At 43.3% G+C, this 277,510-nt stretch overlaps 14 protein-coding genes and 3 long non-coding RNA genes across 25 annotated transcripts; 8 read left to right on the top strand and 9 right to left on the bottom strand.

Moving 5' to 3' along the window:
- Window positions 1-34,477: 34,477 nt before the first annotated feature.
- BTG2 (BTG anti-proliferation factor 2) lies at window positions 34,478-39,398 on the bottom strand. The gene is made up of 2 exons (XM_035123711.3): window positions 38,989-39,398; window positions 34,478-37,342 (listed from the first exon to the last, which is right to left on the bottom strand). Exons 1-2 carry the CDS (start codon window positions 39,161-39,163, stop codon window positions 37,005-37,007), a joined length of 513 nt encoding a protein of 170 aa, XP_034979602.1. The 5' UTR covers window positions 39,164-39,398; the 3' UTR covers window positions 34,478-37,004.
- A 9,538-nt stretch (window positions 39,399-48,936) lies between these two features.
- On the top strand, window positions 48,937-66,478 carry LOC148685081 (uncharacterized). Of its 2 annotated transcripts, XR_015951091.1 has the most exons (4): window positions 48,937-49,112; window positions 49,382-49,443; window positions 51,770-52,155; window positions 63,076-66,478. It is a non-coding gene; the product is annotated as an uncharacterized LOC148685081 (long non-coding RNA). The 2 variants fall into 2 exon arrangements; XR_015951090.1 differs by lacking the exon at window positions 48,937-49,112 and having other exon boundaries at window positions 49,285-49,443.
- Window positions 66,479-94,097: 27,619 nt separating this feature from the next.
- LOC118088444 (chitotriosidase-1-like) lies at window positions 94,098-110,261 on the top strand. Of its 2 annotated transcripts, none has more exons than XM_035122108.3 (11): window positions 94,098-94,230; window positions 96,114-96,143; window positions 97,293-97,494; window positions 98,040-98,096; window positions 100,618-100,783; window positions 102,833-102,957; window positions 103,156-103,246; window positions 103,765-103,947; window positions 106,567-106,683; window positions 108,040-108,175; window positions 109,691-110,261. In XM_035122108.3, the coding sequence occupies exons 1-11, from the start codon at window positions 94,206-94,208 to the stop codon at window positions 109,969-109,971; spliced, it is 1,413 nt and encodes a 470-aa protein (XP_034977999.3). In that variant the 5' UTR covers window positions 94,098-94,205; the 3' UTR covers window positions 109,972-110,261. The 2 variants fall into 2 exon arrangements, with proteins under 2 accessions (XP_034977999.3, XP_034977998.3); XM_035122107.3 differs by having other exon boundaries at window positions 94,102-94,230; window positions 109,688-110,261.
- Window positions 110,262-110,562: 301 nt separating this feature from the next.
- On the bottom strand, window positions 110,563-186,896 carry LOC148685078 (uncharacterized). 2 transcript variants are annotated; one of them, XR_015951087.1, is made up of 3 exons: window positions 186,772-186,896; window positions 157,897-158,012; window positions 110,563-111,584 (listed from the first exon to the last, which is right to left on the bottom strand). It is a non-coding gene; the product is annotated as an uncharacterized LOC148685078 (long non-coding RNA). The 2 variants fall into 2 exon arrangements; XR_015951088.1 differs by lacking the exon at window positions 186,772-186,896 and adding an exon at window positions 171,183-172,658.
- On the top strand, window positions 115,812-130,907 carry LOC118088445 (chitinase-3-like protein 1). The gene is made up of 10 exons (XM_035122109.3): window positions 115,812-115,887; window positions 116,326-116,358; window positions 117,772-117,970; window positions 119,075-119,131; window positions 121,597-121,747; window positions 122,500-122,612; window positions 123,956-124,079; window positions 125,641-125,823; window positions 126,871-126,987; window positions 128,697-130,907. Exons 1-10 carry the CDS (start codon window positions 115,863-115,865, stop codon window positions 128,829-128,831), a joined length of 1,137 nt encoding a protein of 378 aa, XP_034978000.1. The 5' UTR covers window positions 115,812-115,862; the 3' UTR covers window positions 128,832-130,907.
- LOC118088443 (acidic mammalian chitinase-like) lies at window positions 132,858-143,983 on the top strand. 2 transcript variants are annotated; one of them, XM_088674259.1, is made up of 11 exons: window positions 132,858-133,202; window positions 135,451-135,480; window positions 135,607-135,808; window positions 136,445-136,501; window positions 138,026-138,191; window positions 139,380-139,504; window positions 140,941-141,064; window positions 141,196-141,381; window positions 141,972-142,091; window positions 142,837-142,978; window positions 143,607-143,983. In XM_088674259.1, exons 3-11 carry the CDS (start codon window positions 135,675-135,677, stop codon window positions 143,876-143,878), a joined length of 1,326 nt encoding a protein of 441 aa, XP_088530385.1. In that variant the 5' UTR covers window positions 132,858-133,202; window positions 135,451-135,480; window positions 135,607-135,674; the 3' UTR covers window positions 143,879-143,983. The 2 variants fall into 2 exon arrangements, with proteins under 2 accessions (XP_088530385.1, XP_088530384.1); XM_088674258.1 differs by having other exon boundaries at window positions 132,858-135,480.
- Window positions 144,085-147,147, bottom strand: LOC148685080 (uncharacterized). Its single transcript, XR_015951089.1, has 2 exons — window positions 146,607-147,147; window positions 144,085-144,198 (listed from the first exon to the last, which is right to left on the bottom strand). It is a non-coding gene; the product is annotated as an uncharacterized LOC148685080 (long non-coding RNA).
- LOC118088822 (acidic mammalian chitinase-like) lies at window positions 149,038-157,959 on the top strand. The gene is made up of 11 exons (XM_035122930.3): window positions 149,038-149,096; window positions 150,218-150,247; window positions 151,058-151,259; window positions 151,668-151,724; window positions 151,849-152,014; window positions 152,992-153,116; window positions 154,495-154,618; window positions 155,049-155,234; window positions 155,885-156,004; window positions 156,178-156,319; window positions 157,667-157,959. Exons 1-11 carry the CDS (start codon window positions 149,072-149,074, stop codon window positions 157,957-157,959), a joined length of 1,470 nt encoding a protein of 489 aa, XP_034978821.1. The 5' UTR covers window positions 149,038-149,071.
- On the top strand, window positions 164,363-165,217 carry LOC148685079 (uncharacterized). Its single transcript, XM_088673563.1, has one exon. It carries the CDS (start codon window positions 164,363-164,365, stop codon window positions 165,215-165,217), a length of 855 nt encoding a protein of 284 aa, XP_088529689.1.
- LOC118088823 (acidic mammalian chitinase) lies at window positions 176,667-183,804 on the top strand. The gene is made up of 9 exons (XM_035122931.3): window positions 176,667-176,863; window positions 177,914-177,970; window positions 178,387-178,552; window positions 179,127-179,251; window positions 179,692-179,815; window positions 180,015-180,200; window positions 181,934-182,053; window positions 182,151-182,292; window positions 183,463-183,804. Exons 1-9 carry the CDS (start codon window positions 176,787-176,789, stop codon window positions 183,726-183,728), a joined length of 1,263 nt encoding a protein of 420 aa, XP_034978822.3. The 5' UTR covers window positions 176,667-176,786; the 3' UTR covers window positions 183,729-183,804.
- Window positions 186,757-197,216, top strand: CIMAP3 (ciliary microtubule associated protein 3). 2 transcript variants are annotated; one of them, XM_035123512.3, is made up of 6 exons: window positions 186,757-186,904; window positions 188,211-188,353; window positions 188,657-188,755; window positions 191,979-192,115; window positions 193,301-193,418; window positions 195,054-197,216. In XM_035123512.3, the coding sequence occupies exons 1-6, from the start codon at window positions 186,760-186,762 to the stop codon at window positions 195,123-195,125; spliced, it is 714 nt and encodes a 237-aa protein (XP_034979403.3). In that variant the 5' UTR covers window positions 186,757-186,759; the 3' UTR covers window positions 195,126-197,216. The 2 variants fall into 2 exon arrangements, with proteins under 2 accessions (XP_034979403.3, XP_088530389.1); XM_088674263.1 differs by lacking the exon at window positions 186,757-186,904 and adding an exon at window positions 186,937-187,192.
- A 378-nt stretch (window positions 197,217-197,594) lies between these two features.
- Window positions 197,595-205,417, bottom strand: LOC118089228 (acidic mammalian chitinase-like). Of its 2 annotated transcripts, XM_035123710.3 has the most exons (11): window positions 204,586-205,417; window positions 204,193-204,222; window positions 203,345-203,546; window positions 202,118-202,174; window positions 201,614-201,779; window positions 200,704-200,828; window positions 199,846-199,969; window positions 199,574-199,756; window positions 198,619-198,735; window positions 198,140-198,281; window positions 197,595-197,829 (listed from the first exon to the last, which is right to left on the bottom strand). In XM_035123710.3, exons 1-11 carry the CDS (start codon window positions 204,608-204,610, stop codon window positions 197,639-197,641), a joined length of 1,362 nt encoding a protein of 453 aa, XP_034979601.2. In that variant the 5' UTR covers window positions 204,611-205,417; the 3' UTR covers window positions 197,595-197,638. The 2 variants fall into 2 exon arrangements, with proteins under 2 accessions (XP_034979601.2, XP_088530383.1); XM_088674257.1 differs by lacking the exons at window positions 204,193-204,222; window positions 204,586-205,417 and having other exon boundaries at window positions 203,321-203,400.
- Window positions 205,418-207,292: 1,875 nt separating this feature from the next.
- On the bottom strand, window positions 207,293-221,833 carry LOC118088616 (acidic mammalian chitinase-like). Of its 3 annotated transcripts, none has more exons than XM_088674260.1 (13): window positions 221,690-221,833; window positions 220,856-221,013; window positions 219,012-219,050; window positions 217,630-217,659; window positions 216,615-216,816; window positions 215,183-215,239; window positions 213,800-213,965; window positions 212,930-213,054; window positions 212,181-212,304; window positions 211,132-211,314; window positions 209,639-209,755; window positions 208,248-208,383; window positions 207,293-207,630 (listed from the first exon to the last, which is right to left on the bottom strand). In XM_088674260.1, exons 3-12 carry the CDS (start codon window positions 219,034-219,036, stop codon window positions 208,249-208,251), a joined length of 1,164 nt encoding a protein of 387 aa, XP_088530386.1. In that variant the 5' UTR covers window positions 219,037-219,050; window positions 220,856-221,013; window positions 221,690-221,833; the 3' UTR covers window positions 207,293-207,630; window position 208,248. The 3 variants fall into 3 exon arrangements, with proteins under 3 accessions (XP_088530386.1, XP_034978364.2, XP_088530388.1); XM_035122473.3 differs by having other exon boundaries at window positions 221,627-221,783; XM_088674262.1 differs by having other exon boundaries at window positions 220,856-220,996; window positions 221,627-221,760.
- Window positions 221,834-225,645: 3,812 nt separating this feature from the next.
- LOC118088439 (acidic mammalian chitinase-like) lies at window positions 225,646-229,551 on the bottom strand. Its single transcript, XM_088674255.1, is given in 5 exon segments — window positions 225,646-225,965; window positions 227,174-227,309; window positions 228,340-228,456; window positions 229,133-229,345; window positions 229,435-229,551. Coding segments are annotated over 5 exon segments (873 nt in total). The 3' UTR covers window positions 225,646-225,675.
- A 5,822-nt stretch (window positions 229,552-235,373) lies between these two features.
- On the bottom strand, window positions 235,374-252,164 carry LOC118088438 (acidic mammalian chitinase-like). Its single transcript, XM_035122093.3, has 11 exons — window positions 252,041-252,164; window positions 245,942-245,971; window positions 245,148-245,352; window positions 244,600-244,656; window positions 243,402-243,567; window positions 242,567-242,685; window positions 240,938-241,061; window positions 240,654-240,836; window positions 239,147-239,263; window positions 238,800-238,935; window positions 235,374-236,526 (listed from the first exon to the last, which is right to left on the bottom strand). Exons 1-11 carry the CDS (start codon window positions 252,063-252,065, stop codon window positions 236,246-236,248), a joined length of 1,443 nt encoding a protein of 480 aa, XP_034977984.2. The 5' UTR covers window positions 252,066-252,164; the 3' UTR covers window positions 235,374-236,245.
- A 6,301-nt stretch (window positions 252,165-258,465) lies between these two features.
- Window positions 258,466-268,433, bottom strand: LOC148685077 (acidic mammalian chitinase-like). The gene is made up of 10 exons (XM_088674248.1): window positions 268,300-268,433; window positions 266,890-267,094; window positions 266,432-266,488; window positions 264,885-265,050; window positions 264,607-264,731; window positions 263,663-263,786; window positions 262,393-262,575; window positions 261,463-261,579; window positions 260,266-260,401; window positions 258,466-259,093 (listed from the first exon to the last, which is right to left on the bottom strand). The coding sequence occupies exons 2-10, from the start codon at window positions 266,985-266,987 to the stop codon at window positions 258,825-258,827; spliced, it is 1,275 nt and encodes a 424-aa protein (XP_088530374.1). The 5' UTR covers window positions 266,988-267,094; window positions 268,300-268,433; the 3' UTR covers window positions 258,466-258,824.
- LOC118088437 (acidic mammalian chitinase-like) lies at window positions 268,268-275,856 on the bottom strand. Its single transcript, XM_035122092.3, has 11 exons — window positions 275,758-275,856; window positions 275,582-275,611; window positions 274,548-274,752; window positions 272,979-273,035; window positions 272,506-272,671; window positions 271,539-271,663; window positions 271,284-271,407; window positions 271,010-271,192; window positions 269,923-270,039; window positions 269,359-269,491; window positions 268,268-268,452 (listed from the first exon to the last, which is right to left on the bottom strand). The coding sequence occupies exons 1-11, from the start codon at window positions 275,780-275,782 to the stop codon at window positions 268,268-268,270; spliced, it is 1,350 nt and encodes a 449-aa protein (XP_034977983.2). The 5' UTR covers window positions 275,783-275,856.
- Window positions 275,857-277,510: the final 1,654 nt, after the last annotated feature.

The following is a 277,510-nucleotide window of genomic DNA, read 5'->3' as shown; positions in this document are numbered from 1 at the left end:
AGCTAGGGGAGCTATCCACAAGTACAGCCAGGTCCACTGCATAGCTGCCAAGTTTTCCCTTTTCTCGTGAGGAAGCCTATTCAGCATAATGGAAAATCCCTTAAAAAAAGGGATAACTTGGCAGCTATGCCACTGTGTGACTCAACATTCTATTCAACACAAAATACTGATTTATTTATTTTTAAGATTAAAATGGTCAGGCAACAATGTGTAAAGAGAGACTCAAACTACAATCACTGCTGTGATAGTCAGGCTCTTGCAAATTTTGCACAACAAGAAGTATGTTCCTATTTTCATCTGTGAAATGTTGGAGGATGAGCAGACTCGATTTTTTCATCTGCAAGTGACTCATTTCCCCTTTAAATAATTTCCCCTTTAAGTATATTGGGTAAGAAGAAATGACATAGAATGCACTTTCCTTAATGCAGTTCAAGTATGCAAAATAAACCAATAAATCTCTACAGCACATTTCATTCCTGGAAATTTGATTCCTGGAATTCTTTCATAAATTTATCCACTTTCTGGCCATGGGGAAAATGCTAACCTTCCACTGGCCTAATTTGCAAGTGGATGTGCCATTAGGCACAACACTGAAAACCCTTAAGGCCCACAGGAACAAAGTGGATGTGATGTGATGATCAATGGCTTTGCTTAAAAGAAGCCACAAGAAAGGGTTTGAGTTAAAGCTACGGTTCTGGGGGAGATGTGGTTTAAACAGAGAGATAGCTAGTACGGTACAGTGGTTACAGTGTTGGATTAAGGACATTAGAGGCCTGTGTTCAAATCCCTGCTCAGCCATAGAACTCACTGGGTGATCTTGGGTCAGACACCATCTTTCAGCCTAACCTACCTCACAGGGTCGTTGTGATGATAAAATGGGGAGGAAGAGAATGTGTACCCCACCTTGAGCTTCTTGTAGGAAACGTAGGGTATAAATGCAAAAAATAAACTATATAATATATTTCTCTCACACACACAGAGAGAGAGGGGGAGGCAAACATAGCTTTTGAGTGTTATTTCCATCAGAGAAATAGCATGAGACACACGGATATTACAGTCTCTTCCACCAGCATTGCATACAATCCAACTTTTTCAGACCAAAAACCAGGATGTGCATCTTCCAGGATATGCTCCCATGTAAATCACATGACCCACGACTCAATCTCGCACAAAAATGTGCACTTTCAGGGCAGCAGGAAAGCATATGAGATCATGGCGCCCAAAATGGCCTCTGCAATCTTGTGCAAAAAAAAAAAAAAGATGTCCCATTTTTCCCAGGGCACTTTGCACATATGACATTGTGGCCAACCTGTATCCTGCCACCCACAGCTGCTGTTAAGAAAAGAGAAAGACTTCAGCTCCAACAATGGATTTTCCATAACATTTCTAGTTTAACATTTCTAGTTTCCATAACATTTCTAGGTCCAGTCGTGACCGACTCTGGGGTTGTGCGCTCATCTCGCATTATTGGCCGAGGGAGCCGGCGTATAGCTTCCAGGTCATGTGGCCAGCATGACAAAGCTGCTTCTGGCAAACCAGAGCAGTGCACGGAAACGCCGTTTACCTTCCCGCTGTAGCGGTTCCTATTTATCTACTTGCATTTTGACGTGCTTTCGAACTGCTAGGTTGGCAGGAGCTGGGACCAAGCAACAGGAGCTCACCCCGTCACAGGGATTCGAACCGCCAACCTTCTGATCAGCAAGCCCTAAGCTCTGTGGTTTAACCCACAGCGCCACCTGGGTCCCCACATTTCTAGTTTGGCCCATAGTAATTGCACAAACCAAGCCTGAGAGGTTTTCAATTTTGTCTTGTTCTTTAACCACTGGACACTGATTCACCAGATGCAGTAGCCATATCACCCTGACTGTTAGAAGAACTGCAAACATCTGCTTTCCAAGAAATGACAAGGCTCAGGAGGCCTGATTTGCAAGCCTCTTTTTATTATTCCTCTTACAAGCTGCACCCCAGAGAGGCTTTGACTTGCCACCTACTTCACAGAATCTCTTAAACCCCACACTGTTCCTGATACAAAGGCAATAATTAATGTCTAACTCTTGCCATCTCTAGACCCAACTCCCAGTTTTCTTTTGGGATAGTCAGGAATCTCACCTAGTCATCAGGCATGTCCTGACAACGCTGTATAATCCCCTTGCTCTCGCCCCCTAAAATAGCCAAGAAGTATTTTTAGGCTTTGTGGATAAGAAATTCCCCATCCCTTTGGATTTCATTCATGCCTTCCCCTCTTTGTTTAACCGGCCATCTGTCTCACTGTACTGTACACCATGCGCCATTATGCGCTGGAAAGCGCGTGTGCCGTAAATATCAAGTCGTGCTTTGTTTTGCTTTCAAAAAGGCATGTTGGCGATCTGTGCCGTGGCCCCAAGAAGAGGCCTGCAAAGGACAAAGGCAATGTATTGCCTGCGGAGAATTCTGTGCCGTTTTGGCTTCGCTCTGTGATTACACTTGACAAGGTCAGGATTCTGCAAGGCGGGGTTCATGGATGCTCGTACCTCCTTTAAAACCTGGCAGTTTTTCACCCTGACCCCAGAGAACAGGGGACAGTTACACTGGGGTCCCCTTAACTCACAAGGCACGCTGCTTGGGAACTGCAGGGAGTGAAAAGGCACCAACCCAACCCCGCTGGCTACAAGCGTGTGTGTGTGCACTCCAGGGTTACCCTTGGAAACAGTGCTTCAGCTAACATCTGCCGTGCCTGTTCTTTTAGAGGGCGGAGGGAGAGAGAGGGAGGCAGACATTCTTCCTGCCCTTTTGTCCATGTTTCAAGCAGAGGTGCAAAGAAAGCTCAATATTTCTGGCTTCCTTGTCAAAGGGTTGCCCGCCCCTCATCCACTCAGATGTACAATAGGTAGCTGATCCACTGAAGTGGGGGGGGGGAGGGAGGAGAAATAATAAAATAAATAGCAATACGTATTGCTTGCTCAAAGTACCCAGAGTGGTAGATAATTCATATATACCTGTGAACTACATATCTCCCACAACTGTAATTCTAACATAGAAATTTAGAATCTAGATTTAAAATAATTTTCTTTGTCTGCTGCTGCTTTCTCTCCTGTACAAAGAGCTCAAGAGGCTCGAGTGAAAGGCACTTCTAATGTGTGAAAAAGCCCTCGGGATAAACTTCAGTTTCTCTAAAATCTTTCATCAATTTGATGTGATGTCAGCTCCACAAAATGCCCTGTCAGCTATTTCAAACAATCTCTTCTTAAACCAAACAAAAGGAGTGGGGGGTGGGAGGAATAGAATACATTTTCCAGCTACCTTCAGCATCCTCGGTATGCCCCTGTGTTTACTGGTCTTATTGCAATATCATCGTTTAACCAAGAGATGGGGAACCTGTGTGGCTTTCAGATGTTGCTGGATTTCATATCCCATCACCCCGCCCTGACCACTGGCCATGCAGGCTGAGTGGATCTGGAGTCCTACAAGATTTGGAGGGCTACAGGTTCCCCATCCCTTGTTTAACCTCATACCCTTTAAAACAAAGTCAGAAAATGGCATGGGCATTAGAGGACAGTGTGTGTGTGTGTGTCACTCATCATCAGCATGGCCCAATAAACCATGACACTAGTCCATTTACTGAAACCAATGATATTTTCATATGCTGTAAATACCCATTTCCCCTTTTCCGACTGAAAAAGAAGAAGATATTTTCCGACACCTGAATCACTGCTTTCAAAAACACCATTCTGCAACAATTGAGCAACACCTATGCATTTCCTGAGCAATAAAGCAATTATTTGGAAAGATTGCCGGAAGCCCAGACCGGGAAGGCAGGGAAGGGTTTTTGTTTAGAACCAGGAAAGGCCTGGCGCAAGCTGGTGAGAAGACCAAGTGCGTCTTGCACTTTTCTGCCCCTTTCTACCACATACACTCAGAAATCTGGTTTGGGACTATGGAGCTGCTGACTCTCATGTGCTAACATTCTGCACAAGTGAAGGTATGGGAAGAGAAGGTTGGGAAATAGATCTTTTATTGCTGAGGGAGGAACATTCCTACTGAAATAACAGCTGAGGGTTCACTGAGGGTGTCTGGCAGCGCCTTCTCGAGAAAGAGCTTTGATCCTATCCCATATTCCCCAGCCAGCTAGTGCCAGGACACTCCAAGCTGCCTTTGGGGCATGGGGTGGGGTGGTTTCCATGAGTCACACTAATGCAGGCAAAACCAAAACAGGAGACATTAAAAAGAGCCAGTGTGGAGATTAGTGTAAAAATTACAAGGGTGTCTGAGCCAGGCTTCTAAGCCCTCAGATATTAAGTAGTGCTCAGAGCCGAGAAGGCAGTGGAGAGCGGTTCAATGAGGCCCCACAGCTAAAAAACATTTCCAGTCTTTCCTAGTTGCTTGTTCATCCAGTCTGTGCCTGCCTCTCGTACCTCTCTCTTTTTCCTCCTGTTTATATTACCTCCTCTGCCTCCTAAAACGGCCATCTCTCTCCAGGGTGCCTCAAGCTGTTGGGGTGGGGAGGGAGAGGGGAGGTGATGCAAATCACAAGTTACTCTTTTCCTGTCTGGCAATGTCTGGTGCTTGTGTGTGTTTGCACACACGTCTCTCTCTATATCTCTGTCTGTGTGTGGTGATTAGTCTCAGATTGTAAGGCTGATGAATCAGCACAAGGAGAAGGAGGAGAGGATTGCAGTCTGGCCCTTGACTCAGGAGGAAAAGGACACCTTTACACCTTCCTATAGTACCTATTCTCAATCTGGCTTCATTTACTGAGGTTTCCCCCCCTCTCATTTTTGCAGTTAGCAAAAAAGAGAAAACCCATATCATTACAACATGAATCATAAGGAATCATTATTTTTTGTTACTCTTGAATATGGTTTTCACCAAAATGATTTTTTTCCACCTATCAAAAACGTATCAAATCATATACCTGCAACAACTGTGACACCTGCAATATTAATGAAGTTTTGTGTACATTAGTTAACCTCTTTTGTTGCCAAGACAGACTCCCTTCATTTCCTAACAGCACAGCAGCACTGAATATACTACTATGTGCCATACAGTTTTAATAACTAACCTGTGTTTGTCTAGTGAGTGTTTTTCCAGGAACGTTGATTATTAACAGAAATCTAATGACAAATGCAAACATGCCTTGTAGTTTTCAAATACACTGGTACCTCGGGTTAAGAACTTAATTCATTCTGGAGGTCTGTTCTTAACCTGAAACTGTTCTTAACCTGAAGCACCACTTTAGCTAATGGGGCCTCTTGCTGCTGCCGCCGCGCCGCCACCATGCCATTTCTGTTCTCATCCTGAATCAAAGTTCTTAACCCGAGGTACTATTTCTGGGTCAGCAGAGTCTGTAACCTGAAGCGTCTGTAACCCGAGGTACCACTGTACATCTAGGGATTTGATTTGTTGAGATCTGGGTTTTGCTGATAATGAAACAAACAGGAATGCAATACAGTACTGAGGTTTGCCTGTCCCCAGCAGAAACCTTCTGTGGAAGGTGGCTCTAAGAGCCAAACTAGACTCTCACTATTCATGCACCTGATATTCCAATTTTGAATAGGAGGCACAGATAACTCCCAGATGTCACCCAAGATGGTTAACTCCTCTGCTGCCCCTCCTCCCATAATTTTAGAGTTCACTGGAGGTCTCTCCAACCTCCACATAATAAAAAAATTCCTTCCAGTAGCACCTTAGAGACCAACTAAGTTTGTCATTGGTATGAGCTTTCGTGTGCATGCACACTTCTTCAGATACATACACACGAAAGCTCATACCAATGACAAACTTAGTTGGTCTCTAAGGTGCTACTGGAAGGAATGTTTTTTATTTTGTTTCGACTATGGCAGACCAACATGGCTACCTACCTGTAACTACAATCTCCACATGGTCTCGTTCTGAGGAAGGGGATTTAATGTCTTGCTATTACAGTTATTCTGGCAGTGCAAGCATTTCTGCTTGCCAGATAGAATCATTTCCCTTCTCCTTCCCCTGAATTCCGTTCTGTGGGTTCTCCTGACCCACCCACTAGGCACAGGAGAAGCGGAAGTGTGGGCGAGCCCTAAGTATACTGTATACTATTACAGTCTAAGGCTGCAACCTTACGCATACAGTACTTATTGGGACTAAATCCCATTGAACTCTGTAGAATGTGCCATCAAATTGTTAAATCCGTAGTTGTGTAGTGGAAGGGGAGGCCAGTTATGGGTGGGGTTCCTCTGCTGTGCTATTGTATTGTGAGTGGAACAGTGTTTGTATAAGGTACGTTTACATTGCAAAGTAGTCAAAGCAAAATTCCATGTTGGTACTTGGCCAACAAATTATTCCTATTCCTATCCTATTTCTATTCCTAGGATTTAATTAAGAAGCTGCCTTATCTGAGTCAGATCCTCAGGTCCATCTCTCTCTGTACTGGCTACACTGACTGGCATTGGCTCACCAGGATTTGAGACAGGGATCTCTCTGTGTCCTACCTGGAGATTGAAACTGGGGTTTTCTGCATGAGAAGTATCTGTCACAGTCCTTTCCTAAATGCATGTTTCTGAGCATGCATGGATACAGGAATACAGAATGAGAGTGAAGAGTTTGCCATTTGGGCATTTGCCAGAGCACCTTTGCCAAGATCAGCAAAGGACCCACAATCAATTCAAAAATTCTCCACCATTCTCCCTTTCAGCAGAGCAACCAAAAAGGTCAAAATAACAGAGAGTTGTTGGTTGGCACACCCTGTGACTTCCAAGTTAAGGGGGTCCACTGAGTGTGAAGGGTGGACCAAATCCTGGAACTAGCATAACACGTATGGTCTCAGGCGGCACTTCCTTCTTTTCATAGAAAGGGCTTGTTATCAGGATTGGGATCTTAGGCTAACAAGCTCAGGATCACAATGGCTATGAAAAACAAGACTTAAAGGAGCAAAAAAAAAAGAGATGACTCTGAATTGCTGCCTTTAAAGCATACAGCTATAAAACTGTTATTGAGATTTTTGGAAGAAAAAAGATGCAGAAATAAATTCAGAGCAGCCTCTATACACATAAAAATGTGCACATATGGAATCTCTCCATGTTGTTGGGGATACTGCACTGAGGCAGACGCACAAACATTTGTACACACATAGCAAGCTTCCAGACTGTTTTGGGGCACGATTCAATCACATACCAGCAAACTTTGAGGTTGCATAGTTAAAGTCCGTTAGGGCTCTTGCATGGCAAATCCACTTCTCCCCCCAATTGGATTTTTCGCAATAAGGAAAGTGTCACTAAAATGCAAAATGGAAAGTGTGGGATAACAACAGATTGATGTTATGTTGTATAACCTCCACATAAACAAATTAGAATGAATGCTCAATGAACAAGTCATCGGGAAGTGAGCATAGTCTCTGTCCCAATCTTCCAGTAAATATGTGGAGAATAGGGGCAGGACCAGAGGTCAATGTAATCCCATTTCCCCCTCCCCGACAACATAATCATATTCATAGATATGGCTGTGAGGGCATCTGGCATCTGGGAAATCATCTGTGCAAGGAGTAAATGGTCCTGTTGATGTCTAAAATATACCAACACTGAAAAGCTGTGGTGGTTCTTATAATGGCATTTCTACAGAGACATACCGGTAATATCCTAAATTCATTGCATAGTGTGGAACTCTGATGGAAGCTTCTTTTCCCTGCATTAAAGAGAAAGTCAAAAGATATCTGATACCTAGTATAAAGCATGACCTGTGCACCTAACACAATATGAGCTGACCTTACAAATATCTACCAGTGAAATCTCAAGTACCGTATTTTTCGCTCCATAAGACGCACCTGATCATAAGACGCACTTAGTTTTCAGAGGAGGAAAGGGGGAAAGCCCCGTTTTTGGGAGGATCAGCTCACAGTTGTGCAGCTTCTTTTGCAAAGAGGAAAAGCCTCATTTTAAAGGATCAGCTCAAAGTTGTTGAGTTTACTTTGCAAAGGGAAAAAATCCTGTTCAACTCACAGTTCTGCAGCTTCTGATAATCTAATCAGCCAGATAATCCAATCAGCCAGTCACATGTTGCTGGGGAAACAAACAGCCTCCCTCTGCAGAACATTCAACAATGGAGGCCTGGGCAAGGGGGCGGGGCCGGAAGGGAGCTAGCATCCCTTATCTCCTTCCCCTATCTCTTGCAATCAGCTGCTGAGCGGCTTCCTCTTTCCCTCTTGTTATCCTTTAGCTCTTTCTTTTTTAAAAAATAAAAAAGCACAATCTGCCTTTTGCCCCTGGGCAATTTGGCTCCAGGGACCACACTTTCACTCCATAAGACACACAGGCATTTCCCCTTACTTTTTAGGAGGAAAAAACTTGCGTCTTATGGAGTGAAAAATAAGGTATGTCTGTGCAGAATTAAATCTCAGCAGATGTGTACAGTTTGCAGTGTAAAGTGATTAATTGTAATGTAATGCAAGTGACAGTAGCTGATGTTGCTGGTGACAATTCTTGCTGATGATCAGGCTTTTTGTGTCTAAGATTCTGAATATCACTATTATGAACGGGGAGCTAAAATTCCAATGGGTTAGTGCAGATCAATGTTCACCATTAGAAAAAGCCAAGAATAGAGTTAGTATATATACCATGTACAAACAGAGCCTGGAGGAATTTTAAACTTTCCACACTCTTTGAAATAATTTCCTAACACAAACCCAGGACTTCACACATACCCCATATCCCCTTCCCCAATAAAAAAGCCTGCCTGGAGGCACAAATCATGTGTTTTATTTGGCTGTCTCACTGCTGCACAAATAAAGGCCAGGCTGTGTTTCAATTTGCTGTGAAACTTTACAGCTCGTTTTCATCCTCTCAGTCTGCAGTGTCTGGATTTTCTTGTCCTTGGAGTTTAGGGGCTGCTGGGAGTGGCATTGGCATCTATTTTCAACAGTCCTCACCTTCCTAGAATCACACACATGCATTTGCTCTAACACAACATTACCTCATTCAAACGAGTTGCTGGATTGGGCTGCAATCTTGCACACTGACCTAGGAATGAGCCCCAGTGAACACAGGGCAACTAAACTTCTGGATAAATGTGTGCAGAAGCCCAGCACCCAATTATTTTATTAAAATCCAAGTTTGAATAAAATCCAAAATGCAATTTAATTAACAAGAATTCTGTAATGTCTATTCTCCCTCGCATCTTCATCTGCAGAGGAACAAGCAGTGGTTTGTGATATGGCCACTGAGGCTGCAGTCCTATACATACTTACTTAGGAGAAAGTACTATTAAACTCAGTGGGTCTTACTTCTGAGTAGACATACATATGATTGCATTGAAGGCAATGCACTCTACGTAGGGCTACCTTTGAAAGTGACCTGGAAACTACAACTAATCCAGAATGCAGCAGCTAGACTGGTGACTGGGAGTGGATGCCAAGACCACATAACACTGGTCCTGAAAGACCTACTTTGGCTCCCAGTACGTTTCCAAGCACAATTCAAAGTGTCGGTGGTGACCTTTAAACCCTTAACCACCTCGGCCCAGTATACCTGAAGGAGCGTCTCCACCCCCATCATTCTGCCCAGACACTGAGGTCCAGCACCGAGGGCCTTCTAGCGGTTCCCTCACTGTGAGAAGTGAAGTTACAGGGAACCAGGCAGAGGGCCTTCTCAGTAGTGCTGCCCGCTCTGTGGAACACCCTCCCCTCAGATGTCAAGGAAATAAACAACTATCTGACTTTTAGAAGACATCTGAAGGCAGCCCTGTTTAGGGAAGTTTTTAATGTCTGGTGTTTTATTGTATTTTTAATATTTTGTTGGAAGCTGCCCAAATGGGTGGTGTATAAATAAATTATTATTATTATTATTATTGTTATTATTAGATATGCTATGCTTTGCAAGTTGGGTGGAGTCATTTAATCTCCATCTATACTCATGATAAAAGACAAAAAGATCCTCCATATAGAAAAGCACAGCCATAGAGTTTTGCAAACAATGCTGTTGCTAAGGAATTGTGGTCCTTTAAGGTGCCACAAGATATAGAGCGCTTGACCCAGCCCATTCCCTGACCTCCTTGGGTTACTTACAGACACTGGCAAGGGTCCCTGAATTGTTTGCAGAGAGATTAGACAACTACAGCAGATCCTTAATGGGCATTCATACTCATTTGTTTGTGGGGAGATTAGATGGCTGTTGAGTCAAGCAAGTGTCATCCCACACTTTCCCTATCACTTAACTTATCACAAAATGCCCAATCTTTTGGAGAGCCTGCAAGAGGTCCAGATAAGTTTTAACTGCACAGCTTGAATTTGCCAGTATGCAATTGATTCCCACCCAGCAATTTGGGACTATCTGGAAGCACACAAATGCAAAACAATTTTGGCAACCCTGACGACAAGACATGCCCGCTCATCTCCACCCCTAAACTTGAAATTTGGAGAATCCAGGACACTGATTTCAGTGCTCCGTACCAAATTCACACCACACTGAATACACATGAACCATGAGATTAGGCTTGGCATAAGCTTCCCATCTCCTGCAAGCCTTGGTGCTAGAACTGAGTTTGTGCCACTGTGAACTGTTGCTGAGACTCCTGATTCTGAACCTCTGAGCGCAGATCGACACCTCAACAGCCGCTTCTTGTAGGGGAAAGCATCTTTGGGAGTAAGCAATTTGAAGAGAGAAGAGGCAGGGAGAGGGGATTCATAAGCTATTGCTTTCCCACTGAAAATCACCCTCCCCCTTCCTCCTTAGGCTATAGAATTATTTTATTCCCATTAACTATGGACCCCAAATTCGGGATCCTCTCCAAACCTGTGCCAAACAATTTTGCAGTTGTTTTGCAGCACTCCACGAACTGAGTAATTGGCATATCAAACACAGGGTTCATAGTTAACACCCCCAAATACAAGTGTTCAAATCACAGTTCTCAGCTATGTGTTTGTAAGGGTGAATGTCTAGAACCATGGAAGGTGAACAGCAGCTTGGAGCAATGTTACTACCCAGACACATCCCCCATCAAATTTGCCTCTTTTACACTAAGAGAAGCAGTTGTTGATATTTTGTCACATCGACTGACATGTCACACAGTAGTTTACCCACAGTAGTTTAAGAGAAGCAGTTGTTGATATTTTGTCACATCGACCGACATGTCACACAGTAGTTTACTCACAGTAGTTTACCCACAGTGCCATTGCACCAGCTCATAGGATGGAGATGTAAGATTTCCTAGCATACTCAAACTTGATGTAACACATTCACCCTTTGGTTGGCATGATCAAGCATGCTCTAATTTGTCCAAATCCTGGATATACCTTGGTTCTCAAATGCCTTGGTACTCAAACAACTTGGAACCCAAACACCGCAAACCCAGAAGTAAGTGTTCCGGTTTGTGACCATTTTTCGGAAGGCAAACATGCCCCATTTTGAGTGTTACGCTTTTCGATTTGAGCGCCACACTTCCGTTTGTGGGAATGTTCAGGGAGGCAGGAGAGGATTATTGTTTAATTATATCCTTCCCAATTTGTGTTAACAAGTTCTACAATTTAGCAGAGTAACATTCCCCTTCTAAACTTTCACAGTAGGTAGGTTTGCCAGGCTTGTATAAGCCTCTAAAATAAGTTTCCTGGTATTTCCCCTTTATTCCCTCATAAAAAGAATAGACATGACACAGTCTTATATAAAAGTATATAAAATAGTTTACTCACATTCTGCTGACAGAAGGATCCCAGAAGGCAGACTTAAGTTACAAAATATATACATGTGGAATCTATCCCATAAGGAGATACAGTGGTAAGAATTTAATTCGTTCCGGAGGTCCGTTCTTAACCTGAAACTGTTCTTAACCTGAGACACCACTTTAGCTAATGGGGCCTCCTGCTGCCGCTGCGCCACCAGAGCACGATTTCTGTTCTCATCCTGAAGCAAAGTTCTTAACCCGAGGTACTATTTCTGGGTTAGCAGAGTCTGTAACCTGAAGCATTGCAACCCGAGGTACTACTGTAGTTTCTTTGTCCTCTCTTGGCTGGAAGTATCTCAGGCTAAGGAGCTGTTGCTTCTTCGAGGAATGGAGTCAGAGAGAGAGATGGCTGCCTCCCCTGTGCTATTTTGTCACCTGTACAGGTGAGGTCATGCCCACCTCTGGTCACATGTAGAGGAAGTTTGTCCCAGCCCATGAGGAAACAGGAAGTTCCAACTGGCTGGTCCAGACATCCCCTTTTTATGTTCACTCTAGGAATGCTGTATTTGACTGCTCTGTGTTTTACATTCCACACCGTTTTGAGTGTTACACGCTGAGGTCTGTCTGTTTTTGCTATTCATTTTATGTTTTTGTTTTTGTGACTGTGTGGAACCCAGTTCAGCTACTGATGGATTGATGGATTGATGGATTGATTGTGTGACTGCAGTACATTGTTTATTGCTTTCATTTTATGGATAAATGGTCTTGTTAGGTAGTAAAATTCATGTTAAATTGCTGTTTTAGATGTTGTTTTTAGAAGTCTGGAATGGATTAATCCATTTTGCATTACTATCTATGGGGAAGTGTGCCTTGGTTTTGGAACGGACTTCCGGAATGGATTAAGTTTGAGAACCAAGGCACCACTGTACTGTATTGTATTATTCCTTTGCTGGAACCAGCATGTCCCATAAGACCTGATCAGGCATGCCCTGCAAGCCTCAACTAGTCCAGAATGGTGCATGACATGCTGTGACATGACCTCTTTCAGCATTGCATGTCTGGACCTGCTGACACCCTAAAACAATTGAGCTAACATGCTCCAACATGCCCTTAGTATATATCCCACTCTGAAACACTACTTCAGTTGTGCCTCTGAGGGATAGTTCTTAGCTCAATGGGACTTACTTCTGATTGAACACATATGTACTAAACTGTACTGTTATTATACCTGATACTGCATAATGGTAGCCTAGTACAGTAGTCAAGTATCTTCTTTTATGTAATACAGCCAAACTAAATGGTGACCAGAAGAGCACAGCAACAAAAATCAGTCCTATGGTACCTTGTGATATTACTTACATGCAGGGGCGGAGCAAGCGGGGGGCGGTCCACCCCAGGTACCGCCCTGGAGGACGTGTCACTCGGGGCCCCGCCACCGCCCCTCGCCTCTACACGGCAGCCTCCAAAAACAAAAACAAAAACAAGAAAAGCTGCAGGCGTGCCACCCAAGCGATTGGACGCCGCGAGGGTGCCTGCTGGAGGGGGGGTGGCACTCAGGGCCGCGCCCCACCCCGCAATTGGCACCTGAGCCTGGACGCTCTGTTTAGGCTCCGTTTAAAAGTTGCGGGGGACGCGATCCCCCTCTACGTAGCATGCATGTGCAGCGGGATGCTGCGCATGCGTACAATGTAGAGGGGGTCGTGCACACACCCCGCGACTTCAAAACAGAGCCTAAATGGGGCGCCCAGGTTCCAGGTAGATAGCCCACTGGTGCAGCTCCATTGTGAATTCGCGGGGGGTTGCGACCCCCCTCTACAGTGATGCATGCGTCGTTATGTAGCGATGCATGCGTCATTACGTAGCGACGCCCCCCCCCCGGGGGCATGGCAATTTGCCACCCCTGGTGTCACGGCGCCTCACTATGCCCCTGCTTACATGGGTGAGTTCCTGTTATCTCAAACTCATGGTACAGCCTAGTAGGTTTATACCTAGTGGAGATGGAACAATCTTACAAAGAAGCTAAAAAGTAAAATTCAAGAGGCAGTAAACAAACCAGACAAGCAATTTACTTCAAAGGGTGTTTCAAAATATACCTTGCTCAGCAAGTCTGAAAAGCACACATTTAAGTGTTATAAAGTTGCATATTTACATTGTTGCATGCCACCCCAGTCTTCGAGTGGTGCAAGATTCCAGGGGTTCAAGGCACTTGACATGCTTCTTTTGGAAATGAGGCATAGCGGAGACTATGATGTCTTTATGATATATGGCTTATTTACACACATATACAACTTGAGCCCATGGTGGAGGGGTAAACACAGTCATAGCACACTGACAATTTGTACATATAGTCAGAAAATAGGTATGTTATCATGGCATAAATATGTGCTTCTTACTCTTACCGTTTATGAATAACCAACTAGATATGGACTAGTATTTTTTTGGTACTTTAAGGGTCCTTGAAGATATATTCCTCTTTGAAAGTAGCCTCAAAACAAGAAATGCCTCAAATAAGATGTACCACAGATGTATCCCAAGGCTTGTGGCACTGCTGTTTTGCCGCCCACAGTGATCGTTCTGTTTGAGCAGGACTAGCATCAGATACAGCCACCTGAGTCTCACAAACCTGTCTATCAGGGAGCATCATTTGCCTACCACACAAACTCATTGTAGCAAATTGATGCAATTGAAATGTACTCCTCAGGAAAATAACAGCATTCCCTAGTTTTTATATGGCAGCTACAGATGCCTGGGAACATAACAGAGTTTTATTGAGGTGGTTGCATATTAGATGGATCTTTTCTAGCAATCTCTGGAGCAATAATTGCAATGTACAACAGGAAAATCATGCAGTCACAATTCCTTCAGCAGTAAGTTATTAAAATGATGGATTGATGCCAAAGAAGGAAAAGAGGTGCAGGTTTCATGGAACTAAATGCTCCATAACAGTTTTAAGGAAGAGAAGGGAAACTAGAAAGGGCTATAGATCTGCAATGGGTTTACAAAAGTTATGGAACCTGACACGAATTGGTAGTGATGTGCCCACAATGGTTAAGTATTTCAGAGATGTTCCTGTTCTCTCACAGAACATTTGGCTAGCATAATATGGCCTAGTTGTTGTTCTGGTCATAAACTCCAGCAGGCCTATTTATGTAGAGCACTGACATTCTCTAGCATCTATAGCTACTGTAGAAGCCTAAAACAGAAAGAAAGAAAAAAATCAGGATTAAATCAAAATAATCTTTCCTTCAATTGCATTGACTTGTTTTTTGATTAAGAAAGGATTCAAAACAGCGTTTTCCTTAATCTGCATTGACGTTTCCAGCCATCGTGTGGTGAAAAACAGCTGGGAGAGACTTATTCTAGATTACTGCAGTGTGTGTTCCTGGGATTGCCTTTGAAAACACCTGGCACAGTTTTTGGCACAGGAGCAGCTGGTGGGGAGAGGAAGTGGCACATACCTGGCCTCCTTGCACTTGCATCACTATGACTTACCAAGAGGGAGAGGGACAAAGCAGCAGGGAGGTCAGGGGTGTGTGGATGCACTGGGGAGAGTGTCATATTGCTCCCAACCAGTGCATCTGCAGTGCACTAACTTCTTTGCCATCTTACCTGTGCCCCTCTTCTTTTTAGCAAGCCACAGTGATGCTGATGCAAGGAGGCCAGGTGTGTGCCACTGCTCCTTCCTTCCAGCTGCTCCTGGTTCAGAGTTCTTCAAACTCAGGTCCCCGTATGTTGTTGGACCACTACTCTCATCATCCCCAACCACCTCAGCAAATGGCCGGGGATTCTGGGAGCTGTGATTCAGCAACATCTGGAGACCCGCAGCTGAAGAAGGCTGCTGTAGTTATATCCAAAATAGGGCTACAATATTTTTTTAAAATTCCTTTTAATTTGTTTTGTTTTGTTTTGTTTCGATAACGTCAGACCAACAAGGCTACCTACCTGTAACTAGGGCTACAATATTGTTAACTAGTTCTTGGGTCATTTCACACCAGTTCTCTATCAGCTGCAATGGCTACCAGTCCATTTTCAGGTTCCATATTCAAGGCGCTGGTTTCAAAGTTCGTAATGGCTTGGGACTAAGATACCTGAAAGACTGTGAAATAAAAAACTATAATGCATGGGCGTAGCCACTGGGGGCAGGGAGGGGCAGCTGCTCCCCTAGATTGAGTAAAACAATAGGAATACTTAACTAACTGACAAATCGTGTCAATTCTGCCCCCCCCCAAACAAAATCCTGGCTAAGCTCATCCTACAGTGAGAGGTGGTGGCACTCTGGATGTGGAATGCTCTCCCCAGATAGACCAGCCTGGTACCGTCTCTATGTGATTCTTTATGTAGTTCTTTCCTTGGTACCTTCTTTATACAGATATAGAATTGCACCTGCTGTTCCTGCTTCCAGCTTCTGTGTTTCCATCGGCTCTGCCAATGAACGTCTGGAGGTTGGGAGATGCAACAGCAGACACAACCCCATTCCTCCTCCACACATATTCAGCCTGGACTGTATGGAAAGGACAAGGTGAAAATAAACACAAGAGATGTTAACATATGACAATTTCACATTTCGTCCAACGTAAGAGAACTCTGTGTATAGTCTGGGACAACCATCAAACTGTCTCAAACCAGTCCTGTATCCTAAAGTATTTATTACTGTTTTGTGCAGCACCATCAGAGCATCTAGTGCTTTGCAGAGTACTGTTCAGAGGAGCTTACAAATGAAAATTAGATACAGTGGAAACAACAGAGGACGGGGAGGCGAAAGTAAAACAGGGAAGCTATATGTGGTTGTTTCAGCTGCATGTCCTTTCTTAGGCTAGTTACTTAGGCTACTGATACATCTCTCACTAGCTTCCCCTTGCCTGTCTCTGCCTAACCTTAGAACCCCGCCTCTTATTCTATTTCTGCTTGTAGAATTTAGGACATACAAATCACTGAACTATATATCTACAGTGACAATAACAGAATAAGTGAGCCACTCATGCAACACATCTATTTTGTCCCCTTTCTTTTCTGGCAGTTGCTCCCCGGCTGAGTGTATCTTTTATTGTATTCATTTATTTGCCTCATTTATAATCTGCCCTTCATCACATTGCAATCTCAGGACTGTTTCCAATAAAATGGTTACAACAGGACACAATAAGTACATCCAAACTCTAGTAAGATGAAATTAAACAATGTAAAACAGATACCAAATAAGAGCAGCTAGGCATCACATTGAGGCCAGTTTACCCCTCCTACAGGGGAGAGAGGTGGTGAAACTTGAGCAATCCATCCTTCTGTCCTGTGTTGCATACACATACTGTAACCTCCAATTTATGATGTTGCATGAATGCGCCACCAAAGCCCTACTGTCAAAATGATTTGGTGATTATAGAACAACTTGTTGCAATCCACGCTCAGAGCCTTTTACTGAAAAGGAGCTGAGTTGAAACCCCCCCCCCCAATTCCATTCCTTTTACATTCAACTGAACAGGGACAGACCCTCCAAGTGTCCCTGTTTTCCAGAGATGACCCTGATTTAGAGAAGCCATCCCAGTTTCTGATGTGATCCCGGAATGTCCCGCTTTTCCTTAGGAAGTCCCTATTTTCATTGGAGAAATGTTGGAGGGTATGGAGTTGTCCAAACACCAAGCCATCTGAAGGCAATCCTGTACTGGGAAGTGTTTTTATATATGTTGGAAGCTGCCCAGAGTGGCTGGGGCAACCCAGCAAGATGTGTGAGGTATAAATAGTAAAATTATCATTATGGAATTTTCATCCTATTTTCATGGGAGAAGTGTTGGAGGGAAAGAGTTAGAAGAAGGTTGTAGTGTAGCAAATTAGCTAGTCAGCCACAAACTATTTAGGCCAGGGATGGGGAACCTGTGGCCCTCAAAATGTTGTGGGACTGCAACTGCCATTATCTGAGGCAATTTGCCATGCTTGCTGGGGCTGATGTTCCCTATCCTTGGCCTAGGTAGTCTTGGACAAGTCTTGCTCCCTTCTCTGTAAAATGTGAATAAAATACCTCTGACCTCAAAAAGATTTTGTGGTGGTGAAATGAAACAATTAGTGTGAAGCAGTTCACATCCTATCTAAAAACAAAAACAAAAAAAATATTCCAATGTGTTCTGCTCAGACCAATTTGTCTCACTTCTTGGACTTGGACACACACACACACACACACACACAGAGAGAGAGAGAGAGAGAGAGAGAGAGAGAGAGAGAGAGAGAGAGAGAGAGAGAGAGAGAATCACAAAGAGCAATGAATAAACCCAATGTACCTCTCTCCTTAAGTTAAAAAAATAGGAAGTTAGAGAGTCCCTTCCATCCACCTAGCTTGGAACTGAGATGTCTCACTTATTCCTTCTAGTCCAAAGGGCCTATGATGGGAAAGAAGGGGTGCATTGGTGATGGTGGGGACCAGGAGAGAAAGTGGGGTTCGGTTTGGGCTATTAAGTTGCACAAGGCCAAAGAAAAATTTCTGTGAACAGAAATCAACATGCAAATCCTGAAGATGTGAGTGAGCTCTGCCCTGACCTGTGTAATGAACAAATAAAAGGAGGCCGCTTTGCTCCCAAGCTCCCTCAGCCCGTTCCCCCCCCTCCCACCGCCTCCCCAAAAGACAAAAGGTGCAGCTTAGTGGTGCATGAAAGAAGCAGCAAAACAAAAAGGCCACCTCCCCTTCGCAGCCCACTAAGCTCCCCCACTAGACAGATGGCAACAGTTGCCCCCACACCAGTTGCGTGTAGCAGTGAACAAGCCTCTTTTATCCCACAACAGGTCATAAATGAGAATGGTGCAGACAGCAGCCAAACACTTCGCTGAGGGATGGCACTGGGAACGGAGTCGCGGGGGGAGGCGGGGAGGCAAGGCTGCTGCTGTCACGAAACCCAGGAGAATATAATAAGCAAGCCGAGGGTCGCTCCCATGTGAGCCCATCTGTCCGCGTCCGGGAGCAACCTAGTTGCCCATGTGCTTTTCCTTCTGGAAGATTGCCAGCACAGATCTATGTATGCGCAAGCAGCCATTGCATTAGGAGCAGATAATACGCAGAGCTGCCTTTCTCATATATAATTTGTCGCCTCCGTGTTCATGTCAGTTTCTCAAAGGAGGTTTGTTTAGCCCCCTTTTAAACTGGCTCTTATTGCCATTTTATTCTGAGATGGGTGTTTTTTTTACTCAGATTCCAGGATGATTTGTTTTGAGTTTGCTGCTTGCTGATACTTTTTTATGATGCTGGTGATGCTGGTGTGTGTGTGTGTGTGTGTTACTGCTGTTGTGTTTGTTTTCTTGTTTCTTTAAATTTCATGTGATTTATAGGGGGTGTGTTTCTGTACAAACAGGGAAATATATTTGTAAGCCTCCCTTAATATGATTTATTTAAGAGGTATAATAATTAAGGTATAAACATTGAGACATAGATATTTTAATATAACTCATCTAAAAGAACTGCCAGCTCCGGCCACGTAGTTGCGCAATCACTTAACCCAGAACAATGACAGGGTGGAAAAACCCCTTTTACCGGTCTGATTGTGATTAACAAAGGTAAACTTGCGCTGACTAAGGCTGAAATCCCAACCCTGCTTGTCCATTGAATTCAATAGCACTTCTGAGTAGACATGTCTAGGATTGCAGGCTAACAGAGCAATCCTATGCATGTTCCATTGCAAGTCTCATTGAGCTCCATGGACCATACACCTTAGGTGTACTAATTGCAGCTGAATATACAGTAGTTTTTTTCAGGGGGGACGCAGGGGTATGCATACCCCTAAACATTTTGTGAATATTTGTACTTTTGTCCATTTACAGTGGTACCTCGACTTACGAAGACGATCCGTTCTGCGGCAGTCTTTGTAAGTCGAAGTTTTCAGTTCTCGAAGCGCCCGTTCTGCGCATGCGCCAACTGCGTGCGCTGCTTCTGCGCAGGGCGTGCGCGGCAAATCGACTTCCGGGGTTGTCGACTTCGGAAGTCGAATCCTTTGGAAGTCGAGTCGTTCGGTTGTCAAGGTACCACTGTACTGTATCCCCCCCCCCCGATTTGAACTATAAAATGGTGATTTTCTTGAATCAAAATGGGAATACCCCTAAACATTTTTTTGGGGGGGGAAGCACTGTGAATAAGTGACCTGAACAGGCACTCACCTTCACAGAGTAAGTGTGTGTGTGTCTCTTTGTGTCCTTATACATTCAAGAAAGTTAAAACTTCAGTAGGGACCTGTGAATGGGCTGTGGCCATCAAGTGCCAGGCTCTGTACAATCGCAGAGCAAGAAGAGGGACCCTACTTACCCGAGGGCTTTGATGTTAAATGTGAGACAACTGCTGAGTGCAACAAGCCAGACAAAGAACCAGAGGACACAATGAGACAATGCAGTCAGCACAATGGGCAGCCGCCGCCTGTGCATACCAGCTGTCTAAGCTCCAGTGCTACTTATTCTGTCCAGGATTGTCAGCTCTCATGTGTTCATCACAAATCTCACTATTTCATCAAGCTTTCTTAAATCTCCAGACTGCAGGGCTTGTAATAAAATGATGAAATTTTCAGGTTCCTTTTATTTCTGAGTGTGATGTTTTGCCTCTGTCGGTGGTGAATACATTCCTTGCGTAACCAGCAAATAAGCACTGTGCAGGCTCAAAGGGCGAGCAATGACACCAAGAGGAGGAGGGTCAAATTTGGTCACGATGAGTCCAAACTGAATCACAAAATGCTTTCAATGTTCTACTTACAGGTACCTGAGATTTCAACAGTTCTGTAGTACAGTTCTGGAGTTGTTGTTGTTGTTGTTGTTGTTGTTGTTTAGTTGTTTAGTCGTGTCCGACTCTTCGTGACCCCATGGACTAGAGCACGCCAGGCACTCCTGTCTTCCACTGCCTCCCGCAGTTTGGTCAAACTCATGTTCGTAGCTTCGAGAACACTGTCCAACCATCTCGTCCTCTGTCGCCCCCTTCTCCTAGTGCCCTCAATCTTTCCCAACATCAGGGTCTTTTCCAAGGATTCTTCTCTTCTCATGAGGTGGCCAAAGTATTGGAGCCTCAGCTTCACGATCTGTCCTTCCAGTGAGCACTCAGGGCTGATTTCCCTAAGAATGGATAGTTCTGTAGTACAGCATCTTAAAAAGCAAAGACCTTGCCGACAAAGGTCTGTATAGTTAAAGCTATGGTTTTCCCATGTATGGAAGTGAGAGCTGGACCATAAAGAAGGCTGATTGCCAAAGAATTGATGCTTTTGAATTATGGTGCTGGAGGAGTCTCTTGAGAGTCCCATGGACTGCAATAAGATCAAACCTATCCACTGGAAGGACAGATCCTGAAGCTGAGGCTCCAATACTTTGGCCACCTTATGAGAAGAGAAGACTCCCTGGAAAAGACCCTGGTGTTGGGAAAGATTGAGGGCGCAAGGAAAAGGGGACGACAGAGGACGGGATGGTGGGACAGTGTTCTCGAAGCTACGAACATGAGTCTGACCAAACTGCGGGAGGCAGTGGAAGACAGGAGTGCCTGGCATGCTCTGATCCATAGAGTCACGAAGAGTCGGACACGACTGAACGACTAAACAACAAATCATGTGGATGTTTGCTGCTTGTGCCCTTTGGGTAAACATTTTTACCAGATGAAGCCATACTGGTCGTCTTGAATCTGGAGGACATAATGGCTCTTGGCTCTCTTCAATGGCAATGGCAGAATGGAAGTGGAGGGAGAAGCACCCTCTCACAAATTAGCAATTGAAACAAGGTTTTGACATTCATATCTGATGTTTGGGGGTTGAGGCAGAAGATTGGCAAATAAATATTCTGCTGAGGTATCCACTGGCAACACTTCACACCTACCCTAGCCTCATATCATTTTATTTTTCATCACTCAGTGGTTCAAATACTTCTTAGGAGAGTATCTATCCTTCTTTTGCAAGCAAGTGGAGGGTGTGTGTTTCTACTCAGAGTCGTTTTGCCTCTCAGGATGGCACCTTTGGCCTCCCATTGTTCTTTACTGGGAAGTCCCATATAGTCAGGAAGTGTGACAGAAAATGTTGCTTACATTCCTTTTTTTAAAAAAAATAAAAATAAAAATTTAAAAAGGGAACTTGGATATTTAAGGGGTCCCACCCAAAGCCTTAGCTTTGTAGTCTCCATTCCTGCAGCTCTATGCAAAAGGAAATAGGTTGACAATGAAATTAAGATAATGCCAAGTTCTTCAGACTGGAAAGTCTCTGGCTGTGTGCTACAAGCTGCTTCTTATGGTTAGCATTCATCAAGACATCATTCCGATTTATTGTCACATTAGGAAGCCTCTATCCAGACCTAGTCTTACATACGACACAGAGGTTAAATATCTTCTGTGCCCTGTAAAGGGAGAGAGATGCAGGGGTAAACTGAGGCGTGTCTTGGCCTACTACTAGTGAGAGCCACTTCCCCAATGGTGAGATCCCGCAGTGTTGAGGAGCATATGAAAATATCAGAACCACATAGGCATGAACAACCAGGGATCTTTCCCTCTCAGTAGTTGCACGAGCAGATTCTAGGCCACGGAGTGCATGGGAAAGAACCACAAGATCAGGCTTAACCACATGATTGAGATGCTCACATAGGTGCTTCTTCAGCAACATGAAATTACCACACCACTGGAAAAAGCACGTCATTCTGTGTACATGTGAGAATCGGAAAGAGAGAGAGAAATTGGTTTTACTATTATCTGTTTGCCTAGCCAAGTCTTTAAAAAAGTAGTTATTTCTATGATGCAACTGGTTCCTTAACAGAGGTTCACAATAACCAGCCTATTGACTCCAACTGGAAAATGCAAGTAGATTTTCAGTGTTAAACAAGAAAGCAGTGCGGTGGTGGTTGGTGTTTTTCCATTGAACAGCCTTCTAGACTGGGGTTTGTTTTTTTTTTTGCATTATATAGCCCATTGCTATAATATGTCATCAAGAATGCAACAGGGCAGAAACAGAAATTAGGGGTATGTGGAATAACTTGTTGAATGAGTATTCCGAACTAAACAAGTAAACAGGGCCGTCTCAAGCAGGTCCGGCACCCTGGCGCTGAGGCGCGGAAATCGCTCCAGTGCCCCCGCCCTCACAGTGCCCAGCGCCCCCCCGCCCCCCCGGCGCCCCGCACCACCGGGACTGCACCTAGAGCCGGGCCTGCAAGTAAACAGGAATTGCATAAGCAACACTATTCCTTCTTTTTTCAGAGTGTTAGATAAAGGGCCAATCCATATTTACCCATAGCAGCAGGAGTATTAGATTGGTTACTCTCTCTAGACAATTTAAGAGACCATGTGGGAAGTTGAGTGGAATTGAATCCAGTACATAGTGCTGCCATACACACGCCAGCATGTCGTAGGCAGTGACAACTGGAACTCAACACAAGCTAAACATTTCCTCACAGCCTCACCACATTGCAAATGCAGACTGTAAGAGCATGACACACAGGGGAGGCCCAGGGCATTTTGCTGCCTGAGGTGAAGGTCAATATGGCTTACCTTCTCAATTCCATACAGAGAAGCCAGGCACAAGGGCAAGTTGATTCTTTCTTCGACAAAGGCAACAGGACATCATCCTGCACCACATTTGAGGGCAGCAGACTAGTTTACTGGGTGTAAGGCAAGCTGTGTCTGGGTCATAGCTGTCCTCCAGCATCTTACCACCCCCCTTGCCCCCCAGAATCTGCCACCTGAGGCAACCACCTCACTCTACCTAATGATAGAACCAGTCCTGATTACACATCAGAGTCCATTGGGTGGCATTATGTCCTTGGCTCCATCATTTGAATTATTAGGCTGCACACACACCATGAATTTCTCTCAAAATGCACAGTGTTTCCCTCAAAAAGTCATAGGAACCATAATTAACCCCTCATGGTTCCGAGGATTATTTGGGGGAAATGTGCTTTAAATGAATGGCATCCAAGTTAAAAGTCATGCGCGCGCGCACACACACACACACACACACACACCACAGCTGGGGGTTTGCAACACTAAAGGGGCAGGATGGCTTTCTGTTTTTGGTGGTCTTGTAGTAAGGTTAAAGCTTACTGGGAAATGATATACAATGAAATGAAAAGGAAGTTTAAAATAATGTTTGTAAAACAAACCAGAAGCCTTTCTCTTGGGAATTATAAGGATAGGACTACCGGTACCTAAATTGTATAGAAACTTATTCATGTCTGTGACTACAGTGGCAAGAATACTACTTGCCCCAAAATGGAAAGAAGAAGAAGTCCCAGCAAATGAATAATGGATTCAAAAATTTATGGAATATGCAGAAATGGTGAAACTTACCGGAAGAATAAGAAATCAAGATAACAAACTTTTTATTTGGTTTATTGAATATTTACAGATAAATTGTAAACAGATAAAAACACTGGCAGGATTATTGTAATAACCTGCAGTTACATAACAACATATATTTAAAGAAGATAAATAAATGAGTAAGTTAAGTGAATTTGAATATTAAAAATAAATTTAAGGAATTGCAGAAAGAGGGGGAAGGAAGCCAAGTTTTAAAATGTCAAAATGATTGTAAAATCAGTGAAATGTATATACTGTATCTGAAAAGTATAAATAAAAATTAAAGGGGGGGGAGATGGCTTTCTCTTTAACAGACTGAGAAGGGAGCATGTGGTTGAAACTTCAAAGAAACCTGCTCTTCAGCATTTCCCTCTTGTCATTTTCACTGTGATTCTGGGGGGGACATTGGTGGTCCTGGGATAATCACAGTTTAACCATTACTGCTTTAATTTATACAGTGCGCATGATGCGTTTGGCCTATGCGTCTCTCCTCCCTGCCACATTAATGAGACCGGATTTGTGGTAAATTGAACTTTGGTGTCCTCGGCAGCTGAAACGAATGAGAAGCGCTGAAGCCACAACTTGAATTAATTCTCTCTCCTCCCTCCCTCCCTCCCTCCCTCCCCTGCCTTGTAGGTTTCAGGCAGGCAGGTGTTGAAACTGGGCTGTAGGATACAGACTGATTTCCCCAGATACAAGAGCTTGCCGTTTTGCTTACACTGTTGCCTGACAGGTCTTTAACAGAGCTGCAATGTCTCCTCCTCCCCCACACCAGAAAACAAAAAGAGCTCAGGAAACACCTGGAGGCCAAGTGCTGCTGCCACGCTGGAGGAGGGCTCTTCAGCTTGGTTCCCTCTCCGCCAGCTGCTTAAAAATAAAAGCTGAATCATTCATCGGTTCCCCACCCAGGGGCCCTGAACTGTTTACCACCCTGACGCGAGTACAAGCTCAAACCTGTTTCCCAGCTCCAGAACGCTCCCTTTCCGCAGAGTTGGGGTTTTTTTTGGCACTATGCCCTTTTTAAAAATATTGCATTTTATTCTTTGAGAGATGCCCCAGAGGACACGAGACATTCGGTGGTCATAGAAATATTGCAAATCGATTAATTAATAGGGCCATCATCATCGCGCAGACTACAAACAGCAGCACAAGGCTAAGTGTTCTAAAGCACCAACATTGAGATTCTTTTTTTTAAAAAAAGACATTTTATTAAATTTTCCAATTAAACACATTTAAACAATAACAAAACAAACAACAACAAACACAACATCACATAAACATAATAAACACAGAATTTTTCTTCTAAACATCAATTATTACAATTTTCTTTGCTCTACCGAGCTTTGACTTCCCTCCCTCCCCCCAGTCAGTCGGGTGTTTTTTTTTTTGTCCATTTCTGTCTTGCAGTTTCTTTATTCCTTCTATCTAAAGTCAATTCGTAGGATTTATTTCAGTCCTGCAAGTGTCTTTAAACTTCTACAATTCTTCTCCATATAGTCCACAAATTTACTCCAATCCTTTCGGAACTTTGACTCTCCCTGGTTTCAGATCCTGCTAGTCAGTCTTGCTAGTTCCACATAGTCCATCATTTTTGTCTGCCACTCTTCAATCGACCAACATTGAGATTCTACTCAAATCTTATTCTTTTTATTCAGGGCTTCCCCCCCCCCCCAAAGCTGGAACTCGACGGAATTCAGTTCCGGCACCTCTCAGGTGGGTGCCATTGCCATTCTAAGAGAACAAGGGAGGTGTTCATGGTAAGTTCCGGCACCTCTTTTTCTAGAAAAATAACACTGTTTTTATTTATTAAATTTCCATACCACCTTTCGTCTGAGGATCACAGGAAAGTTGGCAATATAAACATATGGAAATACATAATGTAGTAATAAACAAACACACAGAGGAGGGGGAATCAAAGACCATAGATTGTTTAATTAGCCAAAGGTTACAATAAGGTATTCAAAAGCAGAGGGTGGGGGATTGAGTTCATGATGATTCATTGCTACATAAGGGTGAGACATTGGTTTGGATTATGATGGAGACCAAGATTCACAATTCTGGAGACATCTGGACAAGTTACAGGTAGGTAGCCGTGTTGGTCTGCCATAGTCGAAACAAAAAAATTCCTTCCAGTAGCACCTTAGAGACCAACTAAGTTTGTCATTGGTATGAGCTTTCATGTGCATGCATCTGAAGAAGAAGTGTGTATCTGAAGAAGTGTGCATGCACACGAAAGCTCATACCAATGACAAACTTAGTTGGTCTCTAAGGTGCTACTGGAAGGAATTTTTTTATTTTATTTGGACAAGTGTTCATCTCATCAAGCAACCTAACCATTGGCTGATCCTTTTGGTGATCATCTCCAGAATTAAAAGAGAAGAGATATTTAAAATACGCTAAAACAACCAGTGGAAATGGATTTGAAGGAAAGGCTACCTCCTTTTATCTGGGGCATTCTTGTATATCTAAGATCATTATATAGGCTGGTTTTCTGTATCTGGTTAGCGAGGAGGCAGCTGGGAACAAGAAACTTGGTGCCACTGTCAAACATGCAAAATAAAGGCTTGGCAGCTGAGATAAGTTCCGCACCACATAACTCCCAGCCCTTTCTTGAGTCATCTGGGGTTTTTTTGGTGCCTGTGCATTGTGCATCTGTCTCCATTTATGAGGAAACACAGGGAGCTTCCCAACCCACAGGAGGATTGTCTGACACACAAGCAAAAACTGTATAATTTTGTGAAAGATGGGCAAGCAAGTCAGCAAGAACCACCCTCGTTCTCAGCTCTTGCTATTTTCTTTTGCTCCTACCCAGTGCTATTTTTCTAGAAAAAGAGGTGCCAGAACTCACCATGAACGCCTCCCTTGTTATCTTATACAGTCATACCTCGGTTTAAGTACACTTCGGTTTGAGTACTTTCAGTTTAAGTACTCCGTGGACCCGTCTGGAACGGATTAATCCACTTTCCATTACTTTCAGTGGGAAAGTTCGCTTCAGGTTAAGTACGCTTCAGGTTAAGTACGGACTTCCAGAACCAATTACACTCATACTTCGGGTTAAGTACGCTTCAGGTTGAGTACTCCGCGGACCCGTCTGGAATGGATTAATCCACTTTCCATTACTTTCAGTGGGAAAGTTCGCTTCAGGTTAAGTACGCTTCAGGTTAAGTACGGACTTCCAGAACCAATTACACTCATACTTCGGGTTAAGTACGCTTCAGGTTGAGTACTCCGCAGACCCGTCTGGAACGGATTAATCCACTTTCCATTACTTTCAATGGGAAAGTTCGCTTCAGGTTACGTACGCTTCAGGTTAAGTACAGACTTCCGGAACCAATTGTGTACTTAAACCGAGATACCCCTGTAATGGCAAGGGCACCCTCCTGCAAGGTCCTGGAACTGAGTTGGGGAAAAGCCCTGTTTCTACCTTATATAATCTAAAACTGTGTAGAGGGTTGTTGAAAGGGCCACTTCACACTAGGGGTGCAGGAGAAATCCCAGTCAGTTCAAAGGCAAAGTTACAAGGTGATCTTAACTATTTAAGTTTCCAAAACAATATGCAAACCAAAATCCAACCACCCTTAAAAATTCACGCTTCTCCAAATTTTGCAGTGTAGCAAGTAGTGTGTACAAAAACATATACTAAAGTGTGCATGTATTAGTGAAAGTAACAGGCAAAAATGCAGTATATTAAGTAAAATTTCTTGTGAAAATGTGCGTATTAGGGGAAAATGCATTTTAAAAAACACATATAGTAGGAGAAATATGCACAAAAATGCTGAAGAATTTTCATGAGAACATTTGAAAAAAGACATTTACAAACTGATGTGAAAATGTGGAGAAGTGAACTTAAAACTGGGAAAACAAGAAACTGGGATAACCCAAAATTGACATATTCACCCACACTTATTCTACACACAGAGATATCTTATCCTTATCTACATGTCTGGAGCTGCACAGATAGAAAGGGGAAGTCCCTTGTGAACTGCAGACATATATCTATATTAATATGCATACACCCAGGAAACTGTTTTGTGCCTCCACTAAAATATATTTGGGCATGAATTCCTGCATTACAATGGGCTTTTTCTTTCACATAATACCCCTCACACATTGAAAGAACATGTAAGGAGCTTGCAGAGTTGTACAGAATAGCCCACGTTCTTGCTGGTGAGGTCAGTGTCCCCCATTGGTCACATGCAAGAGTCTTGCACACATAGAACTCCTAGATGTGAAGGGGGGTATTTGTCTAAGCAGGGTCCCCACACACACACACAGAAAAACTGTATGTGCATGCCTTTCAGAGAGCTGAGAACGAACACATGGATAGTGGAGTGTGTGACCAACAGACAAGTCAGGGGCAGCAGGTGTACACAACTTGACTTCATGCATTGGGTGAACATGCAATATCTTGTGTGTATTCTCTGTTAACCAAAATACAAGGGTGGCTTCCCCTCACCCACTCCAGTGTATGCCTGTGTACATTTTATTTTATTGCATTGCATTTGCATTCTTGCTCTGTGCCGTCTAGAGCAACGATTGGTAGAAGCGTAGGAGGCAAGTTTAACAAACAAACAAACAAATATTTATGATGCAACCCTGAAACACCTCCTGTATCTGAGTACTGTCCTAAAATACTCCACATGACATGACAGCCACCACATGACACACATTTCACATAGCAATTTCATTTGTACTATGGTGCTTTCCTTCTAAGGCCATTCAAAACGAATCCTGACAGGAGGAAATGTGCAATAATCCTAATCACGGAATTAAAAAAAAAACCTAATTAGCAAAAGAGATAATTTAAAAAGAAAAGAAGAAAAAATTGAGAATTTAAATAACCCTAAATATCCGTTTTCATATTTCAATACACATTAAAAACTTTTTTATTTTAGTTTTGTACAAATCTCATTACAGGGCCTGAGTTTTTCCAAGGCTCAAGCACTTAACAAAACTTCCCTCGTGTTAATTGCTGATGGTATGTTTTCTTCTTGTTTGTTGGCATTGTTAATAATTTTTATTTCCCATTTTCAAAGAGATAAATAATAATCGTTTATTTATTGCATGCACATCCTGTCCTTCCTCCAAGGAATTCAGAGCAACAAGAGTGGGTCAGCCTCCCTCTTTCTATTATTTGAATTTACGAATCTGCCTTATTCCAGGTCAGATTATTGGCCCATCTAGGGCAGTACAGTCTGCAATGAGTGATGGCAATGGCCAAAGGTTACTCAAGGAGCTTCATGGCTTAACAGAGATTTTAATTCTCGTTTTCCTCAGGCCTAGGCTGACATTCTAACTAACCACTACCCCATATTGGCTCTCATTTAAAAGCCCACTGGCGGGGAAGTGGTGTTGGTTGTGGCATATGCTTGCCACTAGCGACCTTTTGGTACTGGGGACACAGACCCATTTAGCACTGTAATTATTTTATTACCTACATTAACTACCATAGTGCCTGGTCATATAAACGTACCTGAAAGGAGTCTGCGACACTGGCAGAGATACCAATGGTGTGATAACTACTGTTGCAGGTCACACAGGAAGTCTGCTGGAGCAGGAAACTGAAGCTGCATCTTGGCCATAAAAGAGCAGCCAGCATCTTCCGCTAGCACCTTCACTGAAAAAAGGATGGGAATGGAATACTTTGGCTTTCAACATGTGGTGGAAGAGGTAAACTGCACAACGAATAAAGGCCTTGTGGAGGAAGAGACTGGCTATCAAGATGACCAGGAGAATCCTGAGTAGTAAGTAAAGATTGAGGGCTGGCGCTTAACATAATTGCTAAGCCTGTTTGCCAGGCTTCATGGAAGTAGGTTACCTCGCTGCTGGGAGGAGCTCTGGGAGACAACTCCCATTGATTCCAGGTTAAGCCATTGATTCAGGTTTGTGGGTGGAGAGATAAATTCAGGATGCAACCCACACCTCATTAAAGTCTACTGGAAAACTCCCACTGAACCAGTGGCTCTGGATTGTGCTCATACACAATGGGTTAACCCGAACAGGTTCTGAGAATCCCAGTGGAGGTACACAGCAATGCAGGGAAAAGGAAATCAAACTGAGTAGCACTGCTTTGAATTCAATAAATAATAATAATAATAATAATAATAATAATAATAATAATAATAATAATACAGTCATATCTTGGAAGTCGAACGGAATCCGTTCCAGAAGTCCGTTTGACTTCCAAAACAGTCAAACATTCAAACATTCCAAAAACCAAAGTGTGGCTTCACATTGGCTGTAGGAAGCTCCTGCAGCCAATCGGAAGCCACAGAAGCCCCGTTGGACATTCATGTTCCAAAGAACGTTTGCAAACCAGAACAGACACTTTCGGGTTTACGACATTTAGGAGCAAAAACGTTCAGGAACTAAGCTGTTCGACTTCCAAGGTAATAATAACACCTCGCCCATCTGGCTGGGTTTCCCCTGCCACTCTGGGTGGCTTACAGCACATATAAAAACATAGCAAAATGACAAACCTTAAAAACTTCCCGATATAGGGCTGCCTTCAGATGTGTTCTAAAGGTTGTGTAGTTCTTCATCTCCTTGACATCTGATGGGAGGGCATTCCACGGAGAGGGCACCATTGACATCCCCAGGGCACTGCATTGGGGTACACTTAGAAGAGCAATAGCAAAACAACCAATTATCCTTAAAAGTGCTCACAAATGCAGCGTTTCAAAGTTCCATCCAAAGATAAAGACTCTTATGCCAGCTGAAACACAACCACTGGCGAATTAAATGTAGTGATTTATTAAAGAGTCCTGGTATCATGGTGATTGTTGTGCAGACGCAATTAACCATGCACCAACAGCAATAATAATAATACAGCTGCAATCTTTTTTACCATCTTGATTGCCAGTGACTCAATGTAAATGATGGTGAATCATCCCATCACCTGAGAAACTTCTCCCAAACATACTTTTTATATCAGGCACTTAGGTCAATTGGAGGGTGTGCATCTCATTCTAAATAGAGTTCTGGAATCTACATGATTGCTTGGTAATCAGCCACTATTTTAAAAGCTCTCTTACAAGCTCAAGGATCTTTCAAATGCCTGCATATGTAGTAGTGGAGAGCATTAAAAAGAGCTTTGATTCCCCACCCATCCCACCCCCCGCCGCTGCCGCCTTTGAAGAGGTGAATTGCTGCAAATATGCATGACGCTAACAGAACTGTGCCAACATGGTTTGTGTGAGAGTCTAGATTAGCTCCAGTTTATGGTACAATGTGCCTTGATTTTCCAGGGGCAAATACAACCCTAATAATAAAACAGCAACGCGGATCAAAACCCCAAACGTTCACCAAGCAATGTGTTATTTGTACCACAACAAATCATGGCAAAAATGAACTGAACAAGTCAGAAAGAGATGACAAACAACACAGGAGGACAACAGGCTCCCCCTAGGCATCCTGCCAGATTGCTCATGTTAATAGGTGATTTTTGTTTACAGTACTCGCATGTTTGTACATTATAAAATAAAGGTAAGTTGGCACAAACTTTCCCAGGCAAAGTGGCTTAGCACAATATCTCAGGACCGTGCCAATGCATTGTACAAAGGCTACTGATTGGATATTGCTGATTGGATAAATTCACATTAAATAGATCCTTTGGTACTTTTATTGTGCTATCTGAAAGGAATCACACAGATTACTGATATGGGATCCAGACAGCAAACCTTCTTCGCGGCTGCAAGAAAAGAATTAGCATATAAATGAAAAAATCCAAATCCACCAGTGGCTGAAGACTGGTTATGTTGTAAGGACTATAAGATATCATTGGTGTGATCAAATTGACTTTTACAAGAGGCTAGAAAGTATATATCTAATACTGTATAGTAATGGCAGATCTAGATAAATGTTTATTTTCAATACTGTATGGTCATATTTTAATAAAGGTATAAATATTGAAGCACACATACACACATTTAGATTATTCTGCTCGTGCCTGCTTTAATCTTGTAATGCATTTGCCATTTTACAATCACACACTGTTCTCTGTTGTCCCAAGACAGATGCCACTGTTAATTTTATTTTGGTTCAGTTTTATTATCCAAAGTCCAGAGATTGAGATTAGTTTTGCTTTAAGGGTGCAATTAGATTCTGAGGTAAGCCCAACTTGCCTTTGCTCTTCTGGATCAAATTCAGAACACCCTGAAATGTGCCAGAACTCACTCAGTTGAATCTAATGCACAAGAGAAATATGACCTGAAAGAGTAAGATCCTTATTAAAGTGGGACAAAGGCTTTGCTTTCTTTTATGCTACTAGAATGGGCATCCAATATTCTTTCCATTTCATACTGTGTTCCTGGAATTGCTATTTCTGGAGGATGATGTCCCAGCCTTTTCTCTGCCAATTACCTACTCTGAAATTGCATAACCTTGGCAAGGAAGTCAGAGTCGAGAAGGATGGCATTAAACATAGATCCCTGCCTGTCATTTCCTTGACAACTGATTAGGAAAATGCAGCTTCTCCCAACTGTTTTGTTTTGTTGTGTTTTGAAGTCCAATCTGTCCCCTCAAACCACTCCATTAGAGCACTGTGCTTTAAAAAAATAATCTCAGTAAAAGTTAAAATGTAGAGATAATATGTGGAAAGATTTTTTTGGAGTGAACTGTAAAAATAATGGTATTTTTAAGCAATGAGGTTGACGTGTTGCGAGTTATGTTGTTTTAACATGTGAAAAAAAATGGAAATTAATTTTAAAAAATTATTAAAAAGGTAGATATCATAGTAGCTTGGCCAAGGGATGTGGAACCAAACTCCAGAGACCTCCGTGAAACCATTTAAGACTTGGCAAACTGGGGACAGATAGCAATACAGGCAGTCCTTGCAAGGCGGAAGTCAGATCACTTGGAAAGCAACTGTATTTTGAGATCATGCCTAGTGCGACAACTGGCGCATTTCATTTATCATCACCACCACCATCATTATTTATGGGAAGGAACCAGCACCTGTTCTGCATTTGGGCACACAACCTTGCAGAGCTATTCCCTTATCACCATCACCATTGCCAGTTGCCAGCATCACTTGTCCCCTTGGTACCTGGAAGGGCTCTGCAGTGCAAAAGCAGTCCACCTTTCCATCCTGGGAGGCATCACAGCATACCCTCAAGCACAGCTGGCTAAATGCAACCCATTCAACTGCTACCCATATCCCTGCTGCCCCTTCCCCTCGCAAAGCACAAGGTATTCGGACGACACCACCCACAAGCAGCCCTAGAGTTTCTAGGACACTTGGAATGAGGTGTATAATTCAGGTGTACTAACTCAAAGTAATCCCGTTATTGCATCTTTGTACTTACTACAAATGATCCACCTAAAATGCTATCCACTGGCAGTTAGGCGACACAGAAGCACTTTTTTCGATAGCCACGTCTATTACTTTGCTTCAAAATGTGGCAGGTTAGCCCTGCTGTGGGGAGATGAGAGTGAGCTTTCCTGCCCATTGGCCAAGCAGAGCCCTGGACTTCCCCTCCTGGGGCCTTGCCTTGAAGGCACCAGTGAATGCTGGATTTTACACAGTAACTATAAATCCCCGTTAGGGCTGCTTCTATGCATTTCGGGTGCTCCCAAGCACTGTTTGAGATATGGGTACAAAGTCTTGAAAAAAACAGCTTGACCAGAGGCCCATAGGATAGAGGGGGGAAATGGGAGATGTAACCAGCAAACTATGACAGCTCTGTAACAGGGGTGGGGAATCTATTGTTGGTCTACCACTTGCAACATCCCTGCTGGAGCGGATGAAAATTGTCAGGTCTATCATCACCATCATCATCTGAAGGGCCACAAGATCCCCAGCCTTTTTCTACAATATTACCTTAACCACCAATAAGCTATTTTTCAAACACAAAATTATCAGATTCTAGACATAGTGTTGCAATCAATCAACTAAGTCGTACCCTAGCCCATTGAAACTAACAAGCCCAAGTTAGTCATGCCCAGGCATCCCCAAACTTCGGCCCTCCAGATGTTTTGGACTACAATTCCCATCTTCCCCGACCACTGGTCCTGTTAGCTAGGGATCATGGGAGTTGTAGGCCAAAACATCTGGAGGGCCGCAGTTTGGGCACGCCTGGTATAATGCATTTAACACACTATGATATCACTTTAAACAGTCATGGCTTCTGCCAAAGAATCATGGGAAGTGTAATTTGTTAAGAGTGTGGAGAGTTGTTAGGAGACCCCCCCCCTATTCCCCTCACAGAGCTACAATTTTCAGAGCTCCCTTTGAAGAGAGAAAGATACTTAAACCACTACAACGACTTGTAGTTCTGGTAGGGGGAATAGGGATCTCCTAACAGTTCTCAGATCCTGTAGAGCTGTTGCCAGTCAGAGTAGACAATAGTGGTCTAGATCAGGCATCCCCAAACTGCGGCCCTCCAGATGTTTTGGCCTACAACTCCCATGATCCCTAGCTAACAGGACCAGTGGTTGGGGAAGATGGGAATTGTAGTCCAAAACATCTGGAGGGCCGAAGTTTGGGAATGCCTGGTCATGCCTGTTGACTACAATGGGCCTTCTCTGAATAGGAACAGCATTGTTGCAATGCTCTTTATTTAAGAGCCAGATAGGTTGGACCCCTTATTGCAAAGAATGAGCCAGTGTCTCGGATAATTTCCAGCAACGTATTTAAATTGCTACATTTTTATTAAAGTAACAAAAGTGTACATTTTGCAATATATCTGTACATTTTGCATATAAAAACACTATTGTACAATAATCATTCCTCCCCCCCCCAACACAAAATAGCTTACAAACTTTATATTATTTTCACCAATTATGAAAAGTAGGTCCCGCTCAACAGTCCAGCTCAAGTTTTGCAAACATTTTTGAGAAGAAAGGAAAGGGCACACACACTCACACCCATAAGCTGTTCCTAAATCACAGCTAGTCAGCACTGCAACAGTTTGTGTCAGGCTTGTAGTCAGAAGGCAACAAAGAGCATACATCAATTCACAGCTTTTACATGCACGTTACAAAACAGATTTTGGCCAAATTTGGTTGGCTTAATGCTAACAACAACAAAAAATCTTAATACTAGATTCCATGCCTGGTACAATAGCATGATATTTGGTAACCTTTTCTGTTCCCCCAATCAATCCTTCAAAGATGTTGGGGAGGGGTGGGAAACAAGCACCCTTCGTTGGTAAAGAAGGAATAAGGGGAACTACTAAGATACATTTAAACAGAGTTGCATTGCTCGTGCCAACCTGGCAAGCCAAAGAAGTACTGGCATTAGGGAAATTCCATGTAGAGGCAGGGAGTGTAGCAAAACAAACTTTTTAATTTTTTCCTGGACATGTTACAGTTCCCACTCGTATCATGTTTTCAATGCACCAGATAAGGAACAAACCTCCCAGGTAGACTTTGAACAGAATCTTTCCTCAGAGGGGGGGAAAGCTACAGTGCAGAAAGTGTTCCCCTTGTCATGCTACCAAATATTGCACAAGTATGCTAACGGAGCGGCAGCACATCTTTTAAGCTTATAGGGGACCCTTAGTGCTTTACAACCTTTGTATTTATTGACTGGAGGGTCTGGTGCTCAAACACTAGAAGCTTCACGTATTGAGCTTGAAGAAATTAACGATTTCACAGATGGGCTGATGCACCTGCAAGTTTTACAAGCTAGAAAATTTGGGGTGCAAAGAAGTTTCCCCCATGCAAACCCTACTGAAGTGAACAGGAAATGTGTAGTTGACACCCTTGTTAAACGTCTGTCCATCTCAATAGAGGTTGCCCAGGAGAACTTCCTGGCAGGTTCCAGCTTTTTAGAAAGGTGGTCTTAAAAAAAACCCAAAAACTATTCTGTACAAAAAGGCCATCATACCCCTTCAATGGTATGCCACTGTGGTGCTGAGATTTCCCTGTTCAAACATTCAGACACTCGAGCACAAAACATCTTAAGAGTTGTGTGAGAAAAGGGTTTGAAAAGTTAACAGCTGCTTCGAGAACAGAAAACTCTCCCTCAGAAGCCTCTCCTCCTCCAGAGTGCCCAAATTTTAGGAAAATATATTGCACAGTGTCTTGAGAACTCAATTCACAAAAGGCAGAGGAGGAAAAGCTCTGGGGATGGCAAAGCAGTCATCCCTTCAAAGTAAGAGAAAACCAAGCACACCTTGTGCTCTGAAGATGTTGGTCTTTAGAAAAAGAAAAAAAGTTAAGTGCCCTGGTTTTGAAATCACGTCTCAGCAGTTATTGGCAGCATAGTCAGTAATTTTACAAGGTCAAGATAAAGGCATCAGAACAGATAAAACCCTGATCAAGGCCATCTCCCAGTAGGTAGGTTAGTTCACATTGGCCTGGCCATTGCCATTGCACTTTTTTGTTTTATGGGAGTTGACTGCTAGAGTAACCAACCAGTGATGCAGCACAGATCCTGGTTCTCCTCCCCAAGCAAATCTCCTTATGATTTTAGAAACCACACATTTGGGTGCCAACTGGAATTTTGCATGAGCATGAGGTACAGGATGCGGTGCAGAAAGAAATCACATTTTGTGCAAAAAGATGGGCTGGCACTTAAACTCAACACCCAATAGAGCAAAGAAAGTGGCTATCATTGAGACTGTGTTTTAGTAAAATGCTTTTAAGCCATGAAAAAGCAGAAGGAATTGCTCAGATTGGGATAGTGGGTGAAGCTGGTGGTGAAGCAGAACTTGTATATCAGTTTAATAAAAATGAATGGACTTTGAAGGAAAACTGTCACAGCTAGAATGAGGCCATGTCACCCCGATCTCAACATGTAGGATTCATGACTTAAGTACTACCATCCTGGCCTTTAGATTCACAGTTGTTGTAGCACTTACCCCATAGTTAGTCACTGCTGAAAAGTGCTCGGCCCTGCCCCACCCCCTTTTGTTTTCAACCCTGCATTTCCCAGGTAGGTAGGTCAACCCTCCAGAATTGTCATCCAACACCAATTAGGTAGATACTGGCTTTTTTTTTAATAGACTCGCAAGCTTGCAACAGCTTTTAAAAAGGCACCTCAACACCACTCCACGGAAGAGTGGTGCCTACTATTTGATTTTGGATTTTCTCTTTAAAAAAAATATAAATAGCTCTTCATTTTTTAAAAAAATACATCCTCAGGTGAGGTATACAGTAGCCCATGTCTTGGCAGTGTAAGGACAACGGGGAGTGCTTAGCTGGAGACTGTCATCATGTAGCTTTTGGAAGGGCTGGTGCGCCCCAGCATCATCTGATTTTTGCAGGTGAGCATCCCATAGGAGCTCACAGGTGCTGCAGGTGCTTCATATAGAACACAGATGGATCCATCCTCACCAATCCGGTAGGATACCTCATAAGGGTCCACCCAGAGTGTGAGTTCACTGGGCAGGAGCTGATATAGCTGCTGGAGGTTGAGTCCAATCTGGCTAGCTGCCTTGTTGATGATAGGGTCCATTTTATGGTTGATACGGATGCAGCGATAGCCAGAACCTTTGAAGGGTTTCTCAGGGAACCAGTGATGTTTATAATGCTCTGCAAGGGCACAAAAAGAAACACCAAGAATGGTAAGTGATCACACTGAATAGTTGCTGAAACACAAGAGACATTTTACACAAAGCAATGTACAGCTGCTAGCTTGTTTTACTTGGGCTCCCATCCTATGCCTTCGGTTTGATCCAGACTTTGACATCAATCAATCATCCAGACTTCAACTACCATATGCTCATTCTTTTCTAGTGGTCAAAGTTCAAAAATTCATTAAGGCAAACCTTTTACACAGACCAAGTCCTAGCACCATAAAAGGTTTGTTCTAATAAGCCGTTTTGAGTTCAGATAGGCTTTTTTTGTTCCATTGACAACTCAACCATTATTTCCCATGAGGAACATAAAAAGGGAGTTACAGGGATAGTTGTGGACAAGTTCTGAAGCTTGGCAGTAAGGAAGCTTTTTTTTTTTTTTTTTGGTCAGGAGTACCAGGAACCTAGAAGCCAAGCACTGAAGATTCCAGGAGGTTTAACTGATGCATTAGCCAGAGTACTTCACTAATCACGTAAAGCTCCTTGGCAGACAATGTCATTAGCATGCATCCCTGGCAATCCTCACCTCTGTAGTCCAAGCTGACTTACAGCTCTATCCCATAATTTGTTAGGAAAACCCAATTGCATTATATATTCAGTAACACAATGGAGGGGCAGTGATTAAGACAGCCTTCTCAATAGAGGCTACTCAGTTGCTGGCAGCTCCTGAGTGTTAGTCCCACTAAACTCAGTGGAGATACACTTCTGAGTAAATGTGTCTGGGATTGCACTTCGGGAGAGTAAATTATCCAAAAAGCACAAACACCATGGCTATTAAGTTTGTGGCAGAATAATTATGCCTCTACTTCAAAGCAGCTGTAGAACAAACTTAACTATAAGTCAAGATTCTCTGCAGCTATTGACACTAGTTGTTTCAGACAAAACCATGTAGTTCCCAGGAGCTCAGCAAAGGGGTTCAGATCTCCTCCACAGAACCCATTAACTACCGGTAGCATGCCTCTCTGATCCTCCCAGTTCTTTGGAGCAAAGACTGCACAAAATAAACTTCCTAGTGGCTTCTGCCACTATCAAGTTTCCTCTTTGACAAGAACAAAGAGCTCTCCTTCACCCACACCCTTGTAGCTCAAATAAGTTTTTGTCTGATGTCATAACATTAACGTGACGAGGGGGAGAGGAAGAGAGAAAGGAGAAAGCACAGCCAACAGATTGTATTGATGCTTTCCAGTCTGAATTTTTTATTACAGCAATGATATACCCAGTTAGAGAATGCTTTGCTACAAACAAAAAAGTCTCCCACTGAAGCGGAGGTAATTCTCGCCAACCACTGCATCTTTACGCATTCATAGGTGATGAATGTTTTTTTAAAAAAAAGTTTTGCGTTTGGCTTTGGGAGGTGGGGTGGGGAGAAGAGAGACACAACCTGAACTAAGTGACCAAAGACTTTTCCTAGAGATGCTGACATCTAGAAAACAGGGGTGGGGAGGAAAGACAAGAGGAGATCGCGGCAGACCGGTGGGTGTCCCTCACTTGTTCAGCGACGGAGAAAAGGTAACCTGGCCCAGGAAACTGACCCCACCATGAGACCAAGAAAGAAAGACATCCCCGCTTGCTTATCCTTCGGAGGGGGCTCCGTCCTCTCACCTGTGAGCGCCGATTCCAGGGCCCCGCTGAAAACCTGAAGCTGCTGCTCGCTAACGCAGCCGCGGGTGCGGAGGAGGCTGGACACGAAGCCCACGGCGGCGGCGATCTCCGGCACCATGTCCGCCCGGCTGCAGTTGCTAACGCAGCTCCCATTCCAGCGCTGGATTTGGCTCATGGCTGGCTTAGTGGCGAGGTCGGGGCGGTCCGCTTAAGGCTCCGGGCTGTTTTTAAGAGAACGTGCGGGTCGGCAAGAGGCTATGGCAGCGCAGCTTGGGCTCGGTCCGTTCCCTGCGCGGCCGTACGCGGAAGTTGCCGCGGCTGCTGCTGCTGCTGTTGTTGCTGCTTAACGATGGTCTTTGGTGGAGGCGCCCTTCGCGTCCGCCGCTCTCCCCAGCCCGCTGGTTAGCTTCGACGGGCTCGGGCTGCGCGCAGGGCTCTTAATACGCTTGGAAAGCGAGGCGTCACCAGCCCGCCCGCTCTCGATTGGCCAAGCTCTTTCTCCCCCCCTCCGGAATGCAAATGAAGCTGTGACCTCAGCAGGGTGGAAGTTTTGACGCGAGTGAACTCGGAAAGCCAAGCCCCGAGAACATGGCGGCGGCAGCTGGGCTCCGTTTGGCGGGGGAGGTGTATGCTCGGAGGCTATTTATAGGGCTTTGCCTAGTAGGGGAGCTGTAGGATTAAGGGAAAGAGATTGCAGCTTGCCAAGCGAATCGGAAACACAAGGAAGAGGGAGCAGCTAGTCCCCCACCCCCAAGCCGCCCAGGGAAGTCTGGCTTTTTAAATTAGAATTGTATCCCATTCCCAGATACACATAAACGTACTTAACAGTACATCCTGTGCGGGTTTACCAGAAGTCAGAGTTAGGCTGCTGCTGTTTGTTCCCTCCAGGATACGATTATCTGTAAGGGCATCTACTCCGGAGGAAACTATGGATAGAAGGACCTGCCCATTTCAGTTTTCTCACTTTCCCATATTGCAAGCTTAAATTCAGTTCTCCACAGTTCTGCGATGTTTCTTTAAAACAAAAACAAAAAAAACCTCACGAAAAATTTGCAGCATTTTTCTGTTAATATCTCCCAATAAACACATTTTTGTATTGTTGCCTTTGTCTGGAGTGAAGTCAAACCACTGGGGAGTTACAGTTTCTGCTGTGGCACAGCATGGGAGAGACATGTTTTATTGCACTTGTGTCAGATGAAGGTATCTGGTTGTGCTGATGCAGGTGTACCATGGCAGACCCTCCCAAGTGCCCCTATTTTCCAGGGACACCCCTGATTTGGAGCAGCTGCCCCGGTTTCTGAATTGATCCCAGAATGTCCCACTTTTCCTTAGGATGTCCCTATTTTCACTGGAGAAATGTTAGATGGAATGGTAGGATGTCTCTATTTTCATCGGAGAAATGTTGGACAATATTCCATGGTGTTTCTTCTCTCTGCTCTTCTCCCAGCAGTCATTCTTCCTCTGTTTTTGCAAGTAATGTGTTTTTGTGTGTTGTCTTCACTAATATATTCATGTTTAGGGACACTTTCCCCCAATATATCCATTTTTGTAACATGGGTTGGTTGGAGAACAGCAAACTTTGAAGGATGGGTGTGTTTTGGTTCTCGTATTGTTTTGGAAATTGTGAATTGGATCCAAGTTCAGCTTTAAATGTGAACTGAATCAAATTTCTCTGCTATTCCTAAAGGGAATCCCCAAGCTTGGCGTTTCAAATGACAACCTCACTGGACGCAATGTTCCCTGTGTGATGCCTGTTCTCTAGGAACATTGCCTTGAAAGTGAAACGGAGTCAAAGCTTTGGAAAAAAAAATGCTACATGATATTGTCCTTCTAAGATTATACCTACTTAGCCTGGAAGAAGGGTTGCTGGACAGAACACTTCCCCACATTAATAAAAAAAAAAACCACAACACCTCCCTGCACATGGATAGCTAGCCCCTCCGGTCTGTTCAAATCAAGGAATAACACAGTTTAGGGTAATAAAACCAGAGGCATTGTTAGGAGGTGGCCCAGGGGCCCAAGCCCTGGGTCTTTTGTTGCAGACCTCAGATCTCCTGCCTCCCCCCATTCCCCCAATTAAACTTTTAAAAAATAATTTGCTTATAAGGCAGCTGGACAGTCTGCAAAGCGCAGTGCTGATGAAACCCCACAGACACCTACTGCCTTAATTTCCCAGAGGCATCCATAACATATAAATTAGGGTATGCAAATTGGTGTCTGGACCTGTGCCTTGAGTCCTTTAAGTACCTAGCAGCACTCCTGATTAAAGCCATTATTGCAATTAATGGGTTCTATTGATTTAGCTTTATTGCATGTGTATTCCTGCTTTTTCTCCAAGGGGCTCTTACATGGTTCTCCCATTTTCCTAATGTCATCATCGCAGCAACCTTGTAAGGTAAATTAGGCTGCAAGGCCCAAAACCATTCAGAGAGTTTCATGGCTGAGTGAGGATGTGAGCTTGATTCTCTCCAGACTCCAGCACAACAGCTCTCTTTAGCACAGCCGAGGGAATTCCAAACACCACCTCTATTTGTTAGCCACATCCCCATTTGTCTTTATATTTGCTCTTTGTGTGATTTTTCTGTTGTTGTTCTGCACAGATGATTATTTATTTATGTTTCACATTTGTATGCTGCCTTTTATCCAAATATTTCATCGGCGTCATGGGATACATTCCTGAACCCCTGCTCATGCAATTTTTGGCTTTTAAAAAAGGTCGTCCGTCCCCCGTCCCCCCGCTTCTTTGATCCCTCTTTGTACTTTTAATGCTTTAAAAAAGTTCAGTCCAAGCAGTATTTCTAAGCTGTACCGCTTTAGAGGGGAACACAATGAAGGCCGCAGACCAACTCAACCCCCAGCCTTCCAGGCCTTTTTTTTGCAGGGATGTACTTTGGCTTGATAGACAGCACTTGATATAAATAGGCATAATAAACAAAACCACCTTGCATGGTTTCCTTCAGCTGAGAGAGAAGAAGAGACACACTTCTAAAGGGCTATGTACACATTAGCAGTTTAAAATGCAGCCGTGTTGTTTCCCTAGTGTGGTGTAGTGGTTAAGAGCAGTAGACTTGTAATCTGGGGAACCAGGTTCGCGTCTCCGCTCCTCCACATGCAGCTGCTGGGTGACCTTAGGCTAGTCACACTTCTCTGAAGTCTCTCAGCCCCACTCACCTCACAGAGTGTTTGTTGTGGGGGAGGAAGGGAAAGGAGAATGTTAGCCGCTTTGAGACTCCTTAGGGTAGTGATAAAGCGGGATATCAAATCCGAACTACTCTTCTTCTTCTTCTTCTTCTTCTTCTTCTTCTTCTTCTTCTTCTTCTTCTTCTTCTTCTTCTTCTTCTTCTTCTTCTTCTTCTTCTTCTTCTTCTTCTTCTTCTTCTTCTTCTTCTTCTTCTTCTTCTTCTTCTTCTTCTTCTTCTTCTTCTTCTTCCCCTGCTTCATTTCAGAATTGCATTTGCAAGTTGTGGTGCACACCAGAGAGGTGGCAGGGCTGTCTTTACCCACTGCACACCACTCACTTGCTTTTCCGGTGCCTGCAACCGCCTCCAAATCCTATTCATGTGCTGTCATATGAGCATGCACAATGGCTGTCTCAAAGGTGCGCACCTTGGCTTAACTGTGAAGTGAACATGGCTTACATTTTCAAATCAGATGGAAGCTACATATCAAACGACAGTATTTCTCAAGAAACTACAGGACAGATCTGGATTGTGGCTAACAACATGTACACGCAGCTTCAAACACCAGTGGTGGGAGTGCATCAGAGCCAGAGTAAATGACAATGCACACATAGTCCAAGATTCTCCTGCCTTGACTTGCTGCTGAAACATTTTCTGCCACCACATCTAACTCTAATGAAAATAATATCCAGCCATTTTGATCCTCAACAGGTATTCATAGACTTTCAGCATGGGATTTAACTGGGTTTAGAAGCAAAGCGTTTCTAGTTTTAGCCATAAAATGACCACTTGATCTTGTCCTATGAGTGATGGGACATCTAATGGGATGTCTAACTTCGCTGTGCTAACAAACCTTATGTGGTTTTAGTATGTTTTAGTGAAGTGGGGCAAAGATCGAAGCTGTGTTCACACCATACATTTAAAGCACGCTTAAGGGAGGGGTTGATGTTCATTTTTATTAAGGTTTTCAGTACTGCATTGCAGTGCATATAAAAAAGAAAAACAGCACACTTAAGTTAAATATATGAGGTTGCTTGCATTTCCTCTAAACTAAAAAACCCCAAATGTTGCAACCTTTCCTTATAGCAGAGTTGTTCCAGCCCCTTGATCATTTTGATTGCCAACCTTTTCCAACTCTATAATACCCTTTTTGAGTTGAGGTGACAAAAGCTAATGGTTTGTCTCACTCCAGACATGCCACTGAATCGTGACAAAGACGTATGTTCTCCATAGTTAGCTTGTCATGAAATCCCATCTTCTACACAACTATTAGAAAGCATGTCAAACTGCAAGTAGATAAATAGGTACCACTCCGACGGGAAGGTAAACGGTGTTTCCGTGCACTGCTCTGGTTCAACAGAAGCGGCTTTGTCATGCTGGCCACATGACCCGAAAGCTGTACGCCGGCTCCCTCAGCCAGTAAAGCGAGATGAGCGCTGCAACCCCAGAGTCGTTCACGACTGGACCTAACAGTCAGGGATCTCTTTACCTTTTACTCTGGAGAATACCCCCTGCCTCATGATAAGGCTGGCCCAGTTTCCAATAGATCCTCAGTGAGATTCTTGTTTGTTTTCACAATGAGATCATGAAAAACCCAGGAAGATCACTGTGAATATGCAATTGCTTAAATTCATCTGGAGTAGAACACAGCGGCCACACCTACAAGTCATAGTTTTAGACAGGCAGTGGTTCAGGTTTTCAGAAGGTTTCGGAATGAGCTGGTTTTCTTTTCTAAAAGTCTCTATAAAGCTATACATTCTGGGTTGCTTCAAATGGGGCAAAAATACCCATGCCAGTCAACTGTGGATCAAGTTCATGAAAAGACAGGGCAATGTGGTAGCTGTGTCTTCCCTTCCCCCACCCATCTGCCATGGCAAAGTATCTGCATCATTGGACTGAAGGATCCAAGCAAATCTCTCACTATAGCCAGCTTTGTCTCTGTAGGCTTTGCAATAAACCACTGGATTAAAGTCATGCAAGGGCTTTTTTTTATTTTTAAAGCATTGGCACACATGGAGAGACATACAGAGACGCAGCTGAAATAAGAACATCAGCCGTCACAGGTCGAGGATTGCTGCTATTTAGGTTACATCTCTGCCGGCGACATCCTCACATTGGGCTTCGAGATCTTCATCATGCCCTGATGAAGTTTCTCGAGGATGTGTGCAATAAACCCTATGCATGTTGGCTTGGAAGGAAGATCTATTGTATTAAATGTGGCTTACTCCAAGGTGCCCTTTCTTATCTATGGCAAATCCTTTCTGGGGGTCTAGTTACACATGGCACTAAAGGAGTCTTTGCATGAAAAGTCTAGCTCATACCTGCCAAGTTCCAGCCTGAGAAATAAGGGACTGGACCGGAAGTAGCACTGCCGCCATTTTGGAACTGGGCAGAGCATGCTCAGAAGCGACTTTTGATGCTGCTCTGCCCTGTTCCAAAATGGCTGCCGCACCAGAAGTCGCGCTGCAGCCATTTTGGAACTGGGCAAAACAGCATCAAAAGTCGCTTCTGAGTATGCTCTGCACAGTTCCAAAATGGCTGCCGCGCCAGAATAAACCGGGGGGAAACGGGGGTTTCCCGGGGAATACGGGAGACTTGGCAGCTATGGTCTAGTTCGTTGTTTGGTGTGGGCTTTAAAAAAATGCAGATTAACTTGGTTTCCAAGCAACATTAATCCAAAACATGGTTTAACATGAAGATGCCAGTGTGGGGGTTCCCATAGTGGTGAGTGTATTGATTTTGCTCTTCCTCCAGTTCTGCTTTCACTGACCAAAAGTTGCCTTAGTATGTCATTTGAACCCAGGCTAATGGTTTGTCTCATTTGAGGCAAACCACAAGCTCTCGCCAAGGTTTGTCCTATGGCAGGACTGGAGGAGGAAGAGCAAAGCAGCTGCAATCTCCTCTCTACAAGCTTGCACTTGGGCTAAGCCATAGTTTTGACCAGGAGTCGGCAACCTAAGGCCCATGGACCCCTCGCTGCCCGCTTGGTCGGCTCCCGTGAACCGTACTAAACTGGCGCAGAGCAAAGCGGGGACCGCCTTCTGCGATGCTGGCCGGCTTCCCAATGGGAAGCTGTGCGTGCCTCCTCCACACTGGAAGGAGCGCAGAAAATAGCGTTTGTGCATGTGCACTCCGGCCCACCTGCGGGACCATGAACCGGCCGAAGCCACAAAAACTTTACCGACCCCTGGTTTTGACTTACCTGAAAACTGGGCAGTTGCATTAGCAGTGAGATGGGGGGGGGGATGTGTAATGTAACTCTCTACTTTCCTGCTGTGGTCTTGAGGAAAATCTTTCTTCTGAGGTTAATATTTGCCTTAGGGGGAAAGTTGTGAAAGGGAAAATTGCAGTATTGTAACAGGGCCTAGAGGTCCTGAAAGTCAATAATAACAGGAGAGAAGAGAGAGGTAGACTTGCGTTGTCGTGGGAAAACACACACAGCCTCTCCGTTTGTGTGTGTGTAGGAGGCGCTGTTCTCAACACACCTCAGGTTGAGGTGGGCTGCAAGGAGTCAGTTCAGAGACGTGAGGCGGTGGAACAAGGCATTTTCCTAGGTCACTTATATCACAATCCTATGGATGTTTACCCAGAAGAAGTCCCACTGTGGAAATTACTCCCTGCTAAACATCTTTAGGATTTCAACCTGAAAAAAGAATTTGAAATGCCTGTGGCTGCATCCCTAACCCTGAGAAGAAACCCCATGCAGATAAGTGGGATTTACTTCTCAGCAAGTATGCATAAGCTTGTACTGTATTGCACATGTGGCCTTACCAGTAAGATAATTATAATTAGTAGCTTGCTTTTTTTTGGTTCCTTCCTTCTGAGACTTACTTGCCACTGGATACCAGTTGCCGGGAATCACAACTGCCCTCAATGAATATCCGTCTTCAACTGGGAATCTCCCAGGAATTCACCTTACTTAGCTTTTTAAAACAAACCACCCCACCCTCGTATGCAGGAGGCAGTGCCTATTTATTTGAGGGTTTCCCCTCTCCTTCTAATTGAAACAATATTAAATCAGATTAAAGTCAGTATGCCTCTGACTGAATTGTTTTTTTAAAAAAATAAATTTTATTCCATTTTCCAAAATTAACAAATTAAAATAAAAAAACAATCTTTTATACAAAACATCTTGTGTTTTCATCTTATACCTTGCTCTGCCGAGCTGTGACTTCCCCCCCTCCCTTCATGCGGGTTTCTTATTAAATCCCTTTTTTTGCAGTTCCTTTTTAACTTTTTAGTCAATTCGTAGGATTTATTTCAATCCTGCAAGAGTTTTTAACGATCTACAATTTTTCTCCATGTAGTCCACATATTTACTCCAGTCCTTTTGAAACCTTGTCTCCCCTTGGTCACGGATCTTGCAAGTCAATCTAGCAAGTTCAGCATAGTCCATCATTTTTGTCTGCCACTCCTCAATTGTAGGTAATTCCTGTAGTTTCCATTTTTGGGCTAACAACGTCCTAGCCGCGGTTGTCGCATACATAAACAATACTTAATCTTCTTTTCTAATCTCTCCTCCTATTATTCCTAACAAAAATGCTTCCGGTTTTTTTGGGAAAGTATATCTAAACATCTTTTTCAATTCATTATATAACGTTTCCCAAAATCTTTTAACTTTTTCGCACCACATATGATAAAATTCACCATCTCTCTCCTTACATTTCCAGCATGCTTTGTCACTCATTCTATACATTTTAGCTAGTTTAACTGGAGTTAAATACCATCTATACATCATCTTATATACATTTTCTTTCAAGGCAGTACATGCTGTAAATCTTAAAGTTTGATTCCATAATTTCAACCACGCGTCATATTCAATATTATGCCCAAAATCCTTTGCCCATTTGATCACCACCTCTTTTGTTAACTCATCTTTTGTATACCACTCTAACAACAGATCATACATTTTTGCCAAAAGCTTTGTTTTGCCTTCTAGCACTTCTATTTGGAATTTGGACCTTTTGTCCTCGAAACCTATTTTTCTGTCCTCTCTAAGCACATCATTTATTTGATGGTATTCTATCCATCCTGTTAATACTCCTTTAATTTCTTCATAGGGTTTCAGTCTCCAGCCTTTTTCAGTTTTTGTCAAGATTTCCTCGTACGTGGCCCGCCTCCCCTCCATATTTACTTTCTTAACTGTTAGTACCTCTGCTGGTGATACCCACCATGGTGTTTTAGTCTCTAACAGCATTTTATTTCTTTCCCACACCTCGTACAGAGATCTTCTTATCACGTGGTTTGTAAACCCTGTATGGGACTTTTTTTTATCATACCATAGATATGCATGCCATCCAAATCTATTATTGAAACCTTCCAAATCTAGCAGGTCCGTATTTTTTAGAGTTATCCACTCTTTTATCCAACATATACAAGACGCTTCATAATAAAGTCTCAGGTCTGGTAGAGAGAATCCGCCTCTTTCTTTTCTATCTACCAAAATTTTGTGTTTTATTCTAGGCTTTTTCCCCTGCCAGACAAATCTTGACAAAATCTTCTGCCATTCTTGAAATTGTCTTGTACCCTTCACAACAGGTATAGTTTGAAATAGGAATAACATCTTGGGTAATATATTCATTTTTATTGCTGCTATTCTTCCCAAGAATGACATTTTCATATTAGTCCATCTTTCCAGGTCTTTCTTTATTTCTCTCCATACTGGTTCATAGTTATCACTATATAGATTAATATTCTTTGCTGTCATCCATATTCCCAGATATTTTACTTTTTTTGCCACGTCAAATCCATATTTTAGCTGTAGCTCCTGTTTTTCCTCTTTCGTCATATTCATTGCCATAACCTTTGTTTTCTGTCTATTTAATTTAAATCCTGCAAGTTGGCCAAATTTCTCCATTTCTTCTATTGCTTCTGCAACACTTTCCTTTGGGTTTTCCAATGTTAGAACTAAATCATTTGCGAAGGCTTTCACTTTAAATTGTTTTGCACCGACTTTAATTCCTCTAATTGCAGAGAGGTCTCTTAATCTATTCAATAGTATTTCCAGGACCATGATGAATAATAACGGTGATAGGGGACATCCCTGTCTAGTTCCTTTTGTGATATCAAAATATTCTGTTAATGTATTGTTAATTATCAATCTTGCTTTTTGTTCTGAATAAATCGCCTCGATCCCATTCAAAAATGCATCCTTCCCAACCATTGATTCCAAATTGCTCTTCATAAATTGCCAAGATATATTATCAAATGCCTCTGACTGAATTGTAACATTGTTTAGCCTATGGGGCAATCCTATGCATATTTACTCAGAAGTAAGTAACATAGAATTCAGTGTGGCTTACTCTCAGGTAAACAGCCTTAGGGTTTGTATACACTATACATTTATAGTATATTCAAAGCTCATTTCCCTCTCCCCACCTTCAAGAATTCTGGAAACTAATGTTTACCCCTCACAGAACTACAATTCCCAACACCCTTAAGAACATCTCCCATAATTGGGGGGTGGGGGTTGATTAAAGATATGGTGTGTATGCAGCCTTAGAGTTACTTCTGAGTAGACATGCCTAGAACTGACCCGCAAAACTGCTTGCAGGGGATGTGTTGAAGTGTTTATTAAATTTCAAAGTAAAGGAAAGTTGTTGTTGTTTTAAATTTACTTACTTGCTTACAAAAGCAGCTTCTTCTTGAAATTGCCTGGTCATTGGATTGGGTTGCTGTAGGGAGTTTTTTACCCTCAGAAAAATCTGTTAACTATCTGTTTGCACAGACAAAGCAAACTAACTCTGAAAGGGGGGGGGGAATCTCATTGCAGTTGTTTTCAGACTTGGGTTTCAAGGCTGTGTGATTTCAGTTGTACTTACTGGCCAAACCAGGTCTTAAACTTGCTTAGCTGGGACTGTGTACAGTATAAATATCAAAGGTAATATTTGGCTTTCAGACCTGGGTCAGAACACAGTGACAATAACAGGTCAGGTCATCAGGATGGTAAGAAATAAGGTTGCAATCCTTTAACTTGGCAGTTAGCTCCGTTGAACTAAATAAGTCTAACTTTTGTGTAGTCATGCATAGGATTATAGTGTAAAGGTAAAAAATAAATAAAAACAGTGGCAGAAAAAAATGTTAAAGAGATTATGCATCTTCTGTAGGATCCCTGCCTGGAAGCATAGATTTGAAATAGACCAAATGCTGTTAGTTTAAAAGATTTATATGCTGCCTTTTACCAGTGATTTCAATGTGATTTGCAAATATTACAGCAAAATCCTATGAAGTCTACACAGATGCAGGTCCCACGGAGTTCAACAGGACTTTCTGGCAGGTAAGTGCATATAGGACTGCAGCCTTAAACCAATAAAAATATACTCACAAACAAGGGGCTGGAACAAATTCCCCTACAAAGAAAGAGTACAACATTTGGGATTTTTAAAGCCTACCATCTTATGCAGACTCATGTGAAAGTTAAGCCACATTGAAGTCAGTGCGGCTTACTTTTATGTAGGTCTACATATAGGATTCCTCTGTTAGAGAAAGATGCAAGTAATAGGAGACATTGTAAGGGGGGGGGGGAAGCAGACAGTTTTCTCCCTCATAAGAATAAAAGCCAGGCCCTCTAATCAAACTGAACACTGAAAGACTCATGACAGACAAAAAGAAGTATGAACTATGTTAAACCATGAAATTTGTTTCCACAAGATGCAGTAGTATTAGTAGTGATTTTATTATTTGTGCCCCATCCATCTGACTGATCTCACAGCAACAGCAGTGGCACATTGCCACACATACACATGTCATACACTCAATAGTCTGATAGGTGATTTTTGCGCGCACACACACACACACACACAGCTGAGTCTGCACTCCCAGCAGGGGCCGGTTTTGCCAACACCAAGGTAGCTTCTCTTCTGAATACCAGTTGCTGGATGTGACAAGTGAGAAGACTGCTATTGCACTCAGATCTGGCTTGCAGGCTTCTCTCAGGCATTTGATGGGCCACTGTGAGAACAGGATGCTGGATTTGACAGGCTTTGGGGGCTGATCTGTCTAGCTCTTCTTGCGTTTTTGCTCAAGGCAACCAACAGATAAAAGCACACTTAAAATCTAGAGATAGTAAAAATGCTTTTTAACGTCTGGGTGGATTATTAAGAAAGGATTTGTGTGACACCTAAAAGACAGCCAATTTAAACTACTCAGTGATCAGGACCTGTTGCCCCCCAATTGTTGTTGGACATCCCTGTGGAACGGCCTCCCACCAGATGTCAAAGAGAAAAACGACTACCAGACTTTTAGAAGACATCTGAAGGCAGCCCTGTTTAGGGAAGCTTTTAATGTTTAAGAGATTATTTCATTCTAATGTTCTGTTGGAAGCCGTCCAGAGTGGCTGGGGAAACTCAGCCAGATGGGCGGGGTATAAATATATTATTATTATTATTATTATTATTATTATTATTATTATTATTATTATTATTATTATATTATATTATATTATTATTATTATTATTATTACAACCAGGGGTGGAGGAAGGGGGGCGGTGGGGGCGGTTCACCCCAGGTGTCATCACTGAGGGAGGTGACATTCAGCCCACTGCCTGCCCGCGATTCCCAAGCCTACCCCGAGCCATCGGGGGAAGGGGCGGAGCTGCACCGCCTTGTTGGTGGCCTTCCCACCTTCCCCCTTCATTCTGACAGCTTGGGGGAGGCTTGGGAGTCACAGACGGGTGGCGCACTGTTTTCCCCGCTCCTGGGCTGCTTCCGGGGGGGGGACCTCCCCTGAGCTGTCAAAAAGAAGAGGAAGGGAGGAAGGCTGCTGGCTCCCCACTGCCGCCCAGGAAGCAGCCTGCCCCCTGGGATGCTCACCCTGCTCACATGGCCCCGCCCCCGGTTGCACACATGTGCGCCACTCCGGGTGCCGGAGCAGGTAGCTCGCCTCTGACTACCGTACAACTCTAGCATCGGCCATGCTGACTTGACTCATGGAAGTTAGGAGTGCAGCAACATCTGGAGGGTCAAAAAGATTCTCCATCCCTGCTTCAGATCAAACTATTTCACTGCTCCTGTGCCTTTTTGAAACAGTCCAATATATAGAAATTAAACAGGCCATGCTTTCCCTATCACTTTCTACTGCATGGCAAGAAAACATGCTTTATATCTTTGTCTCAGGCTAGAGGCAGAGGCACAGTCAAAAAAGCAACCCTAGCAATGGTTTTGTATTTGTTGTTTCGTACATAAAAGGGGGGGGTGAGTTTGGTTGCAGTGGCGTGTTTTTAAAGAGGGAACTTTACTTGACCTTTGCTACCAGGAAAGGACTCTTCATTTTCCTCCCATAAAAATGGGGTGAATAAAGGCAACGTATAAGAATGACAGCATTGTCCTAGATGAGTGTTCCAGCACTAATAGGAGCGTGTCAACTCTCCTGGCCTTCATGATGTATATTTTCTGCATTTGCAATGTGCCCATTTATTCAGCAGCTAAAGGCAGCTAATGATATGGACATTATAACAATCTTAATCTCAATAATCAAAGAAAACATCCATTCAATACATAGTGCCGCATAGCCCTTCATAAGGTATTGATTGATTGCAGGCAGAAGGAATTGCAATAATCACACCCTGCTCCTGTTTGATGTTGACCCTGGTGTTTGTTATTAGGAATAAACATCCCACCATTTCGACACATATGGCAAAGGTCTGCCTGAAGAAGTGAGAAGTGCCATTTCTCCATGAAACTACTGAGAGAAAACTCTGAGCCGTCATGAATTTCAGATCTCTTTCTCTCTCTCTGTCTCTCTGTCTCTCTGCCCTAGTTCACATATGCATATGTACATCACTTAACTACTACACATATTATTAGGGTTCAGACAACCCAGCCCATGGCACATAAATAACCCATGCAGGAAGATGGAAGGCAGCATAAGCTAGCCCTGCTCCCTGTCACCATTCAGCAGAGGAGTCAAGCCCTCCTGTCGTCCACATTCAGCCAGCATGTGAAGGAAGACAATGCATGTAACCAGGAGATATCACAGAAAGAAACAAGGGTAAGAAACAGTGCTCTGGAGGGGCGCGTGCATGCACATACAGACATTCATGTGTTTGGCTTAGGGTGGCACACAGCACATCAGTTAGGGTGGTCAGTTAGGTAAAACAGAGAACCTGGGTCCTGCCATTTTAATGGTTGCATGGAAAAGAGAATTTTAGCAGGGGTTTTTGTTTTGTTTTTTGCCTTGCAATGTGCTGGCACCCTCTCCTTGTTAGCATCTGCCCACCCTAGTTGAGCTTCGTTGAGCATCCCATAATATTTTGATGATTATGTGCTCCTCCACGCCTGCCTTCAATCTTGCCCTCGACATGACCTATTTTTTACAATATCCTTTCTTAACAACTAGCCACCCTGGGGATGGAGGCTATTGGGGTTAAGCAGGCCCCAGACAATGCAGAGCCCTTGCAGATTCTCTGCTCAGTGAGGTGCAGGGCTCACATGTTTGTGCTTGCTGTAGGTGGTTTCCTTCTGCATCTGGTTATTTTGAGCTTTGTTTTGTTCTTTTCTCCCCACATCCTCCTTGTAGGTAGCATTTAGCTTTCAGCAGCTGTTGTCAGCAAATCAGGAGGCAAAGCAAAGCTGGTAGGACAGAGATAAGACAACTTGCCTCTAGTAGTAGCACTAAGAGGGGGCTGTTTAGCAATTGACAAACTTCCTCGAACACCCAATTCTTTGGCAGATTCCTCTGAAGTGTGAGGAAGTTGCTGCATGCTAGTTTTAATCTGGGTGCTGGGCTAGGCCAGAAGCAAAATTGGGGGCAGCGATGAGCACAAGTTTTACCTTTGTACAGTCATACTGTACTTACATAGCTCTCACTATCCTCGATTCAGACAAGAAAGGCATATTGTTTCTAAATTTGCATAGTTGTAGATATATCACCACATGCAAATTTTATGCAAATTGGTGTCTCCTTTTTGGTGACGCAAATCCTCATTTTAGGCAATTTTAACTGGCCACCTCAACTATAATTCCAGGGAAAGTACAATAAAGATCAAGGAAAGAGGTGGATAAAAAAGGTCAAAGAACCCTTATTTGAATAACCTTCTGTGTACGCTAAACATTAACCCAGAGCCAAGAATGAAGAAATGTCTGTGTTGCCTCACACTTGATCGCTGCAGTTCACAAAGCTATTGTGTACTCTAGAATCCAGAACAGTGTGTGACGAGAATTTAATTCCACCTTAAGTGATGCTATCTACTTAACTCAGGGGTGGAGACAAAGAGAAGCCTGAATGGGTACGGAGAACACCTGACAGTTCCTAACACCACCCTGGGATTGCTTAGGCAGTGCTGGAGGTACCACACCTGGGCGGGTGTTGCCAGGTGACTGAATACTTCTATTGTCTGCACCAGACCTTGTAACTAGACCTTTCACAATTATTAATTGTTTACCAGTTCATGTGGCAGAGAAGGAGGTGGTGGCCATAACACGTGGCCTCCACTTAGAAAGGCAGCATTTGTGAGTTGCACTGAAGAAGTGGGCTGCTGAGCACATTTTTGGATTGAATAAATAGTGGAGTATTAGAAAGAGGCAGTGCTTGATTCTAGGAAGACAGCTCTTGTGGGAAGAGAGATTGTGTCACGTAATGCCACACACACGTCATATCATGCCACTTACTTGCATTCTCCCCCTCTCTATTTTTATCATTGAGCTAAGGTTGCTTCCAGATGGCGGTTTCATATTGCAAATGGGTTGCTGAGATATCACGGACGGGTCATTGTGTGTTGTTGTTTTTAAGGTATTATACCAAAAGAAAACACACAACTGGATTAAATGGGGATGGGGGACAAGCTGGCATTTAGATGACAATGACTTAGTGTGGATGGTAGTGCAAAAAAACAAAACAACAACAACATTAAACCCTTGTGCTTCATACTGTCGGTCACCGGAAATCACAAATGACATGATTTGGGAATTAAAAGCACATTGTAGGTAGCAAGGCACTGATAAAATGAAGGGTTTCTCTTTTATCTTCATTTTAGCAGCTGGTTCAGTGCAAACCCTTTGGACACCATACTCACCAACTCTAAAAGTCCTAATATATATTAAATCACAAAATTATAGCAGTGATGTGTATTCTAAGCCACTCCTCTGCCCTGATCTGTATCCAACACTTCTTTTAGCCCTTCTGACCACAATACTGCATATTTATTCATTTGTTTATTATGCTTAAATTGCACCCTTCATAGCAGTTTATATGTGATTCCCAGGCCATCATATTTCCAGGCACAGATTAGGCTAAACTGTGCTTACTTTTAATAAGATAAGAGAATCCATGTGCTCTAAGACCTCTGCCAGGGATACAGGGGTGGTTTTATCAGAGCGCAACGAATTCAGCTGTATTGGCCGCAGAGCCTCGGGGACACCACAACTATTATAAATAATGGAAGGTGACAGGTGGGTGAGGGGGACACACAAAATTTTGGCAACACACAGGGCACCGCTGAAATTTGAGACCCACAAGGTCTGCCACTGCAGGATATATACCTGCTGTTATTGCAGTTGTTGGACTTTTGTGGCAAGAGAAGAATCTGAGTTTTGATTGTAACCACCTATGCTGTTCGAAAGGTTCCATGTTCTATTACAAAAAAGGAAAAGGAAATCCATAACAAGGTAGAAACTCTACATCAGGGTGAGAAAACTTTGGCCTGCCAGATGTTGTTGGACTGCTGTTCCTATCAGTCCCAGTAGGCATGGCAAATGGAATCGGGGATGATGGTAATTGTATTCCGACAACATCTAGAGGGTCACAAATTAACTACTGGTACTTTTTGTACCAGTACTTTTTGTATGATTTTACCAAATGTGTATCTCACATTTTGGTAGCACCATGGCAACTTCCTAGACCAATATTTTGTACTGGCAGAACTATTAGCAAGATATACAATTTGTAAAAATGAGCTAGGCTTGTACAGTCGTACCTTGGATCTCAAACGCCTTGGCTCCTGAATGAATTGGCTCCTTAACGATCGAAACCCGGAAGCGGGTGTTTTTGGAAGCCGAATGTCCGACGGGGCTTCTGAGGCTTCCAATTGGCCGCAGGAGCTTCCTGCAGCCAATCAGAAGCCGCACTTTGGTTTTCGAACGTTTTGGAAGTCGAACGGACTTCTGGAACAAATTCCGTTTGACTTCCAAGGTATGACTGTCATTGCAATTAAGCAAGACAGATCTAGAGTAGGAGTTCCCAAACTGTTCCATGGACCACCAGTAGTCTGCAAGATGTACCAACACATGAGGTGATACAGACAAAACAGCTTATAAACTGTTTATGTTTTTGTGCCTGAGGTTGCCAATTTTTTCCTTGGAAAAAGGTGCATCTCTTTAACAGCTGAAGTTCAAAAGGTGCAGGTTTCCCTAGCAGGGAGCTGTAATGATAAAGGGAGTTACAGTACATGTTTTTCTATTGTGTGCATGAGACTATACACACAGAGAGCTTCATTTCTCAAAGCTAAGTATTTCCTCCCAGTCCAAAGTTCAAATGAGTGCACTGTTTTTCCAGTATCTATATGTCGACACCTGTCAGCTTTTGCAGCATCAAAGCACACAAATATATATTCCATCCAACAACATGTCAACTTCCCGATCACCCAGCGCTCCTGGGCTTGGTATCAACTTCATGCGCATTGGATTGCCTTTCCTGTGCTGTTGTTCCTGATGCCCTTGAGGGGGTGTCTGGTTGTGTCAGCAAAGACACATATTTTGCTCCTGTAATCATTATTTCTCACATTTTTATGGGAAACAACGGGCAGCAATTGGACCCTCCTCTCAAGGGATCAGCATCTCAGCCTTAGACAGGATAAAGAAAGAAAGAAAGAAAGAAAGAAAGAAAGAAAGAAAGAAAGAAAGAAAGAAAGAAAGAAAGAAAGAAAGAAAGAAAAGCTGGATCGCAATAATCTCAGACTGAAATAGAATACAATGGCAGTCAGCTGGAGACTTGATACTATGGGGAAATCTACTTATAGAACTAAATTGGAAGTGAGAGATGGCAGTACTATAAGAAAATCAGGCTCCCTAGAAGATGAAGGAAATGCAAGCATGATCGGGTTTTTTGGGAAGGGGGGCAGTGAAAATAGTCAGGCTGAATGTGAGACTAGAGTTCAGTGTGGAAATGTGGGGGTGGGAAGCAATCTTTCCAGGCCAAAGGATAAGAGGGGAACTGAAAGCAGCAATAGGCTGGACATCTGGGCTTTTTTATTGCACTTACAAGAGCTGGGGTGCACCAGAATACCTTTCTTCTCTACATTTGTGTGCAATGGCCTTAATGATCACCTCAGAGGGCTGTTTAGGGTTCTGTGCCTCATACTCCCCTTCTTGCTATTGTTCTCTTTCCAGCCTGCCTATTATAACTCAGACAAACATGCCGTTCACTCAAGAATCCTGAAATAGGCCTCATTCTTCATGGCAACTACCTCCAAGTAACTTGACAGCAATTTTACACACACAACGAACCCACGGCAACAAAGGGTACTTTGGGATAGAGGGGAGCACACAAATTGCCTGTGGCAGATCTTGCTGGAGGCTTTTCAAGTAAAGCTCAGCTATGAAGGCATCGTGGCAGCCAGCAAGACAGAGCCAAGACTGCCATTAGCTGAGGTAACAGCAGTATCCTCTAAAGGGAAAATGAGATATGATGACAGATACTAGCCACAATACCTATTAGTTACAGGTAGGTAGCCGTGTTGGTCTGATGTAGTCAAAACAAAAATAAAAAAATCCTTCCAGTAGCACCTTAGAGACCAACTAAGTTTGTCATTGGTATGAGCTTTCGTGTGCATGGTATCTGAAGAAGTGTGCATGCACACGAAAGCCCATACCTATGACAAACTTAGTTGGTCTCTAAGGTGCTACTGGAAGGATTTTTTTAATTTTTGTTTTCACAATACCTATGTTCTCCTTCCAGTGGCAGAGGCAGTATGCTTCTCAAGACTAGTTGGACTGAGATCTTGCTTGTGGGCTTCCCATAGGTCAGTGGCGAATGGTGCCATTTGGCTGCTCGGGGCGGCAAACGCGGAGGCACCCCTGGGGGCGGGGTGTTGCTCCGCAGCGCGCATGCGCCGTGACGTCATGATGCGCGCATCAGGTCGAACGGTGCATGCGCAGTCTGTCCAGGCTGGCGCTGCTGCTTCCGCAGCAACCTTGCAATCCGCCGAGCAAGCGGCGACTTATGGGGCTGCCACACGTGAATAGCGCGCGTAAGGCTGCCCTGTCCATGCTGCTTTTCGCGTGCAGCAGCCTCGCGAGTTGCCGCTCGGGTTGCCGCGGGAGCGGCGGCACCAGCCCGGACGGACTGCGCATGTCCACACATGCGCAGTCCGTCCGGGTTGGTGCTGCTGCTCTGCCCGGTGCTTTGCTTCTTTCTGCTCGGGCAGAAGCGAGGGGTGGGCCAGGGGCATCATCGGCTGCTGCTGACCTCCCTCTCTGGCCCACCCCTCGCCTCCACCCGAGCGGGAGGAGGTGGGGCGCGCTCCTGAGTGGGTTGCCGGTGCAACATTGGGGCCCCTCTTCTTTATTAAAGCAAACAAGACTCAGCTCTGAGGAGAGGAAAGCTACATTTATAGGGACGGGGGACTAGCTAGAAAGGGATACATTTTGGAGGGAACAATATCAGGCAATCCCAGTGCTGCCTTTTGGAGGAAACCAATAAGACAGAGGATCTAAATACAGCAGCTTAAATGAACCAATAGTAGCTGTACCTTCTGGAACCAAAAGGCAGTTACTTTACCCTAATGCAAATACATACAATAGTAATACAGATATAAAATCCTTTGACTCAATACACAACACCACTGATAGGGCCAACATGTCAAAAAAAAAGGTCTAGCTGTATATAAATATAAAGTCTAGTTGCTTTCACTTATCTCCCTAAATTCTATCCCTTGAAGCAACCAGCTTCAGCATAGTAGCAGATAGTAGCATAGCAAACCCACCTCACCAAACCCCCAGGCTTCCTGAAATATCAGACCATGTTTCTTCTCATGCGTGTATCAGCTCGACCCTATCCATGTCTAGTTGGAAATTAGTCTGAGATCATATGTGTAATCATTGCGTGTTTCAAAGCTACACATTGGTTGCATGTCAAGGAAGGGCTGCAGCTCAGGGCTGCAGCATCTGCCTGGTATGCAGAAGGCCCTAAGTTCAACTCACAGTATTTCCAGATAGGACTGGGGGAAAGGTTCTCTGGAGAGCTACTGCCAGTTAGTGTAAACCAGGGGTAGTCAACCTTTTTATACCTACCGCCCACTAATGCATCTTCCTTGATGGTAAAATTTCCTTACCGTCCATCAGTGCTCAATGGAAGGAGGATTCAGCTTGTGTCGTAGAACCCCCTACCGCCCACCTAGAATCCTGAAATGCCCACTAGTGGGCAGTAGGGACCAGGTTGACAACCTCTGGTGTAGACAATACTGAACTAGATGGCCCAATGGTCTGGGCTCAGAAACATGAAGCTGCCTTATACTACCGGTAAATCCTTTTCCTATAATTTTTTTTTTTTTTTTTTTTGCAATGGGTGAAGCAACTCTGGGGAGAGTTTAAATTGCAGGTATGTAGATCCACACGAAATTTCAGGACAAACAAGAAGGAATGAATAAAATGAATAAAATTAAGGAATTAAATGAAAAACAGTGGCCCAGGGAAGTAGTAGAATCACCCTACTTGGCTGGTTGAGCAATAAAATAATAATACTATACCCATAATGTGGATGGGAATACCAAGTTACTACTTAGTTTTGGCTTAAACTGGAGGCAGATGTTTTAAAGTCAGTGAATAATATTTCTGACCCTTAGCCATTTATACAATCACAAAGAGCTTTCTACAAAGTTAAGGCCTTTGTGTCTGCTGTATTCAGGAACTACCTCCTGCCCCATCCTTCCCAGGACTTGGATCTGGTCATAGTCTCAGCTCTCAGGATCACCTGCAATGCCCTCTTCTTTTTCTATGGATTTGTCTAATGGCCATCCAGCACAGTATAGTTTCCTACTACGCAGAGCAGCAACAGACCACCAGAAATTTGAGCAGCACTTTTACTTGAGAGTCTTTAAATCTGAGATGCTGTGGACTAGACCTTGGATCCACTACAGGCTAAGTTCTGCCAGTGAATGACATCCCCATTATTTCAGTTTGTGCGTAAAAGGTAGGGAAAATAGCTTTCTGCCTTGTGTCAGAACATTCTGTGATGTCAACAAAGGCAGCAGGGTCAGAAATACCGGTACTTTCCAGTGTCTTCTTGGCCCAAGTCGGATTACATCACGGTCAATGAATACATCAACACACACACACAAACAAACAAACACACTCACACTCACAAATCATTGTACATTTGAGACTTCATAACTGCAGTATTTGAGACCAATGCTTACATCCAAAACAAATCATGCATGTCTTTCATTTTTGCTAAGTTATTACAGGGAGTTTAAAAGTATCACGGGGAGGGTCAATTACCAATGGTAACTGCCCAACTTTAATTCTAAAGTGTAACTTGCCCAACCAGTTAGAAATGGGCAGGGCAGTTAAATCTCACCCATTCAGCTAATAGATAAGCCATTGTGGAGATGCCCACATGAGTCCTGGCTGGCTGTAAGCAGGGTAACTCCATGAGCTGTTTTATGCCGTTTCCCCAAGTGGCAGGAAATTCCCAGGGCAGAATTACAGGGTCAGTCAATTTCTTTGAGAAGAGTTTCGGATACTTTGGTCGGAGGTGTAATAGCTGCTTACCTGTATTTACAAACATATCTAGGTTAACCAGGAGGTAAGCAAGCAAATAACACAGACAGGGACTTTTAATCCTAAAATAGCACCAGTCCGCTAAAACAGGGGATCCCAAATTGTGATCCAAGGACTGTACTTCATTTAGGTGGTCCATAGCATGTCTGTTAATTTGTGACTGAAGAGAATAGATCCATTGCACTAAATATGCATATTGATTTTTAATTGTTTCTTTCAATTCTTATATTGCAGAGCTGCCATACATCTGGATTTTCCCAAACATTAACGGGATTTCAAAGGTAGAATTGACACGGGGGGGGGGGCAGGGATGTCTGAAAGGCAGCGCTTTGTCCTGAACCTTAGGCAAGTCAATCAAAAAAATCATGGGTTTTATTGGCATTTTTGTGGAGGGAAAGGTTCAACAACTTTCGTGTTTTCCTAAAAAAGCTCAACAATTTGGGGGGCTTGCACTGTATTCTTGTTGTATTACAGTTTGAATTTTATGGAAATCATGTGCCCAGTGCCTTCACTGTTGTTGCCTAGTACAATTCAAGCTCACCTTATAAAATAAATGGCAGCATGCATATTTGCCCTTGTCCATACCTGCCTGCATCCATCTCTCTGCTGGTCTATTTACAGTGCTATTTAGGTGGTTTTTAAAGTATGTTTTGTACCTGGAAGGCCCATTGGAGCTGTGCAGGCCAGTAGTCCTGCACTGGCCTTTATCTGGAATGTCACTCTGCAGGAAGGGCTCTAATGGGCAGCGGAGTCAGGCAATATGCCAGCTTTTAGAGTTACAGCCCTTGCATGCCGGTAAGTACCAGCAGTGCACGAGCCGTGCACTCCCATTAATGAAGGACTATTTTCCTTCACCATATTTAACATGTGGAAATAGGAGTCATTAGACAAATGGTACAAACTAATTACATGTCATTGGTGGTGTTTTGCCCAGTGTTAAATCGGACTTGGAATAACATGTATGCAGCATCATGAAGGGACACACCTCATGCTGATGGGTTCATAACAAAGCAGTTATGTACCATCTGCAGACATTTTGGGTATTACAAGCTACAAGGGCACAATTAAACCAGCTAACATTTACATGGCCCCCATTCCCATAGGATCTGATGCAATCCTTAACACTAACAACTCTGGAAGCACAAGGCCAACTGGAAAACACGCTCAGAAGCAGAGATCTGAGCCTATGCTCACATTTGTATATGAGCTGAGTACAGCGAACATTCAAAGTGAAAGGTCATAGACAAGCATTACAAAACATTGTTGTCCCCACCACTTATTCACTGTTGTTATTCAACTACAGTACCTTCTCTTTCTTCTGAAGCCAACTGTGAGCAGGGGGGCTGTGGATCAAACACCTATATTATTTTTTCCAAGAGTATCAGCCAAAGTGGAGGGTCAGCCAAAGGGTGGTTGTCTCGGTCACCAGATTTGATTCATGGACCATCTGTTGGTTGTTGTTGTTTCAACATTTGTGTGATGCAGGGTGACCCGAATGTAAGCCAAAAGAACAAGCAATTGCATGTTTATGCATTAGAATTTGCTATTGCCTGCCATGGTAAATGCTTAACAAATATTTTCTAGAATGAATTAGATATTTGAAATATATTGTCATCACGAAAGTATTATATTTCTTAAATACCTGGAAGGAACAATGGATGTTCTAGCCCATATCAGATTCTACTAGCCTGGAATCTGCTCACATATATGCACATGGTGCTTCTGCAAGTGTGCACAAAAGCTGTTTAAAGCAACATGTAAGCAGACACACTGCAAAAGAACCATCCACCCTCATCTACACACAGGCCTGAGCAGCAATGTCTCCTAGGGCTCCCAACATAGGAAGAGCAATGGGGATAGGAAGCTACCCTATAGTGACTCAGACCACTGATCCGATTCTAGCTTAGTATTGTCTACAGTACACTCTGACTGGCAGTGAAGGGTTCCCAGCCCTACCTGGAGATGTTAGGACTGAATGTAGGACTAATTGCATGAAAAACATGTGCTCTACCACTGAGCTACTGCTTTAGCACAAAGTGATACAAGTGGTGCCCTATCTTGGGGTGAAGGATCCATTTCTCTCATTGGGGTAGCATTGTGTCCTGGCAGTAGATCCCCTGCCCCAATGAGAGTGTACCACTTATACCACTATCCCTAATCCACTTCCCATTTCTTGATCATCCGGGCACCAGAACAATTGTGTGTGAGGTTAGATTTGGGATCACACTGGATCTGGGGCTTGGCACAGTGGACCCTTCAAATCCTATAAGTTATTCTTTTTTAAAATATATTTTTTAATTACGTTTTCTGTTTTACACTTTAGAGCAGGCTTCCTCAAACTCGGCCTTGCTCCAGATGCGTTTGGCCTACAACTCCCATGATCCCTAGCTAGCAGGACCAGTGGTCAGGGATGATGGGAATGGTAGTGTCAAAACATCCGAAGGGCCGAGTTTGAGGAGGCCTGCTTTAGAGTATTCATTTAAACAACCTTAAAATATCAATGACTTCCCTTCTTCTCTTTCCATGATTCATTTTGCATAACATAAATCCCTGCATATTTTACATAAACTAAACTATTCAGTATTCCATTATTACATCCATCAAAACGTATTTACACTGTTGAATTTATCTTAACGCTGCCAACGTTTTCAAATATAACTATAAGTTCTAGGCATTGGCCTGACCTTGCTGATGCTAATGATATAAAACAGTAATCAGTTGGTCTAGGGTGGTAGCTAACCTACTTTATTTCCTTCTGTAGGAACATATACAATGCAATCTGGATAGAAAAGACTTGTTGGAACAGAGCATTGTGATATTTTCCATTGAATGCATGGAAACGCAGATCAGAATGAGCTGTTCACATATTTCCCACCATTACCTTTGCATCCATTCTTCACTGTCATTTAGATTTCTGCATTGCCCTCTGAAAATGTCAAGAGATGCTGCTGTCATTGATGAAGTAGTGATTCACATGAACTCGAATTCAGAATTGGTAACTGGTTTCTATGGTATTGTCCATACAAACCCTTACCCCCACCCCAGCTTTTTCCATCTTCAGGAAAGGGAAGGCAAGTGGGAAACATGTTTTCAGTTTCTGTGTGCAAAGCCTTCCGGAGTGCCATTCACAAGTAGGTGGTAAATTATATCCATTAATTACTTGTCATTTAGCTGGGTTTTTTTTTCTTTTTGCCAGAGCCCATGAAGCAATGTACAATAGAATATCAAGTACTGTGCAAAAAGCAGTTGCTTAAAAAAAGAAGAAGACGAAGAACAGCAGCAGAGCAAAGGAAAAAGAGCCAAATAAACATCCCTCACTGATTAATGGGTACACATTACTCCAAACCGAAGGCCAGTCGAAGGGAGCCTCTGGAAAAGTGAATGGGATGGGGAGAGGCAGGCCTCCCAAAGGAAGGATTCCAGAGTCTGGGTGTGAAGCAGCCTAGAAAGCCCTACCCCATGTAACAAGGGCTACCAAAGCAGCAGCCACTGGCAGGGCTGTCAGCAGGGCTGGAGGAGGCGGGCAGCAGCTGGAGGGCGGCTCCTCTGGCAGGGAAGAGGCGGAGGCTGGCCGCTTCGTGCCGCGGTGGCCACAGCAGAGGAGGCTCCAGGCGCTGCGCGGCGCTGCTTCGGTGCGGCATGGTGGAGGCAGGCAAGGGCGGCGAGCTGATGCCGGGAGGTGCCTCTTCCCTGGCACCCTCCAGAATTTGGCGCCCCAGCGCCCTGTACCACTAGCCTCTATGGGTAAGACGCCCCTGGCCACTGGTGCCAGTATGTCCACAAGTACTTCCTATGACACCCACAAAAGTCTCAGTATGCATCCCCATAGAAATCAATGAGAGATTGTTTGCTCTTCAGGCTCCATTCCTGTTTGCACTGACTTGGCTTCACCTACACATAACACACACCCTTAAATGTGGCCATATTTCAACTGGATGTCTGCATTGGACACCCAGTCTTATATCCATTCTAGAAAGAGGATTGGTGCAAAGAGCTTCTCTTTGTGACCAAGAGTGGCAGTGTCTGACGTAGGTCCCCTTTTCTGTGTATTGGGTAGCATCCATGCAACATTTTGTTTCTTCCTGCTCCATTAGAAGTGCCAGCCGTTTTATGACTGGTGCCCATGACATTTCCTCAAAATTCCAAATGTGCCCACTGGGTACTGGCCCTCTAAAGGCTGGCAATCCCTTCCAAGCAGCTACTAACTTTTCTTTAGACTTCAGTGAAACATGGATTTCAGGTCTCGGTGAGCAAACACGATTGCGGACCTCATTTCCCACCTTGTTCTATATTCCCCCCCCCCAACCACAGTCATTTTACAGGACATTCATTGCTACAGATCAATGAAAATCAGCATCAAGCATGTCTTTTTCTTAAATGAGTCCAGGTGCTTTGGTGGAGGAAATGAACTCTGCCAAGCATTTAAGAAGAGGAGAGAAAGTGAAAGCCCAGAATAGTGCAACTGGCAAAATGATCTATGAGATTAGATCAGGGTTGTTCTGCCCTGCACAAGAATTATATATGGGCCAACGGAGATTTTTGACTCTGGCCGAGATCCAAGGAGTAATTTAAGTATGCCCAATAACTTGGCATGCCCGGTAGCATTTTTAGAAGCTCCACGACTTCTGCTTTTGAACAGCAGCCGTCCAACTATATCGCAATCTGCTTTTGAAACCCAAGTCCACAACTCCCTTGACTGCAATGAACTGGTCATATAGTTCTTTGGACCCTGGCCCAAGTATTGTTGGCTCCTGCCACCTAAATTCAGTGGCAGGAGGATATGTTCTTTTGCAGACAGAACATGTTTCACAGATTTGTCTAGAAGCCTCTGGTCCATTATGCAAGTCTGGCAGAGACTCAAAAGAATGACCCAATCTTGAAAGGGGACAAACCACGAACAGCATGATATAAAATGTGTCCAGAGTGAATACTGAACAGGAGTCAAGAATTTAGAAGGTGTGATATCATCATTCGGTAGGAGCCCTGTTTAGTCACTGATCAAAAATAAAGCAGGCAGGCTTTTCGCTCTTATCCAAGCAAGTAGAAAGAGTTTTTGCTTTCCTAACAGAATCCTCATCACTGTCTTCATCCTGCTACTTTTTATCACTATCCCTTGACAATTAATGCATTGAAGAAGTTGGTCTGCTATTATCCTATCTGTTAAATCTTTTCCATTTTGCAAAGTAGCTTACATTCTTACTTCATTCCATTCTCCTAAGAATCCCGTGAGGTAATTGGAGACTTCAACACAAAGAAAGCTTCATACTCTGCAGCCACAGAGTGTAGAGTTCAAAAAAGAGAAACAGAATGGGAGAGAAGAGGCAGAGGTAGAATACCCCGTATGGAGAGAATGGCTGGCTGAAACACTAAACAGGACCATTCCTTTTAGAAGAGAGAACACACAGCAACATTTTGTTGCAGATCCCATTAGTCAGGAACTATACAGTTTATACTTAATCCTCAATGCACAAGTTGGTACTAGTATGATGAAAATAGTTAACTCTCTATTTAAACCACATACCTCTAAAGCGTTTGTGGTCATTCAATCATCTTCCAGAGGATTTATAACAGCATTTAGAAATGTACTGATTTGGCCAGGGTTACACATCATAATGGCTACTCTCTGTAATTATGCAGAGCTTCATAATGACAATTGATGAGAAATAGCGCATAGAGCATTAAAGCTTAATTCATGGCTGAATTTTTTCCCACCAATGAGCATCTTCTGCAATAGCCTCATTGGCCTTTGCCACAGGTTGGGACTGGTAGCTCCCATGAGATTCGAATCCTGGGTGTGATGATGACATAATATTCATTACAAAGAAGTCAGATAAAATTACAGACTAGCCTCAAGGTTGTAATGGCGGAGGAGAAGGAGACGGGCATGGATATACTTCCTGTTCAGCCAGTAAGAAATCCTAGTGCTAGACCAGCCTGGCTGTCTCTTGGAACAGTTGCAACAGAGCTTTATCTATGTGCAATTGCTACTTCATGCACACACCTAAAGTGCTCCTAAATGGAATGCAGTAATTTAATTTGGATTAAAATTCATTTATACCAATTTAGTTTAACCCTGTTAATAATCCAAATTAAGGGTGCCCACTCAGAGACCTGGAGGTAAAACAAAAAGGGCGTTTGGTTTTGCAAAGACTCATTTTTAAATTCTCAGACACGTCTTTCCATTTGTGTTCATCCATCCTGCATATGTCTCCTTGATCCCTTTGGAGTCGTTTGCGTTTAATTAATTTTCTATTTTGCAGTTCTGTGCCTAGCTATAACTGCATAAGCACCCTTGTAGAAAATAGGATTTCCCCATTCATAATCTCAATGCAAGATTGCATTCCTTGTAAACTGTGTACAGAAATTTGCATTTTCATCTATTTTGTTTATTGAAAACTCTTACATTTCCTTATACATCTCACAAAATTAGGACTTTATCACAACATTGGGCCTACATGAATCAGATGTGTTTGGTGGGGATTAATTTTTGGAAAATATGCATTCCTGCCGCAATCCAAATGAATAAATCCCATTTCAATCCACATGTGTAGCTAAACCTATATGGTTCATAAAACAATAACCAAAATAAGATACAGCCTTTCCCCCTTGGGTCTAAAGAAGATTGAAGCCCTTGATGTTACTAAAGCTATTATTTGTTTATGCTGTAAATATTATTGACCAGGGGAAACAATTGCTTTCTACAGGATTCATTCTACAGACAATATGTGCAGTTTTGTAATGCCGGTTACTGAGGATGGAAGTATCTTGATACTAGATTAATTCTGGTATAACACTTTAAAGACAATGTGTATCCCCAAACTGTGAGGAGCATTTGTCTCTTAGCTCCTTAAGAAATGTTCCATATTTGTATTGCTTTTAAACGTTGAAATACTAAAATAGAGAAGCCTGGTATTTATGAACAGAAACAATTCACTACTGCAAGGCAATCCTCTAGCAAAAAATGTAGTGAGTAATAGCTACCAACTTGGAAGGCTTTAAAATGGGATTAAACAAATGGAAAGAGGATCAAGCTATGAATGGCTTCTAACCATGATGACTGTGTTCCACCTCCACTGCCCATAGCTGCCAAGTCCGGATCGTAAAGATCCGGGATCAGCAGCGCGCGCACGACCGGAAGTTGCGTGACGCAACTTCCGGTGGCGCTTCGCCCTTCTATGGGCACCAGAAAATGGCGGCGCCAGCGCCGGAAGTCGCTTCCGCGCATGACCGGAAACTCGTAAAAGCGATTTCCGGCGCCGCCATTTTCTGATGCCCATAGAAGGGCAAAGCGCCACCGGAAGTCGCGTCACGCAACTTCCGGTCATGCGCGGAAGCGACTTCCGGCGCCGGCGCCGCCATTTTCTGGTGCCCATAGAAGGGCAAAGCGGTACCAGAAAAATGGCCGCCAGGAAGAATCGAATTTAAGGGACAATGCCGGGATTCTCTGCCAAACGGGAGACCGCCGGGAAACGGTGAGAAAAAAGGGGTTTTCCCGGCGGATACGGGATACTTGGCAGCTATGCCACTGCCTATGGCTCCTCCTCATCCTGGAGAGTAGTGACTAGTGGGGTGCCACAGGGTTCTGTCTTGGGCCCAGTCTTATTCAACATCTTTATCAATGACTTGGATGATGGGCTTGAGGGCATCCTGAGCAAGTTTGCAGACGACACCAAATTGGGAGGGGTGGCTAATACCCCAGAGGACAGGATCACACTTCAAAATGACCTTAACCGATTAGACAACTGGGCCAAAGCAAACAAGATGAATTTTAACAAGGAGAAATGTAAAGTACTACACTTGGGCAAAAAAAATGAAAGGCACAAATACAGGATGGGTGACACCTGGCTTGAGAGCAGTACATGTGAAAAGGATCTAGGAGTCTTGGTAGACCACAAACTTAACATGAGTCAGCAGTGTGATGCAGCAGCTAAAAAAGCCAATGAAATTCTGGGCTGCATCAATAGGAGTATAGCATCTAGATCAAGGGAAGTAATAGTACCACTGTATTCTGCTCTGGTCAGACCTCACCTGGAGTACTGTGTCCAGTTCTGGGCACCACAGTTCAAGAAGGATACTGACAAGCTGGAACGTGTCCAGAAGAGGGCAACCAAAATGGTCAAAGGCCTGGAAACGATGCCTTATGAGGAACGGCTTAGGGAGCTGGGTATGTTTAGCCTGGAGAAGAGAAGGTTAAGGGGTGATATGATAGCCATGTTCAAATATATGAAAGGATGTCATATGGAGGAGGGAGAAAGATTGTTTTCTGCTGCTCCAGAGAAGCGGACACGGAGCAATGGATTCAAACTTCAAGAAAGAAGATTCCACCTAAACATTAGGAAGAACTTCCTGACAGTAAGAGCTGTTCGGCAGTGGAATTTGCTACCAAGGAGTGTGGTGGAGTCTCCTTCTTTGGAGGTCTTTAAGCAGAGGCTTGACAGGCATATGTCAAGAATGCTTTGATGGTGTTTCCTGCTTGGCAGGGGGTTGGACTGGATGGCCCTTGTGGTCTCTTCCAACTCTATGATTCTATGATTCTTCTATGATTCTAAGGCCTCCGAATAACACTTTTGGGGAAATCACAAATGGAGAAACTGCTTTTGCACTCAGGTCCTGTTGGTGCACTTCCCACAGGCATTTGATTGTCCACTGTGAGAACAGGATCAGGGCTGACTTTGGTAATATGGCTCTCTGAGGACAAACTTTGTCCCTCCTCTAATTCCTTTTGGTACAGTTGCTTTTTATGAATCTTCTCTGTAGGTACCCGTATATAGGTGGCTTATTATTATTATTATTATTATTATTATTATTATTATTATTATTGGGCCGCGGGTGGCGCTGTGGTCTAAACCACTGAGCTTAGGGCTTGGCGATCAGAAGGTCAGCGGTTCGAATCCCCGTGACGGGGTGAGCTCCCGTTGTTCGGTCCCAGCTCCTGCCCACCTAGCAGTTCGAAAGCACGTCAAAGTGCAAGTAGATAAATAGGTACCATTTCGGCAGGAAGGTAAACGGTGTTTCCGTGCGCTGCTCTGGTTTGCCAGAAGCGGCTTAGTCATGCTGGCTACATGACCCGGAAGTTGTCTGCGGACAAATGCCGGCTCCTTCGGCCTATAGAGCAAGATGAGCGCCGCAACCCCAGAGTCGTCCACGACTGGACACAATGGCCAGGGGTACATTTAGCTATTATTATTATTATTATTATTATTATTATTATTATTATTATTATTATTATTTTGCGCCTCCTCAGCCCTGTGCTGGGACCACCTGCACCGCCCTAAATCCAGTGCAGGCAGGCCTTTGCTCTATCCCAGCTGGGTTCTACTCAGTGCTTTTTTTTCTAGACAAATAGGTGCCAGTACCCACCATGAAGTTGTTCCAGAAAGTGCCACAAACGAAAAAAAAGAGGTGCAGGTACTGCAAACCCTGATTATCCCCCCCCCCCCGAAAAAAGGCATTGGTTCGACTTAAGCTCTTAATTTGCCAAGGCAAAAGGGAATGTGAGGGACTGTGTATTTAAAAAAAATACTAATTATCACTTAATGTTGAGTCATAGTATGGGATAGACATAGATATTTATATATTTAGATAGAGCAACGCTGGAGTGGGAATCAGATCTGAACTTGTATAGATCGGCAAGGAAACAATAGCTGCTATGTTCCTTTCTTGTGCCTCAGCACTTTTAGTACTTTCAGTGAGGTTTTTTCAGTTCTCTCAGTTGACCACTTGTGAACACGTTGCGTGGGGGAAGGGGGAGGCAAATAATCAGATATATATATATATAGGACGCCGGGAAGCGCTCCGAGATCAAATGGTTTATCGGCAGCGATCGCCAAAGGCTCAAATTGTGCTGAGCTCAGGCAAAGGGATTTTTCCAGTCCTGGGAAATGTTTACGCAGTCCATTGTCTCAGGGATTAGCATTCAGTAACTGACAGTAAGCAGCTGTTCCCCTCGCTTGCCCCTCCCAGCCAATCCGCTCCGCCGCTCTCTGCACCCAAATAAGGAATGCGTTTCCCTTCCTGCTTACCGTAGGCGGCTTCTGACGTGGCAGACTCTCGAGCGTCAGCAACAGCAGCTTCGCTGTAGGTGGTTGGTAAGCGCTTCTGAAAAACATGTGACGTAGGACGCAAACAGGAGAGGCTCTCGGGTGCTTAACCCTTTCGGTCCGTGGGAAACAGCTGGACGGGGGCGGGGGGGGGTTGGAACTGATCAAGGGACAGCGGCTTCCCTTCGGGGCACATCAGATGTGGGTGTGGGAGGGGAAGCCTTTGAGGGAGAGGGGAGCTCGCCTCTAAAACCTTTAGAAATAGAAATTTTCTTGGACATAAAAATATTTAAAATGTTAGACCAAGTATAGAGTGAAGAATTTAGGATAGGAGGCATGTCGACTCAGAGCTCAACCATTGGATGCTTCTGAACACCAGTTGCTGGAAGCTGCAGGAGGAGAAAGGGCTCCTGTGCTCGGATCAGCGCTGGATTTTTTTTTAAAAAACAAGCTATAGCTTAGGGCCCCACTTTCTTGGGGGGCCCCCAAAAAATTACAAAAAACACTGAATGTACATTTCCAAAATAAAGGATAACAAAACAAATAAAATAAAACCTACTTACGGCAACAGTGTTTTGTGTTGTGTATTAGGTCCATATAGCATACTGTACATTCAACACAAAAAAACAGTGACAATTTGTTGACAAAGGACAGCTGGACATATAAAGGGCCCCATTATCTTCAGTAGCTTAGGGCCTCATCAAACCTAAATCCAGCCCTGGCTCGGATCCTGTGCTTGCTGGTTTCCCACAGGTGGTTCACTATGAGAGCAGGATGTTGGACCAGATGGGCCTTGGCCTGATCCAACTGGCTCTTGAGGACACTTTTGGACAATTGTTCTTTTCCAATGCCACATATCAACAGATTCAGGTTCTGCAGTTTGAGTTGATTTGGATCTGTTGTGCAACAAACCTGTTTATGCCCCCCTCCAAAAAAACAAACAAACCCCAAACCCTGGACTTTCTGTGATTAGGAAAGTGCTGGGGAAATGCCCAGGAAAGTGTGTGATAACATTTAATTGGTGCAGGGTTGTCTTACCTCCCAGCAAACAAATCTGGATAAATGCTGAATAAACTGGTAGTCTGGAAGTTACCTGAGTCACAGACATACCTGGGGACTGAGGGACAATGCTATTGTTATGAAAAAAATGGTGTCCTGCAACCCCCCCAATATGATTTTATAACACTATTATGGTATTACTCATAATAAGCTTCTCGTCTGCTGAGCAGGCTGAAGAAGTGTTAGATGATGGTTTGTGCATACTCAAATTAAGCCCTTGTAGGCATCTTCTGTGATGGGATGGGGTGCCATTTTGCGGTTCTCCTCAGATGCCAAAATGTCTCAGCCCCCCCCCCAACATTAGATTCAGACCTGAATGTGAATGTATAGTGCTGTCTCAAGAGATGCGCCGTAGTTGTTAAACTGTGATATAACACTATGCCAGGGGTAGGCAACCTAAGGCCCGGGGGCTAGATGCAGCCCAATTGCCTTCGAACTCTAGCCCGCGGAGAGTGCGGGAATCAGCGTGTTTTTACATGAATAAAATGTGTCCTTTTATTTAAAATGCATCTCTGGATTATTTGTGGGGCCTGCCTGGAGTGGTACCTATTTATCTACTTGCACTTTGATGTGCTTTCAAACTACTAGGTTGGCACGAGCTGGGACAGAGCAACGGGAGCTCACCCCGTCGTGGGGATTCGAACAGCCAACCTTCCGATTGGCAAGCCCTAGGCTCTGTGGTTTAACCCACAGCGCCACCCGCGTCCCTCATTTGAAACTTTATATGTTGCTTTATTACAAACATCTCTCAGCAGCATACAAGCAACTCAATACAATGAAAATAAAAATCAGTTTTATAAAACTATAAAATTATAAAACCACAGAACATACTTATCCAGCTTGGGCTCCTGTTTTAAGTCTCATGTTTGTATAACCACTATCAACTTTCATATTGAAAGATACCAGGGCTAGCAACCCTAAGCAGAAGGTTGTTCTTATAACATCTCTGAGACAGAACTGCCGTTCTGCACGTGTTCTTAAGACTGTGGTATCTCCTTTGTCACTACTTCATGTGTTGAAAGGCTGAGCCTGGAATTTGAAAACAAGTTTTGGGGTTGAACCCTGGAAACCACTTGCTCCAAATAATCTCTATGCATCCCTGATGAAGGGGTTAAAAAAGAGAGAGAGAGAACACCCAAGGCCACTTGTTACATTCCTTGATTTATTTGCAAGATAACTATGTGAACAATAACATAGTTAAATTCCATACCAAGGAGGAGGGGGTTTATCCACTCGTCATCCCACCTCCTTGATGTTTAATTGCTAAAATGGGAGTTGCCGTTCTCAAGCCTGCATTCATGATAGTTGCCAACTTACAAGAAGGAGTAAACAGCCTGATCTGCTTCTCTGCCTTTAACGGCATTGGATTTGCAGAAATCATCAGTGATGCCTTCAGAGGACAGAAATAAGCATTTTGTCCTACCTATGTTTGTAAATCATGCTGCTGTTCAAGGCACAGGAACAGGGATTGACGTAGACCTCAAATTTATTCTAAGAGTAAGGTAAAGGTAAAGGGACCCCTGACCATTAGGTCCAGTCATGACCGACTCTGGGGTTGCGCGCTCATCTCGCATTATTGGCCAAGGGAGCCGGCGTATAGCTTCCAGGTCATGTGGCCAGCATGACAAAGCCGCTTCTGGCGAACCAGAGCAGCACATGGAAACGCCGTTTACCTTTCCGCTGTAGCGGTTCCTATTTATCTACTTGCATTTTGACGTGCTTTCGAACTGCTAGGTTGGCAGGAGCTGGGACCAAGCAACGGGAGCTCACCCTGTCACAGGGATTCGAACCGCTGACCTTCTGATCAGCAAGCCCTAGGCTCAGTGGTTTAACCACAGCGCCACCTGGTGCAAAAGAGGACAAGGGGTTCTTGCACTTTTAATAATTGGGTAGAAGAGGGGATTTCAGCAAGGGCAACTTGTCATGCAAACTATACCTGCAGATGTTCCCTCTTCAGCTACTGAAGGTGCAAGAACCCCCTTTTTCTCTTTTGCATTCAGCCAACCTAGTTCCAAACTTATTCCATAGGGCAGTGTTTCTCAACCTTTTTTGGGCCATGGCACACTTGTTCCGTGAAAAAAAATCACGAGGCACACCACCATTAAAAAAGTTAAAAAATTTAACTCTGTGCCGCCCTATATTATAATTATGACTGTAAGAAACACTTGCCAAATATTGCTTTCCGGCGGGTCAGTGCTGTGTATTGGCGGCCACCAAGCTCGTTTGCACTGAGCTTTGGGAAAGAGGAGGAGAAATATTGCTTTCTGGCGGGTTAGTGTTGATCTTTTGGCGGCCGCCAGGCACGTGACAATGCAAATCGCCCTTCTCGTCGCCGCACGTCGCGGCACACCAGCCAGCGTCTCGCGGCACACTAGTGTGCCGCAGAACAGTGGTTGAGAAACGCTGCCATAGGGATCCGATTCCTCATTTATTTGGGGGCAGGGGGAGAGAACAACTCTGCACAAGCTCAGAAAAACCCTCATTTCTTTTTTTTATTCACCTGAACCCAAGATGAAACCTGGATCACATTAAGGCCTGCCTCATCGCTTGCAAGCACACTCTCACACATACACACCCACAATTTAACTGGGAGGAGACAAATGAATGAATAGTAAAGTGCTGTAACCTTTAATCTTGTAAACAAAACAGCACCAGCACAGCAACAGCCTCCCACTCCTTATCAGTAACAGGTAGTATCTTTTCCCAGGACTGAAAGGGGGGAAATATGAATAAGCTAATGTGGAAGACAGCACACGTTTGATTAGGAAATACTTATTTTTTATATACCGGTATAAATTATACAGAACCTGATCAGCATGCTCAACCACACACACTGCTATCGATAGAGACTTTCTACTAAGGCTACTGAAATCCATCCCTGCTCCTTTCCCAAAAATTATTCTCTCTCTGTGAAAATGAGGGCTCTTTTCTGCTGTTTTTTTTGAGGGGGAGAAATTTATTCAAAATTTCTCCACTGGTTGGGTCTGATAGAAATTGGGAGTCCATCAATGTCTGGAAGGTCACAGGTTCCTTACCCTTAGTGGGTCTCAACAAGGAGTACTGTACAGCCAGGAAGGAACGGTAGAGAAAGCCTCACATCGCTTCTCTCCAGCCACTCTTCCCAGAATGTCTTGGGAGAAATACAATGTGATTATGAACTGACATCATTCCCAGGGCATGCTGGGAAGGGTGGTTGGTGGGTAGCTTTGGAGAGGGCATTGTGTTACTATGAGCAGTGTGGGGGTTGGGGGGGAGTTTAAAAAAAAACCAAGAATAATGGAAAACCCTTGGTCACCTGCTAAAGTATGTAAGAAAAGTGGCAACACCCTCCTGAAAATGTTTGGGAAAATGCCTCCCCCCCCCCTATTTGAGAAGGGGTTGGTTCATTTTGCCCCAAACCCACCCCACAGAAGATCAAAACTGAAATGCTTGAAATTTTCAGCACAACTCTACTTTCCATATAATATACCATTCCACTTCCAAGCATCTAAAAAGCAAGGAAGAAGTTTAACAAAGTACAGTACTGTAATATTATAAATCTGCACATGATTGGCTCTGGCGCTTATGTGGGTGTTTTTATCTCTAAGGCTAAGGAGTTTATTATGGGAAAAGCAAGCAGAATAACCCTGGGTTGGGCAACAAAGGGAGAGTTAAAAAAGTTAATCCAATTAATAGGTTTCAGGAAGTCACATGCACTCAACACCCACAATTCCTTGTGATGGCCTTGTAGCAAATGGTTTATGTGCATCCCTTCAGGCTATATTTGTCTGGAGTCTCTGGACTAAAGTAATATTTTTAAATTGGCCAGTGATGGGGAGATGTCCTGTTCTGTCCTGCCTGTCATAAACACCCTTAGGCTGTGTACACAATACCGTTTACTCTGGCCCCAGTGCGCTCCCCTCACTGGTGTTTGAAGCTGTGTACTCAGGATGTTAGCCACAATCCATATCTATCCTGCAGTTTCTTGAGAAATACTGCTCCTTGGTGCATTTTCCCTTAAACCAGCTTCCATCAGATTTGAAAACACACTTCGTAGTTGAGCTGAGTTGTGTGCATTTGATAAGGCTGCTGCACATGCACAGATGATGACTTCATTGAACAGGAGTTTGGGTGGTGACATCCCTGGGCCCTCTGGTGTGTACAGCAACATGCAAACACAGCTCGAAATGCAGCTGGATGGCGGGGGAACAACCTCACTGCAGTTATAGCCACAAATCTGCACATTGCCTTAGGCTGCAGTGCTAACCATGTCTACTTGGAAGTAAGTCTCACTTAATTCAGTGGGGCTTACAGTAAGGTAACGGGAATTAGGACTGCAGCCTTATTTACTGCACAGGAGCAGCAGAGCCATTCCTTGCTTCTGGGCCAATAAGAATAATAATATAGTAATAATTTATTATTTGTACCCCACCCATCTGGCTGGGTTCCCCCAGCCACTCTGGGCGGCTTCCAACAAAGATTAAAAATACATTAAAATGTCACACATTAAAAACTTCCCTGAACAGGGCTGCCTTCAGGTGTCTTCTAAATGTCATGTAGTTATTTATCTCTTTGACATCTGATGGGAGGCCGTGCCACTACCGAGAAGGCCCTCTGTCTGGTTCCCTGGAACCTCACTTCTCGCCGTGAGGGAACCATCAGAAGGCCCTCGGTGCTGGACCTCAGTGCTCAGTGTCCGGGCAGAACGGTGGGGGTGGAGACGCTCCTTCAGGTATACTGGACCGAAGCCGTTTAGGACTTTAAAGGTCAACACCAACACTTTGAATTGTGTTCGGAAACATACTGGGAGCTAATTATATGGTCTCGGTGGCCACCCCCAGTCACCAGTCTAGCTGCCGCACATAGAATGAATATTGCTGCTGCTGCCTTGAAATGGCTACTCTCAATTTAGTTCTTTGTGTGGCTCTGCTGTTTTCCAGTTCCACACACACACACAAATGACAAGAACGAGACAGTGGGTTGCACCCGTGTGAATTTTGAGGACAAGGACTGTGATCCAGAAGACCACACTAGGAGATCCATGCAGCCGGTATGGCTTTTCCCATCCCACCTCTCCCCTTCTATCAGTCCCTTAGGTCATCTGCACAAGGCCTAAACGCCATGTGGAAAGCTGCTTTCGGAAAAAAAGACCCAAGTCCCAAGCAGTGCACTGAAGCCCTGGTACCTGCCCAAGGATGGTTAGTGTTAAATACTGGACCTGGGAAGGGAAGAAAGTGGCACCACTGCAGGTGCCTAAAAGTGGACCTGCTGCAATTTGCCAGCATTTATAACTGTCAAACTCAAGAACCATTGAGCAGTCCTGTATTGTTTTATGCCATCATCTTAATCTTTTCTTTTTAAGAATGATTCTGTAGTGCAGGCATCCCCAAACTGCGGCCCTCCAGATGTTTTGCCCTACAACTCCCATGATCCCTAGCTAACAGGACCAGTGGTTGGGGAAGTTGGGAATTGTAGTCCAAAACATCTGGAGGGCCAAAGTTTGGGGATGCCTGTTATAGTGTATTCCATAACTTGCATTTCCCTCTTGCAGTGTTTGCCACTGTGATCTGCCTGCAGGGAATTAAGGCATCTCCTGTTCTACAGAGAAATGCACCACTGAGTATAAGTGAAGTTATCAGATGTGCTAAAATTAAATCTGCTTCGCAAGTGAATCAGTTCATAGCTATTTCCCCAACACATCAGCAGTTTGTGCACCGGCTAATTCCAGAGAGTTTATCTTATCATATCCCAGGTTTGCTTTGCTTTTCTATTGGCTTCAGGTGTGTACACACATACACACACCCCAAAGTCCCATCCCAGGATCTCCTGTTGATGCCGAACACACCCCTCCTTCAGTAATTCAATTTAATACCATTTGGGAAATATGGGCTAGTAAAAACGTTCCTCTTAATTGCAGTGGAACGAAAGCAGTCTTGTGATATTTATAGATACTTAAAAGTAAAAGCCATTTTTGTCTGGAGGCATGGGAAGGCCAGCGTTCTTTGGGAGCAGGGCCCAAAGAACGGTTAATCCAGCCCTGCCCACACACGACACCTTTCATTCCTATGTCAGTCTTCTAAACTGCTAGAATATTTTGTTTTGAAAAGGTCATACAAATGAGACTCTTTGTATGGTAAGAGCAGGCAGGTAAACAAGTTGTGTCATTCCAATGCCGCCAGTTCGCATCTTAAATGGGGTGTGTGATACCGACAACCTCTGTTGTGTTGACTGTATTTTCATTTGGAGGGATCTTTGGTCCAGAATCACAAGGGCAGGTGCTTCAGTTTCTCTTGATCATTTTGTTGTGTTTCCAGAACGGACAGAGGTTCTCTAGAATATAAGAAACACACTCAAATTTTAGGATATTTCTTCATAAACAATGTCATGAGCTCCTCCAGATGACCTTATTGAGCATCATCCTGAGTTACTTGCACAATACTTTCACAGAAGTCAAACAGTGTCCTGTCTTTACTGAGCATTTCTTCTGTCTTGTTCAGGGGTCAGGTCAGCAAACTTTTTCAGCAGGGGGCCGGTCCACTGTCCCTTAGACCTTGTGGGGGGCGGCAGACTATATTTTGAAGGGGGGGAAATGAACGAATTCCTATGCCCCACAAATAACCCAGAGATGCATTTTAAATAAAAGGGCACATTCTACTCACACTGATTCCCAGACCATCTGCGGGCCAGATCCTGTCCCCGGGCCTTAGTTTGCCTACCCATGGTCTTGTTGATGGAGGGGGGGTTATGCTACCTTGAACATTCATCCAGGGGCCAGAGCTTTATCCAGCCCCACCTTGTGGACCAAATTTGACAGGTGGGTGGGTCAGACATTATTGCCAGATATCACCGAAGGGGATGGAGAACCATGCTGGCCAGTTTTTGCCCTGCCTTTGGAGAGTGAGGTTTCCACTGTAGCCAAGAAGGTAGGTGGGCAATTGGCTGAACCAGAGGCAGAAGGGGACTTGGAGGGACTGACTGAGGTCCTGTTGCTAAGGATGCTTGGCACCCACAGCCCATCCACAGGAGCACACACTTGCAAGCTCAGTCTTCTCGCTTGGGATGAGAACCATGAAAATGATTGGACCCAGCCTATTCTTTAAAAGTAGAATGGGAGGGATGTGTCAAGTGTTGTGACAGCATTTTAGCTATCACCTTGTTGTGAATCCTAGAGTTCTGTTGTAGATAAGATGTATGTATCCTGTATCCCATACTTTGATCCAACTCCAAGGCCATGTGCTGATTTCTTGAATAAAGCTTTTGGATTTCTGCAAGTCAAGAACTGCATCTGAGCCAGGATACTAACTCCGCCAAATTGTAGGTCTGCATAAATGCACTTGATTCTCACTACACAGTAACTGCAAAGGTCTTCACTTTCTGGAAGGAAAATGGTTGTCTGATAATGTCGCTTAAAACCATCTCAGCCTCAGACTGATACATTGCTTGCACCTTACCCCTGTCACTGTGTGAACAATACCTTCCCACCTAAATGTCGAAGGGGATGTAAGTAGGGACACACTACTGCATATGTGGTCATACTGCTATCTAGCAAACTTCTGGGATATGATTCTGGAAGATCTCTGAAGCAAAATATATTGAAGGTGCTTTATCAGCATTACTATCCATATTCACAGGTACAAACAAACATTCCAAACAAAGACGTGGCAATGTTTATATTGGTGGCAGCCAGGATAGAGCTTGTTGAGGGCTAGAAGACTTCATTGGGGTTTTCCACTGCAGGGCTGATAGACAATCTGGAACACCACCTTAGCTGAAGAATTCAGACGTAATAATAGATTAGAGGAATGGCACAATACTTCACTAGATTGCAGTTTCCATTTATAGCTTACATAAACACATAAGGGTCTGACACCTGACCTCCATGTTCCTTTTGTCTTTCTGGAAAGATGAGCTTGTCTAAGAACTTTTGAATGCCTTCTTCTAGATAATGTGTACTGCTCTCCTATATTTTGAAATCCCTCATCAGAAATAGCAAGTTTCCTATTGTACAAAATATGCATTGCTTGATGTTTATTGTTTTAAAAGGGACTCTCTGGATCCAACCTGGGATGGGGCATTCATGACAATGTTAACTGCATAGGACCCTATTTTCTAGGGTTCCCATCTTCACCAAGTGGAATATTACTTCCCTCTTGAAAGGAAAACAGAACTTTAGGATATTCTGATAACATGACTTCATAAAACAGTCTTTCCGGGGCAGAAGAATCATAAAGAACACACACTTGAGCTTAAAACATATGAGCAATATGCAAGATCACTAATAATTCCTACAAACTCACCCAATATTGAATGTATTGTAGCCACGTGTTGTTTTAATCCAATAGTTCTTAATACAAAGAAAAGGCCATTCTATCTCTCTACCTTAAGACAGTATTGTTCAGAATAGATTTTTAACCATTCACAACAACACAACACAAATTGTGGTGGTAGTTTCTTCACTGACAACAACTATAGAGTATATTAGTAATCAAAAGCTCACAAATTTATGTTCTGTAAACAGGGATTATAGACTGAACAATAGTTCTTAAACTAGACTGAAGGTGCCTGAGTGTTAGTCACCAGCGGCTCCTTGTGGCTGATCAGTGAAGCAACCTGAAGCCTGCCATCTATTCTATCAACAGGATGAGCCTTGGTTTCACTGCTGCTATATGTCTGCTGAGTTGCTTCTTCAAAAGAAAAGAAAAGTGTAGCCTCCTTACAGCCGAGACTTTCAATTCAGGCCAGGAACAGCCACTGTGGTGAAGTGGTCAGCATGCTGACTTCGACTGGGTCCTGAAGCTCACTGGCAGACGGTGGCCCACTCTCCAGTTTTCGGTGTAACCTACCTCACGAGGTACTTTTAGGATAAAATGGGGGGGGCATCATCTACATTAGCTCTAGCTACTTGGAGAAGCAGGATAAAGCCATAATAAAATAAGAGATAAATACCATGAAACATACCAATTGAAAATGTGGAAACCAACCATTTTATAAAACCACCCAGAACATCGTTCAAAGCTAAAGCCTATTTAAGAATCAAAGTCATAAGCATCCTCTTAAAGCAAAATAAAGACAGAGCTTGCCTGCAAAGGCTTTTTTTCTGGTTTCCAAATCATCTCTTGAAATAACACATTCTGCTATTGGGAGTAGTGGGTGGTGATGTTGGGGGGTGGGGTGGAGCCAAGAGTGTGGAGTTCAGTGGTTTTGGGGAGGGCTGTAGCTCAGTTAGCAAAGCATCTGCTTTGCGTGCAGAAGGTCTCAGTTTCAGTCCCTGGCATTCCCCTGAAGATCTGCCAGTCTGTGAAGACAATACTGGGTTAGATTGCCCAATGGTCTCACTTGGTATGAGGCAGTTTTCTATTTCCAAAAGGCCTGGGGACAGAGCAAATTTAGAGAGGTCCAGGAATTGAGAGCAGCACAATTAAGCTGTTGCCCTAAGACAAGAGTAGCTAACTCTTGTATTCCCCCACCCACCCAGATGCTGTTGGACTACAAATTCTATCAGCCCCAGCTAGCATGGCCATTGGTCAGGGATACCTTTGACACTCAAGGATGTGACGTGGGGCCAGTGAGGGGAAGGGAGTGTGGCCAAGGGGTAACCCAGAGGAGATGGGTGGGTTGAATTCAGTCCACAGGCCTCAGGTTCCCCACCCCTGATATACACTGCTTTAAAAATGTGGACACGGGAGAGGAAAAACAAGCTTGCCTTTTTGGCAATTGGCCTCAAAGCAAAATTATTGTTTTCTGGCATGTTTGCTGACCCTAAACCTCTCTAGGAAGCAGATTCCACAACTCATTGATTACGTAAGATACCCAGACATTCCAATAGGCCCTCCAAATGCTGAACTCCAATCCCCATTGGCATGGCCAGTAAGGGATGACAGGAATTTTAGTCTAGAAACTTCTAGAGGGCTACAGATTCCCATCCCTGCTATAGGAAGACAGGTTGAAGTTCACTAAACTAGTGCAACATAATGGTTAAGAGAGTGAGCAGGGAGCTAAAAATTAAGTCCATGGTACAAACCTCACTACAGGCACAAGCTCTTGTAGTTGGCTTTAAGCAATCTGTTGTCTCCCTCAGGTCTCTTTCCCCTCCCATCTATAATATGATAATATGAATGACAGTTGTCTACTGTATGGGGAGGAGAAATTCCATTTGGTTTACATTTTAATGAGAAACTAATTCATACTTCTCAAACCAATGTGGGAACCAAAACACTGCTATCCTTCAAAATTCTGAATTTTGCAATTCAGTTCCCCAACCAAACAATATGTACAAATTGTATATATTAGGGGAAACATGCATAAAACACATATTAGTGAAAATGATATATAAATATGCACTATATTGGGGAAGCTGCTTTGCTTGCATTATATTGTCAAAACTGCACGCACAAGAGAAAAATGATGCTGACAAATTTTTATTTTTTAAAAAATGCAAATTGCTGCAGAAATGTGGAGAACTGAATTTAAGATTTAAAAAGAGAAAATGAGAGGTCTGAAATTGACAGATTTGCCCATCCCTGCTCTTGGACTGGGAGGATCTTGGTTCAAATCCCTGTTCAACAATGAAGATCAATCACCCTCCACTCAACTTGAGGATAAAGTTAGATAATCTCCCGTATGACACTTTCTGCTCCTTGAAGAGGTGTACAATACAGGTGTGATCAATAAACGGTAAGGTTTAGAAAATGTCTCCAGTTGACCGACATGTCCCGAGTATCCTAAATGCTGCCCAGATCAGTGTCTCACACAGAAGGAGAATCTCAGCTCCCTTGGAGTTCTATTTCTTCCCCAGTTTTCACTCTTTTAGCTACTCAAATGTATTTAGCCCTTACGGCTGAAGAAACAAGATCTCATTTATTATGTCAGTGTAAAGTGATACTTGCTAGAAGCAATCTGTCCCTCCCTTTCCACCTCAAGGTTGACATATAATATGACTGTGGAATCTGGCGTTTCCCTTCATGACACAAAATGGGGCTGCCGGTCGCAAGTCATGGTGATCATAGAGAGGCCATGCCAGATGCCAGAGAGGTTAAAACAAGCACATCATGTTATAATAAGAGGGGGATTTCAAAGTATGTGATCTGTGTCATGTGTCATGTTGTATTTCTTGATTCTCTGAGAGTTCTTTGCGAGGGGGGGGGGGTGTTGCATCCAGAAATAATAGACTGCTAAAATGGACAGCTGTTTCTTTTTAGGGACTCCAGAGGCTTTGCCGCAGTCAGGAATACTGAGGGACAAGACTGCAAAAAATGGAATTTTTTTACCACAGCCCACGCAAGAATTGCCCTCAGTACATTAAGTGACATCTGATCTTTGACAACTTTCTAAAGAGACTTTCCTTTAACTACTGTATGTACACACACACACACACACACACACACACACACACACATTTGTGATAGAAAATAAAATCATTTCTAATATTGTATGCTCCAGTGCTGGGCAAATTTCCTGCTATGAATACCTTTAACTGATCCCTGGGTAAATCCATTCCACCCCCTTGAGTTATACTTGGCCAGAGAGGTGTTTTCTGCCTCTGCCCGGTCAGCCTGGTGTCTTCAGCCACTGTGGCTGCAACCCATTTCTTTTTTACGGGTCATAAATGTTTGATGGGAGGCAGCTGTTATGTGTTATCTCAAGAGGCGGTTAAGGTTTCCAAGCTTGTCTGCAAGAATTAATTAGAAGCTGGCAGATGTTGGCTGGCTGCACTGTGGTGCCATGTGGGATAAGAGCTTAATAAGTAAGTAATTAGATATGGTGCGATAATGGAAGGATCAGAAGAGTGTTATTTCAGTTCAGAAAGGGAGGGACACTGGTGACTAATAAGAAGATTTGGAAGAGTTCTATCTCTGGATACTTTATTCAGAACTGGAATTTTCCCCCCAAGCCAAAATTTTCTCCGCATCTCTCTTCCTTTGGCTTATGAGGTCCAAACACAACATAGAAGTCTGTTGTTTATCACCCTCTCTCCTCATTCCCTCTTGCTGACGTGCTTATAATTCAGCACAAGGGGCAAAGTCGACAGAGCTGCTCTTTCAGAGACCCAGAGTTTTACAGGTTGTGTGGGTGACTGGATTTCTTAGCAGCAACATCTAAGCCCAGGGTTCAAGTTTACACAAGCAATCCCCCCCCCACTTCTCCCTAACATGTCAGTTTTACATCTCTCTCTCTCTCTCTCTCTCTCTCTCTCTCTCTCTCTCTCTCTCACTCACTCACACACACACACACACACACACACTGAGAGAGGGAGAGAGACATTTGAATTGATTTTTGGTTTTTCAGAGACTTGAGTGGGTGGGGTGGAGAGAATATAACACAGCTGTCTCAATGCCCATCATACAAATCTCCATTAAAACCACATTCACACCATATATTTAAAGCACTATGATACTACTTTAAAAAGTAATGGCTTCCCCCAAAGGACCATGGGAAGTGTAGTTAAGAGTGTGGCGGAAACCCCATATTCCCTTCAATGAGCTACAGGTCTCAAAGTACTTCAGCAATCAACCCCTCTTCTCTATAGAATCATAGAATCATAGAGTTGGAAGAGACCACAAGGGCCATCCAGTCCAACCCCCTGCCAAGCAGGAAACACCATCAAAGCATTCTTGACATATGCCTGTCAGGCCTCTGCTTAAAGACCTCCAAAGAAGGAGACTTCACCACACTTCTTGACAGCAAATTCCACTGTCGAACAGCTCTTACTGTCAGGAAATTCTTCCTAATGTTTAGGTGGAATCTTCTTTCTTGTAGTTTGAATCCATTGTTCTGTGTCCGCTTCTCTGGAGCAGCAGAAAACAACCTTTCACCATCCTCTATATAACATCCTTTTATATATTTGAACACCCCTTAACCTTCTCTTCTTCAGGCTAAGCATACCCAGCTCCCTAAACATACCGAGCTCCTCTATAGACTCTCATTATCTTTAACAAACTACAGCCCCAAAATCATTTGGGGAAGGCATGTCTATTTAGGGTGGTATCATAATGGTCCAAACTCACTCCTAGAGAGAGCCAATGTGGTGTAGTGTCAGACTAGGACTTGGGAGACCAAGATTTTAGTCCCACTTGGCCATGAGGTTCACTGGGCGACCATGGGCCATTCGTGGTCTTTCAGCCCTAACCTACCTCACAGGGTTGCTGTAAGGGTAAAATGGAGGCAGGAGAACTATGCTTCCTATAGTCTTCTATAGTGTCCTTCTGTCTTCTATAGTGATCCAGCTGCTAATGGATCTAGACCAAGGCTAGAAAAGCAAAAATTATTTCCTGTGCACCTTAGAAATTACTGTCCATATGCAACCTAAAAAAAAAAAAAGGAGGAACCCAGGCAATGAAATCGTGGCTTTAAGTCCTGCAAAGAGAGAAAATGTCAGAGGCAGACAAGAGGAGAGGGCACAGAGTTCACAAAAACCCATGGCATTGGGGTCACTGTGGTCACAGGCACAGCAGAGACCACATGGCAGTTGTGATCTCCTAGGAATGCCCGTTGCGTTGCCTGTCACAGAGGAGCCAGATTTATATGGAGAATTGTACCCTGGCAAAAGAGGTTTTGCAATAGGGGGAGGAAAGTGCCGTCTGCATTTACCAGGCCCTAATTAAAGCTGCTCACTGTAGGGAGGGGAGAAGATCAACGCCCCACCGAGCATAGAAATAAGGAGGTGATTATATACCTCATTGAGCTTTGCATCAAGTTACCTTCCCCACTGAGTTTGTTACAGTGCATGTGGTTCTGCACATGGGAAGCTTTCCCGTGTGTCACCTCATAAAGCCCACCACATTTGTACCCAAGCAGAAGAAACTGAAAGGAATCACATGGCACATTTATGAGAAGGCGAGGGGGGGGTTAAGGCAAGGATTCCATGGGGGCATGTGATTGAAACATCTGGTGGAAACATTGTTAGTTAGCTCGAGTCTGTTATAAAACACCAGATTCCAAGAAGAGAAATGAGCTCTCTCTTGTCCCTGCAGATTGGTGTTGCGGAAATGAACTTTAACTGCAGAATCCCTCTTAAGTCAGGGATGGGGGATCTGTGGCCCTCATTTTCCTTCCCTTCCTTTGCACAACTCCTCCTAGGCTGGCTAACTAGAACTGGTGGGAGTTGAAACCAACAACATTTGGAGGGTCACATCCCCCCACCGCCTGCTCCAAGCAATTCCCTGCCACTGCGTGCTATTAAGCGTTATGAAAGAAAACAAATGGCTTTGCCAGACAGTTCCATGAATTTTGCTGCACAACATCTGGAATTTGTTGAGGAATTTGGCTTCCTGTTCCTGAGCCACCACCTTTTCTAATTCAAAAAGCAGGTTTCTGCCCTGCACACAATCACAGGCAAACTCTTGAAAATGTATCCATTGAAGGCCCAGGAACCAATGGAAGCTTTCTGCAGAGCTTCTTTTTATCAAAATGCAGGGAAGCCTCCTAATCATCCCTTCTACTTCTGATGTTCAGGCTGTGAGTGCTGTTGCTTATATACCGAACACCAACACACTACCCAGGCACAAGAGGGAGATATTAACAGATTTCAAGGAAGCCTGAGGTTTGAAGAAATTTGTTTATTTATTTAAAAGAATGGGGTGACTCCAAAATTGTCTCAGGAGTCATAGTAGGTGCTGGTGATGCACACATTCTCAGGTTTGTGCATTGTTCACTATGGTGATCCTGTTTTAAGAGTAAATTTGAGACACAGAAGAGAACTGAACTAGTGCCTCTGTCATGCAGTTGTTGGGCAGCTGGATGGGAGTTTCAGCTGTCACCTTCCCACGCAGTGTATACTATTACAGTGTCAGAAAATGCTGTTATTCTGGAGAGGAGATGGGATATGATCTTGGCAGGAGTTGGTGTTTTGCTCTACTGGCTTCCTCATCTGCTGATCCACCTGCAAGCACAGCAAAGCCCTCTTTCTGCTCCAGGGTAGAGAGGGCCAAAACATCCAGGCATGAACCCTGCAAGGGAGAACTTCCAGTTTCTCTTTTACTAAGACTAGGCAGCAGCTGGGACAAAATGTGAAGAGAAGAAAGAAGACAACCTTGGTGGGAAGCAATGTCCTTTTCTGTCATTGGAGCAACTGGTGGCATTGAGGTCAGTGAAGTAGGACAAGGTGACACTGAGGTCAGGGCTGCATGGGCACATTAATGGGGGCCCTAGACGGGTTCTGCCATTGAGCTCGCAAAGCCCTGACTTTTCCATGGCAGCAAAGCTGTTGGGAGGGCAGCTCTGTGCTGCTCACTGGCTGCTTGTTGTCACCTGCCTCCTCAACTGACCCACCAGCAGGCATGGCACACAACAAAGCGTCCAAGGTTGAATATTGCAAGGAGGAAAATCCACCATGCAACAACTGAGGCTGCACCTCTGTGCCAATCTTCACAAGCCTGGTACCTCCAATATACTGTGGGCTACATCTTCCAAAAGTCCCAACCCAGCATGGTCAGGGATGATGGGAGTTGTAGTCCACAATATCTGGAGGATACCAGATTGCAGAAAGGTACTCTATGCACATCTCAGTAATCACTGAAGTGTAATCACTTCCAAGAGTAGGCACCAGGGGCTTGTCTTTGGTCTCTTGAGCACTAGAGCAAAGCACTCAGTTTGAAGGTCATGAGTCAAGTGGGGTTGAGATTGCTTTCATAAAATGCCAAGAATCATTCTTGTTGCCTTGCTTGGAGAAGAATGGGACCAGACACCATCCAGAGATTTCCTCAACAAATTAGGGATGGATGAACACCATCATACACAACTCACAAGCCCAGATAGGATTTGTGAGCATTCCTTCAGAGTGCTTGCTTGCAAGGAATGCCTGAAAAATGCAGATGGGTTTGCCAACTTTCTATCCCTTGCAAGCAAGCGAGGAGAGTAACCAGCAGCAGGAGGGAGACTCCTTACGCCAGCCCACACTGAAAACATAGTCTAGTTCAGCCTTTCTCAAGCTTGGGTCCACAGATGTTGTTGGACTACACTTTTCATCATTGTAGGGAATATAGGGAACTGTTGATATGGAGTCAGACCAATGGTCCATCTAGTTCAATGCTGTCTACACTGATTGGCAGCAATTCTCCAGGGTTTCAGGCTCTCCCAGCCCTACCTGGAGATGCCAGGGATCGAACCTTAGACCATCTACATGCAAATCAGATGTTGTGTGCCACTGAGCTATGGCCCATCCCTGACCATTGGAGCATACAGGTCAGGGCTGATGGGAGCTATAGTCCAACAACATATGGGGAACCAGATTCTAGTTTTGCTGCACCACACCTGCAAAAGGAGGGAAGGTGACTGATCACTGTGGCTGCAATATGTTGCTAGCTCTTTGCATTATGTTTTACTGCCCAAGAGCAAATAAAGTGACAGATTCAATTCACAGATCTGGGGATGGCAAGAAGAGGAAAGGGGCTATATAGACTGAGGACAATGAGCTCCTGTCATTCCCTTCAGATCACAGTTCTGATTCAGGGATGAGATCAATTCTTGGGTGGGTCACAGGTACACAGGTTCAACGCACTCTCTGGCAAAAAGCCTCTACCTAAAAGCTCCCTTAACAAAGTGGAAGAAGAGGAAGAGAAGCACCTCTGCATTCCCAAAATGGCAAGTCTGCTGATATAGCTGCTCTGTTTATCTCCCTCAAATGGGCGTCTTTGAAGCACCAACGCCCTGCTCCTAGCAGTTCCAAGGTCGCTTACTCTCACAGTGGAGGTTGAACAAATAAGTTTATGTTTGCAATGAGTAACTATAGCAACATCGTTCAAATGGATGAACAGCAGCGGAAAGGGGTATCAGGGCTGCTCCCTTCCTGGTTAACTTTTCACTTGGGATCTGTTATATTCAAAATTAACTAAAGCACTGAGACCGTCTCTTTCACATATGTGGATCTTGGTGCCCCACCCCCACCCCCAGTAACAACACACCCACTCATGGCTATCTCTCAGGCAGATTTAAAATGAATAACTTGACAATTCATGGTGATGGAATATGCGTTCATGGCATCTTGTTCTGCATTTTTTTGGTCCATGTCCAGAACAAGAGTGTTGAAGAGTTCAGTTCCCATGATGCACTATGCTCAAGTGTTCTCAAGCACCCCTTCATTTGTTTCAATAGCAAACACACCCTCTACTCGTGAAAACTGAAGTTTCTCCTCAAAATAATGAAAGCAACTAAGCCATCCACGGTATACTGTTGTTAACCTTTTGTGACCCTCCTGTCTTTGCTGGAGAAAGATAATAATTTTAAAGGCAGTGGAAAAGGGTATGGCGAGAGGCTTCCAGGCTTTGGGTATATACATGCTTTTTTTCTTTTGTCCCAGTGTTACTTCTGGTCAAATAGGTTTTGTGGGGTTTCAGAGAATTACAAAACCAGTTTATCCGGGGGGACGGGGACGATGACGACGACTGGATCTGTAATACCACAAGCCATCACCCTTTAAAAGAAAAGAACAAAGCATGTTCAGGCTTTCTCATTGCCGAACTAAATGAAATAGTTCTTTGTCTTAATATGTGGACACTGGTGGTGCTACAGGAGTGATTTATACCTTTGCCCTTAGAATCATAGAATTGTAGAGTTGGAAGGGACCCCCAAGGGGCATCTAGTCCATCCCCCACATGTTAAAGGGGGGAATGACACACACACATCTTTCTAGCAAAGGGATCCATGTGCTGCCCATGCTTTTGAAGCTTGAAAACTGCACCTGTCATAGTGGAGGGAGAAGGTTTGTATCCTTCCTTTGATGCTGTCCTAGAAAAAGACTGGTGGGTGCTGCTGACTCACTGGGAGGTTCCCCATGGCCATGACTGGAAGTTCTGTCAAAGGCCTGAATGATCTCTTAAAAACAGGGAAGTGTGTCATTGACACAATTACTCCAAGAATTCTCCCCTGCCAGTAGCAGCCCAATCAACAACTTGGTTTTCTACAGACCCAAGGGTTGTGAAATGGCAGGAGGAGTGCCAACTTGTCCCCATGACCATGAGTGCCTGGGGACGTGGGTGCCATGCAACATGTATGGTCCTGGCACTGAAATTTGTGGGTGCCGAGCCCCTTCATAGGGAATTTTGTGGGTGCTCAGGCACCCAGGGCATTGACACCTATGAATGGCAGGAACACATCATCTTGAGCAATGTTGGAGAAAAACATGGTGGATCCAACCAAGCAGAGGGTAGAGTTCATTTTTAGTGCCTACCACTTTTCCATGGTAGCAGAAAAGAAAACAAACAAACCCTTAAAAAAGGAATCACACTTCTGTGCCACTGTTGCATCTGCATAGATGAGTGGTGTGAGTAGAGATGCTGGAGAATCCATCAAAACTTGAAAGAGGAGTGGAAATTGCTGCAACTTGTATGTTCAACAGAGGTCAGGAGTGGAGATCACACACGCAAGTGCAAGCAGTATTCACTATCCTGGTTTTCTTCCAAGTCCACAAATGTTATGTAAACCCACCACTAATACGCTATTATTGCATCAGTGACTTGTTACAGAACTCACCCGCAAATAAACACCAGCCAGAAGAGAGACCTGTGGCCAGGATGAATGCTCAATAAGTCATCTGGAAGAGCGCCATCTCAAAACATGCAAAACCTCAAAGAAACCCCATGGAAATCCTAAGCTGCTGCACACTCTCCAAGCCTCTAGATGGCACCTCCCTCACATCACTCCATATCTACTTCTTAATATTGGCCATCTTGTAAACAAGCTCTGTACTTCACTCCGTCACAGTTACAGGTGGGTTGTTTTTTTTAAAAAAAAATTCTCTTATTGTTCTGTATACCCTATGGACTTTTTACATCTGCATTTTCAAAAATCAATAAACATATTTTTTTTAAAAGCACAGTACTTCTTCTGTTGTTAAGACCAATAGATAGCACCATTGCATCATGAGAAAGCAAGCAAGAAAAGAATATTATCTGTTTTTCTTTCTCCCTTCAATCATTTTCTTTTCTTGGCCATTTTCCCTTAACTACAGATTTGGGACTAATCTACACTGGTAGCTCTCTTTGTCTTCATCTGCTGGGGCATAGTTTCATGCGATTTGCATCACACTTATTCCAGAATGCTAATTCACACGTGTGTGTGTGTGTGTGTGTGTGTGTGTGTGTGTGTGTATGTGTGTGTTTACATAACCACCTTAGAGCAAAGTGAAGTTGTTTCCTCTCCTCCCTCTGCGTTTCACAGCTCTTTCACCCCTAGCCGCCCACATGGTTTCAATTGGTTTCTGTTTGTGTACATACCAGGGGGAATTAATGGGGGTAGGGATGTAAAGGATGCATATGCATCTTGGACAAGGTCGTGTGAACACAGATTAGAAACCCAGCACTGTATATGCAGTGAGTGTAGAGTAAATGGGGTGTGAACACAGCTTAAGAACATGAGAAGCACCTTCCATGGACTCATGTCATTGGTCCATCTAGCTCAGATTTGCCTACCCCAAGAGCAGGTTTACATTATCTACTTTATTTCTTACTATAATCCAAAAATCAACTAATTATTGTCATAGAATCATAGAGTTGGAAGAGACCACAAGGGCCATCCAGTCCAACCCCCTGCCAAGTCTGGTGTAACATAGCAGCTCTTGCACATGCAGCACACACATGCACTCCCCAGACACATACAGACCACAGGCACACATGCATATTTCTCTCACACACTACATACACACATTCTTAATGTTTGTAAACTTAATTGAATACCAAATGCCAAGGACTATAAGCCCAATCTTCTTGGGAGAAAAGCAATGACAAACCTAGACAGCATCTTAAAAAGCAGAGACATCACCTTGCCTACAAAGGTCTGTATAGTTAAAGCTATGGTTTTCCCAGTAGTGATGTACGGAAGTGAGAGCTGGACCATAAAGAAGGCTGATCGCCGAAGAATTGATGCTTTTGAATTATGGTGCTGGAGGAGACTCCCATGGACTGCAAGAAGATCAAACCTATCCATTCTGAAGGAAATCAGCCCTGAGTGCTCACTGGAAGGACAGATCGTGAAGCTGAGGCTCCAATACTTTGGCCACCTCATGAGAAGAGAAGAATCCTTGGAAAAGACCCTGATGTTGGGAAAGATTGAGGGCACTAGGAGAAGGGGACGACAGAGGACGAGATGGTTGGACAGTGTTCTCGAAGCTACAAACATGAGTTTGACCAAACTGCGGGAGGCAGTGCAAGACAGGAGTGCCTGGCGTGCTATGGTCCATGGGGTCACGAAGAGTCGGACACGACTAAATGACTAAACAACAACAACAACAAATAAGCCCAATGGTGCTAGTGGGAGCTTTCCCTCCATATCACTGGCTGCCATTTTGGTGGTTGCCCAGATTGCAGCTAGGGAGCAAATAACCAAACCTCCCCCTTCCTGATGTGATCTCAATGAAAACCAGGACCCTAGTACCTGGTGGTGATACATTTTTTTAAAAAAACAACAACACCCAGAAATGGTTGCTAATTTGCAACTAAAGTAACATCTTGTTTGGCGTCAGTATAGGGTGATACAAAGTTTAAAATTGCCCCATATCCTTCATAAACTGTCATTGAGACAATTTCTTTATTATTCATTGTTAAAGGTAACAGTATTGGCTCATTGTCTTAATTTCACCTTAGATTAAGGTGGTTGTTTTTGCATAAACTTCACCTTAGATTAAGGTGGTCACCTAATTTCACCTTAGATTAAGGTGGTTGTTTTTGCATAAACTTCCTGAAGACAAGAACATCCATTCATTAATCACCAAACAAAAAGTTGTCTTTGGCAACAAATCCAGGATATTACACTGAGTAGCAGAAATTGTAACGAGCAAGCTCCGCTCTTTTCTATGAGTGAAGCTATTGTCACATTTTGTATCACACACATATTCTTGGCACCAAGGTTTTTCAGCCGCAATCACTGGAACTCAGTTCTGGCACCTCTCAGGTGGGTACCATTGGCATCTAAGAGAACAAGGGAAGTGTTCGTGGTGAGTTCCAGCGCCTCTTTTTCTAGAAAAATAGCACTGCTTGGCTCAGAGTTGTCTCAGGACATGTGTCTGAAAGCAACAAAAGCAACCTTCTAACTGAAGCTCCACATGCTTCTCTAAAAAACCATTTACATTTATTGCTGGAAATAGATGCATCTTCCCCTGGCTTCAACTGGCATTTTGTTTTCACACTCTCTGACAATGAATCTCTTTGTTTTTGCTGGTACACAAGTACATATAGTCTTGGGACATTCACATGAGGATATAGGTGCGCTTTTTCTGTGTCACCAGCCTAATAATAGCAAAGATAGTCTTCAAACCTATCTGCCTCCCATATATCTCGTGCACCAATCATTGCCACTTAAGCTCACAATCTCAAAACTGGAAAGAAGCTGCAACTTGTGGCTGTTATTTCATGCACTGAAGTGAAATCACCATGAATCAACATATTTGGATGATTTGGACATGACAAAGGAGCCTCACTGTGGGGGTTTCCTTGTTTTCCCACAGTTGGGCAATGCAAATTCTGGTGTTCATGAGTAGACTCATTACCAGTTGCAATCCTTATATTTGACTACAGGTTGGTATCTGAAGAAGTGTGCATGCGCACGGAAGCTCATACCTATGACAAACTTAGTTGGTCTCTAAGGTGCTGCTGGAAGGATTTTTTTTTTATTTTGTTTCAACTTACATCTGACTTTTGCTATTAATTAACACAGGAGTGAAGTCTTAGGGTTAGGGCTATATTTTCGTGATACATGTAAGCCTCTACTTTCTTGGATTTCAGATTTTCCTTATTTCTTTTAGTGGCCCATCTGCTGCCCTGAGCCCCAGGCCTACCTGGCGGCAAGTCAGTATGTCAAGTCCTTAGTCCAAGGTCAAGCCACGTGTCCAAAGTCCAAATCGAAGCACCATCTGACAGAGATCCTGGAGCATCCAAACTGAGGTCCATCAACATGGGCAGTTGAGAAGACACAGCATCTTAACTCTGCTTCCCTTGTGTACTTTGCATGCTGACTGCAACACCTGGGCTTAATGAGGCATGTGACCCTCACCTGTTCCAATCTTACTCCAGCTGAGGAATCACATCCCTCCTCCCAGAGCTAGCAAACCCCACCTGGCCAGCTAGAGAGCTGGGCTGTGGACTCTTGCCTGCCTCAGCCTCCTGGAGCTCCCCACCCACTGCTCCCTATGCCTCAGAGCCCACCGTGTGAGAATCATTATGGCTCTGGTGATGGGTCCTGCTGCTTTGGTTTCTGTGGACTTGACCTGTATCCCCTCATCATCCTCCATCACCCCATGAGTGCTTCTTATATCAACCTCTCCTTTCCCATCCCCAGCTTGCCCCAGTGTGTCCCAGTCCTAGCCACACCCCTCAGTGGGGTCTTCTTCCTCTTCCCCTTGTCCTGCCAGTTCATGATATCTGCTCTCTGAGCAGGGCCGTCTTAAGGATATCCAGTGCCGTGGTGCGAAATACCTCCGCCCCCCCGCTTGCTAGGCACCATTGGAACAGCGGCTAGCAAGCCTGCTGTTGCAAGGGGATGTGGCGGGAACAGTGCACCGAAAGGAGGCCCTTTGAGGTGCTGCTCCCGCCGCCCTGAACATGAGCAGTGCGCGGGGCTGCTGGGCGCCCCAGCCCAGCGCCCCGATGGGGAGGCGCCCTGGCGCACCGCGCCACTAAGCCAAATGGAAAGGACGGCCCTGTCTCTGAGGCTTTTGATGCCAGATTGAGGTGGTTCTGATTAATTTTATGTTTTCCCCGTCTTGTTATGCAGCTAAACATGTTTTAGTCATATTTAAATGTGTGCATTTTGTGGTGAACCACCTTGTGATATTGAATGAAAATGGAACCATATATATTTTAAACAAAATAAAGAAAAAACTCCCCCGGGGCTTTTTCAGTTCAGTAAATGTGGACAAGTTGGGGTGCCTGCAGAGACAGCAGTGCAGAAATGCTGCAGTGGAGAGAGAGAGAAAACCACATACCACCCTCAGTTGTCTGTTCCCAACAATAAGGAAACATCAACTTTTAAAGGAATTCTGATGTGAGCTCAGAATGAGGAAGAAAAATAGAAGCCTATTTCCAAGAGGAAGATAATTTCTGAGACAGAGTAGTTGTTGGCTCAGCCCTTGTGTTCATCACCACCTGATTGTAGCATGCCTTCGTCACACACACATAGGGGAAATTCTCTTTTGATTTCACAATCAATCTTTTTGGGTGCGAGTAGCTATAAATGCCACAGGCAAAGTGAGCTGTGAGAAATTCTGAGGAGCAACCACCAGCTTTCTTAAGAACAGAAGGGCTGTGCTGAATCTGTACTCAGCATGGGCCGAGCATTCATTCTGGCGTGTAAGTTTGGCTTCAATAGCATGTGTATGTTGGATGTTGTTGTTTTACTAGATTTCACTCATTAAGATATGCTACTGTGAAATGTGCTCTTATTAGGAACGGAGGAGAACTTTGATCCAGTTCATACTGAAAAAGTGAGCATATGTAATTTGCACTTCCCAAAACAATAGGTCAGGCACAGGCAAACTTAGCCCTCCAGATGTTTTGGGACTACAACTCCTATCATCCCTAGCTAACAGGACCAGTGGTCAGGGATGATGGGAGTTGCAGTCCCAAAACATCTGGAGGGCTGAGTTTGCCTATGCCTGCAATAGGTGGACCAAAACATAGGCATCCTTCAAAATGTGTGCCTATCTGAATTTTGCAATGCAGTTCTCCAGTAAAGTAGATTGTACAAAGCATGCAAATTCTCAGGTAAAGTGTGCACATAAATGCATATACAGTATTTGTGAAAATAATATAAAAAATGCATTATCCTGGGGGAAATTGCTTTGCAAGAATGTGTATATTTGGAGAAATTTGTACTAAAATTCTGTTGAGTTTTCATAAGGACTTAAAATCACAAACTGATTTGGATTGAATCCAAAAAGATTCAATTACAGGTGCTACGTTTGCTTGTGCTGACTGATTTGGGCTTCAAGATTAGACCCCATTATTTGAATTATATTCTAAGGTACTATTCCACAGCCATAGACAACTTTCTCATGGTGTGGCAGAAGGTTTGTATTAAGTGAATTCTGAAAGAAAAGCAGATGGGAGAATGAGAGAGAGAGGGAGGATCTGCATTTATTGGCTTTCTAAGTGAAGTTTAATTGTAAATTCAAATGTTATACTACACACAAAAGCCTCAAGGAGAATTGGGGCACTCCACCAGTTCCATGAATTACTTTAAGAATAAACCACCAGTAGACTGTGTCAAAAAGGGGACTTCGGTTAATGGTGCAAAGGGTTAAGAGACACACTGGTTGAAATTTCTCCTTCATCACAACTATTAAAGCTTGAGGCCAGAAGCAGTGCCTTCTTTTCCTTCTAGTCATATGATAAAAAGCAAAGACATCCTAACACTTCATTTTCTGTTTGGGAAAATATACCATCCATCACACTCTAATCTTTATCTGAATGACCTCAAAAACCTTCATAACATTCACAATCATTTTAGTTGTTGGTTATTGGGTTAGCGTAAGATGGATGAGAGACTATTCCTCAAGCTCGTTCAATAGCACAGGAAATTAAATATTATTGAAGAGGGGCAAGCTTGAGATTTGTGGGTTATAGGACATGTAGCCAAAATGATATCATTTGTCCTTCATTTTGTATATTCTATTGAGGGATTAAGTACCATTGGTAGCCTACAGTATTTTGTAATACATGGCTGGACCTATTGTAAAGGAACACACTATGATGTTCAGGCATGTGGTTATTTGATATTGGTGTTTTAATCATTAGGACAATTCAACTTGGTGTTTTAGTCTATAAACCATTTTGAATTCATGTACGGGAAATGCTATTAGTGCTAATAATAATGCTATTATTATTAGACAGAGGTCCTTCTCCGTAGTGGCGCTCACCCTGTGGAACACCCTCCCATCAGATGTCAAAGAGAAAAACAACTACCAGACTTTTAGAAGACATCTGAAGGCAGCCCTGTTTAGGGAGGCTTTTAATGTTTAATAGATCACTATGTTTTATTTTTCTGTTGGAAGCTGCCCAGAGTGGCTGGGGAAACCCAGCCAGATGGGCGGGGTATAAATATATTATTATTATTATTATTATTATTATTATTATTATTATTATTATTTATTATCATAACAGAATCAACTTACTGAAAGGTTCCAAAGAATCCAGCTACCTGTCTAATGTCTTCCGTTTTCATTTTTCTCTAGGTTTTGCCATCTTGCTGGTTTTTCACTGCAGTAAGTAACCCTTCCAAGAGTTGTTACTCAGAAAAAGCCAAGTGAAAATCAGACAGAGTAAAGCTTGGATTTGTTGGGCTTCGTTAAGACATTTCCTGTTTTAGAATAGTATACTGCATGTCATGCATGATGGAGCCAGTTAGACAGAGCCAGGTGTCAGCACCTAGCACGAACACCTGGCATTGGTCACCTGGGCATGATAGTTTGAACATACATATGATGCCAATCTAGGCCCGACAGCATTGGCTACCAATTAGTTTCCAGGCCCAAATCAAAGTGCTGGTTTTGACCCATAAAGCCTTAAACAGCTCAGGACCACAGTGTCTTAAAGACTCCCTCTCCCCACAGTCATCATCTGAGGCCCTTCTTTGTGCGTCCCTTCCATCAGAAGACTGGAGGGTGGCAACATGAGACTGAGCCTTTTCTGAAGTGGCTCCCCCTGGAATGGGCCTTTTCTGTAGTGGCTCCCTCTGCAGTGACTCACCTGGTGTCTTTGTCACATATCTTTAGGCACCAGGCAAAAACATTCCTCTTCTCCCAGGCCTTTGGCTAATTAAACAATCCATGGCTTTTTAAAGGGGGGTATTGTTTGCTACTATAGTGTGGACTTTTGGGTTTTTGTATTGTAAACTGCCTTGTGATCCTTGGCAGTAAAGAAATTTATTGATTTATTTAATAATAGGATCAGTTTCAAACTTTGCCCCCCCCTTATATGAAAGGCATAGCTAAATTCTAAAACTGTAAACAACTTGTTTATCTATTTCCTCTCCACTTCTCTACAAATATGGGTGGGCAAATATAGTAATGGAACAAATCCAGCCGCATTATTGATTGAGAAAGGTTGATGAGAGCAAGGCTGTAACCTTAAGGTGTTATGTCCCCACACTGGACCTCCATCATCAGTAAGGCCAGGATGGGTGGATGTTTCTGTGGAAGAAGGGAGGGCAGATCTGACCTTGGGACTCCCTCACCAAGAGTGGGGTTCATTCTCAAACTTGAGAGAGAGAGAGATTGGGGAGGGGGAGATAGTATGCCTCAGTACAAACTCCCAGGAGCTGTAGGAATGCAGAGTTAACAGAATATTACCTCCAGGTAAGTTATTTTGTCAACAATTCCAGGTAATTTTTACATGCACTTTCATCTTTGCAGGCTCTGCTTTCAAACTGGTTTGCTATTTCACCAACTGGGCTCAGTACAGACAAGGTGAAGGGAAATTCCTCCCTCAGAACATTGATCCTAATCTGTGCACTCACCTCATTTATGCATTTGCGGGAATGTCAGAGAACAAGATCAAAACATTGGAATGGAACGATGAAACACTCTACAGGGATTTCCAGAATCTCAAACAAAAGTATGGAGAGGGCCGGGGAGGAAAGATGACTTTTTTGAATTTCCTAGAACTAGGATCTAAACTTGTATGAGTGCTCCCATTTTCTGATAATAGGGAATTCTGGGCTTAAGAATTGTATAGAGTTTGGTTAATGAGATTTGAAGGTGGAAAATGGGTCAAGCCAACACCATTATATAATGCTGTGTCATTCACTGTTTCTAAGGAAGAAGCTTCACTTCCCTGTGGAGGTAAAAGGGGGTGAGACCTAGCTGAGTCTAAGACTCTAACTCTGCGATCTAACCCCTTCATATATACTAACTAGCTCTATGCTTGCTAGTAAGGTTTAAAAGCAATTTCCTGTGCTCCATACCCTCAAACCCTCAAACTACATATGCATGATATGTTTGTGTACACTGTTTTCCATGCAGCTGGGAAATATATGCAGAAAAGCTAGCTTCCATGAGCAGCACAAATGAACTTCACTGGGAATGATCAGAGATATTTGTAAGCTCAGCTGCAAGTTAAAGAAAACCTGAACTCTGTTCCTCTCTTCCCCTCCTATCTAGGAATTCAGGACTGAAGACACTTTTAGCTATTGGCGGATGGACATTTGGAAGTCAAAAGTAAGACTTGCGCATGGGATTTCTAAAAGAGGAACTTCATCATGAGTAGGCAATATGTAATAATGATGGGTGTTTGCTTCAGTCAAATCCTGAATGCAGAACTGAAATACTGTAGCTGCTTCAGAGAGATTTGGGAGAAGTCCACAGTGAAGTGACGTCCCTATGAAGTGATTCAAATTACATCAGGCATTTCCAAATTCCCAAATCAAGGTCCAGACCAAATCTTGTGTTCTGTGCCACTCTATAGCATATCCCATTCCCTCTCCCTTCTCAATAATAATATGCATCATGAAAGTTTCCTGTTGGAATCCTAGAACGCCATCTTTCTATTACATTCATTCATTCATTCATTTTGCATTGCATTGCATTTACTAGATGCCCAATAATGTGTATGTTCTGGCTAGTGTGTAAGGAATTCCAAAATAAATAAAAATAACAGATAACTAAAATGCAAATGATAACAGCACTAAAAGGAAGCTTAAAAATCAAAGTTGGTGACAACGATGCATGTTTTCAGCTTCATTTGTTTTCATAAAGCAAATGAAGGTTAAAATATCAGATTTAAAAGTAAGCATTAGAAAGGGTTTGTCTGACACCAAAAGGTGTTAAGTTCATTAGGCGAACGTTTATAAGAAGGTCATTTCTTTAGTAGCCACCCATCATATTCTGGATGGTGGAAGCACTTAGAGAAGTGTCTTCATAAATGATCTCTGAGCATTTGCAGGGACATACAGGGACTGGTAGTCATACCAATATTGTAGCATCAAACTGTGATGAGGTTTTAAAGGTCAAAATCAACACTTTGTGATTTGGGCTGGAAGATGATGTATTACCATAATACGCTCAGAGGCAGAGTCCCAGCCAGTACTTGCAGCCATTTCCCTTCCTACTCTCGGTTTATAGACTGTGTTTAAAATGAGCCCCATTTCCAATGCAATACACAGATAGCCAACATGGTGCCCTCCAACTATTATTGAACTACAACTTCCATTAGTCCCAGCCAGTGTTGTCAGTTATCAAAGATGATGGGAGTTGTACTCCAGCAACATCTGGAAGAAGCACATTGCCTACCTCTGAATTACCGTAATTTGAATAAGGCCTGAATAACAGAAACCCAAAATTCTACTCCATCCATGTAGGTTCATAGTTGGCACACCATCCTAAGCTGGTATTTAAAGTTAAGTTGCCAATTTTCACGAAGGCAAATATTATTATTTTTAATTGGGTGGCAATGTTAAGATGTTTTTTTTAAAAAAAAACCTGGAAGAAGGTAAACATGCCTCATCCCCCCCCCCAAATACTGAGGCCAATAGCTTCAGAATAATTTAAAGGTCACAGGACCATGAAATTGAAATACTGAGAACTATGCAGATTAATGTAAATCTTCCATCTCATGTTAACTACAGTGCTGAAAATGCCCACTGAAGCCAGTCCTTCATATTCATCTAACAAAGGCATTACAGTTGGAACATTAACTCTGAGAAGCATATATTCTCAGAATAATCACACACTGTGGTTTAACTCCCAAGTCCATTCTTCGGAGACAAATCAGGTCAGGGACATGCTTTATGGAAGCAAAGCAAAAACAGATTGAGCAATGAAGTTCCTCCCATGGCATGATGGAATAAAAGGAAAGTCTGTTCCTGTGTTACATATTCTACAGGGACACTGCCTGATTTGCCCCGTCTCCAGTTGTAGACCTGTTCTTCATAAGATGGCATTGTTGGTTGGCAGCAGAAATACTGTAAGCACCAGTTATGCTTTTCCAACATTAACAACTACCAGTACACCAGAGTGTGTGTGCTTATGCAGCTAGCCAGTGTGGTAGCCTTCACCCTTCTGGTGCCTTCTGAATGTTTTGGACCACATCTTCCATGCATTGGACTATCGCAGCCATAAACTGTAAGAAATAACTAGGCAAATTTGGTCTTGATGACTGTATTCTCTACCTATCGCGGGTGCTGAAAAATTAGATTTATTTATTTTTTGCATTGGCAGGGGACTATTAGGGGTGGAGTGGAGACTTCCAACATGTACTGCTGATCATTTAACCCTACACAAGCATCTTTGTGGCTTTGGGAGTGATGAGAGGTGCTACAAGAGCCAGCCATGAGCCCAGGTGATGGGTGATGTAACCTCCAGTCTTGGGGTGGGGATGTCCAGATCTGATGGCTCCTCAGGGTCACTGGTAGTGCAGAGATCTGCTGTGGGCCCTGCTCTTCCTAATTTTCTTCTGAGGAGACTCCAGGTTTGAGGTCTGAGCAGAACTGAACCAGGACACCAGGACATAGTGACCTTGCAGTGAAGCAAACAGCAGCATGTTGAAAGACTAAAATCAAACAGTAAACGCTTGTGGGTGGGGAAAGTCTTCTTCAGCAACCACCAGAAAACTAAAAGACAAGGGTCCAGTGGATAACCACAGGGAGGATATTTTGTATTTTTAGCGCCATCACTGTCTCTTGGGTGCCAAACAAAACAGCCATGATGTGTATCTTTTTTACTTGAATTGCTTCCATTCTAGGTTCTCTGCTATGGTAGCTACTCCTGAAACACGTAAGACATTTATTAATTCTGTGATACAATTTCTGCGAAAGTATGATTTCAACGGCCTGGACCTAGACTGGGAATATCCTGGCGCCAGAGGCAGTCCTGCACATGATAAAATGCGTTTCACTTCCTTGGTTCAGGTACAGTAAAACTCAGCAAATCACCATCAACCAGCAGATCACCACCAACCAATTCTACTGTCTGGCTGCAGATTCCAGGGGCAACTTCTGTGCACAACAGGCAATGAATTTAATAGGAGTACCAGGGAGTGCTGCAAAGAGACAATATGAATTATTGTTTTCTCAGTGAAAGGATGGAATCAAGTCACAAGATTCAGTTGTTGTTGTTGTTGTTGTTTAGTCGTTTAGTCGTGTCTGACTCTTTGTGACCCCATAGACCAGAGCACGCCAGGCACTCCTGTCTTCCACTGCCTCCCGCAGTTTGGTCAGACTCATGTTAGTGGCTTTGAGAACACTGTCCAACCATCTCGCCCTCTGTCGCCCTCTTCTCCTTGTGCCCTCAATCTTTCCCAACATCAGGGACTTTTCCAGGGAGTGTTCTCTTCTGATGAGGTGGCCCAAGTATTGGAGCCTCAGCTTCAGGATCTGTCCTTCCAGTGAGCACTCAGTGTCAGATCCCAGACTGAGCCAAGGTGTTGTCCAGAGACCAACCCCTAGATTTGCCTTTGTCTCGGTTATGCAAGGGAAGTTGACGAACCATTCAAGATATCAGAACTGTGTATACAAATAGAGCCCTAGACCAGCAAAACTAAATTATGTGAAATGTGAAGGCCTGTGTATAAATCACCAGACACATCTGGAATGTTTTTTGAGACAATATGGAACAAGGGGCTTAAAGATAGGTTCCTGTGGCTCAAGTAGTGAGCTAATAGGTGGAACCTATAACATACAGGCAAGATAAAGTATTAATATTCTATAAGCTAGCCCTACAGTATGGTCTGAAGGTACATGAGGCTACCACCTTGCTGCAACTAAACAGGTTTGGATCTGGTCATCTGCCTGAATGGGTACCCACCTGAGAACTACATGTACTCTGCCTTGGGTTCCAGAACAGAAGAAAGGTGTGGGATGTAAATGTAATCAAAAGGAGTTTTCAAGTAGTTCTGAGGAAAAGTGATTGAATCAGTAGGTCCCTACCTACACTTCCGCTCTTTACTGAGAAACCTCTTCTGCTTTGATTCAATTTAGATTTCCCTTTTTATTGATTGATTTTAATTTGATTTACTGTATTTCTATGCAGCTTTTCATTCAAATGAATCCCAAAGCAGCTTACAAACAATAAATGACAACATGATAAACCATAATAGAACATCACAAATATAGCATAAATCGTATAAAATAATTAACAAATCATCAATGAAACAATTACAATCTATAAAACAGCAACTGAAAAATAAAGCAAACATCACAATTACAACAGAAGTCATATTATATGATTAACAAATCAATACGGCATTTATAATCTATAAAACAATATTAACAACTTAACAAAATAGCAGCTTTTAAAAAAGCTAAGCACTGTTAAGTTCATGCACACTCTCATAACTCATAATCTTTCACTCTATTTGGTTCATTAAAATAAACATAAAATACACATAATACACGTCAGCTCAACCAAATGCTGTACTAGCTAGGGTCCTCATGTAGTGGGTGATGGAGGAGACAGTGGGGCTCTCAGGCCTACTGCCAGTGGTAAGGTAGGTATTGACTCCAGGTAGCCTGCCCAGGTACCGTTGATGAGGAAATCACCCACATCACTCTCAGTAATAAGGAAATCTAAGATGAGCCTGTCCCTGCTCCAGCTTCTTCAGCTGCATCTTGGCCAACCTGGTGGCAGAGAAGGAGGAGGCTGCTGAGGGTAATGAGGGGGGTGGCTGGTTGAGTCCATCAGGCAGGAGGGAGAGGCCATGATAAACATGCTGTGAGAACCTCAGCAGGATCCTGAAGGCCTGGATGAGCTTGTACCCAATGGCTCAGAGCTGTGTCTCAGTCTTGGTGTCCATGGAAGGCATGAAGCAGAGGGCATCGGCCAGCAGGGGTGAAGCAGGAGGTGTGGGGTGGGCCAAGAAGCTAAACAGTGTGGAAATGGGGGTGCTTCCATCTCCTCCACATCCTTGAGCTTTAAGAGAAGGACAAAAGCAAATGTAATTACTCAACTATTTGCCTTAGGAAATGGTGAAAGAATTCCAGGCAGAAGCACAACAGACAGGAAAGGAAAGGCTGCTGCTGTCTGCTGCTGTGGCAGCTGGGAGGGAAACCATTGACAATGGCTATGAAGTGGACAGAATTTCCCAGTGAGTATGAACCATGAAGGGAAATTAATGGTGGCAACTCACAGGCAACTTGCATTGGATACTTGAGAACCAGTTTAGTCCAATAATTTCAAATCATGGTTGACAAATCATGCCAGTGGGCACATAATTGCCCACAACGCACCCACTCAGGATTCTTATGCTAGAGATGGAATAAACATATTGGAGTTCCCCTTGCAGGTCTCTGGACTTCATTAACCTGATGACATACGACTTTCATGGATCTTGGGAACGCGTTACAGGACATGTCAGCCCTTTGTACCCTGACACTGTAAGTGTTAAATATTTCCTAGCAAATTGTAGCCTCTCATTCTAATTGAAAGTAAAGAAAATGTCCAATGATACAAAGCAAACCCACTATCTCTTGGTCCTCTAGATCAGCCTTTAAAAAGCTCTTCATTCTGTGAAAGGTTTCCAATATGGAACTGGGATAAAGTTATTGGCTGAAAAAATGTACAAAAACAGATTCAATACATATTGAGATACAATATATGAACATTGAGATACAGTATATATTGTGATATAATGCATGCTTAAATGCCATTGTTATGGTTTTGCATAGTTTTAAAAATATTCATCATTGAATAATGTGGAAATGGGGTAGAATAAACTAGTGAATGGATATATGAGAATTTGATACAGACTGGGAAAAGACTTATGTCTCCATCCATAGTCCATTGAGTCATGGCTGGTGGGAAACTACAGGTCTGTGGAGCAACCAGAGATCTGAATAGTAAAACTGGGCAACGTGCATTGATATCATGCTTTCTATCTCATTGCCTCATCAAGGACAATGCTGTGGAGTACTGGAAGGGCAAAGGAGCACCAGCTGAAAAGCTTGTCCTGGGAGTTCCTCTCTATGGACGAACCTTTACCCTTTCTTCCACACAAAATGGGGTTAATGCGCCAGCCTCAGGACCAGGGACAGCTGGCACTTTCACCAAAGAGGCTGGATTCTTGTCTTATTATGAGGTAGGAAAGATGCTTAAATATATATATTGTTAGACTTGCCCCACTTCTCTAAGTGGTGAGATGTTCCAGGAGTAGAGTGCTTATGAAAGTTTGTGTTTTGCAATACTGGGTTGTTGCCAGGGGTTTGTTTTTAGTTTGTGTATAGGTTGTGTATAGGTGGAGGCACTTAAATACTGCAAAAGAAAGTTGCCACATCAGATCTCCAGAGCCCCCAAAACTCACCTCTATTTCGCTCTCCCTTTCTTCTTGTAGACCTATGTTACATCATCCTCGGCTGAAGGAGCAACATATGCCACTTCCCCAGTGTGGTCCATTATTAAAAAAAACTAGCTGTCCAACATTTTGTTCTCATGGGAACACATCTAGTGCTGTAATGAAAAAATCCCATTCCTAATACTTTTGCAGGGCCATTTGTAGTTACTTTATTCCCAGTTACTTTCTTGTGGGTGAAATCAGTTAATCAGTTAATTGCCATGTCTCCCTCTGCACTGTTGGGCCGGGCACTGGGATGGCAGAATCTGGAGGAAAGTGAGGAGAAATAGAGGGTGGGGAGGCTGGAACAGATGGAAGCCCTTCCTTTCCCACCACGTGGTCCCCTCTGGCTCCAGTGTGGAGATAGGACTTCCAGCTGCCGCCCCTCCTGAGCAGGTCTTAATAAGAATTCATTTTCTTATCTAGAATTAAGAGCATCTGCTACTGTGTTTTGATCATGGTAAACCCACTGCCTTTACTTCTCCCCACCCCAATTAACTAATTTCCTCAAACTTATGGACACATACTTCCCTTTTCTGTTCTGCTTTTCATGCCACACACATCCTCAGGTTTGTTGAGAAAGTTGTGGGCAAACTTCAGGACAGGGCTGAGAACACACAATCCATGAAGGTCCCAAGGGGGGTTATTGGGTTGTTGTTTCTGTTTTTATTAGGGATTTTGTGGTTTTATATATTGATTTCATTCTGTGAACAGCCCTGAGGCCCCCGGGTATAGGGTAGTATACAGTGGTACCTTGGTTTGCAACTGCTTTGGATTACAACCGTTTTGGATTACAACCACGTCAAACCCGGAAGTGCGTGTCCCTTTTTTTTTGGATTACAACCCATTTTGGGGGGATTGCAACCAATTTTTGGGGAGAGGCGCCATTGGCGAAAGTTTGCCTTGAGTTACAACCTGTTTTGGTTTGCAACCAGACCTGCGGAACGGATTATGCTTGTGAACCAAGGTACCACTGTATAAATTCAATAAATCATCCTCATCCTCATCATCATCATCTGCACTATACATTTAAAGCATCATACCTCTTTAAAGACTCATGGCTTCCTCCCTGCCAAAGAATGATGGGAAATGTAGTTTCCTAAGGGGGCTGAGAGTTGTTAGAAAACTCTTATTCCTCTCACAGAGCCACAATTCTCAGAGTGGTTTAACAGCCAATTTCTTTTCCAAGGGGCTCCGGGAATTTTAGCTCTGTGAGGGGAATAGGGGTCTCCTAACAACACGTTCGAAAGCACATCAAAGTGCAAGTAGATAAATAGGTACCGCTACAGCGGGAAGGTAAACGGCGTTTCCGTGTGCTGCTCTGGTTCGCCAGAAGCGGCTTTGTCATGCTGGCCACATGATCTGGAAGCTGTACGCCGGCTCCCTCGGCCAATAACGCAAGATGAGTGCCGCAACCCCAGAGTCGGTCACGACTGGACCTAATGGTCAGGGGTCCCTTTACCCTTTAACAACACTTGGCAGCATTAACACTGTACTGTGGCTGATGGAGACTCTTCAAGGTCCCCAGCAGAAGTCTTTCCCAACACCTGTCGTGTGCATGTGCCCTACCACTGAGCTATGGTCCCTCCTCAGGTCAACAACCATTCTCTGTCATATAATATCTTTCCAAAACTTCCTGGAGTAGCGTTAAAACTCCTATTTTGCTTTACTTATTTTAAGGGTTAAGGCACCTGATACAGACAGCTTTAAGAGAAGCCTGTTGCATCAGGCCAATGGCTCATCCAGTCCAGCATCCTGTTCTCATAGTGGCCACCAATATGCCTCTTTGAGACCTGCAAGCTGAGCATGGCCACCTGCAATTTCCACCACCTACCTATTATTCAGAGACACAATGCCTCTGACAGTGGAGGTGGAAGATAGCCATTGTGGCTAGTAGCCATTGGTAGACTTGTCCTCCATGAATTTGTCTCTCTGAAAACCATCCAACTTGGTGGCCATCACTGGTTGGTGAGGGATCACATTCCATAGTTTTACTATGTGCTGTGCAAAGAAGTGCTTTCTTTAATCTGTCCTAAATCTTTCACCATTCAGCTTCATTGAATCTCCATGAATTCTACTGCATGAGAAAGGGAAAAGAACATTTCTCTATCCACTTTCACCGTGTCGTGCATAATTTTATAAACTTCTGTCATGTCATCTTTTCTCTAAACTAAATGCCCCCAAATGCTGAAACCATTCCTCATACGAGGAAACTTGCTCCATCTCCTTGGTCATTTTGACCTGCCCTTCTTGCAATTGCAACAGGCTCTGATTTCTACACCTCTGTAATGGGGAAGTTTTCTAACCTCAAGTGTCTCGATTCAACCATGTGGTAACACGCCCATGCTCTAATCTATTTTGTTTCAGATCTGCAACTTTAATAAAGGTGCTACCACAGCAGTGATTCCAGGGGGGAATGCTCCCTATTCCTTCAAGGGAAACCAGTGGGTAGGATACGACAATGTGGACAGCATTAAAACTAAGGTAACAATTATACATATATTTGCTTTTATCCTTACAAAACATTTAGTGGAGCTCAGTCAATGTTATGCTTCAAAATCGTTACCTAGTAAACATGCTAGCAAGCTACATAATTACTAGATAGGAAAGATACTAGGTTGTTTAAGGACTACTTTTCTGTGTAGAATGCAATTTCCAACAGGAATCAAGGTGTATGGGGCTGCACTGAGGAGGAATGGAGGGAGCTGCCCCCCCCTTTCCCCGAACCTTCCCAAGGGCAGGAGGGCAGTATTGATTTAGAACAGTGGTTTGCAGAGGGGCATAGTCCAGAGGGGAGAAGCTGGGAAATACTGGGTGAGGAACAACTAGAAGAGGAAACACCAAGAGAGAGACAGCTGGCAGATTCAGTGTCCTTGAGCAGTATTCCTGACCCGACCCGAACCCTTTCGCCTAAGACTTGACGGGCTTTGAGAGTGATAGAACAGAAAGCTCAACGGCAACAAGCTCAGATTACCCAATGTAGGTAAACCTTTACTGGGAGCATCACCATTTCTAGAGAGATATGCACTCCTTTGTCTTTCTCTGTGATTATTAAAGAAACTAACTGGTAAGAATGCTCCTTTCATTTGATCTGTTTATTACTGCCACCGGGGGAGAGATCTGATCCCCCAAAGCCTAACATAAGCTGAGGTTTACACTGCACATACTGATTAGGGTGTTGGACCTGGGAGACCATGGTTCTAATTCCCACTCAGTGATAAGCCTCACTGGGTGATTCTGGGCCAGTCACCATCTCTCAGCCCAACCTTCCTCACAGTGCTGTTGTGAGAATAAAATGTGGGAGAGGTAGAACCATGTACACCACTTTGAGTTTCTTGGAGGAAAGGTGGGATATAAATGTAATCAATCAATAGAAACACATGCAGTGGGTAGCTATGGTTCACCATGCTTTCCCAAGGACAAAATGCTTAATGTTGAACAGTAGCAGGGAGTGATGGGGTGGTGTTGCAGAGCTGCTCTCCCAATACTGACATCACTGTCGCTTATATGGGTAGGGTGGGGCGAGGCAGTGGTGAGGTCTGGATTGCATGGATGCCCTGATGGAAGTGCTGGATTGGCTCCAGCCATAAACTGCAGTGATGCTAGTCTCTGGAGGTCAACTCTGTCCCACGACTCCAGCAACTGCTCGTATTGAAATTGTCAGTTGTCATGATGATTTACTTTTGTCTTGGACTTTACTGTTAAAGGCAGCATACCTACAGGCCTCTGAATATTCTAATTTCCTTCTTAAACAGGAGCCATATTCATTGCCTTAGAGTGGTTCTCACCATTATTATTACTCCCATAAGCCTTTGAATCCTTGTTTTCTGTTTCTCTCAGGTCAATTATCTGAAGCAAAACAATCTGGGAGGTGCCATGGTATGGGCCATGGATCTGGATGACTTCAGTGGTTCTTTCTGTGGCCAAGGAGCATACCCACTCCTCCAGACTCTGAAGAGAGAACTTGGCACCACAGGTTAATCCTTTGTTATAATATTTGTTTTTCTTGAAATCCTCAGTCACAAGGCCTGTAAAGAACTAAATATTTACCCAACACTCTTACTTCATTCTGGCTTCCTGTTATATAGCAATAGGTAGTTGCACCCATGATATAAGAAGAAGAAGAAGAAGGAGCTCTGTGAAAAGGGGAGTTTCTTGTCTCCCTTTAGGCCTCTGGCTGTGCTTAAATAAACTTGTTTAACCTAAAACAGCTCTCTTAGGCTGTAAATTTCTCCTCCTCTTCATGCAACACACCAGGGAATGAACGATGAAGGCTGTGTAAGCACATAAGAGCCCAGCTGGATCAGTCCAAAAGCCTACCTATTCCAGTATCCTCTTACAGTGGCCAACCACATGCTTCTGAAATGCACACAAGCAGGACGTGAGAGCACTAGGTCTCTCCTACTGTCCCCCTCCCCCCAGCAACTGTGGGATGCTGCCTCTGATCTTGGAGGCAGCATATTCTCCCCATGACTAGCAGCCATGGGTAGCCTTAGCCTCCATTATTTCATCTACTCCCTACCTTGAAATCCATCTAATATGGTCATCACCATTTCTTGTGGAAGCAAGAAATCACATCATTTAACCAGCTAACCATTTCTGAATTTCCTACCCTTCATTGGGTGACTCCAGGTTCTAGTATTATGAAGGAAGGAGAAAAACATTTTCTCCACACCCTGCCTTCTGTTTTATGAACATTTCCCACACACCACTTCTCTGCACCAAACAGCACTTTCCCTGATTCCTTTTCTACTGATATTGAAAGGTTCTTGTCAGGGATGCTGGTGGTTACCCTCGAGTAACGACGCTCCACACCATCGTGTCTTTAAGACTTTTACTGGTGCATACTTATTTACAGTGCAAGAGATAAGAGAAACATGACTGTTCAGTCTTCATCAGAATCTCACAATGGCACTTTCCGGCTATGCGCCCAGCAAAGCGCCACCCCTTGCTCCTACGGGAGCCGGCATGCCTCAGATCAGGTGTTGGGGGGAAAGGGCGCCTGTCCGATGCTTCTCCGCTGGCCTGTACCGACCTGCTCACTTCCTCCTGCCCTTGACTGGACCCGCTGCTGGAGCTCTGACTGGTTGAGGAGGTGGACTTTATGATGGGGGGGGCTGTTCTCTGTAACTCCGCCCCCTTACAGTTCTCTTTGTGTGTGACTAATTTTACCCCATCCCCATTAAATTTCAACTTTGATTTCAGCACCGTTTAATTTCTTTCATTAATTTGGAACATGTGAAGACCACATTTCCTTGATAGAGCACAATCAAAGGCATACCTCACAGTACAAGCTTAAATTTGCCACAGCATCCTAAAAGTCCATGTGCACAGGACCCTTGCATGCGGTACCAGAAACAAGAAGTCAGCAGAAGAGGCAGTTGCATTGCTGGAGCTATTTTTGAGCATCGGCTCCAGATGTATACAGTATTTTTATTTTAAAAAAATTGCTTTAAAAATGGCTAAACTATCTATGTTATTCTTCTAGCAGCCCTGGCACCAAACCCCAGGCCTCCAGTTCCTGCTGAACCTTCAAGACCTGATCTACCACAACCTGATGCGCCACAACCTGATGCGCCACAACCTGATGCGCCACAACGTGATCCACCTACAGCAGACACCTTTTGCCTTGACAAGGAGGATGGGATCCATGCTGATTTGCAAGATGCCACAAAGTATTATATGTGCACCCACAAAAGGACTTTCAGCATGCCTTGCCCACCAGGGCTAACTTTTAACAACCAGTGCAAATGTTGCAATTATCCTCAATAAAGGGCTTCTAATATAGGCAAACCCCAAAGATGACATTCCGTTGTCTTCAGAGCTAAGTACTTTGCTGTCCCTGTAAAACTGCCTATACTTCCAATATGTTCATCTGCATATTTCTCCGTCTTTAACAAATAATGTTGTATAATCTGCTTCTGCTTTGCACCAAAGAACGACGCACCAGCCAGCAATATATGAGCACTTCATAATAGTTTGCTTGCACAATTTGTAACCACTTGCTCCCTATTTCTGATAATTTTAGCAAAAGAAAATAAACTCATTTCAACTAAAAGTTATTAGAGGCTCGTTTTGTTGCATACCTAGCAGGCAACCAGCTCTATGAATTCATTTTAATAATGACTGCTACTAAAACATGTGTTTAAACATTATCTCTGTTTGGTTCATTAAAAAAACAAGGAACAAATTTAAGATCCAAAAGAATGACATTTCTGCTTTTGCTTTAGTATCTAATAACTTTGCAATTCTTGGCTCTATGTAATGGCATTGGAAACATAGCTGCCAAGTTTTCCCTTTTCTCGCGAGGAAGCCTATTCAGCATAAGGGAAAATCCCTTTAAAAAAGGGATAACTTGGCAGCTATGATTGGAAACATTTCCGGTAGCTGTGCCCAGCATTTCTGCCAATAGATGGCACTCTACACTTCTCTTACAAAATACTGTTCTATATTTTATCAGACGGTTGTTCCTTTTATCTGAGTTTATCAACCATGTTCTTGAATTTAAACTTACAGCTATTTTGTATTCTTTTTTTTCTTTTTCTTTTTTCTTTTTCTTTTTTTAAAAATAAACTTTATTGAGATTAAAATGCATATACAAAATCTAAACACCTAAACAAAATAAAACATTAAACAAAACAACACTAACGAAACACTAATTGTCACGGTGGCTGGAGAAGGCTACTTCAGAGTAACGACTCTACACAGCTCTGCATTTTATGGTTTTATTGGTGCTAAGTATTTACAGTGCTAATGGCAGTGCTATTTACAGAGACACATCTGTTCAGCTTGAATCAGAACCTCCAAGTGGCTTTTGGCGCGTTTTGCGCCAGCATAATAACTTGGGGAGACCCATCCTCTTCCCCCGACGCCTTTTGCGAAGTTCCGGAGTTGGGGGGACTGGCCTGCCCCCCTTCCTTTCCCCTTCCTGTCCCACCTGGGACGATGGCTCTCTTTCCCTGCCAGAGCCTTGGAACCCACTTCCTGTTTCCCCACTTGAGCTGGAGCTTTCCTTCTTTTCAGCCTCGCTCGGGTCTGGGCTGGAACTCAGGAGGGGAGGGGCTTCGCGATATCCCTTGCCCCCCACACTAATGATAAATAATATTGATTAACCAAATAACATAATAATGAAATAATAATTACAGAGTACAAACAGAAAATTAAGGAGACAAAAATTAAACCCAAATATATATAAATCATAATCAATCATAATAAATAATAAATAAATCATAGATAAATCATATATAAATGTACAGCTATTTTGTATTCATTGTTTCCACTAGGGATGAAATACACATGTGGCACAGAAGAACTGTGATTAGCCTCCCAAAGATGGTTTGATTTCATTTCTGAACCGAAATACAGCCTTGAGTCTGCTTTCATAGCTGCAGGGGAGAAAATACAGGTTTTATTGAGGTGGCATTTCAGTTTTTAAATGCCTATAAATTAATCACAGTTAGGAGCATAGGAAGAAAAAAAAGTTAGCCATCTTAAGTCTGTATAACTGAGATGAAAGGTTAGAAAACAATAGATTCTGTTTGAGTCACTGAGGTCTTCATGGACTCATGAACAGAGAGCAGGTTAAAAAGGAGTCATGATCAGAAAGCTGGCTGTCCTGTCTTGCCAAAGCCACAGGTCCAGTCATCTTCATCATCTCCAAGGATTCGTCTCTCTTGACAATGAACCATCCTTTGCAATGTTTACTTAGACATAAGACCATTCTATTCAATCGTGCTAGCTCCCTTGGATGTTTAAGATTGCAGCTATAATTTTGGAATTCTAAGCAATTGATTCTCATTTCATGTAAGCAATTTAGAGAAAAATTCCCAATTATCAGAGCTGTTGCAAGCACTCAGTATCCATCATCAGTAAGAAGCAATGAAGCATATATACATACAGTTTAACTCGATTCAGATTTATTATTTTACCACTGCGTTTACTGTGTGAATCTACTAAGTCTATTGATATAGACTGCAAGACCTCTTGCTCCTTTATTTACTTAACTAAAAGAAGCAACTATGGATTAATTATTGTCCTGGTCACTTAACCAAGTTCCTCTGCTATTCTTCTTTGATGGATTATTTGTTCATTCATAACTAGCATCATTGGTTTTCTGGTTATAGTTATCCAGCATGGAGTGAGTATTAGGCCCTGTATCCCCCCATGTCTGATGTTGAAACTACAATTACTTCATCTGCAACTACATCATAGGTCAAATCAGTTTCATTCAAAATGATCCCTAAATATGTATATAGGACCAATACTGACTCACTTTTTAAGCTGAGTTCATCTGAAAGGTTCTGACCTAAAAAAATAATAATTCTCAATTGCTGCTAATATTCCCTGAATTAGTTACAGAGTCTTAGAAAGCTGTCTATGAATTAGGAACAACATTTCCTATATCACTTTCACTTCTGCAAAGAGCTTTCACGGTAGGCTAGATTCCACATCAAAAAACAATGCAAAGGTAGACTCTCATACCAACTGTTAATCACTCTGGTACTTGAATTTGCTGAAGTAGGAAAATGTTTAATTACCCAGTAAAACAGCTTCTGTCTGAGAATTTCTACAGCACAGTGCGTACTTGCAAGTCACTTAAAGGGCAAAAGAGTAAAATGAGAGAAAACACAGTTCAGTACACAAATTTCCTTCCTTTCAGAATATTTGATTCTCTTCCCTTACATCTCTTGGTGGCTGGATTAGATCTATGAGAAGGAAGTTTTGAACCCCTTCCAGATGTTGTTGGGCTCCATTTCCCATCAGCTTGTTGGACTGTTAGGATCTTTTTCAAAGATATATCTGGCAATACTCTATCATCTATCTATCTATCTATCTATCTATCTATCTATCTATCTATCATATGGCCTGCTATTAAGGTCCATATTAATTCAATGAAAACAATATATTACCATTCCTATAACAAGAAACTTATTTATCCTGTCATAAAAGGGCCCCTAATTAATACTTTGATCCCAGCATGCACCTGCAAATACAGCACCTTTTAGGAAGTAATTGTACCATATTGCTGGGGTACTGTACAGTTCTGCTACGAATACCAGGAATGATAACAGCACAGGTTGGTCATATATACAGCACATGCCTAGCTCACACATCACAGCAAACCAAAATGGAGCGTAGTCTTCAAAACTATTTGGTGTGCTCTTTTTTGTGATTAGATCCAAGTGTGCTTGATCAGTGCTTTTGGTGTGTTAAGCTGATCAGCACGAGAAATGGATATCTGAATGCTCTATAAATCAATGTGTAACTATAGCCCCAGTTCACTTATTAGTGCTCAAATGTTCAATCCATGCAAGTGTGGGTGCTTCTTACACCTAGAGACACCCCTGCCACTGCACTCTCTCCCCCGCCCCCAGCTTTGACCTTGAACTCCATGATGTGTTATGGGTTTGTGCCTGGATTTAGTAAAAGTTTGATTGAATAAAGGTTTGGTTAAACTTTGCCAAACAGAGAATCCCCTGGATTTAGTTATGCTAACAAGCCAAGCCAGCTCAGGAGAGCTAGCTGGATGGTCCCCTAGCAAGGAAACCACCAGAGGGCAAGACAGCCAGGCAAAGAGTAGTGGGACTCCTCCTATGCTGGGTGCTAGTGGGCAGAAGCAAAGGCCAGGTTTAGGGTTTCAGCTTTGAATGAAGCAGGCTGTGAGGAGGTCCTTGGAGTCAGTTAGCAGCAAGAAGGAGAAGGAGGGGCAAAACTCCATGTGAGCTGAGGCTGACAGGCTGGGACTAAGAGACACAGAGGGTGGCTTTTTGCTGTTCTTTGAATCCAATGCTGCCCTTAAGCAGGGCCGGTGCGTCCATTTAGGCAGACTAGGAAATTGCCTAGGGCGCGAAAATGGAGGGGGTGCTGGCGAGCCTGCCCCGCAAAACCCCCGCGCCACCGCCGCCCTCCCAAGGCGCTTGCTCGCGCTCCTCCCGCCCATGGAGGGGACGCCGCAAGCTTCTCAGCGGCTGCAGCGAGCGAACGGTGGCGGTGGCAGTGCCCGTAGCTGAAGGCTTCAGCTACAGGTGCTGGCGCTGCCGCCACCGCTCACTTGCCGCTGCCGCCGGGGAGCCCCCAGTGTCCCCTCCACAGGCAGGAGGAGTGCGAGCCAAAAGGAGAGCTCAGCGCCCTCCCGCCTATGGAGGGGACGCCGAGAGCTCCCCAGCGGCGGTGGCTGCAGCGAGCCAGCGGCGGCAGTAGCGGCGGCAAGCGCCCGCAGCCGAAGCCTTCAGCTATGGGCGCTGCCACCGCCACCCGCCCACCCGCTCACCGAGGAGCTCACAGCGTCCCCTCCATAGGTGGGAGGAGCGCGAGCCAAAAGGAGAGCTCAGCGCCCTCCCACCTATGGAGGGGACGCTGAGAGCCCCCCAGCAGTGGCTGCAGCGAGCGAGCGGCGACGGTAGCGGTGGCAGGCGCCCGCAGCCAAAGCCTTCAGCTATGGGTGCTGCTGCTGCCGCCGCCGCCCGCCCGCTCACCGAGGAGCTCACAGCCTCCCCTCCTTAGGCGGGAGGAGCGTGAGCCAAAAGGAGAGCTATGGAGGGGACGCTATGAGCTCCCCAGCGGCTGCAGTGAGCAAGCGGTGGCAGCGCCCGCAGCTGAAGCCTTCAGCTATGGGCGCTGCTGCCGCCGCCGCTCACTCGCTGCAGCCGCCGCTGAGGAGCTCAAAGCGTCCCCTCCACAGGCGGGAGGGCGCCAAGCTCCCCCCTTGGCCCGCGCTCCTCCCGCCAATGGAGGGGACGCAGGGGCATCAGCGGTGTTGTGCGTGTGTCATGACGCATGCGCGGGGGGGGGGGGCGCCAGAAGGTGTTTTTGCCTAGGGTGCAAAAAGCCCTAGTACCGGCCCTGCCCTTAAGAGGGAAGCCAGGATGCTCTGCAATCCCTCCAACTAGGTGCAGGTTGTATATATGTAAAACAAAACACCAACAAAGCCATATATCATAAATACATCACAGTCTTTGCTGTGCCCAATTTCGGAAGGAAACACAAACCCCTGGAATCTCACATCATTCGGAGATAGGGGGGCATCTAACACTATGTTAGCCACAGACATTTGCAAAGGGGAAAGCTTCGTGTGTACAGTTGTGTATGCAAAGGCTTCCACACAATTTGGAACCCATCACCTGAACACCTTCATACATGTAGCTAAACAATGTATAGCACACATGTGTCCCCTTTGCTGATGCCCATGTCAACATGCAGGTGTCAGGGGCATGGTTGGTCCGGCGAGTGGTGGCAGTGGAACTAGCTGGCACAGTCCACTTTCCACCCACACGTTGATTGAACATGTGAACTGTAACAAGCGAACAGGGCTGTAGTATTTTGGATAAACCTGGTCCCATATCAAGATTTAAAATGTGCTAATCAAGCAATCTGGAACAGATAGGAAAGGATATTAAACTTGTTTTGTTTGGTTTCCCCATTATGTCAGCTTCAACCAGAAAAATAAAAATTCCACAGTCCTGATTGCAACACTTCCTGGCTAGACAATTGCACAATCATTCCAGGAACAGAAATGTGGTCATTTCACTCAAGTGTGTGAAAGCCACACACTTGTTACATGCTTTCACTTCCTTTTCTAATCGTATTTTTAAAAGGTTGGGAGCAGCAGTGTGGAAGCACAATTGTAAAGAAAGCAGCGTTGTCATTGTGATACAGCAGCCAGGATGGGTCAGGCTTCCGTGTGGGCTGGTGAGTTTGGCAATGTGATTGAAGATTAGGATAGGAGACTATCCTGGGCTTTCTCCAGCTGGAGTTCCAAGGATTTGCTTTGGCAGGACAACAGTGACCCATTGCGTGTTGTTGATGTTGCTAATTGGGTACAAGATATGGAGAGGGTAACTGAATGCTATTTTGAACGTTTATTGTTATGTACCTTTTAAATTTTCATGGGCAATACAGGAAAAAAACCCATATCCCTGTGGGGGGAAATACCATGTAACTAACCATCTAAACAAGTTTGAAATCCCTCTCTGCCTAGGGTAATCATGCTCATTGATTTGAGTAGTTTTATTAATCCAAGTGCATGACTTTGAACATTCAAGAATTTGAAATAGGTAGTGATCATATGGCATTTATAGCAGGTCTAGTCTTGTCATAATATGATTTTATCCTCTTGACTTTTTGCAGTAAGCATCACTGCGCTGATTTTTCTGCAGTCCGGTAAGTTATTTTTTCCTCCTTTCTTGGCTTTTGGAAATCACTCTGGGGTTGGAAATTCCTTGTGTCAGTCTCTACTAGGGTTCTAATATGCTCACATTCCCTCATTTCAATCATTCTACAAGAGTTGGTAATGAGGGAAGCTCTCCATGATGGGGCTTTGGCCACTGAACAGGCATCCTAGGATGTCTGAAAGTGCCCCAACACTTCCCCCCTCCCCTGGAAGGGTATAGAATCAAAGGTATAGAACACGCATGTCCAGCAGGTAGATCGTGATCTACTGGTAGATCACTGGATGTCTGTGGTAGATCACTGGTAGATCACTGGCTCCCCCCAAAGAAGCTCAACAACTTTGGGTCCCCTAAAAATGCTCAACATTTTAGCCCTCACCCCCCCAAAAACAGGGCATTCCTCCAACCTCAGAAAAGCTCAACAACTCTGACCTGAACCCCTAAAAACAGGGCTTTCCTCCTCCCTAATAAAAGCTTAGCAACTTTGACATGAACCCCCCAAAAGGGGGTAGATCACTGCCAGTTTTTATTTGTCTAACCGTGTGCCCAGACTGTCATTAATTATGGGTGGGATTCAAGCGCATTCAGACAAATGCAAGTTGCACAATTAAAGTTGGTTTGGTGCACTGACTCTACCTCAAAAAGGGACTCTCTGTGAAAGGGAAATTCCCCGAAGATCGTGAGATAACAACTGCTTGATGCAATATCATATAATATCCCTGCAAACAAATCAGTATGGATGCTCAAGGAAGAGCTGACATCCTCTAACCTCCCCACAAACTTTATGCAAACAAATCAGGACCAGAGGCGGTTTTGGGGTGGTGTGACCAGGTCAGTGGCACTGCAGGGAGTGCCACAACAATGCTGTAGAATGGAGAGTGAGAGGTGGGGAGCACTGAATTTTAGCGTCACACGGGGTGCTGCTGAGATTTGAGAACCTAATGTCCACCACTGTCAGGGTGAATGAAAAGGTCATCTTGAAGTATGGATGTTGGAGAATTCTGGTGGAAATGCCAGTGGAAACTGCTGGTGTTTGCTTGTTCATCCAATGCCCAGAACAGAATCGATTTACCGGTTGTGAACAGAATCAGTATTCACTGTTGTCTTCAGTCTGCAAACAATACATAACTGATTACTCTCCACCCCAGTTTGTATTGCACTGCCTTTGCATTGAGTTGAATGGTATGGACAATGTAATTAATGATGTGGAATTCCACCACAGTAGACAGCAAGACAAATAATGTAAGTTTCATCAGAAGAAGCCCAAGAACAGAGGAATGGAAGGAGCCCTGCATGCAATGGACACAGTTGGCAGCGGAAAGCGATGCTTTCTTACATCTCTATCTGGAAGGGAACTAACTCCTTTTTTTAAAAAAAAAAAATTCTCTCCTAATTATCTTAACAGTGTCTACCTCTAAGCTGGTTTGCTATTTTACCAGCTGGTCCCAGTACCGGGAAACTTCAGGGCGTTTTGTCGCTGATCAGATTGATCCAAATCTCTGCACCCATGTCATTTATGCTTTCGCCAATATAAGTGGCAACCGGCTCGTTCCCGGTGAATGGAATGATGCCACTACGTATGGGACTCTCAATCAACTTAAAAGGTAGGTAACATAAGAAGGCACAAACAAAACATGAAACACAAAGGGGAGCCTACCTCCACAGCATCCTCTATTGTTGATACAGCCCACACTGGGCCTTGGGTCAAACTACGTATGGGATTAAGATGGAACTTAACCTCATATGTATGTTTTACAATAATAAATAGTCACCGGGGAAGGTGATCAGGAACATGATGGTGTGTGCTTGGGCAAGGCTTGTTTAACCCTTCCCCTCCACCATGGTCCCAGTGATAATCAACCTCTGATTTTGTATCTAAAATGAAGCTCTTATTGGAGCCAATGGGAACTTTCATCCTCAAAAATGAAAGCTTTGGGGCAGTTTTTGGTATAACCATGGCATGTAGGTTATATCATATCCACCATGATTCCAGTCCTGATTGCCTCCCCAGCAGTAGCTAGTGTTCACTGTTTTCAGAAGGGTAAAACCCAAGTGTTATGTAGTGTAGCATGCAGTGTGGACCCCCAGACTCTATCTCTTGCAAGACACCAAGTGCCTTTGACTGTTTCCTCAGTGCAAGCCACTGCACTTTCCACCAACAATGGAACCAGTAATGCTGATAATTAAACCACTGTGGAAGGAGAGGCCTCATTTTCTTAACTAACTTCACAGGTTGATGGGTATTTGGGGTTCAAATATCACATTATGTTGAGTTGTATTATTCTTAAACTTTTTTTTAAAGCAAAAACCTCGAAGCAGCCTCTGGCAGGTTGTTTCTGAGCAGAAGAAGAGTGTATCAAGGGACACAACTTTACTCTAACCTCTCCAGCTGTTCATCAGCTGAAACAATTATTTAAAGTACTCATCACTGCTTTGGCAGTACTAAATAAGGGATAGTGAAAAATATGCTACTTCCAAGTGTATCAAATGCTCTGATTATTCCATACAGCCTATTACTCAGAATGCTTGGCCTAGGGCCAGTCTGCCCTCCCCCTCTGCACAATCCAGAGAAAATTAATTAACTGTGCACATGTAACACTCTGGATGACGTTCTACGCCATAAAAATCCCAAAGTTGACTTCTGTCTTGCTGAAATCTTTTTTAAAAAATATCCTAATCTTTTCTTTATTCGCTCTTTTCTTCTTTAGAAATCGCAACTTAAAGACCCTTCTCTCGGTTGGTGGAGCTCTCATGGGACCTCAACCGTAAGTCTAGAGCTATCTGTTAACAGTTGTACTTTGGATCCCAAACGCCTTGCAAGTTGAATGTTTTGGCTCCCGAAAGCAGCAAACACAGAAGTGAGTGCTCCGGTTTGCAAACGTTCTTTGGAACCTGAGCATTGGACACAACTTCTGCAGCTTCCAATTGGCTGCAGGAGCTTCCTGCAGCCAATTGGAAGCTGCGCCTTGGTTTCTGAACATTTTGGAAGTCGAACAGACTTCTGGAACAGATTCCATTCAACTTCTGAGGTACCACTGTACTTAATTTTTTGCTTTTGCCAGTAAAAATCATAAGTGAAAAAAGTCAAAGGTTTCTCTTCCAAAGTGGACTGTCCTTTCAGTATAGCAATTTTTATTGGGCTCACAGTGTGTGGAAAAGAGTTAATTATCCCACTTGCCATGCACCACAGTCTCAATCCTAATTGTGTGCACATCTGATGAAGTGTGCATGCACACGAAAGCTCATACCAAAATAAAAACTTAGTTGGTCTTTAAGGTGCTACTGAAGGATTTTTTAAATTTTGTTTCGACTCAGACCAACACGGCTACCTACCTGTAACACACAGCTGCTGTTTTTTGATTTGCTTTTTTTATATAAAAAAAAACCACACACAACAACAACAACAATGGCAAACTACTGTATTTAATGAAACATGTAGTTTGGCCCTTACTCAAGGTAGGTTATTATGTTGTGCTGATCTTTTCTAAACATACACACACCCCTCACACATGTTTTTAAAAGAACATCTGGAAAATATTGAACTTAACCCACCTCCTACTAGATTCCCAACTCCTGTTTCTTAGTTACTTTCAGAGTAGCTTCTCCTCTCCAACATGCAGATAACTGTCAATGTGAGCTGTGACCTTCATGCAAACTGTTACTGGTTGTTCAGTGTTTCTCTCTCAGAATGCAATCAGACATTGACATGGAGGCTTCAGATCATATGGGCAATTACCAGAATTGTGGAGCTGAATATATGAACCCAACATCAAGAGTAAAAATCTTGCATGGGGCGTTCACAAGTACAGAATCCCCCTTGCTCCAAAAGTTGGCCTTCCTACTCATAGAGGGCTATAAACACACCAAAGGTGATGTACTTCGGGGGGCGGGGTGGGCGGGTGAGGTTTGGCAGCAAGCATGTGCCATACCAACTGAAAGCCTGAATTGGGCAAGAGTCCATCTTTCAAACTCTTCCATATCTTCAATTAATACAAAATCTCTTGTGTTCATTTCTGGTGCCATGTTTTGTTATTGCCTTACTTTTGTGAGGACAGGTGCTTCATAAACCAATATATTGTGTGTAAAATAATCATTGAGCTATGGACTGGTTGCTCTTTCCAAGTCTCCCGGATCACTCTGCCTGGCCCCAAGTGGCGATTCATTATTCTAGCTCTATTTTGAACTCTCAGTGAATACTAATATTTAAAAGTATACGCTCCCATCAGGGGGGTTGACACCTTGCTGTATCTCTGAGCATGCCTGGTGATGGTCAGAGTCTGGCTATTTCCACATTTCTCCCTGCCTCACTGTGAGACAACCTACTGCTTCTTGACACCTCCAGTGGGAGGGTGAGCATGGGCAAACCCTGCTGTATAAAGATGCACAGTGAACCATTCTTCTCTTGGATTTTAGATTACAGTTCATCTCAGCAAGTGGGACCTGCAACAAAATGTGTATCTTCTTTCTTTAACAAGAGTGCTGCTTTCCAGCGCTCCAGCCAGTCAAGCCCTCCGATATATACTATGAACTGCAAAAGGACCAACACAGGCCAATTCACCTTTCCAGTTTGCTTTCTTGTTTTTCTTTTCCAACTGAAAAACATTCTGTGGTCCATAGTCATCACCAGGGCTGTCTTTAGCATATGCGCTGCCGGGATCCAAAGATCCGCCCAGCACCCCCAAATTAACTTTTATTGAGCTTTTTGGGGAGGGGGAAAGCCAAAGTTGCTGACCTTTTTTAAGGGGGGAAATGACTTACCTGTAACAATGACGCAGCGGAATAAACTGCTTTTGTTTCCTGACTCGCCGGAGTATTTGATGCTACGGAGTAACAGAGCGACAGAGGCTTTTCACTGCTGACGATCAAGAGGGAACGGTATACAGGAGGTATACATTTGGTGCCCCCCGGAATTCGGCGCCCAGGTGCCCCGCACCCCTTGCACCCCTGGGTAAAGACAGCCCTGGTCATCAACAATTTTTCCAACCCTTCTATTGGCTCCCTTTTGTTTTCCAGTGGTCCATTTCTGTTGGCATGGTGTACTGAGTTTTCTGATGGAGGGAGTGATACTTTCAATATGAATACTTCCCTGCCAGTGGAAACTTTTTTCCAGTTATTGTGGAATACTTCAACCACCTACTGTAAAAAAAAAGGGGGGGCCTTCATTTTATTTCTATGAACAATACAAAGTCATCAAGAATCCCTCTACGTTTTTGTCTCCTGTCTGTAATAGCTTTAGAAGAATAACTGCATCTCCTGCCACCCGCTCAGAATTTGTGATGTCTGTGTTGCAGTTGCTTCGGACAAATAACTTTGATGGCTTTGACCTTTCTTGGCCCTTAGCAGAAACGTCTGATAAAAGCCGTTTGACTAACCTGGTTAAGGTACATCAAAATACAAATCATCTTTATGCAAAGAAATGGATTCAAAAGACAGTGACGGGAAGGAATTACAAATAATAACTTATTATTTCTGTTCTGACTATGTCTTTGTTTTGTTTTTGCTCCACCTACTTTCTCTGCAAAGCCCCGCTCTTTACCACTGAATTGGCACAAACAGCAATCTAGAGAAAAAACAAAATGCCATTTGCTTCAATTCAGCTTTACAGATCAGGTTTTTCTGGGGGAAGATGTGGGGCAAAGGGGGGAACACTTGGATACAGAATGGGAAAGTGTGGACCTGTGGGGTAGAAGATAACTGTAGATAAGCCCTCAGCATACCGGTAGCTGCCAAGTTTCCCCTTTTCTCGCGAGGAAGCCTATTCAGCATAATGGAAAATCCCTTTAAAAAAGGGATAACTTGGCAGCTATGGCCCTCAGATGTTTGAGGAGTGGCAGGCCAGGAGAGAGATTTCTCTGTGGTAGCCCCCAAATTGTAAAACTCCCTCCCTACACAAGTGAATTTAACAACTTCATTATTCAGCTGAGAAGGCACCTCTTTGCTTTTGACATGCAAAAATTATTTTTGTGACCTACTTGAAAACTAGCAATTAACCTAATTGGTGTGTGTGTGTGTGTGTGTGTGTGTGTGTGGTTATTCTGTTTTAATAACAAAAATGCCCTGGAATTTTATAGTGAAGGAGGGGTAAAGATTTATAGTAGTAGAAGCTGCATTAATCCTCCTCATCACCCATTAGGATCTGTCTGCAGCATTTCGGAGGCGGGGTCAGAAAAGACTCTTACTGAGTGTTGCAATACCTGCTGGAAGGGAAGCCATTGACAAAGGTTATGATATTCAGACAATCTCACAGTAAGTACTTTAAAAAAAATCTACATTAAACAGCATACTGGCTGGGGCAATTACAGTAAGCAAGCAGTACATTTATTTAGTTCCAGTTTAAATGGTTCAGGCAAGCAAAGAGATGCCATGATGATGATTTGGGGCTTAACTTGCTTTGTGTACTCTGAGAAGGGTGGTATACAATTTCAATAAATAACAGTAATTTACTTTCATAAATAATATTTATTAAGTTTTCCAATTTAACAATCCAGTAAAAACCACATTAAATCATTCCAAATTATAATACAACAAAACAGCCAAATAATCATGCCAAATTATAAATCTTTGGGTGACTTCCCATGCTCTGGAGTTCAGGGAGTGATGATCTAATGTTATTACTGCATTCCTTAATTAGTCAGATAGTCCCGATAAACATTTCCAATGTTGATCCTTTGTTTATTTTTAACAGCCTCTGAGTTCGTTTAGACAAGTGGGTTAGTTCTTTGTAAATCTGTGTGAAATATTGTCCTGTAATCTAACACTCTCATCCACTTTCACTTTCTGCATTTCTTACTGCGTCACAGCCGAGACCGGAGGACATGTCGCCTTTTCACCATTAGCGCTGGGCAGATATCTAAAATTCCCTCCTGTAATCTTTTCCCAGCTGCTAACGAGTTGATGTTTCTGTAAAAAATGCCGCAGCTCCCATCATAAATTCTTTTTATCATTCAGTTAAAGGTCTTTGCCAGAATCATAGTCCAAATTTCACACAGTCAATTTTGTAGTTAAACCATAACAATGACGATAGCAAGATACTCTTTCAGTCCCACTTGCTTATTTCACTTGCTGAAAGATGGATTTGCTAAATAAAACAGCAAATGCAAAATATATCAAAAGGAAGTAATGGAGGCTCACCTCCCCAACATACTGTAGTTGCAATGGAAGTCCTTCTCCAGGTTGAATCCTTGGCACCCAGTGGCTGAATCAGTTAGCAGAGTACTTTATCTCCCCTACTTCAGAGCATGCCTGCTAATTAAGCCCAAACTTTATCTTAAAAACAGGTGTCCGGTGCTCATGGCAACAGCTTTGGAGAGTTGCCAAGAAGTGTGGTGCAATGCACCCAGTGCCCCCTGCCCCCCACATTAAATAACAGTAATTTAAAATCCTCAACATAAAGTGCCTTTTTTCAGTTGTAAGGTAGAGGTGAGACCAAAAAATGTCAGCTCACAGTTTTGCTCCAAAATGGTAACTACAAATAGATTTCCGTTCTGGAAGGCTAGTGTGGATGACGTTTATTAAACCTAACAGGAACTGAAGATAACTGTAGTTGTTCCCCAAGGGTCTCGGGTGACCACTTGTTCTTCTTTCTCTAGATCTGTTGATTTCATTAACTTCCTGAGCTTTGATTTTCACGGCGCCTGGGAAACTTTCACGGGCCATTTAAGCCCCCTTCAGAAGAGCAGAGCTGACAGTGGATCTGCATCCTACTACAATGTTGTAAGGACTTTGTTAAATATTTCAAAGGGCTTTTCCATAAGCTTTTTCTTTCTTTCTTTTTTAAGCCACACGTTTTCCTTACTGTAGTGATAGTAAAGCGAGCCTGGTGGACAAGGTTCTGAACCAAATATCAGAGGTAGAGCTCTGATTACTTTGCCCCCTCCATCCATTGAATTAATGATCGGCACAAGATAGATTCACCTCTACCCCCATTAAACAGATGATTAACTCAAGCAGATGGATAGGGGACAGATTTCCCAAATAAAGCAGCCTGGTATTAAAACAGCCTGGTATTCAGGATCCTGCCTTTTTCCATGGCACATGTAGCCCATAGATACATTGTGCAACAGATCCGCAACATATGCTGAACAGCCAGGTCTAGGAATCAGAAATGTGGCCTGTTCAGCATGGGGGAGAACCTCACTTGAAGGAAACATTTCATAGCTTAAGGACTACTCCTTGATCCAGCATTGTCTTTGGAGGTCTAAATGACATCAGTGGTTCAAAGTGTCCTTTTCCAGCTATGTCTGGTAAGCTATGGCCATTTCTGGATCAGTGATCGATGCTCTGGTAACCTCTTGGTAGATTACTGTAATATGGTCTTCATGGGGCTACCCTTGAAGATAGTTTGGAAGCTCAAGCTAAGGGAAAACACAGCTGCTAGAATCTTGAGTGGTTCAGTCAGGTTCTTCTTACTCTGTCAATTGGTGAATCTTGTAGAGAGGGCCTGTTCTGTGATAACACATTGGTTCTCCCTCAAAGTGTGGTTGGTGCCACCAGTGCTTCCTTTTCAGCAGTGGCTAAAAGCACACTTCTTCAGCCAAGCTTTTGCTGGGAATACTTTACTTGGTCACGTAGAAACTGATCATGGTGCTGCATTACGTTTTGGGTCAGGGATGGGCAGGAGCATGAGGGTTGAGGGAATGTGTGGGCAGAGGAGGCAAGCAGGGAGGAGGAAGATCCAGGGGAAGGGATCTGTGGGGAGCTGGAGGAGGTCTTGGAAGCTGAAGAGCCTGTGATGGGTCCAGAGAGAGTGGAGCCTTTGGAATCGCCTCCATCCTTCCCTGCCACTGTCTCCATACACAAGGAGGGACTTGAAGTGACAGGAGACGCTGGAGCTGTCATTGAGGAGAAGCCATTGGGTGCTTGTGTCAGCCATGTCGGACAAGGGCATTTAAGAAAGCAGGAAGAGGCGTGGCTATGCTGTTGCTCAAATGTCCAAGAGGGAGCACAGGTCTGCAGAGATAGATTGCCTAGAGAGCTAGTTAGCGGGGAGTGGTGTGTATATCCCTTGCAACTTAGGAGCTGGCATAACTGAGGGCTTTGCAAATAAATAAATAAATAACATCATCATAGGTCTGGGTATGTGCAGGACATGTTGTCATTTTGTATATTTTATCTGAGTTGTTAATTGTTTTAATGGTGTGTTATGTTGTTAACCACACCGGGACCATGAATGAAGGCTGGGATAGAAATTGAAATAATAAATAAATAAGTTTAGAACTAACATTCAGTGTCCTTCCTAATATATGCAGTAACTAGTCTACTCTTCCTTCTTCAGGACTACGCTGTGAAGTATCTACGCAGCAGAGGTGCCCCAGCTCAGAAGATCATCATGGGAATCCCCACTTATGGCCGGTCTTATACCCTTTCTTCCAAGCAGACTGGAGTTGAAGCCCCAGCATCTGGTGCTGGGACACCTGGTCCTTTCACTAAAGAACCCGGGATACTGGCCTATTATGAGGTAGGGAGGATTTCATTTCAGTTCCCATTTAGCCTATGGAAACCCCAATTCCCTTCTGTCTCGTCAATCTCAAGGAGTTGGATTCAAATCAGAATTAGGATGGGAAGAAGACAGGAGAAATTTAAGATGAGGTTATCTCATGCTCTGTCTTAGAAATGGTACATAATTAGGTATGTGTGGCTCATAGACAACCCAGACATCACATAGGGGGTGTGTGGAAAGAGAGGAAGAGAGGGAGAGGGAGAGGGAGGGAGAGAATGTCATGCAATCCAAGCATTTCCCCACTCCCATACCCTCCGAGTGTCCAAGGACCAACCCAGAATTATGAAAGCCACCCTAGCTTCTGATTTGATCCCAGAATGTCCCTATTTTCCCCACCCATGCTGCCACCGCTGAGCTCAAGGAGGAGCTAACACTTGTCCTGAGCATCAGTGGCAATGAGGGAGCATCTCATGGCCTCTCCATGGCTGCCGCTGCCTACCTCCTCCCTTGGGCAGCTCATAGCTGCTGTTAGAGAGCAGGTGAGGAGGAGAAGCTGCTGCTGCCGAGGGCCAGGCCCACATGAGATGCTGGCTCTGAGGAAAAAGGGGGAAGCGGAGCAGAGAGCAAAGAGTAGTTTTTTTTCAAAAACATGTGTTGTGGTCAAACTTTCACCTACTTTTTATAACTGCATATAGCTCACATATATTATTATAGTGTCATGAGTGCTGTGGAAACATTGTGGAAAGAGGATAAATGGGAGGACCTTGGAGAACTAACCTGGCGGAAGGTCTTAGCAGGTTGGTAGGTGGAGATCTGGACAAAAGGGAAGGGTCTAGAGGCCTATTAGAGGAGAGACCCACTTCTATGAGATCAGACTCCCCAAGCAATACGTCACCAGCTGTGGAGCTGACTCCAGCGCTTTCCATTGTCGGTGAAAAGCCTCTCCATCATTGACAGGCAAAAGGGAGATGTCAGGACAAAATGGTGGCCGGTCCTGTCCTGCAGTAATAGACAATCTCCTGACATCGACATTCATGTCTATGGCTTTCGATTTATTCCTGTCAGATCTGTGGCTTTAATTCCGGTGCCAAGAAGGAATGGATTCAGGAACAAAAAGTCCCCTACTCCTATAAAGGGAACCAGTGGGTTGGATATGAAGATGTGACAAGTGTTCGGACCAAGGTAAATACTGGCAAATGTCTATTCCCTTTGTCCATTAAGTTGCATGATCTACAGGTATTGGTAAGGAAAGTTATGAAATTGTGTGAGGATAGGTCCTTTTATTCTTCAAATAGGCCATAGTGGCTGAGCACCTGAATGTCATATAGAGAGATGCTACCATTCAATTTCATTTAGAGGGCAAATCTTGTTTCCATCAAAGATGTACATCAGGATAAGAGCTGGATGATCTCAGCTGCCTACACAAACCATACCGGTATCTACATGAACAAGCAAATTTAGTGGCAAGAAACAGAATAAAAGAAAAACTGACGGACAGTACAGATGGCCCTCCCACTTATGTATAATCAATTCGGTAACAATTCAATAATTCAATTCAAACACAGAAATGGGAGGAGAGCGCTGGAGAGCACTTGTGGTTCACAAGGAGACCCTTTCCAGAGCCCAAAGATGATATCAGTGAGGGAGGAGGAAGCCCCAAACAGACTGGAGGCACAGCAGGGCTTTGTTTAGGCTGCTGAGCCTCCCCACCTAGCAGCTGATATATGGGGTAGTGCAGCAGCAGCAGCAGCAGCAGCAGCAGCAGCAGCAGCAGCCACTTTTCCAATCTCCTGCCAGCCCCAGAGTTTCAATTCTAGTTGTAGGTATTTTTGGATACAGTATTTTTGGTATGGGTGAAGATAGAGCAGCAGAGAGGGTGTTTAAAAGGTATTGAGAGGGTACTCTCCACTTTACGAGATTTCATTTGTGCACATGGGGCTCTGGAACGTAGCTCCTGCATATGTGGGGGCCTGCCTGTACAGGTTTTTACAAAGATTTGACTACTGGCTTGGTTTCAATCTAATTTTCTATTTCACTGGGCAATGATACTCAAACTAGGTGGCAAGCCATTGTACAAAGCTGTGTGGCTGCTAGGTACGAGATTGTAGCTTGGGTTGCTATACGGCTAAGGAATGTGCAGGCCTGCTCACAATTCTATTCTCTTATCAGGCTGCCAACATCAGAGAATACAGAGGTGCATAAAAAAAATATCCCAGCAGAATATCATTTTGCTGCTTTACATGTATGAGCTGTCACAGAATACATGTGTGCATTTTGGGATCATATGGGAATTTGTTGTGCAATGATGCTGTTAATGCTCTGTGCTGTGAGTGTGGATGCATGTGCATTTGAATGCCATGTGGGAATCCAGCCCTAACAGAAGACCTATAGAGGTGCCCGATACCATCCTGGAAGATATGTTTGTCAAAGATGTGCATGTGTGATATGATGGCCTTCCAGCTGCTTGACAGACAGATGTGTCTATATTGAAGAAATGACAGCAGTAGCCTGTTTTACACATCTGCACCACAGCATAGACTAAGACGCTCCCACAGCCCAGTTTGCACACCATGGTAAACCATAATTAATGGTTTGCTGTGGGTTGCTTTGTTCTTTTCTGCTTTCAGTATGGAGAACACAAAGTACTACAGACTGGTTTGGATGTAATGTTAAGAAAGGGGGTGATTTGTTTTTTCCCCAAGCTAGCAAGATGGAACAAAGCAGCTGTGTTTGGTTCATGCATGTAAGTCATGTTGTATGGTGTGCCATGATGTGTGAACAAAATCCATGTGTGGTATGCAAAAGTTCCATAAAATTTTACATTTGATATGAAATTTGTTTTTGGTTTCTTAATTATTATTTTTCTTCCTTTCTTTTTTAATCTTCCTTAGGTTCAATACATGAAGGATAATCAATTGGGAGGTATTATGGTTTGGACACTTGAGCAGGATGATTTTTCAGGTTCCTTCTGCAACCAAGGAAAATACCCACTAGTTGGTGCTATTAAGAAAGCACTGGGTAAATAAGCTCCAGTTTTTGCAAAAAGATAATCTTGACTATCAGGAGAACTGTGTGAAGGCTTATCTGTTTCTTCTAGACATGAATGCAGATGATCCATTTACTATGTGGGAAATGTCAGGAAGTTTATTTGGTTGTTAAATGCATGCTAAAGTGCTATAATGTAGACGTCCATAGCAAGTTTTCTATTATTCCATTGTTAATGTTACTTCCAAATTTGCTGTACTGCTATGAAGTGAAGACATCTCCACATCCCACTCTGTGCTTCTGCAGTCTTTCATCACTCTGTGCTTCTGCAGTCTTTCATCACTTCATCCCTGGACGAAGGGTGTATGACATTACTAGTTAATTCTATTCTTAGCTGTCTTAAAAATGAACTCACCGTTGTAATGGTGGTGCTTTCATTGCTTTCCAAATATATAAATAATGCATTCAATAAAAAACTCTCCTGTCTTTTTTCAGGGAAAGCTTTCTTTTCTTATCCCGCAAAATAGTTATCTTGGAAATTGTGTTTGTGCGTGTATGTCTTGTAATGATGTATTGGGTGAGGAGGTGTGGCATACAGATTCATAAAATCATAAGTTGGAAGGGACCATGAGGATCTGCTCCAAACCTTTGCAATGCAGGAATATGCAGTTGTTCCTTATGGGGATCGAACCTGCAACCTTGGCATTATCAGAACAACACTCTAACCAAATGAGCTATCAAAGTTGTGCCATTAATCTGATTTAAAATATGTTCAATGTGTAAATGTAATTTATTTCCCCCTACAATTTTTTTTTAAAAAACACACACTCACAAACAAGCATTTTGCACACATATTTGTATTCAACTGGTATTTACTCAGAGTAGATCCACTGAAATTAAGCAACCTGAGTCATATCTATTAATTTCAATGGATCTATTCTGAGTAAAATCCAGTTGAATACCACCCATGGAGGCTGAAATTGCCTCTCAGGTCCTTTCCACACAATCAAGCAAAATCATTTGCACAAAACACCTGCAGGACTTAATCTATTGCAAATGTGCCACATTTGCATTTAGGTAAGTGTGCATAACATTGCAACCATGCCACACAGTGCTATTTTTGTTACCAAGAAGGACAGCACCATACCAAGAGGACAACACCATACATTTCAGGCACATTTTACCGCAACGAAACCTGGGAATTGTAGTTTATATTTCCCAGGTTTCTTGGGGACAGGGTTGCTTTAGATGTACTTTAAGTCTATGTGCATGCAACCTCTCTCCCAAGTATGCAATCTGGATGAGAGAATTTGTTGCTATCTTCAGTATTCAACTGCAGTCAAGTGCAGTTCTGTATCCAGACATTTGTTAAGGGTTTAAGCAATTATCATTATAATTTGTCCAATCCCTATTTATGTTCTCTGTACAAGTTGGGGTTATTTCAGCACTATGCCAATTACCAAAACTTGCCAAGGTCCTAAATAACATTATATCTTATCTTAATTTTCCCCCAGTAAATGTTTTTATAGGAGAATTCCAAGGACAAATGCTTAATGTTATGTTTGCTTTCTAAGGTGTGATTCCTTCAAAGGCCCTGGTCAATTCCATTTGCCTCTTTCTTTCAAGGCAGAGATGGGGAGCCTGTAGTCTTGCAGATATTGCGGGATTGCAGCTCCCATCATCCTTAATCACTGGACATGCTGACTGGGGCTGGTGTGAACTGGAAGTCAACAACATCTGGAGGATCACATTTTCATAGAATCATAAAACCATAGAATCATAGAGTTGGAAGAGACCACAAGGGCCATCCAGTCCAACCCCCTGCCAAGCAGGAAACACCATCAAAGCATTCCTGACAGATGGCTGTCAAGCCTCTGCTTAAAGACCTCCAAAGAAGGAGACTCCACCACACTCCTTGGCAGCAAATTCCACTGCCGAACAGCTCTCACTCTCAGGAAGCTCTTCCTAATGTTTAGGTGGAATCTTCTTTCTTGTAGTTTGAATCCATTGCTCTGTGTCCACTTCTCTGGAGCAGCAAAAAACAACCTTTCTCCCTCCTGGTTTGAGGACCAAAGAAGCTATTTGACTTGATTCAATATGCATTAAGTCCATTGTATAGAATGAAAGCATTTTTCAAAGCTGGCTGGTAGATTTTTTTTTGCAGCTGGGTGTTTTGGGCAACTGTCCCTTGCTAAAGTATCTATTTCATTTAGCTATTTCAGCAGTCCAGGTGTAAGGGTTTTTCTTTTGTTTAGTTTTGTTGCTGTTGTTAGCTTCAAAGCATTTTTGAAAAAAGTCAAATTCTGAAAGAAGCACCTTCGAAGCAATGTTTACAGCATATGTTGTTTCCAGCAAAGATAATCAAGTACACGATGAGCAATGTTATACAGCTTTGAGGCATTTTAAATGTATTTGAAGAAGTGTGCATGTACACGAAAGCTCATACCTATGACAAACTTAGTTGGTCTCTAAGGTGCTACTGGAAGGATTTTATTTTATTTTTGTTTTGACTGCATCAGACCAACATGGCTACCTACCTGTAAATGTGCTAGGTTTGCCCTGCATCAGAAATGTAGATCCAATTTGTAAGGCATGTAGTCAGCAATCAAGTAGTTTAGCTTCTTATTAATTCTTCCATACTCTGCAAAATTGGCCCAGGCTAGTAATTTTATGGGGTTCAAAGCAGTACAAGTGTTCGTACATTCAGAGTGAAAGCAATGTAATTCAGGAAGCATTGCACTCACTTTGAACTGACTTCATTCAATTTCAGCGATGTAATTGTGTAGAAAAATCTGATTGGCTACATATACTCTTGTGCAAATTAATTGAAACATAGCATGTTTTCTATCTTACTCGTAATCCTGTACTCAAAACAAACACAAAAAGTCAGTTGATCGTTATGGTGTCAGAAGCTTGTAGCCAATAGAAGGAATGATGCGCTCGCCACAATATACTGAGGTTCTGCAAAAGAGAGTTATTCCAGAGCTGGAAAAAACAACCCTGATGGTACTGGGATATTGCAGCAGACCTAGCCCCCTGTCACACATCAAAAGTGGTGAAGAAATTCATGACAGAGCAGCAAATACAGGTACTTGATTGGCCAGGGAATTCCCTGGACATTAATCCCATTGAGAATTTGTGGGCTATATGCAAAAGTCGCCTCTGTGCTGTAGACTGTACGATTATGGAGAAGCTCATTGAGGCGCTGATTCAAGTGTGGTACAGGGATCCGAAAAGCAACAGTGACTGTTCGAAACTAGTAGACAACATGCCAAACCGTGTTCAAATGCTGCTTAAAAATAGCGGAGGTCATATCCGTTACTAATGTACGTATATTTCTGTATTTTAATGTTTTGTTGGAAGCCGCCCAGAGTGGCTGGGGGAACCCAGCCAGATGGGCGGGGTATAAATTATTATTATTATTATTATTATTATTATTATTATTATTATTAGAGTTTTGTACATGCATATGTGAGTTTTGTACAACAAACTACTAAATTCATTGTTTGTTTCAATTAATTTGCACAAGGGTGTAGTAACAGCAGGAAGAAGAAGGATGAGTTGGGGTGGGGAGGGAGAATGACACAATGGCAGCAGGTGACTGTGAGCAGCATGTTCAGGGAGCCTTTTTATCCCTCTGTCTGACAACTCCCATTATTTAAGCAACCTCTGATGGCAGGGGATGTAAGACATTATTCAAGTGCCGCAATGGAACATAGAAAGTTGCCTTATACTAAATCACACCATTGGCCCATTTGACTCAATATTGTCCGTATTGACTGGAAGTGGTTCTCCAGGATTTCAGATAGGAGTCTCTTCCATCTGAGGATCAAACCTGTCTGGGATTGAACTTGGGACCTACTGCATGAAGAGCAGATGCTCTACCTCTGAGCTACGGCCCTTCACAACATCAGCTTAGCTACAAATTAGAGACCAGCAAATAAAATATGAGATGCAACACTGTAAACACTCCGTCGCTGTCAACGTGAATGCAGCAGCACTAGCCCTACCATTAAGCAGAGTAACACACTAGCTCAGGCAGATGATTTGGGGTGTGGTGAAAGGGCAGTGGACTGTCAGCTAATGCATTGTTTATTTGTATTTCTACTGCCAGGAAAAGGGAGAGGAAGAAATGAGATACCCGGTCCCAGGGGCCAGAATAACTGTATAGTTTGTTAAATGTGCTGAGACTTGTTAGGAGACCCTGTTTCTCTCACGGAGTGACAATTGCCAGAGGGGTTCTCCGTGGCAGACACTGCACCATGAGGAGTGTTGGCTGCTAATTTAATAACGGCTGGAACTGAAGTAACATATAAATGGAAAGCATCAAATGGTTCTAAACAGTGCAACCCGCCTTGACACATCGGCTCAGAGATAAGACTCCATATTAGTTAAATGGGACTTACTCCCAGGTAAGGAACTACAGAATTACAACCTTGATTTAAAAATAGACTAAGATAATTGAAACTACTCTGCATGTGTTGAAATTTGTTCCTTTAGTTAGATTTGAGAGGAAAGAAGAAATAGGATTAGGTTAAATAATATTGAAAGTTGGAATCTTTTTATATCCGATTGTAATGTGTTATTGAATCAAATTATTCCACTTGGAAATCTTATGGCTTGGAGTTGATTTTGAGTATGTACAAATGCTTATTTTAAATTTATATTCTAATTAAAATTGGGGAAAATATGTATTACTGAGGATGATATGCTTTTGGGGTGAACGGAATTTGTACATGCGTGCCTATGCACAGCCATAGTACTTTAATTCTTGGTGGCAGTTGATTAGAAACTGGCCTGAACCAATAATTAATTTGCTTCCCCAATAGCTGTTATCTCTCATGCCTCACTAAGGGCTCATGGGTTTGTTTCCAATGTCATTTCTCTGCAATTAAGCGGTCCATTTTCAACACTGTAATTACATAAGCATATCTTACTGATACATATGTTTGCCTTCCTTATCCAATACCCAATATCTTTGGTAAATTTTGAGTGGAAGGGTATAACATTGATTTAGGATCTGGGATGCAAAAATAACCTTCCTCTTTCAATGCATGCCTACTTAATCCCAAACTTCAGAAGATTGGGATGAAAGATAATATTCCTAGGTGAAGATGGCTGCCCGTATAGTAACTTACTTTAGTAGTGTGACAAACCTAGACAACATCTTAAAAAGCAGAGACATCACCTTGCCTGCCTGGCGTGCTCTGGTCCATGGGGTCACGAAGAGTCGGACACGACTAAACGACTAAAAGAACAACCAATGATTACATATTAACTTTCTATTTAATTTTGGGGGGTGAGGGCATCTGAAGTCACATGTGTTCAGAAGGAGGTGGGAACTGAATATTTCTTATAAAAAGGAAACAGAAGATGTAACAACCTAGTACACAGGTATCAAAATGGGCAAACTACTCCTTCTGACTGGTGAGTAGAACAGGCTCAACTTACCATTGAGCTGGCAAAAGTTTCTCTCTGTTAATCTCTCTCTTTTTGTTGTTCTCTGCCTTCGTCAACACACTATTCTAGTCTGACCTAGCTTACTTTCAGGTAGTCCTTCTGTCCACGTACATCTAAAGACTACCTAGCTATAGTAATTTGATGGCCATTCTAGAAAATGTTCATAAATTGATTAGAAAATGTGATGACTTAGGAAAAAATAGGTCTCTTAGTAAAAACATGAGAATAAAGACAAATTATAACAGATGCTTTTAGGTTGGATGACAAGAAATGCTTCCAACAGTAAAGACAGGCATCGATTAGAATAAGTTTTGGAATTCCTTTCTCTAGAGTTTTAAGAAACTGAGGGAAATCTCTCAGGAGGTCGCTTAAGTCTCAACATTTTTTTAAATGTGTGGAACTGGGGTAGGTGACGCACAATATCTTTTTACAGCAACAAATGAGTCAGGGCAAAGCTACACAGTATCTCAGCAACCACATATTCCCAATCCTGCATTTGCTGAGATAACATCAATGTGGAGGGAGGACACTTGAAGGAGTGGGACAGAGGTGGACTGGTGGGGCAGATTGCTGGGCTACAACTCCCATCATCCATGACCATTGGCAATGATGGCTGGGACTGATGGGAGCTGCTGTCCAGTAACATCTGGAATTGTTCCCCACTGCTGCCTTATTTAGGAAACAGGTTTGGGGGAACCTCATGTTTTTCTCATAAATGTGAATTTCCACCCATTATATCTATGCCATTATGAAGAGGATCCCAGAATCCAAGTATTTATTTTCCATACATCTATGACAGGACCATAACATATACAGTAACAAACTGAATTGTCTGTCTCATCAAGTCAGTAAAATTGCTTGCAATATATCAGGATAAACCCATGGCTAGCTTCTAAAGCTTCAGAGATCTATACAGCAAAGCCACCTCATGAGAACACCATTGACTTAAACAGGCTTAGGAGTAATGCTGGGCTGCACTTCAGTGAGAAAGCCTAGGGATATATAACAAAGTATTCTCAATTGATCAGCACCCTTAACAAACTACACTTCCCATGATTCTGTTGGGGGAAGCCATGACACTGATGCAGACAATGCAAGTTTGTAGTGTAGATCTGTTCACTGACTTGTAGTTGGGGTGAACTAAGAAATACTCATGACTAGCTTTGGTGTTTGACTAACAATGGCACTTTTCTTTCATAGGTCTGGCTCTCCTGCTGCATGTGCAGCTGGGTAAGTTGTATCAAATTTATTTTTATTTTATTTTATTGTATTCCATAAAAAGCAATACCTAAAATAAGCTTCTCTTCTAGTAAGAAATTTGAATGTGTTGGTTGACTTTAATCTTTCAAACTGCAGGTGCATCTACCAATATTGTCTGCTACTTCACCAACTGGTGCCAGTATAGACCTGGTATTGCACGTTACATGCCCGAAGATCTTGACCCATGCCTATGTACTCATGTCATCTATGCTTTCGCGGGCATGGCAAACAACCAGATCCAGACCATCGAGTACAATGATGTGGCTCTCTACGGTGGCATCAATGGACTCAAAACCTAGTAAGATTCAGCCGGTTTACATACAACGTTCAACACAAGGTGCAGAATCAAGAGAATTAATTTCCAGTGAAATAAATGGGGATTGAGTATTAAATTTAAATCCCATGAACTTCCATGCAACTTTAGGTCCATGTTTTTCTATGGGTTACGCCTAATTTTGGCATTTCCTATTCTGTTTCAATAATACACCTGTCTTTCATATTAGAAAAAAATCAGACATTTTTGATGCAGAAGGTAAAAGAAAGTAATAAATGGGTGTGTGTGCTCCTTTCTCCAGGCAACTTTCTGCCCACTTTCACAACAGAAGCACACTTTTACAATTTGCTTTCTGGTTTCTTGCAGCCCGGGACAGGCTCCCCCCTAAATTTGCTTCAAAACTCTCACTACTCCCCAGATTCTGAGGGGGTGTAGAGAGGAATGAGAAGCAAATGTCCAATTAGATCTCACCATCTGTTGCATTTTTATATTAACAATCTATGCAATTCTTAAAGGGCACAGGAATTCTCTTTGGATCTATCCCTACTTTTAAAGTTTATGTTGGTATTTCAATTATTTCTTTTTAAAGACAGCCTGCTTGTAACTGTTTGCATATGGTTCAGAGTCTCTTTAATGACCTTCCAAATATTGTGTTTACAGCAATCCTGACCTGAAAACCTTGCTGTCTGTTGGAGGCTGGAACTTCGGTACCCAAAAGTAAGGTCCTCTAGGAGATCCCCTCCCCTATTTAGCACTAGGATGATCAGGCGAAAAATAGCTGGGCAGAAGAGAGAACCTCCACAACTGCTGAAATTTCCTCTTCTAAAGGTGCAGGCGCCCTGTCCTGGACATATTGTTTAGCACCATCTCCAACCTTGCTCTACATCAGCTGTTCTATTTCCCTGGCCCATAAACTAGCTCACCTGAGAACTGTTTTCCCTTCTCCCAGCTCCTTAACTAGTGCAGTATGGTTCTAGATTAAAGAAGCCAAGGACCACTTTTACATGTACAAATCTAGTCACATGTATGTAGATGTGTGTGAGAGTTGTGTATTGTGAGGATGTTCCCTGCATCTCTCTTTTTGTTTCCAGCTCCTTGTGTGCATCTGGAAGTAGATTCCATGTTTCTGCTTCCAAGTAGTCAGAAAAAGCAACTCTCAGGGGCAGGGGGCAACTTTCATCTCACAAGATACATACATACAACTCTATACAGTGGTACCTTGGGTTACAAACACTTCAGGTTACAAACTCTGCTAACCCAGAAATAGTACCTCAGGTTAAGAACTTTGCTTCAGGATGAGAACAGAAATTGTGCTCTGGTGGCACGGCGGCAGCAGGAGGCCCCATTAGCTACAGTGGTGCTTCAGGTTAAGAACAGTTTCAGGTTAAGAACGGACCTCCGGAAGGAATTAAGTTCTTAACCAGAGGTACCACTGTACTGGATTAAATCCATAGATACACCTTTTTACCACAAGAAAGGGTCTGGATATGTTGGATATGCTGCCAGAAACAACAGGAAAGTATCTTCAAGTCCAAACAGTGAAGATTAATGTAAGCTGTTCCTCACAAAGGAGGGAACTCCGGTTCACAGCCAATGCGATTGGACTTGGACTGGAGAGACTTGGGTTCAAATCCTTGCTCAGCTATGGAATTCACTGGGTGGCCTTGGGCAAGTCACTGTCACCCAGCCTAACCTATCTTGCAGGGTTGTTGAGGAAATAAAATGAGATTGAGATAACTCAGTTAATATCACACTTTACATCTTTGTATACATGTGGGAAATTAGCATGCCTTTAGAGATGTGAGGAATATTATCAGGAAAGAATAAATATTTGGATTTTAAGGTTAAGTGACTGAAGATATCCCCTTCCTATCTAAACCAGGAATTCTGGAACATTATGGAACAGGAAATCAAAACCTCTAGTTCGGGGAGGGAAACCTATGACCCTGCAGCTGCTGTTGGACTCCAAAACTCCCATCAACAACAGTCAGCATGGGCAATAGTCATGGGTGATAGAGGTGGAGACCAGCAACATCTGGAGAGCTGAAGGTTCCCCATCCCTCCTGAAGTCTGCAGAATTCAAAACTTAACAATCTCAAAAGGCTATGCTGTTTGCAATATCCAAAGTATCTGGAGAGCACTAGGTTGGGGAAAGGTAGCTCAGACCACCAGCAGCAGATCTAACTAAGCCCTATGGTTTTGGATTTGTGGAACTGATCATTCTGACCTTTCTCTTTGCAGGTTTTCTGACATGGTTTCCTCTGCTCAGAACCGCCAGACTTTCATTCAGTCTGCCATCTCCTTCCTGCGCAAGTACGGCTTTGATGGGTTGGATATTGACTGGGAGTACCCCGGCAACAGAGGCAGCCCCGCTGATACCCAACAACTTTTCACAGTCTTGCTCAAGGTTGGCTTTGACAATGTGCTCTCTCTGTATCTAGGTGACTAATATAGCAATGGAAGGAGGTTTGTTCTGGAATGTTACCCAGTGCTATTTGTCTAGGCAACGCAATTGCTAAAACAGATATAATATCACCTCCATGTCTTTAGGGTAGAATAGGGCCTACCTTTTTTCTCATTCCTTCCTGGGCTGGATCTAGACACATCAAAAAAGTGTTTCAGGAAAATGAGTTGTGAACTTTATTATGGGAAATATAAAACGCTTTTTCTTTACTAATGTAGCTGAGTACCCTGTTCGTGTTCCCAATAATCTTCATCTCAAAAATGTTAACAGCTTTTGTGATGCTCGTAGTTTAAGGCAAATGGTAGGTAGAGAGCTCCAGAAGTGGATATAGAAGGGAAGTGAGGCTGTGATTGCAGTTTTTGATTAAATAATTGCATGAGTGGAATGGCTTCTGCTTGTGCCCACTCCCCCCACCCCCTGTGCATCCCCATCTCTATTCAGGAAAGTTGGACGGGGGACCAGAACAGATGGGGGGGGGAGATACAGGAAGCGGAGGAAGTTCCATCAAGCAAGTGGAAGGCATTCTGCTTATGCAAGGAGCTACTTCGTGTTATATTGAATACAACCCAATGTTCTTAGTTATCCTGTGCCTTACATTCTGGAACATCACTTCCTTATGTCCCCAAAGCCAAGCATTTTAAACATTTTTTTAAAACCACAACCCTGAGATTAAGAGTCTCATGCTCTACCAACCAGACAACGAAGATTTTAAAAACTCAGATAAGAGTGTGTGTGTGTTCTTAAAAGAGTAGCTTAGTGCCGGAGCTACAGATTTTCTCTTAGGAGCAAAAGTCTACACTGCTGCTCCCATTATCCCTCCTAGTGTGCTTACTCCAGCAGCAGGGGAGAGGTTGAAAAGGATAAATAATTATTTTCCCCTTGACCACCATCCCACACATCCATGCACACACAGGAGCAGGCAAAGCAAGTCTGTAGTTTTTCCGCCATCCCAACCTATCTCCTGAGGCACTTGCCCCCTCTTGCCCCCTACCCTCGATCCAGACCTGGAGTTGTTGTTTAGTCGTTTAGTCGTGTCCGACTCATTGTGACCCCGTGGACCATAGCACGCCAGGCACTCCTGTCACAACAGGCCTGGAGTAGCTTGTGACAATTCTCTTCTTCCAATAACAGGAAATGTATGAAGCTTTTGAACAGGAGGCTTCTCAAACCAACAAGCCCAGACTGTTGATCTCTGCAGCTGTGTCTGCTGGTGTGGGCACTATTGAGACTGCTTACCAGATCCCAGAGATGTCTAAGTAAGTTGCATGTGGAGATCTTGGCTCATTGTGAGCTACCATAGACAATACCGAGGTAGCTGGCCCAATGGTTTCATAGAATCATAGAGTTGGAAGCCAAGCAGGAAACACCATCAAATCATTCCTGATATATGGCTGTCAAGCCTCTACTTAAAGACCTCCAAAGAAGGAGTATAAATATAAGGCTGTTTCCTATGTTCCTAAGAGGAGACAGGCGTACACAGTGGAAAGACACTGGCATTTGGGGTAGATTGGTCATTATGGCAATCACACCATAGCTTAGGACTTCTGCTGCAGTGATCACCCACTATGGTAAAAGCTGATAACTTCTTGGTTTGGAGTGGGTGCCTCCTCACTTTGCCAAACACCAATAAAAAATATCCAGAATATGATGGCTGGTTTCCTGGTCACATATCAGGCAAGCAGTGGTGATGTCTATGGCTCAGCACTTCAGTGAAATGTGAAATAACAAGAGCAGCAGAGATTAAACAGAGAGTACCTGCCTCTCTCCATCTACTGTATCTGCCTGGGATCATGCCTATACTTGTCAGTTCAGGAAAGAGGAAAGAATGTGACTTGTGTGTCAGAGGACATGCACAGGCCAAATTATGTTTCAGCACATAATTCTTTACATCCTTTAGCATGGTCTGAAGTAGATACATAGCAGCTTATTAATGTGTACATTGGAGCATATTATTGTGTTCACCAGTGACAAAAACAAACATTAGCAGTAATGCTGAAGTGATTAATGAAAGTCTCTGTGCGGATCTTGTGTGTATTGCATCTATCCCCTGCACATCTATCTCACAAAGAGGCTGCCCCGTGCTCAGTGATTGGGAACTTGGCAATATCTACATTGTATTAATATTAACAATTGAACTCTACTGCAGAAGCAAGACACTTTGCCTTCTTACTAATCGATTTAAATCAAGAGACCAAATGAGATAGGGACCTGAGGATCACCAGAGATGGCTGAGGATATCATATAATAATGCAGACATCCCCAAACTGTGGCCCTCCAGATGTTTTAGCCTACAACTCCCATGATCCCTAGCTAACATGACCAGTGGTCGGGGAAGATGGGAATTATAGTCCAAAACATCTGGAGGGCCGAAGTTTGGGGGTGCCTATAATAATGCCTCCTGGCTAGAATCCTAACCAACTGAAATCTGATACATTTTGGGGGGCAGCATCAATGCATGCCAAATGGCCGGTTTTTAATTTGTCTAAATTTAAATGAATTGTAACATTGATTACACTGAAACTGATATATAGAAAAGTGTAACAGCCATGATTCTCCCCTTTTCTGATAGAACTGGCAATGCTTAGTTAACAGAGTAAACACAAATGAGGAAAGGGTCCAAAGTTTTCCTTAGAGGAAAATAAATTTCTGGACTGATATATTTGCCTATTTGCTTCCCTCACGTCCCTCCAAGGTACATGGATCTGATCAATGTAATGACTTATGACCTCAGAGGATCCTGGGAAGGTTTCACTGGTGAGAACAGCCCTCTGTATGCAGGCCCTGAAGACCAAGGCTCCTATAAGGACTTCAATGTGGTGAGTGACTCAACAAAAATGAAGTTTTCTTTACCATCAATCATATCCTACATATGCAGCTGCTGAATATGTAGTTCAGAATTGTCCCATGATTTGCCCTCTGATTGCCTCCTCAATGTTCTCTCCACTAGGACTATGCTATGAACTACTGGAAGAAGAATGGTGCACCAGCTGAGAAGCTGATGGTGGGATTTGGAGCCTATGCTCGCACCTTCACCCTGAGCAACCCTTCTAACCATGGCCTGGATGCACCAACCTCTGGGCCAGGGAGAGGTGGGGCCTACACCCAAGCAGCTGGGACGCTGGCCTATTTTGAGGTAAAACTGTCATAGTTCTTGCAGTGGTCCTGAACATTTGTTACTTATCATGATGTCCTGCATTTTCATTTTTTTAATTATAGCTTTTTATGCACTACTGGTGCAGTTTTGCATCTGGACATTGCACTTGTGAGCCAGTATAGTTATAGTTTCAGTTTATTTCTGTATAGCTTCATGTTCTTGTTTTTGAATGGGTGTTTATTTGCTGCTTTCTGTGCCAAGGAAGGAGCAAAATGGGCAGATCTCGGATTCAGAAAATGTGCTGTTTTTAAGGCAGCATCTGCCATCCTGGTGCCCTCCAGATGTTTTGGACTAAAACTCCCACCAGCCTGCAATGTGCAAGCCACTCTTTGCACTGTTGGAGCTGGCGTGGTTGGAAGAAAGGAAATTTTGTGCATCTGCCTTGTTTCCCTAATAAAATTCTATGGCCAACTATGATTTCCACATTCCTCTCCTGCTCACAGCTAACGAACACTCATATCATTTCTGGAAATGGGTGTAAAGTAGAGATAACCCAACATAGTTTAGCTAGCCTTGGGTAACTAGATCAAACACTTTCATTCGCTTAATCCAAGATACTGTCTCCACAGGTCTGTACCTTCTTGAAGGAGGGTGCCACTGTTGTGTGGAATGCTCCCCAGGAAGTCCCTTATGCCTATAAAGGAAATCAGTGGATTGGCTATGATAACCCTAAGAGTTTTGGTATCAAGGTAAGCCTGTTTATTGTCTCCTATTCTGCCCTTATTCATCACTCTTCAAAAATAGCCAGAGGCTTCTCCTGGAAGGCATCTTGCCTTTCTTCTCCCACCTTCCCCATTCCTGTGGAGGGTGATGCCATCAAGCTGCCTTTGAAGAAACTGCAGGTTTAGACTGTGTTGAGTCTGAAAGGTCAGAGCAGAAGGATTTCTAGAGAACTCAGGAGGAACAAGCTCCCCCCACCCTCCCTTTTAGAAGCCTAATGGGGAAGTAGTTCCATTATGTTCCACCTGTGTATTTATGCTCTGCCTGTATATTTGTAAAGAATATGAAAATATTACACAACACCTTAAGTCTCCCATGACCATATAGAAAGAAATCTGAGTACACACACCCAAGAAAACTGGGGCTAGTGGAGCAACTCTATAGTATTTTCCCCTTAAATAAAAACTTGATTAACTGAGTTTCATGCCTCTAACAGTGCAAATGCAAGTCTGTTTGGTTTTTTATATATATAAGTAAACTCCATATAGTTCAGCTGGATTTTTTTCTCCAAATATGGTTAAGATTTCAGACTATCTGTTTAGGATTTATGTAATTCCTTAACCTATTTCCTGTAACTGCAGCTTTAAAAGTTACAGACCACAACTCTGGAGTGTAGAGTCAGGCCGTTTATGCCCTCTCTCTATCTTAGCAACTCAAGGGAAAGATAGCTCTGGTTCTCATTTACTACATAATGCTTAACTGTCTAACTCACAGGCTAAGTGGCTGTTGGAGAACAACTTCGGAGGAGCCATGGTCTGGGCTATTGACTTGGATGACTTCACTGGCACATTCTGCGGGGAAGGCAAATACCCTCTGATGAATGCCTTGAAATCTGGATTGGGAGTCACCACACCAAGTGAGTAGCATACTGCTGTTGGTAGAACAGAACAAAATTCCTGGCATGCCCAGAAATCTTCGTCTTGTCTATATGTGAAATAGTGCTACTGACTCCTATTGTGTGTTCATCTCTGCCCTCTTTGGCTCATTTCTTTTGAGGCAGTATGGCTGGTCCACTACTGAAAAAGCCACTGCGTGTGATGATAATTACCTAGATTTCAGCAGGTGGGAGGCAGAATTTAACCCTTTCATCTTCTGCTTTGGTCCTTAGGAAAATCTGAAGTCCTTACTTACTTTGGACGCCTTCCTCTCAATGCAAATACTAGCTGAATTTTCACAATGGAGTGAAAGGTTACATTTCCCCCTCTACATGGGCTGCAGCCCCAGTCATTATCCTACATACATTCTCTGCTGGTTATATTTTTGCAAAGATGCAAAGATTAATGTCATGTCTAGTCTTGCCAGGGCTTCTTTTGCCACACGCCGTTAAATTTTCAATTCCCCTTGAATGAGGTTTGTGATTATGAGACTTTTGTCCCTCACTCCTAGTGCAGGCAATATTGAAAGATATTCCCAATGGTCTGACTCGGTTTAAGGCAGCCATCTGTGTTCCTAAAGTTCTAACACCATTCTCATCTCCCTTTCAGACTGTAAGGTGCCTGCAACAACCCTTGGCACTAATGCTAATCAGCCTGCCCAGGCTACAACAGCAGCCCCATCTGGTGGTGGAAGCTCTGGTGGAAGTGGAAGCTCTGGTGGCAGCGGGGGCAACTTCTGCAATGGAAAAGCCAGTGGCCTCTACCCAGATCCCACTGACAAGAATAGCTTCTACCATTGCGTGAATGGGAAGACCTACCAACAATATTGCCAGAGTGGCCTTGTATTTGATGCCAGCTGCTCCTGCTGCAACTGGGCGTGAAGAGAACAGCCACAGAGTAGTACACACACCTTCCACTGCAATAAACAGCAAGGAAAGAATTCAGCATGATGAATAAAGACGCATTGCATTCAAATCATAGTCTGTGGTTTCTTCTGCACAAATTCAGTATCTTTTCCCGTTGAATTGAGTACTTCAATTACATTTTCTTGCAGTGCCGTAAAAAAACACACATACTAGATCAAATGTGTGATTTATTTAATTTATTCATTTGCTTTGAAAATATATTGATCATTTTTACCATCCCAAAAATGTCTAATGAAGCATGCAAGGAAACTGTTGATACAGGAATATAAAACATGCTGCAAGAGAAAATCATGACAAAGATTACAATTCTGAGACAATGTACGGAGCTCTCATGTAAATATTGAGTTAGATATAGGGAAATAAATGTAGCGGCATAGGGTTCTTGTTGGAGTCTGAAGATCACTATTTTCCTACACTGAGGGAAAATCCTCTATTCACACACTCCACAAACTATAAAAGGTGCTACAGCATTCTTTACAACAGGCATGGTAAGGCTGTGTATATACAGTAAAGGTAAAGGTAAAGGGACCCCTGACCATTAGGTCCAGTCGTGACCAACTCTGGGGTTGCGCGCTCATCTCGCATTATTGGCCAAGGGAGCCGGTGTATAGCTTCCAGGTCATGTGGCCAGCATGACAAAGCCGCTTCTGGCAAACCAGAGCAGCACATGGAAACGCCGTTTACCTTCCCGCTGTAGCGGTTCCTATTTATCTACTTGCATTTTGACGTGCTTTCGAACTGCTAGGTTGGCAGGAGCTGGGACCAAGCAACGGGAGCTCACCCCGTCACAGGGATTCAAACCGCTGACCTTCTGATCAGCAAGCCCTAGGCTCAGTGGTTTAACCCACAGCGCCACCTGGGTCCCAGTACTGTACTAACTCTTTAAAGCACATTCTTTTCCTTAAAGAATTATGGGGAGTGCAGTTTACTCCTCAGAAAGCTACAACTCTCAGCAACCCTTAACAATCTACAATGCCCAGAATTCTTTGAGGGAAAGAATGTTATTCAAATGTGCTTTAAAGGCATAGTATGTACACAGCTACCCATTTGAATGCTATTTCTGGGATTGTAGCAATTGGCTGACCAAATGCAATTAAATCGTTTATTCCCTCTAACTTCCCCCAGCCCTCAATGCTTTTCTTGACTGCCACTACAACTTATAAAGACTTCAATTAGCAGCAACCTTTAATGAGTTCAGGCTTAGTGTGGCCATGTGTGCTGCTATCCAGAGGGCAGACTTTTATTTGAAGGGCTGTCAGAGAGAAGACAAGCCTCTGTTTCAATATATCCTCCATCTGAAGGCTCTTCCAACCCAAGTCTGGTTTAAAGACAAAGAACAGTGAGAAGGGAGAGCAGGGGCCTTGAAGTCAGCACCTGGACAGTGGACTGAGCAGGCACCCAGGTCACCCAGTCATGTTCTTCTGCACTATGCTGAGATGTACCTATCCATACAAATCAACATTTGCCAGTTTTATGCCGATCTGTGTAATCTCCTGTCCTTTTTGTTGATAATGTATTTCCTCCTTTGGGGCAATGAGTGGAGTGCAGAGCAGTTGCCGCCACCAACACACAGGGAAACAACAAGAAAGAAAGAAATCTACAAAAACTTTCCAACTCCAACATGGACACATTTCAAGCATTAGGAATGGAAGGATCTCTCCATTTCCCATTTTTCCCAATCTTCAATTTAGTCCTCCACTTTTCTGCAGAAATTTGTGGTTTTTAAAAAAATCCTTCAGCATTTTTGTTCCACTTTCTCCTAATAAACATGTAAGCTTTGACTCATGCACACATTTTTGCAAGAATTTCTCTTAATATAATGCATTTTTTATGTTACTTTCACTAAGAAATGCATTTTATGCCCATTTTCCTCTAGTATGTGCACTCTTGGAAACGTTTGTTGAATAACTGCAGCACAGAATTCAGATAAGTGTGAATTTTGCAGGATGGCAGTTTTTCAGTTTTCGTATTGTTTCGGAAAGTGCAAGTGCATTAGGTTCATTTTTAAATGCAAGCTCAATAGAATTTCACCCCCATCTCTACAACCAGTGCTTTTTTTCTGGGAGGACACGGGGGTACGCATACCCCTAAACATTTTGTGAATCTAAGTTTGGCCTCATTGAGGGGCAGTATTTCAATATGAGTAGGACAATGAGAGTACCCCTAAACATTTTTAGGGGGGAGCACTGCCTAAAACTATATACATTCTTCCTCAGAGAAATTGTGGTTTGGGTTGCTAAAATGTCATCGTTGTCAACGAGCTTGATCACATTATATGTTAATTCTTTCTTTACTGTCATGGATCCTGAAACACAGCTGTTTTGTGCAAGTAGCTGAAATAATTTCCCATGCCTAAACTGCAGTGGGATATAGCATTCCAAGTAAAAATCCATCAGATACAACACTAACAGACTGTCACTATCTTGTGGGTGGAATTCAGTTGCATACTGGGTAAATTCAAGTAGCACAATTAAAGTGTATTTGGTGCTCTTGCACAAGCCTGCTTCAAAAAAAAATGGACTTTTGTGGCAAGGAAAGTTTTTGGAAAGTGTGGTATAATGATGGATTAATGTGATATCATATAATAACCTCCCCACCAACAAAGCTGAATGAATGTCATATGACCTCCTCACAAACTTTGTGCGAACAAGTCAATAAAAGGTCACCTGAAAGTGACACTTACTGAGTTCTTAGTCCTTAGAATAGAGGAACTCCTGACTTCCTCAGCAGATCCTGTAATGCAACACTTGTTGACATCAGTAGTTCCTTTTTTAAAATGACTTACCCCAGAACTGACCTTGCTAAACATCTTCCAGGACAATAATGCCCACCTACATCACAAAGAACTCATAACCCACTTACTCTCAGCTACCAGAAACACCATAACCAGACACTGGAAAGACCTGGCAGGAGTAAACATGGACCAATGGTACCAGACGGTATGGGAAACAGCCCTATTAGAAAAATTAACCAATAAGTTGAAATTGACACGGGGTCAAATAGAAGAAGACGGCTTCACCCCAGTATGGTTCCCCTTTATCACATACACAGCCCAACAAGACGACGACAGAAATCCACCAACAGCATACAAATCAATATGGCTAACCTGACCCGCCAACCCTACTCACATAAAACAGACCACCACAGCCAACCACAAAAGAAAACTATATCCTAGGCCAACCCCAACAACTCTCACCATCAAAGGAAAACAAATGCACAACAAAGAACCTACACAACCGATGCTGACAACCCCCCCAACACACTTTAAGTAAACTAGAAACATTGTCACACCACCCCCACCCCCTCTCCTTATCTACCGCTCTCCCCCTTTTCCTCCCCAATGTCTCAACAATTGAAACTGATCTGTAAAAATGCTATGAGAGACACTGCCCATGTCTTTGTAAACCGAGAAAACCTTTACTAAAAAAAGAAAGAAAGAAAATTGACTGTTTCTCAATCACTACAATGGAGAAGTTAGTGGTTCACTTAGGACAGGGAAATCTGCGCTCTTCAGAAGTTCTTGGACACCAACTCAGCAAAAAAGCTTTTGATAAAAGGCTTCATCAAACAACTCTGAGTAAGCTTAAGACGTCTTCTTGTGGATTGGTAACTGGTTAAGAAACAGGAAGGAGAGAGTAGGAATAAATGGACAATGGGGGGATAAATAAAGTGGAGTCCTCCAAGGGTCAGGATCTGTGCTTCTTAACTTGTTCGAGGGGTTAGAAGTGAGAAGTGAGGAAGCCAAGATTGCTAATGCCAAATTGTTCAGCATGGTTAAAACAAAAAGAGATTGTGAAAAGCTCCAAAAGGATCTCTCCAAACAGAGTACATAAGTGTAAAATGATGCACACTGGGACAAAAAATATCTTAATTTCATATACATGCTCATGGGGTCTGAACTGGAGTTGACTGGTGAGTTGGCATCATAGTGGGTAGCTTGATGAAGATGTTTACCTAGTATGTGGCAGCTATGAAAAAGGTCAATTTAGAGAAAAGTCATGTAAGTGGCAACATGATATAGGTGTATAAAATTTTGCATAGTGTAGAGAAAGTAGACAGAGAGGGTCTTTCTCCCTCTCTCAGAACACTAGAACTTGGGGTCATTCAATGAAGATGAATGTTGGAAGATTTAGGACAGACCCAAAAAAAAGGGACCTCTTCACACAGTATACAATTAAACAATAGAATTTGCTCCAACAATAAGCAGTGGTGGTCACCAGTGTGAATGGCTTTAAAAGAGGGTAAGATAAATTCACGCAGGGTACAAGCCACACGGATTACGTTCTGCCTCTACTGTTGGAGGTAACAGGCCTCTGAATACCAGTTGCTGGGAATCACAAGCGGAGTGTTGTTGCACTCAGGTCCTGCTTATGGACATCTGACTGGCCACTGTGAGAACTGGATGCTGGATTAGAAGGACATTTGCTCTAATTCAGCAGACTCTTCTGCTCCCACCCACTCCAGCCAGCATGATCGGTGGCCAAGGGTGATAGGATCTGTAGTCCAGCATTATTAGGAGGGTCACAGGTTCTACACCTGTGACATAGGAAAGCCTAACAAGAGTTTCTAAGCATAGTTTTGTTAAACCTAGACCAGGGAGGCAGAGAGTATTCCTGGTTGGGAGATCCTTGTCATTTCTAGAGCAGCCCCCTCAAAGAGACAAAATACATGAATAAAAATTATCATTTTTAAAAAACAAAGAGACAAAATACATGCACATAGTTCAGTTTTCCAAGGGAACAATCAGGTAACTGGGACAAATAGCTGAAAGTCCTCAGTAAACGGGTTATATAACTAAGTATTTGTTCTCAATTTATAAGTGCAATCAAAAGCGAATTGGTACAGCAAATATACAGTCCTGACTTCTATATGTTATCATTCAATTAATGGGACTTAAACACTGCAATCTAATTCCACCAGGATCCCAATAGCACTGGTAAAATAAAAAATACTGATAACCATGTTTTCTTAAGTTTGGTTTTTTAATTGTGTCTTTGTTCTGGTACTGGAATTTGTTGTGTGCCAATAATTTTAGATGAATGTTCCTATCACCTGATGCTTTGATCACAAGGCACTGAACAGGTGGAAGGGCAAGTGCATGGTATAAAAGGAAGAGAGAAACAATGTTAGGTCAGTACAGAGACCAAGATGGCCAAGTTGATGCTTCTTACCGGTAAGTACAAATCTGAAATTCATAAAATGTTGTATCTTTTCTCTACTGGTGGAAGAAACTCATTCTGTAATTCCCATTCTTTACTTTTTCATGCATATTCTAGTATTTAAAAGAGAACAACTTTTAATTAACTGAATGGATTTCAAAATAACTGAGCAGGTTTATTCTATTCTTGCTATTCTATAGCAAAGATTTCATTCACTACCATATTTCCTTACAAAACCAGAAGTGTTGCTTCCCTCCATTCCTTAGTGCGGAGAGAAAGCATTCTTTGTTTGGGATATTTGGAAAGCAGGAATTCCCTCCATTGGAGAATGACCATAGCTCAGTGGAAAAGCACATGCTTTGCATGTGAAAAGTCCCTGGTTCAATCCCTTGTGCCTCCAGATAAGGTTGGAGGAAATTCCCGGAGACCCAAGTATGTTCCCTGTAATACTGACAACTGAAAATCTTGCAGATTTTTCTTCAGTTGTATCAACCCCTTCTTTCCCCACTATTAATTTCAGTTTTTGAAAATTCCTGCATAATACTTAGCAAAGAAGCCCATGGATACCTTTGAGGTACAAATTATGGAAGAAAATTAATTATTCCTCCTCCAAGTAGCATGCAGAGAGTAAATTATACCTCCATCATAATTTATTTGAAAATTCTATCAGTTAATGTGCTTTTATTTTAAATCATGTTTGAATAACTATATCATGGGTAGGCAAATTAAGGCCCGGGGGCTGGATCCGGCCCAATCACCTTCTAAATCCGGCCCGCGGACGGTCCAGGGAACCAGCATGTTTTTACATGAGTAGAATGTGTGCTTTTATTTAAAATGCATCTCTGGGTTATTTGTGGGGCATAGGAATTTGTTCATTCTCTCCCCCCCCCAAAAAAATATATAGTCCGCCCCCCCCCCAAGGTCTGAGGAACAGTGGACTGGCCCCCTGCTGAAAAAGTTTGCTGACCCCTGAACTATATAACATAGGGGCCAATATAAGGCCTACAACAAACTCTTTTATCAAAACAGAAATTATTTGCCACTCTTCTCAAAGTTAAATAGCACTATGATTTCTAAACAACTCATAAAAGTTGATACATATTTAATTTACCAATGATTCCCTTTTTCTTTATAGGTCTGGTGCTCCTGCTGAATGCACAAATAGGTATGGAAAGCAGCTCTTTAAATTAATGTCTAAGTCTCACCTGGCCACTTCCTGTGTTGAAGTGACAGCCTGGGTGATGGGCCATTAAAGAAAACAAAGGAAAGGGACTCTGTGTGAGACAGCAAATGGGTGGGGCCCTTCCCTCAACTCATAGATAGTTAGAAGGAAAAAGCCTTAGTTTAGAGTTGAGTTGAAGTGATGTGACCTAGAGGTAAAGCACCACTTGAGAGCAATGTTTGATTTCCATTTGAATCCAAGGCTGTAATTTTGGGGGAAACAAGAGCCTCTGTGGGTGTTAATGCTATGAACACCTCCATCACAGGTGCAGGTTGCATATATGTGTAAATAAACCCAATATTATAAAAACACCACATTCTCCACAGTGACGGACTGTGGTCTTTTCAGCGGAGCCCATAGCCCTTTATGGGATTTTGCATTTCTCTAAACGTTGCAACACAGTTTTCAAAACCATTAAACAGCTTTCAAAACCATTAAAGGGGATTTTGAAATGCATATTTTGAAAGAAAATATGTTTAGAAAATTAGTGCATTTACATTACACTAAGCTGTATGTGTCTATCTCTAAGAATATTGCAGCAATCCCTCCTAAATATCACAGCAATGAATGCTCTTCTGCACCTACTATAATGACATGCCAAAACTGCAATATATACTACTGGTAAGACCTGGCAGATATATATGTTTTATTATAGCTGAAGAAAATACACACTTGTCTTTCTTCTCCTCACCCTTCAGTCTTGCTCGATTCCATTTAAACTTTTATTATAACCTGTCCTATTTGTCTTGATAGGTTCTGCCTATGTGCTATCATGCTACTTCACCAACTGGGGCCAATACAGACCAGGCCTTGGGAAATACAAGCCCGACAACATTGACCCTTGTCTGTGTACTCACCTGATCTATGCCTTTGCTGGGATGCGCAACAATGAGATTGCAACCATTGAATGGAATGACGTCACTCTTTATAAATCTTTCAATGGCTTGAAAAACCAGTGAGTATCCATGAATAATGGTCACCCGCCCTTCCCACATTCTGCTTCTGCATTGTTTATATGAGGCTCAACTGGAACAGAAAGCACTATTATATGCCTTCCTGCCCAGAGGGATCCAATGGCCAGTGTTGTAACTTAGCTGAACCTAGCACTACATAGAACAAAGAAGGAAGAAAGTTTGAGTACATGTGGAGCTACGATACTTCAAGGTTTTTCAGCTGATGTTGGGGTGCAAACCAATAATAAAAAGTGATTCATTCTAGACTACTTGACAGATCATCTGTCATAAGAAAATGGGGTTCAAGATTATAAAAGCAAACACAAAATGGATACCAAGATGGCACCAACTCAGGACTCCCTGTTCCAGAAATAGGGTAGATTTAATCTCTGCAATCTCTTCCATGACAGGAATGGGGACCTGAAGACTCTTCTGGCGATTGGAGGCTGGAACTTTGGAACAGCACCGTAAGTTGAACGCTTACATACCTTACTTCATCCTAGTAATAGAGATGAATGCACATAATAGAGTAATAGAGAGTAATGCACATAATAAGTAATTCTATTCTACCCTCTTATGGCCACATTACAGATTTACTGCAATGGTTGCCACTCCTGAGACCCGCCAGACCTTCATCAACTCTGTCATCACTTTCTTGCGCCAGTACGAGTTTGATGGGCTGGACTTTGACTGGGAGTACCCTGGCTCTAGAGGCAGCACTCCTCAGGATAAGTCCCTCTTTACTTTATTGGTTAAGGTAAAACCACTGATTATGTTGTTCTTATTTCCCCACCACCACCCAGAATTGGAGAAGCATCAATTTATCTCTGCCTTTATTCTCCTAACCTAGGGTGGCCAAAACCAAATACTACTGTGGACCACAACACCCACTGCTCCTGACCGGCGTTGACCATTGCTGGCTGAGCTGTTGGGAGTTGTAGTCCACAATAGAGGGCACCATATTGCCTACTGCTTCCCTAAAGTCAAGGAAGGAAGTCACTCTCACCAGCAGAGATGAGCAGCGGTCTCCCATTGCCACAGCAGCATAACAATAATGCTACATAGGGCTACAACATTTATGCTGCTATCCTACACACAACCACCTGGGTGTAAGCCCTACAGAAGATGGTGGGACCTGTTTCTAAGTTAACATGTGTACAGCTGTCCCATTACTCAGTTAATAGGTTTTATCAATCTTTTAAAACCTTGCTATAAATTAAAAATTGCCTCAGATTGATGGGGTCTTTATTTTTAATATTGTTGTTGTTTAGTTGTTTAGTCGTTTAGTCGTGTCCGACTCTTCGTGACCCCATGGACCATAGCACGCCAGGCACTCCTGTCTTCCACTGCCTCCTGCATTTCGGTCAAACTTATCTGCAAAAACCAAAATTTGTGAGCATCATTTTAGAAGAGACAGGCTTTCATCTATCTCACACAGAAGTGGGTGCCTCTTCTAAAACGGTGCTTCTTGTGACAACACCTAAAACAGGAGTGGGGCGACTAGCGGTCCTCCAGTTGTTGGCATAAGCTAGCATTCAGGGATGGTGGTAGACCAACAACATCTGCAGGGCCACAGGTTCCCCACCTCTTACTTTTTTCAAGAAATTTTTATTCATAGGCATTTTTTATGAGAAGAAATTGTCACTTTAATGATTTTGTTGACTAAAATTCATAGGATTGGCTCAAAACCCGAACAGTAACAAGTTCACATTTACCTTACTGTTTGCTTTGTAGGAAATGTTGGAAGCCTTTGAGAAGGAAGCCAAACAAGTGAACAGACCCAGACTCATGGTCACTGCTGCTGTTGCTGCTGGTCTTTCCAACATTGAGTCAGGCTACCAGATTCCTGAGCTTGGCCAGTAAGTACAGTATTTTAGGTGCTTAGTATCTCTCTCTCTGGGACACGGGTGGCGCTGTGGGTTAAACCACAGAGCCTAGGGCTTGCCGATCAGAAGGTCGGCGGTTCGAATCCCCGTGACAGGGTGAGCTCCCGTTGCTCGGTTCCAGCTCTTGTACTGCTACAGCAGGAAGATAAACGGCGTTTCCGTGTGCTGCTCTGGTTCGCCAGAAGCGGCTTTGTCATGCTGGCCACATGACCTGGAAGCTGTACGCAGGCTCCCTCGGCCAATAACGTGAGATGAGCGCCGCAAGCCTAGAGTCGGTCATGACTGGACCTAATGGTCAGGGATCCCTTTACCTTTCTTTCTTTCTTTCTTTCTTTCTTTCTTTCTTTTTCTCTCTCTCTTTCTCTCTCTCAATTTAACTTCTGTCATTTGTATATGCATAGGTGAAGATACCCTTACATGTAATGTAATTTTGAATCATCTGATGTGTGTCGCAGGGTCGTCTTAAGCACCCCTGGCGCCGTGGTGCGCTGGATCCCTCCGGCGCCCTCCCGCCCCGTTTCCCAGCGCGGTGGGCGCCGCACGCAGCGTGGCTGCCACAAGCGCTGCTGCGCAGCGGGCGGGCGGGCAGGCACAGCACGGTTGCCATGGGCGCAGCTGCGCGTCGGACTGGCCGGCCAGCGGGTGGGCGCAGCTCGCGGCACCCTCCTGGCGGGCCGGCACCGTGGTGCCCTGCACCACCTAGCCTGCACGTAGGGCCGGCCCTGGTGTGTCGTATTGTTCATCAGTTGTACACTGTGCATTAAAGTGAAACCAAGCCAGTATGTGTCATTGGTAAAATCACTATGCCAGCATCATCGGCATAGAGGCAGCTGCGGTATTAGCATAGTGTCTGGTTTTAGGAGAACAGTGTACCTTACAGCCAGTCCTAGTACACAGAGTTACTTCAGGAGACAAGGCAGCCACAGATACTATTTCATCTGTTGATTACTTTAATAAATCACCGAAACATTGATAGTGCTATAGATATTCATCCTGAAGGACAAACCTAAGAAGGTGGGCTAAAAAAAATATCCAATGATCAAATATTCCAAATATAATCAGTTGAAGTAAAAATAATGTTCAGTTTTGAAGAGCAAACTGGGCCTGTGATGGGCTTACACTATGAAACTGCATTTATGGGTCTAATTATACGTCAGATGCTATCATATATAGTCAGAAAAAAGAATGGTGGTGCTACTGCATAGCAGAAAATGGACTATGGTCTAGAGAGGTAATGTTTATTGAAGGTGAGACTACAAAAGCCTTAGAAGCATAGGGTTTATTCAACATATTGCTGATAGTTGCCAAGAAGAAGAAGAATTGGACACAGATACATTTATTCTCCTCACAGGTATCTGGACTATTTCCATGTGATGACCTATGACTTCCATGGCTCCTGGGAGAGATACACTGGAGAGAACAGCCCTCTGTACAGAGGTCCTGCAGACACTGGTGGCAACATCTACTTCAATGTTGTAAGTATAAGTTGAAAGTACAGTAGGGCTGGGGGAGACATTTAAAGATCAATCTGCCTAATTTGCACTTTATTAAACAACACGTAAACTGAAACATTGCCATCGCTTGAAATCCACACTTCTCTGAATACTGCAGTGCAATTCTTCAGGCAAATAATGTGTCAAAAGTACATATACTAGGGTAAGATGTGCATTAAAAAATAATACGCTAGTGAACGTAACATGCAAAAGGGCATTGTATTAGGGAAAATTGCTTTGCAAAAACAAACAAACATGTGTATAAGGCAAAAGTGCTTACTTTAACAAAAATCATATGCTGATACGGAAATGTGGAGAACCAAATTTAAGGGTGGAAAAAGAAGAAACTTAAAAGAAGAAAATTAACATTCCACTTTGCAAGCAGAGAGTAACACATGATTTGCCTTTGTAGGACTATGCCATGAACTACTGGAAGAAGAATGGTGCCCCAGCTGAGAAGCTCATTGTTGGATTCCCAACTTATGGACACACCTTCATCCTCAGCGACCCATCCAACACAGCTGTTGGTGCTCCCACAACAAGCGCTGGGCCTGCTGGACCATATACAAGACAAGCTGGCTTCTGGGCTTACTATGAGGTTTGTTCACTTTACCCACCACAATCCATTAAAACATTTATTCGCGTCACTCAGTTTACACTATACAGATGATGACTATAATTCTAAAGATAGGCTAATCAAATAAGAAATCCTACAAAGATCCTACAACTATTTTTTGCCCTAATAGCTTGGAAAATCTGCTGTTTGCACAAAACCAGTGGTGCAAAAAATGTTTCTAAAGCTTAGTAGCTGGTGATTTTTTTCTTGGTGCCAGACAGAAAGCCGGGGGGGGGGATTCCTCCATAGGGACCAAGGGACCATTTTTTATATGGATATGACTAGCTAGGGCCCCTGGGTTTTAGCATTTCTGCTCAAGATTATACTGAGATGAAGTAATGTGGCTAAGGCACACTGGTTTGGGGGGGGGGGGTAGGCAGGAATTTCAGATAACTGAGGACAAGATAATAAAACTTTTGTCACTGTGCAACCAACAATACACATTGATACACATTGTGCCTCCTTTTTAAGCCATGGAGGAAATACTTATATGTTTTATGAAGCCTATGCAGATTTGTGCATTGATACTTTCAGTTCACTTCTCTGCACTATGCACATAGCATTATGAGACAGCAACCAAGACAAGAGTCCTGTAATGATTTACAAGATGCCTTTTTTGTTTCCTTTGTTAGATCTGCACCTTCCTGAAGAATGGAGCCACTCAAGCTTGGGATGCTTCTCAAGATGTGCCTTACGCCTACAAGGGAAATGAGTGGCTGGGGTATGACAACATCAAGAGCTTCCAGATCAAGGTATGGTACCAATCTCACAAAAGCATACATTCATTTTGGTGCATTAGAATGTCTTGGTAGGTTCATCAAGAGTTTTGAAATCAAGGTATGAGGACTATGGCTGATGCAATGCCACTAAGTACAGGTTCTCTATATAGTAGATTGACTTGGCCATCTTTCTTCGCATCTGACAGGCTGAGTGGTTGAAGAAGAACAACTTTGCAGGTGCTATGGTTTGGTCTCTTGACTTGGATGACTTCACTGGTACTTTCTGCAACCAAGGCAAATACCCCTTGATCACCACCCTGAAGAACGCTCTTGGACTGCAGAGTGCTAGTAAGTAGCAACAGCAGGAAAAGCTCTCAAAATGATTGTGAAAGCCAAAGTTCCAGCAAATGTTCATAATGTTAAAAAAAACAAGTCACTGTTGCTTATTTTAGAACTAACCTTCAAACTGAGGTACCAAGGTCAGCTAAGTCACTTTTAAGCCTGTTTAGAACATGCTTGATACGTTTTTTGATCAATGGTAGCATTAAAAAACAAATAAAGAAAGAGAATGAGAACAACTGGATTTGGAAGGTTTCGAAGGGCAAAAAAAAATAAAATGCATTATTAAAGGATGGGGGCAAAACAACCAAGAAGAATTCACCACAGCTATAGAATCAGGGACCAATAAAACTTGGGGAGAAAGGGCTGCTGCAGGCCAGAGTGAAAGAGAGGGTATATTATGGAGATCATATCACTGGCACTGAACGCAGAACCTATGTGATAATTGGAAGCTGCCTTATGCTAGGACAGACTATCAGCCCATCTAGCTCAGTGTCATCTAGACCACAGATCTCAAGGTTCTTTCCCATCACCAGGTTCTGGACCCTTTAAACCAAAAATGTCAAAGGTTGAAGCAGGGACCTCCTGCATGCAAAGCATGCTCTCTACCACTGAGCTGTAGTTCCTGACCTACTCCACAGATAGCCAAGTTCTGGAAGGATTTGAGTTGGACTGTACAACTCATGACCCACCATCTGTGTATGACAGCCAAGCAGAGGTTGAATTAACCTTCAGTTCTTGCTACCTGCTTGGAAATAGAAGAAGACAAGTTCTCAAAAAACTGCCAGGCCACAGTTAATAGCTAGTGACCTGCATTCAGCTCAATGGATCACAAGTTGTGCAGATCTAGAGTAGAATGACCAAACTGCGGGAGGCAGTGGAGGACAGGGGTGCCTGGCGTGCTATGGTCCATGGGGTCACGAAGAGTCGGACACGACTAAACGACTAAACAACAACAACAAAAGAGTAGAATGAGAAATCAGAGGTCTTTTAAATAAGATTTTTTTTAAAAGCATTTTCCTTGTGCTCATGACTGATTGGCACAGAGGCAGACAATGTGGTGCCCTCTAGGTGTTTAGGATTACAGTACCCATAATCCCTGACCATTAGCCAGGCTGGCTGGGACTGATGGGAGCTGCAGATCAGGAGATCTCCTTCTCTACTCACATTGAGGTGGATCACCCACTAGGGAGAAAGTACAAGGCAGGGTTTTTTATGGAACAAGCCAAACACATGTCATGTAGGCAGAATCCCTTAAATCAAGCTCAGAATGATGTACAATTCACATTTTGAGTCAGCAGTGGTTATTTGAGAGACGAATCAGCTGAGATGGCTTGCCCTCTGCTTCTCTTCCAGGTTGCAAAGCCCCTTCCAAGCCCATTGAGCCAATCCCACCAGCCCCCAGCGGTGGTGGTGGAAGCTCTGGTGGCAGTTCCAGCAGTGGCTCTGGTGGCAGCCCAAGCAGTGGCTCCGGTGGCAGCCCCAGCAGCGGAGGCAGTGGATTCTGTGCTAGCAGAGCCGGAGGCCTGTACCCAGACCCAACAGACAAGAACAGCTTTTACCACTGTGTGAACGGCAGGACTTACCTGCAGCATTGCCAGACGGGTCTCGTCTTTGATGCCAGCTGCTCCTGCTGCAACTGGGCATGAAGTGATCAGGTTTTTAAAACTCCATAGTCTTCCCAATCCGACATTCCATGTAGCTGCAAAAGTGAAATAAAATTCAGCAAAACCCATAACTCTTTCCTCTGTGTCAATTTACTTGCATGGCATGCAGGCTTTGCTATTCTTTTCACATGCTTTTCCTGCTAGTGTTTTATTATGTGGCTAAATGTAGCTCATAATCCAAGGGGAGCTTTCCTGTGATACTGGCTTCCTGGTTGACTGTTGAACCAGTACCCCTAAATCTATGTTATCCGGCCTTTGCTTTTGGTTACAGTATCATGTGGCCTGCAGAGGCTGCATGTACCTGACCCCCAACAGAGGGGGATCCAAAAACAGGTGACCCTGCATTGCGAAACAACAACAACAACAACAAACCTTCAAGGAAATTTACCTTTCACATCAACTATCATTATCTACATTTTATACAAAAAGTATCAAAGCAATTTAAGAAGATAAAGCACAAAAAGATAAAATCAACCAACAGTAAAAAAAAAAAACCTAACAAACAGTACAGCAGCGTTTCTCAACCGCTGTTCCGCGGCTGACTGGTGTGCCGCGACCTGCGGTGACGAGAAGGGCAATTGTCGCCTGCAATGCACCAGGGTGCCGGGCTGCCAGGGGCGCCGAGCCGCTGCGCCCGCGGCAGTCGTCCGGCGCCCGCGGCAGTTGTGCCCGACTCCCGAGCCGCGCGGCGCCTGAGGCGCCCGTCATCACAGCCGCACTGTGTGGGAGGGGGCAGGGGCTGACGCTGACGCTCCCGACGTTTGGGAGTCCTTTGCGCATGCGCAAAGCGCAGCTGTGGACTCCGGCGGTTTCTCCCGAACGTCGGGAGTCGTCCGGCGCCCTCCAGACAGCCGCGAGGCGCCCGCCGGAGTCCGCGCTGTGTGGGAGGGGGCAGGGCTGAGGCTCTCATGGTCTCCCGACTCTGCCAGCCAGGTCTCCTTCTCCCGACGTTGGCAGCCCGGCGCAGCTCACGGGGCGCCCAGGGGCCGTCAAGGCAGGTGCTTGGCTCCCGCCGGCGGCCCTTCTCCCGCCATGGCTGCCGCCACGCACCCGGCTGGGATCAAAGCAGGCGGCCGCGGGGCGGGTGTGTCGCTGGGTCCGCTCCTCCTCCTCCTCCCTCGGCGGGGCTCTGAACTCCGTGTAGGTGTGTTTAAACTTTTATTGATGAAAAGTAAACTCTTCAGCATAAGTCTGTCATGATATTAACACGTATTTTCATTTTAGGCAGGCTAAATCATTTCGATTAATGACACAGCACTTCCTGTCGAGAATCCCAGCAAAACAATTTTGCATAGGTGTACGCCACACATTTCATTAAAGTGCGCATCCAGGGAATTCCCCCCCCCAAAAAAACCCCATTTATTGAGTACATAATCATAAAAGGACATCATTTTTATTCATCAAACTAATGAAACAAAAGCTTCACTATTTCTTTTAAATTAACAACCAAACTTTAAAAATACAATCTTAAGTGAGACACAAATTACTATCTTTTTGGCAAGTGTTTCTTACAGTCATAATTATATAGTCAATATAGGGCGGCACAGAGTTAATTTTTTTAACTTTTTTAATGGTGGTGTGCCTCGAGATTTTTTTTTCATGGAACAAGTGTGCCTTGGCCCAAAAAAGGTTGAGAAACACTGCAGCACAGAATACAAAATCTCTAAAATATTCATCCAACAACACAATAAGACCAGTTCTACCCCATCCCACCAAAAGGTCAGAACCTAACTTACCTGCCAAAGGCCTGGGTAAATCAAAATGTCATAGCCTGGCACCCAAAAACTGACAATGAGGTGCAATCTGTCATAAAGCAATGTTAAACTATAGCATAAATCAGTGGTTCCCAAACTTTCTTCCCATTGACCACTTGGAAATTACCGGTAATACAAAGTTCCTAATATAGGTGAATCAATATCAATTCATTTTCACAACCATTTTATATTTTATAGCATCTAGATCTAACATTACACTTTGTAGTCATCTCAGAGGTGTTGCCACCAGAGAAAATAATGGATGCAAAAGTAGAAAATGTAGTGTCAAAATTAGAAAAGATAGCCCAGCCTTTCACCACAAGGCAAACCTGTCTGTCCACAAGCCCCTACTGACTGACCCTGAAATCCTAAAGTACAGAGCAGATCCCTCTTACAAAGATATGCTTGGTCCCAGACAATTTATTTTATTGGGCAAAGCTTTGTAGATATGCAAACTTTTGAGTTATATAAATTCCCCACCCCAGATTTAACTGTGTTACACAAACTGGCATACTCAGTTGGCCCAAGATGGTTAAAACTGTAGGAGAGGGAAACAACATTGACTTTAGACCTCTAAGCTAGACTGAAGACTTGGATAATGCCTTCCTAGAGCGGATTACCAAACATTCAAAAAGGAAAGATATAGTAGTTATAGGAAACTTCAACTACGTACCCAATATCTGTTGGAACTCAACTCTATCACGAATGTAAGGTCCAACAAATTCCTTCATTGCCTCTCTGACAATTTCATAGAAGCAACAAGAGGCATACCTGCCAAGTCTCCCACAGAAAAATACGGGATTAGCAGCAGCAGCGGCACCGGAAGTTGCACCAGAAGTTGTCTGGCGGCCATCTTGGGGGTGGCCATGCGGCCACCCCTAAGATGGCCGCCAGGCATGCGTAAAAGCTATTTCCGGCGCCAGCGACGGCCATTTTCTGGTGCCCATAGATGGGCAAACCGGCACCAGAAATATGGCTGCCGGCAGGAGCGGATTTAAGGGAGATTTACAGGAGAGGAGCTCGAACGGGAGACCGCCGGGAAATTGTAAGGAAAAACGGGGGTTTCCCGGGGAATATGGGGTACTTGGCAGCTATGTCTTGACAAGAGGATCATCTGTCTTGGATCTGATCCTCACCAACAGGGAGGAACTGATTCACAAAGTGGAAGTACTTGGAACCTTGGGAGGAGGTGATCATATCCTATTGAGTTTCATGACACAGAGGCAAGAGAAAGCTGAGTGTTGTGTGCCCAGGCACCACACCACCACCCACCCAGTCTTATAGAATACAGTAACCAGGCAAAAAACAGTACTTTGGGTCAAATAAGACCACAACTTTTATTGATTACAGGTGTAAGAGGTTTGGCATAGGCATTGTGTATAACCATTGACTTCGGGCCTGCCTACCAGAAGTACCGTAATTCATTTTAGGGTGAACCTGGAAGCAAGAGAGAGGGAGATGGTTTGAACAACACAGGAAGCCAAACTATGGTTTACCAGAACCATACAGAACCCCACACTGGGCAAAAGATTCCTGCATTGCAAGGGGTTAGACTAAATGATCCTTGTGGTCCCTTCCAACTCTATAATTCTATAATTCACAGAGGAGTTCACATTCACTTTGCTATACCAGATTCTTTTTTACAAATGTACTGAGCTAAGTCAAAATTTAGCTTACTGTGTCATTGGGAATCTAGGTGTCAAGCATGGGGGATCTAAGCTCAGGGAAGAAACCAAAAAGTTCATATCTGTCATGCATGAGCCAGTCTCCAAGGGAAGTTTGCAGCCAGCTCCCAGTGAAGGAAGGAGCCCGGAAAAGAGAGGGTTAACTGCAAAACAGGAGAATTATAGACAAGAGCCAACTCTCCCACCCTTAGGAATGCCGACTGATAGCAGAGTTGCGGAGAGTCAGACGGCAGCTTGCCAGTGTGCCAGTGAAGGACAAACTGCAGGGGCTAGAAACAAAAGCAGCTCAGAGAGCAGGAAAGACCATGGAAGTACACTCTCAGAGAATGAGGAAGAGGTGGGAGCTGACCCCCTTAGCCCAAGGTCTAGGCATATGGGTGGTCTTCAAGACAAAATACATCACAAGCACTGGCGGAGCTTCATGCTCCGGCACCGGGGGTGGGGCACGCCGCCCGGAGGGGCATACCACATGTTCCGGGGGCAGGGTGTGGTGTGTGTTCTGGGGGCAGGGCGGGCAACCGCCCTGCCGCCTTCGGGATCGTGCTTCCCGGGGCGGAACACCCCCATCGTCCCTCCTTTCCTACGCCCCTGGTCACAAGAGGAAGTTCGGCTGTTTCTGGTCTCACCCTCCTTAGAATGGACATCTTTGATTTATGAACGTATGGTTGTGATCGCCGCTCCAGTGAACTCTGTTTTAATTAACTACGCTCGTTTGTTATCAAGACTCCTAACAACATTTACGGTTTTATTGAGTCATCGTGGTGCAAGACAAAGAATCCAGTCCTTAACTCTATAGTGACATTGCTCAACTGAATTACTAAACTGAAAACTATGAAAAGACCTGGTCTGAATAGAAATATTGGATTCTTGTCTCATTACATATGCTAAAGTGATTTTTGGTGATCTGCATACTATCCCTTGCTTTTTCCTGTAGGACTAATTGCAGTCGTTAACAATCGTCAACAGGTTTACCATACCATTGAGTCAATCACCCATCTCCTACTACCCTTCTGAGAAAAAAACCCACCCCACCCTCCCACTATATATAAGGGTCTGGTGACCTCTGTTTCAGTGTATCTGAAGAAGTGTGCATTTACACGAAAGCTTATACCCAGAACAAACTTAGATGTTCTCTAAGGTGCTACTGGACAATTTTTTCGAAAAATTTTTTTGACTGCGGCAGACCAACACAGCTACTGACCTGTATCTAGAACCAAGTTGGGGAAGACTGTCATAGAATACAGTCGACTCACAACTTACATGCATTTAACTTGCATCATCAGAGTTTTAAGTGCTTGGACGCCAGCCAGCTGACATGGCACAAATTAAATGCATGCAAGGCAAAGAGCTTAAAAGTTCTTTCCACAGAGGGCAAACCTGGTGCAGAAAGAGCTTTTATGCTCTTTGTTTTGCTTAAGATGCTCTGAGATACTCTCTGCCTTGTGAGGGGGGCAAGGCCTGCTTGGCACACTGGCTTTGAACAGGTAGAAATTCTTGCCTGGGGGCAGTTCCAGGGTTGATTTGACCATGCACAATTTTGGCTTTAAGCATCATCCCCAGCACATAGCTCTCATGTGCATCGTAAGTCAACTGTATAACCAAAAGATTTCATATTAAAGACGTAAAGCTGTTTGTATCTTTAATATTCAAAATGCTAAAGATTACTTAAAATGCAAAATGAAAGTCACCTATGAAGAGACATTGTTCACATGCACTACAGTGCTTTCACATGACCATTCCCTTAAAAGAACTATGTTATCTGGGCTTCTTTTTATTAAGTCAGCAAAAAATAATTGTAGTATATATGGACAATTGTGGCGTTTCACCTCTAGAGGGCCTAGAAGGGGTTAAGTTGCCAGGGAGGGAAACGACCAATGGGAGCTCTCCAGCCAGAAGCAGGGTGTATATAGGAAGAATGCAGGCAGGCAGGAGAGTTAGATGAGAAGAGTGAGTTAGATGAGAGGAGTTGGTGTGAAGATAAGAGCTGGTTATTATTGTGGTGGCTGTTAAATAGTGAGATAGACAGGATACAGTGTTATGTGTTTAGTGATAATTATTATTAGTTATATTTTTAGAGGTAATAGGCCGGTAATTCTTATTTAGAGGTATTAGGCCGGTATAGGAACCATCTGTGATTTTGAAACCGTTTAAGCTTTGTACAGTAACCAATACGCATAAGAACATTCAATAAACCATCTTGTTTTATTTTACTATATCCTGGTCTGAGGTGTGTGAGTGATTGAGAGTATTTGTTTGTCGTTGGCACATCACCAATAGACCGTCAAACGTCCGGGGGTGATGTGCAGGTCAGTGTGACCGCGACATAAACTGGTGGCAGCGTCGGGATGCGATTTATCACGCTACAAAAGTGACAGCATCGGGTTCGAATTAGAACACTAGTACCAATAGGGACAACATTACCTGGAGGGGAGGATAATCTGAGGATTAATTATCTAACCTGGGGGTGTGAGTGTGTGGTTCTGAGGTACTGAGAAGAAGCTGTAACAACAAGAGAAGAGAACTCAAAAGCTGTTCTGGTTGTGGGTTAGATTCAGAGTCAGTGGAAGTTAGCTAAAGGGTGAGAGAGAAAACCCCTAGCTCAACTTTGTGACAGGAATCTTGAAGAGCCTAGCCAGAGGAACAGAAACTGAGAGGAAATTTCTCTAGAGTTGTTAAGCTTAATAGAGATTCTCACACAATATGCCAGCTAAGAAAAGTAAACCAGCTGTGAGGGAAACCTCTGTTGAAAGAACCCAGGAGGAAAATGGGTCTTTACAAATTGAAGAGCCTAGAGTTGAAACAGTTAGTGAAACCCCATCTGAGGGGAGGGTTCTACAAATGTCTGAGGAATTTGAGAGATGGAAATTAGAGGAAGAATATCAGTTAAGAGAAAAAGAAATGACTTTTGAGAGGGAAAGAGAGGAAAGACAACTGAGAGAGAAAGAGATGATGTTAACAATTGAGAGGGAAAGAGAGGAAAGAGAACTGAGAGAGAAAGAAATGCAATTTCAAATTGAAATGAAAAAATTAGAATTAACAGCTCAGGAAAATCAAAATAATAGCAACAATACTAATTCCCAAACACAAGGGAAGGTAGATTTGAAACGTTTCCCTGAATTTAAGGAGAAAGATAACCCAGAAGCTTTTCTAATATCATTTGAGAGAGCCTGTAAAGATTTTCAAGTAAAAGATGAGGAGAAAATGATCATTTTAAGGGCCAGAATTAGCGGAAAGTTAGCTGAAATTTATGCTAATATGACAGAAGAGCAAGCAAACGACTTTGAATTATTTAAACAAATAACTTTTACCCATTTCGGAATTACCTCAGAACAGCTAAGAAAGAGGTTCCGAAGTGTGACGAAAGGGAAGGAGGAAACATATGCTCAACTGGGCACCAAGATTTCACATTACCTCACCAAGTGGCTAGACACAGAGAAAGCCAGTACCACATCACAAATAAAAGAAGTGTTTGCTTTAGAACAATTTTATGAAACTATACACGGCCAATTAAGATATCTAATAAAAGAGAGACACCCTAGAACCCTTCAAGAAGTTGCTAATTTAGCTGATCAGATAAATGAAATACGGGACCATAGATTTGATGACCCAAGTTTTGGCGGGAAACTGTGGGGGTCCCCCAAAAGCAAATCCCAGGCAGTGAAGGGAAACCTTTCCTCAGAGACTGAGAAAGGAAACAGAACCCAAGGCAGCACTAGTACAAATGAAGAGAAGGGGAGGAAAAATAATTACACTAATCCTAAAGAAATCAAATGTTGGGAGTGCAATCAATTTGGCCATTGAAATGTACTCGGAGTCGAGAGCGAATTTCATGCTCTTTATTCAGCTCATAGTCATCAAGGAGAAGAGGAGAAGAAGAATGGCTCTTTTCCCAAAACCATCTGCTTATATACATTATTTACACAATGGGCCTTGCGTGATTGGCTACTTCAGGGCTACACCTGTGGGCCAATTATATTGTGGATTGACTTCTGCCTGCAGCCTGATTGGCTGCTCCTACAGGCCAATCAGGTAGCAGATTCACTTCTGCCCGCCGCCTGATTGGCTGCTCCAGCAGGCCAATCAGGTTGCGGATTCACTTCCACCTGGAGTTGGATTGGGTAGCTCCCGCTGTTTCTGAATCCTATTGTTCTAGGATTCAGCTCAGTACATAACACCCCTCCCCTCTAAGTTCCAGTCCTGCCCGGGAAGTTGCATTCGTAGTCCCCAAGGTCTGCTGGCCGCCTCCGTGTGCGTTGTGGCCTGGGGTGTTCCTTGGTCAGGGGTTCTGGTTCTGGCTCGTGTTCCGAGGCTGCTGGCTGTGCCGGGGCTGTCTGGTCTGGCGCCACTGAACCACTAGGTTGTGGCTCTGGTTCCGGTGTCCTTCCAGCCTCGGGGCGCCCCTCTGTGTCTACTGCTTCTGCTTCTGCTTCCCCTGCCCACCCCTCTCGCTCTACAGGCCTCACTGCCCTGCTGTCCCCTTGGGACCCCTCTGTCCCGCTCTCCTCCCGGGTTCCTCCTGGGAATCGTCGCCGTAGCTGGTCGCAGTGGCGGCGCCAACATTGCCCCCCTTCCGTTAGTACCTCGTACGACACGGGACCGGTCACCTTGGTGACTGTGGCGGGTACCCATGCTGGGCCTGCCCCAAAATTCTTTGCGTACACTGCGTCCTGGGCCACAAATGTCCGGGGGTTCCTGCCTTTCCCCACCACTACCTCATCCTGAGCTCTGTCGGGGTGAAGTCGGTCCAGTCTAGTTGCAAGGCGCCGGCCCATTAGTAGTTCAGCTGGGCTCCGGCCCGTCGTTGTGCTTGGGGTGCTGTGCTGTGCTAGAAGAAATGCGGCAAGGCGGTATTCCCAGTCCCCTTGTGTCATGCGGCGGAGGCTGTCCTTGGTGGTCCGCACCATGCGCTCCACTTGGCCATTGGTGGCAGGGTGGAATGGTGCTGAGCGGATGTGGCGGATGGCGTTCTGCGCTGTGAAGGTCTGGAACTCCTCCGACGTGAATGCGGTTCCATTGTCCGAGACGAGGGTGTCAGGGAGCCCGTGGGTTGCAAAAAGCTTACGTAGTACCCGGATGGCTGCCGCCGTAGAAGTGGACGGTACCAGTGCGACCTCCAGCCATTTGGTGTAGGAATCCACCACTATGAAGAATGTTTTTCCCTGGAAGGGTCCAGCGAAGTCCACGTGCAAGCGTGACCATGGATGTCGGGCGGACTCCCAGGGCTGGACTGGGGCCCTTGGGGGATCCGGGCGGGATTCTTGGCAGGTCTGGCAGTGTTGGACCCAGGCCTCTATCTCTCTGTCAATCCCCGGCCACCACACATAACTCCTGGCAAGGGCCTTCATCCTCACTACCCCTGGGTGTGTCTCGTGTAGGGCTGTGAGGACCCTTTTGCGGAGGGGCTGGGGAACAACAACCCTGCTTCCCCATAACAGGCACCCTTTGTGGGCCGACAGTTCATGTTTGCGGTTTGTGTAGCCAGCGAATTCTGGCCCGGGGCTGCTGCTGGGCCATCCTCGCCACACCCAGTCCAGGGCCCGGGAGATGACCCTATCTTTTGTGGAATGGTGCGCAACTTCTTGTGCCTGAATGGGTCGGTCGGGAAGCAGCTCCAGGGTCATAACCTCTTGCGCAGGCGCTGGGTCGGGGCCTGTTTCTGGTAGTGGTAGCCTGCTGAGGGCGTCTGCGTGGCCCATCGCCTTCCCAGGGCGGTGGATTAGTGCATACTGGTAGCCGGCAAGGAAAATTGACCACCTGAGGACACGTGGAGACAACATTTGGGGGGTCTGCTTCTCGGGGGCAAACAGGCCAAGCAACGGCTTGTGGTCAGTCACTATGGTAAAGGGCCGCCCGTACAAGAAATCATGGAATTTTTTTACGCCCTTCACGATTGCCAGACCCTCCTTGTCAATCTGTGAGTAGTTTCGTTCGGCTGCAGCAAGCGTCTGGGAGAAGTATGCCACCGGCACCTCTCTTCCATCCGGGAGTTGGTGTCCCAGGACAGCGCCGATGCCATAGGGAGAGGCGTCGCATGCCAGCACCACTGGCAGCCTCTCGTCGAAGTGTGCCAAGACCGAGTTCGAGACGAGCAAGTCCTTGACTGCCTGGAATGCGGCCCTTTGTCGCTGGCCCCACACCCAAGGGGCCCTTTTATCTAGGAGTCTGTGTAGGGGCTCCGCTACCGCTGCCTTATGCGGAAGAAAGGCATGGTAAAAGTTCAATAGTCCCAAGAATGACTGAAGTTCGGGCTTGCTCTTGGGCGCTGGGGCCTCACAAATGGTCCGTACCTTGTCACCGGTTGGATGGACCCCTTCTGCGTCCACCTTAAATCCCAGAAAGTCCACCTGCGGCACTCCCAGTAAACACTTTTCCCGCTTCACCTTGAGGCCCGCCGTCTGGAAACGGTGCAGGACGGAGCGGAGGCGGTCCTCAAATTCCTCTGGTGTGGGCCCGGCGATCAGTACATCATCGAAGAAGGGGGTGACGCCAGGAATCCCTTTAAGGAGAGAGTCCATTAGATTCTGGAATATGCCTGGTGCCACGCTAACGCCAAATTGCAGCCGCTTTACTCTGAATGCCCCTCTGTGCGTCACAATCGTCTGAGCCTCTGCTGTGGCTTCGTCCACAGGCAACTGTTGATACGCTTGGGCCAAGTCCAGTTTGCCAAAGATTTTTGACCCAGCCAGGGTGGCGAGGACATGGCTGACCACTGGCACTGGGTATGCATGGGCCGTGAGAGCCTTGTTTATGGTGCATTTGTAGTCTGCACAGATGCGGACCGAACCGTTAGGCTTGACGGGTGTGACAATTGGAGTTTCCCAGGGGGCGTTGGGCACCGGCTCCAGCACTCCTTGCTCCACGAGTCGGTCCAATTCCTCGTCTATGCGGGGTTTCAGGGCGAACGGGACCCGGCGGGCCTTGTGCCTGATGGGTCGTACAGCGGGGTCTAGCTGTAGGGCAATGGGGGGTCCTGTATATCGTCCCAATGCCCCATCGAAAACCCCTGGAAACTCTTTGCATATGGCGTCCACGTCCACTTGTAAGCTAGTGCGGTTCACCCCGGTAACGGCTAGCCCCAGAGGTCCAAACCATGCCAGTCCCAGTAAGCTAACGTAGGGGCCCTTAACTACCAGCAAGTCCAATTGTTGCTTTCGCCCTCGATATTGCACCCTGAAGGTCCCCACCCCCATTGTAGGGACCTTACGTTTCTGGAAGTCCCGGAGGGTGAATGGGGCCGGCCTTAGTTTGGGACCCCCATTAGGGCACAGTTCCCTTAATGTTCGGGCCGAGATTATGGATAGAGTTGAACCCGTGTCCAGCTCCATGCGGCATGGGGCTCCCTCTATCTGTACCTCTATATAAATTTTCTCTGTGCTGGGATGGGGCAACTGGAATACCTGGTAGTCCGTGATCTCCGTCGAGTTGCCTTGGTGCATGGTGCCGTGTGACCTGGGGCTCCTGGGTCGGTCATCTGATGCTTGTCGACGGGTGGGTCGAGCCCGACACACCCGGGCGATGTGTCCCAATTTTCTGCACTGCCTGCACTCTGCGTTGCGGAAACGACAGGTCCTCCTCTCGTGGTTCTCCCCGCAGCTTGCACAGTTCCCTCCTTCTCGTCGAGGCTGCTGTGGTGTGTGTGCTGCTTGAGTGCGCCGCTGTACTCGGTGTACTTCCTCCCTGTCAGATTCGGATTCGTCGGTGAGGTCTTCGTGGTAGACCCTCGGTTGGGATGGCGGGGCCGGTCGTGCCTCTTGCGTTGACCTCTCGGCGGCTTCGGTTGCCAGGGCTTCCTCCAGAGCAATCTGGAACGTGAGGTCTTTTTTGGCGTAGAGGCGTCGTTGCAACATCTCGTCCCTCAGGCCACCGACGAGGCGGTCACGAAGCATGTTCTCCAACTCTGAGAAGTTGCATAGCCGGGCGGCTTGGCGGAGGGAGGTCACAAACCCAGTTATGGTTTCCCCCGGGGCTTGCCGCTTTGCGTAGAAGGCATTTCGGCAAGCTACCACCGAGGGCTGTGGTGAGAAGTGCTCCTTCAGCCGTTCCATTATTGTTTTGTACGAGACGGTAGCGACATCTCTAGGTGCAAGGAGAGCCCGGGCGATTTCAAACGTCTTCTCTCCACAGACGCTGAAGAATGTCGCCCTCTTCATGGCATCGTTGGTGACTTCTTTCGCTTGCAGGAGGAAGTTGAAACGGACAGCGTACCCTTCCCAGTCTCCTGATGCTGGTTTGAATGGCGAGAAGCTGCTGTCGGTTGCCATTCTGGGTTCCTTGGGTCCTGGAGCTGAAGCCTGGATGCACGGTGCGATGCAGCGGTGCAGCAGGTGGCGGTGCTGCGGTGCAGTGCGTGGTGGCGGTCAGCTCAGCAGGATCCCATCCTCGTCGCCAGTGAAATGTACTCGGAGTCGAGAGCGAATTTCATGCTCTTTATTCAGCTCATAGTCATCAAGGAGAAGAGGAGAAGAAGAATGGCTCTTTTCCCAAAACCATCTGCTTATATACATTATTTACACAATGGGCCTTGCGTGATTGGCTACTTCAGGGCTACACCTGTGGGCCAATTATATTGTGGATTGACTTCTGCCTGCAGCCTGATTGGCTGCTCCTACAGGCCAATCAGGTAGCAGATTCACTTCTGCCCGCCGCCTGATTGGCTGCTCCAGCAGGCCAATCAGGTTGCGGATTCACTTCCACCTGGAGTTGGATTGGGTAGCTCCCGCTGTTTCTGAATCCTATTGTTCTAGGATTCAGCTCAGTACATAACAGCCATAAAAGTTTTCACTGTAAAAATAAGCAAGATAAAGCTCCAAGTGTTAGCCCTCAGAAGCAAGCTTATTGTATCCAGTCAGCTGAGGCAAGTCAAGCTAGCCCAGACACCACCACGACAGCAGCTCCACTCAGGCCTCATGCTGTGGCAGTTGAAGACACAGTAGCTCATTGCTATACCATTAAATATGAAAATCAGTTGTTGAAGAATGCTGGTGAATTTATTGGGATTGAGGGGAAGCAATTTATTGCGATTCGTGATACAGGATCTCAGGTGACTCTGGTACACACAAATTTTGTTAGTCCCTCTAAAATAATCCCTGGAAAAGTGAGGAGAGTAAAAGGAATTTCTAAACAGCCAGAGGTGCTGAAGGTCGCACGGCTTGAAATTCAGTACAAGAATTGGTCAGGAGAATGGGAAGTGGCAATATCTGAAGAGATTCCCTCTGCCGTGTTAATAGGATGGGATCTCATAGAGCACGTACAGAGTTCTTTTGTATTAGCACGTACTAAAGTGAGTCAGCAGTCACCTCACGCTGAGGAGAATGCTACTGTTGCCCATGAAGCTAGAGCTGAGGAACTAAACTGTGAGGGGGGAAATGAAGCCCTGTTGGTTCCTATTATAAGAAAACAAAAACCTAGCTTTGCTCAGAAACAACAAGAAGATTCTGAGTTGTTAAATTGTTTTGAGGCAGCCAATCCTCTAACACCTGAAAGCCCTGAAAAGTTTTGCTTGAGCAAGAGACTTTTAGAAAAGGAAGTCCAAGCTACCCAAGCCAGGGAAGGAAAAGAAATGTTTATAGAACCTGTGATTGCGAACCAAACCTTTAGTTTGGCTAACAAGCAAAACGAAGACACTGAGAGGCTGCCACATGATTCATTGTTAATGCAGATTACTCAGAACCCAGAAGGGATCATTAGCCCACCAAGTACTTTAGGGGATACCTTTACTAACACCAGTGAAGCAAAGGAAGGAACAATAGATTCAGAAATACCTTACTGTGCCCCTGGTGCTGTTTTAGAGTCCTCAAACAGTGTTCAGGTATCCAATGCAGTGGAAAAGCAAAGGGTTAAGATCATTTCTGCTTCAGTGAACTTTAAGAAAGCAGAGTATGTGATCAGGAAGTCTATTAGTTCCAAAGAAACCAAAGAGACCAAACCTATAGTTTTTAAGGAAACTACTGAAGAACCTAACTTAGTTAATACAGAAGGAAATGACCAAATTGGTGCCAAAAAGAGAAAGCTGACTGAGCATTATGGGTCAGTTAAGTGCAATAAAATATCTGTTGCAGCTGAAATAATAGTAACAGAATTAGAAATCTCGAAAAGTGTGACTTTGTCAGAAAAACCTAGGGAAGATATTGAGAAATCAGATGATACAGCTATCCCTAAAATGGTTAGAAGAGCGAGGAAGCGAAAGGCTGGAAAACAAGCCATAGTTAAAGAAATACCACCATGGCAGTGCCTGTCAATCCAAAGAAAAGTCCTAACCGAGGGATGCCAGTTGCGTCTGCAGCAAAGATTCCAAGACCCAGAGGCAGACTAAAAGTATGCCCACCTGAGAGGAATGCTATTCGCGAGGGAGACAAGCATGAAAGAGAGGTCGGTTGTGAGCGTCCACGAGCTTACGTCAGAGAAGAAAACCTAGTTGACACCCACAGAAATTCATCTCATAGATCGAGTGCTTCATCAACGTCTGGATCCGACAAGAGTGACAGCGGTACTCTGATATCCGAAATTTGGACTGACAATCTACCCAGGAGACCGGAGGAAGAAGACCAAGTGGACATTTTTTAAAAAAAGTTGTTTTATGCATTTAGAAGTGGTATGTATATGTGTATATTTGGATGGGAGGAGGTAAGGGTAAGAGTATAAATGTTGTATTTTGAACTATTGTTGTTTGAACAGGAATAACTGTAAGAAGTTAACCCTACTGTTTCAAACTTAATTAAGGGGGGAGGTATGTGGCGTTTCACCTCTAGAGGGCCTAGAAGGGGTTAAGTTGCCAGGGAGGGAAACGACCATTGGGATCTCTCCAGCCAGAAGCAGGGTGTATATAGGAAGAATGCAGGCAGGCAGGAGAGTTAGATGAGAAGTGAGGAGAGTGAGTTAGATGAGAGGAGTTGGTGTGAAGATAAGAGCTGGTTATTATTGTGGTGGCTGTTAAATAGTGAGATAGACAGGATACAGTGTTATGAGTTTAGTGATAATTATTATTAGTTATATTTTTAGAGGTAATAGGCCGGTAATTCTTATTTAGAGGTATTAGGCCGGTATAGGAACCATCTGTGATTTTGAAACCGTTTAAGCTTTGTACAGTAACCAATACGCATAAGAACATTCAATAAACCATCTTGTTTTATTTTACTATATCCTGGTCTGAGGTGTGTGAGTGATTGAGAGTATTTGTTTGTCGTTGGCACATCACCAATAGACCGTCAAACGTCCGGGGGTGATGTGCAGGTCAGTGTGACCGCGACAACAATATATATGGAAGTGAGAGCTGGACCATAAAGAAGGCTGATCGCCGAAAAATTGATGCTTTTGAATTATAGCGCTGGAGGAGACTCTTGAGAGTCCCATGGACTGCAAGAAGATCAAACCTATCCACTCTTAAGGAAATCAGCCCTGAGTGCTCACTGGAAGGACAGATCCTGAAGCTGAGGCTCCAATACTTTGGCCATATCATGAGAAGAGAAGACTCCCTGGAAAAGACCCTATTGTTGGGAAAGATGGAGGGCACAAGGAGAAGGGGACGGCAGAGGACGAGATGGTTGGACAGTGTTCTCGAAGCTATGAACATGAGTTTGACCAAACTGCAGGAGGCAGTGGACACAACTAAATGACTAAACAACGACATATGGACAATAAAAGAACTAAAAGGAGTACAATAGCAATAGCAATTGCGTGTGTAGACCCTTTAACCACCCCCCAAATAATTTCAGACAAGACTCAAATTTTTGGTTTGGTTTTTGGCAGAATTTAGGCCACAACTTTATTGATTACAATCAAGTAAGTGGTTGCATAGGCTTCTGGTTTGACTAGCTCCCTGCACCCTTGCAGGTAGCACTGACCAGGGCACACAATAGGTCAGCCTTGGGTGAACACCCGGCACAATGGAAAGCGGGGTCAAGCCAGTCCACCAGCCAGATGTCCCCTCAGGCTCAGGGCACAACTCCTCTCAGGGCTGACCAACCAATGAGTCCCTGGATTCCTTAACGGAATACCCATTGCATAGGGATGGCCAGAGTGTTCTGCCACCCCTATCACCTGAACCAGAGCCTATCCGCAACCTTACAAGTTGTGACGATTTGCTACGCGGCAGGCAAACCCAAATGGCACCAGCCAATCAGCCAAGTGGGGGAAATTCCTGCTGTGCCCGTCCCAACAACAGACGACACACGACGGCATAGCAAGGTCAAGCGTGCAAGCCTTAAATATAGGGAGACGTGGGCGGGTGTTCCGATGCACTGGCCCAAAAGAGGAATCTCAGGGACATGTGCATGGGCTTAAATAGAGGTCCCTCACTAGAATTTAGCTGGCATCCCATTGGTCTAATTGCACCCAGCATCAAGGGACCTCCAACAGGGTGTTGTGGCCATCCAAACGTTCCCACCCACAACACAGGGTTTGGTTGCCAGGTCACACCGCAACACGTGCCCTCTTGTTAGGGAGGACCAGATTAAGGAAAAGTACTGGTGCTGCCCAGATGTTAAAGGCCAGTAACATGACAAGGAGAAAAGGGTCAAGGAACCAATACTTGGCTGAATTGAATCACTGTGTAAACACTGGTATTTCACTGGTCACTTATAACTAGTACCACATATATTTGTTTGTCTGATTTTATAAGGTTCTGGCCCACAGAACTGCAGGCACCACAGCAACTGTGCACCTGCTATTGGAAGCCATTGGGCCTCCAGAAGCTGGAGCCTCTGGTAACCTTCTTAGGGGTGTCACAAGTGCAAACTTGATAAAAAGGTTTCAAATGTAAGCTATGATGCTGGTGGATATCTCCAATAAAGGTTATTAATAAATGTTTTATTGACATTTTGATAGTGGCTTTGGTGTAGCAGCACAGAACACTGTGCAACAATGTCATGACATTGCACCAAATGAATACAGGACATTGGATTGATTTCACTGAATGACTCTAAAGTTCAGGGATTTTTATTTTTCCCCAAGGACTCCACTTTCATAAATATTCTTAAATAAAAGACAGTAAATCACTGAACACTTTCTGCATGTGTGTCAAGTGATATTACAAGGAAATAACACTTAAAGATCCACATAAACCAAAATTAACTTTGGAATAATTTCCAGTAGCATATATGCAAGAAATAAAAGTAAAGATTTCTATGGCAGATGGCCTGGATTGGTTTTCTAACTTTCCAAATACCATCATACCGGTTTGTATCTTTAAACTGATTGCTGTTAATTGCTAACTTTAGTCCCACTAAGATAAATTGGACTTAAGTATGATGAAGCCCTCTGGATCCCACTCAAATTTAGGATTTCGGTATGAGTGAACATGAATCCAAATATTTTATTATGACAGGCCCCAGACTGATTATAATAAAGACAAGTGTTTGAAATCCATCCACTAATTGTAAATGTCCTTTCACTATTAACTTTTCCCTTAAAGAGTTCGGCCAGAGTCATTGTAGAGAGGTTTGCATCCCTTAAGAGCAGAGGAACCAAGCTCTGAGTCTTTGTAGAGGCAAAGGCCGTCTGACCACAAGAAAATCTGTGGCTGAATAGATCAAGGACATCAAAACTGTGACTCCACAAAAGCTGGCAGTGCCAGCAAACCAGATAGATACATAAAACCTTGTTGGGTCTCCCTGCCTTACCGTTCACTTTGAAATAATTTTATCTATCGTCATTCTCTCCACTAACATTCCACAGTCATATTCCTTGAAACACTATTTACACAGCAATCCAAACACTGTTATAATTATTAGAAGCATTAATAGCCACTATCAACTCCATACAGGTAAGAGCAAACATGTTCCCAAACAAGCTTTTATATTTATGAGGCTATTATTGTAGCTCTGACATTTCCATAATGGCAGCAGGTTTACATAATATGCTGGAGGAAAAGAATGGCAAACTGCAGAGGTGAGATGGAAATATCTATTTATTAATCCATTGACTACCAATTAGCTTTGTCAAAAAACCGATTTGGTTATCTTTTCTGATAAGGAGCCATGTGATTAAATAAGGATGTCGTCTATAAAAGGCAGTTGAGAACTATGGAAAAGTGGTACACAGATCAACCATGGCCAAGTTGATTCTCCTTACCGGTAAGTCTATAATGACCACTTTATGTCTATACATTGTGTTATTGAGTTTTATTCTTAAATACTGTAATGAATGGGCCAGTCTGAAATGTGACTGAGGCTGCAATCCAATCAAAAATTAGTTGGCAGAAAGCTGAATTGTACACAATGAGAGCTACTTCTGAGTAGGGGGGGGGGTTCGATTTTGTTTGCATTTTATTGACTACCTAGTCTGCATTTCTCAAACCAATACACAAACTGAAACACAGCTATGCTTCGAAATGTACTATTCTCAAAATTTTGTGATGCAGTTTGCCAACCAAACAAAAATGCATATATTAAGGGGAAATGTGCGTAAAACCACATATATTAGTGAAACTAACATCCAAAACTGCGTATTAGGGGAAATTGCTTGTTTTTCCTTGGGAAAAAATATCAGAGCCTTTATTATTTAATGCAAAACATTCTTGGCTTCATCATTTATTTGAATGCCTTTTATTCTTAAGTCTATGTGATTGGGCTCTCTTACACACACACCTACCTCAATGGCTTATTTCTTTACTCTTTATTTCCTTCGTAGGTCTGGCGCTTTTGCTGAATGCTCAGCTGGGTAAGTAATAAACAGGTAGAGGGAAAGCAATTGAGCTGTGTTGAGCACCTCCTACGCATTAAGATAACGAGATAATTTCTGAGTTGAATTCATGCCCTCTCCCTTTACATGGTAATGTGCATTCCTTCATTTATTTCAAAAACCCTGTTGGGGTTTTTTTGGGTGAGAAGTTCTTGCTTATTCTTCTGAATGAGGCCCAAGACTCTGTCCCAATCCTGGCCTGTACCCTGTTTCTCCGAAGTTAAGACGTAGCCATAAAATAAGCCACAGCAGGATTTTTAAGCATTCAAGAAATATAAGCCATACCCCGAAAATAAGCCATAGTGATAGGCAGTTTAACCTTGTAGGTTAAACTGTACCATACTTAATAAAAAAAATAAGACATCCCCTGAAAATAAATATAAGACGGTGTCTTATTTTTGGAGAAACATGGTAGTAGTAGTAGTAATAATAATAATAATAATAATAATAATAATAATAATAATAATTTTATTATTTGTACCCCACCCATCTGGCTGCGTTTCCCCAGCCACTCTGGGTTCGTTGTGGAACATATCCTACTACCATCACAACTTTTCTCTTAACCATAGGCTCTGCCTACCAGCTGACATGCTACTTTACCAACTGGGCCCAGTACAGACCAGGCCTTGGAAAATTCAAACCTGACAACATTGACCCATGCCTGTGTACCCAGCTGATCTATGCATTTGCTGGCATGAAGAACAATGAGATCGCCACCATTGAGTGGAATGATGTGACCCTTTACCAATCTTTCAATGGGCTGAAAAACCAGTAAGTTGTCTGATGACAAGTTGGTTCTAGTTTATTTTCTTAGATTGCCTGCAGATCATTTTCTGCAGAGTGCCTCTCTGAAAACATCTGCATGATTGCAAATGCCTGATATTATATAAGGCAGAAACCGCAAGACTTCTCTTGTGAAGTTGTTGCAGTAAGGCACGACAAATCTAGAATGTATCAAGCAGCACCAGATCTGTTTCAGGTACAAATGCATTTGTATTCAAATTCCAGTGAAAGTTGTTGTACAGGTTTTTTTGTGGAAATGCAACTTTGTTATCTGAAAGACCCACATAGAGGAGTCTTGTGTGCAGTGCATTGCGATAATTCTAAATGTGAGGTTAGCACAACATGTACTATTGTAGTCAGGTAGCTATCCTGGTCTAGGAAATGCTGTATCTGGCAGACCAACCATAGCTGGGAATACGCCCTCCTAGCTACTGAGGCCACTTGAGCCTCTAGTAAAAATGATGGTTCTAGGAGCATCCCCAAGCTATGCACCTGTTCCTTCGGGAAGTGAAACTTCATTCAGAACAGGCCATCTACGCAATTCCCAGACCCAGAAACCACCCACCATCAGTACCTCTATCTTATCAGGATTCATTGTTATGTTTATGTTAACATGCCGATAACACTGTCCTCCAAATCCCATATAGATGTTAAAAAGCATAGGAGACAGAGTAGACCCCTGTGAACTAGACAACACATCAACAGAACTGATCTAGGAGTCAATGATATCAAATGCCACATAGAATCAATAGGGTTGCAGTTCTCCTTGTCTGTCTCCTAATATAATCAGATAGGGTGGCCAAGGCTATTTCAGTGGAAACTAGACTGAAATGGGTCCAAATAATCAGCTTCCTTGAAATCGGAATGATTTCTCACTGCTCCAGGAAAGAGGAGCAAAACAAACAAACAAACAAAAATGGTTATTTGAATGGCCTTATATGAGATGTGTCACAGTCAATATTTTATAGCACAATAGTGGGGATGGTGAATTTAAAAAGTACAGAACTGAACTTAATCTCTCTTACTCCTTTATTCAAGGAATGGACAACTCAAGACTCTCCTGGCTATTGGAGGCTGGAACTTTGGAACAGCTCCGTAAGCATCAGAACATTTTTCTTGGGATAATTCAGTGATGGGGTTTGACTCAAGGACTTGAAGTCTGAATTATCATAACCTTAATTTGAGATCTGGAAGGAATTGGCTCGCAAGTCAACTGATGATACGGGAGGTTTTTATCTCCGCTGCATATTGGATTTGGCTCACTTATTTGAACCATTTACAATAATTTGATTTTTGGTACCTGACTGTGGGATCCCTGGTGTATAATTTTGGTGCATCATTTTCACAATTGTGACAGCTGCTTTGGGGTGGATGGGTTGCTGTGTCTTGAGAATTGGCGTTGGATTGGGTAGTCCATTGCAACTTTTTATCAAGTCTTTTCTTGCTGAGTGGGAGTGAGTGCTGGTTGTAGTTATTTCTCCTAATCCTCCACTTCTCTGTTTCTTGCCTAGATTCAATGCAATGGTTGCCACTTCTGCAACTCGTCAGACTTTCATCAACTCAGTCATCAAATTCCTGCGCCAGTATGAATTTGATGGGCTGGACTTTGACTGGGAGTACCCTGGCTCTCGAGGCAGCACTGCTCAGGATAAGGCCCTCTTTACTGTTCTGGTTAAGGTAAGCTAGAGATGGTGCTGTGGGTAGGGCAGCTAATTGGAGGCAGAGCCAGGAGGTCGCTATAGGCGGAGTCAACGTACTCTGGTTTTCTCTCTATCCCCCTCCCTTGCAAAAGATACTGTGGACAATTAAGCAATTCCCATACACAAGCATGAGATATTTAAGTCACCTAGGAAGAAAGCTGGACACCTGGAAATTTTACATACCGGTACCTAAGGGCTAGCATCAAATACATAGATGTACCTGTGATTTTTCAGTTCTATGTATACCAAGGAAGACTCCAGAGAATATCTGAATAAATTGAATGTTATGAATATGACTGCATGGGACACAGGACTGCTGCACTCTAGCTTCCTATTTTATGTTGCAGGAAAAATAAGAGTACTGCGCCTGCCCCACCTTGTCCTAGTGACTACCTACCTGCAGCCCCTCAGATGTTCCAGCTGCCACTTTGCTACTGGCTCTCTCAATGTCTGTGCTTATCATATGAAACAGGGGTTTCCTCCTTAGAGTGGGAGGATAATATACAGCATGATGCAGAAGTAATTGCTACAGCTCTTCTTCTCTTTCATAGGAAATGCGGGAAGCCTTTGAGCAAGAAGCCCAACAATCCAACAAGGCCAGGCTCATGGTCACTGCTGCTGTGGCTGGTGGACTTTCCAATATTGAGTCAGGCTATCAAATTCCTCAGCTGGGCCAGTAAGTATACTGTACTGCAGGTGTACTTGGGCTACTGCTTAGAGCATAGCTGCCAAGTTTTCCCTTTTCTCGTGAGGAAGCCTATTCAGCATAAGGGAATTTCCCTTTAAAAAGGGAGAACTTAGCAGCTATGGCTTAGAGGTGCCTGGCATTTGCTTACTGAGTTGCTTCCTAAACTCCATCTTAACACAGATCTTTGCTTTGCTCACAGCTTGATGAAGAGTTCTAGAGAACTCAAAAGCTTGCTCAATATTTTGTGACATTTTGGCTGACCTAATAAAGGTATTGCCCTACTCATGGATTTTTCTGCATAGACTTTAGAAGACCAGCTATAGATTATCAATATCAATATCACACTTCTAATTGTCAACCTGGTAAGATAGCAAATTGGCCACAAATGAACCCATCTCTGAATACCTACGTACATACCTCCCCAACAGATATCTGGACTATTTCCATGTGATGACCTATGACTTCCATGGCTCCTGGGAGGGATACACTGGAGAAAACAGCCCTCTGTACAGAAGTCCTGCAGACACTGGTGGCAACATCTACTTCAACGTTGTAAGTATATTTCAGAAGCTTTGTCGCAAATAGCTAAATCAACTTTCCTCAACAAAGGAAATAAAGCTGACCCAAAAATGTTCTGATTAGGGGGCAGGGGAACTAGAAACAAGGAGATGGGCTTTAAATAAGGAACTTCGCTCAAGGCAACTTCCAACTATGTCTTTGGAGACATTTTAGCAGTGTGTTTTCCTTATAGGAATATGCCATGAACTATTGGAAGAACAACGGTGCCCCAGCTGAGAAGCTCATTGTTGGATTCCCAACTTATGGACACACCTTCATCCTCAGCAACCCATCCAACACAGCTGTTGGTGCTCCAACATCTGGGGCTGGGCCTGCTGGACCATATACAAGACAAGCTGGCTTCTGGGCTTACTATGAGGTATGTGCCACAGAGTTATGTCCGTGAGAAATTAGGGGCAGATTTTGTTATCTCAACAAGATAGGGGATGGGATGAGGATTTAGCAAGTGTCTGTTTTGGAGATTGTTGTACTCAGTCTGAAGGAACAGGTATGCAGTGTGTGGTGCTCCTAGATCTGTCACTATTGCCTCCATGGCAAGAAACGTCTTACGCCAGCTTCATTTAGAATGTCAGCTACAGCTATTCTTGGTCACAGTAACCCATGGGCTCAACAACTCAAGACTGGGTTTTTACTGTAATGTGTTGTAAGTGGGGCTGCCTTTGATGTTGGTTTGGAAGCTGCAATTAGGGGCTGCCTATTGGAACACAGGTGGTGCTGTGGGTTAAATCACAGAGCCTAGGGCTTGCCGATCAGAAGGTCAGCGGTTTGAATTCCCGCGACGGGGTGAGCTCCCGTTGCTCGGTCCCAGCTCCTGCCAACCTAGCAGTTTGAAAGCACGTCAAAGTGCAAGTAGATAAATAGGTACCGCTACAACGGGAAGGTAAACTGCGTTTCTGTGTGCTGCTCTGGTTCACCAGAAGCGGCTTTGTCATGCTGCCACATGACTTGGAAGCTGTACGCCAGCTCCCTCGGCCAATAACATGAGATGAGCGCCACAACCCCAGAGTCGGTCACGACTGGACCTAATGGTCAGGGGTCCTTTTACCTTTACCCTTTATTACAAAAGAGCTCCGCTATACTACAGAGGCAAGTTAAAAGTGCCTGCCTTGACATACGTGGCCCTATATATCTCAGGACCTAGATACCTGGTGGAGCATCTTATCCCAGAGACCCACCAATGCACTATGGGGGAGGGCAAGAAAGATATAAAATAAAGTAAAAAATCATGCAGTGAATGCCTGATCTGAGCTTCGCTTTTTTCTAAGGGATAAAAAGCTTATGGTTCACCAGAGGCTACGGTGGGAGGAACACCTAGAAAAGCTCAATTTATTATGGGTCAATTATTGGACCATTTTTAACAGGAAATTTAAAACCCATAGTACTGCAAATAATTTTATTATTATTTTATATTCATTTGATGAAATTAGCTATTGCTATTGTCATGTGATTTCATGCAAGAATAAACTAGTTAACTGCTATGATAGCACAAGGTTACTGTTCTGGAATTATGCATTCCAAAAGTGTTAATAGCCAACTTCTCAAGCAACTGTATTTTAAAAAATAGCAGAACACAAACAAAAAATATTTCATAACTCAAATCAACAAAAACAGCAATACAAGTTAAACTCAAATTAAATACAAGATTGCTGTAGGTTACTGGCAGTAACTGGCTTTATTTTTTAATGTATTCAGTGCTTGTTGCAGCATTAGGTGCAAGAAGACTGTGTCAAACACACATTTCCAAATAACCCAGAGGTTTTTTCTGTTTGAAGGCAACGTATGAAATCCGAGTTCGTGTTGAAATTATTTTAAATTTCTTTCCTGGGAGATGAAACCTGACTAGCTTTGTTCTTGACACACTCCTTAATGTGCATTACAGATTCAATCAATGGAGACATAAGATCAGAGGAATCTTCTGACGAAGATCAACAGCTTTGAAATCATGTTTAAAAACTAATAAGTCAGTTGTAAACATTAAGGGACTGGATTTCCACCATGTTGGTTAGCACAAAGCCTCTCCTCCCCAAGCCTTCTGGCAAGCTATTCTTCAAGCATGTCAGCTGGTAATATTGTATGTCTGCCCCCTTCCAGATTTGCACCTTCCTGAAGAATGGAGCCACTCAAGCTTGGGATGGTCCTCAAGATGTCCCTTATGCTTACAAAGGCAATGAATGGGTGGGCTATGACAACATCAAGAGCTTCCAGATCAAGGTATGGTACCAATCTCACCAAAGCATACATTCATTCTGGTGCATTAGAATGTCCTGGTAGGTTCAGACTGATTGTTTGTTTGTTTGTTTCTTCAAAGGCTGAATGGCTGATGAAGAACAACTTTGGAGGTGCCATGGTTTGGGCCATTGACTTGGATGACTTCACTGGAACTTTCTGCAACCAAGGCAGATATCCCTTGATCACTGCCCTGAAGAATGCCCTTGGTCTTCAAAGCACCAGTAAGTACCAGCAAGAAGACGCTTTCTCAAATTAACATTTGCATATTGTAAATGGCAATACAGTCATGTCTCAGTAATGCTAAAAAACAAACAAACCACTTTTCTAAAAACACATACAAATGGTTTGAGCATGGAAAAAGCAGCATCATGCACATCATAGGATACATTCTGGATTAAGATTAGAAAAATGAGAAACTAAGAGAACAGAAACTGGCAGATCCCCTAGTTCAGCAGAGCGTGGGAACTAAGGGGTTCAGCCAAAGGCTTCACAAAAAAGGTGAGTTTTCCCAAAAAAAAACAGAAGCATTTTTGTTGGGTTTGATGGGAGAGGAAATTGTAAAGGTAGACCAAAGACTTCTTATGTACGCCACGATGGCAGCAAGAACTTTATTAGCCCAGGTGGAAATTGCAGGAGTTACCAACGATTGAGGGGTGGCAGACGAAGATTATGAACTATGCGGAATTAGCCAAGCTGACAGGTAGAGTCCGAAACCAAGACGACCAAAAGTTTCAAAGAGACGGGAGTAAATTTGTTTGGTATATGAACAATTATTGTAAAAATGTGAAGACAGTAGCGGGACTGAAATAAATCTGGCAATGATAAATTTCAAAAAAATTCAGACCAAAGAGATAGAGTTGACTACAAGGATATTAAGGTCAGAAACTGATAATTTAAAGTGCAATACAAAGATTTGAAAAGAAAAAAAACCAGCTGAAGGACTGAGGGAAGTCACAAGCTTGGCAGAGCAAAGAGTATATTTGTTTGTTATTGTAAGGTTGGATATAACAATATAATAAAAATTATATGTTAAAAAATGTGAGTTTTGAAGAAGGTTTTGGAGGGAGATGGGAGAGGTGGCATCATGCACTTTCAAGCAAACAAGGCAGCAAGAGAGAAAAGACTAGAACAATGGCAAACAACAATACCTTCTGCTTTTGTGAAACTGATCTTGGAAACTAGAGCCTAGCACAGAAGTCAAGTTTAGTAGGCATCCTACCCATTGTTTTTAGACCTTTTAGTAAAGGCATTTTTGTTCCACCAAGCTCTTACCATTTCACGAGGTTCTGACTATAATTAAATTAAATGACTAAATAATTGGGGGCAAAGGAAGAATTAGTGCAATACTGATCCTGCACATCTAAGTGTGTGATTTTTTTTTCCTATTTCAGGCTGTACCGCTCCTGCCCAACCCAATCCTCCAATCACAGCTGCTCCTAGCAGTGGAGGAAGTGGCAGTGGAAGCTCTGGCAGTGGAAGTTCTGGCAGTGGCAGCAGTGGTGGTAGCGGTTTCTGTGCTGGCAAAGCCAATGGCCTGTACCCCGTGGCCAACAACAGAAATGCTTTCTGGCACTGTCTGAATGGAGTCACCTATGAGCAGAATTGCCAGGCTGGCTTGGTCTTTGATACAAGTTGTGAATGCTGCAACTGGGCATAAAACCAGATTATTTTACCTAGGCTTTTCAGTTTAAACTCATGGCAGAAAATTAAGAAATAAAAGCATGCAAGTTAAACTCTAGTGTGTTCATCTCCTTCATTATAATGTTTTGGTATTACCTAGTTATTTCCTTAGATTTCATTATTAGCAAACTGTTAATTTAGGTGTTTAATGAAAAAGACACTTAAATATAATTAATACATTGCTTCAGCAGCATCCAAAGCATAGCCTGCCATTTGCCCAGTCTGGTGCCTTTGTGAATAGTAGCAACATCATGGCCAGCACAGAATTAAGTTGTGGAAAAAACATTCTGCAGTAATTCTGCTTGTATACAGTATATGCTCATCGTCCTTTACACTTACTATCATGATCCAAGAGCAGAGGTCTGAAAGTTGAGTCATCTTGGATGGCACTGGGCATCCAGAGAGGAAACCTGATTCTCCAGGAATGATGGAAACTGGAAACTTGTGGTTGTTCCCCAAAAGGGTGCACCAATGGAGGAAATGTTTTGGCAACCATGTATAGCTGCGATCCCCTACTCAGCTGAGTATAGGATTGATTCAACTGGTAAGGCCCCTCAAACTCAAGTGAGAAATACTGTGCTGTAACTCATACTCTAGAACTGTAGTCTTCTACTTTCTCAGGCTCACCTTTAACTCAGACATGCATTTGCAGGTTCATTTATTTAATGTCATATATTTGTCTGGTGGTAGCACTGCTGATATGTCCCACATTAAAACACTTTGGGATGCAATATTGGGTCCAACCCACAGCTGAAGATCAATGCTCTAGAAAACAGAGACTCCACATCATGCCAAATATGCCTCATGACCATCACAGAAATAACTTCTTCCACAGAGTTGTGCCCCGATGATACTATCCCTCCTCTGTTTTATAAAGATGATGTAGACTGTTATGTCATAATTAGACTAAAGTGATCCCAGGGTTACAGTTCTATAGTATGTATGATGTCAAGCTTGGCTGTCCCTGAAAAGAACCACAGTTCTGTTCTTTGACGGTGGGAAAAGATCAGCTACTCTTATCTGTCCCTATTAGTTTTATGCTCTACCATGCAACTGAGGTCAGGTTCAAATCTATGGCCAGGTAAGCCAGTTTTTGCGGGGGTTTTGCTGGGTACATGCTGTTACATTAGTATAATCTATTTAGAATTTATCATCTGTCTGAGTTCATACCACTTTATATTTCAGAGTTCATGCTCAGGCCCACCTATCTCAATGTGACATTCTTCAAGTGCCAACAGTGTCCTAGGTGTGTACATAAAAGTTAAGCAGTCCCGAACAAAGGATCTGCAAGAGAGCGGTGCAAAGATGAGTCAGGGATTGGCAAATGACTAGGAATAGTAGGACAAGGGAGAGTCAGCTGGCAGTTTTGTGGAAAGCAACATAATAGCAGGCTAGACTACTTATAAAGGTCCGTCCTGGAAAGCTGTCTGTGGACAAATACCAGCTCCCCTGGCCTGAAAGTGAGATGAACGCCCCAACCCCATTGTTACCTTTGACTGGACCAGGGGTCCTTTACCATTTTTACCTTACCTTACCTATAATTTTTTAAAACGCCCAATTTTCACTCATCAAGCAACAGGGCTGTAGAGGTCACTATGGTGCATAAAAGCTAAAGGTAAAGGGACCCCTGACCATTAAGTCCAGTCGCGGACGACTCTGGGGTTGCGGCGCTTATCTCGCTTTACTGGCTGAGGAAGCCAGCATTTGTCCACAGACAGCTTCCGGGTCATGTGGACAGCATGACTAAGCCGCTTCTAGCGAACCAGAGCAGCACATATAAGCACCATCAAAAAGGAGGAGCAGGCAAGGGAACAAAGCAATAGCAAAAGGTGTGTGAGGCAGCAGAACCCATGAAGTCTTTAAAAAGAATAGCTCTTAATGATCAAGAGTGACTAAAAAAGGTGCACATGCCACACAGTACTGATCATGACATTGGTCTGACAGGCACACGAATGATGGTAAGCAAATAAGTAAGTCCCTCTCACCATTTTTAATATAATTAAAGTAGCATTACTGACTTCTTTCCCTACAGCATCTTAGCAATGGAAGGAAGCGTTCTCCAGCTGCATAGCACTTAGCACCAATCTGCTGCTCTTGAAGTGGTATCCTAGCTTCAATGTATTTATTTATTTCTTAAATTTCTACAGCACCCTTCACCTGAGGATCAAAAGTTGGTTTACAATATCAAAATACAAAAATACATACCATAGAAGCAAACAAAAAGAATACCCATCCTGTGCACACACAATTTTAAAGGCCATAGATTGTTTAATTAGTCAAAGGCCTGGGAGAAGAGGTATTTTTTATTCATTAAATTAAATTAAATTGACTAATGCGAGCACTTGAGCCAATCCATAAATCATTCAGAACTTAGAAGAGAGAGAGAGAAACCTGACTTGATTAAGCTCTAATTCAACAAACAGCATAACTTGCTTATTATACCTTTCCTATGGTGCATAAGGTGGTACTGCCCCCTCCATCACCAATTTGTTTTGACCAAGGAGAACAGGTTCGTTCTGGCTGCACCTCTCTACAACCTTGGGTCACTCGCTATTGTAGGACTACAACTCTCAACATTCCCCCACAGCTTAGCCAATGCTCAGGGGTGATAGGAGTCGTAGTCCAAGCTCCTTCTACTTTTCAGCACTGCTTCCCATGCTCCGGGGCTAAGCCCTGTAACTGTAGCTCCGAGAATGGAGCCTCCTACCTATGAGATACATCGTCATCACCACCATTATTAAGAACAGCACGTGTGTATACTCTTTCTCGCTCTGCTCTCAGTCAGAAGAAGACGACTTGAGCTAAATGGGCCAATTTAGGAATTAAAAACGCACGCAGATGGGAGAAGAACTAGGATGGCTACAATAAAATAAGCACTAGTTACACTTAGAAATATATATTTGAACACGTGATTGAAGCTCCCCAGCGCCCGGCGGGTAAACACACGTGTGCGCTTTTTATCCCGGTCCTCTCTCCCCGCAGAGACTTTAATCCATAGCTCGGACGAAATGACGTACTACCTCTCAGGTCTTCCGGGTATTGCGAATAGATTCCACCTCGGTGCATTGCCATGGCAACAGGGCGGCTCGGGACACAAGAGGAGCGCCCTCAGCATGGTCTTGGGACAACGCCAGCTGACGTGGGAGCTCTCAGGTGAGACGGGCACGGATTGGCCAGAACGAGTGTGAGCGCAGGTCGCCCAGGTGTGCCAGGCGAGCTCGCGTCTCCCTTCTCCCCAGTCCGGGGAATGGGCGTCTGCTGAAAAGGCCCACCTCTTTCTTTCGCCGAAGTTACACACCACATACATTGAAAGCACATCATTTCCCTCGAAGAATTCCGGGCACTGTAGTATGTTTAGCGTTGTTAGGAAATGCATCTCTGGGTGGGGTTACAGAGAGTTATTTGAATTCTACAGAACGTGCTTTCGAGTGTGTACACAACGTAAGCATATGGCCATTTAGAGCCCCCAAATGAGAAGTGCACGCCAAGGGCAGGGGTAAACCAATAGGGGTTTTTTTAGCCTCTGGTGAGACTGTAAAACTTGCAGTTGTGTCTGCCCAGGAACCAGCTGCATATTGGAAAGGATTGTGGGGCATGCTAGCAGACCATGCAGAACAGTCTTCGGCGCGAGTGAAGCCACAGCAATTTTTTCATGTTTAACTCTACGCAATGTAGGGTAGCAATCATAGAATTGTAGAGTTGAAAGGGACCCTGAGGATCATCTAGTCCAGCCCCCTGCATTGCAGGAATATGCAGTTGTCCCATACAGGGATCAAACCTGCAAGCTTGGCATTATCAGCACCATACTCTAACCAGCTGAGCTATCCACCTCCTTTACACACTTTACTGGGAGTGTGTCCAGTTGAATTCAGTAGGACCCCAAGGTCAGAGTGGATCTTGCTTGTATGTTTTAACATTTAAGAATGAAGAGAGATCACACACACACACACACACACACACCCTCAGTCCTGGAGCTGAAAAAGTCATTTCTGTTTACTTGTCATTTCTGTTTATTTCCATTCACGCTCCCTGCGTATAAAACATCCCATTTTAATTCTTCTTGATTGCTAGTTGTTCAAACATTTCCCCCACTGTGTATGAAAATGGAATTTCATTGTTCATTTGAAGTTTGATGTCCGCCATTATTCCAATATGATTTGACTGCAGTTAGCTCCCAGCCTGAATTCAGTACAAGGGGCATTTCAGGGGACGTGCGCATCTGCGGGGTCACCACCACTACCCTGGGGCTTCCCCAGTCTTGCTGCCACATCCTCTTCCTAATGATGGCAGCATCGCTACTAGGAGGACACTGTAGCTTCTGCTCCCCCTCACAAGTCTCTGCAGATGACAGTACAATTGGCAGAAAAACACGCCATACCTTTATTTATTTTTGTATCCCATCATTTGTCGGATGGTATTCTTTCTAAATGACACTCATAACTATTCCTGGTTTTTGCAGCTGCACAGCAACGAAATTCATTTGGATCGTGTCAGGAGAGAAAAATATTCCCCGTTTTTTACCCTCCAGATCGGTTAGGCAATGAGAATGTGCCAATTAAAGGTGATCCTGAACGTGGACCTGGAGCTTATAACTATGCAGAGGTGAATATACTGTCTTTGATTTAGCTGTATTTTTCTTTGAAGTAAAGAAAGGAAATTTGGTACCTATACTCTCAGTGGAACTGCTTCTAAAAATGGGCTGCCCTTTGCATTGTCCCCCAATATTTTGTTCAAGTTGGCGCCTATGCCCCCATCTCACAGGATTTTGAGGATGAAATGTTTCAGGAACTATGTACACTGCTCCTTGGAAGAAGAGTGATGTATGAATATAACAAATAGTAAAATATAAAAAATGTGTAGCATTGTAATAACCAAAGTGCTTTTTTTCTAAATAAAAATTAATAGAAGGACAACCTTCTATACCAACTGGCTCGCAGACCAGAGAGTACTAAAGGCTACACCATGGGAGCAAGAACAACGCCACGTTTTGGAATACTCAGCAAGGTAAAGACCGCTTTCAGTCATTACTGTACTGTGTTTAATATAGTCTATTATACTTCCTCTACAATAGTCCTGGAATAATTCCATTGACTTCAATCAGGCCTAAGCATGTCTGTCCTGAAATAAGCTGTTTATAGAATGAGATGTCACCAGGTTTTAAAAAATGCCCTGAGCCATGGTCTTTAGGTGCTGCAAGGCTCTGCTTTTGCCAATTCTTAAACTGCAATTATTATTTGTTACAAGTATTGTGCCACTAATGAAATCTTAATTGATAAATAGTTTGAGTTGTAGCTGATTGAGCAGTTAATTAAATACAGTATGATGAAAAAAGCATTTTCTAAAGAAAAAAGCAGTAATTCTTTTTTTTTTAAATATTTTTATTAATTTTCCAATTAAAACCAATTATATCACATTCAATATTTCAAATTATACACATATATATATCAATCAAACCGAATGTTATGCCAAATCATCTAAAGAATTTTTTATTTGGGTTCCCATGCTTCAAGAAATTGGGAATTCCTCGCAACTGTCCACTGCCGTCTTTTTTCTAAAGTTCAAATCGTCCTCCAAGTTCATAATAATCCAGATCTTCCCCTTACAGTCACATAGATGTTTTCCACTTTCATCCGATTGTTTCCCAGCCGCTGAGATAAATATCAAACAACGTTTCACAGATGTTCTTTCTCCTGTGTGAGTTAATCAGTCCAGCCTCCCCATAAATCTTCTTAATGGAGCTCCTTGTTGCGTCGAAGCAGCCCGAAGCAGCGCCATCTCAAAAAGCTCAAATCACTTTCGCTTTCTCTCATAGCCATGAAGATTCACGATCATTATAGAATTTACAGCTTTTTCAGGCAGGAGACCCAAACATCAAACCATAAACTCTTGGTAAATTAATGGATCTCCTTGCCCTATAGCTGAACTTAGCTTCAGGTCGCTGCTCCAATTTAAAGTGCGTCACAACTCATAAATCCTCCGAGCGCGTCCAGAACTCCTTCCGCCCGACTAGGGGGAGGCTTTTCTCATCGGCAACTCCACATCTTTAAAAAAATATGCTCAGTAACAACAGTTATAAAGTTCAACTCACACAGTCTTTTGCTTCTCTTTCACTCCAAACAAGCCAGGACATCGCGTCCGGGAAGGTACGAGGCAACAATATGAAGGAAAAAAAAATAAAAACTCGCTTCCCTTATCGCTCCGTCCCCATCAATCCTTCTTCCAGATGCAGTACAATCTTTGACTCCTCTCCTTTCAGCAGCATAAATTTCTCAGCAGTAAACAGCGCTTCTTCCCCTCCTTCTGAAGTATGTCCATAGATTTAAGCCTAATTATCTTCTTTAACCATGGAAATCCCCGCCATGCAGATTAGCGTCCGGGAGTCCTGGCCCTCGTAAGTGCTCAGCCCAAGCTCCCCCCACTCCAAAAACAGTCGGAGTGGGTCTGGGGGCATCGCGGGCCAGCGGCCCCTCTCCGTAACCCCCGGAGAGGGTAGGGGGTTGCCATTTACTCCCCTAGCAACCGCCAAATTCCTTACGAAGGTCAGAGAGATGGAAAACAGGTCCGCCATTCCTGCAGGCGGAAACCGGAACCTCAGAAAAAAGCAGTAATTCTTGGCTTTAAGTGATTAATAGAGATATTGCAGCAAGCATCCTCTTAGAAGAGGCATTCTCTGTTCTCCATCATACAGGGTTCAAGGTGGCAGAACACATGCTTTGCATGCAGAATGAACTCTAGCAAAAGAACTCTAGCTCAGACCTTGGATTACCATTGCCGGTTAGAGTAGACAGTACTATGGACCAGTGTACTTACCAGGTCACTGACTCAAGATAAGGAAGCTTCAGCGTAAGAAATTTAGGTAAAGGTAAAGCGACCCCTGACCATTAGGTCCAGTCGTGACCGACTCTGGGGTTGCGGCGCTCATCTTGCGTTATTGGCCGAGGGAGCTGGCGTACAGCTTCCAGGTCATGTGGCCAGCATGACAAAGCTGCTTCTGGTGAACCAGAGCAGCACACGGAAACGCCGTTTACCTTCCCGCTTGGAGTGGTACCTATTTATCTACTTGCACTTTGACGTGCTTTCGAACTGCTAGGTTGGCAGGAGCTGGGACCGAGCAACGGGAGCTCACCCCGTTGCAGTGATTCGAACCGCCGACCTTCTGATCAGCAAGCCCTAGGCTCTGTGGTCTAACCCACAGCGCCACAGCAATAATAACCTTTCAGGAGCTCTTCTCGTTGTGAGACTTTTATAGGTGAGCTGAGAGTTTGTTTGGACCCTGGGTGAGATCTTTGTATCAATGTAAGATTTTTATATGTAACTGTGTATTTTTGTAATACTTTTGTTTAAGTTGTTTGTTGTTGCTTTAGTTTTCTGTATACTGTATACCTATTTATCTACTTGCACTTCTGACATACTTTCGAACTGCAAGGTGGGCAGGAGCTGGGACCAAGCAACAGGAGCTCACCCCATCGCAGGGATTCAAACTGCCGACCTTCTGATCGGCAAGCCCTAGGCTCTGTGGTTTAACCCACAGCGCCACCCGTGTCCCCAAGAAATTTAGCATTTCCATTAAATTACAATACTTGCTGAACTTTCCTTTGCCCAGCAAAGGAAATTAGGGCTGCAATCTTTGACACACATTATTGAGTAAGACCCACTGAGTTCAGTAGGACTTATTCTGACCTGGTTAGGACTATGCTGTAAACCTCAATGAACGGAGTGGAACTTAATGAGTATGTAACTCCATCTTCTTCCTGGATTGTCAAGTCAAAATGAATCTGTAGTGTGTGAATTACAGCATGGTCCACAGCAGTGCAGGAGACCCTTTCACCTCCCTCTCCAAGATGGATCTCTGCCCCACTTCCTGTCTTCTTCCCAGGAATACCTGCTTCCAAACTCACTTTTCCTGCCCTCTCAAACACACAGTTACCCCAGCAACCTTTGACATCTGACTCCCCAGCCCAAAGGATCCTCCTATGGCCCATCAACACCTTTTTAATAATGCTAACAGGTCTGCTCTTCCCCATAGCCAGCTAGGCTGATTTGCATAAGCCAGCCCAGGAATTCCCTGTCTGGCACAGTTCTGAACCTTAAATCCCAGTTACCAGTAATCAAAATCCTAGTATTTATTCGTTTCTAGTGTTTAGCGGGACAACCCCCTCGCCAGTTCTATAACAATATTTTAACAGGGGATTTGTCTTGTAACTTAATTTTATATGCTCCTTTATAGCATGTGACTCCTGATCCTACTGCATACCAGTCTATATGGGCCAGAGACCAACACAGGCGCCACCCTACACGTGTCTCTTTTTGCAGCAATATGCCACGATTTTCGCCGAAGCTTCTGGACAAAGACTTTTATCCTGGGTACCATTTTTCATTTCTTAAATTACAAAGCTTCCCATTGTGATGAGAGCAGCGAGGTCTTGACGAAAGCTCAAGCGTGGCCAAGGATTATAGTCACCCAAACTGATAATGTAATGCAGAATCCTGACAAGATGGAGGTGCCCTTGGTGGGTGATTCCCTGCCCTGAAATTGATGAGGTGGCCTGTTCTGGATAGGGTTGCAATCCTCCCGAAACAGCAAGATCAGAACTTTGGGTTCTCCTTGGTCCAGCCTTGTCACTTGAGGCCCTGGTGGCTTCAGAGGCAAAGAGTGGCTACTTCCAGCTCTAGCTGGTACACCAGCTACAGCTAGTCCTGGACCAGAATAACCTGGCTATAATAACCCATGCTTTGATGCTCTCTATATTAGATGACTGTAATACACTCTACATGGGACTATACTTGTTTACTAACCCAAACAGGGTGGTCCAGCCCACAGCCCACAAGCTGCTTGCAGACCTTGGCAACAGCCAAGAAAAGCCATTTTAAAGCCTTAAAATTCGCATCATGCGTCGTTAAACAAAAGTGCATACACTTGTTTGTGTACTGAATTTGTTTAGTAATTAAATATGTTAAATCTTTAAATCTTGTATTTAATTACATATATTTAATTACATATATCAGTTGTGTACATTAAATAATATTAAATATATTATGAACACTTTAATTTACAATATAGAAATTTAATTCAGTGTGTGGCCCATGGGTTCTGCGTAAAAGTACTCTTGCAGCCCACTTGGTATAGAAAGTTGGACCACCCTAGTGCAAAAGCTGCAGCTAGTACAGACTCTATTTTACATTATTTTCATGAGACATTATTTCCTGGTGGTTTTTTATGGGCACTGAGAGCCAAAGTTTATTAAAAAACAAAAAACTAAACCTGAAATATAAAACTACAGGGATCCCTAATCTCTTGCCTATTCTTAGTTGCTTTTTGCAATTTACCCAAATCACTGTTGAATGGAAAAGATGTAGCTACAGTCTTCTTTGAAAAATAACTCTTAAATTTACCAGTCTAGTATAACCATGATGGAATAAAACACAATATATGAAGACATTTATCTCAGTGGATTAATGTAGAATACGTAAAGTGCACAGCATAATGGACCATATTAGTTCATTGTAGAAATGGTGCAAGGACTTTTCTCTCTATCTCTTTCTCTCTAGACCTGGAACTTATAACCCATACGACACGCCACACAGGCATGTCACCTGGCCAGGGAGGTTTGGGGCTCCAGACTGGTCTTTAATACCAACGCCAGTGAAAAGAACACTGAGAAGTGAGGTATGAAATTCAGCTACAGATTTCTAAATTATCATTGTGACTATTTTGGGATTAAGAATGTTAGAATCTCAGACAGACTTGATTTCAGCAAGGGAGAGCCTTTTTTCCAGGGCTGTATCTGTCATGCACTGGCTGTGGGTACAGAAGAGTGATGGGAGGCACCAGCTGGGGAACCCACAACAGAACCCCCAAAGGGTGAAGGCTCAGAACCAGAGGATTGGTTGTGGGACAACTATGAGTGGTCAGAGGGAGAAGAAGGTATTGGAAAATAATATATATACGATAAGAATCATATTGGAGAAAACTGGATATTGAAACCTGCTTAACCTAAATCATATATCCCAGTTTATAGCGGCCCTTTAAAGTACGCTTCACACAGAGTATACGCAGTCAGAAGTTGACCTGGCTAAGAAAACACCACCAAGAGCGTAGGGTATTATCTCTCTTATATGAAACCCCTTACTAGCTACACACTTGTAAAAGTATGCAGATGAAAATATAAACGGTTGGGTTTCTTTAACTGAAAAACAAACTGACTCTAAAGAGACTTTAAACTAAAGATAAATGCTTTCTTTTTAGCAATGTAATCTACCGTGTTTCTCATATTATAAGACACGTCTTATATTTATTTTTTCCTCAAAAAAACACACTATGGCTTATTTTCAAGGGATGTCTTATTTTTTTCCTCCTCCTCCTGCCGTGGCCGGCATTGCTGCTGCACCTATCACTATGTCTTATTTTCGGGGTATGGCTTATATTCCTTGAATGCTTAAAAATCCTGCTATGGCTTATTTCATGGGTATGTCTTAAAATATGAGAAACAGGGTACCCACATTCAAAACCTCCCACAAACCTCCCATTAAACTACCCAAGAATTAACAGCAAACTAGCATTATAACTAAGCCACTCTCATACTAAGATTCAACTGGGAATCTCTTAAACTGAGAACAACTGAGAGAGTGATCTACTTAGAGATGAATCAAACTGAAAGATCTAAGAGATGCAGAAGGCTTTCTGGCAGAGCCTTATATACAAGAAGCAGAGTCCATGCATGTGAGCAATTAACAGAAACACCGGCACCTGTTTCTCTTAAACAGACAGTATTTACATTAGACCGGCTCTAAAGTAACTTGACTATTCAAAAAATCCAACAGAAGGAGCAGACTGGGAGGAGCAGGTGCCAGAAGCTGATGAAGTAGCAGGGTTTAGTGAGCAGGAAGAGGCTGTGGCAGGGAGCAGTCCAGAATCAGAGGCAGAAGTGGAGGCTGGAGAGGCTGGGGGCCAAGAGGCAGAGATGAGGCAATTTGCTGAAGAAGCCAGGGGGTCTCCCTCCTGTTGTGACCAGCTCCCCGCCCCCTGGTCTCCTAGAACCCTCAGAGGTATAAAGAGGGCAGAGCAGAGACAAGGTGTTGGAGTCTCAGATTGCTTGGGAAGGACCCGGGAAGGAAGATACTTAGAGTTTTTTCAGAAGACAATAACATACATTTCTTTCTGTGGAATTCCTTTGTCTCACACAGTTTGGTTTCTGGACATGGAGCTATAGATAGAAAGACGCACTAAAACATTTGCTTCTTTATTGTGCTTATTGAGTTTTTGAACAACACTGAATATATTTTATATTTGTTTTTGTTTTAGCTGCTTACGGACAAAGATTTTAGGAAGCACCGGAACCTAGTGGCCTACCTGAGCATATACTACAGTGATTAATTACTCTGGTTGGAGTCGTTCCTCTTCTGTGTACTTGGACTACTAATTTGCCTTTGTTTTTTTGTTAAGGGAAATTTAGACTTTGTTAGTTGTTTGTTCCTCTGATTCAGTTACCAGATTGATTCATAAACAGCTGTCTTGTTATGCCTCTTACCTTCCTAGTTTTATTGCCTAGTTCAAAACTGTTGGTTTTATGTGAAGCACTCATAACTGTGAAGCCAAAAAGTATCTTAAAATGTAGGTGTCTTGACTCTTGCCTGTTGACAACAGCTATTCCAGCCCTTCAGTTTCCCTTCCTTGCTGCATGTGCCACTCCTCCCAGTTTGCAGTCACTTAGGCTTGGAGAATTTGTAAGAGAAGCACAGATTGGCACGGACTCACTTTTATTTGTAGACCAACTTTGGAAAATCTTGCCAACATTTTGAGTTATGAGGTCACAGTGCCCACAAAAGCCATGTCAAATGTGAGTCACTGCTGCCTGCAGCAGCACATCCTGGTGAAATTCCCAGATCCGGAATCTCCCATACCTTTTACTTCTTGACCCTCCCCATGCTACTTGCACCACAAGAGGCCTTGGAAGCATGTGGCTCATTATCTGCTGTTATTGTGTATGTTATGATGATAGGTTGCCTGATATGTATTTCCAAGCACAACAGTGCCTGCTTTCTATCTCTGCATGTGGCTGTATGTGTAGTTTCGTTTTTTCTTTTATGCAATGTTCTCTTCTTTTGCATAATGCAGTTACGGAGTTACGGAGGCTGAAATTTGAAGTAGGCAACAGGGGAGAGGTGATTCTTAACGCTGTTCACTCTTGCTGCTTTACCACTGAAAAGTGCACCCCCTTACACATAGAGACCCTCTGCTGGGGAAAAGAGAGGCTTGGTTCATACCAAGCAGGAAACCATAGTTTCACTAGATGAACCTCAGGTTTGTGCAATCTCTCCTTCATTCTCTACTTTCATGCCTGTGGAGAGGAGACCTTTATATTTTAAACTAACCAGTTTCTTGAGATGTCCAAACTTGGATTAATAAAATGAGATCAGGAACCACAGTTCTAATTTTGCTAGTTTTCACTATTCAGAGTTTAAACAAACCACAGTTTCAAAAATTCTGGCATCATGAGGAACTATTGTTCTTTTAATTCAATTGTGGAAGCTTTTGATCTTCTCCTTGACTTGCATGAAAGAGGAGGAGTGGGAAGGAGCATGTGAGCTTAAGACTCTCTAACTTGTTCTCAAAGTGAAAAACCATGGTTTCCTGTTATGTCTGAACTGAGGCACAGGTACTTTACTTAGGAACATATGTTTGCAATATGTTATATATGGTATATGAATATTTCATTGTGAACAACTGTAGGCTCATCCATACAATCTGTTCTACAACATGGGAGGAAATACATACTTGATAGGAAACATGTTGATTGACTACTGCACCTTTCTCACTCAGCACTGGTAGATAGTATATAGCTAGCCCACAACCTGCTATTTGTTGCTGTTCTTATCTTATCTATGGCATCACGATAAAGTGAGTTGGATCAAACACTGCACAAGCAGTGGCCCACTTGCACAATGGGACTTCTCTTCCTCTCCTTTACTCATCCCCCCCCCAAAAAGCAGGTTCAGGGGGTGCTCTGAGAAAATGCCATTGCACAAAGAAAACTCTGTTGCATGCGCAGAATGGTAGTGTTGGATATAACCCAATATATCTATATAACCCTCCCTATATATGGAACTTACAGTTTCCTTTGGGAACTCCGATTTCTCTAAACATTGTTTACACTTAACTGTTTCACGTGGGAGCCTTGTGATTCCAGTGGAGCCACATGCTGATATATCATTTCCTACAGTTCCTAAGTATGGACTTCCCTTATACATCTTACAAGCTAGAGGGTTCAGATTAGACAGTCCGTAAAACCATGTGCCTTATAGCAAAGAAGAAATATTTACAGTTGACAGAGAAACATTCAAACTGAAATAAGGCCATATAGTGCTTATTTCACCCATCCAGTACCTTGCTTTTTATTATAGTTAGTAGTGTATCATTGATAGCCAAATGTATTTGTTTTACTACATAATAAAATTCAGAAAATTATTCTGTGTGGTCAGTGTGTATGTTTTTCATTTTCAAGGGATTAGCATATCACTCAAGTAGTATGAATTTCATTGGCAGTCAATCTGATACGGAATCTGTCTAGCATCATAGGCTCTTTTTACTTCTTGCCAGAGAGTATAGAATATTCCTGGACAAACCTACATCCTGAGGTCTGATTGAAGAAACTGAATTGACCCTGAAAGGTGTGTGTGTGTGTTTAACCCAAACCACAATGGACTCCAGCACTTCGTAAAGTGTTTCCCATCACCTGTTAAGGTCCTGTTAAGGTCCATTTGTCACTTATTTCCTCTGCTCATTTTGCTCCCATCTATTTTTTCTTATCATTAGGAACTACCCACTTCATAGAGAAGTCTTGCATGCCATTCCATCTCTTTATTTAGTGACTGTTGGTAGCCACAGGCTCAAGGCCAGTTACAACACTTGCAGCTCTCATCAAACACCAGACTGTCTCCGCAACTCTTGACAATAGTATTGCCCCCATAGCATTCATAGAATTTTGATTTGTCATCTGGATTGGCATAGATACCATCAGCTTTATCTTCACAGAAAATAAGAGGAGGTGGGACTGTTGGTGGGGGTGGAGCTACACAACCTAAGGGCAAAGAATGTAATCAGAGAAGACACTTGAGAGAAGTTGTTTAATACATTGCAGTTGTACTAAAGAGCAAAGCCAGGCACTTAGAGGGAACATCCCCACAGAGGTTTCAAAAGGGATTGGATGTGCATTAGATTGCCCCCCTTTTGCTAAAATATATTGGGAAGTGTGTTTGCACATCACATAATTTGCTTATCATTGGCTACTTTTTTCCTTGCACCTCCAAATTTCAGCATGGCACTCTGCGCATGTGCGCACATGCATATACCCATCTGAGAGCAGAATTCCTCTCAATAAATTGACCTACCTGGAGTTTGTATGTCAAGGAGTGTCTTCAAATGTGATATCAGAGGATATGCCCCCTTGTTGCAGAAAGTGCCTAGGAAATCATCAAGGTCAATGGCCCAAACCATGGCCCCTCCAAAATTGTTTGCTTTCAAAAATTCAACCTGTGCAGAAAGCAGGTACAAGATATTCCCACCACATTTGATGTAAGTTGCACACACTAACATGACATGGATTGTTGGGGTGCTGTTCTTTAGACTCATGGGGTTTGGGAAACACAAACACTGGACTAGACCAATGCGTCTAAGGACTTGACTATGGTACATTCCTAAAAGTCAAAGCTAACTTAAAGTTGATTTAATGACACCAGCAGCTGACTCTCAAAAAATATCCCAAGATCAGTGTCAGTAATACACACACACACACACACACACACACACACACACACACAGTGTGGGTACAGATCAACCTGTTACACGCACTAGAAAAAATAGCACATACCTTGTACTTGTAGCTGGTTAAATCATCAAACCCAACCCACTCATTCCCCAGGAAGGCATAAGGGACTTTCTGATCTTCAATCCAGACGATTGTCGCTTCTGGTAAGAACGTACAAATCTGTCAAGGAACATTCATATTAGCAAACAGCAGCAAACAACAGTATATACAAATCTCAATCAGGCTGACTCATCTGTCTGAATTAAACTGTCTACTAGTCTTATCTATAGAGTTACAAGTATCCCTTGGGCTGGTACAGGCACTTGGTGTTTTATCAATGAAAAATATTCTATCCTTTGAGGTGCACTTCTGTGGATAATGTAATATTCCTAGCATCATTTCCTGTAATTATACCAAAGAGGAAAAACCATGCACCTGATAAATAATGATTTAAAATAATAATAAAGGGACTTTTCCCAAGAGGCCAGAAGCCTTCCTGCTGGGGATACTGGACAGTGAAATTCCAAAGAAAGCTTCAATTGTATTTATGTATGTAACCACAGTGACAAGGAATCTTTATGCACAGAAGTGGAAGGAGGAAAGAATGTCCTCAAAGGAAGAACAGCTGGCGAAAATCATGGATTGCACAGAGGTGGTAAAATCGATGGCACTGATGAGAGACACAAATTTAGAATCCTTCTAGGAGGACTGGAAACCTTTTCTAGTCTATGGGGAAAACTGATTTCCCATATGCGAAGTCCACAGCGGTTTTTGAAGTTCAAGAAAAAATATCAGAACATATCAAGGAACCTGTTAAAGAGGATGAAAATGGATGTGCTGGAATTATGAAACACAATTGTATGTAATCTTGATTATAAGCAACCCGGATGGGTGAACGGCAAGACATTAGTACTGTAGAACAGGATTATAACTGCTGAATGACAAAATGCACTTTGCTTACAGTTTTTTAAATACTGCATGCTTTTAAACTTTGGTCCTTTTTAAATGTTCCATTTACCTCGTAATGAGCCCAGAAACCAGCTTCTCTTGTGTAAGGTCCAATGGATCCGGCACCAGATGCGGGAGCGCCAACCAATGTGTCAGCTGTGGTAAGCCTAAAGGTGCGGCCATAAGTAGGAAACCCCATCATAAGCTTCTGAGCAGGAACCCCATTTTCCAGCCAGTATTTCATGGCAAATTCCTTTCAATAGGAACATAATAAATATAGGTATGAACTGACCATTTTTAACCGGCTCTGAGCAAACAATAGTTTTGTTAGTATGTCCTTACGCAGTTGAAGTACACAAAATCGCCTTTATCTGCAGATCCCACATGCAGGGGGCTATTGTGACCTGTGAAGGTGTCCCATCCTCCATGGAAATCGTAGGTCATCACACTGATGAAATCTAGAACCCTTGTGCGAATCAAAACAAAACAAAAAGCAGAGCAATAACAACTTGCCTAATGGATCCATACGCTGAAACAAAGATCCTCTTGATACTGGTGGGCTGATCCCAGTTCTCCTTCACATTAGCTTTTGCAGATTGTATGAAGCCATACAAAAATTGTACGCATTTGAACAATATGGTGTACATCTGATTTGTAGTTCGCTAAACAGCTAGCTATATGATCCTCGGTTCCTGCTCTCCTTTTCTGCAAGGATATTTGTCCATTTATTAAATTCGCATCCAACCTTTCAAACAAATGAAGTTCAAGGTGACTACGTTGTTCATTTTTATCACAGAACAAGCTAAAGAGGACATTGACTAGAAATCTAAAGCTTAGTGTCATATGGGTCCAGCAGTGCAATCCTATGCATATCTATCTGTAAACTTAATAAAGTTAAACAGGACTTAATCCCAGGTAAGTGGGTATTGCAGCCAGTTATGTTGAACTGTGACTAGACCTTTAGTGGTCACTCAGAAAGATTTCAAAATGCTGCATCTAAATTCATGAATGTCAAACAACCAAGTTTAAATCTTTGGCAAGACTGCACAAATATATTGTCTCATATTGTTGACATGTATATATTTCCCTGTATGCACCTTTTCCTTAAAATAATAAATAATTCCCTCCAAATGAATAATGAATTACTATGTCCTATTGTCCTATTGTCACAAGTCCCCAATTTAGCACATTGTCACTTACTTTCCTATCTCTGCAATTTCATATCCAGCATCAATGGTTGCTTTGCCAGCAGATACAGCTGCTGTGATCAACAATCTGGGTTGCCCACTCCTGGTGGCTTCACTTGAGAAAGCAGCCAGCATTTCCTGGAGAAGGGCATGGATGAGTAAAGTTAACAGCTGCATTCATTTCTAGCTAATTCATTGTGTGCAAGGTTTTAAAAAACGGCGGTATGCAACAACATCTTTTATTTTTTTAATATGAAGAAATTCCACTCCTTTGGTATATGAACCAAAGTGCCATTATGGTGCCATTATGTACATATAAGGAGGGATTTAGAAAGCTCAGTCATTTCTGAGATTGCTTCTTTATCTAATTAAGTAGTACACTCAGCTGATTGTCATTTAAACATAGCTAAATATGAAGAACTTTCAAATTATTTTAACATTCTTATAAACCTGGAAGTGGAGTGAAGTATATTCCTTTTCCTCGGGGGGGAAAGCAGTTAGAAAAGGATATTGTATTATGTGATTGTGTAATTGGCAGTGGCACTTCATTTCTAGCAACATTTAGTTGGAATTAGTGCTTTATTTGGACAAGCGTGTCTGTTGTTGATGGGAGCCATCCCTCCTGGCTGAGGATAACTCCCATCACATGAGAAAATGTAATGTGTGACCAAGGAACCATATCAATCAGCATCATAGCTGTCAAGTTTTCCCTTTTCTCGCGAGGAAGCCTATTCCGCATAAGGGAATTTCCCTTTTAAAAAGGGAGAACTTGACATCTATGATCAGCATCTGCTTTGTGATTTCAGGATCTGAGGAAGTGCTGCCATTATTTACAAAATAATTGACTCATTCATATATTACATTTGTTTATGCAAGGAGAGCGAGGCAAGATGTTCACAGGATGCTGGGCAAAGCTTCCTCACCTGGACTAAAATAGTGAAACGATGCTTATCCTCAGCAGGGCTGCCCCGAGAACCTGGGTATTCAAAGTCCAGATCAATCCCATCAAACCCATACTGACGAAGGTACGTAATCACCGAATCAATGAAAGTCTTGCGGTTAGCAGCTGTAGCAACCATTGTGGTGAACCTAACAAAACCGGATTTGTTTTTAAGTTACTGAAAGTATGAGGATATACATTATGTGAACCACAAAATTAAGCAATGCTAGCTTTGTTTCAGCTTCTCTTGCCACTTCCTTCCCCACAAAATGTTTCTAATTGTTTATCCCATACATCCCTCTGACTCTTCATAAACCCCCCAACTCTCCTCCTTTATCTCCACAGTGGTCTTACCTTTCTATCGACCAGAGGTTCCTGAAAATCCTCCACATCTCATGTATCCATTCATTGCCTCTTCCTCAGCAGCAATAGCCACAAACTACCCTCCCCATCTTGTTCATTATACATGTGAAAGAAAAGTTCTCACTTCTGGGTGCCGAAATTCCATCCTCCAATCGCCAAAAGGGTGACCATTTTCTCATTGCTAAGGAAGGGATTGGAAAAATTAGGAAATAAAGTTATAATATGCAATTGTTGCTTTCCCCATCATCGTTTATTGTTTTGTGAACTGCTGTTAAGAGTGACCTGAGGACCAAACAAGATACTGTGTTGATCATAGGACTGTGTGCTTGTTCTTTTTTTTTGGTGTTCTTTTTTACTAAATAGCCATGAGGAGTGATCTGGGTTGGGGCCACAGAATCATGGGAAGGGACTTTGATCCACTGATATTGAGCAGTAGCCTCCCCACAACCCCTATTTCTGCCCTGGGAGGAAGGCTGTCACTGGTACTGCAGTAATAAGAGATTACCTCCCAGTGCAAATAACAGCCATGCAGGCAGGTACATCAAGCCATTGTCCCCACAGCATTTCCAGATTGTTAATGTTGTGACAGCTTCTCTGCCCATGCTAGGACCTCATGTCAAATTGGGACTCTCCCTTGAGACTCTCTGATTGGGACTCTCCTATACTAAATAATGTGCTTAATGCCAAGTTCCGTTTTCCCTGAGTCCTGGAGAGGTGGCAGGTTCTGGGACACAGATACAGGGAGGAACTGGCAGGCAAAAGGCAGAAGACAGTCGATTCAGTGAGTAGAGAGCATGTACTGTATGCAAAAAAATAAATAAAAATCAGCCAGTGGCCATTCCAGTGGAAGGATCTCAAGATGAGGAAGAGTCCTCTGCCTGACAGCATCTGCCAATCAGTGTGAATAGTGTTTGACTACAGAGCTAGTGCTCTGACACAATATATGTCAGTCTCATGTTTTTGAAGGGAAGTAAAGTGGGTTTCAACAGTGATGAGTTGCCTGGACTAAGACTCCTGCAGATCTGAGATCCCTATATTAGACAATAGCACAGGATAGATTCTTTAGGACTAGGGAGACTCTGGACTGTTGTAGCAGTGCCTAGAACTGACTTATCTGCCCTTCTCTCTTCTGACCATTGGCCCTAGTGAGCAGGGAGTAGAGAGTACTTTGCAGCTCTGCAGCAGCTAATATTAACTTTCCAGTTTGTTTGTTTTTTAAAAAAATGAATCAAACATTTACAAGTAGGGGGCTTAGAAAATCAGATCAGGTCCAAACAAGCCTTATTATTTTGAGATTAACCAATCTGTGTTCATTCTTAGTAATTACCAAGTGCTTAAAGAATTTACTAACTATTCTTTTAGACCATTGAACTGTGGATAGAGGACGTCATCATTCCATTCATAGGGGGCGATCTTGTTATTGCTCATAGTAGCAAAGGCATAGATGACATGTGTGCACAGGCAGGGGTCCACATTTGCTGGTTTATATCTGGCAGGATCAGGCCTGTACTGGGACCAGTTCGTGAAATAACAGACCAGCTTGTAGGAAGATCCTGAGGTAAGAAAGAACATGGCGATGCGGATGTCATAGGCAAGAAAAACATGGAAATCAAAGCAACTGACTCTAAAATCAGCATAGTTTATGTGTTAATGGAATGAGGTCAGCTCACGCAACAGGAATTTTGCCCCTCTCCTCCCACCTCTTAAACCTGTTCTAGGTCTTCCTTCAGCCTTCCAGAGCAAAGTCCCATTGCACAAGCAGATCTCATTCTGCTCATGCAACAACTTAGTTCAATCTGGCCCTGTGCGCTTACCTCTGGATTTAAGAAACTCTTTGTGATTAAGATACATGCACAATCCTCAATTAGAAAGTTATCGTCTCTAGCCCAGCCTTTGCTGGCGTTCTCCAGTTGTTTTCGACTACAACTCCTATCACCCCCAGAATGAGGGACCATATATTTCCTTTACAGAAATCTGTAGATTTATATAATGCAAAGATACAGTCTCTCATTCTTAATGTTACGTTCCTTTGCTACTCGTAATCACACCCTCAGTATTACAAGCCCCCAGATCAGGAGGGGGCAGAAATGAAAATGGCAATATCAAACCTGAAAGCATCTTCCCCCACCCTCAATTTGTCTCAGATATTCCATCTATTTTTGAGGAATGAATTTATGAGGAATAAAGAATTCTGCTTACCAAGCTGCAAGTGCAGCAAAATGGCCAGACCTACAAAAGATTAAAAAAAAACCAATCATTATGCATAAAACCATCTGACTCAGTTTGCTAAACACCTCATTTCCAGGGTTATTTGTCTCATAAGCAACCCTGATGATGTTCTCATTCCCATGTCTAAGCTCAAAGATCACCTCCCTTGTTTCCAGGAAGAAATGTATCTTTATGTTTCTCAAGACATAAAATTACACACAGGATCACTTCCGGATTAGCCGCAGCTGCAGCCAGGTCGGAAACGATAAGTTGGTTAAGCAAGCCGTTTCAATTATAGAGGGAAAAGGGGTATCGAAGGCAACGGAAAAACCCCCAAAACTCAAGGATTACACACAGGATAAAATTACACACAGGATCACACACCTGTCCACAGCAGCATCTTCCCCATCTGTTTTTCAGAGGAAACGGCCCATCTGGGGAAATTCAACACAGCCTTATAAACTGCTCACTTATCAGTATGGGAGCCACACACCTGCTAAAGGCGCATACATCTGGCATCTAAACTACACAGGTGGCTGAAGAATAAATCCCAGGACAGAAAACAGATCTAACTTCAAGGATGGAAAAAGTGTTGACTTTATGAAAAATTACATTGTGTGTATGAAGAGAACCCCAAAAGCCTATCTTTTTCTGATTTTTGACAGATTTGGATGTCAGCAAATGTCCCAATGATTTCAATGAATGTTCAATTAATCGCTTAATTGTAGAAATCTTACAACGCAATTACATATGTGGTTAAGCTGAAAACCAGGCATCCCCAAACTGCGGCCCTCCAGATGTTTTGGCCTACAACTCCCATGATCCCTAGCTAACAGGACCAGTGGTTGGGGAAGATGGGAATTGTATTCCTAAACATCTGGAAGGCCGAAGTTTGGGGATGCCTGCTGAAAACAAACCCTAGCATTGTCAACCTCTGGGTGTGTAGGCAAAGGACTACATCCAACAACAACAACAACAGCCCACCCTTCACTCTAAGGTCCCAGCATTAAAACATAACATTAAAATGATATATTCATGAGAAATTTTTAAAGAAAATAACCCTGCAACCCAATGCAGAAATGTGGAAAGCGAGGTTAAGATCAGAAAACTAAAATAAAAGCAGAGTGAACAGATTTGTCCATTCCTGGTCTGAACTTGTTCAAGTGTTGAGTCATCTTATGTGAAGAGGCTCTAACAGCCTTTCTAGACAACCATTTATAGCATGCAGATGCATGCAGATGTTAGATAAATAAGCAATGATATTTGTGTCCAAATGGGGCCAAATTATTCCTGCACAATTTGCCATTCTTTATGTACAACAAGTGGTTATCATTAAATGACAGCTAAAAAAACAAAAAACAAAAAACCCTAGGTGAACATTAGTTTGTGACACAGCCATACACCATGCCAAAATTTATGCAACTGGCCTTCAGCCCCCCACAAAAAGTCACTTTGAGATTATATATCTCTAAATCCGCAAGGCTGTTTCTGCAAGGCACACCTCCATGGCACTATATCAGTGCAAGATAAGACTCTTTACTAATGCTGGTCTTGAACTTCATGTTGAAAAAATGAGAACACGATATAGCAGAGAAGTGGGAGCCTTAACTCAAAGTGGAGCTGAATATCGGCAACATAGCTAGGAGTTTCCTCTAGTGTTGGTACTGCAATCTAAAACCATTGCTGATGATGCTGGAAATGAGACTTTGAGAAGCCTCTAAACAACAATAATCAATGTAGTCAAACTGACAGAGCGGAGCTGTGAAAGCTAAAACGAACTTGCACAAAACTTATTGTCCTCTAAGAACTATGGGGATTATTTACTAAGCCTTCAGGCCCTGGTTGTGAGCCTCCATTTGAATTTGACCATTGTTGGAAACAGAACATACTGTAAGCTAAATCAGGAATGGAGAAGACGTGGCCTTTTAGATGTTGTTGGACTCCAGCTCCCATGAACCCCGGCCAGCATAGCCAATAGTCAGTGATGATAGGACTTATTGTCCAACAACTTGTGCCTTCAGTCCAGATCTTCTGCAGCACTCTCCAGTCCAGCTTTTTCTTCCAGTTTCCATGTCTTTCTTCCTCCTCCTGCTCCCCAGCTTCACTTATAAACACTATTGTTACACGCTACCCCAATCTCCCAGTGGTGCAAGATTCTAGGGGTTCCAGGTGCTTACCCAGGGTTTTCTTTGGAAATGAGGCACAGTGAAGACTGTGGTGTCTTTATGACGTATGGCTTATTTACACATATATACAACCTGAGCCTACAATGCAGTGGTTCAAAGCATTACACTCCAAGGGTGCCCTGTCTCTCCCATTGCTGCAATCTCTTATTCAAAACAGGCAGCTCAACTTGAGTTCTGCCCCCCACCCCGGTTTCCAACTTGCTGCATTTAACAGACTGACACTTTGTTCCCTTGATCATGCCACAGCCAACTTAAGTCCTAAAATTTCCTCCTAACAAAAACTCTGGCATTGTCTTCTAAGTAACGATCTCAAACCTCAAGGGCAAGTGTTCCCATTTTTCATCTAGATTAGTGTGTTTGCCTCGCAAAGTCATAACACTATTCTAACTTTCCGTCTCTTAGCCAATCAGAAGGGCAGCAGAATTTAGTTGAATTTCTAGCTCCCATAGCAGTCCTTGATCTTTCTTGCAGGGAGTAGAGTTATACACTTTAGGGTCCATTAAAAAAAATAGAGGGAGTGATGATTAGAATTTTTCTCAAAATGAATACAATTTCTTACATTTCAAGTTGATTAAATAATAATCCCTCCTCGTTTAAGCACTGCTCTCTCCGCCTCTTCACTGAGCAAAAAACCATCTGATCCTCTTTTGGACCTTGACAGCAGTACTAAGGTACTTACTAAGCAGCAAACACCTTCCTGGAAACTAGAATTAGGTGAAGCTCCCTGTGTCTTGGATTTTTAAAAACTTTCTCTTTTAAAGACAGGTGAAAACAAATAGCTAGGGGAGAGGCAGCTAGTTATGTTGGTCAGCTTTTCTTTTAAGTTATAAATATCAGATACCCGAAAGAAATGTCTTCATTGTCATCACCATTGTGCCACAATTTAAAATGATTTAAAGTACAAGTAAATGCAATTTTTTTTATTAGATTGCATAGTGAAATAGAAAATCAAGGTTGCCTAAAAAGAGCATGTGCATTCCAATTCTGCATAAATCTCACGATATTCAAAATCTGATTAGCAGTAAAGGAAGAAAAACGAGATACGCAGCAGACTCAAACAGAAGTTTGTAATGGAAGGTTCCACAACAGGTTGCTCAAGTCTGGATGATCACATGCTAATAGGCAGTGAATATCTTGAAGTATTACTTGCAAAGGTTCAAGGAGGTGAGAGATAGAACATGGATCCATTTTTGTTCCACAACATGTTGCGTTCCTCTATTTGCTTGGTGTGGTACTTCATGTTCTGTCATAGGAGAACAAATGCATGTCAGAAGCATATCAGATATTTGCAAGACTTCCTATTTATCAAGAGCATAGCAGAGCAAAAACAACCCTGAAACATTTAACCCTGTATTGCAACACTTCCACATACTCTAGACCAACTCAGACATGACACTGAGCATTCCATAGGCCTCTGCATGCTTGGTTGTTGTTTACTAAATAGCAGCCATGGGGTGCATATAGTTTGGGACCACGTGGAGAGTAACTCAAATCCCATTGAGTTTAGTGGCCTTTACTTCCAGGTAAGTAGGCATTGCATAAGTTTTGCTTAACTTTCTATTTGATTCTTGTCTCAATTGAATTTCAATTTTAACAACTTTATTTGTTGTGTTGCTTGTATTCATGTTGTGAGACACTTAGAAGACTACAGCTGAGAGACTATATAATATTTTAAATGCTTTCGTATTGCAGGGTTTATCATGTGAATCCCCTTGAGACTATTCCAAACATTCAAATCTAAAAAGAGAGGTTAGAAAAGAAGGGGTTGAAATGCTCATGCAATTAGTATACCTAATTCAAACTGGACATTAGATTGGTAGCTTAATGAAACATGCACCTTATAGCCTAATTTGTCATTACCTCAGTTTCCTAGGAGACCCTTAAGCTTATTCATAAGGACATTGGCTCCTTGGCCACAGAATTTGCCAGAGAAGTCATCCATCCCCAGAGTCCAAACCATGGCTCCTCCATAATTCTCCCTCTTCAGAAACTCAGCCTGCAAAGGAGATGTTGGGGGGGGGGAGGCATTTGTAAATAGCCCACAGGCTAGTGCTTATGTACCCATTCCATAATAGCTGTCACATAACATGCCTCTTCTACCATTTGCTAATAACAGACAACTACAAATTCCTTCTGGATACTGCAGCATGTTTACAATATATGTAAGGGAATTCTGGCTTTACATCAGGAAGAACTTTCTGACAGTAAGAGCTGTTTAGCAGTGGATGGACTCCCTCGGGAGGTGGTGGGCTCTCATTCCTTGAAAGCTTTTAAGCAGAGATTGGATGGCCACCTGCCATATATGCTTTAGTTGTGATTCCTGCACTGCAGGGGGTTGGACTAGATGACCCTTTATATACCACTTGATTGTAAAAAGAAAAAACTAACAACCTCAAAGCAGTCTACAAAAAGATACAATTTATATTTAAGCATAACATTCAAAGGAAATTGAACTAACGTACAGTGGCTCAGTAACCCATTTTTTGTGAATCGAGAATGCGCCACTCTGTGGTGACATAAATAAGACACTTCTTCTTTCTGTGAGGTAACCACAGAGGGTTGCTAAAGAGCACTTGCGGCTGCTAACATTGATTTTGTGTAGGGGAAGAAGGAGAATTTTATTACTGTTTACTCCCAGGGTGAAATAAGAATGAGGCAGACAATTCTTAATATTGTACACTCCTTCTACTTCCAAAATGTTGCATGCCACACAACAGGATGGTACTCAAACAATGCTACTTATAAATAAAAGGGGGTACCAGCATGTCCTGGGGGATCCCAGGGTTTGCAGAAGTACAAAAAAATGAGTTGAACCCTGCCCCCCCCTAAAAAAAAAACATGTTCAGAGGCCCCAGAATTCTGATTGCCTGTTAGAGGGGGAAGAATGCAGTTGAGGAACAGAACGGAGTATCATGGGAAAAGAAGATTTTAAATAACATGGAGCCTTAAAGAACATGTGTACGCAGAGGTTCACCCACGCAACTAAACTTCCAATTCCAATTCCTCTCCTCTCCCTGTGTGCCCTCAAAATCTGCTCCAGATGATGCTGTAAACTTTTCATGTCAGGGGCCACAAGGGATAGGAGAAGAGGGGGAAGTTCCATTGCATGAGTCTGCTGCGCTAGTGGAACAGCGGCGTTGGATACAGCCCATGACTGTGAGAATGTGAGTGTAAATTTGGTTAGCAGCTAGAGGGCCTAAAGGATTTTCATTCTCATAGGATATAGCAATTATCACAAGGCAGTGACACACTTTAAACTGAAAACTCTTCTCGTCGTCATATCCAACCCAGTCTCCAGCTTTGAAAGCGTAAGGAACCTTCTGTTCTTCTATCCATCCCTTGGTAGCTCCCTTTAAAAATGGGCACACCTGTCAAAATGATAGAATCCCTGTTTAGACAAAGAGCAGAAACTCAAGGGGATATAAACAAAAATAAAAATAAAGTCTATAATCCTAAAAGTTAATCATTCCAAGCTTCCCCATCAGAATCATTGGTTACTTTATAGCTAGAGAGTACAGTGTTTGGTGGTCTGCAGCTTTAATTTACTGTCATAGTAATGAGCCAAGTGAGACCTCCCACAGCCTCTCCCTCTGGCCTTCAGGGCTGTCCCCAGGGCACATGCCTCGATGGCCCTGCACCACACCCTCCATGAGTGCCTTTGCTTGACTAGAATGTGCTCTTGACATGTGCTTGTCTGGATGGAGCCATAGAAACTTCTGGATTTTGTGTGGCTGGAAGGTAAACTACTTTGCTAAGTTAAGTCGCTTCCATCACTCTACCAATACTTGCTTGTGGCCCTTGGGGTGGACAAAACTCCCTACTCCAGTATATAGTAACCAAATTGTTCTGATTTTCATTAGTGTGAGCCTACACTTGTCGACTCAGAAGTCCATCACACTCATCGACTCTATTCAGAACTTAAAAATGGAAAGTGAAATGCTGGTGGTCAACAAAAGAGGTTTAAAAACTCTTTCAAGGCAAATCTCATGTAGTATAAACACCAACAATTGGAACACTAGCCTGCAAGCGCTCCAATTGGAGAAAAAGCCTTTACCAACGGTGTCATGGGCTTTGAAGACATTCGAACTCTGGACAAAAGGGAGAAATGTGCTAAGAGGAAGGCACGCTTGGCAAACCCTCACCATGATCAGCTCCCACCCAGAAACCTATGTCCACACTGTGGAAGGATGCCTCGCAGTCACTGACAGACTCACTGTTAAGACCATGTTTATGGAAGACAACCTTACTCAGCTACGAGTGAACATCCCAAAGGTTCCCACAGGTGCTTAGACTCCTCCCCACCAGGAACCCTGATAAGGCAAGGAGCCCAAGCACAGTGAAGATGCCAAGCACATTCTGCTGAAGTCAGCTTTCAGATCTTCCCTCTCAGTTCAGGAAGGTCTGAAACAGAGAAACATGCATGGACACTTCTGCCCCTTCCTTCCCTGGTTTTAGTCCACATTTGCTCAGGAGAAGGCCTGAACAGGGCTGTACCCATGGCATGGCTCCCAAATAAATATTCATGGGATTGCTGCCTAAGACTTTGGTTATGTCTTAGGTACCTTCCACAGAACCATCCCACTTTATCTTCACAAAAAAAAACCTGTCAAAATAAGATGTGTTAAGAGAAAATGATTTGCCCAAGCCCACCCTTTGAGCTTTGCAGCTGGGCAAATTTGACTCTGCCTCCCCAACATGATCAGCTACATTACAGTAGCTCTCAATCTGCCAAAGACCCATTTACCTCATAATATGCCAAGATCCCAGAGGTTTTGGTGTACTGTCCAGGAGAACCTCCACCACTGGCTGGAGCACCAACATCGGTTCGTGAGCTAGCAAGTTTGAAAGACTGTCCATATGTTGGAAAGCCCATCATGAGTTTCTCAGCAGGCGCTCCATTGTCCTTCCAGTATTTCAAGGCATATTCCTGCAGCACAGACAAATTATGCAGACTTCTGCCATTCTTTCCTCTGTGAGTTTACTTTTTTAAAAGACAAAAGTATTTGGGAGGAGCTGAGAGGAAGGGCAGGCAGTGAGGGGCTGCTTAACTCTTTCCCTCTTTGGATCAACCTCCTCAAGCTGCTTTGTCATCTGTGGGAAGTCAGGGTCTCCGTGTTTTCCAAAAATATTTGTAAATGAAAAAGAAGCTTGGGGAAGGTGATTTTTGAGCTGAAACAGGACTAAAAAGAGTTAAATTGACTATTCCCAGCCTCCCTTTCACTTCGATATAGTCTGCCTTTGAATTTTCTTTTTTTTAAAGGAGGAATTCTTCATGCAGCTACACAAAACATGCATTTTGAGCCTCATCAGTCACCCACCCACCCATGTTTGCTAGGGTGGCCATGTGTCCCACTGGACAGAAAAGAATCCACTCTTTCAGGAAGTCCTCTTTTTGAAGAGTTGTCCAGTCCATGCCCAGTTTAAAGATAAGGAATCATGCAAAGGGAGAGCAGGGGCCTTGAAGTCACCTAGTAACAGCTCCTGGACAGCAGACTGAGCTAGCACCCAGGTCACTTGGTCCCATCTTCCCCACGATGGTAAAATGTTTTCTATTTCCATTTGAATTTATAGGCATTGGTTCTAAATTTGCATCTAGACATATAAATTAGGAAATGAAACTGCTATGCAAATCTGTTTGAGTCTTTTTCATAATGCATTTCCTCCTTTTTGGTGGTGTACAAATGGCCACCCTAATACTTAGGCTTGATTCAGTTTTCACTACATTGAGTGGGGAAACTGTCACTGGAATTTAGATATGAGTTTAAGATTGGGCTATGTGCTGTTTGTTCTTACAGAGTTGTAGAAGGGCGTTGGGTCATAGGAAGGTGCACCTCTGTGCAGGGGGCTGTTGTGTCCTGTTTGAGGTGCCCAACTTCCATGGAAATCGTAGGTCATCACGTTGATTAAATCAAGACTCCTGGATGCACACAGAAAGAAATGGCAAAAGGAAGGAACAATTTCTTCAAACATTAAGGAATCTATGATCCAACAGCCACACTGTTAGTGATAATAATAAGACAGTTATTTTGATTCATAGACAAATATTTTTTTAAAAAAATAAACCTGAGATTACATAAGCATGATGTAGTAACTCCTTTAAAAGCACTCAGAAGTATTTTCACAGGCACTGTAGAATTACCGGTAGGCCCAAATTTATTTATATAAAGCCTACAGCACAGTGTGGCTGCATAGACACAATGGTCAATAAATACCACCCTACAAACCACTGTTTACGAGAACCTACAAAACCAGGACATCAAACCCCAGGGGAGGTTCAAAATTATTGAAATGGGTTGGATCTTTGGGAGAGCCAGTGTAGTATACTGTGTACAGGTTCAGCAGCAGCACAAATTTATTAAATAATAATATTAGTAATAAAGCAGAAAGAGAAGAGAGGAAGAACAGAGGCTTTTCATTTGAACGGCTTTCTCCTGAGTTCTTTAGCAATTTGTCCTAGACCTAGAAGTTAGAGCATTCAGAGCTGGTATTCAACAGAGATACTGACGCAGGGCATGTCGCTTAGCGGAAACCATGTGACTCACTTCCCCAGGGCAGCAACTTCATATCCAGCATCCATGGTATTTTTGCTAGCAGATACCGCAGCAGAAAGCAACAGCCGTGGGCGTCCTGTTCTTTTGCCCTCTTCCGCAAAGGCAGCTTTCAGTTCCTTCAGAGAGAAACAGCGGGAGCAGTTGGGTGTTGCTCATGTGCAACTGAACAGAGCACATTTCAAAGGACAGCTGGCCTTTTGCAGGCTGGAAATTTCCACCCATACAGATCATGATGAGAAATATCTTCAGATGAAGGATGGTATATAAACTTAATCAATAAATAAAGATAAATCTCCACACACAAGTTGGGCATGCCTATGGTATTTATTTTTATTTATTTGACTGCATCTGAGCATGCAATACAGCATTATTCTTCTCGATGGTTGAGTCTTCTTTGTCATATTTAGTAATTCACAGTGCTATCCTATACAAGTGTGCTGAGAAGAAAATTCCATTAAGTTTAATAGTGCTTTCTCTCAGGTATGGTCACTAAGGCCCCATTGAATTTAATGGAACCTGCTTCTGAGTAGATATCATAGCACTACACTGTTTATCACAGGGACTCAAATCAACCATTGTTCTTGATGTGGAAGAGTAAATATATGGAGGTGGTTGTGATTACAAAAGCACTCTATACATGCTCCTATCACTACAGTATACATTCCAGGAAATTAATTTTAAATACCATTTTAAAATAAAGTAACCCTGCTACAATCATTAACTGTTGTTTTTAAGAAAGGTTTTGACAATTTTTTGTCAAAGTAAGTATGATCCATGTTATCTCCCTAGGAGCTTCCAGCACCCTTTGCTGAAGCTGGGATGAGCATCTATATTATTTTAGAGTCTATATTATTATTATACCTGAGTCAAGATGGTGAAGCGGTGCTTATCTTCTGCAGGGCTGCCTTTGGAACCTGGATATTCCCAATCAAGATCCAGACCATCAAATCCATGTTTGCGGAGAAAATCTATTGATGTGGTGGCAAATGTCTGCCGATTTGCTGGAGAGGATATCATGGAAATGAACCTGGAAGAATGTGTTACTTTTTGACAGCTGCCTTTTACAACTTGCATCACCCTATACTTCACTCTTATTTTTTTTGCAGAGCATCATGAATAGCTGGTATAAAATGGAAGAGCTCTGATATCAGTAGGGACTAAGGATGGACCAATCTGTCGATACTGGTTCTCCAAGTTTCTCATTTTTAAAATTCACTTCTATTTCCACAACAATCCACAAAAATGAATAAATAAATAGAAACTCCTCATAAAGATTCTTGAATATTTGAGTGTGAATTTCTCATAATAAACATATTTTTATATGCAGTTTTATACACATTTTGCAAGAACGTTTCCCTCCTCTAATGCAGTTTTGGATGTAATTTTCACTAATATAAAGCATTTTTATGCACACTTTAGCCAACTATGGACATTGTTGGACACATCACCTGGATGTGTCCGCACTGGAAAATTTCAATAAGTATGAATTCTGAAGGAGGTTTCAATTTGCATCATATTTCAAAAAGTATGAATTTGGTAAGTCCATTTGCCCCTTTTGGGCAGGTGACTTTGTGGGCAGGCCCCGAGCTCACCCCCATGAACTGGCAAATGGCAGGCCAGATCATCGGCCTGCCGCCAAATTGGCGACTGGCGGCAAGGCCTTTTGGGTGTTCCTCTGGGCGTGGGATCAACTGGCCAATAGTGGCACTTGGCCCCACATCCAGGACAAGGATAAAAGACCGCCCGCCAGACCATTTGGCTGGTAAGTTCATCTTTAAATATAAACTGAATCAAATTACTCCCCCACCCCAAGATATCAGTGAAGTGAGGCCAGTTTACATCACAGTGCCCTCCCACTCTCTCTACTAATTAGGAGTAGTCTCCTTTTGCTCTCTTTGGGGGTTTGGCCAAATTCAGGGGGACTTTTCAATCATATCTCTTTCTTTAATCCCTTTTTATATAAAAAAGACCCTCTTATTAAAATCACTATCTGCCAGTACTGCGTCTCTCGGAAAGAGGCTAGCATTGAATAATAGTGTACACAGAAACAAAAGATGGAAAATGTTCCTTGATCTTTGAAGGACATTCATTTCTCAGAAGAGGAAATGCTCTCTATGTCAGACTCAAGCTCTCCAAAATGCCTTAAGACGGGTGTCCCAAACCACAAATTTATTAGGAAGATACTGTATATATCATGAACACCCTCTGCTCTTTCTGTGAGTATAAGAAGGAGAAGGGACTTACTTCTGGTTGTCAAACTCTCCCCCTCCAACAGCCAGCAATGTGAGCAGCTTATTATTCCTAGAAAGCAAGAAAAAGATATAGGGGAATTAACATTACACAAATATTTTGTGATAATTAAGAAGGAATTTTACCCTCTCCACCTCAAAATATCCAAGACTTCCATCACCAGTTGCTCCTTTATAATTGTGGGATATAGATTTCAGAACCAAACCGGTTTTGAGAGCTCCTCTAGCTCATTTTCAGGGGTGTGGGCAGAATCCCAAAAGTTCTTCTGTCAGGGCCATTGGGGAAATTAAAGCAACTCCCTGTGACAGAGGCCAAAGTGAGACAGAACTTAAAAGCTTGCCAGAGCTTGGCCAGAGAAGGCTGGCCAAGCAGATGCTATCACAGTGGAAGGAACAAGCAGGCAGCCCTTCATAACTGACATTTGCATTCTTGCAAGGCAGTCTTCCCCCAACCTGGTGCTTCGAAAACCTGCAAAAGCTCTTTCATCAGATGTTAAGGCAGGGCAGAACAAAATGAATATGTGTTCTGAAAACTCTATCATTCCATTTTCAAGCATATTCAAAAACATAGTTACAGAATCCTACTATGCAAAAAATTATCATCACACGGAAACATCAGCCATCACTCCAACCAACCCCATCCCTCTGAATGCCAGGCATCTCCAAATTACTTTTTTCACATTACATAGCAAAAAGTACAGATTTGCCACCATGTGTATGTTCCATAGGAGCCATAGCCAATCCTAGCTCTTGAACAAGTATCTCTAGGAAACACATACTGTACTTTCGAACTCTTGTTTGGCACTACCACCCTTTATATTTTTAGGTGACTATTTTAAAAGTCTTGGTTCTAAAGGAACACTTCCCCATGTTCATGGATCATAGAGGGAGACCCTTCTTATTATTGCGCCTCCAAGGGGGAGACATTATGTGGTGACATAGGATGGGGACCTTTCTATGGTGGCACCTTAATTAAGAAATGCCCTCCCCCTGAAAGCATGAATGGCAGAGACACTTTTATCTCTGTGAGGTAAAGACTTGCCGGTTTACCTGTGCTTTTGTGCAATATTAAGAACAATAGTAATGCATTGCTTCTGCCATGAAGGAACCTGTGGATGGTTTCCTTGAGAGTTTATATATTGTATTTTTAAAGATGTGTTGTGTTCTTGCCTGCTCTTTCAACTACGTATACTGGAATTGTGTTGGTTGTATTTTAACTTGTATTGTACCTTGCTCTGAAATCATGTGGTGAGGTGTGGGTTAAAAGTACTTTAACTAATTAATTTATTAAACACATAATTCATGAAGGGACCCCATGCGACTCTTTTGCTTCTGCATCTGCTGCTATTGTCAGGCAGTGCCTGGAAGCAGCCATTAAACAAACACCATGGTGTGAATACATTCATTGTGAGAGCTACGGTACTTGCCTTTGCTTTAAGGCATTAAGCTTCTTGTAGAGTTCCACGTCATTCCATTCTGTAGTGGTAAGCTGGTTGTTGTTCAAGCCAGCAAAAGCATAGATCACATGAGTACACAGATGTGGGTCTATATTATCTGGTGTGAACTTGGCTGGCTCATCCCTGTACTGTTCCCAGTTGGTCACATAACACACAAGCTTGTAGGCAGAACCTGGAAAGAGAAGGCAAAAGGTTATAATTAGAAAAGACCATACTGCATGCAGTTTGTAATACAGTGTTCTATGCAGTGAAATCATTGCACAAGTAGAATGACTCCTGTTTGCGAAATGAAACCTCTCATCTCTCTCTCTCTCTCCCTCCTCCTTGCCCTTCTGAGTCTCCCATATCTGCTCTAGCGTTTCTCCCCAATTTGGGGGGCAGGTGTGAGGGTACAACGGAGAGCAGAAGGGATAGGAGTTCCATTTCCCTCACACAATGACCTTGTTGAATTCAACCCACACTGTTTTCTACAGTTTCCTTCAAATCCTCATCATGAGCTTGACCCACCAGCTCCACACAAAATGAAGCTATAGAGCCAGCAACTTTGCAGGTCTAGACATGTGGGAAGTGATTGTTGTGGAGCCTTCCACCACCCCAGAAAACATAATAGAAGAGTTGATGCAAGTTTATTTGGCTAGGAGGAGCAGCTGTTGAAGAGGCCATCAAGGTGAGTTTCGACCTCGGTTACCCAGACTTATATCAAGAGATTTCCTCACCACGTCTATGTGCATAAGACAAACTGTTTTGAGCAGTTAAAAAAAATCATTAACTTGATTGGGCTCTTGATGAAATAGTGGGGCTCTAAATAAAGGAACTTTGCAGGGCTTTAGCATTTTGAAATAAAGAGCCCCTTATATGGAGCTGTGATCTTACAATAAGTGTTCCTGTTTTGCCTCAACTGGGAGCAATGACCAAAAATCAAGGCTATGCACACAGCAGATCTGTCAAATTTTTAGCAAACAAGCAGAAGGGAAGTTAGCCTTACCAAGCTGCAGATTCAACAGAAGGATGAAACCTGCAAAGCAAAAGAAACAAGAATGTCCAACATTAGATGTGGGTGTTAAGAAGGCATTGTAATTCTTGTCCATTCTACTCAAAATGTAGGCAGATGACAAGCAAGTTTCCATGAAGCTTGGCAAAATATGCATTTGGGGGGGCAAACAAAACCTGGCATTAAATGTGTTTGGCATTTGCCTGGAATGGGGCGGGAGTTATATGCAAATTGCATTAGATGGGGGGGTCGTAATTAATACGGTAAGATCACAGGAGAACCACATGAACCTGTTATCCATCTGATGCCATATGTGACATCAGTTCTGGGGCAGATAAAGATGTGGCTTCCTGTCAAACATGAGGTATGCATGAGGTGGTCCCACAAAGCCTATAAATGCTATCTTGGTAGTCAAGATAACCTTGGAACTAATTGGTACCTGCTGTGAAATTGCTCTCACATATGTGTATCTGTTTCCTTTGATATGCTTATCTGCTGTCTGAGTGCTTGGCTGGTGGCCTAGGGAGATGGAAGTCAGGAGCTACCCATGCAACCTGGACCCTTGTCACCTATTCCTTCACCTGTCAGATGGATGGATGGATGGATTTGAGTTGGGAACAGGCCTTCAGACAGGTGGGATTAATTGGGCTACTGCTACCAGATTACATATGGTGCTTCTGTAGAAGTAATACATAAATGCTTGATTGGGCATGGACAGTCACGACATGCTTGCTACTTCGGTGTCCATTCCAAGACAGAGCAGCAAGACTCTCTGCATAGCGTTGTAAGTCTCTCTGGCACTTTTCTCATCCTTCTTTGAAATCCCTGCAATAAACCACTCGCCCAAGCCCACTTTCAGGCCTGTGGGACAGAACAGTGCCTATCAGCTGGTTGGCAGTGCTTGCAAAGCCCTGCGTCTATGCTGATATGGTTTGCATCCAGTGTTACAGTGGCATCAAGTGATTGACAGATAAGTGCGCCCACCTGTGAAAATAGTCCACAGCGGGTGGAGGAAGTCAAAATACAGCCCGCCCACCAGATCCAGTTACCCTTTATTTCAATCCTCGTGCACCTGGCCTCCACATATTGATACATAGCGGCCTACATGCATGGACAGGAATTGTGTAAGTACAATTCAATTTTCTGGAGTAACAGCTGATTTTAGCCCCCAAAGAAAAAGGATGCAGGGCTCTGTAATCTTTTCTCTCTTGAGAAGAGAGTAGTGGGTGGAGGTATTGCCTGATAAAACTAAACCCTTGGAGAAAGAATTATGGAACTATATATTAACAAGGAGCTCTTCCCCCACATCATTTATATGAAATTGTTTTATTTATTAGTTAGTTATCATGAAACACAGGTACTAATACAACACTTACCTGCGCACAGTAGTAGCTTCCCCATACTGACACTTGCACCTAGGCAAAAATGCAGGAAGGGGGATGGAGATACAGAAAAATGAATGGATCTGCCTTAATACAAAATCTACCCATGCTTAGTAACACACCCCTGAGTGGGGTGGGGTGTGTGTGTGTGTGACTAGTATATATATTTGACTAGTTCTCCTCCTACATAAAAGAAAGCTTTCTCACCTGGGCCAGGAGCAATCACCCTAGCCAATTACATGGAGGGTTCTTGTATGGATGCTGTAGCATATTTGAATGTATCTCACTGGATCTGCAGTTACCATTCTTCAAGTAGCTGGTTATGTTATATGATATAGGGGGCATTCAACTAAATAGGTCTGCTAGCGCAAGGAAGGGTTGGGGAAACCCCCAGAACAGATTGTTGCATGCCAACATATTAATACAAAGTGTTTTTAAAATAAATGTCAATATCTTTAGTAGTTCCATATACAGAGCAAAATTTTAGTAATTCTTCAGTAAATAGCAACACAGAAATCTGCCTTGCACTATGTCAGGTCATTGGTCAGTCCAGCTCCTGGTAACAGGGTTTCAGGAAAGAATCTTTCCTAGTCCTACCAAGGATTGAACCTGGGACCTTTTTTATTCAAAGCATGTACTCTACCACTAATCTACAGCCCTTCCATAGTCCCATGGAGTACCTGTGTCCCCTGTAGTAATCAGCTACTCATTCTGCGTTGGAGCTTTGATTAAGATAGCAGGGCTGCTGCCTGGCTAGTTTTTTAACATTAGCAAAGCACAATTTTAAAAACAGCGACAACAACCACAACAGCAAAAGTAATTTATATGGCGCTTCAGGAAATTATGTACTGTACATGGTTTAAAAAGAGACAAGTTGCACTTGCAAGCATACAACAATTTAAAGATGCTGCTTATAATGAAAACATTGCAACATAATAAGGAGAATACAGGGTATAAAACTCTAAGAAAGGTGGCAACCCAAGACAGACAGCTGAACCCTCTAGACCATGGGTAGGTAAACTAAGACCCGGGGGCCAGATCTGGCCCAATCGCCTTCTAAATCCAGTCCACGGACAGTTCAGGAATCAGCATGTTTTTACATGAGTAGAATGTGTGCTTTTATTTAAAATGCATCTCTCAGTTATTTGTGGGGCATAGGAATTCGTTCTTTTTTTTCCTTCAAAATATAGTCCGCCGCCCCCACAAGGTCTGAGGGACAGTGGACTGGCCCCCTGCTGAAAAGTTTTTCTGACTCCCTGCTCTAGACTGTAACAGCAAAACAACTCTAATGAGTCTAGGGCCCAGCCAGCCCAGCCACTAGACAGGGTGAGGCCACTGCCTCAGGCAGAAGAAGGTTTCCAGGTGCTGATTTCACAGCCTTCTGGGGTGAGATCTCACCCAAAATCAGGGCCAGCTTGCCCCAAAATGGCACCAATGGCAGTAGCGCTTCTCTGCCAGTGGTGAATGTGACAGAGTAGGAGGCAGCAGCGGCAGCAGCGGCAGGTATGGTGGTGGTGGCAGCAGCAGCAGCGGCAGCAGCAGTGGCAGGGCAGGGTGGCACTTCCCCTTTTGCCTCAAGCAGCAAAAGGGAATGTTCCGCCTCTGGTCTAGGAGGTTCTGTAGCATATTGCAGTAATGGAAAACTTAGATATTATATGGCAGTATCACTCCATATGTTTTGCCAATACTCATTCAATAGTCCACACCCTTTAAGTAATTTGTATTCACATAAATGCACCTTCCACCTATTCAGCATGAGATCCAACCCATATAACAAAGCCTAAACACCTACATAGAACTCCTTTTAATTTTAGATGGTTATTCATGCAACTACAGACCTGTCAAAATCCTGCAGTTCAAAGAGCACGATTCTCTGTAGCAGTCAGTCTCTGCCTACCGCATGTCTCAGAAGGCACCTTTTTATAAATTTTGCTTCCTCACTCTCCACGCCCTATATTCTTGATATTCTGAGGCAATACCTGAAAAGAAAAGGAAGCTACAAGACAGAAATATTATGATGAAATAACTGCCAAAAGAGACATGGTATCCCTTTCTGTCAGTTATGCAATTGGTCCAGGAAGAGACCTTTGATCCCACACAGATACGTCCATTTCTACCACGACAATATTTACAAATAAATTAAGATTAATCAGCTTGCATCCATGACCTGAAATTGTTCCATGAGAGAGCGTTATTCAAATATATTCTAGCATTATCTAGTCCAGGGCTCTTCAGCTTTTTCACACTCGGGAGGGGACAATATTAACTACAGCCTGAAACATGGAACCCATTTTTAACTTGTTAATCATATTTGTTCATCTTAATTTAATTTGCTAATTTGTTAATTTTCCCTGCCTAGAAGAGAGAATTTTGATTGATACAGCTTGTAGAGCAGAGCAAAGAGGCTGAACGTTCCGTCTTTCATAAAGCTGTTAAAGGTACAAGTAACAAGACACTGATCCTCCTTCACACCTGCTTCTGAAAATAAGTGACACATAGAAATGTGGAGAATTGCTCTCTCTTGCTCTCCCTCTTTCACACATACACAAACACTGGCATAGCCCAGACTTCCAACGCAAGTTGTTAAAAGGTAACAATATCCTCAATACCTGATCTAGTATGAAATAATCCTACTGCTTTGCAAGGAATCTCTACCTCTTCTCAAACTTTACCTCACAAAGCACCTTGTTTGACACCGTGTAGGATCTGCAGGAACACAATACAATAATGACAAGCAGCTGGTACTCAGAAAGCAAATAAAGCACCTGATGAATAGCAAGATAACCGATTTCTCCTCCTCGTGAGCCCCAGAAGCACAGCTTTGTAAAGTTGCATTAGCCCTGGACTGGCCTGGTAAACAGACCAAGTGAGACACTTCTTCTGGAGCTCATACAATGAAATTCTTAGGGCTGAGTTTTGTTGTTGTTGTTGTTTAAAGGTAAGGTAAAGTTTTGAGAACGTTCTTTTTGAACTCCTCCTGAGTTTCAAACTTCCCCTGGAGAAATTCTCCAAACTGGCACAAACACACACACATACCTCCAAATTTCATCATCCATGAATTATGGGTGCAACTGTGAATCCAGTGAGTAACATTATTTTAAAAGCACTAAAGCCTTGGCCCCTATTCCTTATAGTCCTCCTTTCTCAGCACATAGCCTCCTTCATAGCCAGTCGCCCCTCTCACAGCACATAGATTCCCTCTAAAATAGATTTGCTTAAATCTTCAGTGAAGACCCCCAAACAGGTAGTGTTTTATGGCAGTGATTCTGTCTTGCTAAAAGTCTTGCTAAAAGAAAAGGATTGCAACCTCCCTAAAGCCCTTGGTTAGTGGCTAGAACTATTGCCTTCAGCCTTGCCTCTACAGCCAAAGGGCAACTGTTGTAGCAAATTTCTTTCAGGATAGGAAGGCAGAGCAAGCTTCTAGAACAGTGTTTCTCAACCTTTTTGGGGCCAAGGCACACTTGTTCCATGAAAAAAATCACGAGGCACACCACCATTAAAAAAGTTAAAAATTTTAACTCTGTGCCGCCCTATATTGACTATATAATTATGACTGTAAGAAACACTTGCCAATTGCTGTGTTGGTTGCAATCTCCTGTAATAAGGCTTCACAAGCCGCTGATTTCTCTGCCAGCACAATCCTTTGCTCAGCAAGTTTCAGGTTGAGCTCATCCAGCCAGCTTCTTTAAGTTTGTCTAAAACCACCCTCCCGTGGTGGTGGCTGTTGAGAGCTGCGCTCGCCCCGCGTCGTGACCCGGCCAGCTTCCTTTCCGGCGGGTCAGCGATGAATATTGGTGGCCGCCAGGCACGTGACAATGCAAATTGCCCTTCTCGTCGCCGCACGTTGCGGCACACCAGCCAGCGTCTCGCGGCACAAGAAACGCTGTTCTAGAAGCTTAGGGTCCTTTAGACAATTGTTAAATCAGGTCAATCTTCTGCATCCTGTAGTGGATGCAATCCCTTGTTATTCTGGCTAATGACTTTGACTAGATTGTCTCTCCTTTTCCCACACCACCCACAGGGCAACAGACAACTTTTGATGTCCTTGACCTCGTAACGATCTTATCACTTGTTCATTGTTCCATCCAAATATCCTGTATGCTGCACAAATTTGCCTCGGAAGCAGAAAAACAAACACACTGTTAATTCTCCTACCTGTAGCAAAATGAGCTCAATTGCAACCCAAATATTAGCTCTTAATATTACCTTGTTAGCAGGAATCATTTGAAATAATTGTAGGCGATTGAACAGCTTTTATTGGAGTATTATGTCTGAGTAAACTAGTAAGTGCATATCAGACAAAGGGTCTTTCATGGGATCTGTGAGGGATCCTATGAAGGATTCATGGAGGACAAGTCTATCAATAGCTACTAGCTGTGATTAAGGCCTTTCCCCCTTGCTCCCCCTTCACCCCCTTTAGTTGGTTCTGGGAGGTTCAGAAGAACCCCAAGAGTAAGGGGAGGGAGCTGAGGGGAGAACAATTCACCAGAAAAGCTGAAATGCTTGCCCTGACAGAACATTGCTTAATGCAATGTTGATTTCCATTATACAGCAGCTGGATAATTGAAATATTACTGTTTTTCATCACTAAAATTTTAAAATCTAATTGACACAACAAGAATTTCCACAAAAATCTTTCCATTGGAAAATAAATCTGGTCTTCGGGGCCAGAACAAATGATAACTAAGATCAGGGCCAGCCCACCCATGAAGCAGGCTGAAGCAGCTGCCTCAGGCAGTGGAAATGAAAGAGGCAGTGCCCCTGTGGGCAAATCAATCCCTCTCCACCACCTCCACCACCAGTGAAGAAGCATTACCAGCAGCAGCTTCCAGCAAGATCTCATGAGATCTTCTCCACTGCCGGGGGCACTGGTCGGAGTACTACCTCTACAGCTTCCCAGGTAAGGGTTGTGGCATGGTTCAGCAGCATGTTCCTGTTTCCCCTCAGATGGTGAAATAGGACACGCTCCCCCTGGCTTAGATGTATTAAAATCACGCTTGCTTTTCCATTTGTTTCTGCCATCTCAAATGCGAAAGATTTGTGTTAATGGATCAGTGTCAAGAATCCTACTCTTTATATAGATGGAATCAAGGCTGTGGGTGGCTACAGGCTGCCCCCCAAGGTATTCCAGCTGCAAGTATGATGGCAGCCAGCTCATTCACAGATCAGGTTCCATGTGGATTTCCATTGCAATACCTGAGTCACTGTAGTGGGAAGTGGGCCTTAGTTGTGCCTGAAGATTCAAGCCTCAAGCCTGTAATTACCATATATTTCTCATAAGATGCCTGGAGGACAGAGTAACTTCCTATCTTCATTTAGTTTGACTTACTGTAAACCACCATGTGCCTTCTTGTATTCAGTCTTGGATTCTTGAGTTCTGGAAAGTGATATGCACCCAGTATTTCCTGTCTTGCGTGAGTTGTGAAACACCAAAGAGAAAACACCTTCCCCATAGATCCTACGCAAAACCCTGCTGATGGAGGACAACCTATGGAAGCAGAGTATAATTAAGCTGAGTAGGTCAGTGGGTGCTGGAGGAGACTCTTGAGAGTCCCATGGACTGCAAGAAGATCAAACCTATCCATTCTGAAGGAAATCAGCCCTGAGTGCTCACTGGAAGGACAGATCCTGAAGCTGAGGCTCCAATACTTTGGCCACCTCATGAGAAGAGAAGACTCCCTGGAAAAGACCCTTTTGTTGGGAAAGATGGAGGGCACTAGGAGAAGGGGACGACAGAGGACGAGATGGTTGGACAGTGTTCTCGAAGCTACAAACATGAGTTTGACCAAACTGCGGGAGGCAGTGCAAGACAGGAGTGCCTGGCGTGCTATGGTCCATGGGGTCACGAAGAGTCGGACACGACTAAATGACTAAACAACAACAAGCTCAGTGGGAGACCACATGCAGCCATTATACCAGAGTACATTGAATAGGAGCATACTTAATAGACAACAGATCTTATTCTGCCAAAGATGGATAGTGAAGCCATTTCTCCCTATTCAACCAGTTGAACGAGGCATAAGCAAACATTCTATGGTGGGTGATATGGGTGGGAAGACACACTGAAACTTGATGTTAAATAGAGAAAGGCATGTCAGAATAAGGCCTGCATCTGAACAATGCTGGATGAGATCACAAATTTGAGTAAGGGGAGCTAGCTAGAAAGGTGTCTGCCAGCAAGCAGCAAAGAGGCAATTAATGTTCTCATATTGTGGTTGTCTTACATAAGGTGTTGCTGGTTTAACTTTGACTTTTCACAATCCCAGGCGTCTCTACTTGAAAAAAGCATCAGCTAGCTTGTGATGGGGAAAACCTCTCCCTGAGACCCTGGAGAGCTACAGCCAATACTGGGCTATGTGGACAAGAAAACGGACCTAAAATAAGGCAATTTCCTATGGTTCTAGTTGTTATGCTAAGGTTTGCTCTATCAAAATAGGATGCGAGTCACTACTTAAAAGCTGCAAATTGTTTCTAAACTGCCTTAGGAAATTGCATCCTGTTTTGATGCACAGTGTTAATAATGGTTCTTGTTACTGTGTACTGGTTTTAAAATGATTGTGTACTGGAACCCCATGGCTGTTTCACAATTTTATTTAGGAGAAGAGGAGAATTCCACAGTAAGCCTGATCTTTGTTGTTTGTTTGGGGTAGTGTTCATATTATGGGTAGTCACAGCATTTGCAGTTGTCATTGAAGACCAGGCCAGCTGCACAATTAAATTGAAAAGTCTGGTTTCCCACACACATGTAGAATTTTGACTTGTTTTGAGGGTCTGCATGTATGCAATCAACTTTCCCAACACAAAAAGTTTCATCTCCTGAATCCCCTGGCGTAGTGATGATGGGATCAACTGTGGGCGTAACTGAAGGATCAACCGTAGGTGTACTTGGGGGGTCAACTGTGGGGGGAGTTGGAGGATCAACCAGTGGGCAGTTTGGCACAATGGGATCTGAAACAAAATTGAACAGCTAGTGTTAACAGTTGTGATAGTCTCCTTTATACACACAGAGACACCTTTCTCTTTTCCCTATTCTCCTCATGTCCCTCAGTCCCACTGCATGAGCATGGTGGATGCAACTGAGGGAGAAGACTACAGAGTCTTTCAGTTCCCTACCAAAGTCCATTCCCTCAAGTCAAGGAAATGATAGCTGTCTCTCAGATATCAGATATTCTCTCCAGCTGGTCAATCTGTAAGCTAAGAACCAGTAATGGGCCTCAGCACCACAGCCCATTTCCTGGATGTACCAGAGGCTTTTGGTTGGACCAACAGCAACCGTCCTCAACATGTGTGTGTGTGTGTGTGTGTGTGTGTGTGTGTGTGTGCAGGAGCTGGTTAGAGAACAAGGCTTTAACACAGGGTCTCCAAACTAAGGCCTGGGGACCGGATGCGGCCCAATCACCTTCTAAATCCGTCCCACGGACGGTCCGGGAATCAGCATGTTTTTACATGAGTAGAATGTGTCTTTTTATTTAAAATGCATCTCTGGGTTATTTGTGGGGCATAGGAATTCGTTCCTTTTTTTTCAAAATATAGTCTGCCCCCCCCCCCCAAGGTCTGAAGGACAGTGGACCGGCCCCCTGCTGAAAAAGTTTGCTGACCCCTGCTTTAACATGCTAAGATGGAGGCGGGGGGGGGGGAGGAAGAGAATACAATACAGGAAATGGGCAGAGTGGCTAGTCAAGTCTGAGGGAAGGAAAAGAGAGAATGGGAAGGAGGGAGGCAAAAGGAACAGGTGGGCTGAGGGAGAAGAAAAGAAGGAAACCATTTCTGAAGAGGAATTAGATATCAAAGGAATAGTCAGTAATTGCCAACTGATTATGCCAAACTCTGGCTCCATCCTCTACCATTTGTGACTGGCTCTGCCCCGGCACCATCATTTTGTGAATGCACATTTACAATGCATGTGGCCATGGTTCCCAGCCTTCTTGAGTGGGCTAGAAATTTTGAGAACCCCTGGTGTAGGTGAAAGAGAAGGCTTCTCAAGCACCAAAAAGAGGCACTTCTGCATAGGTTGTCATTATTGTAACTATTGGGAAAGAAAGGCCAGCAAGAGGGACACCAACATTTCAGGCCTGCTCAGAATATGTTATGTGCTTTTCGTTACCATCCCAATACTAGAGAAGATGAAAAAGTTGCACTCCTTCACACTCTCTTACCATTTGTTTCAAGCAATCGCTTCAGCTCAGTTATTAAAGGATTTATTCCCTGATTACATTCCGTACCACGGAAGTCATCCAAGTCTATGGCCCAAACCATGGCACCTCCAAACTTATGGTCTTTCAGATATTTGGCCTACAATTTTAAGAAATGTAAAATTTGACTATATATTCTGATTTGCCATCAAATGTAAACAGATGCAATGGAAACACCCAAAAAAGGTAGGCAGAAATAGATGATACAGTGGTACCTCGGATTAAGAACTTAATTCATTCCGGAGGTCCGTTCTTAACCTGAAACTGTTCTTAACCTGAGGCACCACTTTAGCTAATGGGGCCTCCTGCTGCCGCCACGCTGCCAGAGCACGCTTTCTGTTCTCATCCTGAAGCAAAGTTCTTAACCCAAGGTACTATTTCTGGGTTAGTGGAGTTTGTAACCTGAAGCGTCTGTAACCTGAGGTACCACTGTATAATGATTACCCTCCATAAAATTAATTCATTAAAACTAACTGTCTTTGACCCACCCATTAGACCTTCCAGGGTTTAGGGGCTTCTAAATTTAGAAAATATAAGATTAAGGGTGAGGATAGAGAAATCATTCTGTATCAATTGTGCATGTGTTCATTCATAAGTTTATTCCATCCCATTTCCGCATTAATCTGTGATATATCTGCATACATCAAGTCCATATGAACATTTGTTTCTAAATATGCATTTTATCACAAAATATGGATCAAAAAATTTAAACTCATTTCTGTCTTAAAATACATATTTTTTCATGCATCCAAGTATGTTATTTGAGCAAAGAAGTTTATCACAACATTTGGAGAAGTGTGGAATCTAAAGGATAATTATGTTCTGGTCTGGCTATTAGTCCAGGCAGTACAAATTGGTGTGGTTCATTTTTAAAGCATGGACCAGACAAAAATCTCCTCCAACTATCATACAATGGTACAAATGTTTAACTTACTGCTCTCCCTGTAACTAATTTAACAACAGGGAGATGTGTTAGACATTTATAAAATTGTATGGCAAGGAAAAAGAGGGCAAAGTTCAATAATTATCCCTTCGATAACAAGAGTAATCAAGTATGTCTCAACAGCAGAAATAAATATTTTAGTGGTAGAATTAGTAAAGAAAGTTTGAAAACAAACAAAAATACTTACTTTGTATCTATAACTACAAATGTCATCATATGTAACCCATACATTCCCTTTGTAGGCATATGGGACTTTTTGATCCTCCAGCCATCGTACTTCAGCATCCTTGAGGAAAGCGCACACCTATCAAAAACAGGAAATTAATGAGATCATCCAGACTTGCCTTGAAACAAATAAGTTATTGCTTTTTTGCTTTGAGTCAAAGGCCATCTAGTCTAAGCTCCTGCTGATACAGGAAATCCAATACTTTAGCATCCCTGATAGGTACGGTAGCTATCCACATAACTGAAAAATGCCTGGCTGAAAATTAGGCAGCTTGATTTAGAGTCCCTGAGGACTTCACGTGTACAGTCGTACCTTAGATCTCAAACTCCTTGGCTCCTGGACAAATCGGCTCCTGAGCAATCGAAACCCGGAAGTGAGTGCTCCAGTTTTCGAACGTTCTTTTGGAAGTCGAACGTCCGGTGGGGCTTCCGCGGCTTCCGAAAGGCTGCTGGAGCTTCCTGCAGCCAATCAGAAGCCCCGCTTGGGTTTCCGAACATTTTGGAAGTTGAATGGACTTCCAGAACGGTTTCCGTTTAACTTCCAAGGTACGACTGTAATGCAGAAACAATGGTGGACAAGTAAGTTCGTCTTTCAACTCATCTGGTATCTTATGAAAGGACGAGGGAGGTTTGTGGACCTCCCCCCCTCCCAATGCAAATATTAACTGCATCACAGTAACAGCAACAGTAAATATTCTCAGTAACAGCAACAATCCTCAACCTTTTATATGTGTAATTATAAAATTCATTATTACAAAACATCATGTTCTCAGGTTTCATTCCTCAAAGTAAGCCCAGTATCCAGCCTCCTCTGTATACGGCCCTGGGGGGCCAGCACCAGAGACTGAAGCACAGAGACCTGTGCTGCCACTACTACTGAGCTTGAAGGAGCGCCCATAGGTGGGGAATCCCATGAGGAGTTTCTCAGCCGGGGCCCCTTGGTCCCTCCAATACTCCATCGCGTACGCCTGCCAAAACACAAAGAGGTGCATCTTTTACAATATATTTCCATTTTACCAGATAGATAAGAAAGGGGCTTCAAGGGATCTTTACTCACGCAGTTGAAATAGTCAACGTCACACCAGTCGGAACCCGAGTACAGGGGGCTGTTGCACCCAGTGGTAGTATCCCAGTCACCATGGAAGTCATACGTCATCACACTGATGAAATCCATGAGTCTGATGCAAATCAGTAATCATCCATTAGGAAGCAGCGGCTCGCCAGGCACTGAATTCAACCACTGTGTCATTGTGGTTTGGTCTTGTGGGAAAAGGGGCTAAAATGCCACCAGTCAAACAGAGCATCATTTTGCACTTACTGAATCTGACTCCCATATACATAGACTTCCCTTGTAAGATACGGAAAATATGCAGTTCAGTCCTAGGGATCAGAAGTCCAACCTGGCTGTCAGAAGGTTCTCTGATTCAATGGGAAGGGGGCATAGCTGCCAAGTCTCCCGTTTTCTCCGGGAAACCCCCATTTTTCCAGCTGTCCCCAGCCGAAAAAATGGATTTTTTGTTTTTTCCCGGTTTATTCTGGTGCGGCGGCCATTTTGGAACTGGGCACAGCAGCATCAAAAGTCACTTCTGAGCATGCTCCGTCCAGTTCCAAAATGGCCGCCGCGCTACTTCCGGTATGCTACTTTTGGTCCGGTCCCTTATTTTTCAGAGAGGAACTTGGCAGGTATGGAACGGGGTGGTGTCACTTGACTGGAAGGGGTTTGTGAATTCCCTCTTTTCCCTCACACAGCCTACTGTGTTGTTCCAAAGCATATACCAACGCATTTGAGCAGATTTGAGGAAGTGCAGAGAGAAGAGGAAATCAGGAAAAACTGTATTCCTCATTTCCATCAACAGAAACTTATGGTAGGCCCAAGAGCCTTCCATCAACTTAGAGGGTCACAACTGGATACAACCTATGGCTATGAGCGGGGGGGGGGGATTAGCCCAAACCATCCTACTCCCATTTTTAATTACTTTTGTCTACTATTATTTTTGTTAAGAAAGAAAAGCAATTACAAAAATATGTTTTTGCAGTGTTACATGGTTACAATATAGATTACGTTCTGAATAAAAAGTGTCCATTACTCTTCTAAATCAGATAAAAATGTACTCTTCCTTTATCCATTAAAACATCCATCTCAGCAATCTCTCATACTTTGAGGAGCCACTGCAATCCTAACAGCAACAGCCCAACACTCATCCACACCCATAGCTGCCAAGTTCTCCCTTTTTTAAAGGGAAATTCCCTTATGCTGAATAGGCTTCCTCGCGAGAAAAGGGAAAACTTGGCAGCTATGTCCACACCTAATGAATCACCCAGGATCTTTTACAAGGGATATTAAAACGCTGATCCTAAAAACACTGGTTTGGAAACCCCATTCATTTCAAGAGAATTGTCAATTTGAGTCCTGGTAATTTGGGGAGCCCATGGTGCAGTGTGGGAAACCGACGCTAGTAATGTGTGTTTTTACAAAGGGTGGATTAATTGTGCCTCTTATTTTAATGGTACTCATAATAAATATGTTGTATTTAGGAAACATGGTCATTCTTATTTCAACCAGTTCCTGTATTTATAAAAGGTATAGCTGTCTCCAAATTTTGTTGAACTGGAGAGGGTGTATTTTCTGCATACAAACAAATTCCTTCAGTAGCACCTTAAAGACCAACTAAGTTTTTATTTTGGTATGAGCTTTCGTGTGCATGCACACTTCTTTAGATACACTTGAAACAGAAGCAACCAGACCCTTATATATATTCAGAGACCCTTATATATATTCAGTCTGTAAAGAGAAAGAAATTGCTGAATTGGAAATCATTACCAAGCTTAAAACCACAGAGCCACCTGGGATGAATAAAGACATAGGATTCTTATCTCATTATGCATGATCAAGCTTTCTTTAGCCTCAGCCCTTGTTTTTTCCCCGCAGGACCTATTGCAGTAATCAGCAGTCGTTAACAGCCATCAACAGAAGTGTGCATGCACACGAAAGCTCATACCAAAATAAAAAATTAGTTGGTCTTTAAGGTGCTACTGAAGGAATTTTTTTATTTTACTTCGACCCAGACCAACACGGCTACCTACCTGTAGCCATCAACAGGTTTACCACTCTTACAGCCCATCACCCATTCCCATCACCCCCCCACACACACACACACCCTCTGAATCGGCAGGTTTCATAATCAATTTTTAATCGACATTTGATGCTCTCTCTCCATGTTGATGGTAGGCTGGAAATAAAACATATTCAAAGTACCCAGGGTTTTAATACAGTGGCGAGGAACCAGATGGTGTTGGACCATGGTGTTGGAGGCCCAACCAGCATGGGGGAAAATCAGGGATGGTAGGAGTTGTAGTTCAAGAACATCTGGAAGGCCACAGGTTCCACACCCCTGGTTTAATAAGGTGGTTCCATTTTGATGGTGCTATTTGTTGAGTCCCTCATAGAGCAATTCAGATGTTCAACAAAAGCCATGTCTGCATCTGAGTTTCTCAGGTTTGTTGACTTGGATAGGGTGATATAAGAGAAGTGTAATGACTCAGTACTTCTTCAATAATAGCCTCCTCCCCTTTGGCATCTTTCTACTGAATGCCCCTTGAATAAAGAGAAATATTGGCAAGAGTGGAGCAAACATTTGATCAATCAGAGCAAACTCTTTGAAATGTTCTAACTGGGCACGGTGTCAACTTAACCTTCAGAACGTGACAAGTAGCTTGACTGATTGAGCTTCATCTAATAATGAAAGAAAGTCAAGGCTATTTATTCTTGCCTCACCAGCCACCTCCCTCTGTTTGTACTTAGCCTGCCACATCCACAGCAAAGCAGTTTCTATTGTTTTGAAAATACCCATTTGGCTTTCCTATTCAACGGCCTTGGTTTGCCTTCATGTATGCAAAGCCAAAGTTAGACTCTTGCACAGCAATTATTCAGAGGGAAGTGTTTTTATACACTTATTATGAAGGTTACATTGCTCACATTTCTATTTCTGGTCAACCAAAGCGAACAGCACAAAAGCCATAGCATAAGATAGGAAAAGTTGGAGAATATTTTGGATGAGACCAGAAAGCAATTTTTTTGAAGACCACATGATGATGACCATGGAGATTATTATGGTCTAGTCAGAAGGATTTTTAAAAAGTACAATTTTATAGATGTGTAGAGTTATGGTCCATGGGGTCACGAAGAGTCGGACACGACTAAACGACAACAGAGTTGAGATGCTACAAAAACAGCTGAATGAACAGAACCAACCAGGAACACAGTTAGAGTTTTCCTCATTAAGTCCTTTTTTACAGAAGTTGCTATGGCTATCTTTTATTGGATGCTCTTGGGGCAAAGGATTGAACTGATTGAACCAACTCTATAGTACTTTTTACACTTACAGACTGGGAATGTAAAGAGCAATTCTATGTGTGTTTCCAAAAAAATAAGACCCACTTTATTCAATGGCACTTAATGATGTGTGCATAGGATTGAATCTGAATCCTGAGATATATCCACTTATCCAGGGCTACCCAGTGAATTAATGGAAATGGTTGCATGTGATGTAAACATAATCCATTTTATCACTCACTTTATGACACCACACTTTATGGAAGCTATGATGACCCTGCTGTTTCCTGAAGCAAATAAACAAATTGTGGATAATATAATCATGCTCCTAGCCTGATTAAAGATGCAGGCATGCCACCCACATGGTACATTTGCTGGAGAAAACATCACTGAACACTGGTGTACCTAAGCAATAATATCTGCTATGTGAAGTATGGACCCACCCTGAGGGCAGAACTATGTTTTAGAAGAGAGAGAGAGAGAGCCACTCCTACTCTGTGTCTCTTCCCAGTAATGTGTGGTTTCATCATAATGTGTTACAATACATCATCACACTGCTTTTTCCTCTCTTCACCTATGTCAGCCATGATGTGATAAACTGCTAAATGTTATCAGGAGGACAAAGAATGTTAGTGACTCTTGCAACATGCAAATTCACCACCTTGAGTCATTATCAGGTTTGTCCCTCCCTACCACTGGGCAAAGTGAAGCAACTGCCTCAGGTGGGAGATGCTGGGAAGTGGCCCCTTGCTCTTCTTACTGAGTCTCCCATATGCCACATGATCTGTCCTGGGGCCTTAAATTAGCCTACTGCCTCAGGAGTGGCGAAGAATGCTATCCTGTCACTAGGGCTGATGCAAGACTCGGCTGCCATGCCACTTTGCTTCTGTACATAGACTGGAGAGGGGAGCCACCTTTGTCATCATGCATAAATTGTGCATGTAGCTAATAAGCTACTCCTCATTATCACAGAGTTTTGCCCTTAACAATGCAGCCTTAAGAAGAAAATATGATACTTTCCCAAAAGGAATACATTATACCAGACAGGGAAGTAAAGTATAATAGTATGCCTGTAACCACTTGGCACTGATCATCTTGTATCATCTCTAGCCAAATGGGAATGACACCTGTTTGCCCCACCCCATGTGCTTTCCGTGTACACTTCTGAAAGTGTGTGCACAACTACAAATTTCATCCCTCTGCCCTGCTGCACACGTGCTATTCAGAGGGTCGCTTGGCCCTCAGGAGTGACTTTAGGGGCATAGGATAAGGCAATGCGGAGAGAAATTAATAAAACTCCACTGCACAAATCAAGTTCCACTCATCTATTGACAGCCCATGTTAGTTTACAACACACTCAGTGGATGTTGTTGTTGTTGTTGATGATGATGGTGATGATGATGATGATGATGATGTGAGGGGGGGAGGGAGAGGAGAGGTGTGATGGTTTGAGCTAGTGGACTAAGATTAACATTCCAAGACTGTCATCTACTGTAAACGCTATGTGCAGTGGCCCACCCAGTGTTGGTGAACACTTCAATTTCTTGATGTTGGCACATTGAGTAGAACTAACATTCACAACACATCCCATGCCTTCCCTCCAAAATGGGGTCCAAGGCAGCTTACAAAAGGCAATCAGAAGTTGAACAATGGGGCCCGGGCACCAAAGATGTCCTTCTCCTGAAGTGCCATCTGTTCTTAGGCCAGCCAGCCTTGGAAATGTCCATCTGCTGCCATCCTTGTTAAATTTTAGGAGAGGGATGAAAAGTAATCTATTTGCCTGTGTTTCTGATTGAACTGTGGCATGATCTTCTACTGCTGCTTTGGGGTTTAATTGTGCCTCTTTATTTGACTGCTGCCCTTCTGCTATTTATATTTTATTTTTTGTAACTTGATATTTAATGCAATTCAATATGCACACCCCTCTTATATATGTGGTTTGGATTGAGTGGAGGCAGTGCTTTTTTCTTTTAAAAAATGTTTAGGGGTACTCTCATTTTCCTACTCATATTGAAATACTGCCCCTCAATGAGGCCAAACTTAGATCCGACGAAGCAAAAACAGAAGGGCGAACTCCCGGCCGCGCTGGTGTTTAAATGCCGCAAGCCATACCCAACCAGATTGGCTGGCTGTGGCTATGATGCGACTGGGATTCCCCCTATGGTGCAGGGGACTAGCCACACACCCCTCTGGATGCAGGAAGAGTCCGAGGCCTGGCTGCAACCAAGCCCGCCTTGAAAGGCGACCATCTTTCACAAAATGTTTAGGGGTATGCGCACCCTGTGTCCCCCCAGAAAAAAAGCACTGAGTGGAGGCATTCCTTTGGTCATTTCAGCCAGTGCACCCAGCCTCCCACCACCACAGACCTTGCCCACCCCACCCACTGAATCTGCAGGCATGCAGGATGCTAGCCAGGGGTATCGCTGCCAGTGCAGCCCCCCAGAAGGCCTTGAAATGCGGTCTGCCCAAGCTGCTCTCCCAACTGGTGGTGCCAGCAGAAAATCTGTTCCATACCCAATCTCCCTCTCCCCACCACCACCTTCTATTTTACCAAAAAGACATCAGCACAAACATACTTTAGCCATGCCTGGTAGATTTTATTTGTAGGCAAAGAGGTCTGCTGCGGACCACAAGGCTACATAATTTTAAAGCCCATTACACTCATAAAGTGTAGTGGGGGTTGCGGACGAGCTCAAAAGAAATCTGGGAGGGGGTGGGCTGTAGTTAGGCTGAGTCATGGGGCGTGCCATTGATTTTGATTGACAGCAGCCTTTTACTTAATGCCCAGGTTACTTTCGTTTTCCCTCACTCTCGGCAAGCCTTCGAATCGCCCACCCGCCCGCCGCTGCTTGCCCATTCGCGGGGGTCACCTGTATTCAGGGGCCCAGTAGGAATTTTGCCACTTGGCTGATTGGCTGTTGCCATTTGGTTTTTGCCTACTGACAAGCAACTTGTCATAACTTGTTAGGTTGGCCGTTAGGCTTTGGTTAAAAATTGGTATAGGAGGGGCATGGCATAAGAATGCCTACCCCCCTTACTTGCTCCTTATAGAAGTATTCCATTAAAGGAATCCTGGGGCTCAGGGACTCTAGTCCATTCATCCTGCCATAGGCAAGGATGGTGAGGCCATTACAGAGCCGAGCCTTGGGGAACATTCCTTGGGGGAGGAGAGTGCCTGTGAACAGTACCTCCAATCCCTTGGGGTGTTTACTTGACTTACCTACCATTAGGTAAGTCGGAGCTGGTCCTGACCCAAATGGGTCAGATGGAATTGGTCCTGCCCAACCTGGGCAGATGGAATGGTCCTGACCCAACGTGGGTCAGATGGAAATGGTCCTGTCCCTTAGAGTGGACAGATGGATTAACCAAAACCTAAGCCAACACTCAGAATTAAAATGTATTTTGAATAAAGTTGTGGCCAAAATAATGCCAAAAACCCAAACCTAAAATATTGTGTCAGTTGTGAGTTATTTTGGGATTTCTGGGAGCTTTGTCACGCAATCATCTCTCCTTGATGGAAACCACCTGTTAATATTTAAGGGTAGTTACAGCACTTGCAGCTGTCATCGAAAACCAATCCAGCTGCGCAGCTGAAACTGTAACTTTCATGGTTAGCGCATACGTAGAATTTGGTCTTGTCTTCTGGGTCCGCATGTATACCATCTGGTTTGTTGCCACAAAAGTTACCAGGCACTGGGGGCCCCACAGTTGTTGTCGTTGCAGGAGTAGGAGTAGGATCTGGATTTCCGTTAGTTGTAGTAGTTGTTGTGGAAGGGGTTGGAGTTACACCACCAGGGCAGTCTGGCACAATAGGCTCTAAAATTAATATTTAACAACGGGGTGAGAAAATCATATTCCTACTGAATCATACTAAAGGACTAAGCCACCCGGGGAAGGTGTGTTTATGCAAACAGGGCATATTCAATTTAGATACAAATAAATAAATAAGAAAGGAATTCTGTACGTTCATAATTATGTGACATCATATGATGAACATGTCAAGGGGGGGGGGTCTCCAACTCGGTGTTGCTTATTTCCACTATTTATTTGCAGGCATGGGCCTCTTCTCACACTTTAGAAAATGGCTTCATGTTTGTTTGTTTGTTTGTTTGTTTGTTTGTTTGTTTGTTTCACAACATTTATATGCAACTTGATTGTAATGAAACCATTATTGAATTCAATTACAAATAAATAAAGTATGAAAATGATCAATAAAATGCCCATTATTTGTATTGTTTCATGTTGTTCTTAAAAAGTATCGATAAAATACAATTTAAAACAGATGCTTAAAAGAAAAGGGGATTAGAACACATGCTAGCATTTGGCATGTCTGGGTATGCTTGTTTCTGCCATTTGGAAAGTGGCAGTATGACCAGTGTGTGATGTCACCACATTGTATGCATATTCAAAGGCAGTTCAAATGCCCATTCCTAAATGTCTGACTGAGGCCAAAGTTTAGGCACTAACTGTAATTCCTCAAAAGCCTCGCAACTGCTTTGCTACACCATGATTGTGTGGAATCAGTGCCGGATTTATGTATTATAAGCTAAACAAACTATAGCTTAGGACCCCATTCTCTTGGGGGCCCCAAAAAAATGTAAAGGAAAAAACCCCTGGATGTACATTTCCAAAAATATAAGATAAAAAACAAATAAAATAAAACCTACCTACAGTAACAGTGTTTTGTGTTGTGTAGGCTCCTAAGAGGTAAATAATGGGCCCCGCCTGCTAGCCTGCTCCCTAAAATATCAGTTATTTGCTCATTTCTATATATAGGGTGCCTATTAGGTCCATAAATTACCATACAGTGGAACCTTTACTTACGGACATGATCCATTCTGGAGGTCCGTCCGCTGGTCGAAACAGGACGCTAGAAGAGGCGTCTTGTGCGTGTGTGCATTCGGCGGTAGCGCGCTTCTGTGCATGTGCAGATGGCAGAAGCCGCTTCCACACATGCGCAAATCACGGCAAACCCGGTGCTTACTTCAGGGTTTGCCGCGGACGCAACTTGGAACGTCCGCAAGACGAGGCGTATGTAAGTCGAGGTTCCCCTGTATAGCATATATTCAACCCGAGAAACAGCAACATTTTGTTGTTGACAAAGGACAGCTGGACATATAAAGGGCCGTATTACCTTCAGTAGCTTAGGGCCTCATCAAACCTATATCCGGCCCTGTGTGGAATCATTCTGAGGCTAAAATAATCCCAGGATATGATGTTCTAAGTATGAGAAGCCCAGGGAATGCAACATAAAGAAATAAAGGGAAACCTTGCTCCATTCCACACTGCAGTGTGGGTGCCCTTGTGTGAGCAGCAGAGGCATAGCAATTGTGCTAAGATCCTGACATTGCTGCAGTGCAAGGTTACCAGTTATGACCATATGCCAGAGACTGAACCCTTAAGCATTCACACTGTTTGCTGGTGATTTAGGAGCAGCGTATAACCATTCCTAGTCTTGGAGCCATATTGGAAGCGTTATTTAAACAGTAAGTCAAATAGTCTGTTTACTTAACCATGCCTATTTACTTAACAATACCATAACTGAGCAGGAAATTTTTTTCCAAGTGTCCTAGATCATTGAACAAAGGAGTTACAGGTGGAAACTTCAGTGGGAAACGGCTGAACTATAGTTTATCAGGCAATTCATTTCTGTCACTGGTGGCTTAAACTGAGATTAAGTTAATGCCAGGGTGTCATCACTATCACTGCTGCCTTGCTAATTGGTCACTGTCACTATTTTGCTTTCAGGTAATCAACACAGTCTGTTCTTTATGTGTTTCATTTTCCTCTTACCTCAGTCCTCTACATTCCCACCACCACCCTTTTGTTTGTATATCTGTTTGCTACTTTTGAATTACTCTTCAAGCATCTCATGACATGAACTGTATCCATCCCATGAACACTTTTGCCACAGGAAATTTGCTAATCTTTAAGATGACCAAACTGCGGGAGGCAGTGCAAGACAGGAGTGCCTGGCGTGCTATGGTCCATGGGGTCACGAAGAGTCGGACACGACTAAACGACTAAACAACAACAACAACAAGATGCCACAAGATCCTAACATGGCTACCCTTCTGGAAACGGCTTACCATTTGATTCAAGAAGTCTCTTCAGCTCGGTTATTAAAGGATATTTTCCTTCATTACAGAATGTGCCCAGAAAATCATCCAGATCAATTGCCCAAACCATGGCACCTCCAAAATTGTTCTCTTTCAGGTATTTGACCTGGGGGGGAAACAAAACAAAAAGCTATTTAATAAAAAAAAATACCACAGCATTTTTCCTTTTCATTTCATATGTGTTACTCAAACCACTTCTTATTTGGACAGCGATAATTCACATCTTTGCTAAATCCCATGTCAGTTCAAACATGCAGTCCACATATGTCCTAATTTTAGGGAAATGGTAAAAAGAAAATGAAACACATTCATCTTACTTTGTATTTGTAGCTGCAAATGTCATCATATCCAATCCATTCATTATCCTTGTAGGTATATGGAACTTTCTGGTCATCAATCCATTCTTTTGTGGCAGTTTTTAAAAATGTGCAAATCTGTGAAAACATTATATATATAAAAAGTCATTCTGCAAATCTTAATACCAGAGGACATCATTGTGGCCTCAGCTTTGGCCCCATTTTGTGCTGATTCAGGCAGCTAAAAACTAATAAGGGTTAGGGTTTCCTGAGAAGGATTTTCTCTCATATCAGAGCATTCCCTGACACATCTATCTCTGAAGGCCACATGTTTCTAAGGCCTTGATCTGAACCTCTGTGTAGAGTAAATCATTAATATTTCAAACTGGACCTCTAGGACAAATCTAAAAAGAGGGCATGGACCTGGAAACAGAGGATATCAAAAGCAAGCCACAGCTAAGCACCTACTATTGAGCACAAGAAATCACATTTGATAAGGTAAATGTCTGATGCTGTTTAAAATGCTGGCATAAGCATGATAGCTATAGAGAGAAACATTTATGACAAAACTGTTGTAGTCCAGTTCTATAATTAGGTGCTTAAATAATCCAAGCCTGAGTATAGCAGGTGGGGAAGGGGGCTTCCAACAATGCAACTACTTGGGAACATGTGCGAGCACTGTGAGAACATGCAATCCATGAGTTTATCAGCCTTAGTCCGTGCCAACTGTGCGATGTGGTAAAGGTAAAGGTAAAGGTACCCCTGACCATTAGATCCAGTCGTGACCGACTCTGGGGTTGCGGCACTCATCTCGTGTTATTGGCCAAGGGAGCTTCCAGGTCATGTGGCCAGCATGACTAAGCCGCTTCTGGCGAACCAGAGCAGCACACGGAAACACCATTTACCTTATCCACTTGCACTTTGACGTGCTTTCGAACTGCTAGGTTGGCAGGAGCTGGGACCGAGCAACGGGAGCTCACCCCGTCGCGGGGATTCAAACCACCGACCTTCTGATCGGCGAGCCCTAGGCTCTGTGGTTTAACCCATAGCACCCCCCGCACTATGTGGTAGTCCTCTCATATTGCATGGGACATTATTAGCAGCTTGCAGACCCGTTGCCATTAAGCAATGTAGCAAGAGCACAAGATGGTGACAGGACATGGAATGTTAAGTCTTTCAGCTCCAACTAAGGATACTTCCGCATCCACCCTTTTCTCTAGAATTGCCATTTAATTATTTTTTTAATAAGATGCTGTTGTCCCAGGTTGTCCAGCATACGCAGGGAAATTGCTTATTAAAGCAAGTAGTCATTGAGTTGTTTTACAGCAGACAAAGAGCCTTACTTACTCCTAGATCTCTGGGCGCACACTGGCTTCTTCCTCCTACTCACCTCTACAGAAAGCTCCTCTCCAAGTACTCACCCTTTGACCCAGGAACTAATCATATACACAGTCATATCGCATTTAGCCTGCACGAAAAGCCTGACAAGCGGAGCAGAGCTTGAAAGAGAGTTACGCAAGGGAGTTACCTCATAGTAGGCCCAGAAGCCTGCCTCGCGGGTGTAAGGTCCAGCAGAGCCAGCCCCAGAGACAGGTGCACAAACACCTGTATCTGATGTAGTAAGCCTGAAAGTGCGCCCATAGGTGGGGAATCCCATAAGCAGCTTTTGAGCTGGGACACCATTGTCCTTCCAGTATTGCATGGCATAATCCTGAGGAAAAGGGGAAAGGTGGAATTAGGACTCAGAATGTTCTTCTGTCTCGTGAAAAACACACAATAACAGCATTTCTAGGATCAGTAGGCTTTACTTACACAGTTGAAATACCTTAAATCACCCTGGTCTTTGGATCCCACATACAATGGGCTGTTGTGTCCTGTGCAGGTATCCCAACCTCCATGGAAGTCATATGTCATTACACTGATGAAATCTAAAAGTCTGGAATAAATCAAACAAAACCATTGCTATAGCTACCCTGTTTCTCATATTTTAAGACATACCCATAAAATAAGCCATAGCAGGATTTTTAAGCATTCAAGAAATATAAGCCATACCCCGAAAATAAGACATAGTGATAGGCACAGCAGCAATGCTGGCCGTGGCAGGAGGAGGAAGAAAAAAAAATAAGACATCCCTTGAAAATAAGCCATAGTGTGTTTTTTTGAGGAAAAAATAAATATAAGACATGTCTTATAATATGAGAAACACGGCAGTACATGGCTTCTTATAGACCACTGTGTCTTAAGCAGTGAGCTGGGGACTACCAGTGCGCCTCAGACCACTTTTAGGTGGGTCTCAGTGCCACAGAACCTCCTCACTTACCCACCTTGTGCCCCTACCTGCCCCCTTAGCTATGCTGTAGTTTTTGGCTGGACCAGTGCCAACACCTGCAGCTCCTCACATAGTGGTCAGGATAAAGATGTTTGGGAGCAAGGAGGAAAAGGAGGTCTCCCTCCTCTGTGGGGAAAGGGCAAGAGGAGGTGCTGAAGACAGAAGACTAATATTTACAGGAAAATAAATAAACTAGGAACAGAGAAGAGGATAAGAGAGGGAAGCTGCTCTAGGAGGAAGTAAATGTAAAAGGGGTAGAGAGGAAAGGTGAAAGAAACGGACAGTTTGGAGAGGAATGGGGTACAAGTGAAATGTGATAGAAGACTGGGAGAAGAAATGGCAACACAAGAGTAAAAATAATAATACTTTGAGCAGGATGTGGGCAAGCAGAAGGGAAAATATAAAGTAAAAAGCTGTCTTCACTCAGCACTTCTAGATTAGCAGATTCAACCCAAAATGGGGACTCTGAGTCACAAAAACCTCCAGAGCTGATGTCTGTACTTAGCTCGAAGAAGGATGAACTATGGAATTCCTTGCCACAAGAAAATAATTGTGGAGAAGAATTTAGCAATTTCAAGAGAGTGATTACCCTGTTTCTCATATTTTAAGACATACCCATAAAATAAGCCATAGCAGGATTTTTAAGCATTCAAGGAATATAAGCCATACCCTGAAAATAGGACATAGTGATAGGCGCAGCAGCAATGCCGGCCGCGGCAGGAGGAGGAGGAAAAAAATAAGACATCCCTTGAAAATAAGCCATAGTGTGTTTTTTTGAGGAAAAAATAAATATAAGACGTGTCTTATAATATGAGAAACACGGTAGATATCAGCAGAAAATGATGTTGATAATTGCCAGCTTACTATGCCAAGGTGGGCCTTGGTAGTTTTCAGTTATCTCAAGTGATGCCCTGGGGTAAAAAATATGAGAACCCCTGTCATGGAGTAATGACAAAAGAAACGCTGGAAAATCCAATGCCAGGCTATGGTATGACTCTATCATCTTTCTAAGTTTTCATCAGTGACACTGCTACTTAGCTGTACAAAATGGAAATTCTACCACTGATTTAGGAGCAGTGTTGAAATCCTCATTTGAGCTTCCTGGTACTTACTTTCCTATTGCAGCAATTTCATATCCTGCATCAATGGTCCCTTTGCCAGCAGAAACTGCTGCTGTGATCAAAAGCCTTTTCCCATTACATTTACCGTTCTCAAAGGCAGCCAGCATTTCCTATGGAGATATTGAGAATCATGTCCAACCTTACTGTTGTTTCTCATGAGTATCTGTTACTCACACATTTCTATAGGAGACATTGACACTGCCCCTTCCTAATGTTCCTCATAAACACTTGCATGTTGTTGTTGTTGTTGTTGTTGTTAAAAAACTTTTTCTAAATTTCTTAACAGGTTACATAAAATTATGGTTAATTGATCAGCCACCTTATTGGTACGTATGTCTGTTTTTTAAATTGCCAAACAGCACTTTGATCTACACCACAGACATCTTGTAAATGTTAGAACATTCCACACTAATAGCTTGTTGCACATTTGTTGCATTCATTCCACAACTCTTATCTAAAGGCATTTTCCCTGCAGTGAAAACATAATATTTTTTTACCGGGGGGGGGGTTGCGGTTCTTGTCCCAAGACTTGCTTCCATTGCTTTTCTGAATTGTGAGTGAAACATAATGGTGCAAGAGCCATACCTATTGATTTTTAATTTTATTTTGCACGATTACTGATGAGCAACACGACTACCCACCCAAACCAATTTGTGAACTTTTTTTTAGAGCTGCTGTTATCGCTGTTATTTATAATGACAGAGCTCGTGGGACTTCTCTTCCTCCATCTATCTTCTCCTATTATGGGAATCAAACATTACTGCTGATTTTCTGCAGCACGGATTGTGGGGGGGGGGGTATCAAAACTAGTGTGTTGGTTTCTCACCTGAATCAGGATTGTGAAGCGTTGCTTGTCTTCTGGAGGGCTTCCCCTTGATCCTGGGTATTCAAAGTCCAGGTCAATCCCATCAAACCCAAACTTACAAAGATATTCAATCACTGAATCAATGAAGATTTTACGATTGGCAGCTGAGGCAACCATTTCAGTGAACCTAGGAAGAGGGAATTCTTAGATAGTTTCCCAGATGCCCTTGCATGTCATTTATATATCATTCCCTTTTTATTAAACAAAATATATTATCCTGTTTAATGTATGTATGCTCTCTTTTGCAACTGATATAGGGTTGCCAGACTCAATAGTGGACAGGACTTCTGTGCCTTTAATTGCCCTGCTCTCTTTTGAGTCTGGAAACCTTAAAGAGAAACCAGCAGACCCTTTGTTTAATTTTCAAGCATTAATGGCCTGACCACTGGTCCGAGGTCTGATCATACAGATCATATAGAAAGATCATATAGATCTTTCCCATGTAACTGGCATTCCTTCCTGGCAAAGCATTGATTCCTTGGCTGGAGTCGGTGCAATCAGTCCCCACTCATAGGGTTGAGTCCTTTAAATGTTGCTCTAGTCATGCAGAAGCTGCCCATGGGCAAGCGGCTTGGGAAACATGTAAGAGGAACCCAATAGAAGTATGACAGTTTGGACATTGCCTCATGCTCAGAAGCCAGAAGGAAGGCTAAGCAGGACTGGTCAGGCAGAGGGAGTTTCCAGAACCCTGGATAGCTCCTCTAGTTAGCCATATCAGATTACGCTGTGCAAATGAAAGAAATATATGCAAATATGTCCATTTTGTAATCATTTATACAGAACTCAGAACTAGATTATCGTAGCACAAAATTGTGATTTGTTGATTTTTTTGTTTTTATTTAGAACACAGCATACACAGTTCTGCAGGTATAATGTCAATCATCATCACTTTTATTGACCCTATTCCTAGATAACAAGGACACTGGAACCCCTCATCAAAAGTTACTTTTCCCCTTCTGGAGTGGTTTGTTATGACAATCCATACCTTATTCCTCAACCAGTATCAGAATTTAATTTCAGATCATTGCTTGTTCATAGCTATCTCTGTGGCCTGAACCTTATGTCTGCTTGCGTTTCAAATGCTCAACAGGAACACACTCTATGGGTTCAGAGTCTTAATACTGTCACAGTTTAGTATGTATGTGGAAAGGATACTCACTTTTGTGTGCCAAAATTCCAGCCTCCAATAGCTAGCAGTGTGACAAGATTGGGGTTGCTGTAAAACATGTAAGAGAATAACAGTCTAGAAACTTGCATGGTGATTCCAGAGTCAAAAGTGAAATGCGAAAGGAATGTTGAGATGCTGAACAAAAACCAAGGCACCATCTTATTATTATTATTATTATTATTATTATTATTATTATTATTATTTCTTTTTTTCAAGATCTCTTCCAACAATTTCTTGAAATTGAATTTTTTTTTTTAAAAAAAGGATCCATGTTACATGCTTGTACAAATAGACAGGGTTTCTTCAGATGACCTATTGATTCATCTTGATTTGCTTGCATGAAGCTTACATGGTAATTAGACTATGGGCCTCTCCAGATGTGTTTGTTATTGTGCATTCGTGATTATTTCTGCTCACGTTTGCATCAAAACAGTTATATGTGATTCCGTCTTCAATACTATTTGCGCCTCCATACATGGAAAATCATGTTTGGAAAATCACCCGTTTTCAAATCATTCTGGAAAAAAGAAAATACTGACCTGTTCTTAAGTGCTTGAAATTCAGGGAAGAGCCTGTCCTCATCATTCCATTCATAAGGGGCAATCTTATGTTGATTCATAGTGGCAAAGGCATATATCAAATGAGTACAGAGATTTGGATCAATGTTGTTTGGGAAGTATTTGGCTGGCTCTGGCCTATACTGAGACCAGTTGGTGAAATAGCATACTAGTTTGTAGGCAGAACCTGAAAAGGGGCAGGGGGGTGAAACCAAGTTGAGCAACATTTGCATGGCTCATTTTCATTCTTACTGTTGTTGTGCCTTATACAAGTATGCTATAAAAACTATTCTAGCTAGTAAAATAGCCACTCACTGCAAATTAACCCTTGTTGGGCATCTCCCCCATCCACTGCCCACACAGGGAAAGTGTCTGTAAAAGGGGACCTCCTTGTGCATATTAGCTCTCCCTGCTCAGAGTTCCAAAACAGGGAGAGTTTGTGCATGTATACCAGGCTCTCCTTTACAGATGTCCGTCTCTCTCTCTCTCTCTCTCTCTCTCTCTCACACACACACACACACACACACACACAAATGCATGGATTGGCAGAAGGGCTACTTTGTTTCAGAATTGGAGGCTTTTAACGTGTTGTTCAAAGTTAGAAAAACACATGCACAGGGAGCCTTTATATTTTCCTCAGTGGACGGGAAAATAGCTAGGCATGACCCCTTGTGGACTATAACAGCATAGTGAATATGGCTGGTTTAAACACTCTGCCTCACTAGGAAGCCACCCTTACATTAGTCTCATTAACCATTTTAGGGAACGATTCTCACCAAGCTGCAGCTGCAGCAGAACTGCCAGACCTGCAAAAGAAAAGTGAACGTGTTAGAAACAGATAAAAATATTTTCATCAGTATGTAGAAATAGAGTTGAATCAAAATGGAGGGGCCATGCTTCACACAATGCACCACCTGTGCGATGAACCAGCACCATCCCTATACCCATTTATAGGGTTATTTTTTGGGATTCTGCTGCAAGGCAGAACAGAATTGTTCAACAAAAGCATTGCCTTCACCCTGATTTGGCTTTGTAACATCATTGTGTAGTCAAACCCAACTGATTACCTGACATCACCAAGAAGCCCGAGTCTCCAACCCTCACTCTGATTTGGCTTCATGGCATCAACACATAGCTATATTTGATTGACTGAATGATGACATGGTGAGATAGTGTTATCTAAGTAGATTCTGAATACAGTGGTACCTCGACTTACGAACGACTCAACAACAGAATTTTTCAACTTACGAATGGGGCAAATGGCCACACGCTTACGAATTTCTCAACATCCAAACGGAAACCGTGGCGGTTTTTTTCGACTTACGAATTTTTAGATGGGGTTGCTTCGACTTATGAATTTTTCGGTTTCCAATGCATTCCTATGGGAAATCGCGTTTCCAATGGCGCTTTTTGTGACAAATTGAAGCACTTTTAAAATGTTTATTTCTGCCCGGCTGGCAAAGAGTTAACCCACCTCCAGCCTGACTGGCATAGAACTCTGATGGGGGCGGGACTGTGCCAGGTTTGAAAGGAGGGAGGGTCGGTTTGGTGAGTTAAGAGGGAGAGGGAGGAAGGTGTGGTGTGGTGTTATGTGGTGGCTTGTATGAAGACAGTTAAGAGGCTAGGACAACTTAAAGTTAAATGTTTGACTGAGTTTATTTTGTACAACTGGAACAAAGCTAATTAATAAATGACACGTTAAAGAATCACTTATGTTTTTAACACAATAAAACTTCATCTCTGTTTTTGCCAACAAGAGGTCCGTCTGTATTTTTCCAGCGAGGTACCAGGACTCACAGCCGTGGTGACTCAAGAGAGGGCCAAACTCACCTCAGGCAGGGAGGTGGTGGTTTGTGTCCTGAAGTTACACGGAGGAGGCTTAGAAGGGTAACCTGAGGTGCCAAGAAGTTGCCAGAGTGCCTAGGGCAAACTTCTACAGTGGGGGAATCCAACTGAGGGAGACCCTTTACTGGAGGCAAAGGGGTTATTCCGTGGGACAGCCTAGAGTTTCTTAAGGTACCAGGCCACGCAAGCTGGAAGGCTCTACTTACTAAGTAACCCATCAGTAAAAGGGGTTGATTTTTGAGGCGGCAGGAGCAGAGGGTGGGTGTTTTCCCCTCTGGATTCCTGTGTCGCAGTGATAGTAAGGTAGAGTGGGACCAGGGTTGTCACATTTTTGGTGGCAGCGTCGTGATCGAAATTCAAAGCTCACGCGCCTAGTTTGGTTTGAGTCTGTCAGGATTTTCCTGTGAGGAAAATGACTCACGTAAGAAAACCCAGAGAGGCAAAAGGAGATGAAAGAACGGAAGGGGCTGAGGGAAGCCCAGGTTCTGAGGTGGAACTGATGAAACTACGAATTGAGATGGCCCGAATTGAAGCTGAGAGGGAAAAGATAGCATCTGAAAGTGAGAGGGAAAAAGCTAGGATTGAAGCTGAAAATGAGAGGGAAAAAGCTAGAATTGAAAGTGAGAGAGAAAAAGCTAGGATTGAAGCTGAAAATGAGAGGGAAAAAGCCAGAATTGAAGCTGAGAGGGAAAAGTTAGCATCTGAAAGTGAGAGGGAAAAAGCTAGAATTGAAGCTGAGGAGAGAATGCAGTCAGAGAGGATAAGGGCACAATTAGAACAGGACAGAATGAAGCTTGAAGAGATACGTTTGCGATCAGAATTAACTAGTGGCCCAGTTAATAATGATAGTATCGCAATTAATTTAAAAAGGTTCCCCAAATTTGGAAAGGACGATAATGTCGAATCGTTTCTATTTACCTTCGAACGCGTTTGTGTGGAATTTCAAATACCTGAGGAGAACTGGATGCTTTATTTAAGACCTCAAATTTGTGGGATACTAAGCGAAATTTATGCTGACCTGAGGGAAGAAGAGCTGTCAAGTTACCAAGTATTTAAGCAAAGGGTCAGGGTTCGATGTGGACTCACGGCTGAACAAAGCAGAAAGGCTTTTCGTGAGGCAAAAAAGGAACACAAAGAGACGTATGCCCAACTAGCTAGCCGCTTAGATAAATTACTTGACAGATGGATTCAAGGAAGTGGAGTGAAGGCCTTTGATGAGTTAAAACAATTAATTTGTTTAGAACAATTTTTTAAGCAAATCCCTAGCAATTTACGTTGGTTCTTGAGGGATAAAAAACTGAAAACTGTGGCACAGGTTGCCGAGGTCTTAGACGAACTACAAGGTGATTTCAATGAAATAGCATTCCCAAAACACTCACAGAAGGGTAATCCATGGAGAAACAGAGAAATTAAAGACAGGCAAGAAAATTTTCCTGTCAGGGAATCAGTTTCTGACAAGACAGGGTCTAAGAAAATCACTTGTTTTTTCTGTAATCGTGAGGGCCATGTACGTGCCAGGTGCCCCCTGCTGGTTAAGTCGCAAACTACACCTACTGCAGCTAAACAAGTAAAACTGGTAATGCAGTCACAGGAAAATAGCTCGCCTCAGACAGAAGGCTCAGAGAAATCAGACAGTCCAGCTGAGACTACTTCTAAGGTCTTACAGGTCTGGAGGGCTGAGCAGGAGTGCAACCAAGATTACATGGAGCCAATTGAATTAAATGGTCAGTCTTGTTTAGGTTTAAGGGACACAGGAGCAGAAGTCTCACTTGTCAAATCACAATTTGTTCCAAAGGAGCAGTACCTCAAGGGTCAGTCCTATAGTTTAAAAGGCATATGGGGCCCACATTTTGAAGTACCATTAGCTGAAGTTGATATTACCTACAAAGGATTTTGTGGCAAATGGAGAGTAGGAATCCTAAATGAATTGGAGGTACCCTTTTTAATAGGGAATGACCTAGCTAGTCAGAAGCATCGTATTCAAGTGATAACTAGGTCTCAGTCTCAAGTCACTGAGAGTAATCCTCCTGCAGTTATAGAGTCACCCATAGATCCTAGTGAGGATGAAGGGCTGATTAGCGTGCCAGTGGTCCAGGAGCACGGTGCCCAATTCTTGAGTGATCAAAAAGAGGATGAAACTATAAAAGAGCTGTGGGGTAAAGCACAAAGTCCTACTGCAGAAGTAACTGTGGAGAACCCCTGCTTATTTACCACCATTGAGGGAAGACTGTATAGAATTTCTAGGAGGAGGAAAACTGCTGCGGTTTGGGAAAGGAAGAAACAGTTAGTGTTGCCAAGAGCTTACCGGTTGCAAGTGCTACAAATGGCACACGACGCACCCTCAGCAGCGCATCTAGGCATTAGAAAGACTAGTGATAGAATCCAAGCAAGATTTTACTGGCCTGGGATGGGCAAGGACATCAAAGAGTATTGCAAGTCCTGTGTGATCTGCCAAAAAGCAGGCAAAAGAGCGGACAAAACGCGAGGCTTGTTACAGTCTATTCCCGTAATTACTGAGCCCTTTTCCAGAGTAGGAGTGGACATCCTCGGGCCTATCTCCAGAGTTACAAAAAGGGGGAATAAGTTTATTTTATGCCTCGTGGATTATGCTACGCGCTATCCAGAAGCAATACCTCTAAAGGACATTGACTCAAAGACTGTAGCAAAAGCCCTCATGTCGGTGTTCTTAAGGCTGGGATTCCCCAAAGAAATTATAACAGATTTAGGGACATCCTTCACGTCCAAGACCATGGAAGAGCTTTTAACTCTTTGTGGGGTTAAGCATGTTAAAACTACGGCTTATCATCCGCAGTCGAATGGCTTGACGGAGAAATTTAATTCGACCCTGAGCCGGATGCTAAAAACCTATTCCATCAATCATCCTAACGACTGGGATGAGAGGCTGCAACACTTCCTATTTGGTTATCGCGAAGTGCCGCAGGAGAGCACAGGGTTCAGTCCTTTTGAACTCCTATTTGGACGACAGCCACGAGGACCCCTAGACTTGATGAAAGCAGCGTGGTCAGGGGAGGAGCAGATCGACAGCCCTGATGTTGTGACGTATCTACAGGAGCTGCAGAGCGACCTTCAAGAGCTACGGGAGCAAGCTGCTCACAACTTGCAGCAGGCACAGCGTCGACAGAAGCAGTGGTATGATGCACACGCAAGAGACAGAACTTTCCAGCCTGGTGACAGTGTGCTCGTGTTAAGAACAAGACGTCGAAAGAAGTTGGAGATGTCGTGGGACGGTCCCTTCAAAGTGGTCGAGAGGATATCAGCGGTGAACTATTTGGTAGAGTTAGATGGGGAAGGGAACCGATGTAAAAACTTTCATGTAAATTTACTTAAGCCTTATTTTGACAGAAATAAGTTGGTGTTACAAGTAAAGGGGAAGATGACACAAGGAATTCATTTAACTGGGTGGGGAGAGCTGAGTAAGGGCACAACTCTAGCAGAGGTGTCATTCGATGAAAGTCTGACCCCAGAGCAAAAGGAGCAGTTAAAAATAGTCCTTGCTCAGTTTGCTCAAATCTTCTCAAACATCCCAGGGAGGACCAACCTAGCAACTCATAAAATAGACACAGGGTAAGCACATAAGTGGGAAGGAAAACATCATAGCGGACGCTTTGTCTAGGTATATTTTTGAGAGGTATAGAATGGTGCAAAGTATTATATGAAACGGTGATAACCCTAGCAAAACATTTGTGCTTAGGAGTTATAATCTAACACATGCCAAACATGGTTTATTTGTGTACAAGTTTATGAGATGTTAATTTAGTTGACTTTGTAATATGAATGTTATAGAATGCATTGAAGTATTTTGGACCCCAAGCCCATTGCTTTGGCATTGCTCTAGTTAATTAAGAGCAAGCCGACGCAATGTCTTTGTGGTGGGGGGAGATATGTGACAAATTGAAGCACTTTTAAAATGTTTATTTCTGCCCGGCTGGCAAAGAGTTAACCCACCTCCAGCCTGACTGGCATAGAACTCTGATGGGGGCGGGACTGTGCCAGGTTTGAAAGGAGGGAGGGTCGGTTTGGTGAGTTAAGAGGGAGAGGGAGGAAGGTGTGGTGTGGTGTTATGTGGTGGCTTGTATGAAGACAGTTAAGAGGCTAGGACAACTTAAAGTTAAATGTTTGACTGAGTTTATTTTGTACAACTGGAACAAAGCTAATTAATAAATGACACGTTAAAGAATCACTTATGTTTTTAACACAATAAAACTTCATCTCTGTTTTTGCCAACAAGAGGTCCGTCTGTATTTTTCCAGCGAGGTACCAGGACTCACAGCCGTGGTGACTCAAGAGAGGGCCAAACTCACCTCAGGCAGGGAGGTGGTGGTTTGTGTCCTGAAGTTACACGGAGGAGGCTTAGAAGGGTAACCTGAGGTGCCAAGAAGTTGCCAGAGTGCCTAGGGCAAACTTCTACAGTGGGGGAATCCAACTGAGGGAGACCCTTTACTGGAGGCAAAGGGGTTATTCCGTGGGACAGCCTAGAGTTTCTTAAGGTACCAGGCCACGCAAGCTGGAAGGCTCTACTTACTAAGTAACCCATCAGTAAAAGGGGTTGATTTTTGAGGCGGCAGGAGCAGAGGGTGGGTGTTTTCCCCTCTGGATTCCTGTGTCGCAGTGATAGTAAGGTAGAGTGGGACCAGGGTCGTCACACTTTTCGACTTACAGATTTTTCGACCTACGAGGGTACCTTCGGAACGGATTAAATTCGTAAGTCGAGGCACCACTGTACCTGGGATCACCTCAGGAAGATGCCTCCTTTCAAAAAAATACTGGAGAAATCCCACTGACAGTATCTCCATTTACATTTTACATTGGCACAAATTTTGCATAACTCTAATTAAAAGATTTCCAAAGCATGTGACAGCATCTTGAACATTATTGCTCATTCTTAGAAGACAACACTGTGAAACCTTTTCTAGAACACATTCACCCTATGGCTTTTAAGACCAACTTAGGAATCTCTGTCCTTCCTAACAATTGTAGTAGGAAGATTGAAAACTGAAAGGTATACTCACCAAAGCACAACAGACCCTTCTCCATCTTCCTGGATTTTCCAACTGTGAGTGCCCAACTCCCAATGGTAAGATCTGCTTTATGTAGAGGGCAAAATCCCTCTTATCATTGTGGGACTCAGGCACTTGCAATGAGGGAGATAAGACTTCCAAAAAATTCAGATGAAATATCACAGGTAGAAAATTTCATTTAGTCAAGGTCAACAACTGCTCAGAAGCCTTCACAAGGATAAAATCTCCCAAAGTCCCCTAAAGATTGCAATGGCATTGAATAGCCCATGGGACAGCTACGTCACCAACTAGTTGCAATGAAAGTTGTGACAAATTCTAGCTCCTGATTCCCAGCCATAATGGAACCCTAGTTTAATCAAAAGTAAGGCTGTGTACACATTACCAGTTTAAAATGTAGCAAGGTTGTTCTTTTTGTCAATTTGGGTTAAAGCTGATTTTGGAAGGAGGAACTCATCAAAACTTAGAATTTCAAAGGAAACCACCGGATAGATATGAATTGCATAGCTGCCAAGTTTTCCCTTTTCTCACGAGGAAGCCTATTCAGCATAAGGGAATTTCCCTTAAAAAAAGGGAGAACTTGGCAGCTATGATGAATTGCGGCTGATATTGTGGGAATGTTAGGGATGTGGATTAGGATATATTATTAGATAGATCCTATCCAAGCTTGTGTTAGCAAGCTTCCAATATCAGCAGAGTGACATTCCCCTTTTGTGCGCAGTAAAGCATGTGCGTTAGGTTCGCTAGAACCTCTATAACAATAATATTATACTTTATACTTCAATATTACACTTCCTGGCAAAGGTCCCCTTTGTCCCTCTTAAAAGAAATACACAACACAGTGTTTATAAAATAAGATAGAGTTTACTTACAGTTTCATCCTGAGTTACAGCATAATCTCAGAAAGGCAGGCTTGCTTAGAAAAGTTACAGATATATACATGTGGAGACTACTTTGTAAAGTAAGGCTCCATTGGTCTCACTCTTGGCTGCAGGCCTAGAGTGAGAACCATCCTAACTAGAGATTCTCTGGAGATATGTCCTCATCGAAGGAGGAAGTAGCTAAGAGAGCGAGTGAATGCAGGCTAGGGCTCAAATCAGCTAATCTCATCTGCATATCAGGAGGGGACAGGAACTGACCTGTAGTCAGGTGTCCCTCCAGGTGAGTTCCTGTTAGTGGACACTCTAGGAACTGTTGTGACTTGTCTGCCCCAGTGTTCCATCCCACAGATATAACATGTTGCCAGCATTGAGAATATACTGGATGCAGCGTAAATGGAAATGTGTACACAGCCTAAGTCTCATAAATTTCAGTGGGGCTTTCACTCAAGTAAGTATGCATAAGATTGCAGCCTAAGGCAACTTGCTAACAAAAGCTAGGTAGCAAACTAAAGGCTGCCATTCTCTACCCTAGAATGGAGTAATCTAGGGCTGCCATACATCCAGGTGACAGGAAAATGGCGTCTGGGCATATTTTCAGGAAATTGGCAAAATGTCTGGGGAAACCCAGACATATGGCAAGGTGGGGGTTAAGAATTTTTTTAAATCATTTTTAATTTTTTTTTTAAAAAAGGATGAAAACTTAGGGTTTGGGGTGGGGACTTCGGGGGGGGGGACAAGCTCAACAACTTTGTCCAGATTTTCACTTTGGGGAATATGACAATCCAAATTAAACTCAATGGAACTTACTTCTGAACAGACCATAGCTGTCAAGTTTTCCCTTTTCTCGTGAGGAAGCCTATTCAGCATAAGGGAATTTCCCTTCAAAAAAGGGGGAACTTGACAGCTATGAAACATGCATGTATAGGATTGCACTTTGAGTTACATAACTCAGCCAGTCACAAAAAACCTTGATCTCCTTGGCAGTTATCCACTAAACTGCCTTGCAACTATATTGATAAGAAGCAGAAAACCCCACAGGGAGCAAATCAGCTGTCCTGGTTTCTGGTCTTATTAAATTCCATGCCTGCCAAGTGTCAAAAGGGCCAGTGTGCCCTTCAGACCATGATGAATGGCCTATAAATCACCTGCGTGCTATTCACTAAAGTCAGCCAAGGCAGTTCACTCTATCCCAAATCCACTCTGGATCTGCCAGTTCTGCAGGGAGAAAGATCAGCTGTTTGGAAACAGATCTTGGCTATATGGTTGCCAAGGAGGCTTAGTGTGTCCCTGCCTTGGAAAACAGGACTGCCTTGGAAAAAGGAGCAGCCTTGGCAAACTCTGCATTGTAATAATTATGTCACTGGTGCACATGCTCCAGCTACCTTTATTTACCATGGAACATCTCTATTTCCTGGTTTCTTTGTCTCTGTTTTGTCTTTTAGAAAGATACGTGTTTTTAAAGTTGCCATTTTTCAGGTCCCAGCTGGTTCCTCAGAAGCACAGGAGAGAATGTAGCTCATATCTCTGAAGCTCCATCTAGAAAGGTGGCCACCAAATCCACCCTTACTTAGTCAGGGAAAATCTTGAGTGAGCAGACTTTATGGTGGCTCTTCCCAATAAGGCTTTTGCTGTGTGCTCACCCTGCCTTATTCACTGAATACCTCAGGGGCTCCTATTCTTAAATTTCTCCTCTTCTTAAACCAAGTTGTCATTCTTTAAACGGAGGCTGTCTTTGCCTGTCATGTCACATATTTAAAAGAGAATTTTTAAAAATCCAGAGGAGGGGACAAAGCACAGCTCAGGGTGGGGGCGACAACGACTGTGCACCGATTTGCCCCATCTTGGCTACAGGACGGGTCCTTGATGTGATCATTCAGCATTGGTTACTGCTATGCCTGAAAGTAGTGGATATAAAAGCTCCCCGGTTCAGTCCCTGACATCTCCAACTGGGCCTGGGAAAGAAACCCTGGAGAACTGTTGCCTGTCCATATAGATCAGGCATCCCCAAACCCGGCCCTCCAGCTGTTTTGGGACTACAATTCTCATCATCCCTGACCACTGGTCCTGTTAACTAGGGATAATAATAGATAATAATGTGCTAGGCTAGGTAGACTGATGCTGTGACTTGGTAATGTACAGTACAGCTTCTTAAGTTCCTATTAGTCCAAGTACTGCAAAACTACTTTAACTCATTAGCAACTGTGGTGGAATCTACATTTAAATCTGTTCTGAAAATGCTTTTTAAAGTATGTGTTTTTTAAATACATTGAATTTTCCATAAGGCTCGCCATCACCATCTAGTGTCACATTGTATATTGCACTTAAAACACACTTAACATGTTTTATTTGCAGCTGTATAGCTGAATCTTGTATTAGGCATTATGCCATAAAATTCTGTTGACAAGAAATGCAGTAAGACAATAGACTATGCTTGGATTTGCAAGTGACAAGTTGTGCAGGCCTGGTCTACGTTGTCTGCATTTAAAAAAAGCATTTGGGCTATAAGACCATTACAATGAATTAACTTTGACATGTGAGAAGGAAGGGATAGTGGTACAAGACCCCAAGATTTAAAAGGATGCCACTACATGAAAGTTTGAAATTGATTTAAAAGAAGAACTAAGTTTGTGTTAAGTAGACTTAAAAGAACTGAATGCATATAGTGTCCTGAGGAATTTGTTCCATTGTCTAGAACTTTTTAAGACTCTTTTTCATAATTGCATCCTCATCAGCAAATGCATAATTCATGGACAAAATACAAAAAGTAATCTCTGGGCAGGGCTGGATGTTATGGGGGATACTAAGCTGCTGTTGCTGAAACCAGCAGTTTTGCATTTCTCCTTGCTAGTAACAAGCAGTGAAAAAATCTCACATGTTGTAATGTCATCACAGACCATTCCTCTGGTTTCCACATTCATACTTCAATTCTGCTAGTGAGAAGAAGGTCTTGTGGGCCCAGCATCATTTATTAGAAACAGCTTTGCATAGCAACTGGAATGCCTTTGAGACCCTCAGACGGTTCATAAAGTTTCTCTCACTGCTGCAGCCAGCAGACCATCTGGTAGCCAAGAGGGCAAATTCAGGCAAATGCTGCAAGCCCCAGAGTCCTAATAGGGTTCTCCAGCAACTGGAGTAGAGAATGCATGGCCCTTTGACAGCTCAACAGCCATGAAAAGTGTGCAGCTCTAACTGGGCTCCTCTTCCATCCACCCCCACCCCTTTAGCCACTCTCTTTCCAGCGTGCTAGAAGAAGCAGAGGTATTCACAGTTGCATCCCCTTCCTTGAGTTATATAACTGTGAAAGGCCCACATACATTCTCTGAGTTGCAGTCTGACAACCATAGCCATATTTATATTCAATATTTCTGGCTCTGACCAGAAATAATCAACACACAAAAAGTGTTGGCATGGCAATTTTGGGGCACAGGCTTTCAGGGGTGCTGGGGAAGAGAAGCAAAAACTATTTCTGTAGCTAGGGATGGGGGGAGAACAGTGGGTCTCAAAATCCAATGGTGTCTTGTGCGACGCCAATATTTGATGTCCCTCCTTGCCTTCCATTCAACATTATAATTGTGCCCCCCCCTGCAGCATCCCCCTCTCTGCACCCAGTGCAATCAAACCAGTCACACTCCCTTAAATCCACCTCTAGGGATTCAGTCCATCTCACAGTTTAATGAGAACAGACCTGAATTGCATTTTCCAAAAGAATATGTGATTCAAAACCTCCTTTGATATTCACACTGCTCTGATTTTTGCAATACAGTACCTTCCACCAAAAAAAAGTGTACAGAAGTGCGCAGATTAGGGAAAGTATGCATAAAATGCATACATTAGTGAAAATAACATACATGAATTGAATCATGTGTGGAATTCTCCTCCATCCCTAGCTGTACATGAATATAAGGAGACTCCACAGTGTCGTGCTTTGAGCTGGGAGTCATGGTGGTGGAAATCCGCTCCCCTTCCCGGGCGAGGGTGGGGCAGGGTTATAGTCAGGCCTCATGCTCTACCTATGCACAGCGGGGGGCTTGGTGATGCCGCCCACGTTACAGGGAGTCCCTGGCCACGTCATGGCCCCTAGCTGACCAATCCAGTTGACAGGGGTGTGTGGCTTGGGCTATTTAAACAGCCCACGTGACCAGGGGGGGCTCTCCCTTCTTGCCTTCTCGTGCTTCATATCTCCCGCCCTCCCGCCCTATTTCCATGCGTTCGCCATCTTGGCCTTGCTATGGACCACGGTTGGTCGCCTGTTGAGGAGGCCAGGTAGGAATTTTCCCACTTGGCAAATTGGCACCAGCCATATGGTTTTCGCCTGCCTTGTAGCAATTGCCACAATTTTGTAAAGTTTGGTGGTTAGGCATTGGAAAAACCTGGTTTATGGGAGGGGAGGTTGTGGCCTGCCCCTGCCCCTCCTCTTTAATGGTATTCCATTAAAGGGATCCGGGGTGTGTGGATCTTGTCTGAGGCCCAGGTATGGGCTAGGGCCATGCCATGACCCCATCGGGGACCCTGGGGGAGCTCGCAGTTGATGTACATCAACAGGGGCTCCCCATTGGTGGTTGACCCTTTCTAGACTACCTGCATGGCGGGCAGGAGTCAGATATAGTTGGTTCTAGTCCAGTGCCTAAGCCAATACCACTCACATCTGTAACCAATAAAGTTGTGGCCTTATTTAGCTCAGTAACCCAAATTTTGGTGTATGTGAGTTATTATCCAGAAATTGGGGGTGGGGAGCTTGGGGCTTTGATGTGCAATGGCAGCAGATTCCTGCACTCACAAAAAGGTTACCATTGGGCATTCTGGAACACAGCACCGCCATTGGGAATGGCTGGACAGAAGAAAAGAGAGAGGTCCTCCAGGAAAGGAAGCCTGGTCAGAAGGTGTAAAGGCAGAGCAAGCTATAGCCTCTCCTTCAGCAGGGACTCGGGCACAAAGGATTCAAGGGAAAGCAAAGATGACCAGGGACCTCTGAGAGCTGGAAACAAGGTAAAGGATAGGTAGCTGCTGCACACAGAAGGAACCCCTAGGATGCAATGGGTCCTTGTCTCTCTGTGGAGTCAAGGATCCACCAGTCAGTATTTGAGGGAAGGGCCTGTGTTGGGGATCTAAGGATCCCTTGTGGGAGGGGATAAATTAGGCAAATAGTAACGTCCATGTCTGACAAAGAAATATTGTACAATGCCTGAGAATCCCTGGGTGAAGGGCAGTTTAGAAATATTCCTAATAAATACATTGTAAAATAAATACTTTTGATGCCAGCTCTCCAAAGTTCCAACTTACATCCTTCCACCCAACTCCTCTCATTAAAAGATGGTCTGAAAAGAAAGTATTATTCAGGGATCTAATATGAAGGTAGATGTTCTTGGCGGCCAGAAACCATTCACATGCAGAAAAAGTGTGCCAGTCAAACACACACACACAGTTTCAAGGGTCATGAAATGTTTGCACTGAATTTCTCTCCATATACAATAGTTATGTTGGTGCACCTAAAAATTGGGCAAAACTGCCCAGTTTCCTCCCGCTGCCTCCCAAAAGAATAAATGAAATATCAAATCACCAAGATCCATGAATAAATTTTATTGCTCCATATGAAGGGAAAGGGAGGTGCTACAGGCATTGTAAGAAGAAGAGTTCGGATTTGATATCCCGCTTTATCACTACCCTAAGGAGTCTCAAATTGGCTAACATTCTCCTTTCCCTTCCTCCCCCACAACAAACACTCTGTGAGGTGAGTGGGGCTGAGAGACTTCAGAGAAGTGTGACTAGCCCAAGGTCACCCAGCAGCTGCATGTGGAGGAGCAGAGACGCGAACCCGGTTCCCCAGATTATGAGTCTACCGCTTTTAACTACTACACCACACTGGCTAGCTGTTGTTAGCACCTTGCATCCAAGAGTCCTTAATTCGTTGGCCAGTTGCAACACTTACAACTTTCATCAAAGACCAGGCCAGCTGCACAAGACATGGGGAATGTTACAGCTCCAGAACAAATGTAGAATTTATTGGGATCAGTTGGATTAGCATATATGCCATCAGCTTTGTTGGCACAAAATTCTGTTCCAGGAGGAGTGGTGGGAGCATCTGGATCAAGTGTGGTTGTAGGCCCCGGAGTAGTAATAGGTTCAGGAGTGGTTGGTGGTATTATGGTGCTTCCTGGGTCACCACAAACTGAAAGGAACATGCAAAATCAGGAATCAGACATTTGCTTTCAATAACTTCTTCCTAGAACCATTATAGTCTATGAGTATAAAAACCACCTGCTTTAGGAAGGAGGAATGGCAGTGAGCTGCACTTTCCATAATGGGAAATATCGTTACTCTTACATAATGCAGGTGACTGGGTGTCAGAGCATTATATAATATGTTTGTATAAAATATCATGGAGGCAAAGCTTATTATCCTGTATAAATTATTTTCTAATAAAATTCAGAAACTCTGTATACAATGAGATTCATTTTGCTAAATAATATTTTAAGCCATGCAGCAGCAACTTGGGCATTCAAAATAATGCATGCTCTAAAAGGAGCTTCTCACTCAGCTAGCTTGGTGCTTTAACACTAAACTAGAATATTCCCCAAAACAAAGTTCATTTGAACCTCAGTTTTTCAGTGTCTCGGAAGCTGAACGTTTCGGTTTTTGAACACCGAAAACCTGGAAGTAATTGCTTCTGTTTTCAAATGTGCCTCGGTTGTGCTTCAGTTGTCGAATGTTTCGGAAGTCGAATGGGCTTCCAGAACAGATTACGTTCGACAACCAATGTTCCACTGTACTATGTTGTGTAGGATTTGGTGTGATGGTCCATAGAAACAAATGCCACATGAAGTGACTGTGCCTTATTTGCCATACACCCTGGTGAAAGTCAACACAGTTGACTTTTAAGGAATGTGTGCACTGCAAAAAGTTCATCTGCTTCTTCCTTCATTTAAATAGCACACACTAAGACATCATGTGGCGAGGTGAGCTTTTAAACACCATGTGCTGGTTCCAAAACATTTGCCACTGGGCTGGTTTGGACAATGAATGTGCATCCTTCCCATTACAGTGGTACCTCGGGTTACAGACGCTTCAGGTTACAGACTCCACTAACCCGGAAGTAGTACCTCGGGTTAAGAACCTTACTTCAGGATGAGAACAGAAATTGCGTAGTGGTGGCATGGCAGCAGCGGGAGGCCCCATTAGCTAAAGTGGTACCTCAGGTTAAGAACAGTTTCAGGTTAAGAATGGACCTCCAAAACGAATTAAGTTCTTAACCAGAAGGTACCACTGTACTGAAACATACCGGTAGCTGCAAAGAGTCAGGTGTGGAATCTAAACAACTGTTTGGCTTTGGTACCATCTTACCTTTGCCTGCAAGTAGGTTCTTCAGCTCATTTATGAGAGGGTAAGGTCCTTCACCACAGAATGAGCCACTGAAGTCATCCAGGTCAATAGCCCACACCATGCCACCACCAAATTTGTTGTCCTTCACAAACTGGGTCTATAAACAAAAAGGATAATGCTTTATGACAAGCTCTGCTCCCAAGCAAGCAGTGAAAATTGCTGAGGGAAAACCCACTAATTCAACACCAGTATGACACCAGGAGAACTACCAAACAAGCTACTCTGCAAAATTACATCAGCCATTAATCTAGTCTTGATGTTTGTATCCTGAATGTTCGTGGGTTGGTCTACGTAGCCAACCAAGGCCACATTCACACTGCACCTTTAAAGCACTATGATACCCCTTTAAACAGTCATGGCTTCCCACAAAGAATTCTGGGAGCTATGGTTTATTAAGGGCGCTGAGCATTGTTTGGAGACCCCTATTGCCCTCCCAGAGCTCCAGTCTCCAGCGTGGTTTAACAACCAATCCCTCTTCACAGGGAACTCTGTGAGTAGAACAGGGGTCTCCTAACAACTCTCCGTGCCCTTGACAAACTACAGTTCCCAGGATTCCTTGGGAGAAGCCATAACTGTTTAAAGTGGTATCACAGGGCTGTAAATGGATGAATTCCCATAATCCCTGATCACGTGCTATGCTGGTTGATGGGAGTCCAACCCACAATGGCTACTCCTGGTCTGCAATATGCAACTCCATTCTTCACTCCTGATGCCCTCTAAACATTCTGCCAGTCATGTGTAAACAGCTTCCTTTCCCCAAGGCTGGGAGAACATTTAAAGGACCCTACCATATGGGGGTATAAATGTTTTTCTAGGTAATCGGCACCCACAGCACAATGTAGATTCCATGGGAAAGACACATGCAATAAAACCCTATCCATGTGCTTGAGTCGTTTTATGTTATGGTTTTATTGTGTATTTCAAGGTATGATATAAATAAATCATTATACTTCAATTCAGCACTCTGAATAAACAAATAGTTGAGAAAACATCTTCCAGCTCCCAAATGGTTGGGACAACCTCTAAAGGTCACTTAGATCTGTAAATGAGAAATGGCAACTCCTGTGTTCAAATTATGCAACACAGGCATTCAGTACAGCACTGTGGGTAAAAAGAAGGCATAAAATAAAAGGTCATAGTCAACAAAGGCAGCCTTACTTTGTATCCATAGCTTTTTTTGTTGTCAAAGCCAACCCACTCAGAACCTTTGTAAGCATAGGGAACACACTGGTCTTCAATCCAATTAACAGTAGCATCCCTTATAAAGGTACAGATCTGCAAGCAGAGTATGGTATTAATAGATTAATGGATTTGAATCAGATTAATCTGGTGGAACATGGAATTAAAGTTGCAACAGAGAAGTTATTTGGTTTTTAATGATCTAATTCATGGAAACCACAGAAACAGAACTTTCTGTCCCAGTCAAGAGAGGAACACAGTAGACTTCCCTGTTGACTTTTGGAAATGGAGGCTACAGCATCCTAGAGCTCCCAGGATGCCCTTGCAGGAACAATATGACTGCACCACAAAAGCTGCTTTGCAGACTAAGCAGCTGTTGTAACAGCGGAGGTTTGAATTCCCCTACAGATTTGTTGTGTGAGTAAAAATACTCTGATATATGCAGACACCAAAATACTAGAAATTCAGCAAATAACCTCACACAACACTAATAACAGCTGCTAAGAAAAATTGTAATTTATCCAAATCCAGAAGGCAAGTAGAAAGACAGCATGATATTTATTTTGGGCCAAATTTGTAGTGTAATATTGTCAAAATATTCCAGTGTGTTAGGTTCAAGATTTTGAAGGCACTTGTATATAAAATAATTTTTGCTCATTTGGTTTATTATATATTCTGAAAAAAAACATGAGAATGGCAACAAACCATGTGCAGTGCAGTCTTAAGGTATAGTTATGATGCAGCTTAATTCTTAGTAAGTGGGCATAAGATTGTAACTGTATTAGAGTGCAATTCTATATTCAGAAGCATGCTCCACCGAATTCAATAGGACGTATTCTCAGCCAGGTAAGCCTACATAGGACTGTAACCTAAAAGGCATCCTGCCCTAGGACTTCTCCAGCATCTTACCTCATAGTAAGCCCAGAAACCAGCCTCACGGGTGTATGGTCCAGAAGAACCAGCCCCAGAAACAGGAGCGCCCACTGATGTATCACTGGTAGTAAGCCTAAAGGTACGTCCATAGGTGGGAAATCCCATCACAAGCTTCCCAGCAGGAACGCCGTTGTCTCTCCAGTATTTCATGGCAAACTCCTGCAAATATAACAGTGTGAATTAGCCTCACAATCATTGTTTGCAAACACTGTTACTGGGAAATTGGAAAGGGGGGGTGAGAGACCTCCCCGCTCCCCCCACAAGCCTTGCCTCACCACAAGGCAAGGACTGCACATTACCAAAACCTCATTCATTTACATTCAAAAGTCCATTCACAAAGTGCCTGCCTATTCAGAAACGCCAGATCCCTGACAGCAGCCCCTGGTGTCAAGAAAATTAACAGCAACAATCTGCAAAGGCATTGCATCTGGAAGGGAAGCTCAGCTCAATTTGCAGAAGGAGCCTGAAATCAGGGAGAGCGTCAATACTAAATGTAGCAATTCACATGATAAGTGCATCTACGTACTGGCTTAATGGGAAGACTTTAGAAATTCATAAGAAATCACTCGTCTCAATCTTCTCAGTTCCAATGGCATTTAGGACCCAGGGAAGTGAGGTATAAGGGGAGGGGTGTGTGAGCCCACCATAATCCCCAAGAGATGTACCCTCACAGTTTGCAGGGCCTTCCCAAGAACTCATGACCAGTGATATCCTGCCCCAAGAGTGCCAGACAGAGAACCATCTCAATCACAATGCCTACCCACCCCATAGTGGGATGAAGCCCGGACAAGACAAAGGGGTGTATTTGACTTGACTCAGCAACCAGGGAACTGTAAATACTTTCCTTTGTAGTGTAATGGTGTGAAAGAATATATTTGAGAGACATGGGGATGCCTGGATCTCAGGATCTACCCAAGACCACACCTTTTCTGAGACATATCTATGATGTCTTGATGATGCATCCTGAGATGTATTATGGGAAACTTTGGGAAACTTTAAAATACTGGTGTAACCATTGTTTTTGGCTGCTTCGTCTTTGTGATTGTAGGAAGTCTTGTTGCAACAATAAAGATCAAGCCTCCAGGCCGCTGTTTTGCTTCTGCCTCCTGGCTGAAGTCTCTTATTTCTGACACCCGATCTAAACCTATGGGAGTCAAGGTTAGGCAATTGTGGGGTGCTCCAAGGACTCCATGTTACAACACAAAGCAACCTGCTAAAGAAAATAAACCGTGCTTCATATTCTTACACAGTTGAAATATCTGAAGTCTCCAATATCAGCTGAACCAACATGCAGTGGGCTGTTGTGCCCTGTAAAGGTGTCCCAGCCACCATGGAAGTCATAGGTCATCACGCTAATAAAATCCAGGTGTCTGAAATGAAAAGGGCAGTTTAAAATTAGGCTGATTCAAACAAGCAAGTCTAGGTAGGTTTTGTTATTTGGAGGTTCCACCCCCACCACAGAGTGAAATTTCAGCAAGTTCGCATCAGCAAATTTTAATTTTTGCAATAAAAAAAGTTTTTTCTGGTGGATTTGGAACTTCTTCAACCTCACTTCACTTGCAAGGGGACATGAGTCTGAGAGACCATCAGTCAGAATGTGGGGTGAAAAGAAAGTCAAAGCTCAGTCAAGGCCAAACTCTATGTGATGTATATGTCTTTTCTGGCCTTGCCCAGATGAGTAAAAAAGAAGGCTGCTGAGGTGGGGACTGAGAGTGAGGACCATGGTGGGGGACCATGCTTCTAACTGTAAAAAGCCCCCCCCCCTTCTGCACTTGCTATTTACAGTAGGAGAGCTCTCCCATTGACATCAAAGATGAAGGAAGGCAATTGGGATTGGGATTGTGGTGTTTGCAAAGTGTTAAAGCCACCTTCCCCCCTGCCTTCACTTCATGGTCTTGATCTGCCGGAGTCGAGGAAGTATGCCGAAAACAAACCAGCCATGTGAGGCCAAGCAATGCAACAAGCCTCACGGGACGTTTGGCCTTTGGCACTCATTTTCAGTTGGCAGTCTCAGCTCTGGCAACATGTGAAGCAATAATTGGCAAGGGAGTACACCTCTGTATGTAGCTTCCTTTAGCATTGAGTGATAAGGTTTACAGGCCATAAGACTGGAATTCCAAGCAGGCTTGATCAATTAAGCATTACTATAATTGCATTTGACAAAGCTCTCCTTTTTTTCTCTCCACTTACTTTCCTATTTCTTCAATTTCGTATCCAGCATCAATGGTGGATTTACCAGCAGAGACAGCTGCTGTCACCAACAACCTGTTGCTCCCAGTCTCTTTGGCCTCTTGGTCAAAAGCTGCTACCATTTCCTAAAGAAAGAGAATGAACTATTATCCCAGCCTTTTGTTAAGCGACACAGTCCTATTTCTGCAGGTCTCTACAAACCTCTTTTGAGCAGCAAAGCTTTCTTCCCCAACTGCGAAGCCTGACCAGGCGGGTTGCTGAACCTACTGATCTCCTACCTGGATCAGGATGGTGAAACGATGCTTGTCCTCAGGGGGGCTACCCCTAGAACCTGGATATTCAAAGTCCAGATCAATCCCATCAAAGCCAAATTTGCGGAGGTATGCTATAACCGAGTTTATGAAAATCTTGCGGTTGGCTGCAGTGGAAACCATGGTAGTGAATCTGGGGGAAACACAAGCAACAGCAGAGTCTGGCAGCACTTTCTTAAAAGAGCATTCCTAGGCAAGAGCATAGCCTACCTTCATCCAATTTACCAAGGTACAGTTCTGCACCCCTGTTTTTCTTGCATCTGTTGCTAGTATCTTTCCTTTTGTTTTTTTGGTTTGTTGTTCATTTTTTTCCTATCAGCCAATCCAACTGCACATTGCATTACAGACTTTTTTTTCCTGTTCCTCAGCTTTGTTTTCTTGCTTTCTTTGCTTTATGCAGTTGAGATACTTCCATTATCAGCCACAGTCCTACCCTCAGTTATATGACATTTAGCTTTGCATAAATCTGTGTTTGGGTTTGTTCCCCCCCCCCCGGCATCTTGGTCTGCAGCACCTTGCAAGAGAGGGTGGAGGGCCAAACTTTCCTTATCTCTTCATGTTACCTGAAAGTGGAGAGTGGGGAAGGAGAGGCCAGAATGCATCTGAGGAAAGAATGGACTAACCTCTCCCATGGATATCCCCAGTCTAGTCTGGTCAACATATGCAGTAAAAGAAGGGGAGAAGAGCCCTGATGTGGTAAAAGGGCTGTACCATTTCAGTCTGGAAAGGAGGGTTGCTTTCCAATTTTTAATGCACTTTGTGTTAAGAGTTTTATTCAAGTACAAAGGATAGAAGACTAAGATGCAGGCTAAACCACAACCTGTCTCTCATGTTTTTGTATTTTGTCTCTCATGTATGGAAAGGAAACATTTTAAAAATGGCATTATTGATCTGCAGCCTGAAATGGTACAGTCCACTATGAGCTTCAGGACTGTACCACCTCAATTTACTACAAATACAGACCAGGCATCTGCCTCCATTCCTGCCTTCCATCTCCTAAGGAAGGAATAAGAAAGCAGCAAACCCTGAATGTAAATATACAGTTATCTATAGCTGGGCACACATTATACCTTTAAAGAATGTTCTTTCCCTGAAAGAACTCTCGGTACCATAATTTGTTATGGGTGGCTGGGAATTGTAAGTCCATGAGACATAAACTACAGTGTCCAGAATTCTTTGAGGGAAAGAATTTGTTTCAAACGTGCTTTAAATGTATGGTGTATACACAGTTGTGGGCACTGTCACATCTAAGAAGGTAGTAACTGAATTAGGCACGTCAGAGAATAGCTCTCCCTGCTTCTTGCACTTGCCATTCTCAGTCTCTTACTCTCCTGTTACAAAAAGTACTTTACAGAGAAGTCAAACAGACCTGGAATCTTAAGGGAGGCCATCCCTGATGCTTAGCTTACGGGAGTCTGATTCCACTCACAGTCCGTCAGTTGTCAACCACTATTATGCTCAACAGTTGTATGCTGATTACCACTCATATTTCCAAAGTTATAGAGAAAACTTACTTCTGTGTACCAAAGTTCCACCCTCCAATAGCCAGCAATGTCACCAAGGCAGGATTACTGTGAAAAGGATATATATATATTTAAACAAAAACTGAAAACAGGTTTGATGTAGAAAATCTATAGATAGTGTTCTTGTAAAAACTAAGCTGCTCACTATTTATATCTTCTGCCTGCCAAAATTTCCAGCGGACTTCTACTTAATGCTTATACAAAGTCAAGTTTAGATTGTGGAACAAGTTCTTTCTTTATGAGGTCTACAGCTACCATTGTATCATTATCACCAAGTCAGATGGTACATCTGCAATATCTGTATCAGTTTATGCTAGAGAAGTGCCTGGTGGATCCACAGTTTCTGTATCGGCTCCTAGAACAGCTCTGAGGCATCTTACAAAAAGATAAGCACTTATTTTACCCACATCACAGTTACATCTTAATGTTGTGTCTAAGAAAAAGCTGACCTCTGCTTTAGCGCTTGGAACTCTGGGAAGAGCCTGTCCTCATCATTCCACTCATAAGGGGCAATCTTATTGTCGTTCATAGTTGCAAACGCATACATCAGGTGAGTGCAAAGATGTGGGTCCACGTTGTTTGGAAAGTACTTGGCTGGTTCAGGGCGGTACTGAGCCCAGTTGGTGAAATAGCACACAACTTTGCAGGAATGGCCTGGTGAGAAAATGGAGATGTTACCATTTTTGACACAAAGTCATGTTCAGAGTTCATTCGGTCATTATCTTCTAAGAGTGTGTCTGGATGGAGGATTTTGAAGTGGCTGACATAACAATTATGCAATATTTCCTAGCTCTAAAGACAGTCCAGGGGCTAGAAGGGATGGGGACTACAGCACAAAATCCCAGAACTAGTTTGCCACACAACTTTGAGATATCATTCCCCAAGCCTACCATTTCCAGTTTAACACTATAGTTCAGTGGTAGGGAACCAATATTGTTTCTGAAATAATACATGAGCCCAAACACAGCTATCCTTCAAAGTTTGCATTTATCCAAGTTTTTGCATTTATCAAGCAATGTTTACTAGGGTTGCCATATTTCAGTATTGAGCTTTTTTCAGTTCTGCCCAAAGTTGTTGAGCTTTTTTGCCAAAATCACAAAGAGCCATTTTTGAGCTATTTTTACGGATCCCCCCCCCCCCAATTTCTATCTGGACACTGTTGTTGACTGCAGTATTCCAGATAGGGGAACCCTATGTTTACAAAACTGCATATATGTGGGGACAGATATAACATGAAGATATGCATAAAATGAAGATATGCATAAAAATGAAGGTATTAATAAAAATAAGTTAGTGAAAAATGCATTATATTGGGGAAGATGTCTTGCAAAAATGTGTCTATGAACTGTCTATTAAAAATGTATTTATTAGGAGAAATTCGCATGAAAATGCTGGTGAATTTTCATGAGGTTTTTTTATTTAATCCAAATTGCTGCAAAATGCAGGGAACTGAATTTAATATAGGAAAAATGAGAAGCAAAGAGAACCTTCCTTTCCCTACTTATTGTCAACCTTTCAGAGTGGAGCCAGAAGCCAAAGTGTGCAGGACAAGAGGCAAATGTTGGCAGAATATTATGCCAAAACATCACCTAGACAACTAAAATACAGATATCATATTAAATACATTTTGAGTGTTTATGTCTCTCCATTTATACATGTTTCACACACACACACACACACACACACACACACACACACACACACATGCACAAATAAAATTGTGGACATATTTTATCACATCTTGACAATCACTTGCCAGGCCACCAGAAGCCAACTTTAAAAATTGTCCCAGCCCATGAGCTGCTCCCTCCCTATCTTCCTACACCGCTAACTGTAACTTTTGCCAACAGCAAACTCACCATCCTCATCGGGATTTTCACTTGGCTTAGGAGTTGTTTCATCAGGAACCTGAGTAGTGGTTTCTTCAGAAGGTGTTGTTACATCATCAGGAAGAGTAGTAGTTTCATCAGGAGGTGTGGTGGGAGGATCAACAGTTGGAACATCACCACAGCCTAACAATAAGAAGTGCAGGTGTTCAGAAGGCATGTGGAAATCACAAATGCATTTAATAGGTATTTTAGCTTGCATGGCTACTTTGACAATTCTGGATTTGTTCAATGTTTTAAGCTGTCAGTAATATCTTATTGCTCTATTGGCTTTTGAGAAATACATTTGAGCTCCTGTTTTGATGGGAAATGGCATTTAATCTTTGAAAATTAATTACCCTGAGGTTCACCTGAGACCTCTGATCTAGGTTCACTTCAACAGGCATACTGTTGTACATCACTGGATGGGCAAGCGATAGGTTACATTTTCATTGCGAAAAAAGACCGATGTAGCTTTCTGTTTCATAAGAACAAAATCAAAACCCGCAATTGACCAATACTTTGGAACAACTGAAATGTCACAAACAATGAGCAAAATTTCTAGTTCTTCTGAACGCTTCATCAGGCTGTGGGGGTGGGGTGGGGGTAGGGAGCCGGTCTGATGTTGGAAGCTACAAAATCTGCACCTGGTCACAAGATAGAGGGCAGGAGGCAATAGCCAACTTAATTTGTATAGACAAAGGACCTACAAATTGGGACCAGGCAGGAATTTGTTGCCAGATTAGCTGACAACCGAGGAAAGTCTCTGACTTTGTCCCAGTGAGCCTCAACTGAGCATAGCCAGGTACAAATCAAACGACTGCATTGAAGTCCATTTGATACATGCTAGGGAATCAGATTCGCTGGCATTCTTCCTACTGGCTACATACATACATACATACATACATACATACATACATACTTACCCAGGGAAGGAATATCACACTGTTACACTGTTGTAAATAGGGCCACCTTGTATCCGCCCATGGAGGATCCTGCTTCACACACAGTGGAGCGCAAGATTACCTTTGGTGCTACATTTAGATGCCTTACCTCCTGCAAGGAGACTCTTCAGTTTGTTTATTAATGGGTAGGCTCCTTCACCACAGAATCCACCACTGAAGTCGTCCAAATCAATTGCCCATACCATGGCACCCCCAAACTTATTATCCTTCACAAACTGGGCCTGCAAGAGAATCATCATCATGATGACATTCCCATGATGCCATTTTCACAACAGGAGGAAGCTTCATTTGCATCGGGCCTCTTCTTGTGCTATTCATATTATCATCTGATTTGTATTTCATTTAGTTCCTTTTAAAAACATTCATGCCCCACTTGGGGCAGTTTTCAGCTTATAACATTACAATTTCACGAAACAATATGGAATAATGCACACGCAGAAATGGTAACTGCTTATTCATGGAACTCCTTGGTTTCCCCACACACTGAATCTTTAGAAGGGCAAGCCTTGCATGGAAGAAATCCCTTACATTACAACGTGCAAATTGTGATAGCACAAAACGTGACAGAACACACAAAGTTCAGAATGCTGATAAAGATGCCTTTGACAAACCAAATGTAAGGGGGAAAGCTGTATGCAAAAATGGTTCTTACTTTGTACTCATAACTCTTGGCATTGTCAAAGCCAACCCATTCATTCCCTTTGGAGGCATATGGCACCTTCTGGTCTTCAATCCAACTAACCGTGGCATCTCTTATGAATGTGCAGATCTGCCAAAATGTTATGATATTAGCAAGAGGACAAAATGAAGAAGTAGAATGGTCATGTCAAGAAAACAATGACACTCATTGTGCTTCGAAATTACCATATGGTGAGAAGCTTAGGATCATAACTGCAGCTGCTCCTGCCTGTCACTTGCAGAAGCTGACTCCTTTGTGAATTAATTTGATTCTTTTAAATGTAATTGTACTCAATTTGTATTCAGTTTGATTAGCCTCCAACTATAATAAATTTGCATAGGAGCCTATGCTTGTACCCAAATATGCATAGGCTTCTCTACACATGCAGTCTGAACCTTCCATTTTGGAAGTTTATGGATTGCTTTTAGGGAACCTGTCGTTCCTGTGCAATCATTTCGAATGTGTAGGGAGTGGCCAATGGGCTGGCCGCCCATTCTTAAGAACCCAGGAAGCTGCTTTATGTGCCCTTCTGGGATAGTTCAGTTGACAGAGCATGAGACTCTTAAGCTCAGGGTTGTGGGTTCTAGCCCCACCTTGTGCAAAAGATTCCTGCATTCCAGGGGGTTGAACTAGACAACTCTTGTGGTCCTTTCCAACTCTACAATTCCATGATTCTAAGTCCCACCATTCATCTATCTAGCTCAGTACATAGCTGCCAATTTATCCCTTTTTTAAGGGATTTTCCCTTATGCTGAATAGGCTTCCTCGCGAGAAAAGGGAAAACTTGGCAGCTATTGCTCAGTACCGTCTATATCAATTGGCGGCGGCAGCTCCGGGAATACAAACAGGGGTGTCCTTCTGTAGCCCTATCTGGCAATGCTGGGGATTAAATCTGGGACAATCTGCATGCAAAGCAGATTCTCTACCACTGAGCTACAGCCTTTTGTCCTGAATAAGCATTAATACTTACCCAGAATGAATGCATTCGTGAATGGAGTTGATGGCAGGCATTAATACTCATTCAATGAAGAAACAACCTGAATTTTCCTCAAATCATTACCTCATAGTAGGCCCAGAACCCAGCTTCTCTAGTATAAGGTCCAGAAGAGCCAGCCCCAGAGGCAGGAGCACCCACAGATGTATCACTGGTAGTAAGCCTGAAAGTGCGTCCATAGGTGGGAAATCCCATGAGAAGCTTGCTAGATGGAACACCGTTGTCTCTCCAGTAATTCATTGCAAACTCCTGTTTGTAAAAGATGAATGGAGGGGGTTGTGGGATTTAATATCTGTCTTATTCTATGGGAGTTGATCAAATCTATTCTCCATCTCCTTACACAGTTGAAATACTTGAAGTCGCCCTGGTCAGCTGATCCCACATGCAATGGACTGTTGTGGCCTGTGAAGGTGTCCCAGCCACCATGGAAGTCATATGTCATCACGCTGATGAAATCCAGGAGCCTGGAGAAAGTCGCACAGGAAGCAGTGTTAACAGCCAACATTCTGACACAGGCACTAGGAGTGTGTCTAAGAGAAGCCAAAGTCAGAACAGGTGGCTATTATTAAGAAAATGCATGTTTTCATTTACTTACTTTCCTATTGCGGCTATTTCGTATGCAGCGTCAATGGTTCCTTTCCCTGCAGACACAGCTGCTGTGATTAGCAGTCTGGGGCGACCTGTGCTGGCAGCCTCAGCTGTAAAGGCCTCCAACATTTCCTAAAGAAGGAGGAGGAACCACTAGTGAATACCTATTAGCAGAGCCATAGCAAACACGTGTCATTTTTTTCTGGAACTAGGCAGCTGTGGGCATTTTAATTTCCTACAATGCATAGCATCAATGTGGGGCCCTGATGCAAAGTAAAATGACAGTCCCCAACCAGTAGAGGGCGCTTTGCCTGGGCACCCGAAACGTTGAGTCACATGCCTATTAGAAGGTCATTGGTCTTCCTGAGCACTAGGTTAAATGACCATTCTAAAACTGACAATGGTATCAGAGATCTCAGTCAAGAGTACCAATTTATCAGGGATCCTCTCAGTAACCAAGACAGAAAGTTGAGCTATTCCAGTGTCTTGCCTTTCATCTCAACAGATCCATCTGAAAGGCCAGAGTCTAGGGCTTATAACCTGGTCTGCCTCATATTGATCTAACTTTATATCTGTGCCATTTAGCAGCAAAGGACTTTTAAGTTCCTCTTCACATGTTCAGCAATTGCCAGATTCTAATATATATTCCCCCCCTTTTTTGTGATAGTGAGAGGAAAACATTTTAGCTCTGAAAATGGTAACAGTATATCCCAAGCATTAATCTGTTTATTAATCTGCAAAGATCAGCAACATGCTGATTAATACAATCCCGAAAAATGCTGGGTTTCTGTTACCTCCATCATTTCCATAAGTTGAGGCTCTTGGTATATAGCCCATTTAGGGACAGAAACAACTCAACAGCATTTATCATCCATTCTACTTATGAGATTTCTATGTTTGTTAAAAGCTTTCATAGCTAAGCTAGCTATGGAAGTATACTAGATCTGTGAGAGAATGCTGGGCTGGTACCTCACCTGAATCAGGATGGTAAACCGTTGCTTATCCTCAGGGGGGCTGCCTCTAGAGCCCGGGTATTCAAAGTCCAAGTCAATCCCATCAAAATTAAATTTGCGGAGATAGGCTATCACTGAATCAATGAAGGTCTTTCGGTTGGCAGCTGTGGCGACCATTGTGGTGAATCTAAAAAGAACAGATCTCATTCTTAGTATTGCATTTTTACTGTGGTACTAAGGAAAACTTACTTTAAGGTAAAAATGCCTCCCTTAGAGAATGTATGAACACTTGCAAGAACATGTTCGCAGATAAATTAATACTTAGCTCTAGCCCTGCCTTTTCCTACAAACTACTTAATTTCCCTTTATTGCTGTGAAGTTTCAAAATTTCTAACATCTGCTAGAGCTTAGTGTGGTTTCTAACCATCTAGTGGCTTCATAATTTGGACTCTTTGTCAGTATAGACAGAGGTAAATAAACAAAAGCGTTCTCACTTCTGAGTGCCGAAATTCCACCCTCCGATAGCCAACAGCTGAACCAGTTCGGAATTCCTAAAAGGCACAGAATATATTAATATATTAAAGTGAATAGAGAAACATTTTTAAAGATATAGGTTTAGACACTCGCAACAGTATTATATACAACAGTACAGCACCATTCCCTGTGCAATTATGTATTTATGCGGCACATGCATCAATCGGATGAATCTAACCTAAAGTAGTTGCATTTAGACCCCACTGAAACCAACTAACTTTTCACACACTTTTTTCAATAGAACCTAAGTTTGTCTAACTTAAGTGGATCCACCCCAATGCTTATTTCTTTAATACATCTGTATCTTCCCTTTCTTACAAGAACCCCAAAGCAGCTTACATGGAATTATCCTATTTTATTCTACTAACAACAGTGTTGGTCAAGCTAAAATGTGGGGATTTGCCGAAGACCAACTGGTAAGTAACATGGACTGAGTGGATATTTAAACCCAAACCAACTTCCATGTGCTATTCACTACACCCGAGTGTGCAAAATTATTGCATAGATTGGAAAAAGAGGGCAGGGAGCTTGTTTTCTTCTTCTCTCATAATACTAGAACCAAAGAAGCTGAGTGTTGGGAGACACAAGATGGACAAAAGGAAATCCTCCTTCACACAGTTGCTACTTCAAGATACAGTGATGGCCACCAACCCAGAGACCTTTAAATTCATGATGGATAAGGCTAGTAGTCACAGTGTTTCATTGCTGCCTCCAGGATCAGTGGCAGTATGTCTCTAAATACTATCAGGGGTCAGCAAACCTTTTCAGCAGGGGACCGGTCCACTGTCCCTTAGACCTTGTGAGGGGCCAGACTATATTTTGAAGAAGAAAAAAGAATGAATTCCTATGCCCCACAAATAACCCGGAGATGCATTTTAAATAAAAGGACACATTCTACTCATGTGAAAACAGTCTGATTCCTGCACCGTCCATGGGCCGGATTTAGGCGGCGATTGGGCCGAATCTGGCCCCTGGGACTTAGTTTGCCTATTCATGTACTAGTTGATGGGGAACACAAGTGGAGAGAATGCTATTCTGCTCATGTCCTTTCCATGGGCATCTGGTTGGTCAATGTGAGGGCAGAATGTATACTTTTGACCTGATCCAGCGGGGCTCATGTTCATTCACTCTGCCATGGACCATTAATGCCTTTCAATAAACTCTTCAAACTAACAGTTAGTATATTAGTATTATCGTGCAAAGAACAATTTTGGTATGAATTCACATCCATTCTCTAGTTGATGCAATCATAGGGATTGTGGGCCTAATATTATATATCAATCGCTGTATTGCAGCTAGAAGCAAAGTTCCTAAATATTAGCTAGTGATGGCATGGCAAAAGCTGCTGTAATGAACAGTAGCAAGTGAAGACTGAAACAGCTGGCATCACCACATTAGTTGAAATATGTCATATGAAGGGACACTGTTCAGAAGAATTCCTATCACCCTGGCACATAAATTGACAATTATGTGGCCCTAAACAGACATCCATATACGAAATGTTGCTCTGTGTTTGCATTGCTGCTTACTTTTGTTTCAGTGCAGTAAACTCTGGGAAGAGCCTGTCTTCATCATTCCATTCATAAGGGGCAATCTTATTTTCATTCATTGTAGCGAAAGCATAGATCAGGTGGGTGCAGAGTTGTGGGTCCACATTGTTTGGGAAGTATTTGGCTGGCTCTGGCCTATATTGAGCCCAGTTGGTGAAATAGCATACAAGTTTGCATGCCGAGCCTGATCGGAAGAGACGAAACAATTAAGCAGCTGTTTACAATACTCATTACAGCCCATTTTTTAATTAAAATCCCTTCCCAACCATACATTCGTATACCAGGTAAGCATGCAAGGACTGTGTAGCAAGCAAAAACAAAACCCTTAGGGGACAAACTTTTGGAAAGATGGGATGAGGCTATTTTAATTTGTACCATTTTGCCAAAAATCTTCGTCACGCACACAAATTTTGCATGAAGCAAGATGATAAATTTTGGGGTAAGGGAGAAGACTTTGAGTATATATATAGAACCAGGAGTGCAAACTTGAATAAAATATGGGGGGCACTGGTTAATTTGAGTTAAATAGCAGTTCTGATTATTTGTAAATATTTCTTTCACACAGAATTCCCAGGATTCTTGATGGCTTACAATACATATTATCCCTTTTTTACCTATGAAATTACTAAAGTAATGAGACAGTGTGTTTTCCATGTCTACCTGAGATGGCTAAGGTAGGAGGAAAGTAAACCTGAGCTTCTCAAGTCTGAAATTCAGTTGACAGCACCATGCTGGGTAGAGTAAACTGTGCATGATGTTTTATCGCTTTTTAAAATTATTATTATTATTCTGTTGGGAACCTCCCAGAGTAGCTGGGGAAACCCAGCCAAATGGGCAGGGTATAAATTTTGTTGTTGTTGTTGTCGTCGTCGTTGTCATCATCATCTTCTTCTGCACACACACATGCCCACAAAAACACTGCTCATCCCTAATTTCGTTGTTCCCGCAAGGGGACAATGACAATAAAGATCTATTCTATTCTATTCAAATTAAGGAATGGAATAAGTACTTACTGATTTGCAACTGCAGCAAAACAGCCAAACCTGCAAAGAACAGAGAAGAGAGTCCAAAGTAATGGAAAAATTGCACTCTGTAGTCTAACAAAGCACCATTCTTTGTGTCTGCGAAATGAAATCCCACCTTACAAACCTTAAGAGAGGCAGCATACAAAATATTATAAATGACTCACCGACCCACAGCAGCACCTTCCCCATCTTGCTTTCACATGAAGGAGCGCCAGATGAAGCTCTGAGCGGCACTTTATAGGGGGGCAAGGCCTCCTTATCACTGTGGAACCTGCACACCTGCACTCTAGAGAAGGTAGGATCACAGCAAAACACATATACTGAACTTTTAAAAAATAGTAATTAATCATAATGAAGTCGGTAAGAAGTAACCCCTAATGCTTTGGATTCAGATTTGGTTGGGATTAAGCCATACAGTACTGTGTTATTTTATCTATCTAGATTCACAATGTAGTGAAGTGTGTATTTTTACTGAGTGCCCAATTGCCTTGCTTGCTACATTTTTTATGAAAAACACAACTAGGTCGAAGTATTCTGCAGATGATGTTGTATGCAGTCCACACCCCTTCCCACCAACATCCCCCCATGGACTGGATCTGTGCTGAATTTGTTCCTTGCAGAAAGGGTTTGATTCCTTGAACCTGTAAAATACTGGGCTTCTTCCACTGGGGCTTCTTTTTCCATAAGGAACCCTTGTATTCCTTCAACCAGTCATAATGTGCAACCAGTTCGGGATAGAAACCATACCCCTTACTACCAACTTCCATGGTGTGATCGGAAGGGTGATAGATGGCTTGTCATATTTCACTAGCTGCCCCTATCTCAGTAAACTTGGGCCACTAATATATGTTGCAAAGGTCTTATGTTGCTACCATGCACTTAGAACTCTCCATAGATGAAAAAGTAGATCTCAGTCATATACATAATAATTTCATGACAGTGAAATGATGAAGCATTACACCAAACATGGTAACATTTCAGTATGCCTACAGAGTTGAGATCTTGGCCAGCTATATCATGAGACTGGTATTCGACAGTTTGTTAAATAAGTACTTTGCATTTCAAGGCATGTTCACTTAGTGACTTTTTTCTTTTTCAGAACTGTTAAAAAGCTAGTGATTAGCTAGACTCGGAGCCAGGGGTGGTGGAGCTGAGCTGAAGCAGCGAGATAAAGGGCCATAGTTCAATGACAAAAAGACTTGCTTTACATGCAGATTAATTCCAGGTTTGACCTCCGTCATCTTGAGAGAAAAACGGGATCAGGGACTGGAAATAGCATTCTGCCTGTGATGCTGTGAGCCAGTGTAGACCAACCTTCCCCAACCTGATACCCTCCAGATGTTTTGAACTTCTACTCCCACCAGCTCCACCAGCATGGACAGTGGATTATGGGAGTTGTAATCCAAAACATCTGGAGAGCACCAGGTTAGAGAAGGAATATAGTGAACTGCCTTATCGTGAGTCAGACTCTTTCTTTAGATTTATTTCAGCTTTAAACTCATATACACATAAAATAAAATAATAACTAAAGCACCATCTGCTGGTTAAAACCAAAACAAGAACAAAATTGAAAAGTATACTTGGGTGCTAGCTTGCTTTACTTATTGCTGAGAATCTGATGAAATTATGCCAGTTCCATAAGCAAACCAGTGCCAGAATTCTTAGATGAGATATTCCGTTACGGGTCAAGTTCACACATAAATGGCTTCTACTCAATTGTTCCCTTCTCCGCATACATTAGCAAGAATGTGCAGATAGTCCAATATAGAAAAACACACGGTACCTAGTCACCTGGGGGCCTAAAAAATTCAAATATTTTTCCTTAACAAGTTTTTACTCCCCTACATAAGACTGCAGTTGTTACTGGGATGCCAGTGGCTTCAGAAAGCAGCACCAAGATCTGCTGTGTGTACAGAG

Source organism: Zootoca vivipara, chromosome 7 (genome assembly GCF_965207765.1).
Source record: "Zootoca vivipara chromosome 7, rZooViv2.hap1.1, whole genome shotgun sequence".
NCBI classification, from domain to species: domain Eukaryota; kingdom Metazoa; phylum Chordata; class Lepidosauria; order Squamata; family Lacertidae; genus Zootoca; species Zootoca vivipara.
The sequence above is the reverse complement of the archived record's forward strand: the minus strand, read 5'-3'. Positions and strand labels throughout refer to the sequence as shown.

Coding starts and splice junctions, on each gene's coding strand:
- BTG2 (XM_035123711.3), bottom strand. CDS start 39,163: ATGAGCCAAATCCAGCGCTGGAATGGGAGCTGCGTTAGCAACTGCAGC. Junction 37,343..38,988: donor CCTGGAATCGGCGCTCACAG/GTGAGAGGACGG, acceptor GTGCCCTTGCAG/AGCATTATAAACATCACTGG.
- LOC118088444 (XM_035122107.3), top strand. CDS start 94,206: ATGGGCCGAGCATTCATTCTGGCGT. Junction 96,144..97,292: donor CTTGCTGGTTTTTCACTGCA/GTAAGTAACCCT, acceptor TCATCTTTGCAG/GCTCTGCTTTCAAACTGGTT. Junction 98,097..100,617: donor TGGACATTTGGAAGTCAAAA/GTAAGACTTGCG, acceptor CTTCCATTCTAG/GTTCTCTGCTATGGTAGCTA.
- LOC118088445 (XM_035122109.3), top strand. CDS start 115,863: ATGGGTCAGGCTTCCGTGTGGGCTG. Junction 122,613..123,955: donor GATATTCAGACAATCTCACA/GTAAGTACTTTA, acceptor TTCTTTCTCTAG/ATCTGTTGATTTCATTAACT. Junction 126,988..128,696: donor TGACAAGTGTTCGGACCAAG/GTAAATACTGGC, acceptor AATCTTCCTTAG/GTTCAATACATGAAGGATAA.
- LOC118088443 (XM_088674259.1), top strand. CDS start 135,675: ATGCCCGAAGATCTTGACCCATGCCTATGTACTCATGTCATCTATGCT. Junction 136,502..138,025: donor TGGAACTTCGGTACCCAAAA/GTAAGGTCCTCT, acceptor TTCTCTTTGCAG/GTTTTCTGACATGGTTTCCT. Junction 139,505..140,940: donor CAGATCCCAGAGATGTCTAA/GTAAGTTGCATG, acceptor CGTCCCTCCAAG/GTACATGGATCTGATCAATG.
- LOC118088822 (XM_035122930.3), top strand. CDS start 149,072: ATGGCCAAGTTGATGCTTCTTACCG. Junction 151,725..151,848: donor TGGAACTTTGGAACAGCACC/GTAAGTTGAACG, acceptor GCCACATTACAG/ATTTACTGCAATGGTTGCCA. Junction 156,320..157,666: donor TCTTGGACTGCAGAGTGCTA/GTAAGTAGCAAC, acceptor CTTCTCTTCCAG/GTTGCAAAGCCCCTTCCAAG.
- LOC148685079 (XM_088673563.1), top strand. CDS start 164,363: ATGATGTTAACAATTGAGAGGGAAAGAGAGGAAAGAGAACTGAGAGAG.
- LOC118088823 (XM_035122931.3), top strand. CDS start 176,787: ATGAAGAACAATGAGATCGCCACCATTGAGTGGAATGATGTGACCCTT. Junction 179,252..179,691: donor CAAATTCCTCAGCTGGGCCA/GTAAGTATACTG, acceptor CCTCCCCAACAG/ATATCTGGACTATTTCCATG. Junction 180,201..181,933: donor GCTTCTGGGCTTACTATGAG/GTATGTGCCACA, acceptor GCCCCCTTCCAG/ATTTGCACCTTCCTGAAGAA.
- CIMAP3 (XM_035123512.3), top strand. CDS start 186,760: ATGACGTACTACCTCTCAGGTCTTCCGGGTATTGCGAATAGATTCCAC. Junction 186,905..188,210: donor GCTGACGTGGGAGCTCTCAG/GTGAGACGGGCA, acceptor TGGTTTTTGCAG/CTGCACAGCAACGAAATTCA. Junction 193,419..195,053: donor AAAGAACACTGAGAAGTGAG/GTATGAAATTCA, acceptor TTTTTGTTTTAG/CTGCTTACGGACAAAGATTT.
- LOC118089228 (XM_035123710.3), bottom strand. CDS start 204,610: ATGGGGAAGATGCTGCTGTGGACAG. Junction 204,223..204,585: donor GAAGATGCTGCTGTGGACAG/GTGTGTGATCCT, acceptor AATCTTTTGTAG/GTCTGGCCATTTTGCTGCAC. Junction 202,175..203,344: donor TTCAATGGTCTAAAAGAATA/GTTAGTAAATTC, acceptor TCCCTTCCTTAG/CAATGAGAAAATGGTCACCC.
- LOC118088616 (XM_088674260.1), bottom strand. CDS start 219,036: ATGGGGAAGCTACTACTGTGCGCAG. Junction 215,240..216,614: donor CTTAATGCCTTAAAGCAAAG/GCAAGTACCGTA, acceptor CTTGCTTTCTAG/GAATAATAAGCTGCTCACAT. Junction 209,756..211,131: donor GGATCTTGGCATATTATGAG/GTAAATGGGTCT, acceptor TCATTTTGACAG/GTGTGCCCATTTTTAAAGGG.
- LOC118088438 (XM_035122093.3), bottom strand. CDS start 252,065: ATGGAGAAGGGTCTGTTGTGCTTTG. Junction 245,972..252,040: donor GAAGGGTCTGTTGTGCTTTG/GTGAGTATACCT, acceptor TTTCTTTTGCAG/GTCTGGCAGTTCTGCTGCAG. Junction 242,686..243,401: donor GCTTCACAATCCTGATTCAG/GTGAGAAACCAA, acceptor ATATCTCCATAG/GAAATGCTGGCTGCCTTTGA.
- LOC148685077 (XM_088674248.1), bottom strand. CDS start 266,987: ATGTATGCGTTTGCAACTATGAACGACAATAAGATTGCCCCTTATGAG. Junction 262,576..263,662: donor ACTTCAGATATTTCAACTGT/GTAAGAATATGA, acceptor TTATATTTGCAG/GAGTTTGCCATGAAATACTG. Junction 260,402..261,462: donor AAAAAAGCTATGGATACAAA/GTAAGGCTGCCT, acceptor TTTTGTTTATAG/ACCCAGTTTGTGAAGGACAA.
- LOC118088437 (XM_035122092.3), bottom strand. CDS start 275,782: ATGGGGAAGGTGCTGCTGTGGGTCG. Junction 275,612..275,757: donor GAAGGTGCTGCTGTGGGTCG/GTGAGTCATTTA, acceptor TGTTCTTTGCAG/GTTTGGCTGTTTTGCTGCAG. Junction 268,453..269,358: donor GAAGAGTCTCCTTGCAGGAG/GTAAGGCATCTA, acceptor TCTTATTGTTAG/GCTGTGGTGATGTTCCAACT.